We start from the raw sequence: 288,358 nt of genomic DNA, 5'->3' as shown, positions 1-288,358 counted from the left end.
GCACTTTGCAGCAATGTTTCCACTGATAGCAGTGTGTACTTACTACGTATCTTACAGTATCGAAGTTAATTATGTTCCGTATCTAAGATTAGGTTTAAATCTCACTTCTAAGATTTCCTTTCAAGTAATAAAGCTTCTGTAATAACAACTAATTCGCTGCAGTGATAATGCTTATTACAGGATGCCGATGCAGCATTATTTGCAATAATAATAATATATCAATGTGCAATATTATTGTGTATAGCATTTCTGTGGTATTACATAAAATGAGATACGGCATTACTTTTGTAGAAGATGTTCAGACCTATATAAAGAAAGATGTACATTAATGTCTAGGCATTGTTGCAGTATTATTTTTATAACATTTACATAAACCCAGGAACATTAAACAGATTAAACAACAGAACAACAGTATCCCTAATCCATCACATTATCAATAAAGTTATGAGATAGCTGTACTTCATTAATTTTCATGCAGTGAAACAGAGTTGCTATTTTACTACTGCTCCTACAAGAGCTACAGTATTCCTAACAACTGTGTGCCATTACAGCAAAGTAAACTATTAGGTAATATGTGATACTTAATGGAAGACAAAAATATCTTTTTGAGAAGCTATTTATGGAAACAACATTTTGCAGCAATCATCGTATGTTTCATCATGGAAAGATATTTTTTGAAAATCGGATGTTGACCTCCTTTCTAGTGACTAAAATTTGAAATGCTCTGAGCAATGGCAATATAATACGGTTTCCTGTTCACGTAGCATGTTTGCACAACATGGAGTTACAGATAATGCTAGCTGTTTGATGGAGCTTATAAAACGCAAAGGATGTGCATGTGCCTGGGAATTCCCATGATCCTTCCTGTCTACCAGTAAGGGGAATTTGTGGACATCATAAAAACTAACATCTATGAGCTAATTATGTGAAGTCTTATTCACACGAAATGCCACTCTTTACCCCATTAACCTTTGACCTTTATGCTTCAAATTTCTGCATTTACATCATCAGTTATGCAGCTAATAGTAATGCTGTTATCTGTCAACACTTGGCTCAGAAAACAACATGCCACAGCAAACTGATTTAAAATGTGATCTTGTTCTACACGTAGAACTATAAGCAGCTAGAGAGTTCATGGCAAGAGGTGATTCTATTCTGTTTCTGACTTTTCTTTGAAATCACCAAAATCTGTAGGTCCGGCAGAGGTTTAGCTCCTATTACCAAGAGTGGAGTATTTTGAAGCACACTTGGTCATGCTACCAACTTGAACTCACAGCATGCTCCTATATGATTGTTTGACTTGAAGTCAGATGTATGGATCTAACATTTAGGTTTTTATTTCTTCCATACCTCACTAACTGTTGTCAAGGAAATATCTTTACCTCTCCTTGCCTCAGTCCCACTCCCTGGTAAACTGGAAGTTGCAGTGCTTTTCTGCTGTTATAAAGCACCCTCAGATCTCTGTATAAAAGGCAAACTATGTTTGCCACACATGGTTTTGTTCATTATATTAACTTGACTGTGGTCTGTTATGAATGAACATAAATCCCACAGTACATGAGAAAAATATGTGTAAGTTATAACACTGTTAGTATTCATGTAACAAGATGGTTGAAGTTCTAAAAATAGTGGCCGCTGTACATCAGTCCTCTCATTTCTAGCTGATAAACTAAAAAAAAAAAACAAAACAAATGTTCAATTTTGTACTATGGAAAGCAGCATCAAACCACAATGTATTTGTTTCAGATAATGTAATCTGAATAAAAACATTCAACTGTGATATCTTTTGCTGAGGAATCAGCTATCTAAATGAGATTTCAACATTCACATCAGTGGGAGTCACAACGGGGCCTGATTTCCTTGAATGTACATTTTTTTAAATCATGAAAAAAAACCTAGTTTTGCATGCCAGCCCTCCTCAGGACAGTGCAACTTCCAATCTCACTAAGACACAGTCCAAGAGAAACATACTGTATGTGTCTGTGATGCTGTGAAAAGGGCAACAGCTGCAATCTAAAGAATTTTAGCATGTGTGGTCTGCGTTACTTATCGCACTTTTTCTGGGAGGGTTATGAACCATGAGGTGTGGTCCAAAATAAATAGTGCTACAGCCATGGACAACAAGGTGCAGCCTCTTAAATGACATCTGGTCAGGTCTGTGGGAAGTAACTGCAAGCTTTTAATGCATATTAACAAACTGTATTCCACGTTTCAAGTCTCATTACTGCAGAGTGCCTGAAGCCTTCGTTTAAAATGAAAAACATCGGGATACTTATTTTCCAAACATTCTAAGCTGCAAGTATGGACAAGGAGTCTTTCTTTCTTTGTACCATAGATTGAAAGCTATGTTAATATGTTTGTAAATCAAGCCAGTCGTCATGCCTTTCCTTATGCAGATTGCTTTTTTTTTCCAGCAGGCATTTCTGTGACACAAAGCTGGTACTCAGTTATCTAGAACTCTAGATTTCTGGAAGTATCAGTAATTTTGATAACTGGCAGGAAGTGGTATTATTGCTCACACTCATGTTTGTTGCAAGTTTGCATTGTTTGGAAACCCTTATGTGTAAATCTCACTTCCTTCCTTCCAGAGATCACTGAAGGCACTTTTTAATACTAACTGAAAAATTTTCTTCATGCAGTTGTTCATTCCTCTTTTGACTCAGTTAATATGCATTGCATGACATACACTAAATTTAGTGGAATACAGAAAACAAAACAACTGGTGTCTCAATACTCCAACGTGAGAAACAAAAGCTTTAAGGTCTACAGCAGCAAAATTAATGGGAGAGGACAGGAAACAGGCATTGTGAATATGGGCAGCAAATCTCAGAAAACCTCTTGCTGTCCTTCTCCGTATCTTAACCACAATACAGACAGAATGAATTCAGAAATCTCATAAGCTTCACTGCTTGTCATTATTTCAATGGCAAAATATAGCAGCAGATAAAATTCAATCATTCTATACAGAAGGATTCTATAATTGTAAGATATTAAACAAAAGAACAGTAAGGGTTGAGGACAAAGCCAAAACCTGACATTCAGTATGATTCTTCTCCATCATTGCTCATGGTAGTAAAGGTGAAAGCAAGATAAGAAGATACACTGTCTGCTGACATTTGCTGTCTTTCCTGGTGTTTCCAAACATTAATTCTGTAGCTGTCAGATCTCATGCCTGAACCTCTACAGTGGTGGAGACACCTTTGTCAGAATGCCACAAATATTTTGGGAGCTTTGTATATTGATGCAGGGTTAGATACTTAGGTTATTATTTACCAATACCTCAGAGTACAGATAGTATAATAATAACTTTTGAGGCACTACAACAGTAGTTATGATGTATAGATTTCCCTCCTAAAGTGAAGCTGGTTAAATAATGATTTCTTTATCTGATCCAGCCCTTCTTAATTTACAACATATTTTTTTTATATTGAAGTTATTCAACAACTTTTTTCTTTGCTTTTTTTTTTTCAATTTGTTGGTGTTTGGTTCAGCTGTATGAGCAAACGTAGGTATTTATTTCTGATTATATGAGTCTGAAAATGTCTTGAACAAACATTGAGTGGATAATTTCATTAGACATATTCAGCTTTGTTAAACTAAAACATCCAAGAGATCCTGCATGCAAAATGGATGCAAACAAAAAAAGAAATCAAATTACTTCATTTATATATTCAGCTTGCTGACAGTAATAATTTAAAAAGAAAAACAAATTAATTCCCTGTCTTGCTCTGAGACATGGTAAGAGATAGTGGAAGATAGGAAGAATAGCCATAAGATACAACCCCTTTTCAATCATACACTTGGGATGAGCACAATCATCATCTGCTTTGCCATTAGCAGGATGCTGATCTCTAGAGGTGAAGCTTAAGAATCCATGCAAAAGTGATGCTGGCTTCTGAAAAGCTGTATTTAACCAGCAGTGGCAAAAATGACAGGAATCACAGAGCCTGGAGTACTGGGATGAGGTGTGGTGCCAGTGGGACTGCAGCATGGGGGTTCAGGGCCGAGAGAGGTGGTAGGACAGGCAGGGCAGCAATGAGGAACTGTTGCTACAGTGATGCTTTGGAGTCTGAGCAGATACAGAGGAGTAAAGCTTAGGGGCTGGGAGGATGATGGGAACCAGGTGAGGTAAGAAGGCAGATATTAGGGCAGGATTCCAGGGGTAAGGTAGGCATGAAGGAGGGAGACCTGGGGCAAGGGAGGACCATGAGAATGAACCCAGAGCATAATGAAGAGGTGCAGCTCATGGCACTACTTCAGATGTGGGACAGGCACAGAGGTGTGGGCTTGGGGCTGAGGAGATCCACCAGAATGGGCCAGGAGTACAGCAAGTCCTTGGCACGGCTACAGAGAAGACAGCCCCTGGCAGCGTGTCTAAAGTATGGGCAAATGCTGAGGCTCGGGTCTCAGCGGATGGCTGCCAGGCCAGGCCCAGTGGATGCTAATGAGCAGGGCTAGGACAGGCACAGATGGGACCTGGGTGTGGTGAGAAAAAAGGAGCAGTACAGCTGAGAGGTTATGAAACATCGAATTGCCCAGGCCTTGGCTGTATGCCCTGATAAAATAATAAAGAAGAGGGGGGAAAGGAGCAAATCACAGAGCAAGTGACAACATGCTCTGCTCCTTGATCCTTGCTGGAAACACTTGGCACAAAAAGCGTTGCTGTCTAAAGTCATTTGTGTCAAGAGGCAACAGCATTTCTGAGGAAACAAAACTGCTTCATTATGGTAGAGTCCAAAGCAAGAGACTGTAGCCTGATGCTATGTTTTTCTTTGCAGCAAAGTTGATTGAACAATTTGCCATTCTCTTCTTCACCAGCTTAGCAGAAAAGAATCTTTACTATCAGGGAGTAGTAAGACTTCTGCCATGGGAGATTTTTTTTGTTTTCATTATTTTTTAAATTATTATAACTCCAGAAGTTAAATAGTTCAAAGCATCACCTAGTCGTTATTGTTAGTTTGCTTTTTTTTCCCCTCAGAAAAAAACTTTTAATCAGTTTAAATAAAATACATAAATAATATATATATAAATAATATATAAAAATATATAAAAATAATATATAAAATATATTATATATATATATATAAATAATATATATATAAATAATATAAATAAAATAACATAAGCAACAAAATGCATAAATGGTATACACCCTGGAGCCAGCTGAAACTGAGCATCTGAAATCCCCAAAGAACTGGAAAAGTGTTGACTCATAAATATAAAACTTGCTGAGTAATACTACCCTTAAAAAGTTGCTCTAACTCCTGCAGACTATTTGCTATTCTTTCAGACCACATCCTCTACAAACAGAAGATCATACTACTCCACATTGCATAACGTCTGTGGCAGTAGTGCTTTATTTTTCCAGTTATTTCACTTGTTATGTCTCGATGTCTCTGTATGATCATGCTAAATGCTGTGTCAGAGACTGCTATGAATAGAACACTGCTACATTTCTTAGCACTGAGAAGTACACTTCTTTTAGAAAAGAGCATTGAGCTTTTCTTTTTCCTCCTATATGGTCCTATGTTTGTACATACATATTTATAATACAAATATAATATATACATGACATGCATGTACCTATGTGTACAGCAATACATATACATAGTGCTAGATACGTAACAATGTATTGCATTTCTGAATATTACTGTTCAAAAATATATCTCTTAAACATAACTTCTTAAACACAAAAGGCAGTTCAACCAACCTGCATTACAGACAAATTTTGGAGTTTAATGCCTACTGGTAACAAGACTTCCCGAAAGCTCACCACATCTTATTTCTTCATTCCTTGTGAACCCCAAACCCCCACCAAAGTTGGTAAAGCACAGTAAACTGAAAATTGGGATCTTTATTCACACAGGTTTGTGAACAAATATTGATGTGACTGTTGTTTTTAGGATATTAGAATTGAGAGATGAAAGTTTGTTTACCCCTGAAACTGATCTTAATGTAACAGCATGAATCTGTACATTGAGGTAATCTGTAAGTTAATTTGTTTTGCTGGTTAAACATTTTCATAATTAAAGCTGTCCAGAAACACAAAACAAAATGTAGAAGCTATGGTAGTATGTTATTGAGTACATAACCTCTAAATACCCAAAAAAATGACAGATTGGTATATAAAAGCATGAAGTTAACTCTGTAAAATTGATCAAAAGTACAAGAAAATCTGTACTACTAGAATATTAAACAGCAACTAGGAGTTGAGGTATGTTCAGCTGTGACAAATGGGAATATACTTTATTGCTTTATTATAACACCTTTTGAAGTTATTTAGCCTTTAAGCCACCATCTCTTACACAAAGGGAATATATTTGTTTTGAAATTTAGTGTAATCTCTACATCAGCCTGTATTTGTTGATTTCAATCCATTTGCCAAAAACTTTTCTTTGCTGACCCAGAACTTTGCTGATAGCGCACATCACTGTATGCAGCTTCCTTTCATGTGTCTTTACAGTCAATCAAATACTATTATTACTTCACGGGACAGTAATTTTACAGCACTGTAAGATTATAGCTCTCACAAATATATTTGAGCAAAACAAAGATGGAAAAGGTATGCAGCTATTCTTATAGCAAATATAAACATTTACATGTTTATAGATATAAGCAAATATACCACAGCTGTCAGCAGGACTGAAGATCTAATAATTTGAGCTAAGGTTTGCAACTGGCTTTGCCAAGGCTCTTAAGTTTCTGTGAATCAGATTCCTCACGAGCACCATGAGCACCAACTAGAACAGTACTCTGAAGAATAAAATTTGCACGTTTGGGAGCTTGATTAAAATCTGATTTGGATCACATATACAAGCAGTTCAAAGTTTAACACAGAAAGAATATTTATGACTAGCAAATAATATAATGCATAACTATTCAATGACCAGAATGTACAAAGAAAAAGATTCTGAACACTAAATTAGAGAGCAACTACTGTGCGTTCGGTTTGGCCAGTAGCACTACAAATACAGACAGGTAATTTTCAAAGTCATTGCAAATTTCCATGGCCTCTTAGTATTTAGGTTGTACATTTACTGCATCTTATTTTTCTAGACTTCTAAGTAAGTTTTAAAGTTTGTGATTTAGTAAAGCTGGTGAAAAATACATTTGGGTGCCTGATAATACAATCAATCAGTGCTGGCATTTATTCTTTTTCTTCATTTCTGAGCATTATTTCAGGTAGTGTTTGAGGTTCACGACACATTAGATGTTCTGGGACCTGACTTTTCATAAGACAACTGCTTTATGCAGTGCTGTGATATTTGGAATCATCTAACACATTTTTACCATCACAGATCTTACTAAATAGATAAAAAGAACTCTCAGCTCAAAGATTTTTCTAAGAAATCCTAGTGATTGTTGACTTTGAAGACATGAACTTTTTTTCCATCCGCAGAAAATGTTAATGAGAATTATACTGACTTCTCCTGGAAGCGTGGTATCTACTAAATATAGTCTTTATCCACAAGTTTATTCTACGCTACTTGGTAATTCTGCCTATATAATATTTTAAATTTAAGTGTTTATATTTAAGAGTTTATATTTAAATATATAAATTAAATATTTATTGATATATTTATTTAAATATAAATATAAGAGTTTATATTTAAACTAGCAGGTTTATCCAGACTCTCTGAACACGAGGCTGTGCTCATACATGGGCTCTAGCTGAACTCGATAACATGAGGAAGAGACAACTTGAGCATCTTCTATCCAGGAATAATCTGTTACCAGCATGGACATAGATATTACTACTCAGCCCAAGTCCTCTCCATGACTTGGTTTTACACTGAAGTGCCTTATCAGAAATATAGATACCAAGATTATCTTCAGCAATACAGCTGTCTGGACTACAGGATACTATATATATAATGAGTCCTAGACTCATTAGCCTCCTAGCTTACTTGGTCTTAGATTCATATATCACTAAGCAGCATAAAGGTAGAGTACAGGTGAAGAGAGTTGCTTCCCACACATTGCCAAGTAAATAAATAGAAAGAACTCATCTTTCTGTTTAAAAACTTTGCAACATTTTCAGTAGGTTTTATTTCCAAATTGACTCTTTCCAAATAATCTGGAAGAACTGGAAATTCATTATTTAATGCCTTTTTGTAGGCTTCAGGAACAGACTGCTGGAATGGAAGGTCTCTGGCAGAGTTCTAGATACACAGCAATCAAATACTAAGGGCAAAGTTTGTCTGAGTTTCGACTTTAAGAAAACATCTGTTTTTGTTCATTCCAGCACATTTATTTATTTTGAGACAGATGACAACCATCAGCCTGCTGGTGGGGCTTGGCTTCCTGAGTCAGTGTCACTCTCTCCAGTGCTAGTTACTGTTTTTTTCAATTTCTGAATGAATAGCTTTAAGAGTTCTTCTACCAAGACAAAAATGTTCATTTTTATTTCTGCAGATGATCATATGACTGCAATATTCCGCAGGCATAAAAATAGTTTTGATTAATTTTCATTCTTTTATATGCATAAAAGTGGTAAGCTCCAAAAAGTGGGACACAAAAATCAAAGTAACAAATCCAAAAACACCAAGTCAGTTGCTTAAAGACAGAAGGGGCTGTGCAGTCTTCTCTATCAAGATTGACTTCGCATATTCTTATTAGATTACGATGTCTTCAACATAGTTGAATAAACCAACCTTTGTTGTTTTTTGGTTTTTTTCCTCATAAGTAACCAATGGTGCAGGCCAGAAGTAAAGAGGACAAAAATAGGAAGAAATTGTGCTAATGCAAACCTCACACTCCAAGAAAAAGCTTGTTGTACACCACATTGATGGAAAAATGGTAGAAATCAGTGACAGCTCACCACATCAGGCACAAGCATGACAGGTCAGAAGCCAGCCCATTTTGTTGTATTCAGATGGAATACTTTAGGAAGTTGAAAAATCACTGGAAGCCAAGAACTTCATTTTTCAACATTGTTTCTACTACTGTGCTATCTCTGTTCCTTATCTGGTTTCTGTCTACTGCAAGTGAACCTGACATCAGCACATTCCTGGGTCTACCTACTTGCAACTGTGGTTGAGCTAACAAAGATTGAGTCAATTTAGTAAAACAGGGCTCTTAAGAAAACAATAAGCTGAAGGGCTGGCCCCTATTGCTATTCAAAGAAGAAACACATCGCTCCGTTGACTGAAAAGTTTCTTAAATTTAAAGTCATATTCTTTGAAAAGAAAATCCCTTGGTATCAAGAATATCTGATGTTTTCTTTTTGGTAATTGCACACTTTCACTTCATAGACTAATTCATTTTCAGAAATGAAAATATTGCTAATTTAACATCTAGTGTCTTTGAGCATGTCTTTCAGTTCTCAAGTGTTTCATATTTCTTTGCTCTATAAATCTGGAAACAATTGATATCAAAGTGGGAGGCTGTAGAAAAGGAAGAACATCTGACTCATGCAAATAGAAACTGCAGCCAAACCACTCAGCAAGGAGACAGCAATGCCCTGGGAAAACTGAAAACTAGCAGTTGGGAACAAGATATACCAATTGTACTCAATAGCGAGTCTGTATAACTGCTGTATTTCTCTGAACGTATACTCTGCTACATACGTTTAAAAGTAATGCAAAAAAAAAAATGATGCAAGTAACATTATTTAAACCAATTAAAATAACAGCAAAATTAGATGGGCCTCTTTGTATTTCAAGGAATAGTATGGGTATTTCTGTATTTGGGCACATATATTGGACATTTGTAAGTATTAATATAAGAGTGATCATTATTTAACTAAACCAGTATTTATTGTCTTACTATAAGTTTGTATACAAAGCCAGAACTATTTTGGAAAAGAATCCCCTTTTCCATTTTTGGGACTGCTATAGCATACTGCTGTTATTGAGTCATACAGATAACTATCATCTTTCTTGCCACTAGATGTTTGACTTTATGGCTTATTTGCCTTTATTATTTACATGGGAGCTCTGTTTTTGTTAAGCAGATGTTTGTACAGGAATGTTCTCTCCTACACTTATCAAGAATTGATATTTCAAAATCTTCTGATGTGAAAAAATAAATAATTGTGTTACTGTAACTGTGAGGACTGCAGCAGGACACATGGAACCTCTCCAAATGAAGTAAGGCAAAGAGGCCTGATGAGCCTGGAGCTGCACAAACACTGCCAAGTACTGGCTAAGGCCCCAGGGCTGGCCACCTTCAGCCATGTATGAGGAGGTGGATATAGAAGCAGAACTGGGAGCTATTCTCTTCTTATCAGACTTGAAATTGGCAAAGGTGCACAGACATCTGAAAAGATCTGTGTTATCATGCAGTGAGCTGAATCACTGTGTTCCTTTCAGTTTGACCAGCAATAGGTTCAGAAAGCTTTTCTGTGGAAGCTGTGACAAACATTGCTTGGACTGAGTTACCTACATGTAACGGCAAACATGAGCAATAAGGTCATGGAAAAACAGATCCAGAAGATGTGGCAAAGGGAAAGGAGCAGCAAAAAAACCACGTAGATTTTGGTGAAACAAAATGTGCAACCATTAATAAGGAAGCCTACAAATAATTACTGAAACCCACTAATAACTAGTAACAAGCTCAAGAACAAAGTACAGGAAAACCAGTCCTGTTAAGAATTTATAGCAACACCATGCATAACATTGCAGTTATGGTAACAGCAATTCCAGCAAGGGAACAAGCAGCAGTTTCTGCTCTGTGAACCCATGAGAGTGAACCCCTGCCACGGCACCGGGAAACAGGGCAATCTTCTTAAAAACAAGATACAGTTAACTCAGAAGCCACTGCAAAAATGTTTGAGATCAACTACTGACAAAGGGGTGAAAGCCACCCAGACAGATCAGTGTTTTGCTGGGATATGCCACACCGTGGGTATGAGGAGCAAGGCAGAAGAGCAGATCTGTTTATGCAAAGAACGCAGATAACACTGCTCGGAGTAAGAAAACTTGTTAGTTATTAACTCTATAGAAAGCACCCCAGAAATCCTGCTTCGAAGCAGAACCTTGATAGTTCAGAGATTTATATGTATGTGGAGGCTGAAAACTAAGGCATACTGCAAAGGTGGTATGGAGCAAGATGAATGAAAACGACTGCAATCTTCAGAAAGATCTCGGTTCCACCAACAGTTTGCATTTCAGCTACAAGAGGCAACATAACTGAAGAAAAATTACCATAAACTAGAACTGGATTATCAGCTAAGAGCTAGGAGAAGGATGCATCCTGTAAGGAGAAAATTCAAATGCTGAGCTGTTAATAATATGCTGTTCATCATGTTGGTGCAAATAGATGGGCTATTTCTGTGATGATGTACACTTCTAGCCCATGCAGAGAAAGATAAAGATGTTAACTGTTAGTCAGCAATTGTGGTACCTAGTAAAATCAGCTTAAGAGAGAGATACATGAGCTTTGCTCCTGAAAACATTTTTGGAACAGTTAATGGAAAAATATTGTCCTTCTTCTGACCCATGCTTGCTGATCACTAGCCAGTATCCTGCTGAAAACAGCGCCAAGACAACAGGGAGGTGCCTGTAGCCCAGAGGGACTTGGGAAAGAAGTCCTGGACTGCAGTGCAGTACAGAAGCACTGGTGAAATACCTTGGGAAGCAGAATGCTCCCACAGACCCACTGCAGCTGGCTGACATTCTCTGGTAACAATGCAGATCTTGTCCATGGCCCAAGAACTGTTTTGTACATGCTGTTCAGCAGATGGTTGATCAGCTTCCTTATTTTGAAGTTTCCTAGGGACAACAATCCACCAGACTGTGGCAGGTCTGGGGATTAAAAGCACTTGAAAAGAGAAAACAAGTTTTTGGGGCTTTTCACTATTTGAATGGCTTTATGGAAGGCAATCCTACTTCTCCCAGAAATAAGAACAGATAGTCCATTTACTCTATTTGCTTTTCTCCAGTAATAAAAGCAGCACCCAAATCTAATGTTTATTTAATGCCTCGGATTAACAAAATATTAGAAGATTCCCAGAAGGCATGATGTTGTAGAATCATATGCAGCACAACACTGGCAAACAGCCTAAGCCCCAGAATTCAGAGTGTCTTACTCCATGTCCTTGACCTGTCAAGCTCAGAGTCTCCTGATTATGGTACATAGAGTGCCAATAAAATTTTACAAACTGTTCTGGTTTACAGACAGGTGATACACTTGCACAGATCTCTATCAACCATCTCACAAGGGTCTACATCTCAGCTGTTGTCAAGCCAGGCATAAATAGAGAAAGCATGAGATGTGAAGCCTGAAGAATTAGGCCTTTTTTCATTACAAATTAAGGAAAGATAAAGAGCAAGTGGAAACAGAAGATACTTTGGGGTGGGTTCCAATGATCATGGATCCATTAGCTGATTTGCAAGAACAGGAAAGCAGAGTAAAATAAAGTATAGTGGAAGCTTGGATAAATGCCAAATGGGATGCATCCTAGGCTTTACTGCACAAATGGGTGCTCCCAAATTACTTCTGCATGATTTTGATCGCTATCCACTGGCTGGCATAACTTTGCTATATTTTTGTTATGTGGCCAGTATAAACTCACTCAAAAAATAAAATAAAATTGTACTTGCTCTTTCAAGAGATGAATGTGATTTATTTACTACTATAATTTATTAGTATATTGTTTATTAATCAATCAACTCAGTTGACTATTGCACTGTGGAGCTCAGTACTACACACACACACTGTGAACTTTTGTTTGTTATTCCAAAGAATACTCAGAATTAGGTTTTATTTTGCTTGGAATGGTGCACACAGGCCAGAAACAGGATCTGCATGAAAACATGGTATGCCTTCATGCTTTTGCTTAGCATTACGCTTTTTTCTTCAGTCCGTTGCTTGCCAATGGGTAAATGGTGATAAGGATCATATGCATAAAAAAATTTCTATTCTATTTCATGTGCTAAGAAATAAAGAAATATAGTCTGATCTTTAAAAGTCTGTGCTATAATTACCCATGTTCACATAACTTTAACTTCATTTTAAGATTGTGCTCCACCTAAAAGAGCTGCTCAAAGATCCTGGACAGCTCATGGCAAAAGACTGTGGCCCTCACTTTGCAGAATGGGTTACATAAAGTGAAGGCCTTCAGAGGAAGAATTCAAAATGAAACTCTTTCACTTCTTTTTTCTGAATTACCCTTCGAGATACAGAATTATATTCATGCCAAAATTCAAACTCAAATTCTGATGTTTTTTATCTGTACAAAAACATTGGAATTTTACTATAAATACCTGCCTACATCTCACTATAAATTCCTGACCAGTAGCTCTTCTAATAATAAAGTTCAATTCTATGATATCAATGCTTTTTTTTTTTGTGAGAGAGCGAGTGAGCTACAGGAATGTTGATAAAGAAGGGAGGTTATTAACTTTTTAATAAGGTCTTTGTCTAGCTGCTTAACCAGCCCTAAAGATCGATTTAATCTTGAACTGAAATTTTGCTTCTGCCTAGGTAATAAACTGAATAAGTTACTAAATTGTTATCTATGTAAAATCATACAGTCACAGAATATCCTGCTTCGGAAGGGGCCCACAAGGATCACTGAGCCCAGCTGCTGGCTTCACACAGGACCATCCAAAATTCAAACCCTAATTCTGAAAGCATTACATGCTAGTGGGTTGTAGATAACTCCAGACTGCCCAACTATTAACCAAGCAACTGAAGCCTTTCTACATCTTCTTTCCTGTAGTTACACAAGGAATTTTGCACGTGCTTTGACCATGGCTCATGTACTAGAAATGTGTCAATTTCTGGAATTTCCATACCCACTCAGAGCCACTCAGCATGTAATGCATGATGGCATGGGAAAAAAAAAATAAGTCAGAGTTTGGAAAAGATCTTTTGAAATCAGTGATAGTCACCACGTTTGTGGCTATGGACTCAGATCAACAGCAGCTCTGTCATGAGGCACAAAACTCCTTCATTAGCTCTTCTGTTTGTAATTATTTTGTTTGGAATGAAGACAAAATTTCAAATTCACTACTTAAAGATTTTAGTCCAACAGTTACTAAGCTACTTTGCTGCAGAAGAACATCCAAAATGTTTGCTGTAAAGCGCTGCTAGCTCAACTTCTTACTAAGCCTACTGTTCTTAGAATTGGTTTGGCTTTTTTTGGAAATATTCTGAATTTGCATCAGAAAGGAACTTTGCAAGAAAAAAAAAAACACCAGTTCTTGCAGTGCTTTCTTATGTGTATTTTATATATATAAATATATATATGTATAAAATACACTCACTAATATTTCTGTTACAGTAATGATGTGAAATCCACTCTGTTCACTTTTTTTTTAACCTTTATGTTACAGTAATTTCCAATAGCCTTTCATATATAACAAGGAAAACAGTCATACAGAGAAGCAAGATCAGGAAGAAAAGCAAACAATCAGAATTGGATTAATATTAATTGCTGAATGAACATGAATTTTATGAAGTGAATAAAAGACAGAGCACAAAACACAGCCAGCAATCAGGCATTAAGCATCAGTTAGTGCTGTCTTTCTGAAAAAGTTTTGTAAGTGTATAACACTTACAAAGGTAAATCTAGTAGCATAAATCTTGGAGACAGATGAAGCACTACATTTCCACTGAATGTGAGAAAGCAAGATTCAAATAGTACTCTAGTAACAGAGATACAACGTCACAGTTGATATCCCTGGATATTGCTACAGTTCTGGTTTTCAGAATTATTCCAAATCCCATCACTGCTAACTGAACTTGCCTAAAATTAGCATTTAAGAACTCTTCTGTTTCGTCAGTTTTAAGCAAAAAAAATTAGTATTATCTAAACATAAAGAAAATGTGAAGTTAACTCAAGGATGAAGGCATAACTGAATACTGAAAGTGATATCATTAAACATCAGATACTTATAATTTATCTTGGTTACAACAGTAATCATTGCCAGGGTTTAACATCTAGGATATATCTAATACTGACTGAGATAGGTATTCAGAGAAGAAATACCTTGTATTTTTGATGATAACACTAGAGTTTTTGTATGACACTGGTGTGTCTGTGAATTCCTCTTATTATAGTTCTAGAAAACCAAACAGAGAAGCAAGCTCATGGAAAAGCATGGTCACACGTGGCATGACATGTTAACCAGGGCGGTTAAAGAAAAGCACTGAAAACCAGGAAGCACAATCCTGGTAAACTGAATTGACTAAACTGAATGGAGAAAGCATTTGTTTTTTGTAACCAGAAAAAAAAGTGTAATTTCTACTTGATCTGACTTTCATCCACTTTTAACCATCACACATAATCCAGAAGAACTCAATATGTTTATTAAATGAAACGAAAGTGTAAAAGAATTTCAGTTAACTGAGTTTTCACATAGCAATGAAACACCAATCACCATCGTTTTTTTAATTTTCTTATACCAAAGGAAAAAGAAATGTGGAATATCTTGTCTTTAGAAAGTAACATCCATATTTTGTCCTCCTTGAAGTTCTAAATTTTTCAGAACAACAGAATTCTCATCATCAGCTTACCTGAAGTCAAAACATGGGAAAGCTAATTCTATATCATCAAGACTAAGATTCTAACTTCTTAAATGGAAGTATTTGCTTTTACCTACAAATATCAATTACATCATACATTTTTGTCTGACTAGTTTGGATTTGAATATCATTTACACCACTGAGAATTCAAAACTTAAAACAAGAAACAAAACAGGAAGACATCTGTCCTTCCCTCCAAATTTTGAGAGGGCTAAACATTATCACTTGGTGGACACTGCAGTCACTTGAATTGAAAGAAACAAAACAATATGATGAAGAAATACTAGAGAATGCATGATGCTTTCAAGATGGAGCAAAGCAGATTGTAACATCAGCTAGAGTCCACAGACCCGGACTGCTCCCCATCCCAGAATTCCAGGTCAGCAGGTAGAACACCTTGAGGACAACTGGTCTGACAGTTAAAGACAGACATAAAGAAGGTATTGAAGAACCTCAGCCTTTTCCTTATCCTCAGTGGTCATGTTCCCCACCACATCCTTAAAAACTGGAGATTCTCCTTAGCCCTCCTTTTACAGTTGATATATTTGCAAAAAAAATTGTTGTTCCCTCTCAAAAAGGAGTGGAAGGTGATTATTGTAAAAGGAGCTCTTTTTTTTTTTTTTTTCATTTTCTTTTTTCCTGGCAAAGATACGTATGGTCTGATTGCCTGCAGATGTGCACTGGGAATTGCTTTCAGTCTCCTTCCTGAAGGACCAGATGCAGTCGCATCATGAGGTTTTTCTCACTTGAGTTGTGCAGTCCATATGCTTAGTCACTAGAGCTATAAATAGTCCAACTCCTCCTATTTTTTTCCCTTTCCTTTTTTTTTCGCCCCCTCCAACAAGAGATTTTCATTGGAAAATTCCTCTCAGTGATAAAGCAACAGCTTGGACTCATCGACAGTTGAAATTGTCTATGTTAAAATTTACAAAATATTTAAGTGGGCTCTTTCCACAGAAAAATACTTAAAATTGCTGCCCTCAGCTCCCACAGAGAAATTTAGTTGTTAGTGGTTGGTGTGGGAGGAAATGGTATACAGGAGCTGGTAATAATTAGTAGTCAAAGTTTCAGTCTTCCACATGGTCTGCTTTCTGGGACTTGGCATATTATCACAAAAATCTGTTGCCAATGGTTATTCAGCTCTGCAGTGTTCCCAATTCTGCTGAAAATTGAGTTCCTCCTACCCCTGTCTTTAGTTCACTATTCTCAGCATGTAACCAATGCTGTCACACTTGTGCTTTTACCAAGAAACCATAAAGAAACTCAAAGGACAGATCTGGTCTAGAACTCATTGAAGAAATCATTGGGAAAAGATTAAAAACAGCTTCAGAAAATTATTTCAACCCCTAGATTCTCTCTTCACTCAGTCATGAATGATTCCTTCCTTTCTTTTCCAAAGAATGGGAAATTTGAAAGGGGCCCAAACCTGAATTCCAGTCCCAAATTCTCCTCATATTTTGAGAAGTATTCATTAAAGTCTGAACTGTGCAATTAAAACTTACTTGACTCCCATGTATGTAATCATCTATGCTGCCTTTCACCTCCAAGCACCAATTGCAGTAGGGATAAAGAGCTCACCTTCCTGTGACCTGTGAAGTTCACCAATGTCTTCTCTGTTCACCACAAAAAAAAAAAAAAAAAAAAAAATCATTAAATCTAAGAGTAATTCATCCTGAAACTTTGTTTGCTGCCTAAACCAAAAATTTTCATTAGAAAACTAAATATTTTTGGTACTCAATTTGTTTACATAAAAACCTCTAATGTAAAGTCTTCCTCCCTCCAACTTATTGAAGAAAGAATATTTTTCTGAACAGATAACAAAATATCTGCATAAATTATGCTAGTGTTTAAGCATTGGTTTAAATTTTCAGGTGTTTGAATTTTTTTTTTTTTTTTTTTTTTTGCAACAAATGAAATATGTGAGATACCAGATAAACGATCTTCAGAGAGACAGAAGTAACATTGCTTGTTCCTCTCAACCCCTTTTTAATTTCATAACTCCTCTCCCTAGGCATCACAGACTTGACTCACATACGACGATGATTAGTGGAAAGCACAGCTGTACACACAAATGCTTTCTGTGACACATGTTGGAACTAGTATGACAATACCTTATATAGCATTGCACTGGTTTGGCCTTGAACAAATTATTATGAGATTTTTTGGCCTGAGCAGTAAGAAATAAAAAGTTACGTAATCCAAAACCCGCAGATGTTCAGTGAGGAAAAGCCTTATAGGGATGAAGTGAAGCGGGATTTTAAACAGATAGACTATGCAATAATAGCCAACCAGTGACACTGATTAGTCTCTTTTGTTATGAGAGCTTTCTCAATCTTTATCTTTTCATTTAATTAAAGTAAAAAACATTCCAGAGAATAAGTAGAGCAAAAGTTCAGTTAGTTTCCTAAGAAGGAACCTCCAATCCACTTCTTTCTATTCTAATCAGAGTGAGAAGGTCATGATGTGAGTAAAGATGGCTCTCAAACTCTAGAACAGCCCCTAAACAAAGATGCACAGGTTGTAGGTGTTACCAGTTTACAGTAGAAAGTACAATAAATATACAAAGCAAAATAAATACTTTCACAGAACCCGTGCCTTCTAAGGCATCCTACAGCCTTTGATTTCTCCCACAAGTTGCTTTTCCTGAAACCTGCTCAATTTCTCTCTTAATAGGAATATTTTGTTCACAGAGCAGCTTCTAGGATTACATGATAATCTGACTGATTAAATGATTACAGTAACTGCTAAAAAAAAAAAAAAAAATCTGGTACTTCCAAATTTAATACTGAAGTATATGCACCTATTTTCCTCAGTTACTCACAACAATACTGGTTAATAACACTTGTAGACAACTAACATGAAAATGTTAGGTCGTATATAATGCAGTGGGAAGATTTTATTCTATCTTATGCCACAGAATTAAAAGAAACTTCAATAATCATTTCACACCCCCAATCCCATTTTCAGCAGAACTTGCTGCAGTTCCAATGAAGCACAGTGACATTCTTTAGGTAACTGGAAATTAGACAACAGGAAAAAGGATACGTCAGTGGACCACAGTTTTTCAGGATTAGTTTTGAGTATAATCACACAGGACTATCATTTACAGAGAAAAAGCTGCCTTGTGACAGATACATCCACTGGTAAATGGAACAATCTCTGAGTGGGAATTTGAAAAGCAGGAAATAACCCTTCAGGTGGCAACAATTCATCTGAATGTGAAAAAAAATACCCAAAATCCACGCCTGCTTCAACAGTTCAGCACTTTGCCATTGTCACACAGCTTTTGTAGTACCATGTTACTTCCTGCTCTCTACAAAGGGCTACGAAGCATTTTAGTCCTGAAACTTTAAACTCCACAATATAACCGCATTATTCCATTTATTTGAGAAAGCAGGATAATGGAATTATTATTATTACAGCAAAAAAGGAACTGAAAGTCACCATTGGTAAAATGAAATTAATATGAGAATGCAAGTCTGAAGGACACAGTGGGGTCAATCTCAATACCCCATGACTTATTTTCTTTGCCAGTTCCAGTTTTACTCCATGACCTCACATCAGAATTAGAGCAGAACCTTACAAAAAGGTATACAATTGAAAAGGGATAAATACACTCTTCACGTTAGAGGATCCAAGGATCCAATGTCCTGAAGTTGTTTAAGACATTATTTCATTCTCAGTTTCTTTGTCATTTCCTTGGGTGCAGTGAAATAAATAGGTTGTGCAATTGGTTCCCCTGATATAAAGTTATATTATGGAAATATACAGCAAGCAGCTGGTGGCTTCTCACCTTTCAGGCTGACTGATTTACAGTCTCTTTGTTTATAGGGAGAGGTGTTAGCCATAGTTTCCTGCTTTTCTGCTCAGAGGTGTGGCATAGCTAGTTTAAAGTAACACCAAATTTAGGAAGCTACAGTCCAGTATATAGCTCCCCAGAACATCTCCACCACATGATGTTTTTGCAAAGAAAGTTCCATTACTTCTGTTCTAGCCATATGCAGAAACAAGTACATGTAAAATCAGTTTCTCTACCCTGCTCAGGAATTACTACTGCCATAAAACTTACTATTGCTTTTGAGGCAGTGACATCTGCACATTGTGAGCTCATCCCTCAATGTCAGGAAACAAAGCGTGTGGCCAGCAGTACTTACTATTATTAGGATTTACTTTCGCTAAGTTTCAAAACTTCTCAGAAACTACACAGTCCACAGGCATTTCATATTTTTTTTTTTCCCAGTTTGTCTAATCCTCATCTTTAGTACCCACTGTCCCTGAAGAACATCAGCATACAATGAGTTTCTGTATTTTCTCTGAGGGAGGCTTATTACACATTTTGATAAGTAAGTGCTGTGGTTAGATAAAGAAACACCACTTGTTCAACTAGGAAAGTTGAACACCTCATTGTGAGAGCAACCAAACATGCTCAAACTAAGAAAGCTCCTAGAGTACAGCCTCAGGCAGCCAGAAGGGACAGTAAGTGGGAAACCGTAGACCAGGAGATTCCTGTGAGGAGAAGGGAGTCTGCCTGCTGCACAGAGCACAGCTAGTGACAGTACAGCAAACGGTGGGTAGAAGGCAACTCCACAGCAGTAGCAAGGGAGGCAGGAGCAGGACTGCATGGCTGACCCTGCAGGCCAAATACCTGCAGTGTGATTCAGTCATTCTACTTCAGAAAAGTTCTAGACTGCTCCTGCAGCCTGAAAGCCCCCATAGCAGCTGGCAGACATGGAGTCTCCAGGGTAAATCTCGTCTAGTTTCACCTGAAAGGAGGCCACTTTGGGTATTCAGATTGCTAGACTGCATTCTCTGTAACCATCAGGATGTCTCAGGAAACCATTAAGTTTCATGAAAATATTAAAATCCATAACAAAGTAAGTGAACTTGTTTGTCACCTGGAGAACATATAGTTATTGTGCTCCTTCCTTGAAGAAACAGTACCCCAGTAATCCTGAGCTGTCGCATGCATGACTATATTCAAGATCAATGTATTACTGAATTTAGAAACACGAAGAAAGTATTTTCCATATTAATAATAAATTCCTGACCTTTTTGTGCAGTTAACCTCCTGATGTGATGATACAAGAAGGAAATGAGAAATAGGAATTTTGGTACTGAAAGACAAGCTCAATGCAGAGTGAAAAGGAAATACCTTTTCTTCCTGATCACCAGAAAAATTACAGAAAAACAGTTCCCTTAACAAGATGAGAATTTATTTAGTTAATAGAATGCAATTACATTTTCTAAAAGTTTTGAAATAAGTATGTGTTCATCTGATTCCATTTTTACAGTCAGGCAACCTTGGATGCTTCGTTATGATATTCAATTACATGTTGAGTCACTTTTAAAGAAAGCAAACTGCACTGCAGATCAAAAGTTCAATTTCTTATTAGTAATTGATTCACCTAGAAACCCACATAAACACCATACATTTGAAGAATACCATTACTTTTAACTTCACTTGAGATACAAAAGGTGTTGATATGTCCCAGACTCCAAAGCCAATTTTGCCCATTGAGACAGACAGATTAGTTTGCTTTCCAGTTCTAAAACAAATCTTAATGTCTTCTATATCCCCCTACCAAAAATTTTAGTTAGCTTACAACTGCAAGTACTCAAGTTCTGTTGACACTGTATGAAATTCAGTAAGATCCTTAGATTAAAAAAAAAAAAAGACATTTTTCATGGGACACAGCTTTTACAAATAAAAATAATTTAAAAAATAATTTTATTAAAATTTAAATATATTAATTAGCATTGGATCACAGACTTCAAATGTATAATCAATTGTCTAGAAAAACAAAATTATTGAAAATGTAATGAAAATGTAAACCTATCACAACACTGCCCTGAAGAGGTACAGTTTCATGTCCTTTTCAGCTCACTTGTTTAAGTCTTACTTTGTGCTATTTATTATTTCAGTAGATACTGCAGAAGTTTGCTGATAATACATTGACAGGTTGATTTTTACCCCCACTTTTTACTGGATTATAAGACATTAATTAGATCTGTTTCTGCTTACTGTAACAAAGTTTACTTCATCATAGCAGATGCATACTGATATGAATAACAGTTAAAGTGAATATTTTCAGCAGAAATAATTAAAAGAGTTTGTGGTGAGCAGAACATGTCACGACACATTCTAAAGATTTTCAACAATGGATTTACGCAAAAAAAGTTATTTGATCTACTATGTGAACTTTAACCTTGTTTAAAAAGAAATTCATAAGGGAAAACGTCATTTAGTATGTCAGTACATACATCAGTCATCAGTATATCAACCTGATGCAGCAAATTGAACTTCAAATGCAACTCAACCATATAATCTTTTGAAAAATAAACCAATGTGAGTAATCTGTATGCATAAAGTAAACCTGTTAGAGCTCAAGGAGTGTTCAACAGAAGCAGCTATGCAAAAGCAACCAACTGTACCCACCTATGAGTAGGCACAGAAGCATAAAGCATGTGGGGCTTCTTTCTTTGGGCTGAGGGAAGAAAATACTTCCAGCAACTTGCCTTTCCTCTTTGGATGGCAGGATGCAGGTTGTGCAAGACTGATTTAGTTACTGCCATTTGTCAACGTGCAAACAGTGACAACAAACTAAAGGGAAAAAGTGGCATTAATAAAGCCCGTATTAATACATTTTCCAGAACAGATGCCTGGTATGCTGTAAGGCATTACAGCTCTGTACTTCACTAACTTGTAGAGCCTTGTTAGCTCAGGACTAAACCTTTCGTGCTTAGCTGTTCTACATAAAACAGACTACTAATAAATTACATTTCCAGGATATCAATATTTATCATGAAGCTTTCAATGCACAGGTTTTTTGTTTTGTTTTGTTTTTTTAATTACCCGTGCTACAACATTTTGACTTTGTGAAGCCTTGTTATTTGATATAGCACATGAGACCAGTTCCATTATATGCACAGACAGGATACGAAGATACATGGCCAGGAGCACTCTTTCAACTAAATGATCTGTGCTAAGATTTCTATCTTGTCTCTAGACTACAGTCCCACAGCATGATTGCCTCTTTCCTCATCCCACCTCACCTCCCATCCTACAGCATCCTACACGGTGCAGCATATTTGGCTCAACTCAACTGCATGTTCCTACCTCTGCCTCCTACCACCAACAATATAAGTGAGATGCAAGGAGAAGCATGGATCTCCTCCAGCAATGCTGAAGTTAGCAATTTTATTTTAAATAGGTATTTAAAGCTAGCTCAGGCAGAACTGTGTAACACATAGTACTGGCACAACATTAGTGGAAGAGCAGCAGATAGAACACAGACCTCAAGTGTGCCATACTGCAAGAAATCACCATGAGGCTTTCCTTCATTCTTTCAAAGGCACGTGCCACATGTCAACAGCTGCCAAGACCCATGGAAGACTCAGGGACAGAAAAAGAATAGAGATGCTAGCCTCTTCATGAATCACAGACAGACGCAAAAACAATACCAGGCTGGGCCGGCATTCGTGTTTTACTGCCATTATCCCAGTTTCAATCCACTACAGAAAATGCCACACAGTGCAGCATTTCTGCACAGCATTTGTATACAACATGACAGTCTCAGCTTTGATCCAAACAATCCACTAAAAAAATACTGTAGTAACATTGCACAGCAATTTGCATCATACGTGCTTTATTCTCAAATATTTATGGAGCAGATCTCCTATATAGCAGGAGTTGTTAACTAGAAGCTGTTGTTCACACAACTGGTTTCCATCTGGTCCAATTAATATCCACCTGTTCATCCACAGGTGGATAGACCAGCTTTTATTTGTCTGGTTTCACTTTATTGAAAAGATTAGTGTTTTTGGATCTCAATATTTTGTATTATCATTTCTCCTATTCATACCTTGTATTGGCATGAATAATTAGATATGGTTGCAATAATTAAGCCTGGACAGGGCCTAAAGAGAAAGAATGATAGAAAAGTGATGAATGCTTTAACAGCAAGAATTACAAAGGACTACATAACTACAGAGAATTTACTGTTACTGTTGGCTTAGTATTAACATATGTGGTTGCACCATTTACACTAGGTGTAAGAACTCATTTTCTATTTTCAGAGACAAAAAAAAAATGCCAGTTCAGCAATACTACTCCTTCCAACAGAAACATTGTTGAAGTTTCAAAATGTATGCACTTATATGTTCTTTAAAAATACAGAAATTATGATATTTCAGGTTTTTTTTTTCTTAAATAAAGGAAAATGTGATAGGTATTTGTAACACTATAAAGCAATGCACTTCAGCAATAATACCAAGGTTGCAAAGTCTTAGGCTGCAGCAATAGAGGATAAGATCAAATGCAGCAGCAGAAACAAAAGAAATGCTTACCTTTAGAAGGCCTCAGGTACACGTGGATCTCAGCAAAACATCCTCACCTCCCTTGCCAACCCTTAAATGAGGTCTGGGAAGGGGTGGATCCTGGCTCCATTCCTTCCAGTCACTCAGGGGCATTGCATGCAGCTGAGCTCCCCTGGCTTGGCTCTGCATTCCACCAGGTGCTCCATCACTGCTTCAGGCTGTGACTTAGCACTTCCACTACAGTATTACAGGCCCACTGATCTCTTTAGCTGATCTTGCCAATGCTTATGTATCAGTAGAATGGTTTGAAAAAATCTTGAACTTTGTAACTAAAAAACTTTAACAACTCTCTTCGTTTGCCAAATTTGGTCACTAAAATAACATTGTCCAGTAAGAGTTGTAGGATCACAGAATCATTAACTGAGCTGAGTTTTGTGCAATTAAGTCCAGTAGATTTTTCTCCTCTGCCCAATACCTGCTGTGCTCGTTAGACAGCGTCTACACGTGACCTGTCACATGCAATATTAGGAACACCATTTAACATGCACCAAGCACTTTCAACTCCCCACCCCCCCACTTCTACTTAGCTTCAAACATTTTTATCACTTTTCCTCCTTTTTTTTACTATATTTCAAGACTGATTCATTGAAAATGTATGTCCTCTCTGCATATTCTCTCCTCTTCATTAGGCAATGAAGAGTTTACAGTACAGCCTTCTCAGTGCCATCATAGCAAACTACATCTTGTAGCAATAGCCTACCTACACTGCTTCCTCAATAACTTCAATAAATCTTTCCACAGTGCTTTTCAAAATAATAAGCTAAAGATAATTATCATCATGAGTAAAAGAAATCACTTTCTGGCATGTATTTCTCACATCCTTAATTGAACAGACTCCCTAGTTTAAAAAGTTCCTGTACAAGAGAACCACGCTCATGACATCACATCATCACCAAGCAAGAGCTGCTTCCTCTGTATCCTGCAAGCTTCCTGAAAATCTTGCAGTTGTTCTCTCTCCCACAGTTCTGAAGCAATGATGTAATTTTCGTACAGATGGAAGATTGCAAGCTTCAGATTCTAAGATTAAAGAACAAATCCATTTTCATTTCAAATGTTTTTCAAGGTGTGTTTTTTCTGTTCTCCATGTAAAATCTACAGAGGTTCTAGGAGAAGACAAGGAGAGCAGCTCCTCTTAAACACCTGCAACAATGTGAAAGTTTCAGGAATTTAGGAAAACATAGCTACGCAGTGATAATGCTTTCACTCTTACCTGAGGATGTTCTTTCCTGCATATAGATACAATTCAGCTATTTACTAAAGGACAAATGTATTTGAATTTTGACATCTAAAGTTTAAGACCAAACTTCTGAATTATCACACTCCCTTTTCTCATGTCTCACAGGCCTTTGGAGAGCAGCATACAGAGAAAAGAAATCATACCTCATTCCCACTGGTCTGCCTTGCCTTAGATTACAAGTCAAGTCAGTACTGTGGTACTAGTAAATGGACTGAACCAGCATGTGCATATTCAGATTAGTTAGCATTTAACTTAAGCCTAAATTATAAGGCTGCACTCTATCATCTCTATAACCACTAATTTTGTTATATTACTTCAAGAGCCATTCAGAGCAAGACCTGTTCTATCTCCACTAGTTGAAAACGGGTGAAGTGAAACTGAAAATATTAATCTCAGTATTCAAAGCTTAAAGTAGAAAAATAGTTCATCTGAACATCCTTCTATTCATCTTCTATCTGTTCCACTTCATTTTCTACATACTCATTTTCCATTCAAAGAAGCCAGTATATTTCAACAGCTATTAAAGAAACACAGATCAGATTGTGAGCTTTATGTTCTTTATGCTACAGTTACCTGAGGAGAAACATTTTTTGACTCACAGAGCTTTTAAACTGAGAGTAAGTAACATATTATAAACAAGCTTAAAAATAGATATTATTAGAAAGTATTGCCACACCTCTCACACTTTTTAAATAATGTTCGCAAATTTACTGGGCCAGTGGCATTCACCATATTCATGTAAAATGGTAAACTAACAAGTAACAGCCATTAAATCCTTCTGCAATGTTTTTTAAGGTTTTAGAGCAGATTGCTGGGAAATACATATCATTAACTCCACATCACTAAATCCCCAGAATGCTCTGTTCTAAAATAGGGCCCCACAGGAAAAAAAAAGTAGGATAAATGAGTCCTGGAATATTAACTATTCACAGAATGGTTATCAGACACCAACTCTATCAAATGCCAGTCTGAATGAGTTATATGTGACCCTACACTGTATCAGACAAGTTATTTCCTGTGGAGAAGTGTCAGTGGCTTCGTGCAGATCTTCATCTGTATTATTGGAAAAATATTGGTCACTGACGTTAATGAAAAGAGAACTCAAGGTTCCCAAGTGCAAAGAGTGACTAGTAGCTCGATAGGCGAACCCAGAGCCTACCTGTCAAAAGATCAGGAAGCTTAGTTTGTTTAAAGTAATGAGATTCCAGAGATCTGTTTTCTGTGTATAAGGGCAGAGAGGAAAAATAAAAGGAGGAAAAATATCTATTTGGGTTAAAAACAAACCTGAGCACAAGAACATAAGTAAATATACATGAGTATAAGGTGACTATCAGTAGTTCTAACCCGAATCTCGCATAGGAACATTTCTATTAGAGTAACAGTACTTTAGAACAGTTTTATGCTAAAAGGAAAAATATTACATGTTTTGTGAAAAATTAGATGATGCAGCATCTGCAAATATCTGGAAATCCCCTCAGTTCTAGATTTGGACTTTTTGATGCACATCCCAGTACAACAGCACATCAATTCTAGAATAACAGCACATTCATCTCTGCCACTACAGTGAGTACACTTACTGTTGTCTTTTTGTCAAAGTTTTTAAAGAAAGTATACATAAGATTGAACTGAAATTCAAAATCACAGAAAAAAGCAGTATAACAACAAGTTCTTATTTGTTAGAATTCTTCCAATGTGTGCCTTTAAAGTATACAGTTGGTACATTTTAAGAGCTATGACCATACTTGGGTGTTGAATAATCTTTCAACAGGAGGATTCTTGACCACAAAAGGTAATTCACTAGATACAGAGGACAAAGCTGACAGTGTAAATTAGGAATTAAATCAACAGCAGGGTTACACTAAGTCCTGTTTTGTGACAGCTGGCCTGGTACAGTTTTGGATTGGTGCTGCAGGAGTTTGTTTCAGGACAAATTCTGACTACACGTTTTAACAGTCCTTTGTTGTAATTCTAATGATTCAGCAATCATCTGATTCACTATTTTTATGTGTATCTACCACAGCAATGGGAGCTCTCAAGTACCTTAAGGAAGGGTGATATAATTGGATACCAATTCTCTTTGTCCTGTATGGGTCATCTAGAAATTGTATTACCAATAAATACATACATACATACATACATAATATCTTGCCACAAATATTCAACTTCCCATGACTGTATAAATTCAGTCCATGAAGTCCCAGAGAGTCATTATTTGACAAGTACAATCACTTATGTTTACGCACCTCTATGAAACTAATGTCTGCTGTGGTTAATGTGAATTACTAATACAGTAGACAATATGCACAATACAAAAGATATGCTTCTGAAGTCATAATAGGCTCTTGTCTTTTCCATTTTTTCCTGTTCCTATGGGAGACTGTTCTGAGGAAGAGTGTGCACATGACCAGCAATTGCAATACTTAAGATAAGAAATAAAACCACTAACTATGGAGATCTGCCAAAACTAGCAACAAAATACCTTATTCTGAAGAAATAGGAAAAGAGATGGGAGGACTGCACAACAAATAAATCGCTAGGGAATAAAAGTGAGCAAACCACAGCTAGTGATTTTGAGTTAGACAGTACAGTTTCCACCTGTGCTGAGGTTGTGACAGAGCTGCACAGTACCAAGCAATTGTCACTACATCATCTACTAGAGTTTTATAGACTATTTGCAGCATTGAAACCAGCCCTTATTTCTCACCTTGACCCTCAAGATGGAGGACTGGAGCAGGTGGGCTCTGAACAGTGCTAGTCTTTAGCACACATCATTACTAGCTCACTAGAGCAAAAAGGCAGGTTTGAATTCTCACAGTATGGCCTTGTGTGAGTCATGAAACAAGGTTGGAGAGAAAATCTGTTTATGCACCCACCCAGATACATCCCTGTAAGCATCTGTTGCAATCTTCACTTGAAGCACAAGGTAATACCTATGGGCAGATGTAGCACACACAAGCAAGTGTCATTAAGCAATAAGCAGAGTTTGCTATCTTGATCATTTTCTTTATTAATACCAAGAGCTTATAGTCTCCTGAATAGAAGGTGTGTATTTATTATTACAGTACACACCCAGAAGTGTCTCACTAAGTTTATGAATCCCAACTAGCATGGCTTTAAGTAAATAAAAATGTCTCTTATCTAAGGTGGAACATTTTCTATTGTTCTATTTGTCTTGTTACAGCAGTAAAGTACAAACTCACCCTTTTGTCATTCTGCTTTCATATTTTATAACTTTATTCCAGGTGAGCAGAAATTCCTTGATCTTATTTTGATTCCACCTGTGTTACTGGCTGCAATTCACTAAGTACAAATACATATTTTTGACATAACAATGGATTTTTTTTTCAGTCTTATGAACATTCCAAGCCTAGAATTTCAAATATCACCAAGGTACAAAGTTAGCCAGCATAACATTTAGTTTTATCTGAAGTCAGCAGAAGCCCTGTGAAGCAGAAGCAGTATTGGTTGGGGGGGGGGGGTGTTTGAAGTTATTATTAAATTTAAATGTGTCTTTTAACATAAGCAACAAAATTCATACTGACATCATACAGCTCTAAACTTTTAGCTGTAAGTGGAAGGTGGGGAAAGTGATAGCAGACCTAAAAAGAAAGGTATCCTATAAAAAGGAAAAAAGAAGTTAAAATCAGAGCTGATTTCAATCTAAGAGCAATTTGCCACCAAAGCGCAGGCTGCCTTAGCTGTAGGAACAGTCAGCTGACAGTGTGCCCTACCCAGGAACAAGATGTTTAGATTACTTGGTCTACAGCTCAGCCACCAGCACCCCCACAGCTCTGTACCTGTCAAGCAAACGGGCCTTCAGAAACTACAACAGATCTCAAGGTGAAGCATAATGGGCATCACAGAATTAAAACTTAGTACTGACTGCCAACATGATGACTGAAGGAAAACATAGTAAAGGATAATAAATTCCTAAAACGGTTGTAGGATTATTTGGAGATGTCTAAGGAAATACTAGCATAAATAAAGGAGAGAGATTGCAGAAAAATATTACTAGGTAAGTACTGTAAGATCTTTTTATCTAAAGAAGCTACCTGATGAAATCCTATAGCCAGTAGCAGATATGTTTTTGTAGTGGTGTGGACTACATGACCTGATAAACACAAAAAGTAAAGAAAAATCTGTGATTTCATACAGTTTTGGTATGAGAAGAATAGGAAGAATATTCTGGTCTACTAACAAGCCCTAAATAATTAAGTAGATAGCTGGAAACAAAATAAACAAGTAACAAAAAAGCCTCTTTTTCCTTCTGAATCACATGGTTCTGATACAAAATTAAAAAAATAAATACTGGTCATGACTGAAATATATATTATTAATATTAATTAATATTAATAATATTAATATTATAACAATAATAATAATAATAAATATTAATAAATTAATATTGATAAATATATATTATAGATTACCATCGCTCTATTACAGTGATTTTGAACTCAGATTTTGAAAAATCAATGCTTTACAGAAGCTTAATGTTAAACACAAGTGAAGAAATAGTTTACAAGTTGCAGTGATGAATGAAAGCAAACGTCTCTCTTCAATATCACAGCTCTAGGACAGACTAACCTGGCTTGTTATTTAGACATCTAGCATATTCCCTATGCCTCATACTTCGGTGTACCCTATGCTTCCATATGTTTGCCATCAGATATATCTCTGGTTATTTCTTCAACAATACATGTTTCAGACTCCACCCTCCCCTTTTCCAGTGTAAGTGCAGAGAGCAGTAGTACAACCAATCAGTGCCTGGTTCTGCTAAAGACTGAGAAGATGAACTGCAGACTCCCATTGAGTCTGGCTGACTGACCTGGTTTGCTATGAATTATGAAGTCTAACCTGCTGCAGTCCCTTTTAACTGCCTGCAGAGTTTTTAAAAGCCATGCCCTTACAAAATATGGAAAGATTTCTATCTTTGGTGACTGGTTGGGACAGGTAAGGAGAAAAGTTTCTGTCTGCCTTTGTGACGCACACACTTTCTACTCATCCACTACCATGCTTTATCAGGCTCACAGGACACCTATTTTCTCATCCTACCTGCTGATTTAATATGCTAACATTAAGGATATGATGTCTAATTAAAAAGTACTTACGCCCTCACTTATCTTTGGTTACAGTAACAGCATTTATTAAGCTTCTTCCCTTAGCAGGTCTTGCAGACTCTTCAGACATAGCTGCCCTAAACAGCTGACAGGGAAGGTCCTTTACCCACAATGCCATTATCTTCCTTCCAACTTGAAAGAACTTTTCTCCTCCTATGTTTGGCTAAGGTGTGGTTTGTTAATCTACACAAGTAACTGCAGGTTGATCGCCTCAAAACCTGGCAGGTCAGAGCAGCAAGATATTCCATCCAACCTGACCTCCACAGCCTCTCAGAGGCCCAGCTCTTATCAGCAAAACCCTTAGTGCATAAAAGACTATACAATACAATTTCAGAAGCTTGTCATTTGCAGTGTTGGTTAAGGGAAGATTGCTTTTTAAGTAACATTTTTTTCTGAAACAAATTACTATATCCAAAATATAACAAAATTTTGTCAAAAGAAATAATGGGGAGGACGGTAGCATTTTAAGTGTGGGGTGTGCTGATGCACCATTTCTGAACTATTTTAAAAAAAGAAATTCTGAATATTCTATTGCACATCTGATAAGAATTTATGTTTTAGGTAAGTAAAATAATTTGCCTTCCAGTGAGAGGACAGTAGAGTAGCACCGATAGTACTCACTGCAGCCATACAGCAAACACTTCTCATCCCACAGTATTAGAAGATTTTTAACTTATAAACCCGTGCAGATTACTGAACTGTTGTGTCAGGCAAGGCAGAGACAGAGCATATTTTAATAGTTCAAATAACATGATTCAGCATCAGTGGTTATATTAGAATACAGTTAAGTTGTACAAATCTGTATGCAATCCTTTTTTCTGGAACTGCAAACATACATCTTGTTTTCTTCTCTCCTTTTGGGGCAGTTACATTAGTAAATATAACTGAAATTTCGTTGCAGAAGCAGATCCTTTGAAACAGCAACAGTGAGCCTCAGCTGTAAAAGCTGCTATTGTTCCTGGCTGCTGCTTTGCTGGGAAGAGGAGCCTTTGGCTGTAAACATCCCTTGTTCCAGTTTCCTGGGAAGCCTCGTTAGTAAAATCCAAATGTTCTTAAAATCTTTTGCTGTGCTGAATAGTTTTCTTGGCAAAGGATCGATTCATTCTGGTCTGATTACGTTCTGCTGATCTAAACATATTTTCAGGATTGGAAGTTTTTGCCCCAAATGTCTTGGTGGTTTGTAAGGATTCAGCCAAGAACACTATCCAGTCGTTATGCACACACCAGGAAACCAAGGGGGAGGGATGGGTTATGCTTTTATCGTCGCATTGCAGGTAATCCTGGCGATGCAGATCTTTTGATATGGTATGCATAAACAAAGACTGAGGATTATTTAAGTGCAAATGAAAACACTTTTTTTGTATACTAAGACTGAATACGTGCTTCTACAATTAATTTCAAATCATTTAAGTAATAAAGAAAAATAGAAAATAGCATACTGCAAATACTAAATGTAAATATTTAGACAAAAAAATGTGATAAAAATGATATGCAGAGAGGTCTCAAGCAGCTACAAAATTCCAGTTATCAAGATCCCTCAAAATCTGAGCATATACATAGGAAATTGTTATAAACCCTCACTCTGATCATTTGAAGACAAAGAAGAAGGAGGAGTTAAAAGGAATGTAAAATTCTGTCTCAGACTTAAGCATTTTAGCAAGGAGGACATTCTTTTTTTCCCTTCTCTCCCTTTATGCATTAATGCTGAACTACAGAAGAGAAGCGTGTTCATTCAGTGGGAATTAATTGGCAACGTAAATGAGACTCACTACCAATTCCAGGTGATACTGATCTCTGTGAAATAAAATTTAGTTTGACGATTAGAGTGTTAGAGTGATATATGTTGAGTGTTTTCCCCTCGGTGAGTAATAATAATTGAGTTTTGTAAACGTACATAAGCTTTAGTAAACAAAAATTTAGAAGAAAAGCTGAAGACTTACTCATGGATATTTCAAATAAATATTTGGACTGAAAAACTTATCTGGAGGGAAATAAAAGCCATCTGTAGAGAAAGCAGACTGAAAGGTTGTTGAAAATAGAGACTGAGAAAGTTAATAGAAAAAAAAAAGAGAATGGTACAGGCCTTATTAGACTTTGAATGTGAGTGGATTCAAGAAAAAAGTGGAAAAACTTGGTGTAATCCCTGACCACAGTTCAGGTAAGCTAGCTGCTAACTTGAGACTCAAGGCCAAAAGAATCTTTTTTACGGGGCTGCAAAAAACAGACTTCATTGTGGGCCAGAGAGCCCACGTCCCTAGCTTCCCACTGATGGTGGACAGCTGAGTTTGACAAGCTCAGATGTAACCTTTTGTCTTCACTGCAAGTGGAATGTTCACCTCCAGTTTGCTTATTAAATAACTCTGTAGACAGAGACTTCGGGAAATTACACTGCTGAAAATAAACCAAATCTGCAACAGCTGGGTCAGACACACCATTCCATTTGCAGTGTGCTACTTCCTTAACCCTTTATTCAGTTTAAATCTATTTCTCCAAAAATCTGGAAAATCTGATTCAACAGTAAAGGAAGACATTACGTTCATTTTAATAACAGTCTACTTTCCTACAAAGGTTTGCTATAGTGGAAAAATGAGGGCCTGATCTAATCTTGTCTTATTGTTAAAAATAGTTACTATTGAAAAGCAGATAATAATAACTCATCATTTGAGCTGGTTCATACTCTTAAATTGCTTGCAGGTTTACCAGTTTTATTTTTATAAAGGAGATGTGTGTGTGCAAATTTCCTAGTGGAAATCCCTGGTGATGGTTTCAGCTGTGCAGTCCTTGGTATTGTTACTTTCTCAAAACCATATGCTGTCACTGCTGCAGTGTTGCTGGAGAATAAGACTGGAGAAGAATTAAAAAACAAAAAGCAGTGATATAAATACACTGAGATAAACTGTATCTCTGAGAGTATTTTCTTAGTCTGAATTTAATAAAGTAAGCTACGGGGGAGGAAACTCTTAGTTTAACACAGAGATCTATCCATGCTGAAGAAGGAGAATGAGAAATTCATTCTTGGCAGTCTTCAGCTAAATAGCACTAACTTCACATGTGGACTGTGTCACTGTTGGTTATGTTCCTGCAAACATATACCTTCAAATTCAATAGTCCATGTTTTTTGTCTGGAAATACTCATTTGAATCATGATGTAATTCCTGGGGTTTGTCTTTTTTTGTCTTTTAACAACTGCCTTTTAAAGAAAAGATTTACTGGTAGTTGTAAAAAGAAGTAAAACTAAGGAAATAATAAAATCATGCAGCAAACAACCAGCTTCACAAATACAAGAAATGTATTTCGTGCTTCCTCATACAAGAGAAAAAAATATAATAATAAAAAGCAGTCCTAACTGAATTATCTGGATTCACATTTTTACTAATTTGCACAATCAGACTCTATGTCTCAAATGCTATATAGTCATCTACATGCTACAAAGGGAGTTCATGATGCTACAAAATCAAAGTATTACATTTTATTTTCAAAACTTACTAATAAGCAGTTTGCAAAAGCACTGTGCTTTCTGAAAGCATGGAGAATATGAGAGAGAATGGAAAGTGGCATTTAACACAGAGCAGCTTGAATTATGACCCGGAATAGCACTAAGGCATGACAGATCTGGCGTCCTAGCGCACTGCAAAGCCACATCCCCTAAACTTCCCTCTTTCTGATGTTGTGTCATCTGCCCCTTCAAAAATCCAGTGTCTGTCTCTCTCACAGACTTTTCACTCACTGCTGCAGATGAGAAAACATACCCTGCAATATTACCACCCACAAAAAGAACAAATAGAAAGCAAAACTGAGTCTTGAAACAAAAACTTAGCACGCAACACGCAATTATGGTGCTGATTACTAAATCAGACTTACTGGGGTCTGAGAATGGAAAAGCAAGAGATCTGGTTCTTCATATACATTAAAATATGGGCTGTAGAATTTCAAATTATCAGTATCAAAGTATTTGAAATGGGCATTTTTCAGAAGGCTCATCTGTCCAGCTGGAAAAGGAGAAGAGAAGATTCTTGGGCTAGTTTTTACCACAGAGTAAATGCAGACTCTTAGGCACGTATGAAATGAAAATTCTTCCATTCTTACTAGCAGCAGAGTATACCTACTGATAGTGGCAAAAGTGAAAATGTGCACATATTTTTACATCACAGAGACATATTAGTCAACATGAGGCTTGCTAAGTCTGCAATACACAGTCAGTTCTGTATGGCTTACAATTATTTCATACCTGGAAATTATTATAATGTTCTAAGGATTGAACTCTGAATGTAAGTAGGAAAGTTTTCTTTGGAATTTTAAACCTGAATTGCTATTGGATATATTAAGCTGGCTGGCAAAAGATATCATTAGCTGATGATTGTTTCCTCTGTAGAAAGGTACAGTTCTTAAGGAGAAAAAATATTCAGGTAGGTACACTTAAAGCTTGCTAATGAAACAGCACTACTGCCGACAGATATAGGTCTCACATGCAACTCTAAATTTCATATACCTTGAACTTGATTTTCTTCTCCTTTCCATGCTGAAATTAATTCCATATTCCTTGTCATAAAGCCAACATAAGCAAGAACATGTGTCCTTTTAACAGAGTTACAACTATGTAAAATTTCCAAACATACTAATGAATTAGAAGTAGATGATTTAAAACTCAGTTCCAAGTTAACCAAGTTCAAACTTGTTATGAACCACATACCTTCAAATTATAAATGTGGCTTGTAATTGAAAACCCTTCTGGTAACCTCTCTCAAATCTGGAGAGAAATTCTGCTTCTTCAGGACTGATCTGCCTCAGTGGTACAATGAGAAACATCACAGAGTTTCTAGACAGATCAGTGTTTGGACTGTGAAGCTAGATTTATGTTGAAATTTTATTGCTAATATAGTTAGACTTGTGTAACTTTCCTGGCCAAAGACTTTGTGTATGGTTGTCTGCATATTCCTGTTACGCTCTTATCGGTCAAGTCACTTACTTAAGACAAGTAAGATATACAGGAAAAAAAAAGTTACAATCAAATGTAGTTAATAAGAAATATGTCATGTATCCTTGAGTCTAAAAGCAAGTTATTGTAAAAATTTCTCCTTATGTAAAAATTTCTCTTGCTGTTCTGAAGGATATATGAAGCTAAGTGTACAAAAATAATTCTATCTTGTGTAGCAACATTTTAAAAGTTATTTTATGTGTAAAGTTTTAATTTTATTTGACTAAAATTTCTCCACTGTACTGCACAGTATCAGCTGTTTTCCATTTACACAGAATCACAGAATCACAGAATTGTAGGGGTTGGAAGGGACCTCCAGAGATCATCGAGTTCAACCCCCCTGCCAAAGCAGGTTCCCTACAGCAGGTCAGACAGGTAGGCATCCAGGCAGGTCTTGAACATCTCCAGAGAAGGAGACTCCACCACCTTCCTGGGCAGCCTGTTCCAGTGCTCCGTCACCTCACTGTAAAGAAGTTCTTGCGCACATTTGTGCGGAACTTCCTGTGCTGCAGTTTCCAGCCGTTTCCCCTTGTCCTGTCTCCACTCACCATTTCTATACTGACAGACAGAGAACCTGGGAGAATTAGTGAAATACTACTGAATGGAGACAAAGAACACTGCTGGGTAGAAGGCCAATAAAAATATAGCTACAAGGGAGATCAATTCCTGAGCAAAAGCTATGGAAATGTGTCAAACAGAAGGCAAAATGCAGAGCTACTATAGATTCTAAGTAGTGTGTCAATTTAACAGCACCATTCTGATCCACAGCACTTCTTTTCTGTCAGGATTAAATCAGGGCGATTTATGAATGTAAGCTGCAAGTGACAGAGAAAAAAGAGATGAATGAAATTACTAATAAAAACTGTTCTGTCTGCCTCTCTTGAATGGGACTTTGCAGCACTGATCACTGGCAAAACAACTGAAGAGGTAGAACAAAATTTGCCTATTTCTTTCTTGACAGCAAGAAAATGCGCTTCTGTTTATTTCTCCTTGTTTCTTTTAGACTCTTCGTACTCTTCTTAAAACTATGCCATCGAGGCTGAGATCAAAAAAGTGCCTGTCTCCATCCTTTCTTTCAAGTAGCATATAAAAGCTTTTGTGAGTCTGGTTCATCACATTCCTGGTTAGACTGCATCATTAGTCAAACCACGAGCAAAGCAGCTCACATTTGCATTCACAAAGTGTCAGTGTTCCCGTTCTTGGAGCTAGTTCCTTTCTCTCCTAGAAGATGTGATTATCACAGTCTTTACAATATATAGGAACTACCACAAGCAATGAAAGATTCTAGGGACACAGTTTCAGATTGGACACAGAAAGGGAAGTCTGGGCACGAGCAGAACTGTGCAGTAAGGGTTTAAGGTCTATGTCAAGAGTTTAGATGCCAAAAACTGGCCTCTCTTATTGGAATTTCTCCTCCCCTGTTTAATGACTGTCTGAGTGGCAGTACTATTTGTTTGAAAAGGTAACACCTCAGGTTCAAAGGACTGCTGAATTCTTCCCAAGATTTTAGAATTCCAAGGAGATATAACTCAGCTCAAGACTCTGCTGCGTGTCATACTTGCCTCTGCCAAGTATGCCTCTCAGATTAAGAGGAGAGAGGGAGAAAAGGATCCTGTGAAATATTTTAAAAATGTAGTTCCAGATTTACTTTGCCTAGCTCTATTTTATGTTTTAATTACAAGACTTGGAGCCTTAAAATTCCAACCAGATTAAGAACAAAGGAAGGTAATACTTAAGATTGGAAAAAGGTGCTATAGAATTCTGTGCTTCTTTTTAATGGAGCATTTCAAGGAAATTTATCAGGGCTGATCATGAGAAGAAAAAAATAATCACTGTCACAGAAAGCAACAGGAGTGCCTTAAGGAGATAGGAGCCCCGGAAGAGATGTCCAAGACATTCCTGCTGGTAGCAGCAAGAGTCAGTATGGCCTACTGTTGATTTACATGATGAGGAATAGCAGTAGGAAAAAAAACTTGGTTTGATGTATTTTGAAGGTAAATGCCATGGAGAAAGATCAGAATTGGACTCCACATCAAGTTTTCAAACTGAAAAATGCAGACTACCTCTAGCTGTTAATAGAATCGTTTGAAAGTACACATTTCTTGTGAGCAAAATCTTTTGTAATTTCAGAACAAGCTGTTCATTTTCAGTTCTTTTTTTCTAAAGCAAACATTCAACCTTGGAACTTCTTTCCTCTATATATTTTACATTCCTCTGAAACACACTGACAAAAGTCCAAACTGCAGCTAAACAAAGAACAATGTTTCAAAGTTATCATTTTCGAATGCCAGAATTCAGGCTCCACAAGAGACCCTAACTTGACTGCTGGTACATTAAAAACATGTAAAGATACAGTTGTTTTAAATTCCTGGAGACTTTTGGGTCTGGAGGTTCAGCACTTCACTATGAACCAGGGAGACTTTCTAGCTAAATGCAGGTTACCGGAAGTTTCACCTCACCCCTGCTTTACTAATTCCTCTGATATGGTGAAGGAATGCATTTGGACGCTGGCCACTTACAGGATTGCTCCACACATAGGAATGTGATTGACGCCTCAGTTCTCATGTTTATGCTGTAATCGTGTTCTCAAACTGGCTGAATTCAAACTGTTTATGACTTTCAAATACAACGATTATGTCTGGAAAGACCAGTGTAAAGATTTTCAAGAAAACCACTTCAGAATTTGCCTCTAGAGCAGACCTATGATGTAGCGGACAGCTAAGAAGCTGACTGATAATAGCAATGCCCACGCTCTTTGTAGGTGAGATACACATAAGCAGACTTGGGAGTGAAGAAACCATTTCAGAATCACACAGTGAAGCACAGAAAAGGGTTTGGAAGGGACTTCTGAAGATCACTGAGTGGCCTTCTGTGATAAGCAACCAACCTAGGGGCCTTCTACGATGGTGTAAGTGCATCAGTGGACAGGGAAGAAACAGCGATGTCATCGATCTGGGCATCAGTCAGGCCTTTGACGTGGCCCCTCCTAACATTCTTCTCTCCAGATTGGAAGGATACGGATTTGATAAGTGATCTGTTTGATGGATGAGGAACTGGTTGCAAGATTTGGATTTAAATTTTAAATTAGTTCCATCTCAGTGTAGCTTTGTTATTTTCTGTTGCTACGTGTGATTTAATAAAATCTCAAACCAGTTTTAGAATCACAAAATAATTTATCATAGTTTAGGTAATAACAAAGCCAGAGATAAACAAGAAAGTAACTGGGAATTTCATTGGTGTGGAGAGTTCAGGAATAAACAGCTTTCTGTGTATAAACAACACTGCTCTTAAGAATACAAGTTGTTTCTCCATTCCATTCCACTAATGTAATGACTCTGATTACCACAGGCATCAGAAAAATTACGCTAATTCATTTTCTGTACATCAAAAATGAGTCTTGATACCAAAACCTACTGTGTTATATAAATCCTCCTGGTTGCAAGAGAGGTAATACAAATTTTGTCAGTATAGCCATTTTTATATAAACTCTAAATCTATGATGTGTTTGTAGTCTCCTTACTTTTTCTGGCTTGATGTTCAGCAGTGTAATCACCCCACAGCTTGGTGCAGAACATTCTCACAGATCAGATACTCAACTTACAGACATATGTGAAGTATCTAAAGATTGAATTCAATTTTCTGTGTTTCCTTTATCTTCACTGGAGACTTCTAATAGAGATGAATTTTTCATTGCTTAAAAAAAAAAGGAAAACATAATCCTGTGATAATGTCACAAAACAGAAAATGGTATAAAGTCATGATATCATACGTTCCTGACTTCACCACAGACTTTCAGCATACCCAGAGAAAAGTTGGGTAAATACAGTTTCCTCCCTATGTACAAAATAGTTGTAAAGCAACCCACAATAATAAAATAATCTAAGTTATTGATAAGTTTGAGACACTGACATGCACAGGCAGAAAATGTTGATGTAAACTTACTGTCATTTCAAGATTTTGAATGGTCTTTGCTCTTTAGAATCTTGATTGGAATTGGAAAAGATTGAAAGAACAAAGAACTGTGCTGTGTATGCCTTTCTAGTACTGTATTTGATAGGACAGCTCTGCAGGACAAACAGTAAGATACTTGCAGAAGAAATACCATATCGGAGATTTCTACCTAAGCTTCTGTTTTATCTAATTAAATATAATTAATTGCTTATGTAAATTCATTACCCAGTAATTTGAGTCACTGAGACACGTTAAAGAAAGACCATAAAAGTCAACCAAAAGGAACAATTATTAGGAGCAATTCCAATTTGGAAAAAGCTCTGAGGGATTTTGAATCATACATAGGTGAATTTTTCACTGTTGGCCATGCCAACGTTGCTGACTTCTATGTCAGCATGGAATGATGAATGTTCTGTAGCACTGCAAAATTTCAAAACATTAGTAAGTATTACAAAACATTCCTTAGAATGTTGGGAAACTATTAGCATAGGGAAACTGATCTGTTATGGATGTCATATACAGCAAATGATTTATGATAGTACAGAAAACATATGATGCTGAACTTGCTTTGCTAAGCAATAAGGTATTAGCTATTTCTAAAGCTAACCAGTTTGGAGATCTAGTACATTATATTACAGATTTAAATACGTACATGTCTTTCCCAAAACCAGGAGTTTCATAGACTTAGTTCCCCTTTTCTTCTCAACTTTCCTATAATCAATGTGTGGTTTGCTTCCATGATATCAAAGAATGAAAATCTGCAAGGTCTGTTCCTAATCTGGCAAACTTTCCCAATAATGAATTCCACTAAGCTCACCAGAGGGACGCAGAGTGGAAACAGTCATCTCCCTACACTGAGGGAGCCAGGCTCTTGCTATTGCATGATTCCCACACATTCAATAAAGTCACACTGAGATCCTGCCATTATCCAATAATTTTTTTCAATATTTAACGGATTCGTCTGACTTCTGTTAGATGTCTGCTCTAGGAAAATATGGATTTCACTTTAGGGGAGATATTTTTCTCTGCTGATTGTAAGACGAGCAGAGGATGACTATATCAGTTATAGAGATATACACAATAGATGATTACATTTTGACATTCCGATATGGGAGCCAAATCCTAAATGCTGAGGGAAATTTCCAGAGTACTAAGTCAGCATAATGCTTGCCTGCATGTAGCAACATATTGTCAAAGTGGGGAATTTTATGTCTTAAACATGCTGTTGAAATACTGTTCATGTGACCAGGAAATATGACCCAGAGTGCCACCAACCAGTGGCCAACCGCACAGCAGCCTGGGAGCCCAATGACACCAGCCCTGTCAGGCAGCACCAGCTTCCTCTCGCTTCCCAGTTTGGCTCCTGGAGTTGGGCAGCACAGCCATTCTTATCCTTCAGTCAGATCTGCTTCGTGGCTTGATGGGAGAAAGAAGAGCAGAGGCAGCAGCAGCAGCTTTTCTCCGCCTCAATGCTTCTCCCATATCTGTCATCCCCTTCTCTCATGAACATCACCTAGCCACACTGCTCCCCCACACCCAGCTATCAAATTTTCCCTTCAAATTCCTTCCCTCAGCACAGCTAGCTTGGCAAAGTTAGCCCATCACCCCTGCTGATCCACATACACTCTTCTGTTTGGGCCTGCTGCAAATGGCCACCTCCTTCCCTCATGTCACAGCACTCAACAGCGCAGCTAAAAGCCTTGCATTGCTGAGCAGCTGGAAATGCTGCTGGAATAAGGTAACACTGGTCAAGGTGGTTATTCCAGACAGCCTGGAAGGTTCCTCACCTCTCTCTGGTACAAGAGTCATGACAGAGGAAATGGGAGCAAAGATGGGATGTTGAGATTATCTCCATATCACAGCTGGCCCACTTCCCCTCTTTTGTAACTGAAATGCAAGGACATCTAACTGGAAACAGAGCTTAAAAGTGATTTAAGGTTTGATAGAAACACCTTTTTCATTTTTTAGATAAATAGGTCCTATAACTCTTTGTAATGTCTTTTGGAAATCAGCTATGATTTTACCAGGTGACATCCTTGAAATTCTAGTCACACAAGATCAGGATTCTGCACAAAGCTGAAAGCATGCTTTTTCGCTGAGGTAATGTTGACATACAGCTGCAAAGAGACAGTGCTGAAACTTGATAAAAACAAGGCAGGAAAATCAGAAGGGATTCAGTGAAGGAATGCTGATAATTTAAAAAGTCCAGGATTCGGGCACACCTTGAAACACTCGATATGATGGAGACTTTGGTTGAAATTGCCACTGTATCTGGATCCATATGTGTTTATTTTACATTATGAAACAGAACTGATTGCTTGCATCTAAGTGTACACCAAGCAGGAAAATTAAAGGCAATTAAATATGCAACTTCCCTATTAGTCTTCTCCTACACATATTTTCCAAGTGTAAGACCTTGTAAAAACCATCATCAGTTCAAAAAGGAATGTCAGCACAACACTGCAAAATGCACCTATCCCCTTTATATCCGTACAAGGTTCTCTCACATCGCCTGTTTCCCAGCAGAAGTATCCCGAGCTGAATGCGAACACAGCTCCCTCTAGAGCTCGAGCATTAGATGAAAGCAGACCCCAGGCCCCAAAACTTGGGTTGATGGCCTGGCGAAGCAGCACTGCGGCTATCAATGAGTACGGGCCACGCTGGGGGCACAGAGCCTGCGGCACTGACGAAGCATTCAGCAAGCCTGTCCGAGATACCTTCCTACTTGTGAAAATGACATATCTTCCCAACAGCTTTGTAGGAAAAGCGTCCATCTGGTGTCTGGTTTACAGGAAAGCTGAGGTACAAATCCCCAAACAGTGTCTGGGGCTTTTTGGGGGGGGTTATTTTTTGTCTATCCTGACAGGAGTGAGCCCAACAGTTGTGTTCTGTGTGCTGAGCGGAGGCCGGCCAGACGTTTGGCGCTGCAGAAGGTGCAGACCTGAGCCAGCCGGCCCAGCTCGGCGGGAGCACCGCCCGGCCCCACCAGCATCCCACCGTGCGGCCGGACGGGAGGCGCGCTTGGCGCGCGGGCACGGGAACGCGCAGCAGCACGGCGCCAGGTGCCTCTGGGCACGAAGCCGCCCCTTCCCTCGGGCCCCTTCCCGCGGCGGGCCGTCCCTTCGCAGACCCCCGTCCCGCCTTGCGCAACCTTGCGATGCCGGAACGCTGAAGGACAGCCCCTCTCCCGTCCTCCCTGACCCCGCGCGGGACCCGGCTCCGCCGCTCGCACCGCCCGCGGAGTCTCCGCCTCTTTCCCAGACATAAGGACCGTCCCGGCCGCAGCTCACCGCGCTTATCCCCGTCGCGACGTCGCCGAGCCGCTTCCCGAGGATGCCGCGTGCCCCCGCCGGGGCGCGAGCCGTGCTGCTGAGCGCGCTGCTGTGCCGCCTGGCCGCCGCCGCCGGTGGGTGATGGCGGGAGGGGAGCGGCGGGCCGAGGTGGGGGGTGGGCGCGGGCTCAGCTCCCGTGACAGGGCGGCCCCGAGGGACCGCGGCCACGCGCGGCGGCCTTTGCCTTCCGCCAGAAACTTCGCGCGTGGCCGTTGGGGCGGGGGGCAGCGGCGGTCCCGTAGTTCAGCGCAGCTGGCGGAGCGCTCGTGCGCCTCGGGCGGTTTGTTTCCACGGGCGTCCTGATGTCCGCAGCCGGGGAGCTGCGGGGCGGCACCGGGAGCGAGAGGCGAGATTCGTTTCCCTTGTCGCCAGGTCTGAGCAAAGGAGGCCACGTTTAGGAAGCAATGGGGTATGGATGAGCGCAGCGCTGGCTTCCCTGAGGTCGCGGGGGTCGCGACTCGCCCAGCCGTGCGGGGTTTTCCACCGCGCTTTCCTCCGGGGCAGTTCCCCGAAGTGTCCCCTCGGCCCGGGCAGGCCCCCAGATGTGCGTGCTCAAGGCAGCACAGGGTTCTGAATAGTTTGAGTAGTTCGTCTTCCCAGAATAAATCGAAGGGGAACCGAGATTGATGCCTTCTGCATTAGAGACAGCGAGGGACTGTGAACCACACTGCTGTTGTTTGGGGTTCGGACACTCTCACGTGAGGGTCTTCTGTTTGGGGTTTGGACATTCTCATAAGGGTCTTCAAGATTCTCTAAGTTCTTAAGGGTTGTTGAATTGAAAACTAAAGTGAGGACTCATCTGGAGTTACCTCAGCAAGCTCGGAGTTAGAACAACAGTGAAAGAAAATAATTTTCTTCTCATATTTCTCACTTCTGCCAGGGCACATTCCTTCGGTGAGACAGCGGGAGCCCAAAGGGCAGGACTGGGCCTCTCCGCCTGAAATAACTCCCCTAAGTAGTGATTAGCAATGCTGCCTTTACCTAAACAGTGAGTGCAGGCAGCCAGCAGTTACGTGTAACGTGGCTAATGGCACTCTTTTCTCTTTTTAAAGGCAACCCAGGACTACCAACAGCAGTTAATATAACTTGGTCTTCAGTCAATTTTAAAACCATACTAAAATGGCAACCAAAACCATCGGGTTACTTCTACACCGTGGAAATACATGGGTAAGTGACATGGAGGTGTGTACATCAATGGCAGTTGAGGGAGATGTGTCTGGAGTGTTTGATTATTTCTGAGACAGAATTTATCATGAAAAGAGCTCACTTCTAAGGAAATTGACAAACAACTGCTAGCACTTCTTTATGTCTGACCGTAGCAATACCTGCTTCAGGTTTCTGGCTTTGCCCACTTCAGAAATGGGAAACTGAGCTTTAGATTGGTATTTCAGTCCTGGGGTGAGGTGTGGTTCCAGCTATACTAGAGACGTGTGCCAGCGTACTGGAAGAAGCTGACGTCTGATCTGACGTGCCATATATTAGACACATTCACCTTTTTATGTCTGAACTCAGTCTTTGTTCTTTAATCTCAGGAGGTGTCTGATAAATGTGAATTTTCTAGTCAGTGATTCACCATAATGTATGTTTAGTCTTGCTTGGTAATTCTGAAAATTACCTTTGTTCATCTAGCTCTGTCAAGACTTCCTCTGTCATCATGTTTTATAGAAACTATGAAATACTACAGCCATAAAAACGATTAGCCTGTGTCAAGTGTTTGAAACCTGTGCTGCACAGAAACTTCAGTGAAGTTCAGCCATAAATCTGTGCCATTCTTAGCTCTCGTATTAATTCATAGATCATTAATGAACATACCCTGAAGGGAGTCTTCATCATCAACTCTTCCACTTGTAATGAAGATGTGGTGCTGTAGTCTCTTCTGTGTATAAAAGTTGCCTAGAAATGAGAGCAGTCTCATGACTAATGGATGAAATACCAACGTGATGGTCTAATGTGCTCTTTTATTCTTTAGGCTAAGGGAGCAATTAAATGAATAGACTCAAAAGCACGCTGTTAGCAGAGTAGCACAACCTAGCTTAAGAGTTCAGTCTTACAAAGAGACAAGTGCGGGACACAGAACCTTATCTAGCACCGTGCAAGTTGAAATGTTTTATGAATCTGGAGTTTATTTTGCTTACGAAATATTGAAGTCTGTTTGCCCAAGGTTTAGCATAGAATCAGGTATAGTTCTGATATGGAGGAACTTCTTCAGACAAGATGTTCCTATAGACAACTTGCACTAAAATGTTTTCTCTCTCTTTCATGTACATTTGTTTGATCACCAAGATCAGATCTCTTTTGTCCTTTTTCAAAGCATTATTAGGATGCAAAGCAGCCATTAAAACTTTTTTTCCTTATGGCTTATTCATTATTTCTCAAGTAAATCCTCTATTCTTTAGAATTGAGAGAAATTCATAGAGGTAGTGTTTCTTACAATATTTTTTCTTGCTTCTGTAATGTAATACTGCAAATAAAATTGCTGCTAATGTTTTGTTCTTAGTGACATTTGTGCCTGCATAAATGCAAACACAAGGGACACAAATGAGTAGGCACTGTTACATTAAGCAATTACTGTACATGGCAGCAGATCTTCCCAGGACAACTCGTTTTTTAGGCAATGATGTTTAGACACATCTGTGAACAGGGATAACATTTTCAATGTGTTTTCTATACCTGTTTTTTTGTTTTGTTTTGTTTTCATAAATCAACTGAAGAAAAACCTCAAAAGGCATCTTTCCATAATTACTGTGGCTCATGTTTTTTTTTCACTTGTTTCTACAATGTGTTGTGAAATATACCTATGCAGAACTGTGGTTTGTTTTTGTGGGTTTTTTTTTCCCTTCTGCTTCCCAGCCTACTATACTGCAAGGCCATTCCACTGACTGAGGGAAATCTGTACAATTTGAATGGAAAAAATGTTTTTAACATGTATAAATAGCTTGAGAGAGTCTTTTTGGGAAGTGTTGACGCTTCTTTCTTACTCTTTTCAGGGAGACATCTGATACCAAAAAAAAATGCATAATGACTACAGAAACAGAGTGTGATGTTACTGATGCACTGCGGAATGTAAAGGAGACCTATACAGCACATGTATTATCTGTGAAATCCTTGGTGGAGGATAACTTTGAAGAACCACTTTTTGCGAGCTCTGAGAAATTCACACCTTATAATCAGAGTAAGTAGAATTCCCAATTAAATCTTTTCATTAGCTTCCTTTCAAGATGATTTCCATTGACTTAAACAAGGTTTGGATTTGGCCTAAAGCTTTCTCCTGTAGATTCTATGGATATCTTAGAAGGTGACATTCAGGCATAAAGCTTTCTCTCCTTATTGCAGAGCAGTGTGTAAGATTTTAGTCACTACTTGTTTCTTACTGCATTGTACACCACTTTATTAACATTGTGTACTAGATACAGACACTTGTTAATAATCCTGTGCTGCCTTGGCTGAGTAAACTCTTCTGTTTGAGGAGGGAAGGGAGTAAAGCTCTGTGATTCTGTGATTCTGTAAAGCGAGGAAAAGAGCATATTACGTAGAAAACGGTAGAAGTACAGAATAGCCAAGAGTGGGGAAAAAAGGTGATGCCAGTGTTTTAATTCAGAAAATGCTTTTTTAGCTATTATTGGGAAACCAAAGATCCAAAACCACACACAAGAAGATTCCAAACTGAACGTTGTGTTTCAAGATCCACTTACACCATATCTGTTTCCTAATGGAAGCTTTCAAAGCGTTCGAGATATTTTCAAACATGACCTGGAATACAAACTCTATTACTGGAAAGATCAAAGTTCTGGAAAGGTAAGGCCTTACTCTGCTTTTCTGCATATCCCGTAGATATATAACAGCTATACAATTTTTCTGCTACCTTGAAAGCACAGCCATTTTCGCAGAGGACCTGAAATGAGAAATGTTTTTTTCTTTACAGAAAGATGCAACAACAAAAAGCCATACGTTTGATGTAAGTGTTGACAACAAAAATAACTATTGCTTCTACGTACAGGGAATCATTCCCTCTCGCAGAGAAAATCGTAATGGTCAAGAAAGCATGGTGCTTTGTACCACTGTAGAAAGAACTGCTTTAGATGGTATGTATCTATTGAAGAGTGTTGTTCTGCCTTCTGCATTCCAACAGAAAGACACTTCAATTTTGAATATATTTTATAACTCTATGAAGTGTGACACCTAAGTTAAGAAATGAACTTACGTAGCTACTTCTTTAGCTAGCTGGAATTGGCTGTAGGGTTTTGCTAAACTGCTTGATTCAGTTTTAAATTGTCTGAGCTGTTGCCTGGTCACGAGGTTTCAGGTCTCAGCATTACATTTCGGCTTTGTTTTTTTTTGTTGTTTGGCTTTTTGTGTGGTTGGGTTTTTTTCCCCTCACTGTTTCCCTCAGATCCTCCCATACAAATGATCCCATAGCAAGTGCAAGTGGTTGATTATCTCTAAAGCATAGGAGTGCTGGAAATCTGACTGACAAGCATTTCCACTGATTTGTAGTTTGAACTGAAATGTATTATCTCAAAAGCAGATGATGAAACTAAGACTTTCTTTAGTGTTACACTGCCATATTAGCTGACAGACTGACTTCTCTTAAATATGTGAGCAGACTGTGAATCAGCCACTTTTATTCCAGCCTGAATAACACTTTTTTTTTTGTATAAAGTCTTGAATATTTATTAAATAATATCACAGTACTATCGTGCTTGTTTCCTCTCCATTAGATGAAGCAACTAGGACATTAAGTAGAGAACCTCTTAAGAAGTTTGCTTTCTAATTAACTTTATTATCTAGAGTATACACTTTCATATATCAAAATAGTTAAATTCTGTGTTACAATTTAAATAAGATTCTTTTTTATTGGTACTCTCTAGCTTTTAACCTAGAAAAAAAAATACCCACATGGACTTAGGTATTTTGTTGTTCTATCTAGATTAAAACCTACTGTGAACCACATGAAATAAAGCTTTACCTCAGTTCAAAGAATTCATTTTAAAACAAATTCAGTGCACATTGGGATAATCGTTCTACTTCCATGGTACCATGAAATACAGAAAACATTTTTTAGCTCAGTGTGAGAATTTATAGCAGTGTGACATCATCTCTGATAACTGAACCTTGGATTTTTTTCCCCAACTCTACAGAATACGGAGCAGAAGTCTTTATCATCATAGCAGTGGTGGCAATTGCAGTCATTGCTCTCGCCATTATCCTAGCAGTGATCCTGTGCAAACGCAATAAAGCAAAAACTGCACGAGAAAAAGAACCACTTAACGGTGTCTAAGGAAAAACTATTGTGGATACTCGTGGAAGATACAAAGGCAGAAAAAAAGATGGAGCCTTTAGCCTCTCTGGTACAGGAAATTTGAAGCTAAAACCTTTGGTGGACTCAAAGATCCATTACACAGTAACAGACTAAAAAAGAAAAAAGCCACAGATACCAGGAAGGCCCTGTCTCCAGTGTCTGAGGCTGGAAGAATATTGTGGTGACCGATGACAAGATGATTACCCTACTCACACATTTTTCTCAGCTAGAATCAAATGAATCTCTGATTTGACCAAGCACTCCAAAAGTATAAGATTTACTGAGCCAGCAGTCTTACGGTACTCGTAAGGGGAAGAAACACTGCATTTGAAAAATATGTCCTTTGCTAATGAAAAGGACCGTTTTTCTGTTTCTATGAAACAAAACCTCTACTTATCTGACTTTCTTACAATATTATTAACTGGTGAAATGATCTGTTAGTTCAGATGGTACGAAGAAGCTATTTCTGCACTTCTTGGATAAAACTGTCTTGGTTTGTTTATCTTTGGGTGTACCCAATCAGTGCTAAGCAAACAAATTAAGTGTATTGATGACCACTAATTAATGCTCTTGCACTAGATAGCTGCTAACCATATGGGAAGCATATCTGGATTACACTACACCTATAGTTCCACAGACATGGTAGCCTGTTGGTTCCAAGTAAGTGTTAGGGTAAACACTTCACAGTTTGAGGGACTAGTAACTCACTTCAGGCAAACACTGAGTAAGTAGCAGTAGTTACTGCATTTTGAACTTTATTCAAAATAAATGGTAAATCAATAGCTTATGTACTATAGATTCAAATAATCTTGGTGGTGGGATTCAGAGGTACCTTTTGCTATGACTGTTTTAATATTTATTTTATAGATGACAATCTAATTTTTATACTGGTGATACCTGTATTTATAGTAATTTATACTTTTCTAGTGAAATAAAGGTGGCTGGGAAAACAAGACTTTGTCTTCTTTTTTTTTTTTTAATGGAGTACAATATTCATTCTGGAACTCAAGTTAAAAATATGTTTAGGAAACTTATCTTGCGATTGAAGTTTACACAAGTTTCAGAAATGTAACCAAGACCATGTGAAATAAACCAGCAGGGCACCTACTACCTGCAAGGACAAAAGCATGAGAAGTCATACTTCATGAACTAACAATAGGTTTTGAAGCGTCCAAGTTGCTATTCAGCTTTCTGCTTGGTTAAGTGATTATTCAGGATCAGCTTCTTAATCTAATGGAAAGTATATTGGATGCCCATCTGGATGTTTGCTTAGGGATCCCCACACTGGTACCTGCACCTCTTTTGATTGGCCCAAAGCTGGTAGCTGCTGCAACGTTCTGCCTCTTGCTGCTGTAACAATGGGGATAACCAAAGCAGAAAGGGGAAAAAAAAAAAGCATCAAGCAGTTTACACGAATGGGCTGTATACCTCAAGGCTGTGTTTGTGTCTTTGAAGAGGATACCAACTGCTTTTATGAGAACTGATAACAAAAAAACGATTATCCCAGCCTATCAACTTTTACAGATGGCATTTGCTATTTGTTATTCTTACTACACAGAAATATAATCCTTCATATGGATTATGAGTCCTGTGGTAATGCCTGAGTGGTTAACAGATATTTGGTTTGTTCTTGAATTCTGTTATTTACAAGGAGAGAAAAAAAACTTTTTACTCAATATTGAGCAATAAATGCTTAATTTATTTAACATTTTCTAATAACATTTTCTGCATAAACCTTCTTTGGAAAAAGAATCTTAAACCAGCAATCAGAAGCATGAGAGTGTGTGGGTGTAAACTTAAAAGCATTCCAAAGTTGTCATCATTACTCCCCTGTTCCACTTCATTAGTTTCATTCAGAGTAGAGCTCAGGAAAGGCAAAAGTTCATAGGAAAACAAAAGCCCACAGGAAACAGCATAGAGTTTTTTAAACCATACCATGCATTCGATTACCTACATAGAACGATGTTATAAATTATGGTTCATTAGCTAGATTTTTCATTTGCTTTCAATATAAAGGTAGTTTTTATTAAAAGAAAGAAAGAACACCCACAGATTACAAACTGCCTTAAATGGTGTAAGAACGGCCCACTGCTGCACAAGTTTTGGAAACCCATGGCATTTCTGCTCCCTAGCTACAGTACTTTATAGCCTCAGCAATGCTCAGCAACCAGAGTCACGAGGCCTACAGATTCCATTTCTAAAGTTTTCTGGCCGTTTGTGAAGACATTTGAGAATGGGGCTTTTTCCCTCCCCCACCTCTCCTGCAAAGCTCAGTGGATCAGTGCATACAGCCCATGCAAACTGTTCTAATGCAGAAGTTTAACTTTCTCAGTATTGTCATTAGGAAGAAATACTAGATCATATCTAGGGCACACACACAGGGCCAGCTTCAGTGCTCTACAAATATTGGACAGGGCCAGCCAGGCAGGGAATTGATGTGAGAAGGCTTTTCCTACATACTATAGTTTCCTGGCCTATCTTACAAACACATTTCTGCCTTCACGTGGATTATACTCATACTCCTAATTCCCCATCTTCTGCTTTGCCTCCAACTCTCAAGAGGAAAAAACATTTGCAGACTTCCTTGACATAACACTTGTACAAATGAACATGTAGCATGGTATACTGTAAGAAGCCACTATCATTTTATAATATTGCTTTAAATTCAAATTTTTCTTCACACAAGAAAATACGGGCTGATGTGATGCTAGCTTTCTGCCAGCCCTAAGATCACTGTGGGTGATAAAATGCCTGCCATTACTTCAAATGAACAGCTTTACAGACTTAGATATGGCTGCAGACAGCTTAGCCAATCTATTCCTAGCAGACTCAGCTTTTCAGTGTGAGAAGGGTGCTACTGAGAGGCACAAAACAGTAAGAACACGATTATAAGCTTAACTTGGATCACTGTTCATGTGGCAGGACAAAATTTCTGCATTGAGTTAGAACAAACAGCTATGAAATATTCCCCTCCTATTTTCCAAGTTAGTACTGATTGCTGCACAATTTTAGAACTTCATAATACACAGGAACAAGTGGGCTGTTAAGAGGACCAGACGAGTCAGTTGATCAGTTTGCAGTTTCTCAGTGGTTAGCTGCTACAATAAGAGAGCTTCCTATAGCCTAGGTTTGTCACTCTTGGAGAGAAAAGTCCTGTACTGGAGCTTTGTTGGTGGGTTTCTGCGTGTTTTAACTCCTTTCTCAAACACAAAGAACAATCTGCTAGACAGGGCAGAAACAGGCACTAGTCATCTGAAGATCTTTCCCAAACCATTCAGTCTGGTGTTACCACACCATTCTGCACTCCTGCATAGCACGTTCACATCCTTAACATAGAGAACCTTTACAGAAAGGTGTTCCTTCCTTATATAGAGCTGTAGGTGCTCTCCAGTGTTACACAGCAGGTCACTTAAAAAAGCTCAGGGTTTAATGAACAGGACAGATGCACTGCAAAACTGTTTTTCCTTCTACCCTATGATGGGAAATGTTCCTGCCAGTTAGATTCTTCTGCTTCTTCTGGCACGAGCTCTAAAACAACCCAAATAGTTCATTTCAGTATCTTCCAAAAGGGCCCAGAGGAACACCTGCATCTCCTCCTGCCATTCCTCAGCAGGTAACTGTAAATGAATTAGGCAGTTTCTTAGAAAAAATTGCCACAGGGTCAATTTCTTTCAGTAAAATCTGCCCATATTCGGGAGAAAAAAAAGAATCGTATTGACTGCCCCCAGGGTTTGTACAGCCAGGTGCTATCTTGGATATCCAGCTGCAGGTATTATATCTTTTTCTCTGGAGAAAATTGTGCTCCATATTATGGAACTTCATTTGTGTTCAGTTTTTTGTTCCTATAAGCAGCTCAGAAACCTTCTGCTCCTTACTTCCCAAATTCCACTGCTGATGTTTCCATTCCACCTACCCATCCATCCTCTGTTCATTTCCATGACTACTTCTTCCCCAGAGATGCGCTCACCACTTCGTTAGGATCTCATATGAAAATATAGCATCTGAATAAATGTATATTCCTTAATCACCAATCAGGGATATGTTAATACCATAGCAACATTTTTCACTCTCTACAACTTCCCTTGCTCACCATAATCAAATCACAAACTTCCAGAGCATTTCCTAATGTTGTTTTGAGTGTCTCAGTGCACTTACTTACCATTAAAAAGTAACACTTCTAGTGACTTCTTAATTAACAATGAAGTCAGTAATCAGAACTTAAAGAATATTTGCAGTTCCAGTAAGTCTCAACACCACCTTTTTCTTTCTGTTTTCACATTTCCTACCCTCTTACTTCAGGTCATATTTAAAAAGCAAAGTACCCTGACATTATTATAATCACAAAACTCTTTCATCAAAAGAGCAGTTTAATTAAAAATCTCCATCCTCTGAATAGATGTTCTCCCAGTATGATCACATTTTTAGTTTGCCCTTCAGTGGTCCTAAGGCTAAATTAAAAATTGAATGTAATAAAAGATAAAATGACAAGGGAGATTTTAAAGCCTACTCCAATAAACAGTCATTACTTCTGCCAAAAAAGGTGGTATCTTTAAGCTTAATTAAAAGAGTATATTCTTGATTAACGTATTTCCCTTCTGCTGCATTTGTACTTTACCATTCACGTCCAAAGCATATCTTCACAGAGATTATAGTCTCATATTCCATCTTTCCACTTTATTCATAAAATATCAATTTTCTTCCATAAATCAAAGATGCAACCCTATCATCATATGTCTCTGCTTCAGCTATCTCTATTGGAGTAGAAGCATAAACACATCTTGTTTACTTTTCATAGTGTGAGATTACAATAGCAGCACTGTATAAGCAATTTATACTCCAGGAACCATCTCTACAATGCTAATCCTGCAATGAACATTCAGTACTACATTCCAGGCTACTTAGAACTAAGAAAGGATGACCTCAAGTGGCAAAAAAGAGGCATAACCACTATGTTACTATCAATCTAATTTTTCTTAAACGACCAGCATGCCAATCCTCAGTTTAAATACAGATTTCACCAAAACTTGAAGGAAAAGGTCATATTAAATTTATTAGATCTTCTCTTTCCTACTAATGAGGAGCAATGGATAACTTAAACAGCTCAATGAGACCAGTGGGAAATGTAAGAGTACTCTCCCTGGATACCTCCTGAATTCCTCCATGTAGTCTGTATTTCACTCTGCAAGCTTCACTAAGGACTTCAGGTTATAACATATCTTGTCCAGCTTTCTAGCACTGTTGAAGACAAGGCCACCACCACCAAGTACTTATTTACCCTTTGCTTAACAGTATTAAAATCTGCACAAATCCAAATTCATTTATTCTCAGAAAACTCAGTGGTTCAGTATCATAGTGTAAGGCAACAAAGCTGGTGAAGGTTCTGGAGCACAAGATTTATGAGGAGAGGCTGAGGGAACTGAGATCATTCAGTCTGGAAAAGAGCTGGCTCAGAAGAGACCTCAGAGCCCTCTAGAAATATCTGAAAGGAGGAGGTTGTGGCAAGGTGGGGGTCAGCCTATTCTCTAACATAATTAGCAGTAGGACAAGAGGGAATAGCTCCAAGTTGCACCAGGGGAGGCTGGATATTAAGAAAAACTTCTTTTCCAAAAGAGTGGCGAGGCACTGAAACAGCCTGCGCAAGGAGGTGGTGGAATCACTATCCCTGGAGGTGTTTGAGGAAAGGTAGATGTAGTATTAAGGTCATGGTTTAGTGAGCAATATTGGCAGTAGGTGGATCTTAGAGATCTTTTCCAACCTTAATGATTCTATCAAAAGATATTCACACAGCATTAAATCTCTTACCAGGCTTTCAAGATACCTGAAACACAGAACAGATTCCTGTCGCTGTCCTTTAAACTATTATGGATTGAGATCCCCTGAGAAGCCGTGATCTTTTAGGAGCATTGAAAAGTGTGTTACTACCTCACAGGGCACAAATGGTGCAGTAAAAGCCATGCAGGTTACGTAGCAGTGCAAGTATATACTGAACAACGTGTTCTGTGCCTGGTGACAAGTTTAAAAAAAAAAAAGGCACAAATAGGAAAAGACCAGCTGGAATGCAACTAGATTTGTAACAGTGGCTATTTTGGGCTTCACATGCCTTGAGTTCTACTAAGCTTGCTTCACAAACAACCTCCAAAAAAACTTTTTTGGGGAATTCCCCCCATTCCAAGGGCAGTGACAGGCACAGGAAGTTGCCAGAGGAACAGGTCTCAGGTGAGAGGCTGCTCTGCTCGTCTGTGCAGTTTCTCTCGTGAGGACCAATAACTTACCCACAAGCTCAGGAACACAAACACATGGCTGTACGCAGGAGCTACCGGCCTCTGAAATGCACCCACGTAAGCACTTTGTATCCCACTGATATGATACATTCCAACACTTCAGAGAAGGGCAAGGAAGTTTGCAGATACACCCTAATCATTACGATTTTTGTGAACATCAAAGGATTAAATTCAAGCAGCCTTTCCAAAATACTCTTAGGACTGTTACAAACACAACTATCCTAACAGAAAGTTATAATTAGATTTCATATAATCTACCTAGCATTTGTGAGTTTAGAAAGGCTAGAATTTCAATGTGCAGAATTGACTTTGGTCCCCAATTCCTTGTTACATTAAAAAAAAAAAAAAAAAAAAAAAGCACCTGCCAGTGGTTCTTAGCTTTCCAGAGAAGTTCTGTTGCAAATGTAAGATTGCATTGAAGTTCTAAGAAGCCTTCAACACACACTTCTCCTTAACCACTGCTTCCCCAAACACTTCCGTTCATCGGTCCCCGTATGCAGGGCTATCCTGCAGTACAACATCTGGCATATTAGCAGCTTCTGACACAGCTGTTTTTAGCTCTGTGGCTTTTATGCCAAGACATTCCTACAGCAGCACACCATGCTGAAGTAAATAAAGGGCTGGTTTACTTTGAAAAGCATCTTCATACTACTTAGCTTATCACGATTCACAAAGATTAAAGTAGATTTTCAGTCTATTAAGCAGTTTTAGTATCTGATAGCAATAAATGCTTACATCTAAGAAAATAAAAGGCATATTTAATTATGTAGAGGAACATCTCTTCAATTGCATATATGGTGTGGCTTTTCCAGAACAGCATTCTCCGAACTTCTTATAATCAGGATTTCTTTTAGCCGTGATTTGTGCCAAACTCTAAAGATACTTTAGTGCGGAAAATTTGCTCTGTCATGTAGGTGGAGTTCCCAAGTAGCAGTCTCAGCAGTCTAGGTTTTGCATAGACAGGCTTTGACCTCATTTTTCCAGTTCTATTTTGGTACAGCATCATGTGTGGATGCTATGTCTCCCAGAATGAAGGACAGATGGGAAATCTTGGTCTATGGAAAAGCAAACAGGCAGCAGGGCTGGACACTATTGCACAACAGCTCCTCTTGCCAGTAAAAGCCACTGTCTTACACTACAGACTCAACAGAGGACACCAAAAGTGAAGTTTCTAACCAGAGTTAAAGACGCTGTGAGTGCTGGGGCTGGTTTGGCAGTGATACATTTCACAGAAGTTCCCCTTGCCTCCTATTTTATAAAGCCAACTGTATAATTACTATTACTCTGCTGCACTCCTCATAGAATTGCTGGCAGTGTGTCTTCAGTTTCCAAAGCCAGCGCCCACAGAATTGCACCGGACATTTAGGCATGCGATTTCAATTTAATCTTCAAATTTATCATGTTTTTTTAAAGTATTCCCTTAAGATGCTTCTGTCTGTGGGCTTCCAGACTATTTATAGTCTGGCTCCGCTTTTGCATACAGGGAAAGAAAGTGATGCAGCAGCTCAAAGATGACTGTGCAACATTTAAGACAATGTTCTTCTAAGGTTTTAACAAAGATAAATTGCTTTTGTACTAGCTTGGCTGTAATTCTGCTTGAAGACAAAACCACGATGTCTTATGTTTGAATGCATATGAAGGATTTTGAGTTTTCTCAGAATGCATACATGTTGTAGAAGCCTTTACTGGGCAATAATTCTAATCTTTCAGGTGGAGTTTAAGGCACTACAATAAAATCTGACTGCAGGTGGTTGGAATGGTGACAGTGGCAGTCTGTTCCCCAACAGGGAAAAAGATGCTCATTAATTCATCAATAATAAGCTAACACACAAGGAAAAATAGGCAGACTAATCTGTAGCAATTGTTAATAGATACCTTCAAAGGTAAAAAGCCAATTTGCATATGGACAAGATGGTCCTACTTCCTGCACCATTCTACTTTTTGTACTTACTGTCACTTCAGACAGGAAGCATTGATGAGAATCCCGGTGTGCAACTTCCATGTTGACAACTTCAGACTGGATGATGTATGTCAAAAAACACCACCTGCTTTGGAGTTCTACTTGGAACAATACAAATCTGTCCATTACAAAGGAGAGATGCCTTAGACATCAACACTTGAAGTGTCACTTCAGAAATAAAAAGGAAGATTTTCTTACCTGTTCAGTTTTCCCTCGCAAAGTCCGAGCAATAACACGAGTGAGAATCTGGAACCACAACTTGTGAAGTGAAAAATCAACCAGCCTCCTACCCTTTTCCAAATAACTGCAGATCATAGTTTATACAAGGCAAGAAACCTCTTTTCGTGATTGTGAAAGGAATTGGCATAAATCAGGTGATGAAAGGTAATGAAGAAATACATTATACAATATACAGCAGCTTGGTAAACAGCAATTTGATCTTGTAGGAAGTTATCTTCTTGACAAAGATAAACTGGAAATTTTTTTTACAGGAAAAAAAAAAAAAGAAACAATCTCCAACTGTTTTTCACAGTTGAATTTCAGGAGATCATTACTGTGGAAGTTTCTACAAACATCTCACAGTATCTGTGATGACGCTATATAATCATTAATGATGGATTTTTATCTCCTAACTTGATAGAAGGACATCTGTATGTTTTTTCCACATTTCTGGGTCATTTTATGATACCAAAGATTAGGGATGCAGTGGCACCTATTGAGTCTGCAGAGGGCTGAGTCCTATAGGGAGACAAAAAAACAACCAAGAACCACGACAATTAATTCAGTGACTTTTTTCTCTCTCTCACTTTAGTGCTGAATTTACGCAGAAGAATCCTCTGGCTTAAGGAACATGTAGCTCAAACTGCCAGTTCTGCTAAGTTGTAGCGACTCATTTGTCAGTTCCAATTATGACTTGATTCAAATGCCTGTCAAGTAAGCATCATGGTGCTGTTCCACAAAGAGAACCACACTGCTGCTTTGATTCTCACCAGTTAATCACTTCTATACAGCATGCAGCTAATTAAATGGCAATACCTCCACAATTCTCTTTATAGTACAAGTCACCCTTGAACACTGCTCAATTTTACATTTGGGCTGATCAGCCAGGTGCCTACTAAACCATCTGTGCCTCTTAGGCAAGAAACATTCCAACACATCTACAGGCCGGGATGCAGTTTACACTGCCAACATTTCCCAGAGTAACTCTGTTGTTTCAGTTTCACTGCTCCATAAATCAGTATTTTCCCTTTACATAAGGAAGAATTGGCATTGATGCATACAAAATACTTTAAGGAACTGGGTAGCAGATAGGCCAAAATTCTACAAGCAGCAAACTTTACAGTGCTCAAAATATTAGAATATTAAATATCACATCCATAATGTAAAGCATCATTCAGCTCTTCAGTTAAGTTGAACACTTGATTTTTCAATTGAATTTGAGAGGCTTCCTTACAAAGGTAGCTCTATCCTCTATATATATAAGTTTGTTGGACATTCTTAGTCTCAGTTAAGAAAAAACTGCTAGCGTTAGAAGCACTGATGACAGGATAACATCCCTGCTATCAATTCATTTAGGTAAATCTATCACTCTTAGACTACACAGTTTCAAGCATCCTGATAGGGGGATGATAGATTTACTGATAGGGGGAGATATCTACCACAACAACAACAAAAAAAACTAATACAATGCACATAACTTCCTCAAAGTACAAGGAACAGGGAGCATTCAGAAGAATTACCATATGAGCACACATATGACGTGCTGCGAGATATGGTTTAGTACTAGTGGTGGCAGTGGTGATGAGATGGTTGGACTGGATGATCTTATAGGTTGTTTCCAACCTTGTGATTCTATGATTCTATGCTAATCTTACGCAAGTCTACACCCTTCCAACATAGTCAAATTTTGAGGGATAAGAAGTGGACAAAGGATGTAGGAGAGAAAAAGAGAGGTCAAAATCAGAGCAGATTTAGAACAGATTAATGCACATATACACAAAGCAACTGAGTTATAAATCTTTGAGTAGTGTGTTCATATTTTTGTTAAACCTACAAGTGGATGGCATCGTCTGGCTGATGCCTGGATGAATATCAGGCAGAACTACACCCTTTATAAGCTGAACACAAGTCAAGTAGCTCAGCAAGTAATTCAGTAGTTGTTGAATACATGTTCTGTATTGTTACAAAAATCCTAAACACATCAAGAAACACAAAAAGCTTAAACATATTTCATCTTTAGATTTATTATTTCAGAGGCACTTAATGTCTTACATTTATATAGCGCCATTTTCCCCTCAAAAACACTTTACAGTATTTACATACAGGAATGTTTCCCACCACTGTTGAAATGCAGCCACCTGACTAGTACCAATACCATCTTCAAAGCATCAACAGTTCAGTACTCTGCCTTACCAAGATAGATCAGAATTCCAATTCACAGAATTCCAACTTGTGCTATTAAAAAGACTTACGAGCTAAAATACAGCATCACAGTGCAATTCTGCAACATAATTGAGACTTGATCACTTTCATTAGGTTTTACAAACATTCCTTTATATCAAGCCTATCTCAAAATACTTCAATATAAGGCCTTTTAAGAATATCATTCTAAACATTTCTTGTACTATTTTATAAGCCTTGTTTGCAATCAAGCTCAGGATGTTTTCTCTTCCCTCTCAGTATATTCAGAAACGCTAAGTCCTGACCCTAAGGAAATATAGCATCTTCCATGTCAATGAATGCCATGTCGTCTATAAAGTCAAATTATTTCTCCTTGGTTGTAAAATAGGACTTATTTTAGTTTATTAAATAAATCTGAGGTTACACAAAACTCTGTTAGCAACCCATTGAATTGTGAGGAACCACAGGACTGGTTGCTGGGGTTCCTTATCAGTGTGCTGTGTACGGTTTTGCTTGTCAACATTAGAATTTTGTTGTATTCCAAGTCTGTCCTAATCACAAACATAACAGCAACTTCCTCATTTTAATTGTTTTTGTTTTTTTTTTGCTTCATGTTACACAAAGGGGCTGGTATAACAACCCTTCCAAGAGAAGTTGCTGCATTTGTGCTGACAATTTTCACAACAATAGCTATCTAGCATTCATATTTTCACAGTTTCAGTCAAAAAAAAAAAAAAAAAAAAATTACAACCTCACTTAATGCATGCTGCTACCTGCTACAGCACAAATTAGGCTGATACACAAATCTGAGTGAATAGAAAATTAGTAACATGAGATTTGTCTATTTGTTTTCTATTTGTGGAATGAGCATAAAAATTTGTTCTGGCACCTTATGCTCCTGAATGTGACAAACTCTGACTTTCCTCAACGCATCCTACCACAAATCTACTGTGATCAGTGGATTCTTAGACTAGGATAGCTGTTTGCATTTGAATGCTATCAAAGAGTACTAGCAGTGAAAGCTAAGGGCAAGAACTATGATCAAAGGAAAAATACTAACAGGTAGCCATCTCAACATGAATGATGAAATAAGGAAATCAGCATACAGCAGAACATCCAAATTCATATCCATTTTATGAAAAGACATTTTTTAAACTATACCTGTGATAAAAGATGCACAGAGCAGATTTATTGCATATTTTATGCATGCCTTCACGTAATGCATTCCTATATTATTTCTTATGTGGAACAGTAAGGAATTATTAGACCTTCAGTGTAGAACAGGTATTGCAATTTTGTTTTAAAGCTTAAACAGTAATTCAGTTTGAGTTATACCTTCCTACTCTCTGATGACAAAATTCACCTTGCTGCATTTATGTTTGTCAAAATCTCACAGCCACCAGAGTCATCATTTGTATGGGGGAAAAATGGTTACAGTAAACAATTTAAGAGTTTGAATTCATCAAGGGATTTGGCAGCCAGAATAATAAAACCAGCAGTGACCAGCCGTACTCAGACAGCGCTGAGAACTGCTGGTAAATTTTTTATTTCTATTTTTTAAATCAGAAATCAAGAAATCTCGCAACCAAAATTAGAGAAAAATTTGAAGGATGAAAGCATTATTTTAGGCTTCACAGACTAGAAAAATCTATCAAGTACCATTATCACTTACTTTCAAATTTGTATCCGTAAAGCAGCCAAAACCACAAGGAGATATGATTTATTTTTTTTAAGAAAAAGAAAAGTAGCTGCTGCATCACAAAACTGAACACACACACAGCACACAGAACAGCCTGTTAAAGTTACCTTCCAGAGAATGATCTGAGTCTTTTCTAACTTCTACCAATTTCAAGAGAAGAATGATTGCTCCTACACTTTGTGAGAACTATTTGCTTTCTCAGATAGCTGGAACATCATCTTTCTTTTCCCCTTCTGATTGATTAACCCTTTCCTCCCTCAATTTCCTCTCAACTCTTTGTTACCATAGGGTTTCATTGACAGAAAAGGTGGAGCTATAGGAGAGGTCTTAATAAATCAGAAGAGAATGAGATTAGTGAGCAGCAGATGACAGCATGGACAGACAAAGATCAAAAGAAAATCCAAAACCCAGCACAGCACTAGCTTAATTTTCTTAGCAGAAGGAATTAGTTTCATCTTTCAGGTTCAGTCCATTCTTCATCAGCAAAAGTGTATTGGCTACATCACAAGGCTCGGTGAAGGAAAAGGCTCTTTCTGAACCAAGCAGAGCATAGATCTGAAGATGGGATAATGTCCTGCATTGTTTGAGATAACTCAGAAAAATGCATAGAACAGAGCAAAATATCCAAGACTGCTTTGCAGGAACAAGAAAGAGGTAGCAACCCTAATTTTAACAGGGCTTTTCAGTGAAGGGAAAGAAAGTCTACAAAAGTCAAATCAGCTGATTTCAAATGGTTTGCATCCCAGGATGAATCAGGTTACACTGATTTAAGCCCAATTTAATTTAGGCAGGTTTTTAAACCACAAGAATAAAGACATTCTTAGTACATATTAATAATTAAACCAACATATACACAATTAGCAATATCCTACATAATAGTAAACGCTTAAGAGCTTGTTTTAAGTTATCCTAGTTAATTTGTTTAAAAACAAGCTGAGTAGATTTACTGTACAAGGTTTGCCATTCTACACATTTCCAGTAATCAGTCTCTGTAGCAGTTCAGTTTATGAGCTTTAAGATCCAAATTCAACTGTGTCTTCAGTTATCTTCTTGAATTCATAGTTTCCTCTGCCATCCATGCGCAAGTAAAACTGAAACAAAAACACATACATTATCAATCCCTTAAAAATTACCACCCCGTAAGCACACAAATAAGTTACAATTTTAAAGAAGCTTTAACACAAAATCTTAAATTCAGCTGGCCAGGGCTTCCCACCTTGTGCTTCACTAAATTCGATTACCTCTAGGAGAAAAAAGTATGTGTGTGCATGATGTACATAAACACACACAGATTTTGTTTTTATAAAGCATCAATCTACAGGTCACACCCAGACTGAACATTGATCTTCTGTCCGCTGTGACAATGTACTGAAAGCATACATTCATCCCTCTTTATTAATTCAGCATCCACCCCTCCTCCCTTCCTGTTATACACACACACAGTTTGGGTCTATGTATTAAGAGAGAAATTTATGTACAGGTTTAGGAGGTAGTATCTTCTGAAAGCAAGTTCACCATACTTTCTACTGAACTCTCATTAAAGTTGGTTTGCTGTTGGCTTAGGGTTATTTTTTCAGGCTAAAAACTTTTCATAATTAGATGTGCAAGAATATTTCAAATACTGCAACAGTATATAAAATAATCCTTTTATTAAATTAACCTTTTAATAAAACAGAACGTGATCTACTAGGAAATAAGATGTGAACATCTTGAATTTAATAGAAAAATCAAAATAAATCTCAACCAACTACAGATATACTTAGTAAAAGGATAGATTACGTACATCATGATGTTTCCAGAGTGACTTCCGGTGGGATACAGTGAAGAGAGTAATGCCAACCTACATGAATAAGGAAATAAGGCAGTTAATGTCATTTTTCTCATGGAGAGATAGTATTTATATTTCAGCCTGATACAGCTGATGAAGTTAAATTCATAAAAACAAGCTTCCAGACCACTAGTCTGTGTAGTAGTAAGTAGTGTAAATATGCAGCCTTAATGCAAGAACTTACAATTTAAAAAAAAAAAAAAAAAAAAAAAAAAAGAGTTTCAACTTTCCCAATTGATTTCACCATTCTCTTGCTCCTGATCGTTTGTTATTAATAAGGCAAGGAAGATAAAGCTTCAGGTAACTAAAATACAGCTGATAATTTAAAATAGTCTACTTAAACATGAAAAAAAAAAGTCACAAATCCCCAGGCCACAAAAGCTATTAATTATAACCTTTGTAAGCGACAACTTAAAGGCAATTTTCCTTTGCTTCCTTGCAACTCAGTTAACTATGCATCCCCAGCAGCTGTACCAAATACAAGACCAAATGGCTCCAATAATAAAATGGTAATTTTCTTTGTTTCTGCAAGGACAGATTAGATAGGAACTCTGTTTCTCAGCAATATGCGTTAGTCACCTGGCAACAGTAATTCTAAAAACAAGCGGACGTTCCAGTCTTAATGAAATAAAACACCCTAAACTGTTCTTACAAAATGTTCACAGTATTCATAGTTATGTGGCAAAATTACTTCAAGAAACAATGCCTATTATTCTGCAGTCCTCATCTAATGAGAGTTCTGATGCAGAGTATCACATGTACACCTAAATTACCAAGAGACTTTAAAACACTTATCGAACCCTAGCACACACAAAGAGACCTTGCATGCCCTGAGCTATTCTTTTTCCTCCCTCCAATAAATTCTATACTAGGCATAAGACAGAATCCACTTATACTATTTTCAAGTTTCCTCTTAACCACAGATACAATTCTAGAGATGTATTTGAGGAAAAACATGTTTTTAGGAGTACATTTCAAATATCTCTTGTAGACTAAGTAAACTCTTTCGCATTTCTTAGCCATGATGAACAATGGATGAATACTAAGGAAAAAACAAAGATTTTCTTAGTAATACAATCTCAGGGATGCAAGAGCAGAAGAAACGAGAAAGAGTGGATATGCAGTGCCAAAGTTCTTCTGCAGCACTGATTTGTGAAGGCCCTGAGCGTTCTCCTCCAGAAACATCTTCATGCACACCCTGAATACTTCACTGTATAACACATATTCGAGCTCCCACACTAGGTTTGAAACAATACTAGGCACTTAATATAAGTTTTTTTCTGAAGTAGTAAAGAATACTTATCTGGAGTTGGAAGATGCAGCCTGGCCCTCTCAAATAACAAAGAAAAAAGATTTATCTTTCTGCAAGGCACCATAGAAGCATGCAGAATGTCTGGGAAGACGACCAGGTTATTTGCTATGTAAATCACAGAACTGAGTAGGTGAGAAGAAATGAAATAGCAGTGGGCCATTTCTACTACAGAGATTCATGAGGCATTACTGCAGGAAGAAATAATTACACTAAAGTGATGAAACATACGTGTATTCACTGTCTAAGGACTGGCACAACTGCTATAGCTAGCAATTTCATCTCCAGTCTTTCTAAAATAGAAACTCACTAAAAGCAGTGAGAATACAGGAATGCTTTCTTGTACAATTCATTGAAAAATAAAAGGAAAGGACTTACCTTTCGGCAGTGGCTGTAAATGTAGCCTTCTACATCAACACTAACAGCACTGGTGCATTCATCCAGAATTGCAAACTGGGGCTTATGATAAAACAGTCTTGCCATCTGGAATGCAAACCGAAGAAACTATGTGGATACATGACTGCAGTCAGTACAGCCTTGTGACAATTTAAACTTAAAATTGATGTCCAAAAATTCACTGCGGCCAGAGAATTGAGAGCTGTACATTACATCATTGATTTTTTGTTTTTACTTGCAAAACCATTATTTTAAAAACATCTTTCACATAATCAAAGCGCAAGGAGTGGTACAAGCTCAACATTCTTACTACATTTCAAGCAAAAGTAATTGTTTCTTTAACTATGTGTTTTTGCTGTATTCAGATACTTCGCTTATTGGGGTTTCCTTCTTTAAGTAAAATATCAATATTTAATACACAGAATTTGCTTAAAATCCAGATTGCATTTTCAACTTATTTCCTGTATTTTTTAAGTACTTATGCTTTTGAGACATACAGCCATTCTCTGCTTTTCTCCTCCACTGAGTACATCCATCCAGTCCTGAACACTGTCCCAGCCTCCTTCACGCTCCAAGATTTGACCCAGCTGCACATTATCCAAGTACTCCTTCAGCACCTTTTTTGAAAAGTAGTAATAAAGTTTCAGTGAACTTTAAAAATATATATATTTAGAAGAGTTATAAAGGGTTATCCTACTATGCAGGTGTAACATCAACCATGATAAACATTAGAAACAAACTAAATGTAGTGTTTTTAATAGTATCAGTATTTTTAATCTAAAGCATAACCATTTGTTTCACTTAATATGAGTAAATGAATCACTTATTACCTGGTCAGAAATCCCTTTCTTTCGCTGATCTTCTAAAGTATCTGGGTATATAACTTGATCTCTGAGTGTTCCAAGAGTCATATATGGTCTCTGAGACAGTTACAGACAATAAGTTATGTCAAATATTTATGAACAGTCATCAAAGGAAGAGAGAGAAGACTTGTCTGTTAAAGTGCTTTATCTCACCTGAGGAACATAGAACAACTTTCCTCTTACAGGTTTTGTTAAACGTCCACCAAACAATGGCCACAACTACAAGAAAAAGATTTAAACTTGAGGAAAAAAGTTCTACAATTGTGTTTCTGTTGCAAATTCTTCCAAATCTATTTGAAAGTTTCCTTACTTCACCAAGAACACGAAAAAGTGAGCTCTTCCCACATCCATTTGGCCCACAAACCAGAACATTTGTACCAGATCGAACCTAAAAATGGAAAGACAAAACATTAAAACAGTAGTGAGAAAGTACTGCTGAAAGCTGCTATAAATGATAAGACAAACTCTTGTCCTTGTAGGCTTGCACATAGTAGCAGATTTTGACATCAGTGAAGAATTTCCAACAATACTTAATTCTTTTCTCCAGCTAGTTTGGCATCAATTGCAGCTGGAAAAAAAACATACTTGTAACAAACTTTATTTGCAACAACAGTTTACTGCCTTTATTTTTCAAAATTAAGGAAAAACATGAATTTTGTTCTTGCATATGCACATCATACAAGCATTTTTGTTTGCTTGTTTTTATTCTTGTTTTGTTGTTTGTTTTTTTGTTTGTTTGTTTTGTTTTAAACTCTGACCACTTACCATTTTCACTTTGAAGTATTAAATGAAGCACAATACCATTGGAATGATATTTAAAATCTCACCTCAAAGTTCAGGTCTTGGATCAAAACATCACCATTAGGTGTCACCAACGGAACATGATCAAACCTATTTGCATTTTAAGAATAAAATAAATCAAAATGAGAGCAGATGCCTAAAGCTAGCTAGCACTGCATGCTTAGGCAAAGATTTCAGGAACAGAGACGACTTCAGGAGTATTTCATTCAGTACATTATCTCAGTTTCTAACAACCAGCAGCTAAGAAGATTAAGATTGTTTTTGTTTGTTGGGTGTTTACTGACCCTCTTGAAAGGTTCTCTTCATGTATCTGTTTTCTGAATATTCCTAAATCTTTAGTCTCCAAAGCACCCAATGGTTTTAGCTTGCTTTTTTTAAATAGCTCTATCACCAACTTCCTTCTCCTGCCCTCCACCTATACTCCCATATCTGAGTTCCATACTAACTAGATTGAAGCTATTTAATGTCTTAACCTGCCTTACTTCGTGTCTTTGTTTCAGTAGTACTACTACATCCACCTATGTTCTTTAGGCCACAAAAAAAATAAAACAAGCTGCTACTTAAGTACACCAGTGACCAAAGCATACAAGTGCTTTGAAAATGAATATAGACTTATTCCTGATTTTTGCAGCTGAACTACATCAAAGAACAAAACACGCTATCAAAATATTTTCTAAAGAACTGATGACACATTAAAAAAAAAAAAAAAAAGCATGGTCAGGCAGCAGGAAATGTTGCCAAGAAGGCTAAGTGAATACAACAACCATTACGTTTCCTGCTAATATTGAAAAACAAAGACTGACTGTCAAAACAGAAGTGTTAAATGGTAATGAAAGGGAATTGTTTATAAGTGATCTATGCTACAGCAGGAATTTCTTATTGTAATTAAGTGTATTGCTCTATAAACAGTGGTAGAAGACTGAAAAAAACAGACTATGTTAAAAATACCGAAGGTGTAGGAACTTGAAAAACATACTTGATAAGGTTATCGGTGTTGATAATTTCACCAGATCCCGGTATCAAAGGTAAAGCTTGTTTCATATCTGCATCTTAATTTAAAGAAAAAATGTATTAGAAACTGGAGCATTAAGAAGAGATGCCTAGTACAGCACACCATGCAGCCCATTTACCTTTTTCCTGCGATACCATGGTACGTTGATATTTGCCACTATTCAAATCCTTCAGAACCTGCATTAATTCCGTAATCCGAGCTGTGAAACTAAAGAAAACTAAACTTATAAATAATCCTTAGAAGTTTCAGAAATCTATGTGAGGAGTAGTATTCTATTAAAAAGTCTATGTGAGAAGTAGTATTCTATTAAAAAGTCAAAATGAAATGTTCATCAAACCAGCACAGGAAGTGAAGAGTTTAGAATTGCACTGAGGTTGTAAGAACCTTTTCCTACTGCAGTCAGATATTCCATATTTTAGTGAAGGACTTATTGTAAGTGAAAAACAAACCCCCAAACATTTTGGTAAAATAACACATAACTGATTCACAGGTACCTGCCAACATCCTTTCAACTAACCATTCAAACTGTACGCTGCTTCTTTTTAGTGGAAGCAAATATCATGTCTTCAAATACAGTGTTTCCAGTGCAAAATATTTTTAATTTTTGAATACACTATCATGAACAAAGCACATAGCTCATTTTAATTCTACAGTTACCTGTTTCTTAAAATGAGATGAGAATCAGCAAAAACATAACTTCCAGAAAGATCATCTCACACAAGTAGTGTTACACTTACCCAGCCAATCTTGTCATTTCACGACCTGCTAGGACTATTCTACCCAAAGCTTGAGACATTCTCAGTAACATTCTTCCACTTTGGTAGTAATCCTAGAGTAGAATAAAGTTTCTTTATATGAATTAACAAAACAAATTCACTATATTGTTTTAAATTCCGTTGTGCTTACCTCCAGAAGTTCTGCATGGGTACTATTCTGATGACGAGGATCAGCCAGGTTCAAAAATGGACGACTAACAACCAGGTAACCAACCACAGTGGCAAGATCTGTAGTTTTTAAGGGTAAATATTAACCCATATACTAATTGAAGCAATTAAAAGAAAAACAATTTAGTGCTGGCTATTTAATACAGTCCATTAGTACTGAACACTTACATTTGGCAACGATAGTATCAATGAAACCCATAGAGAACCGGAACAGGATGAAGTTATGTAAGTGTTCCACCTGGCAAGTTACAGAAATAAAGAAATCAAACTTTATCAGTCCTTGTTTTACTATGTTTTATTATTTTATTTTTTTTTAATTTTGAATCCAAGTATAGTTATTTTTCAGTATTTTTCACAAAAGCCCTTAACAAAGTCTACAGCCTAACTGTGATTACTACCAATGTCCCTACTGGCAAACATCTGCATTCTAGATCAAGAAAATCTACACCTGAAATTAAGCATAGAAAGGGGTCAGTAACGGTGGCGAGTAAAAAGGAGTTGAGCAGCAAGAGAAAGACCATTCAGTCAAAACTACATCCTGATTTCATTCTAAAAACAGATCTATAATCTGATGATAGTAACAGCATAAACAGCAACTCAACTCAGTTTAATTTACACAAATATACACATCAAGACCAAGGAAAAGGCTTAGAAGAGCTCTAAATTAATGAGCGCAAAATAAGCAAGGAAATAAAACTCTGCAACAGGAAAAAGAGGTGGAGAAGTGGACAGAAGTGTTGAAAGTTGGCAAAACAAAGAACAGAAAGAATTAAGGAAAAAGATGGTATACAAAATAAAAAATAAACTAAATGGCCCTTAGTTTCTGAAAAAGAAACGTGAGGCATGAGAAGTCAAAGGCTGAGACATACACAAGTAGAAAGGAAGACAAGACTGAAGTGTTTCATTTGTAATGTGCTAAACAGACAAAAATCAGAGTTGAAGAGTTAAACCACATTTGAATTGCAAAGTAAGACTTAATCAGGAGAACTAGGAGTAGTTTCAAATGAATGTTTTTGCAGATGCACATTTTAGGACGTTTCTATTTCTCAGCTTTTTCTTTGCAGTCTCCACTTTCATTCCACTCTATTTTTGCATATACAACTGCATACAGTTATACTGAACCAAAATAAGAAGCAAATCTTTCAATGTAGTTCATTTGTTTATTAATTATTCAGAATGTTCTTAGAGAAACCTGTGTATGACAACTTCTCAAGAGATCATATATTACAAAAATCCAAAATATTATCCATTTCTGTACTACACAATATCTTTCTTCTGACCAGAACCTCAAAGTCAGTTTATGCAATACATTAGTTACATTAGAATAATTATTTTAGCTGAAATTATAGTACTAACTACTATGCAAAAATTCTTTGACACAAAGCTGGTCATAATTGAACTGATTTTAAGATTACTAGTACAAAAATCAGCTGTTTCAAGAAAATGAACTTAATGGAAACAGTGTTAGATAAGCCCTTTTCTGAAGAAATAAAACTTGAGAAAGGTTCAAAAGAATGTCAAGGAAAAAAAGATAAACTTGAATCATGATGAGAAAATAATCAAAGTTTTGCTTAAAGTGTTTTTAAAAGTCTTACCAGTTTACGGAAGGTTCTGTGAATAGTCTGTTTTTCTCTCAAATTTCCATTATAGAAAGCAATTTCTTCACTTTAAAAAAAAGACAAAGAAGGAAACTTCATTTTTTTTTAAATGACAATCTGAAAGAGTCAACTATAAAACAGACTGTTCTTTTTGTCTGAAATAGGAGTTTTTGCCCTCGAACAACTACCACGTATACAGCTGTTCTTTCAAATTAGGAATACAATGCAAATAGAAATGATTACATGATCTGCATAAAGATGTGAAGACTCAGAACTGATAGTGTCTTTCAGAATATATTTTAACATCCAGCCTCTATTTACGCCACAGAATTATTTTGTCATGTCTATCTTGCTAACCAAGTAAATCCATACCTGTTTGTAATAAGCCGTGAGTTGACGTATCTGTACTCCCCTTCATATTTTTGTTCTACGATAGTCATCTTGCCAATTGGTCTCCTTATACGTGTAAGGAAAAACCCTGACACAATCAAGTATGCCATCATGCTAGCTGGACCCTGTAAATATCAAAAGGGAATAAAAATTTTCAATTCAATGGTTTGCAACCAAGATTTACAATCCAATGGAAACTGCAACATCTATATCCAAAATGCACAGAAAGCATTAAATCCTCGACATCCTTGATTCTCTCTTTCCACACGTCTGTATTAGCATCCCCTTACAATCCCTTTCATGCTGCTCCTCTTTCATGCAGCCAGCATGATCTTCTTGCTCCTAATTCCATGTTTAGGGATGTAAATCTCCCTCCCAGCTCTCTACTCAAATTTTTATCATCATCCAGAGAAAATCTACATCTCCCATTTTGCTTACTTGTTTCACACAGTTTCCTAAATCCTTCCTATCTTCTCTCCTTCGTTTCCACCCAAGGAATGGCTCCTCTTTATACAGGTCACAAAGAAACAGGAAAACTAATTTTTCCCCTTAAAAGCCAGACACGCAAGATAAGAGCAATCAGAAAGGGCACTGTTCCAAAGGGAATTCCCAATCAACAGCCAAAAGACAACAAAGAACTTATGCTTTGTGATAGCTGAGTGCCTGCTTTTTAGACCACAGAATCACAGAAATCTTAGAGCTGGAAGGGACCTTTAAAGGTCATCTAGTCCAACTCCTATGTGACAAACAGCAACATCACAGATCAATCAAGTTGCTCAGGGTTAACCTAAACCTCTAAACCTACCCTCTTTAAGCTTGAGAGCTTTTATCTTGCTTGCCTCAAGACAAGAAGAACTGAAGTTTATTAAACACTAAGTAGTAAAGCATATTTTAGTATATCCTCTGAAATAATGGATCAAATTATGATTAAGATCTAACATTCTTCTCAGACTCCAGATACAATGCAAGAACCAAAGGGATAAAACTTATTTATGTAGAAAACACTCAAGTTACCTGAGCTCCTATTGCACTTGTTAGCTTGAAGATATACAAAACTATATCCAAGAAGGGCTGTAACACAAGCATAGAGGAAACAAAACATTAGAATATCAACATAATATGAATATATAATTGTGATTTTACCTCATTGCATCAAAAAACAAAGTTTAATACATGAAACAAAGGAAGATGCACTCAGCCACACATCCCTAGCCATAGTAGTATTTCTATTTAACTATGAATAAGCAGTTATTCTTCTTCTGAAATCTAACTAGCTGAGAAAGTACGCACACATCCCTGCTTACCTGTTTAAAAAGAGCATTATGTTCTTTAAAATAAAATTTAAGGAAAATTTTACAACCTATCACAGGGTTCTAACAGAGGTTATGGAAACTGCAGAGAAAAAAAGATATTACCATAATAGCTTAAACAAATTTTTTTTAATCACATCTATAACTCAAAGCTCTCTGTAAAAAATTTACCTTGCTAAGGTTTGAGTACAGGTCCACTACACTGTTACAGAATTTTTCCACATCCTGTGTAAGGAGTTGATCTGGGTTAGCTATTCTGTTGTCCAGATTTCCCATTTTGTAGTATGTATAAGCCCTGTAACAAAACAGTGGTTAAGAGGCAGAAAAAAAAGAGATATCATAACCTTATGATCTCAAATAATTGGAAATTCCTTACATCATGCAATGAGGGGGAAAACAATGCAGACATTAAATGACTGCATGGAGTCAACACTGTTTATGCTTCTGCAAGAACAGACCCACATCAGCTCTCCTGTTTAGGCTCCAGAACATCACCCTTGCTGAATCTCAGTCCCACACTGCTCTACGCTCTGATGCTGCATTTTGAGTTAGAAGATCTTTGTGATCATCTCAACAGCACATCTGACAACCTAAATTTAGTGCAGAAGAATGTAAGAAGCTACTCAAATTCATACATCCAATCCAGCCAGTAGATTATTAGCACCAAACAAGAGCAACTGAAGGACTTTGAGAGCTCACCTATTAATAAAAGCCTATTTTTTTTTTTGCCCATTTGAGCCAACTCTGCCATCTTTGCACCTGTTACCATATACAACCTAGATGAACCACTCATCCTTTGCCATGCTAAATGCAATCAGAAGTCTTTTCTAAATAATATAACTACTAAGCATCTTGCTAATTTCTTACTATAGCCTTAAACTGATTTGTTTCGATTTGGATCAATTCGGTTTTTAAAAACACTGGACATTAACAAGGTGTTACTCACTTGAGATATTCCTCATAGAGGTATCTGGTGAGCCTTACTCGGAAGCAGAGTTTCAATTCATTTAGACCATATTTCAAGAAGTTATTTACTAAAGAGATCTAGAAAGAGACAGTATTTCAATATTTAGCTAACAAGATTCAATATACCTCAATTCATCTGCAGCACAGCTTGTGCAAACACTTGAAAGTAGGGGAATTGTCCTCTGGAAGTCAATAATACTGTTTAACTTACTTAAAACCAAATATATGGTGTCCACACAATTACTGATTAAGTTCTCATTTACATTTTTGACAATTCCAGTTCTCTGTGGTACTTATCACATCAGAAGATCTAACATTAACCAACATTCAGATAACAAATCTTTAACTTTTCTGCTAAACTAAGAGAGCCACCCTTTAATGTGGCCAAAGTGCCCTAATGACTGATTCACTATTATGCCTACCATATAACAGCTAGATTATTTATTAGGTAATAACAATTGTGTTGTCTTTTTTTTTTTTTTAATCTAGCATGGGTCAGATTTTCGAAAGCTGAAGGAAAAGTCAACGGGAAAAAACCCAAGTCTTAGAAAAGAGTTGTAAGAAATTTAAAGCTAGAAAACTGAAAAAAGTTTTTTGATTGTATCAAAAAAATTCTAAAACTGCATTGCTAAACATCACCCAATTCACAGAACGAGACTAGGCAGTCCTACAGGTGCCATACTGTGCAGTTAGCCAAAACTACCACCAACAAAACCAACCTGAAAAACTAAACATAACAGCAAAGTCAGCAAGCATGCAGAAATGTGCCAATAGTCTCTCACATACTGAAGCCAGAAAATTAAATCTGTTCAGTACAGACCTTCACATAAAGCAACTACTCCCCACAGACTCTGAGACACCCATTTGAAATCTTTTCCTCAAATTTTCACTTGTGCCATTCTTATAGCAGAAAATATCTCAAATCCAACAAAAGCACTTACGGCAGGCATTGCAGCAATGAAGTTGAACAAGTATTTCTTGAAATCTTTTCTGTTGCGACCAATGATAGCACTGCAAACAGCCATAAGCTAAGAGTTATTTACAAGAGAAACTATAATCTGGTAGTATTCAAATGGAGAAACTGTCAATGAATCACACAGCAGAGGAAAAAAAAAAAACTCACGGCAAAGACCAGCGGTTTGTAGCTGTAGGATCAAGAATGACAAACTCAAGTAAAATATGCATCAGGAGAATTCTTACTAGTAACAAAACAAAATTATCCTCTGATATAAAGATATAACTACTGCCGTTGAACTTCCTTACATGTTCTCGACATTACAAGATCAGAGGTGCTAATATAATAGATAAGCTGGACAGCCAAAATATTATTGCTACTAGCTGGCTGACAGTTTCAAAAGAATAGAATCTGAATTTTCTAGCTGAAAAGACAAAGCAATATGAAGATAGAACCATATCAGTATTAGAATTTTATTACATTTTCAAGATGAGCCAATTTGATTCATACCCAATTAAAAAAAATGTTGCTGATGAGAAGCTACATTTATTTGGAAATATTGCAAATGAACGACTAAAAAGACTAACAGTTCACCAGTTCTGAAGCAAACAGGAAAAACACAGCAACAGCATAGCACAGTAGCTTCACTGTCGCAGCAACTATGGAAAATTAGCAGAGTATGTGACTGCCTATGTTACCAAGTGCAGCAGTTTTTAAACACCAGAACAGCAGCAGTAAGTTTTAAAGGATCATCTTGAATAGCCCCCCTATTATCTTTCTTTACAACTGTATTATGGGAACAAAATATCTGTAATTTAACAGAACTACATATTTCTGATTCTATTCAAAACTTACTTTACACCTCTAGTTCTAATGCCCCCAAGTTCTGCTACGCAGTCACCTGTACATTGACTTCATTTGTTGCAGGACCATCACATAACCATTCTAAAGCACCTCCCTGGACATTCAGATCAGCACAAGACTTAGAGTTGTCAATGCACAAAATATGACTGCAAAATCATTTACCAAGAGGTACATTTGATTTAAAAATAAATAGTGTCCAAGAGCAGAACAATAATTTTTTTTTCTCCTTTTCAAAATAATAGGAGCTATGAAATTATGACTATGCCAGTTACTCGGGCACATTAATATGCAATAAGTGTCTGAATTAAACCACCCTCCCTGCTAAAAGTAAGAAAAATATTTTAGAATAAGCAGTTAATAGATACCTTTCAATGACTGTTCCATTTTGAATCATCCAAATATCACAATATGTGCGGAGTACCAGCATTACAGCAATAAGTAGCAAATAACCTGTCTAGAACAGAAATGGATATATAATAGTTAAACAATGGATAAAAGTCATCACATTTTAGCACTCTAATAACTGAAAGTGGATGTAGCTTTTTATACTTACGTGTTTTTTTGCCATTTTAAAGTATGCACTACAATTGTGCCCTATTCTAGCAAGTTATATTACAAGAGAAAACAACTCCAAAAAAACGCCCATTTGTCTTTGTTACTCAAGGCAATGCTTACCTCCTTACAAAGTGCTCTAGGGACCATTATTTTCAGGATTCGACATATCCTTGCAATAAACAACCTGTCCACCATCGCTCGCTCCTTCTTTCCCTCTTTCTGCTCCACATAGAACAAGCAGAACAACAAAAGTGAGATTTCTGTAAAGCATGTTTAGATGGTGTGATATTCTCCCTAGCTGCATTACTTACAGCTACCTTCCTTCTGCAGTTTTTGCAATTTTTCCTGCCAATTTTAAGACTTGCTCACACAAGTTAAAAGAAATGTAGGAATTGGGATCGCATGCATTAACAGCTAACAGAAATCTTAAGTAGGAACTAAGCTATCAGAACAAGGTGCAGTAGGAAATAGTTGTCACGATACAAAATCATTAGTTCAAGCATTAAAACAAATGTAATATAAAACAAATATTAAAACAAGTTATAAAGCATTTTGCCATCTCGAAGTTCCTTGTCTCTGGAAGACATCATCTGCCAGTATTCCTAAGGCCACATCTCATTGCTTCTCTAGACCATTGATTGCTTGAACTCTACTGGTAGCTCTTTATTGCTAAGAGAACGATCAAACTTAGAGAACTAGTCCTTAAATGTTCACGATGCACAAAGAGATGAAAAAGCATATGGCACACATCAAGCACTAACAAAAACTTCAGTTATATGCCATTACTCTGATTCTTCCATTTGTTTCACCATTACAAGTCTGAAGGTGTCATTCAAACTACACTTGTATCATACTCATCACTGTGTCCAAACCAAAGCTGCAATTATGGGACAGAAAGCAAAAAAAAGGATCAATAGCACTTACAATTATTAAATATATATAACATGAAGAAATAATTACCTCATTGCTCTGCAAGGCTTGTTTTCCACTTCTTCTACTGTAAAAGAAAAATGAAAGTATTTCACTTTTTATTAACGTGCATTTGTCTTGATCTCTACACACAGGAGACAAACAGAAAAGCTGTAGATTACATCTCTACCACCTACTACAAAGCAGCATAGCGTCCTCACAGCAGGAATACCTTTTGTATCAAACTTACTTGCTAATTTTACACTGTTACATGAAAAGTTATCCATTCTACAATTTGGTTTCATATAGGGAGATTAAGCCTCCCTCTTATCTCTTGAGTTCTGCTTCACCTTGTGTTCTGCACCACCAACTCCCACTGTTTCTACATCTCTAAAAAAAAAAAAAAAAATACTTAGTAGATCTGGCTACAAGGCTCCAGTGACCACAAGTGAAACTACTTGAATGCAGGTTCAGCAGACCAACTTCAATTTCACACTGTCTACATAAGCCAAACAGATTTGTTTCGCAAGATATTTGACTTTCAAATAACTCATTATGCTATTCATAAAGATTATTTGCTTAATAGCCTGTGCTGCATGGGAAGAAGATCCTGTGAAACTAAGGCTCTGCAAAGGTGTGCTCTGGTTTTCATTTTTCATTCTGTCCTTTCTTTCCTCCCCTCATTTTCAAAGGGGTTAGAGGAAAAACACTTATCAACAATCACCCAAGAACACAAAAGTATTGTCTTTGCCCTTTAAAAAAAGCAAGCTGGCATTTAAGACAGTTACAGTTTGTCTTTCTGAACATCAAATAAGCGTGTGAAAACAGTGAGAGAGTTTACACATTTATGTAGTTTAAAAGTGACAGCCATCCACACCAAATTGTAACATTTCTCCAACATCATAATAAAAGTATTTACAGCAGGCCCAACTACAATAACAGTTTCAAGCCAGTAGGTAGGAAATCCCAGGGAAGCAGAGAGTAAGCAAGGCACTGCTCCTTCTGCCTCCAACTCCCCCAGAAGTGCAGACACTGTCCTGTAAACACTTATCCACAACTTTATCAGCATCATCTCACACCTGTGCTTTTAAGTACTGCAAAGGAGGTACCTAGGACATCTACTTTAATTTATGATGATTGGGAAGACCTCAATGTCATTGACCAATGAAGCAAAACAACTTAATTACAAAGAAGGAAGAGGCAGGGCAGCAGAAGAATACGAAAAAAGGAGACCAGAAAGTGAGAAGGAAGAGATGCCAGCTTAAGAAGAGCTTAATTAAAGGTAATGGTGAAGCACAAGCTCGAAAGGAGAAGGTAAAAATCTCCTATTACTACTTGTGCAAAATACAGAGTAAAGAACATGACACACAGTAGAGGGCAGACCAGTGAGAAATAATAAAAGTTCAGAAGAGATGTAACACAAAGGAAACATTTGGAAATGGTAACAGCAGGCAGAGTCTAAGAAATAATTTCGGTAGAGACTACAGCCTGGTGATGCAGGAGCGACCTACTGCTGCCACAAGAAATTTCTCTCCTTCTTGATACATCTAATTTTTCAAAAGACCTATTAAGGCAAAAAAAAAAAAAAAAAAGCCCTAAAGTAAGGATCAGTTTAGGAGCACGGCCACATCTGGTTTGGGAGAAAGAGAAAAGCATTACTCTTATGAGTTAATAACTGATCAAACTAAGTGGCTGTCTTCCTGCATGATTCATGAATTGCAGAAGTGCAAAATAAAAGCATGCTGCTCTTCAAGATATCCTATAATAACTCCTACCTTTGTAACTTCAAGGTCTGCCAAAGTTTGAAGTCACAGCACTCAATACACAGCTACTGCTGCTTTAAAATGGTCAGATACTAATATATCAAAATAGTACTATATTAAGAATATGAGGTCCAGCTGAATACCTGAAGTATTTAATATGTTTCTCCTACAGTAACTGTAGAAATTCAGTAGGTGAAGGAACTGAATTCGCATGAAACTGATTATCCACTAAAGAAAAACAACTGTTCAGAAACAGCCATATTTGTGAACTTGCATTTAATTTGTATTTGTATTCACAGAGTAATCACAGAATCACAGAAACAAAGATTAAGATAAAAATTACATATTTGTAAATGAAAATGGAGCTGTAACGATGTTTTTCTTCCAAGAAAAGAAAACACGCATGCTCCAACAAGTCTAATACCTTCACTAGAAATGAAGCAACCGCAGACTAACTACAGGTTACTGAGATGCAGAACAACTAGGGCTCAAGAGATCCAAGTTGCTCTCAACATTAACAAAATTAGTCCAGTGTCATTTCCAGAAGTAAAACTGTTTTGCCTGCAACAAAAGACTCCACTGTAACTCCTCTGCATTCTGTTCCAGGCACTTTCCTTCTCAGAAGTCCCACTTTCTCAGGCTGCTACCTGCTGGCACTACTCCAAACTCCATTATCCTATTGTAGAGGTTTGTGTGAGAATTGTGGTTGCATTCTCACTGAGTGTAAAGACTGAATAACATCCTCAGTTAGTCAGCAAGACTATCTGGTTGCAGCAGAAAACTCCAACATATGAGCCAATTCAGCTCCCCGTTACTTCAGACTTTACCTAATGCTGGAGCAGCACAGCCCTTAGTGCTGGAAGGGTGACTGCTACATGCTGCCCAGTTCCTCTATTGCACTTTTCCTGGTATGGGGGCATGCTTTAGTCTGGGAACAGAAACAGGCTGGTTTTTACTGCGGTGTTCATTTGAGAGATTACTTAACCCACACACCCCACTCTCCAGTTTGCACTACAAGGCACTTCATTCAAGTTAGTACACCTGTCATCAGTGGGCTTTGAAGCTCCAGAACTATGAAGGTTGATTTGGTGATGTGGAAGAAAAAGATATGGATACAACTCAAGTTAGTGCACTCTGTCTCACAACCATTCAGTGTTACTATCACTCAGGCAGCCACTATCTAACTGCAGGAAAGCTCTACTTTCAGCCTTTAGCCCAGTTGCTCTCACTTCACCACAGAGTGACACTGAAACCTAGTTAGATAGTGTCCACACAGAGGCTGACGTGGCTAGGGTAATGAGAACTACAGAAGCAAGAGCCATTTTCAGACAGCTGAAAGGAAGCAGCGCTGGATTTGCCTCTGCATTCCCTTATCAGCAAAACTATTTTCTTTAAAGAAACATGCAACAATGGTGGTTGCTCAAAGGATCATTCTCAGTATTACTGCAGAAGAAAGCGATTTCAGAAGCACTGCAAAAAGCTTTCCAGAGACCATCAAGTCTGGTTACATAAAGGGAACTACTTGGCAAATGTAGTTCTGTGCTATTTGTTAGCAAACAGGAAAGTTAAAGAATTACAGTTTCTTGAAATATCAGTCTCCTTCTAGGCTAAAGTTCATTAGTTCCATGGAAGCAATCTACACTGAGTTGATTGTAACCACATGAAATTGCAGAGATAAAGACAGAGATAAGTAAGTCTTGCAGTTTAATGACAGTCAAAGTGGAAATCAGAGATTGAAAACAGTATATTGTGACTAACTACAAACAAGCTACAAAGTTCAGGTCGTGCTACCTGCTTTCTATAGGATATCTGGCTTCTGCTAAACCCAGCACAAAGGAAGAAGTTCTGTTATAGAGAGAAACTGAACTTTTCAAACAGTTGCTACCTCTGAGTAATCTTTGTGTGTGTTTTTTGCAGCCCTTGCATGAATACAGGTGCAATTTTCAGTCCATTTTCAGTCACACTCTGACACAGCAAAGACAATGCAATTCAAACAACTAAAGATGGAGTACAATTGCAGAGACTTATGGTGGGAGGGACTAACAGCTGTATTGAGAAACACAGCGTGTACCTCCCAGTGTAATCACTGACAGACAGCTCCACACTGCATACCCAGTGCAGAGCAAGAGAGCAACAGCACAGTTACTTTGGGTCAAGGGCAGCAGGCACAATCCAAAAGGATGCACATTTATACAGTGCACCCTCAGAGCACACAGAAATGAAGGGAACAATTTTCTTGGCTCAACATCGGCAACTAGTTGCAGCACAACCAAAAATAACGTGAGAGAAGGCATTCAGGTGACCCAGAAAGGGATTGAAAGGTCACAGGCAGCTAGGGACTGGAAGCTGAGCTCTGACTGCTGTGCCACTAACCCTCAGAAAGTTTCTAGAAGCACTTCAGAAGGCAACAAAGCAGTACTGTTTTAGAGGAAAATCTCAGTTCCAGTATAAGCCTGCACCTCAGTAACAGAGTAAGACAAAGGAAAAAGGCTAAAGCTGTTGTTTTTCCATAAGCTTGCGATCTGGCCTAAGATGAGGCTGTCACTCTCCCTCAGCTACACCAGAGGAAAAAGATTCTGTTCTCCTTCCTGCAACATGAAAAAAACCCTGCTTCACACTGTCACACACTCATGCACTAGATCCTGGCTTAGAGAACAGCCATTTTCAGCAACTTAATAAAAGAGAAGTCACAAGTTAACTACCCAGGCCCAAAACAAATGCAGTCTGAACTCGAGGAGAAGGCCTGAGTCACCCAGCTCCTCCTGTCTCCTTGCCCTCCAGCTGAAGACAGCTTTTCTGAGCCTCAGGGAGGCTTTTTTTTTTTCTCCCTACAAGGTCAGATTTTAGATACATCTTCTAGTAATCCTATCTGCATGTTTTGGTGAATTGTTTTGTTTTTCATGTTAACACAGAAGTGGCAAGCAATGGACTGATCAGTCACATTTAAGTTCTGGTTCAGAGCACCACGTTGTTGCTGCCTAACCTTTCTTGATACTTTCTTTAGCCTCTCCATTGTGCAGCACAGGTTCTCTTTAAAGCTTCCACATACATGGAAGCAATCTAGCCATCTGCTGCAATGCAGTTTCAACCTTTTTAGTCAGTCTTGGCATCTCCACACTGGAACAAAGTACCAAGCATGCGCAAAGTACCAAGCATGGACCTCACACACACATCTTCAGAGCCTAAAGAAAGAAGGAATAAGAAAGAGAATAATATCTTAAGTGCAAAAAACACTGAATAACAAAAAGCAAGACTTGTTTTAAGTTACAGGTGTCACTCACTAGGTTTTAACTTCTGTATTAGATTTCGTAATGTTTGAACAAGTTTTTATCAGTTCCAGTTTACTTACATGAATCACTGTCAAGTTCAAGGGCAGTCCTGACACACACCAACTTCCACTCCCTGAGAGGAAGAAGGCTGAAAAGCCCAGTGACAGCAAAGTGCAGAAGTCACACATCACCTAAGCTGACCTGTGTAAAAGCCTGCTTGACATTCATTGCATCAACAACTCCTCACTTTGGACCAATCCAATCTCTGAAGCTCCAGGCAATTATTTTTCTTCCTTTAAGCATATTTTTTTTCTTCAAAGAAGGGGGAGAAATCACTTGGATTTCAAAGGTTTAATGTATACAAAATTAAGTTTCTATACACCAGCATCCACTTGGATTTTAATGGATGTACTGGGTGATAGGGGAAGGCAAGTGCATCTAGGAGCAGATTCTAAACATCTTGTCACTTTCCATATACTAAAAGTTCCTACTATATTCAGCTTATTCTCATTCCCTAATCTCGCAGCTCCAAACTCCTTTCAGGTCCCTTCTCCAGCAGAAACCTGTATGTGTTCAATACTTTTTGAAAATAATCCAAATACGCTCTCCATCTGTGCAAGTACTTCGCTTCCAACTACAAAGAGACTAAGGAACAATTTCCACTAGAGTGAGAGAGTCACAAACAACCAGCTCACTTACGTACCACCCACTAAGGTTTTATTTCTAAAGCAACCAAATCTTAAGTTTCTTGTTCTAAGCAGTGATGTCTAACATGTAAGACAAAGCTCATAAGACGTGGGGTTAGACTTCTGCAAATGAAAAATAACTTCATCTTACTTTAAGCATTATACAGCATAGGTTTTCCTTTTTCCTTCCTTTTTCAGTCAGTCCTATACTGTGTATAACCCTATTTCATTATCTACCATTTTTTTTGACTGACAGTATCCAATATGAGCTTACAGTCTGTGTTTGAAGAAGAAAAAAGTTTACATGAACCAAACTGCTACAGCTGTTTCAGTCCCTGGTTGGGTTGGTTTCTTTAATGTCACAAAAAATATAAATTACAAACTACATTCATGCATTCTCAGTAAATCTGAAGCCATCTGCATTCAATTAAAATAGTAATTCCTAGCAACAAATTGCTATCCCATAGTAACAGCAGATACTAAAAGGAAATATTTGTGTTTGCATACAGCTAAACAGTACTCATAATGCACCAGAACACAGCATCAGTTAGGAAAATGCTACAGATTGTTTGAGTAGTCCTATTTCAGTACTGTTTATTACTGAAAAGAAAACACCAGCTCCAAAAACCAGCCTTTTCAGATCTTGCTCACTGACATTTGCCCAAGGTCTTGGGCATTAAACTTTTTGCTGTCATTTCAGCAGAGAGAGGACAAAGTACAAAGACTACTTGATTGGACTTCCGTTGGTCTTCCTTCTTTCTTCTGTTCTTGAAATTTTTCTCCAACACTCATTAGAGGGAATGGAGGGAATAGAATCACTGGTCTTTAATGCAGATTTTTGTGAGTAATTTCCCTAAATGGAAGCGAGTTTTTCAGTGGTCAAAAAACCCATCAGCGCTGAAATCCTTTATACTTGTAACAATTGCTCCTGACAAATTAAAGTCATGATTGGTTTCTCCTGTACTACATACACAGAATTATGTAGTTTCCCAAACAGGACAATATTTTTTTCCACTATAAAAGCACTCCAAACACCACAGCTCAGGTCATTATTGCATTTACATGTAACAACTTCCTTCCTCCCAAGTAATGAAATGTTTTCCAAGGAAACAGACTTGATTTTGAGAAGAGCAACACAAATGGAAAAACAGGGCATTTTTACTGCCTTGACTAAAGCACAGAAAGCAATGTGGAATACCACTGAGCTTCTTACTACAAGCCAGCAGTTATGTACTGGGCTATTTTGGGGGATTTTAGAAATTAGTAGTTAAAATTTATTGTCAACTGCAAGAGATACAGCCTCTCAGCTCTGCAAAACTGATGAGCAATGTAATAGGTCCTACAGAAGAACAGCTGTGACTAAGCCAACTAACACTAATTACATGATCTTTGACCTACTAAGGTAGGCTAGTGTAACATCCAGCTTAATTATTCATACCTCACTACTTGATATGAGTTGTACTGGACTTCGAACCTATTGCCTGACAGCAGAAATGAGAGTTGTCTCTTCCTCCTACAGTAGTTTCTATAGCTGACTATTCCCTATCAAAAGTAACACACACAGTCTCAGAAGTCTGTGTAAGGCCAGTCTGTTTTGTGGTGTTACAGATTCAACAAACAAACACTTGACTTGCTATGTTTGGCAGTCACTTGTGTTGCTTTTTTGAATTTGCATTTTATCTTGTTTTACTTCTCAATTTTGGCCAGCAGTAATATAGAACCACCACAGCATTCCAGTAGACATTTAAAAAAAGACATTTATATCAGGGAAACATGATATAATAGTATATCAGCATGAGATCAAAATACGTGTAAGGAAATACACTGACAGTAAGTTCTGCCTATGCATTTTGCACTTCCACAGCAAAATGCTAGTCTCCATTCAAGTCCACAATATTGATATACATCATACAATTTCACCTTCCAGAATTCAAGAAGCTGAAATTCACGTGACACACACAAGACAACATTTTCACACATTACATACTAAGGTAAACAAAGGCATTCACATACATAACACTACAGTTTGCCATTACTGACACACTTCAGTTAGCCTCAAGCTGCAAATATGCCACAATCTAGATTATCTAGATTGACAAAAAAATTCTTCTCCTTACAGAAAAGTAAAATTCAGGACAGCCACTTTTTTCCATCTTTCCAAAGTGGACACAAAAATTAGATGGCATGCCAGGCCTTAGAAATTTTTAACTATTATTCCACGCAGATTTATTTGTATTGTCAGTATTGTATGTCTGTATTGTATACCAGCACAAGTATGATGGAATATAAAAATTTGGCACAGTGACAGTCCTTTCCAAAAGTATGCTATAATTTACATTAGCAACAAAGCATTAGGAAATGAAAGACACTTAAACTAACAAGACTAAAAGAGGATGAGGCAACAGTAATATGTGGTTGCTTTTGTGGTGTAGGCAGTGTAACTTGCTTACTGCCTTTTCTTGATAGGCAGCATTTTATAATGCTCCTGGCAAGGTTTGCCTCACAAGGAAAATGTGGAGAAAAGAAGGAGGATCGATGAGCAAATAACACCCCCAAAAAAAGGACAGCATAGCTGGCTATGAAACAACTGAATGGTGGATGTAGAGTTTGGAATTCACAGCCCCAGCATAACAGCAGTATTAAGAGCTATGCAACAAAGCACCTCAAAAGCCTAAAGCAGTAGTTGCATAGGTACAAACTAGCTAGCAACATGGTACTTATTTTAGAAACTGCATTTCTAGATAGATTTGAGAAAGCAAAACAGTATGAGAGGCAGATTACAGCAGTAACAAAGAGGTAGGAGGATAACTGTAGTACAGATAGAGGAAAAAGGTATAGGTCATATTAGGTCAGACCACCTCAACTCCATTCAACTGCTAGATGTGTGAATCATCTCCGCTTTACAGCAGACAATAACATAATAGTGCGTGGTCACCTAATACATACAAATAACTCAGATTTTTAACACTGTATGTAGCAAAATCATGATTCCTACAGGAGGAATACAATCCAAATACAATTTTCAACATTTAAGCTAGAATTCAGTTTCATTACATTCACTCTCAACTCTCACTCTCAAGGCACTGTTCTTGTTGAGTCCAGCAGATCAACATCAAGAAACCTGCAACACAGTTCAGGGACAACCCAGGACCCACATTATATGTATTTCAGGAGTATATTAAGTGTACTTCAAAACTACATTGGACCTCAATCTACAGCTAAAGGCATGCTCTAAACAAAACATAACCCAGAACTCCTCAACAAAGAGAAAGCAAGGAAAGTGTGGACAATTAAAAGGTTCACTTCAAAAGCACGTTCAGTCTGAAGGACAAACTTAGATTCTCCTAGAATGTCTGCCTGGCCCAGTCTTTCTTATAGACAGCATTACAATACACTAAGTAGGAAAGTCTTGTAGTAATCCTCTCAACTTACCACTTTCAAGCTCATCTATACAGCTTTTCACCTTTTTACAGAAGGTGTTTGACTAAATTCAGCAGAGATAACTGGAAAATATCACCCTTCCCAATGAATCGGACAGAAGAACAAACCATCATCAACAGTTCAGGATCTTGTTTCCACTCCCATGCAAACAACATAACATAACAAATTCCAAGAAGCCCTGTGTTGCTCACGTTTTATGTATGTTATATGACAAAGTTACCTAACTTCAGAAACTTGTGAAGATATCACCTGCATGAAAGGAATTAGGTAAAATAACACTAGGTCATTGCTTAACTACAGGTATGCAATTGCTTAAGTCTATTGAGCAAGTCCATTTCACCATCTGTGTTTAGCACCAGGACGAGCAAATTACACGATATCTAACTGTACAGCCAGGTCTTCAGCACACGGCCGGCAACTGAGATCCACAGATCTGCCAGCACCACGCAAGGGCTGAGCATGGAGCACCTTCTCCACCCATCTCACGTCCTGGTACCCGAGTGCTCCTCAGGGGTCAGCAGACTCCCGTCCCAGCACACACACACAGGTGGGCCGCCCTCACAGGTAACCCAAGCAGGCGCTATCTCTGCTACAGCTGTCGGCGGGCACCAGAATAACCCGCGCCCGTTATTACCCCTACAAACAGGACAAACCGAAACATTTAACTTTTCTCAGCGCGAGCTCGCAGATGGGAAAGCTAAGAAAGCGAATACAATTTGAGCAGCGGAGCCGGGGCATGCCGCGGCTCCACAGGCAGGGGCAGCGGATGCCGCCCCCTCCCCAGGACGCGGTCCCGAGGGTCGGAGGCAGCGAGCCCCACGGCAGGGAGAGCCCCGGGCCCGGCCTCTGGGCCCCGCTCGTCCCGCCCGGCCCCGCGCACCACCGCCGCTCGCCCCCGGCCCTTCGCGCCGCGCCGCGCCCCGCCCGGCTCACCCGTGCTGGGCCGCGGCCCGCCGCTTGTTGAGCAGGCAGAGCAGCGCACAGGCGGCGGCCGTGCCGCCGACAATGGCGGAATGGCGCACGGTGAGATATTTGCTGTAGGCAGCCATGGCGCGAGTGCAGCCGCAGAGCCGCAGCCGAGCCGAGCCGTGGCGAGCGGGCGCAGGGAATGCCGGGATGAGGGGCGTGGCGCGCCCGGCCTCGCCTCCGCCGGCCGGTGGGGGGGGCCGTCCGTCTGCCGGGGCGCGCTGTCGGCGCCGCGCTGGGGCTCGCCTCGGGAGCGGAGGGGCGGCAGCTCGTGCAACGGGCAGCGCTGCAGGGCGGCGGGCGGCGCTCTCTCCCGTGTCCCCGCAGCGGTAGCCTCCGCCCCGTCCCGCGAGCAGCGGACGAAAGGGGACGGGTGGGCTGACGGGAGAGCGCCTCTGAGGGGCCGCGAGGGTGCGGCGTGCCCGGCTCCCGTCTTCTCCCTCTGGCACCTTGGCCTGGCGGCTCCTGCGGCTCGTTGCGCAGCTGTACGCCCGTGTGAGTTCCCACTGTCGTACACGGGTAAAGGCAGCGCGAAATAACCCTTCCAGGAAGACTTTCATGTCAGTTTTGCCATACTGTCTTTCTTTTAGGGCCCTGAGAGGAGCTGCCAAGCTTAACTTTCAACAGAGAGGAACATGTTGCCAGTGTGAGTATAGAAAAGCCTCCCCTGCCGGGGCAGAGCCGCACGGCCCGCCCCCGCGGAACCTGTTCTACTCGTAGGTGCTTTTCCTGTCCCAGCGCAAGCACCCGGGCCGGCATCACTGTCGTCGCACCTGGGGCAAGTTTGTCTCTTGGTGCCGACGCTGGGGTCTCAGAACAAGTTGTTCGCATGTTCTAGAGCGCTGGAGAAAGGGCTGTGCGATCTAGTGCTCTGGCACTGACTTGTGTGTCTCGGATGGTTTGGTAATCTCTGTGCTTTAAAGCATCGGTACATGGATGTAAACTAACCCATGTGTATTCTGATCCTCTGGAAAATACACGTCAGAGTCGCAAAACATTATGAAATTTACTGTGTATCAAAATTTTGCTCTCTGCATTGCCCAGAGTTGAGGGCCCAGTCTTGGTGGGTGTTTGTTGGGTTTTTTATTTACTTGTTTGTTTTTGAAGTTTCAGATATTTTGACAGTAGGTAAATCCAAAAAGCTAAAAATCAGTAATATTCTCAAATAAAATGTCATATATTCAAATCATTATGAAAATGAAAGTCTAGAAATTTTCTTTGAGGTACATTTTTCTCCTCTGCCACTTTTCATCTCTGTGCTGGGATCAAGAGCACTGTAGTATTGAGACTTTTTACAGATCCTTTTCCCTCCATAAACTTAGGTTGGTTGTACCCTTCCACTGCACCATCTTTCAAATATAGCCCAACACTGTGTACACACAACGTCCATCTATTTAGGCCACGCTGACCTTTGTTGTTTGCATGGCTTGTGCTCTGCTACATTTATCTTCTGTCCTTACCCCGCTTTTTGAGTTTACCCAGTACCACATCCTGTATTTCATTCATCTTCTACCTTGTTTTAAATAATTTCACAAATGCCTGCCATCTTCTAGGAAACTTGTCTCATGCATTGAGTTCTCTCACAGTTCAATTTACTGTCTTCATTTTTCAATGTTGTTTTTTATCAAAAAAACTTTGCAGTAGAACTTAGTCTGAAACATGAGGTTTTTATTGATCCGTTATTTAATCAGTTTCCAACAGCACTCATGGGGGAGCATATCTGTGGTAAAATCATCCACACTGATCAGATGCTTTTGTGACAGAAGTTCCTTCTTTGTTCTGCAATTTGAGATCTGCTGTATTTCAGTACTCTATATGTTGTGGTCACTTTGTGTTCTCAGTATTCTTGGTACAAGTCAATTGGAAGAGTTTTCCAAGGCAGCAGATAATGACAACATTAGTTCAGAAGTATCTCAAATGTAAAAGGCAGAGCTTAGAAGAAAACAAAGCAAACTACCAAGAGTGTCATCTGTATTAATAATGGCATGCATAGCCTCCCTGAAGAAGCAATATCAAATTGAGACCTGTGCTTTTGATATGGTTAATGGTATGGTTCAAACTTCTCATTATCTATGTAAAAACATTCAGAGAGAAAGCCATTTAAACTTGAGACTGTACTATGGAAGACTGAAATGTCTAGGAATAGAAAAAGCATATTTACTATTTAAATTTTTACCATTACATTACCATTACCATATTTACCATTTACTATGGTCTGTTGTCTGAAGAGTTAAGCAGAAGTACTCACCTAAGCACTTCTCAGCCCAGCTGCTGCTTTCCATACAGGGTGCCATATTTTCAGTTATACTGGTTTATGAAACCAGATTATGAAATAATTTAGAGAAGTAACATTGGAGGACAGGTAAAAATTGGAAGGTTTTAATTTTTAATCTGGATCCACTCCCTGACAATTTTTGCAGTGCAACTCCTGAAATACTTGCTTGGGCAAAATATGTTATGCTTCAATTTCACATTAAATTAAATGTCTGTTTAATAAAAAGCAGTGATAAAATTGCTAAATGGTTTAGATTCTCAAATCATATCCTGGCTCAATATTGATTTTAACCTGTTGAGTTTTAGGGAATAGATTTAAGATGGGAGTGCTAGAAACTTGTATGGAGTATTTCGTCCAACTGGTAACCATGTGAATACAGCTATTTTAAATGGAGTCTGGGTTAACAAATGAGAAGATGCTCTGATTTCTTTTTTCTTAGAACAGGAAGAACCTGTATTATTTGCTGTTGGCACTTGGCATACTTGGCAACCAGCTGGTTTCTGAGAACAACATATCTAATAATTAAATGAAAACCATGTTGTTTATTGTAGGCTCAGTAACATTAATAGCAGGGAGAGCAATTTACAAGTGTTGTGACAGGTAGCAGAGGAATGAAATTAATTTATGTAAGTTGATGTAAGCTGTAAGGTACAATTTAAGTTTGAAAGTAGTTTCTATGGTGCTGGTGTCCATTCTGTAGACTTGCACTTGCCTGACATGTCAGTTCATATAAATTCAGCAAGATTGTTCACTTGTTTGATGTTACTGTGATATTTGAAAACTCACTTGTACTAGCTAGTAGAGCAAGGTCAGTTCCAGAGACCGATACGGTGTGTTCTGTCAAATCTGCGTTCTCTTGTGTTTATCCAGCCTCTTTCAGTTTATAGTTTTAGAATTTGAAATAGTTTGTGGGGGATCAATGAATACTCTACTAATGCAGGCATCAGTGTTAAATGATAAGATTTTGCCAGTTCTGTTGTGCCAGAGTATTAGTTTCTTGCATGATTTTTAACAGAAGGAAAGTATTCATCTGAAGCTGAGCTAGGTCTCATTTTTATCAGTGTGTATACGTGTGATGAATAAAGATATGGATTATTCCAAAGCCAACTTGGTCAATATAACTAATACCAACCAGATGGAACCATTTCACATTTCGTCACTTCACATGACTTGAAACATCAGTGGGGGTGAAGTAATGTGGATATGCTGCCACTCAAAAAAAAAGCACACCTCCACCTCCCTGAAATATTATGCCAATTACGCCATGAGTTTAGTCTGCAGAGTGGGGCCTCTGCATTGAAATGGATGTAAACTTTATTTCATCTGCTGAACAGGGAGAGGAAGGGGTTCCATTTCTTTGTTCTTTACCATTCTTGCCCTTTCCCTACCCACCTCCTGCAGGGCCCCAGGAATTTAAGATTGGGAAGGTAGTCATTCTGGACAGAAAGTTAAATTTGTGAATAACATGGTGAGATTGTAATGGAAAAATGTCTTCACTGTGCTGTTCACAGTGATGTTTAGAATGCTGATATTTCTATCATGAATCACTATCCTTGGCAGCCTGTGTGAAATAAATGTAGAGTTAGGTTTTTCCTCCAAAATGCAGTTCTCTGCTTTTATTAAGTGCCAGTGCTTCATTTGCCCATCTTCTTTGGAATGAGTGAAGTAGGTGTAAAAATGGTTCCTGTTCAGCATGTTTATTTTCTTCCAGAAGTGAATCAGAACTTAGTTTGACCTGTACAGCTTCTGGAGATGCAAAGGCTATGTTACATCACTGCTCAACATTTATTTCTAACTTATCTCAAATATTGTATTATTTTATGTTTTGTTAGATAAAGAAGATAGAAGGCCAGAAAGAATCCATTTCAGTTTTCTATTGTACTTAGAATAATGTTTGCAAGAAAAAAAAGTTTCTTTTTTCCATCAAAAAGTGGAAAAGTTCTTAAATGAAACCTGAATTGTTATAGTTTGTTTCTAACATCGATAATGTAGATAGGACAGTAATGTAATACAAGAAAGATTTTAATACATTGTGTGTAGTTCTATTTCCTTAATTACAAGAAATTAATAATGAGTCCAATCTTTACACTCTGCCAAACTCTTCTCCTTGTCATATTTCTGAAAACTGCTGTCACCTACACTGAACTTCCATTTTGATCAATACTGCATTTTTTAATCATTGTTTTCTGGGTCAGATTTTTTTTGGATAATTAGATTTTCTCCTCCATATGCAATACTTTTTGGAGAATTTTTCTTAACTTTTTTTATTGTTGAGCATTTGTCACTGCTCAATTACAGTTTTGCTACACACTCACCTTGCTGAAACAAGACAGATAATGGAGGAACAATGTGGTAACTGAAGTGGGTTTCTGGAGTTGAATTCCTGTCTCCACCCATTGTTTCACAAGCTGGCAATTTTTATAGCAACACTTCTAATTAGCTATTTTAGAGACACTGGACAGTCTATGAGCCTAATGGCTTATACACTAACAATCCATACACAACATCCTCATAGTATGATTGAATAAACTCTTCACTTTTTTGCTTAACACTGCCAAATTATTGACTTTTGAAAAACAGATTTCTGTGCCTTTTCTGACAGTTCTTGGCCAGGAGCTGCCTGCAGGGCTGGAGAGACCATCATGAAATAGGCTTGGATCTCTCTCAGCTCCTGCTAAGTATATCAACCTATAAAGTAATCATTCACAACAGATTTCCTTACAGATGACATTTTTCAGTCTCTGCACTCTTCCTGCCTGTGGACTGAGTAGTCAGTTATCTGTTAATCAGGTACTACACAAGCTCAAAGGCTTTTCCTGTAATGGTTGTGCCACACCAAAACACAGCTGGGCACAGGAACTGAGCATAGGTAACAGTTGTTGGCTTTAAGAATAATCCTATTGATCTGAATGACTGGAGAATAAAACCAGATAAGGGATGAAAGGAACATATTAAGATGAGACAATACTGAGACCAGAAGAGAAACAAATTGCTTGAGAAGAAATCAGTGAAAAAAGGCTATATAAATTGAGGTGTCTTAGCACTAGAGTAAGTAGAGAGGAAGGCTGAGACACCCTGATTGGGAAGCCAGTGGAAGAAAGGTTTGGAGACTAGTTGAGCAAGGAGATTAGAGGGGCTGAACAATGATTCTGGTATTGGGAGGGAATCAAATGGTTGGGCAAGAAGATCAGACTAGGTGTGTGTTATGAAATAGTAGGATGACACTGAGCTGAAGTGGTAAACAGAAAGGAGGGATTTTGAGTTAATTGACTGGAAAGGAGAAAGGTTGAAAGAAGGTACTTACATTTAGTTCCATCTCACATCTTACTACCTGGACAAGGAATCTGTGGCACCTGAGCTAGCAGTTTCTGGTAGAGATGTAGTAGGACACTTGACAGGAAGTTCACGTGCAGCTCTTGCATGAAGCTGTACTAGTCAGTAGATCAGGACTGTCTAGGTAAGGAGGCTGTTGCTTACAGGACTGCTCTGTCATATATTACAAAATATTTTAGGAGACAACATATGAGTAGGTGACAATGGGAAGCAAAAATGATAGTTCTGCAGATAAGGCAGCTAAATGGAATCACTTCAGGATGCTGCACCAGGATACACACACAAAGTTGGCCATTAAATGCATTTTCCCTTTTTTAAGAGAAATGTGTATTAGAGATGCATTTGCAGAAGTGTTTTGTGCTGCTAAGTAGTTGCAATGTAAGCAGAGCTTGCTTAAAAAACAGGGTTTTTTTTAATAATTAGCATTTTTTACATTTCTTAATGTAACATTACATTAAATAATACAATAATAATACATTTTAAAATGTAACATAGTATTTGAATGGCATTCATTTAAGGCTAGAGCTAAATAGCAATTAGAAGTGAATTTTTCAAATGAACTCTAAATAACTGCCTATTCACTGAATGAGACAGCAGTAGAGTGGTAAAATGTATGAAGTGATGTAATTAAATGCTGCATCCTGCTGTAGCATCAATTCAGGGCTCTTGTGCAGTTTTAGACCACCTCTGTGGCAGATTTATTCAGCATTACTCTACACATGCAGAATCCAACTATTTGAATTAGCAACATTTTGGGGGGAGTGGGAAACAAGAAAAATCAAGAAAAAAAAAGCAGGAAAAAAACAGGGGAAAAAATAAAAATAATTTTTAAAAAAGACCAGTGGAAAAGACAGGGGCTTTCTTGTGCTCTGCAGCTCACTCTGACCTTCAGTAGTTGTCATAACTGAGGTGCTGGTGTAGAACTGTAATCAGTGTATAGATGAGATCTAGTTGCTTTCTTTGTGTTTGAATTCATTCTCAAATTTAAAAAGGAATGCACTAGTAACAGTGTAAGAAGCAGCAAAGAAAGGTGTGAATCATGAATGACTGATGACTTGTCAAATGACAGGAAATAATTCAGCTGAACTGTATAGAAAGTAGGTGAGTAGTAAATCTTTGATTTTGATTGAGGAAAGCAAGAGAGACTTCACTATTTATTAAAGATCATAAAATCTTGAAGAACAAGACTGGAAGTTACCTTCAGGACCATCCAAGATTGACTTCAGCAAAGATGGTATAGTAAGAGAGGAATGGAAAAGATCAGGGAAAAGGAAAATAACATTATTAACATGGTGAACCTCATAGTTGTTTGGAAGAGTTAGGAAGAAACATTCCTTAGAAACAGTAGAATAGGTATCAAAATGTGTAATCTGGTGTAAAAATAAGAAATGTGACACAAGTGTGCTTTTGTTAAGTATGAGATAAAGAAGCAGAGAAGAAGGCAGAAGGTGAGCCCGAGGAATGTGAAGAAAACAGCAAACTTTTAAAGAAATACAGAACTTGACACAAAGACACACAGAAAGAGTGCTGGTATAGCTTTTGTTTCTTTTGTAAAAGGACCTTACTGTTACACTACTCCTATTACTACTACTTAGTAACATTTAGTATATTGCTACTAAGATATGTTAATAATGTCTTTATTACAAATTTGTTAATATTACATATTGGAACTACTAATAGTTCTGTGATGCTACTGATACTGTATTTAACAACAGATATTAAGTTATTTAGATTGCTAGTGCCCAAGACAGCGCTTGCAGTCAAACATGCATTAACTTGTTCAGCAGCTGGAGATACTGCTTACGTGGTTTCTAGTATAGCTCATGCCCACAGAAAATTATAATCTGAAACTGAATTCATCAGTGAAAGAAATGAAAAAGCTGCCCGAATGTAATTGCCCATCAGGACTGTTACCCTCATACTTTATAGGCTGGTGCTTTATATGTTTAAAAAATCGAAAGTTTCTGTGGACAAAAATACACATATGCATGTGTACATAAATATTATATGCACAGATACATAGCCAAACTTTTTCTATTGGTACAGAAAATAAATTAATCCTCTTTATACAAAATAATAAATAGTGAAGTTTTATCCTATTCCAACAGAAAGAAATCGTATTACTCTTCAGCCTTAAGGCACAAAGTTATGTGTCTAACCAACGTGAGAAAATTCTCTGTTCCTTCCTACGTAGAGCTACACCCTCAGCCACAGCTGAAAGCTCGTCCTCTCCTGCCTGCCAGCTAGGGCAGAGTTTATAGGGTAGGGCAAAATTCTTTGCTCCAGCTCAGCAAGACTGAACCCACAAACTTCATCTTAATGCAGAATGTATAAATAGAAAATACACAGTTTAACTAGTAAGTAAATCATCATCCAAATTACATCACTACAAATCAGATGTCATCTGCCAATTTGCCCTCTTATCTGGAGTGAGAGTTTTTACCACATGTAAGGGCAAGTTTGCATGTTATCATCACATATTAGTTAATGCACTGAATGTTCACACCCTAGTTGATCTCTTGCTAACTTGGGAATAGCACAAACAGGCATCCAAAGTGAGCAAATACTAGATATGGACCAGGCCTCTAATGATGGTCTATGTTAACTAAGCCAAAAGAAACTCTATCTTTCTAGTTCTTTTCCTAAAATTTTTTGCACCATACGTTTGTCCTTCAAGTTCACCTGTGTCAATCTTTAAGTGTATTAGATTTTCAACATCTGAAATTGTAATTCAGGATTGACTTATGTGATGATCTGAATAAATCAGCAGCTGTTATGTTCTCCCTGTTATACTGTTGAAATACCTTTCAGTCCAAAAAGCTCTGCAGTTCTGAGAAGAGGAGGATGATATGAAGTTGCTTGAAGCAAGCACTAGATCAGGACATGTAAGTACTGAGCAGTCCCTGTAGGCAGTTTGCAAAGGTTACTTCAGACACCACTGAAATGTCTGTTTCTCAAGTGGGTGTTCAACAGCTTTGTCGTTGCTGTTGCACATTGAAGCAGTTGTTCCAGTTACTGGTGGACCTTCACTTTCAGAAACATGTCTCATTTTTTTCCTTTCACATTAAGGAAAATATGAAGCTTCTGTTAACAACAGAAGCAAGGCTTTTGTAGCATAGCACATCCAGTGCCTGTGCATTTGGTACTGGGAAGTCAACTTGTGAGGAAAAGATTGAATGTGTGAATAAAATAAGGTTTTATGAGCAGCAGTGCACTGTGACTTCTGCCTTCCATAAAGAAAGGAAACAAAGTATTAACCAAAACCTCAGAAGAGCAAGAAGGGTTAAAACAAGGAAAAAAGTCAAGGGAAGGAAGAAAAAGGAAGTTCCTACATTTTTAATTTAAAATCATAGCCATTATTTCCTAGAAATTCCAGATGGATAATGGGACCTCCCATTGGAGGGCAAGGCATGGATACCAAGTTCATTCGATTGTGGTTACATAAAATATATACTTCAGTGGTTCAATAAAATTTAACTTACCTTTCAAACTTCTTGATAATAATCTAACTGTAAGGTTCATCTCCAAGTGTTCTAGATTCATCATCTTCCTTTTAAACGCAAAGTGCAATCCTATGGGGAGCCTCACACTAATATTTTAAGGTTATTGCCACTTGTGCTCTTGGAATTTGCCATTCTCAGAATTCCATCACCAAGCTGAAATATAACAGCAAAAAAATTGCAAGAGAAATAGTAGAAAAAAAGTCAGACAAATGTGAGATAGGGGGTACAAATGCTCGGAAGGTTACTTTGAATCTAGAAAGTCTCCTCCTACAGAAATAAATACTTTAACACACAACCAAAACACAGTAGCTCAGGTTTTCCTCCCAGATACTAATTAATAAAAGAACTCTAAAGAACTGTATTGTATACATGGTAGTGAATTATTGGGCTGGGAACCTAATCTAGCTCTTCACGTTTGATTTGTTTGTAGGTTATGTTTGTTGGCTTTCCCAAGGCAGTGTTAATGCAAACAAGAACTTTGAAATAGCACAAAACTCTCATTCAACCTGTGCCATCAAAACAGACTATTACTCTACACTTGTGACTCTTCACTGTATATTCATTCCAGCACAGATATCTTTCTTAGCTGCGTTCTTAGCTTTGAAGGTATCGCTCAGCATCTTCCTGGAAGCTCTCATAAATTAACATGTCCAACTAGTCTTTGGCAATACCTGACCCACCGCAGGTAAAGCTGGGCTGGCAGCTTACAGAACACTCGATATTTCTTTAAGAGAAACCACCAGAAAACTCCGTAGCACTCCAGAGAGACTGGCATGAAAGCATACAGTGTATGGTCCTGGGTCTCCCTCCAGATAGTTTTTGTTCCAAGTGGATATTTGTTCTAGAGATTTACTCATCTAGCTTAGGATCTAGATTCTGATGCTAATTTACAAATGGCCAGTTTTTACTTATTTGTTTTTCACCATCATTGCCCTTTCGCTTTAGCAAATCTTCATCCTTGGTGTTTACCATTTATGTGTAATGGTGATGTCACATCTAATCTCAGACTTTTTCTTCCTTTGGTCACCTCAGTAGTCATTTGTGCATATGGGCTTACTGTACAATCCATTTTGAATTCATACCAGCCTTAATCTCCTCTTTCTGCTGGAAAATACTTCAGGTGGTTGTAAAAACATCAAGATTTACTTTATCACATTTTACACGCATCAACTACATCAGCCTGTTCTGCTACTTCCAAATACTGTTGTCTTATAGCACTTTCTTTGTTACTATTCTTCAAGACATGTTTCTGTAGTTTATATTGTTTTATTCTGAGTTTAGAGATTTATAATTATAATAATTATAATTATTATTATAATTCGAGTTTCATTCTGTTTTGATGTCTCCATTTCTTGAGATGAACCTTGTTTTTCCCTGTGCGTAATTACCCCATCTCTCCTCCATATTAATGATACCTTCTAGTTTTTGGTCAACAAAACACTGATAACATTCATGTCAGGGTCACTAATAACTACATTAAAGTCTGATAGCTTTCTTTTATCCTCCCAAAAATTGTTCAACGCCTTATCACTTTTAACCAGTTCCTTGCCTATTTTATAGCCCTTATAAAAATTATCAACTTTGCAAACTTGGTTTAAAAATTTCTAAGCATCACACAGTGTGCATAATTAGCGATCACTTAGGTAATGTGTCACACCACCTCTGCCTAGAAAATGCTTGGGTTTTTTTTCCCCCAAACATAATTGCAAGTCCAATACACTTTTGTCTACTTTTATACCTGATTATACATCATTCCCTCTTATTGCACACATCTGAACTGCAACATTCCCTTCACTCATTGCACACAACAGTCAAGGACCCATCAGACATGAAAAACTTCTGTTCTCTCCCTCCTTTTTGCAGTAAGATAGTGTATTACCTGCTCTCCTGTCGTGTGCCACCCTGACTTCACACTCATTTGAAGTATTTCTCATGGAATTGATGCAGCAATATTCATATTCTAGTTTTCTGCATCGCCACGTCCTGCAGATTTGCAGCTCACTCAATGTGAGTTTTTCCTTCAAACACATCCTATTCCTCTATTCTTATTTCTATTAATTGTACTAACCATGGGTTGAACAGTGTATTTAAATCTATTTTAGGACAGTCGAGAAAGTTCCCTCCCCTTCGAAAGATCTTCACATGGATAAGGAACTTAGGGTAGTCACTGTGGAAGCCAGAGAGACGTGAAACCTCTGCTGTCAAGTAGCCTCTGAACTTGGCTGTGGTCGCTCACGGTGGCAGTGAGAGCCGGTTGATGGCAGCTAGGAGTCCTGCACTTATCAGTTGCGCCACACGATGGCGCCATAATGCTAAGTGTGTAAATCAACGGGACTAATGAGCACTAGTATTACACAATTAACGGAGGGCAACCTTTGAATTTGCTGTAATCGTAACAGACTATTTCAATCCTAAAGTCACGTTAGTTATTTTCTCAGTCTGTGTTCATTTCATCTTCAGTCTCAAGTCTCACATACACAATAGAGGTGGCTTATTTTTTCCTTTATCAGTCATCCATTTGAAGAGCACATTCCTTCCTTTTTTCATCGTATTTAAAGCAATTTCTGTCTCTGTCGATTTGCTTTAAAGTTTCAGTAGTTAGGAGACCAAAGGCCAGCTGAGGTTGCTATTGCATTTCTGTGGTATGTTGGAACTGTTTATATATACCCCCAAAGCATTCCTGAGAAAGCCCACGTAACTGAAATAGTTCATTTAATTATTCAGAGAATTAAAAGTAACATAAAATTAAAGTGACTGCTACTGACAGACTTTTTTGTTGGGCATCACACTTGTTAACCTTATAGAGTTAAGATGAAAACGGTACCATTAATTTCACTCCAGCAAGAGTCCTACACATTCTTCTTGTCTCAGATTGAAATTAACTACAGGAACTGGCAATATCTCCAAACATTGCTCAAAATACAGACTTACTGATACACAAAATATACAAGAGTACACAATATGTGAAAACTAGGTGCAGTTTTTGGGAATATGTTTATCAATGGGAACTCAAGGCTCTGATTTATGCAGGCTTTCAGTCTAATTGGGATTAACACCTGGAGGCATATCAGGATAATACAGGTGCCCTTCTGTATTCAGAACTTTTTTCCCCCTCCCTCACTTCCCTCTGTTCTTGTCTCCCAATAATGCAATTATTTCATTAAGTTGACAAAAGTAATGTTAAACCATTATTCCACTCAATAAGATTTATCAGTAAGTAAACATGTAAAAATACTGCTAATGTTCTCACTCCTTTGAGTATCATCCTAGTTACAATCTTGCACATTTTTACTTCTTTCAAAATCACCTTCACCACCATTTTCAAGCCTTAAAGACCTTCTGCTCTTACTTTATATTCATTTCTACAAATACAGAACTGCCTCTTCTCTGTGCTGGAACTAACACTGATTATTGTGCTAGCACAGTATAGAGGAGCTTCCTGATGCCTCCTCAAATCTATCAGAATGTTTTCTAGCATGGAATATCACTGAAAACAGCTGCTAAGTCTTTACCCGAAACATTTACATCTGTTTACCACGATGGTGTTTCAAAGCATTTGATAAAATGCTTCAGAAGTGATGGTAGAAATGGGATAAGTACGTAACAAATTGCTTTGAGTTGGTACACTCAAGTGTTTTATTTTCCTTGTTTAATTATTTAGCTCTTTGCTTGGGAAAAGGCATAATCTTCCTGGTGTGCTCCTGATCTACGTTTCATTGAGATTTGCACTGTGGGACCCTTCTTGACATTCTGCAGAGAAGTGGCATTGTAATCCAGAGCACAAGTTGAGGATATTCTGGGACAGCAATTATGGTCTTAACCTGCCTGAACAAATTCGCAAAATTTCACCTGCTTTATGGGAAAACATTGCACACCTGATGGGGAATCATTACAGAAATGTTCCTGTTTCACCACCAGCGAAAGCAAACCAGCAGCATTCCCTTCTCCGTACAGATCTTTCACTGTAAAGGAAGCAATTAAAAATTTCACTCCTAACCACAACTTATGACAATAAACAATTCTCCTTTCGTATATCTGTTCTAAGTCTCCAGTGAGACATTTCGTCTGATGACAGCACTAGGCTCAAACTTTCAGACACAGTTCCACCCAAGAAACTCCCAAGTCTTCAGATGCAAATGAACCTATGAAAATACTAACAACCATGGGAGTGGGTGCATAACAAACTTTCATCAGAAAGAAATTGTGGTGCCTCACTCCATAGGTGTTATATTAACTGTCAGGAATTCAGGCACTGGCCTGCAGGTGAAGACAATTAAGTTATCCTACCAGATCTGGAATGTGTTGGGAGCAATTCAGTGACTAGTTGTAAAGGAAGGAAGGAATGTGTCCTGCTTTTCCTTGTTAGGGCTTGCTACCACCCTAGGGATAAGTGAACTGTTTATTTTCCTCTTTAAGGAAAAAAAAAAGTTTTATGTTCCACCTAAAGCAGACAATCTGAACAGCTTAACCCTTTCCAGCTTTGTCTGCTGTATTCAATCTTTCTATTTTTAAATTCTATGAGTGCAAACCAGGAAAGTTCTGATTTAACATAACACCTGCCTATAAGCTTCTCTGTCTCTGCTACAAAAGCTACAGGGAATCAGTACTTCCCACAGGGCAGGGGAAGAATCAATTTCTGGTTTCCATCTTCAGATCAGAAACAGTGACACATGTCCAGAGCAGCAGCAGATTATCCCATATTTGGTAACACTGCTACACTGAAAATTGAAAACAGAAATTCACAAAAGCAAAAAAAAAAACCAATGGAATTTTAACTAAAGCCCTGTAGCACCATACTAAGCCACACACAGCACTCAAAATGTCCCATATCGCATTTTGAAAATATCCTCCATTGGTCATTTTGATGTGCAGGGTCATACACTGCTGTTAATTTCTTCTCCTTACTGATTGGTTTCACTCACTGTGCATTGGCAATGGTGGAGGCCCCATTCCTGCAGCTTGTTCTGGCAGAGCTTGCACTCACAGATCAGGTTTTGCAGCAGGAGCCAGATTCAGAAACCCAGGCTGAATTTCAGTACAAAGCTGTGATCCTCAAGTGTCAAAACAAAAACAATACCCTTCCTCTCCCACCTATATGCCCCTAAAATAACTAAAAAAAAAAAAAAAACACTTTTTTTTTTTTTTAAGCTGTGAAGCTCCCTGCTAAGATTTTGGTGTTTCTAGAAGTTCACATGATCTCAGCAGATGGCTGCAAAAATCCACAGGAGAAGAATTCCATGACAATTACTAAATATGCAGAAATAATGCTTGGCTCTAGACATTTCTTAGCTGCAAATGGCACGAAGCTCAAGGAAAATGGTAGATATTCCTGTCCAGTCTTTATTACCTTCCTTAAACATTAGTTTAACATTATTATTATGAGATGCAAAATATTGGTCTTACTGAATTCTTGATCTTACCCAGCCTGATCATTCCTATGTTCCTGTTATCTTCCGTTCCAAAGTTCCTTCTACATAATTTTATTTTCTCACGTTACACTTTCATTGCTGAAAATTCCTTACTTGAGAGATAAGGCTCCAGAAGTGATAGAGAGACTTACTAGTGAGATTAATCCACATCCCAGTAAGTTTCCTACACCAAGACTTGTAGGTTCCACACTTGGATTCTGGCAAGTTACATGAAGAATCTGATCTATGATGATGATGCCTTTTAATAACAGATATTTTTAACACTGCTGTATATCAGATTATTAAAAAACTTGTAGTGCGCTACATTTGTACATGAAGAAAAAGACACTGATATCAATTATTGGTCTCCTTTTGAAGAATTAACTGCATTTATTTATATTCTGGATGTACTGATGTATTTATCCTGAAGACAAGATAGCTGTTGCTTACACAGAACATGTACACATGAGAAAATAAAGAAAGTGCAAATTTGTCCTTTCTATTTCCTTTCCAAGTTCTAGTCAGATTTTTTTGTTTGTCTGACCTTGATCACTTATTGATTTTCCGTACATCTTCTACCTTTGCAGTCTATTCATATTATCTTTGAAGATTTCCTCTTGGATCTTTGGCTTCCAATTCTTGCAGCAGTATTCCCTGACACACTGTTTGATGTTTTTGTAGGTCACCGACATACAGCTTTTACCCGCCAGCAGACTTCAAAGCCGATAACGTTTGGCAGTCAAACCTGTCTCAGGCATTTTTACTGGTTTGAAGGAGTTACTGAAATTGAATGGCAAATGCTCAGCCAGCACTGGAGTCACATTCCTATGTGAGAGAGGACTGCCAGTGTTGCCTTTATATGCTGCTACCTGGATAAATCTTGAATTGGTGGTTATTTGAGGAGTACAGTCCCCAAAACCACTCCACAAAAAAACAGTATTGGGGTGGCAATGAAGGAAGCAGCCTAAGTTTGTGGGCTCCCTCAGTTCAGACCTCTGGTTCTAGAAGAACAGAATTTTCTTCCCCATAGACTTGTGCCTATGCCAGATTTTGTTCCCAGCGCAGCTACCAGCAGCATCTACCAAAGCACAAGAACCATCTGCAGTCACAGAGGGAGCTGCTGACATACTGGATACCAGATTACAATTAGAGAACAGTACAAACTCCAACATCATCTCTGCCCCCAGAGTTCTCTTGAGACTTCCACGAGACATTCAATGTATCCTCCATGGAAATAGGTTTCTGATTTTAAAATGGCACCTTCTAATCAAGCATTTCCTTTCAATTTCTAAAGAAATGTGTTCATTTTTGAGAGGCTAGTTTATGTTTCTCCAGTTTGTTATGGTCTCCTTGAAAAGGGACCGACAGAACCTGTCACTGAACCTTCCTGTTCAACAGCTGCTCGTCTCCTAGACCCTTACCCCATGGTAAGCGTGCTTACAGGCACCCCATTGTACCTGGGGACCACCTTTCTGAGACACGGGGAAAGTTGGGGTACTCACAACGAATTCCCTCCATGTGTTCCCACCAAAACAGCTTAACTCAGTAGAAGGGGGTCTCCAGAGTACATTCTGCTATAGCTAAGGGAACATAAGCAGCCCCTCTGTTTACTAGAATTGCAAACTTGTCAAGGCAGACTTGCTATTCTTATTATTATCAAGCACAATTCCATCACACTAAGGTACAAATTAGCTGTTAGCTTGGACACAAGCTAGAAGCTTGGTTATTTTTTTATTTTGTATTGCAGTTTTCTTTTTATAGTGATTTATGTATTATTCAGATCTCATTAAGGCTACAAATCTTCAAGACAGTATTTACTGAAACCATAATACCTATGCAATAAGTGCAAACCAGTTGTGGCTTCTGTGAGAACAAAAGTGCTAAAATATTGTGGTTTTCACTGTAGTGAATTGTAATCTGTAATCTAATGCTATATACTCAACCAAAAGTAATGGAGCTTTATGCATTTTATTGGTTGACCTGTAACCAATAAGCATCACTCTGAATTCTATCTAAACACAAGACAAAAGTATATCAGTTTTATTACCTTATCATTTAAGCTCTGTGAATAATACTGTATTTCAAAATATACTGCTGTATTATGTCATATATATGCATAGATGCCATATATATGCATAAAACAACAGTTCTGATTTTATGCATATTGTTCAGTAAGTGGTTTCTTAAAGAGTGGGAAACCAGGTTTCCACTGCATGAGAAAGTGTTTAATGATAAATAACATATGTCATTTAAAGCAAGGGTAGAGCACATTCACATCTGTTATTCTAATCTGACATTAGAATAGCATCTGCTGTCTTTCAGCTAATCACATTCATTTTTACTATTAAGCACAACACCAGGAAGGAAAACACAACAGCCAAACCACTGTTGGTCTTGGATCAGCGACTTTTGGGCCAAATCCAGCTCAAAAAACCCCAGTGAGAGTGATGGGCTGCAACACAGCATCCCAGCCCATGGCTGCAGGGAATCCTGTGCTAGTACTTACACTGCCTGTATTGTGCTCAGCAAGATTTAGGAGCCTCATTAAACAGCAACTGAACAACCTGTGCCCTGAGAAATGATCCATTAAGGTCAGTAGAAAATACCCTTCAGGATTTTAAGTGCCGCACCTAGGTTGCTGGGAGGTTCCTGGCTGAGGTCTACTCAGGAACTGCCTGTTGGAACCGGGCACCCACAACTCTTTCATCAACAACTAAATGGCTTTCACTAGTTTTTATCATACCAGGGATTAGAGTACTCAAAGATATTTAAGAGGTATTTAGTAACTTGCTCAAAGGGCCCATACCCACATCTTTTTCACTCACAGTTATGACAGATCTGTTCACTTGGAGATGATGTATCAATATCTCTTGACTGCATGTCACGTGGTTTCATCCCCTCTGTTCATAATTATATCACTGGAGCAAAGATTCAATATTTGGAAAGAACAGAAGGAAGTACAAGAACAAGATTGCCTCTGAATGCTAATCTGAATTCACTAGCACCGAAAGAGTCAGGCAACAGCATTGTGCTTTCAAAACCTATGAACACATGATTACTTCAGCAACTACATTAAACAATGTCATACCCTCCAGCATGTGTACTCACCATTGTTCAGTGAAAGTGGGATGACATTTAAAGACAAACTAGTGTGAATGATTAAAACTACTACATCACAAAGCAAGCCCTATTACTAGATTTGGTAAGAAGACATTAGAAAGAACTTGACTGAAATATTCACACTATGAAGCTCAGGTTGAAAACCACTGAATGAGTTCCTTATTAAAATACTAATGCTTTCTTCAGTGGCATGTGATCAGCATATGGAATTCAGTGAAAACTGTAGATCAGCTACACATTATAGCTGGATTATTTTTTCTAGTATCATTAGTATTACAGTTAGATTCTGTTTTTAGTTATAAAACTGAATTAAGAAGTCTCTATGCTGGAATAGATCAGTTTGAAATCCAGAGAGGATAAGATATACCTTGCTCCATAATGATGAGAATAGCTTTTACTCTGCAGCCCTTTTCAGAAGTATGAGATGCTGGCCTTTAGTCACACGCAGCAGAGCACAGTCCATCACCTGCCCTGCTGCCCCTGTTTCAGAGCTGCATCCTTGCCTAATTCCAACAGCATTACATTGGCACACCGTCACTGTGCTACAAGTTCACCACCATTGGGGCAGTGCTCCTCACTAATAGCCACAACCTTTACTCTTTTACTCCACTTGTTAAACAAGATTCCTAATAAACATACTAAGAATAATGTATCTTGTGAGTGCACTAAATATAGCAATTTGTGCACATCTAATTGCAAGCTAGGAATAATTTTGGTTTAGCATCTCATTTTTTTTCCTCTCCTCCTGAGGTAGGCAGAAATAAAAACAAACCACAAAACATACATCCCCAGATCTAAAACATACATTGGCACAAATGCTAAATATGAAATTATTTTCCTGCAGAGACTGAGGAATCAACGGTGCTGATCTTTAGAGAGTCTCTCTTACGCTTGTCTATACTTCAAGATGAAGATATGATCCCTGATAGGAGAAACGAATATGGATGGCAAAAAAACCTGTGAAACTAACCCAGGAAACACTAGACTAAAACAAGAAAAGATACTCCAGCTTCACATCAAGCAGGTTAGGAGGCTATAGCTCCCTACCCTACCACAGTCACACTTAGATTTACCAGTGTTGATTAAAGCCGTATTTCCTTTGTTGGTTAAAAAAAAAAAAAAAAAACTATTGACTACAACACTTATAACCATATAAGGCTTTATAACCATAAAGTATTACTTGAAATTGGGTCTTTTGTCAGGCTAGGACAACTACACCAGAATATGAGAGGGGGGAAAAGGAAGGGTTAAAAACAAGGAGTGAAGAACAGCAACCACTTAATCACATGTAGTACGTGTAATTGTTTTTAAGGACCTTACCTTCTCTCCCAAGGTGAAGCAAACCATTCTGTCTTGCAGACATGCATTCTTAATTTACCTCTGAAAGTTTTCTTTGAGCCCTGTCCCAGAACATTGTTCTTAGCTCCCTTTTTTATCTAGCAATATTTGTGATACCATAGAGAATGGGCTTTAAAAGAAGGTCTCTAGCTAAACATACATTTGTTTGTTTATTTTTCCATCTTATTTATCAAACACTTAAGCTACTAAGAGCCTTCAGGTGTATGTAAAGAAGTTTTGTTTGCTGTTGGAGCAACAGTGCTCAGTGGTTTCGGTGACTTCAGCATGCTGCAGCACAGCCCAAGGGCACTGGTGCATCTTAACATTTGCCATCTACTGCAGACTCCAAATATAACATTTAAGGCCAGCAGATACTTCACTATGATCCCAGCAGCTTGTTTTACTACCACAACAAACAGCAGTCTTTATTGCCCCGAACACGTCAGGCCAGTACTGCCTCCAAACATGCCTTAGCCAGCCCTCCACTCCCTACAGAAACAGCTTGCCCTTCTCCCAGCCCTTGGCTGGAGAGCTTCCTCTGCCTTAAATCCAGCTGGTGCCCATGCAGCAGGTGGGGCTTGTGATGAGCTCCAGGCCTGCTGGCCCTAAAAGCAGCAGGTGACTGGGTTCTAATTAGGGTTGGCTAATAGTGTGTTTGGCAAGGGAGATTCTGGAAGATTGTTTCCTTCATGCAGTCTTTTCTCTCATTCCTCACCACCTACTGCCCCTCCAGACAACTGGTAGTTAAGGTGGAAGTTTTTTAAGAAGCTGCTTGTTAAAGCTTGGGAAATGGGGTGCTGCCTGCACCAGCGGCAATTCTTTTCCTGGAGGATGAGTGCAATTGTGCTGCCCTGTGTCTGGCACTTCTCCCACATTGCACTTCCAGCCTTGCGTAAGCTGAGAGGAGTAGTTTGTGGCAGCATATAGCTTGACCTGAAGACAGCAGGATGTTGTGTAAAAAGAGGGAAAACTGGGGAGGAGGGTTTTTGGTCAGGCCTTCTGATACAATTGAAAAGAAAACGAATGACTCTTGGGCTGTTGGGTTTAAGATGAAAGCAGTGGAAGGACAGAGCTGAATGCAATGGCTCTGTTAAACCCAATGTGTATGTCAACTGCATCATCTGAGAGAAAAAGACAGCAACTGTGGAAAAGAGATCACTGGAGAAGAGGGCTTTTAGCAAGGGTGAGGTGATGGAATGGTAAGCTGTATAAAAGGCTGACACCTCCCTCACTGTGTTAAGAAATACAGAGGGATTATCTTGGAGATGAATTGTAACAAGCCATTAAACAAAAAATGTGTGTTTTATTTAAAACTTGCTAAAGCTATGCCTTTTGCTTCCCTTGCTCTCCTGAAGCATTCTGGGGTCTGCACAGAAGCTCAGGCCCACGGGGAGGAAGATGAGGTCCCTGCAGGCTGCAGCGGCTCTGTGGGTTGCCCAGTGCTCAGTGGTGCCTCAGTTTCACCCACGTCAGTTGCTTGAGGGTGTTTGGTGCTCAGGCTGGAACAGGCCACGTTCTAGGAAGCACAGATGGGACACAGGTATCTCATGGATTCACAGTGGGTGGTGTTTGCTGCAGTTAAATGGGGATCTCGTGTGGAAAAAAATAAAAGCCTGTAGTAGATGTAGTAGCAAGGGAACAGCTTTCTGAGCTTCCTCAGTGTCAGGTAGGATGGCTTTGTACTGACTCTTCTTTGGCTGTTAAATTTTATGATGCAGCTATGGACAAGAGTTATTTACCAAAAAATGTCACATTATTTCCTTTAACAATAGCTGAGTCCTGACCTGACTTCTGTTACACAAATAATGTGGTCATTTGTAGGAGCCTACGTGTAAGAAATAGTTGTTGGAAAGAAATGGTTTATGGAAATTCTTCTTCAGAGCAGAATTCTGCTCACTGGAATGTAAACACAGTGTGGAATCCTCTACCAACCTCTCCCTGTAAGCAACCTTCTCAATCTTACTTTCAGTGATGTGGGTCCCTTTCAGCTGTTGCACCCTTGCTGGTGTGTCCAGTTAACAATAACAAGTGTCTGGCTCTGCAGGGAACTGTTATTGCTCATACTACTCTACACACTAATTGATGTCATCAAGCTAGTTTACAACATGCGTCTCTTTGGCTTATAAGTAGAAGCACAGAGCCAGTATTTTGAAACTGATTTCTTAGCAAATATGACTTTCTATGAAGTCATACTTTATATGAAGTTCTAGCTATGTTACTGGTGCTACCTGGAAAGGTTTGTTCTCTTAACAGCGATTGGAGGCTTCAATATAGAGTAGCTTCCATCAGGCAGACCTTTCCCTTGGGTTTCAAAAGCACTTTTTATGAGTAAAGTGCTATTGAACACTGAAAAGGGAGAAGCAGACATTTGAAGTTTACTCCATATATTGATTTCTCTTAAAAGAGGTACGCTTTATTATTCCACTGTGTACATGTGCTCCAGCAGGGGAAAAAATATTAAAACAGCTGCATAGACGACTCCTAATAAACCAGATTTCAGCACCTCCGCGAAGGAAAATTTAGCATTTTTGATGAAAATAAATTGAATTTTTGTGTCTCCTCTTGGGTAACTCTTTACTGAGATGCTATATTATCTCTGTTGCCTTGCTCTTCACTATTTGCCTAATTACTGTTTGTTGTTTTTGTTCATTCCAAGCAAACTATGATAGTTGGATGAAGAGCAGAAAAAGCAGACTTTGAGCAGCAGTGCACATGCTCGACTTCTGTTGCTCTCCTGAAGCCTTCATTAGTAATGCTGTAGACTATGTTTAACTAAAAAGAACCTTGCCTCTTTGAAGTGACAGTGGATAATGAAAATGCAGCAGTAGTCACAGCAGTCACGCTTTAATCCTCCTTTCATTGACCTACTGCAGCAAAAACTGCAAGCCATGGTGGATGCAGTCCTGACCTTTTTTGAAGTTGTATCTTGAAGGTGTGCCTTACTTCCATGTTTCCATTGCGCAGCACTTTCTAAGGCAACGTCAGATAATCAGCGCTGCAGAGTCTGGGATGTGACTGGAGCTGTTCTGTGTCTCGATTTGAGAAGAATGTGGGGAATTCTGCATTCAGTTTGGCAGCCGAACTGAACGGAGAAGAAAACAGCTCTGAACAACCAAAATGAAAGGGACATTTAGTTTGAAGAAAACCCAGAGCTTCACTTAACATTCATATAGTGTGCAGATATGGGATCAAATCATTTTTACAGAAGATGTTTGAGGCTTGGCTTCCCACAGGATGGAACGCTTGTACATTTCAGATCATGTGCCTGCAATAAGCACAAAAACATTTAATCCTAGGATTTTTAATTTTTGTCACTTTAAATTTCACCTCTGGGGACAATTCTTTTTTTTTTTTTTTTTTTTCTTCATGTAAATGATTCACCAAAAGAATTGATGAATTTTAGAATAGTCACAGGTTGACCTTAGAGGGAGCCAGGATGAGGGAGAAAACACCGATGCAAAGACTGGCAGAGATACAACAGGCCCTGCCTGCTTCAGTAACTGCAGAAGAGCCAAGCTAGGTATGCACTGGGGTCAGTGGTGCTTTCTTCCTTGTGTTTTCTAAAACGTGCCTGGAAATGGTATAGACATAGTAAAGTAAAGGTACTTCTCTTTTAAAAAAGAGTTCCTGAAGCAGTCTGCTGTAGCTGTATGCTTTCTTTTCTAAAAAAGGGTTGGACACCAAATGGTATCCATTGCTTTGTAGTCTACGTATTGATAAGCATAGGTGGAATTTCTTGTTTACTTTTTTTATTGCTATTGTACACTTATCAGTATTTCAGTGACTTTTCCACAACAAGCCTTTAATTCTTTTCCTGATGATGTGACTGCTGATTACACTGTTTGCCTTGCACTCCCCCACTTGCACATTAAATTAGTTTACAACTGTTTGCCCTGGCCTGATTTTGACATCTGCTGAATCAATTACCTGAATCACTAGCATCTTTTGAAGCTCAGGGCGTTGCTTTCTTTGTTTTTCTCCAAACTCGGGGAAATTGAAGGATTTATAACCACTTACTTGGTTTTTAGCGTTACATTTTATTTAGTGTGAGTTTTTTTGGGGGTCTGCAGTCCTTGCCTCTACAAACGGGGAACCAAAATGCCGCTACCAGTCTGCAGAGGCCCTCGAGTCCCGTTAGCCGCTGGGGAGCCGTTTCAGTTTCTGCGTAGTGTTGCTTAAGGATCTCTTCCAAATTTTCTTTTTTCTTCTTTAAGAAGAACGTGTACGTATGCACTCGCACGGCCGTACCAAGGCTGAAGAGTGCCAGCTGCTGGCTCTCGGGGTGCTGACGGCGCTCCCGCCCGGGACTTCTCCTGGCATCGCGTTGGTGCGGCTCTGCAGGGAGCAGAAGCGGCGGAACGCAGCAGAAAGCGGCGACTGCTCGCGTGGTGCAGCGCGGGACGAGGCGCGGTGCCACAGCGGGGCCGGGAGTGCAGGGCGGGGGAAGCAATAGAACCGCTCCTTCCCCCGGCCGCGGTCGGTTCGGTTTCTCGCCGGGTCGCTGCCGGCGCTCCAGCGCTGTCACACCCAACTCGGACGGGGGCTGCGCCGCGACCGCTATTGGCAACCGCGCGCTCGCACCGAGGGGCCCCGGGCCGCGCCCCCGGGCGGGACGTGCTCGGTCTCCGCCCCGCGGCCAACGGCGTGGCGCGGGCGTGAGGGGGCGGTGGCGGCGCGGCCGCGCCGTGGGCAGAGCGCTGCATGGGCGCGAGGCGGTGTGCGGGGCCTGCGCTCCGCCGCCGCTCTCCGGTAACGACTCCGGTAAGGTCCGGGGGTTCCGGGAAGGGCTTTTGGCGGGGCGGGGCGGAACGGAGGGAGAGCGGGCGGCGGTGGCGGCGGCGGCGCCGAGAGGAGCGACGATGGGCGGGCGGTGCTCCGCGCCCGTCCTCGGCGCCGGGCTCTGTCCTCCGAGGCCGCGCTGCCCGCGCTGTGGGGGGCGCATGGAGGGGCTGCCGCGGTGCGCTGGGTCTGACGGGGTCCCGGCGCGGCACCTCGACGGCGGCTTCCCTGCGCTGCCCGCCGCGTCGCGCTCTCCTCCAGGCCGGGCTGTGCCGCGGAGCGGGCTGCTGACACGTCTGCTGCCGTTCCTTTTTTTTCTTTCCGTTGGGGCTGGCTCGCTCTAACTGGGGAGGTCTGGAAGCGTTTATAGCGAGGTCTGTGGGCGCTTTTGTGTTCCAAAGGCAGGCGAGGTGTTCGGAGTCGCTTAATGACCAGTGTTACTCGTGCAGCCCTGGGCACGCTACACGAGTGCCGTCGTCTTCCCCACCCCCTTCTCGGCTCCTGGCGCAGCCCCCGTAGGGTTCATTGCAACTGCAGCACCGAGCGGCTCCACGTTGCAAAGAGAAAGAAAGCAGAAATAACGTAAAAACAATGGAGCTGCATTAGAGTAACTCCTGCTGAAACACGGAGTGGGAGTGTTAAATTGATAAGGGTGCTGGTTCTGTTTTTGCCTGACCGACTACAGAAGTATGTACAATTTGCACTTCAAGCTGCATTCATTACTTGGATCACGGTAACGTTTCTTTATTAATAGTGGTTGGATGTATCTGCAGCCACAACTAAATCGTTTAATTGGCATGTTCTATCTTTTTCTTCTTGTGTTTCCCATATAGGGTGAGTTCTGAGCATTTGGCCTGGTGCTGAGTGTAATGGCAGGGCTGTGGGTGCTGCTGGAGCCAGCCCTGGCTCTGCCACCTGCACGGCTGCCTTCAGACAAATGGCCTAACCTGGTGTTGGAGCTCTGAAAGTGCATTCTGTTTTCCCTAAAGCTGCAGGCAGCTGTTTACTTTTACCCATCTGATAGCCCCCAAGTCTGCGTGTTTTTGTAGTGGAAATTTTAAGGTATGCTAAAACAGAGCACCAGCCTTCAAGCTGATTTGTTGAGATTTGTGGCTAAACTTTGGTGCTGAGATGTTTTAAATCACTTTTCTATATCTTTACTTTGGCTTTATTACAAGACAACAGGCCTAAAAGCACATATACCAACTTCCAGGATGTTTTCCCTTCTCAGGCTGTATAGGTCAAAGTTTCTTGCTCAGCACAATCTGTGTAACAAAAAATGATCCTATCAGATCAAGGTTGACTGTTATCTGAAAGGCAGGATGCTGAGAGCAGCTGGGTGGCTCTTGTGGTCTGTATCACGTGGGGTGTTTTAGCAATTGTTGTCAGCTGTAGTAACATTTCATGGTAGAGAATTGGTAGAGAATGGGTCTGGGGGTGTGTGTAACAAACATGACTCTTAAGGTTTCCAAAATAAGTAGTGAGGGAACAAACTTCCTTTCCTTAAAAAAGGGCGCATCATAATCAGCTCTAGAAATAATTTTGCATACCACTGGCTTTTGTGCAGTGATGCATATTTGCTGTGCAAATCCTTAAAAAAAAAAAGTATGTATGTATATATGAAAAGAACATCAAGCAGTCAAGAACCTTGATAATGCTTCAGTTAAGCAATGTAATGTAAAGCAGCATCATATTAAAACAATTTCTGGGTCTTCTCAGTACAAAAATATTGTTTACTGTGTATTTCTGCCCTAACCAGTGCCTTTCCTTCTCCACTTCCTTTTCCCTTCCTCTGTTTTCAAGGGCTTCATCTCTGGCTGGCCAATGGACGTTGGGCGATCCTGAATGCTGTCTGTGGGAGCTCTCTGGGCACAGCGGCTGCTGGGATGTTGCGACAGAACGGTGGAAGTAACAAACGTGGTTTGGGATTGGCCCGGCTGTCTACCTCCAACTTCTTCACCATCTCTAATTCGGGAAATTGGGGAATGGGGCGCAGCACCAAGAGCAGCTCTCTGAGCAGCATTAGCTCCAATTCTGACTGCTATGATAATCCTGTTGTGGACCCAGAATACATCATGCAGCTGGTGAATGATGTTAGAAAATTTGCAGATGTGCTGCTCTACTTGAAGGAAGCCATTTGTTCAGAAGGTATGGCAGTTCTTAATCCTAAATTCTTAGGTTTCCTGAAACTCCCATGTCTCTGCTCATATTTTATCTAGTTTTTGCTGTGGCTGTTATCCTCCCCTTTGCTTCTTCCTTTTATTCCCACCCCTGACCCTCCCCCCCCCCCCCCCCCCCCCCGCATGATGATTATGGGAAACGGTAGCTGTTACTTTGGGCTCCATGTTTCCTCATCAGAACGCTGTGCAACCTGCTTTCATAAGTGTAGTGCTCTGGAGCATGTGGTACTTAAAAGGACAAGGGAGAAGAGGCTGTTAGCAGGCTGTTAAGATTGCCACTATAAGTTAGCAGGGCCATCAACTGATGAGTTTTTAACTGTTGAATGCTCCTGTAATTCCAAATAATTCTGTTGGTGATGTACTTGTTTTCTAGACTGGTATGATTCTGATTTTTCTTTTGGTGCTTTTTTGGGAGGCTCATATGTTAGTAGCTTGAATTAGAGTTTTTGGATAGAGTGAAACTTCTCCCTGCAGTATTTCTCTACACAATAAGTAGTTACTCTCTTCTGCTGGCGGATGGAATCTGCAAGTTTTGGGGGCTTTTCATTGTTTTTTTTGTTTGTTTGTTTGTTGGTTTTGTTTTTGCTTCCAAGAAGTGTTTCCTTTGCACCTTCAGATTTCTATAGGGTTAGTAGTCCATTTTTGATCATCAGCAAAAAAGTTCTTATCTAGCTTTTACAGAAATATCGCCATGTTAATAGTTAAACTGACGTCGAAAGCAGCTTTTAATAAACATCACAAATGCAAGGCATTAGCAGTTACTTCTGTGTTCTATGTTGCTTGCTTTTTTTTTGCTGTTCCCCATGCCTTACTGTTGCCATGTCTGTTTTCTCTGAAATTGGAATTTGCTAATAAGCAAATTTATGTAGATCTGAAGAGTAAGGTGATATTTTAAGGTCCTTACTCAGTTCAAAGGCAGTGAATTTACTAGTGCTCCCTTGTGCAAGTGCAATTTTTGTTACCTCCCGTGCTGAGGATTACCTTTTTATTTATAGATGATATTCCTGAAAAGGAATGAGAGGAATGATTACACTTAGTTCAGATCTTCCATTGATCCTTCTTGAGGAGAAGAAGGCTAGAAATGGTAGGATCCAGTGCTTTGTAAGCTTCAAAGGCTTGAGTCTGTATGCAGCTGAAACAGCGGTGCCAAAAAGTGTGAACAAATCTTACCAGGACAGTAACTTGATACCAACGATTGCCTCGTGTCAACAGTGTTTTTGCTGAGCAGGCAGGATGAGCAGTTATTTGTGAGGTCAGGTGTCTAGTGCCTGCTGACACTGAAATAGGCATCCAGTAGGAAGGGTCTATCAAAATGCTGATATATTCCATCTGCTATGCAGTGCTTGTTAGGCAATGGTCAGTATAAAATTTGGGGCTTAGAAGATCCAAGAAACTAACAAGGAAGATAGAAGTTATTGTATTATGTCAGATTGTGGACATGAATTGTGAAACAACGTTATCCATTAAAAAGATTGTTAATTTATGAAGGAGAGGTGTTTCTTTTCCTCCATTGGACTTGCTGCTGGCTGGAAATGACCTCTTTGCAGCTGAATAGTTTGAATTTCATTAGTCCCTCGTACTTCAGAAATATTTATAGTTGTTTGTGCAAAATCTGACGAATGCACTCTGAGGTGGCATTTATATTTTACATGCAAAATTATGACTTGTAAGACTTGCAGCTTACTGACATTTTGGAATTATGGTTTATTTCAAGATGAAGTCAGTTACAGGGATGGAAAATTAGTTTCTTCCTTTTGGGACATCCTTAATTTAGTGTGTTGATATAGTTTTTGTTCAACTTTTGTAGAGCTTTGCTCTGAAGCTTATGAAATAAGAATCAAAAGTAAATAATGCTACTAACTACAGCAGACTTCTTACTTTGATATGCTTTTACTGTGTGCATCTTCAGTTAGTTTAGAAGTGGCCAACATTAAGTGATGCTGCAGGGTTGCATTAGCAAGCCCTGGTGTTTGTCTGGCTAGCATTCCTAGAACCTGGTGCAAGTTTTTCAGCTTCCAGCTAGTGTTTCCCCCAGTTAACTTTCACAGCTACTGTTAGTCATAGTATTGCTGCTTGGCAGATTTGCCTAAAAATTCCTTTGTAGTATGCTGTAAGCTCCCTCTGGAGCACGTGGCTCAGCTTGCTGCAGGCTGCTTGGGCCAGCACCAGCAGTTGGGCTGGCTCCCGTGGGCGCAGGCCTTGAATTCCACACTGTGCTTGGATCTCCGTGGTCCCTGCTTGCTGTGCCTGAGCTGCACTGGAAGTGTCTGGCAGTTATTCACTAACAGCTCACTTAGCATTCTCCTGACGTAGTGATATTATCTGGGGTGAAAAATTTAAGCTATTCTGGACTGTAATATGTACTCATGTCTTGACTAGATCATAAGTGCCTTTAGATATAGACTTGCACTGTGTTTTGCGTGGTACTAATTAAGTTGATAAAAGACCTCAGCAACTTCTTCATATTATTTAAGGAGACAGTGTTAGCAGAAATTTCTCACCTATGTTCTTGAAAGTTTCAGTGTCATTTCTCTGTGTATTACTTGTTATAATGTAATTTAACCCCTTACAGCAGTTTTATTTTAGTAATACTGAATGAAATACGGATATTAGCTTTAAATGTAGAAATGTAGTGATAATTGCAAGAAAATAAACCTGAGATACGAGAAACTACTTCTCAATGACACCTGAAAACTAAGCAAAACAACACCCCTCTACCTCTGGGGGGAAAACATAAACCCTCCCTGTGAATAGAATTGCCAGATTGATGTTTTTCAGCCCCTTGGACACAGGGGAGCTGCAGTTGCCTCTTGTGTTGAATGAAATACCATGTGTTCCATGCACTTGAGTTCAATTTCCTTTCTGAATCTAGGCATTGTACTTGTTGGTTGTAATGCTCTATTGTTAGCAATCCGTTTTGAGGCACAGGACCAAGGTACTCACCAACATCTTCGTTAAAGAAGAGCTCTGTTTTTTGTAGGTCAATGAATTCAGCACTGTTTCACAAAAAAAAAAAAATAAATAAATTCTGTCTGATGACAGTCTGAACCTGTAGTGATTGGACTGCACAAAATGACAATGGATCAATCTTTTGGCCTGGTCTTAACTTAGATTTCTAGGTGAGTTCCAGATGAAGTTGTGTCGTATGGCTGATATTAGAGAAGATGATTGTACTGTCACCATGTCTTTGTGCTTGTACTGAAAGGCCTGCTCATTTTCTAGTATAAGTACTTTCTGAGGTCAAAGATAATTGAAATGTATTGAGGAGACTTAAAATAAATCAGTCATCTTTCCTTTCTGGCAAGAATAAATGGAGAACAGTTCCTCAGGAATCCTGCCTGGCAGGCCAAACCTGAGAGTATATGCTGGATGGATGCCTACAAGACTATCTATTTTTGTCAGCTACAGTCTGTGCCACTCTTCAGATAGTTCATTTGAATTCTCAGTTTTACTGATGGCATTCTTGCTATCCCCCAAGCTTAGTTCTTGTTTCAGTGTATATCTAAAGTAGAAGCTGTTAAAATGTAATAGATTGAAAGCTAATGGGTTTCTGTTTGTGTTTTGAGTTCAGATAGTGGCTTTTCAGCTGCAGAGGGAGAGTGTGAGGAAAAGATCGCTGCCTTCATCTGGCAGCCTGCTTTCAAACAGTAGGACATGCAATAAAGTACTGTCTAAAGGCTAGGCTATTTTCGATCTTCGGATGTAGTGACATGCAATGAGGAAAAAGAAGCCTGGTAGAGAAAGTTGTAGGAATGGAATGGTTGTATGCATCCTGCAGACCTGCTGAGGGCTTGGCAGCCTGACCACAGCACTGAAAATACTTCAGAATGTGATGTGTGTGGGAATGTCACAACCAAACCCTTTAGATGGAGAAGGTTAAGTCTTGTACCAAAGCAGGGGTTTGTGACTGCAAGTAAGTACTGTTGAATTTCATAAGGTTGAGTGACTTCAGCATGCAGATTATGTTCCTTTGGCAGGGAGGAGATATGGAGTAATTAGTCCATACTGTCCAATCTCCTCTAAGTATGTCTATACTTCACAGAAGTAGTTTACATGCTTTCTATACAACTTCTTGGCTCAAACTATGAAGGACCTGCCTCTAACAAATGTTTGTTAGAAGTTCTGTTGGTTCAAATATAGTGTTGTTAGACGTGCAAAGTTAGGAGTCTACTTAAGAATAAGTATCTGTGCCTGAGATTGGTACCATTACATTCTGTTTCATTACTGCCTGTAATAAATTCCACTACTGCCTTAAGCAAATGATGTCATTGTGTGGCCTTTGCTCGAATGAGAGTCATTTACTCGGGTTTAAAAGGATCACATAAAAGAATATTTAGGGCAAAGTCTGAGTTCCTAATTAAAATATTTTACTCACTCTTTCACTTTTGGACAGTAAATAGTAGCTTTGATTTGTATCAAGTCAGAGATGGGGGAAACGTTCCGGTTTTCCTCCTCTGAAGATAGTTAAGTACTGGTTTGGTGACATCTGCTATTTATTTTTTTAAGGAATTCAGCGTATGCTGTGAGGTCTGCCCTTGGGACTGTGGGAAATACTGCTGCATTTTGAATAGCTGTGAGGGTGATATTTGCATGTGGCCTGAAAGTGCTCGTATAATTATACTTTAATATATAATCTGTGACTATACTGCAGAATATATTTAGGTATTACTGTTTTCTTTATCACAAACTTTGAAGTAATCTTCAAAGTGTGATACTGTGTGCTTCATGTGGGTAATTCTGCATCCTTTTCATGAGCAAAAGCTTTGTTCCTCAAGTTCATCCTGTCTGTCTTCAACTAATGTAAATCAGAACTTATTATAAAATGGTAATGTACCCTTTTTTCCAGATACACTGGAAAACAGAATAGCAAGTCAAAGCCCTTGCTTTTCATCACAAGTCTGTCTTTGAGGATCAGATTTTGCTGTCTGGTGTCTTAGAGTTCAGTGAGTGTTTTTGAAATTGTAGCAGAAGTGAAAATACAGGTGAAGCTCGATGGCCTGGTCAGGAGCATTTGAATCCTCTTTACAGTAGCATTGATGCTTTCAAAAGGACCAGGAATGCTGCTTAACTTGAAACCTGTCAGGTGCTGGTTCTTGAAGGACAGATGTGCAGCCCAGTGGGACACCTGTAAAGGTGTGTTGGGTTAAAGAGTTTCCTCATAGCAAGTCTCCAGTAATTTCAAAACCACTGTGGAGATTAGTATTGCTACCTTAAAAGCCAGAAGTTGTCTGCTGAATATAGGGCCTGGGGGTTAAAGACGAGCAACTCTTCGCTTCTTCCGGGCTTGTGACAATGTGTGCTTTTACTAACTTTGCTTTAGTTTTTTAGTCAAACGAAAAATATGAACACGTTTAGTTCTTGATTTTTATTTCTTTATCGTCTTCTAATATAGAACTTTGAAGTCCTCTGCAGCAAAGTTCTGAAGTGGTTTCTTGGTATGTCAACTTGTCCTGCTTTGCTAGGGAAATCTGAAGTTTGTTAGATTTGAAAATGAAGATAACAGATTGAAATTACGATAATTTACAATACTAGGTGTAATTTTGTTTGTTCTATATTCCAATTTTATTATTTTTCAGTGAAAGCTGCTGTCTTTGATACGCCTTAAGCTGGACGTGCCTAATGACACTTCAGATTCTGAAAACTTAACTTGTAGTACAAATGTGTGGTAGGTGGGCAAAGTGCTCTGAGCTAGGTTAGTAGCATTTACCTTTCTTTGCAGCACCCTGGAAGAGATGTTTGTATACTTTTATTTTGAGTGAGGTTGTACTGGTATTTTCTGCTTTGGAGAGGAAAAGGGCTGTTTTTCTCCTTGGTAGTATTGTGTCCTAAATGAAAAAGCTTCATGGAGGGGGGGAAAGTTGTGTGCTGACATAGCAGCTGACTTCCAGGGATCGTGAGAACAAAGTGATTATCAAATATGAAAGCAGTCTGTTTGTGAATTGATGAAGTGACCTTCAAGAATCCTCTGGAAAGGCTGAGGAATTCATGTGAAGTGTGGTATTGTTTATCTTATTCCATATAGCATAAAAAAGTGAAGACAAACTGTCTGGAAAATAATGCTATTACAGGAATCACAGCTTTTCAGACGTAGAGTCCAAAACTTTTTGTAGATCACCTCCAGGATCTACTCAAGTGTTGTATACCTATAATCCCTGTGGAATAGTCCTTTTAAATTCTGTAACTTGTTCCTAAAATATGCAGTTGTTTTCAGTGTCATAGCTCTGCTCACGCTTGGTTCACAAGGACTAACTGCCTGTTTTAAATATACCAGCTCACAGTATCTTGGCTCAGATCGCTGCTGAAAGAAGTAAGATGTTAAGAGTTGAATTCTGACAACTTGTATTTGCTGTTTTGGAGGGTATTGTTCCCATAGCAGTTGGTGGAAGTGATCCTGTGAAGCACAGTAGCAGGGAAGCTGGGATCCAGACAGACTAGGGCTGGTGTGGGGCAGCTGGGCAAAGCTGAGACTTCACTTCTGAAAGTGGTCCTGCAGAGATCACAGATTTCTCTTCCTCACTAGTAGCTGAAATGATGGCACTATTCTTTGTGCTAAATATCTGCAAGATGTGTTTTAAACTGTTGTTCTCGTGTCTCATTATCAGACTTGTTATGGTTAGGGCTTTGCTTTAAACTAAACAAGTAATGTATTTCTTCTTAAATTTGCAAGTGTGAGCTCCCGTGGTCTCACTGCTGCTTCTTGGCCATAGCAATCATCCTCTGGTGCCTGTGTCGCATTCCAAAGAGCAGATCTGACTAAATGCTAATCTTAGGGAGGAACAGAATCGTTTTTTACTAGATCCTCTGTAAGGTTGTACAGTGAAATGAGCCCAGAAAAGAGGGAGAAGGCAGCTGGCAAAGGAGTAAGTGGCCTGAGGTTTCAATAAAAAAAGGGCTGTGACAGTCATAGCACTCCACCCTGGCTTTGCAGTGTGCACTGCTGAACTCTCTACCAGTGTTTTTTGGTCTCCTCTGTTGAATGTTACGTTTACAGAGATGCATAAAAAGGTGGTAAGGAAAGAACAGCAAGCAGAAAATGCCCTTTGTAGGTGGCAAATCAGTCAGTTGGTTTTCACTTTGAGCTTCAGGCATGTTTGAATTGTACTGTCATCATTTAGGCTTGTCTTTGAAACTTGCTTTCTGTATGCGAAAACATAAATAGTTCCAGGCTTTCTGACCTGGAGATTTCTTATTATACCCTCGTATATGTTCTGTAGTAATCACTGCTGGATAGTAATTCTGCCAGTCTGAAATTGACGCTGTTCTTTGACAAATGCGAATGACTTTCAAGATAAGAGATGTAAAGGATGTAAATAGAGATAAGAGCAAACTAAATACTTTGCTAAACTTCTTGTTTAATAAGTTAGGAATTATTCTAAGAACTTAATGCCATTAGTAGTGACCTATTTTAACAGCTCTGATGCTTTTTTGTCGCATAACTTGGAGGAAAAAATAAGTAACCAGGCCTGCCGATGTCCTTCCTGAGCATAGCTTGGAGGACCACAACGCTCCAGGGACCAGTTGCTCTCCCAGGTTTCCATTCCCTTCCACTGCTGTGCGCCTCTAGCCCCTGGGGAGCAGAGTCTGGTACCCTGGCTGCGAGTTCTGCCCCTGTACAGCGCCGGCTTGCTCGACTCCATCCGTTTCTGTGAGGAGGATAGAAGTCGGTACTCTAGAGACCTCGGTTCGCGCTGTGACATCGGTGTGGAGGCAGGCCCGCAGCGAGCCCGCGCGGCTTAGCAAAACAGAGGGGACAAGCGGCAGCTACGGACCGCGCTGTTCCCGAGGAGCGGCGCTCCCGGCGCAGCACAGCGAGCTGCCCCTGCCCCGGCTGCGCCCTCCGCGCCGTTCCGTCCCTTCTGCCGGCGACGCTTGGGCTTTGGTGGCTGAGAGCCGGGGGAGCTGGGCATTGTCTTCTGCTTCGTAGGCTCGTGCTGCTAGAACATTGCTGAATTAATCTGCTGTTTCCAACGCTCAGAACAAGGGAAGGAGAAACAACTGGAAGTTCAAGCGAAGCCGCGCCCCGCAGAGTCCAAGCGAAGTTACGTGCTAAACGCGGGTTGCTGACGGCGGATACTGAGGGCAGTTTCCCCTGTCCCAAGCCCTGCAGCCCGCAGTTACTGTTTGACTTGGCGGCGGGAGGTTCCGCCGCAGCGCCCTGCCCCCGCCGCATAGCCCGCATTCCTCGGAACAACGCGCGCTTGTTGCCGGCGGGGCCGGGGGCGGGGAGCTGTCAGGCCTCGCTGCTTAGCGGAGGAGAACGCCGCATCTTTGCAGGGAGAACGTCGGCATTTTCCATTCTTGTGTTGCTTCGGAAGTGCAAATGTAATCAAAATAAAAGTCCCATTCTTTCTCCTTTTTGCATTTTGACGTACAAAGAATTTCAAAATGCTTTATTTGAAGAACCTTAACTTTTCTATTGGTTTGCATTACTTCTCCTTTCTGCAGTGACAGTTAAACTAAGGAAACTGATATGACAAGATTAGTGCAATAAGAGGAGAGTAGTGAGGGAGAGAATCAGAAGTCAAGTTTTCCTTTCTGAGTGTAAGTGTGAAGCTGGGCCTTCTAACAACTAAATGTCATCTAATACAGTTAGCAGCTTGCTGGAGGAGCGCAGGATGCTTGGACACAAGCCTGCATCTCTCCTGCAACTCCACATCAGCACCTGAAGGATGAGATGTGATCCATTGCACTGAAGTCTTCTCCTCTTAACAGCAATCTCTGTATACCTGTAGGAGCAGCTGTGGGTTTAAGTGTTATAGTGTATCCACAAATGTATTCCATTTCTTTAATTACTTTGTGTGAATTTATTCCAGTTGTGATATGAATCAAGAATATCAGTAGCAGCAATTACTGCATACCTGGCAGCATGGAGTTGTAGGCTGTGACTGCTGCTTCAGTGACCAGAACTCTATGAAAATTTTATAGACCTAATCATCCTGACACTGTTTCTCTGGGACTGTGCTTCCTATTTGTGTAGTTATGTCCCAGAACTGAAGTGACTTGTTTCTTCAAGTAAATGTTCATGTACTCTGCTAGTTGCAGTGATTTGATTATGTTAGTCTTTAATGTCTGATTAATGAATTGGCATCAGAACTGCATGGTGGGGTTACAGACCTGGTGCAGAGCTGGGACCTCCATCTTCATAGGTGGCAGATTCTCCTTTTTCAGTAAAATGGAGGTTTTGTGGGGACTCGATCCTTTTTCCTTGAATGGTTCTTTTTAATAGAAGATTGAGTTGACTGAGGTGAGGCTATAGCAAATAACTAGGTTTAGATTCTTGTAGCACATGAAGCAACATGTGGCCTTGTGCTATTCTTTGTGCTGTACATTATTTTAGTGTTACATCATATTGCCATGATATTTATACTGCACATGTAAAAGTTCTGTTAGTACTACTAATCTGTTAGATGTCAGGTGACTGTGATGCCATGTATGTGGCCATGTGTATACTGTGAGCCTTAAAGGGAAAGGAAGGTTGTTTAGAAGGAATAAAGTATGTATTTTGGGAAGTTTAGAGGAAAGAATAACTTCAGTAATGAAGTCCTAATCCTCTTCTAGTTCTAGAAATCTGAAGTATGTGGAAGACCTACTGAGGAAGTTCGAACTAAGATGTATTGAAAATCCTGTTGGCTTTGGTTGAATGAATTGCAGGATTGTAGGTCAATAATTGGTAAGGAGTATATTTGTAGGAATGAGTGTGTTTTAAGCATGAGTGTGTTCGCTCTCATTCTATGCAAGGTCTTTGGCATCTTTAGCGTTTGGGGCTGAATCTGAGTGCTGTAATATAGGAACCGCTACCAGCAAATAAGCATGGGAAGGAGGCCGTGCTTAATGGATGGTTCCAGATATGTTGTACTTCATCAGATAAGATGAAAGTTGCTTACTTGGAAGTTTAGTGGTGTAAATGATTTGAAGTTGAGCAAAGATGATTTTTGGAAGTGTAAAAGACAGAAGGTGACCATGATAAATATGGCAGTGGTTATGAAGGAGAAACTAACAGTAGGGTTGAGATTGCAGAGGTGTCACAGTAAAGGATCTGTGATATTCATCTTTAAACCCATGTACAGGGGCAAGTTAACAACTTCAGCAAGGAATGGCAAACTCCTTCCATTAGTAGCTGTTTTTAGCTGATAACTAGGCATGAGAAGTGAGCTGAGAACTTAATTGGGAAGTTAGTAATAGAGCTGGGGTATGTAAACAAGTCAGTTTCTTAATAATGAGAGAAGCTTGTTATGCAATATCAAATGCTGTGTGCCCCTGGATGAAAAGTGAAATGCATGGGGCTACTGTGTATGTAGTTGACCAAGTTCTACCTGCTTTCATTATAATTTTCCACTTCTGTACCTTTTTTACTGGCTTGTGCATCCTTTGGTTTGTTTGTTTTTCAGTTAGCACTGGCTAGGTGGAATGATAGCTTCAGAGGTACTGGGGGGTAACAGCTCTGTCAATCCAGAACCATAAACATAAATGTTGTACTGCTTGTTATCTTTCACCTTTCTCTTTTAAGTTATTTATGAAGAAATACTGCTCAATTAAATATGCCTAACAAGCTGTGCAGTGGGTCACTGTTGTCGTTTTGAGTCAGACCAGTGCTACTATGACATCAGTTATAACTACAGTGGCAATGTAAGTGTGAAATACTTGATATCAAAACACTGTACTGCACTGGAGATTGACTGTTCCTAATTCTGGGAAACAGGAAGATTTTGAAAGTATTTTTTCAGGACTCACGTAGCTCATCATTTTGCCTTCACCTGTGCAAGACATAAAGCCAGACTGTACTCTATTGTTGGGTGGTTGTTGCAGCAGCATTTCAGTGCTTGAAGGTCAGACAGTTAATTCTTCATGTTCACCAGTTTTCTAGATAACTGGTGATGGCTGCAAGGATGTTTTCTTTTAATCAACAAAATAGGCTGTGATAGTATTCCTCTTCTATATCAGTCCATAATTGTGTTTAAAAGATACTTTAAAAAAATGCACAAAGAAAATTCGCCCCTTGTTTAACACTGCATAATGTCAAAAATCCATAATGACTTTGTGTGGTCTTCTGAAAACTAAGTGGGTGGACAGCAATAAAATGGCTTCTTCAGTCAGTGACTAAAGTGAAAAGGAGAAGCCAAGTAGAACAGATAGTATTTTAGACTAAAAGCAAAATGAGCTCAAGGTTAAGGGTTTTTTGATAATCTCTTGATGTGGCTTACCAAAGGCTAGATTTATTTTCTTTTGAATTTGTATTTTAAAAGACTTTCATAGTATCTCTTCTGTAGCATGTTGATATGGTGAGATCAATCTTCTGGGGATAGTTATTCCTTTTCTTGTTTGTTTTTTCTCCAGAAATTTGTGTTGAGGAAATTAAGTATTGTTTTGTTGTATTCTTTTCCAGAACTTGAAGCAATGTACGAGGAATGTAGTTTCTTACTGCACGTTTTCTTTTCCTCACTTTTATTTTATGGGCGATTTTGACCATAAACTGCTAAGCTCAAGAACTATGCAACTGTAGAAGACAGTAACTGTGATGGATATAATTTTGGTGAAATGTGACTGGCCAGACTTGGGGCAAATGTGCTCGTTATGAAGAGTGTAGTGTTACATCTGTTCAACAACTTACGGTTCTGACTTGAATGGGTTCTGGAAGTGTTAAAGCATTATCCTCACCTGGTTTTATTCTTTATCTGCTTTCAGATTTTGGGAAGTGATAGAAAGTGTTGCTGGAATGGCCCTGTAATTTGTTCACTCTCATTTGTCAGAAATGGGTAAATAAGGAAACTCAGCAATTTTTATTCCAGTTTGTTTAGTCTTTAAATTGTGTTAATAAGACATTAGTGTATTCTAAGGATTAAACTGCATGGATGAACGTGTCTAGGTTAGTTGATTGGAATCTGAAGGCTGGTAGGATACAAAAGTTGGAGGAATGTGGCATACAGCATATTGAAATGGATTAATGAAAAGCTGCATTGTGGTAGGTTTCTTGACGGACTTCCCCCACACACAAGTGGGAATTTTATCCATGAGTTTGAATGTGAAATGAATGTGGAGTAATAGCCATGCTGTTGATATCAGTTGGCACATCAACAAAATAAAGAGGTTGTTATCATTGTAGGCAGAGTTAAAAGATTTGGATTATTAATATGTGTTTTGCATGTGCACGCCATTTATTCTGACATGAAAAGATTTATTTTAAGTCATTTTAGATTTTACAACTTTAATTTCTGATCATTAGTCTTACTTTGACCTATTTGTATAGTTGATGACTTACATAAGTATGAAAAAGTTTTGATTTCTCAGAGGTACGGTATTGGAGCATAATTAAAATTAGGTTGTTTATTAAGAAAAAGAAAAAAGATGGAGATTGGAGGATATTGAGAGGCTTGGAATGCAGTATGAGTATTTCCTTTCCCCAAAAGCTGTGGAGAAGAGTAAAAAGTTATTTAGCTCCCTGGGAAGTGTGTTTCAGTAAAGAAGAGTCTGGATGGCTAGAGAGTAATATATTTTGGTCAGTCCTAAGTAGTGAATGTCAGATTTCAAGAGCTGGATCAATATTAACATGGTACTCAACAGCTTTTTATGCTAGAACTCTTCCTTAAAACTCTGGTCTGACAGGGCATAGTTCTGTGTTCTCACCCAAGAGCAAATTTCCTGCAAAAATGCTAAGCCTGCGCTGTTTCTTCCCCCTTTACCCCAACCTAAAGAAAACTTCTGCCCTTAAAATAACTTCAAATACTAAGTGCTTTTTCACTGTATCCTGAATTTGTAACCAGATGTTAAGATGAAATGTAGCAGTTCAGTGATTTATAGGGAACTGATTTGCAAAATATGAAATAATTATGTGCTAATAATGTCTTTGTAGTATAGTAAAGTAATTGTTTTATTTAAATATACTGTAGCCAATAAGCTATTCATGTAAAATATCCATGGATTCTCAATTAATTGGATCTGTGTATTATTTTTTTTTTAAAAAAAAGCCTCTCCTAGACTTTGCTTTTATGTAAAACATAGTTTTGGCTATTTTTCATGCCTTTCTCATCTCTGTTCCTAATCAAATATCCTTAGATTTTCTTCACTAAACTAATTGATAATATGTTCATTTTCCATAAATTATCTCACTTGCCAGTTTTTGTAGTGGAATCTGGAGCGCATGTTGCCAAAGACTTTGAATTTGGCGTAGTGTTTCTTAATGATGCCGAGACAAGAAAAGTTTCTGTGATTGTGATCAACAAAAGTGATAGCAGTTGTCAGTTTGATATTTTGAGAGGTTTGACTACAAGGTAAAAAAAGAATATAAACCAAATTATAGTTTCAGAACTGCTTTGATTTGTTCTTCCAAATCTTGAGATGTAGACAGCTTCTCAATATATGGAGAAATCTGTGAAGAAATGAAAGCATGCAGAACAACAAAAATTGTCAATCAAGCTGCAGAGTTAGAGCTCACTATGAATAGTCAGAAAGATGTTTACCAAGTTTTCAGTTGGCAGAGGTGTCCTTCCAAGGTTTTTACAGTGGTTTCTTAAAAACATCTCATTTTTGGGCATTTTATTAGCTATAGCTAATACTGCTAGTTTCTGCTGAGGTAATTAACATTCACCTTTCTTGGGACAAATACTAAAAAGAGGCCTCTTTTTCATCTAAAATTCCAGAGCAGGTTATTTTCTGTGTTGGGTTTCCAGTAGTTTGTGTGTGTTTGTTTTGAAATTGACCTGTAATAAATACAGTGTACTAAAAAATCTGTTAGTAGTTATTTTATGATGAGAAGTGGGTGTTTATCTTTGACTCTTGCAAACCAGGTAAATAATGGAAGGTTCATAAGGATAGGTTTTTGGTATGTATTTTTCTTTCTTTCTTTCTTTCTTTCTTTCTTTCTTTCTTTCTTTCTTTCTTTCTTTCTTTTTTTTTTTAATGCTTAGGTATGCAGAGCAAAAGAAAATGGCTCAGCAATACCAAGGATGCAATGGGCACTAATGCTGTTTTAATGTGGCTTCCAATCAAGAATGCTACCTACTGTTGTATGCAGATAATGAGTGGTGTGTGGTTCTTGGCTTCAGGCCTACAGGTTTCTATGAAAGCAGAAATCATTGTAGTATGGGATTTGGCTAAAACATTTCATACGCTGTGACTTGAATATGAAACTCAGTGCTATGAAAATTAGACCTTTCATTTTGCACCAAATTTGTGAAACTACAAATTAAAGATTTTTTCTTTTAGATTCACCCTGTCTTTAATCTTATATCCAGTGCAGTGATAATGGTTTCATTTTACAATTAAAACTTAATAAACTGGTTGTAGTCAAAGATCCTTTTTGAAAGCAGAAATATAACAGGATCAAAAGCAAGGAAGAATTAAATGGCCCCTTTATAATTGCCCTGACAAAAGAAAAAAGAAAATACAGTGTGGATGACTTAATTTTCTTTAACACTACAACTTGTTCTTGTAGATTTTGTTAACTTTTGAAGGATTTGGAGCTATACGCTTTGAGTCATGTGTTTCATTCTGTGTAAAATGGCTGCTTCTGTCCATCTTATCATGTCTGATATTGGTTTGCACAACACAAAGGAGGCATTGCTACTGCAGAAGATGTGGCTTCTTAAATAATAATAAAGAAGAATAAATAATACCTAATCTGGCTAGAAGAGTGTGGCAGTTGAAAAATGCCCAAGTGGGTCTGGGTGCATGACAGTATTTATTGTGCCTGCTAGAGCACAGAGTACAAAGTTTGTGCTCCTTTCATGGTTTTGTGCCAGCTCTACCAATGGCCTGCGTCAGTTGTGAGAAGACAGACAGATGATTTGGCATGCAGCAGGAGGTGCCTTCGTGCGGTGTCTAATGATTAACCCCTTGCCATTTTGAACAACCTCAGTCCAGTTGATGACTGACCAGCACTCTGTACCATGTGGCAATATGTTTTCTGCTGCAAAACCCAAAGGTGGGTTGTCTGTTTGCAATCCCTGCTGGCCTGTTTCTTGGTGTTGAAGTGTTAAGTAATTAGTTTATAATAAAGCATTATAAATGAGACTGAGGTGTAATGACTTTACTTTAAGTGCCATTGGCAGCTTCTAGTCTTGTTAGAGATTTTAATAATACAAAAAATATTCTGGAACTTCTTTGAGTTTGCTTTTCAATTATTTGAAATATTTCATTCTTCTATATCTGCAGCACATTTGTACAACCAAGTGAAGGAATAAATGATAACTAAGGTTACTGTTAATCTCCCAAACTGTGACACCCAACAATAAAATATCTACCAAATAAATAAGATTTGTTTTGTACAATTAATGGAAGTCATATTTAGCCCCTATGTATACTGCTTTATAAAAGCTTCCCTGAGACTGGACCAAAAAGCACCGACAAAGGTTAGCCACGTGTAAGATCAAACCATGGTATGAAACACTCTCTAACTATGTGTTTTAATTTAGTTCTTATGGGACTCTGATAGTGATCTCTGTCAGATCAGACAAATAGGGATAGGGCAGACTGTCAGTTATGTTAGTGGGGCTAAGGTGGTGGATGAAGGTCGAAAATAAAACAACAAGTAGATCTGAGAGGGTCTCCCCAAGTGAATGGTTTGGAGGCTTCACAGAGTTAACTGCAGTGCGATTGTTTTGCATACTCTGTGATGCTCATTGGAAAGTCACATCATCAGGTCAGAACTGAGTGCTGCCAGTTTCCTAGCGCACAGTATGGGTGTCAGCGAAGCTGGAATTTAAAGTTGTTGTCTTTGGGTTAGCTTCATTTCAGTGCTGATTTTTTTCAACCTTGGTGACATAATGACTGATACAAGTTAATCTTCCTCAGAAGCATAATGGAAACTATGTAATATACCTTGATCATTGATGCCAAAAATGAGATTGGTAAATAAGACTTGGCTTTTAGCCAAGGTTCTGTGCTCGCAGATTGAAATGTTGATTACTCAAGCTGATTCAATCTGAATCCTTCTAAGATCAAAAGAGATGAGGAGCTGACTGTTCACATCCTGTAAGATGAAACTTTAGTAAGTTCTAGATCCAGATATTTGGATATCAGAGAAGTTACTTCCTACTTTGCATAATTATTTTCACCATCCTGGAATGCTACTCTGGCTTTTTTACCTTCTCTTGAAGGAGAGAAGATGCAGAGTGTAACTGGCTGCCTACAGAGCATGGATTGTAGACATTGGATGGTGGGGGATAACTTTGCTGGCATTATCAAGTGGTAATGTTCTAGGGGAAGAAGTTACAAGCAGAATGGTGCGTGCATCTTCTATGTGGGTTTAAATAGCTATGATGGCTGTGCAGGAGAAAAAGCATTGTTAGTCCATATTTCAACTTTTCTTGGCAAAAATTTGTTGAAATAAACAGCTTCAGAAACGTTTGGGCTAACAATGAGTCGGGACAGACAAAGGAATACCAGCCAACTGACACAACAGTGCTTTTCCTGACTGCATGTGTTGTAATCAGCCCTGGCTTGGCAGAGAGGGTGGCTGGCATTGACAATCTTGATGAGCAAACTTTTATTTTGTTTTGGATGAACAAAATCCTTAGCTGTAAGGCCATTATTGCTTGCTAGTATGTTTGTTTGGTTTTGTATTTTTTGTTTTCTGTTTTTAAAGGACTCCCCTTTGAGAAATACCTGAAATGAAAGAAAAAAGATAGTTTGTGATTTTATTTTTTTACACCAGAAGTAGATGTTTCAGTCACCACATTGTGTGGCTGCTGCATTGAGCAGTGAGATGTGATGACAGGCCAATGTGCCGCTGAGAAGGAAGCCTGCCAGCTTTAGTGAGCCAGCTGCTTTGCTGTATCATTCTTGTGCATCTTTTTTTTTTTCCTGCAGATGAAGAGTTAAGGTCTTGATGTAAATTTTCTTTCTTTTTTTTTTTTGTCCTCTTTATTTGCTTCTCTTACATGGCATGCTTTCCTTGTGGTTGCCTTTACATTTTTGAGTAAGCTTGTTTTCTGCTGAAGTAAATGATGGTTTAAACCCTGATGAAAGAAGGTTTGTAGACAAGCTATTAAGCTCTTTCAAGCCCTTTTTTATTTTCTCTTTTCCCCCTTTCCGCTTTCAGGAGCTCTTTTCTTCCAAGGGAAAAAGGGCTGGCTGGTTCTTTCTAGAGGTTCCAAGAGGCTCATATCTGAAGCAAGCATCTGGACCTGTGTGTCCTCTGTGCTGAGGAACCACTGGGGAAGTCACATTCCTGTGGTCCAGAGCACGATTAGCCTTCCACAGTGCTGCAATCTTTATTACTAAGCTTGAGAACCACAGATAGATATTTTAAACTTGATATAGCATCAATAGGTGGAAGAATTTCCTGCTTGACTGCATGTAGATAAATGAACTCATACAGTGCAACAGGAGGGAACAAAAGAAAAACTGAAAGTAAATACTGATTTATTTATTTACTGTGACTGCTTAAGTCAGAGTGCGCTGCTGCAGGAGCCTGTTGGAGACTCGTTTCCTCGTGCATTCTTCCTACTGAACTGTTTTGCTCTAGGGTTGGTTTGGTCTCTGAGCCATATTGAAACTGTTTCTATTAAGTTGGTATATTTAGATTCTGCTAGTACCTGAAGCTCATAAATCTGCCACAAACAGGAAACCCCTCTGTTAGCATCTGTTTGGTCAGTGTCAGCTCCTGAATGCGGGGTCACTGTAGTTCCTGATGGCTTCTGCCCTCCCTACTTGTGTTGCAGTCCGTTTGTCATTGGGAGGTAGAGAAACAGTGTTTGAGATCCTTTGTAAACAAATAGTGATGGAAAACAAAGCAATCTCAGCTGGGTGTAGCCAGAGTTCTGCTTTTGAGAGTAAATAACTAACCTCATACTTGAATGTATTATTTTAGTGATAGTGTTCTCCTAGACATCTAATTCAACTCAGCAGCTGTTTTTCAACATGCATTTTCCTTTGAAACTGAGTGCTTCTGTTTCAGAGTGTGTCCTTTATGGTATTTTTTCTCTCTGCCTTCTCTCTCTCCCGTTTTTTGGCTTTTGTTTTTCCCCAACTCTACTTGTCTAAGAGGGTAATATCAAATGTTAACACTAAGAAACTGCATTCTGATATCAGCTATATTTTAACTAGCCTGTCATATGACTTTTTTTCTGTAAGGAGCCTTGAGAGCCTGTTCCTATCCTGTAATGACAAGCTTGTATTTGTGCATTGTTCTGAACTCTGCAGAACTGCTTGTTCAGTTTCTGACATGCCCATGATGCACTAGTTCCCGAGGGTAGACTGGAATCAAACTGTAGGCTGGCTCAACTGCATTCTAACCTTGTTTCCCCGTCCCATACTTGTTAGGGAACAAGAAATCTGCCCACCATGTCACCAAGAGGATCTGATTATGGGATACATATGTGGGTATTCCAGATCCCATCATCAGGAACTGTTTTCTCTCCATCCACAAGTGGGCACACCCCCATCAGAAGACAAAGGGTGCCTCCATCTTGTCTGCAAAAGAGACTTGGTTCTGGTTGGGTGGTGTACTTGTGCAGACAGTCTCTGCAGCTGATCCTTATGCTCCTCAGGTGAGAACTGTGTGCCTTCTAGATAGAGTCAGGTAATAGGGGAAGATTGTGGTGTATAGCTCCAAATGCCTCCAAATCAGCTTTTCTTTCACAGTCCTGCCAATCTAAATTATTAATCACCAAGGAGGGATTCTGGAAGGTTTGTCTGTGTCCAAAGATTTGAAAGAAGAGATGAGATGCTATCTATACAGACAACGTGTTTCGTAACTTTAGTCACTGTACTTGTTTCTTAACTAACTAAATGGAATTGCCTATCTTTATCCAATATCCACTTACCTGAAAATAGCATATTACTAGAATTTTCAGGTATGTTTTTTGTGTTGTAGGTTCCTGTTGAGGTTTCTGGGCACCAGTACAGCACTGCTATCTTTCTCTTTTTCCATTACCTTTGGCTGGAGTTACTCAGTATTCCAGACAGCATTTATTGTTGCTTTGATGGGACTACAATTGAACCTTTGATGGATTAAAGACCAAAGGGTCCATTATAATTATCTGTAATGATGAACTTCTCCAAGTATTTGAAGGTGACAGTGGCAGTGCTGGTTCAGACTAAAGCTGTGTTTAACTCAGTGTCCGAGCTCCGACCACTGCCAAAAGTGAATAGCTAGAGAAAAGTGTAAAAAAAAAAAAAACAAAACAACAAAAAACAAAAGCAACCACAAAGCAAAGTTGGACGTATGTAATACTTCTGTCATCCTCTGAATGCTTTCTTCATAGGGAAGTTCTTGAGTTGGTGCAGGTTACGTTGTTTCTGTACAATGCTTAGTAGCTCAGCAAACCGAGAAGAAGAGTAAAATGAGATTGCAGAGGTAGGTTCAGAAGGAACTTGACAAATTTGAAGACAGTAGGTCTGTAAGCAATTACTGAAGCACCCAGGAAACATGGTGCAATAGCTGTGGGTACAGGGGATTCTGAGGCAGCTGTACTGCAGAAAACAGGCAGTCTTGGCTAGTCTCCTGAGCCGTATCACCCACTGCTTCATTGGGCACAGCCTAATTGGACCCCGGCATGATCCAATAAAGCATATCTCACTTGTAACCCGAGGGGGCACTCAGAAGAGCTTATCTACTCTGTCCTTGTTTCTGTGCAACCTTCTATCACTGTTGTGTTTTGATGAGAAGTTGCACAGGTCTCTTATGTGAAAATCACCTTTTTCTTTTTTTTTCTTTTTTTTTGTTCTGAATCTAGCATTTACTCCATTTAATTAACTCAAGGGTTTATTTTTAACTGACAGGTGGTAAGGAGTTGAATTTTTCCACTATTTTCACACCTTTCTTGATTTTATTTATTTAATTTGGCAGACTTCTTGCAGGCTCCCTGTAAGTCATCTCTTATCCAGAGTCCTAGCATCTGCTTCTGTGACTTAGGGTGGGAAGTTTACAGCCTAGTTTTCTGCATTAAATTTCAAATCTTGAGCCTTTGCATCAGTGTGTGTTTGTTGTAAATTACCTCTGTTATGTGTATGTACAGATTTTTAGCCACATTCAGTGCCAGCCTCTTGATGATTTTTGCTGTTGTGTTTCTGTTGTCAGTCAAAAGTTATGGAATGTGTGCTTGTAAACAAAGATTAAAGCTACTACTGTGTTTGATGAGTTACACAGAGCTTTCTTAAACTCCGGTTATATAAGATGGGTTTTTCTAGACTTCTGTATATCCTGTTAAGGATATGGAGCTTCCTACTCTTGTCCAGCAGGAAAAAGCACACAAAGTGCCAGTGAATGGTAGATAATATTTTTGCTTTAGTCCACTTCCTGAGTCAAGGTTCTTTCTTTGACAATGTGTAAGCTATCCCAAGTTGAAAAAAAATCTTGTATTTGACATCTAGGGAGATAAAAACTGGAGCACAATAGTCTTTATGGGACTTACTTTTGGGAACTTTTGTACTGGATATAATGCTGTATTATTTGTTTGTAGCCTTCCCACCTACACACATGACAGTAGTGATACACCATACTGACATGTCATGTTGTAGTTCATTGATTTTTTTTTTAGAAAGAAATAGGTACTCTTCATCCAAATGTAATGTCTTAGTCTGAATAAAATGACTCAAAATTGAAACTGAAATCTGAAAACGCTGGCTCTATTGGCACTATATGAAATTGTCTGTATTGACTTATTTGTTATAATGCCCACAGACAACACAGAAATGCCATTCCTTTTTCTGTATGGGGAAGTGAGTCAGCTTGTACTAGATCCTCTTTTTCTTTTTCATAAGCTAGAGTTTGAAAGCTTTTTACCACAACTTGCAACACAGCACTCTGATGCATGTGAAACTTAAATTATGTGCACCAACATCTCTTCTGCAGCAGAAAGGAGGAGTCTGTGGCTTAACCTGTGCAATGTATGCAGCAAGTTTTTTTTTTTTTTTTTGAAGAGGGATAAGAGCTTGGAGGCACAAAGCAAGAGAAATATGATGTAGAAAAGCATGGATGTAGCACTGTATGAGTGCTTACATGAAAATTTTTCTGATTTAGGCCTAATTCTACAGAATTAGTTAGGTATTAAGGTGGTTTTTGTTTGTTTTTAATCAGGATTAACATGCTTAAAGAAAGACCTTTAGAGATCTAGGAATGTATGGTAAAAATGCTTAAGATTTAATTGACATGAGTTAAATGCAAAAAACCCAACACTTACCAAAAATCTTTAATTCTATGAATATGCAGAGGTGGCACTGAATTTTGTATCAAGTTAGGAAAAATCTAATATGCAATCCAAATCTACCTTTGGATCTACTTGTCTGAATCTACATATTTATTGGACTGGTGATCAACAAAAATGACATAGAATGGTTTAATTCAGAAACCTGACAGTACTGGTGTATAATCCCTAAGGTTGTGGGGTTTATTTTCTATTTTTAAGTTATTCTTGCTTGTCTAATTTGGAGAAATGACTTCTTGCCATGATGCATGTCATTTACATGTAAACTGTTGGCAAATGCTAGTATCTTTTTTTTTAAATTTGCTTGTTCTAAGCAGGCCCAGCTTCTACATGCCCTATTTTGTTGTGCTAAATACTAGCAAAGTGGTTTTTAAACTCATTGATCTGCTGTTTTTAATGTAGTTTCTTCTTTATTTCTTCAGAAAACCAAGATGGACTGCATCATGTTGTACATGAACGCTTGGGAGAGTTGCTGCGTGTTTTAAAAGCAGTGATAAATAAACATCAGACTCTAAACTCAGTTGATATTCTTAGCGCTGCAGGAACAGTTATTGCAAAAGTAAAAGGTAAGGAAGTTTTTATTTTCAAACTTGGGAAAATTTTAGTGAGTCACTTGACTAGCTGTGTCTTGGAGTTGTAGGAAGGGGTTCCATTTATACAGAAGTTTTTTTAATAGTGCAATAGTGCAACATACCTTTTCAAAGTGAAATTTAATATTGAAAAGCTTATGTTGCTGTAACAAAATCCTGTTCATAAGAAGCTATCTGCAAAACCACACTGAATTCTATAAACACAAGCTTTTGATCTAGATCTTTACCTCTCTATCTCAGGATAATATTATAGAACTATAAGCCTTGGGTTTATCTGCATAGAGATTGTCTTTTTCGTCTTAGCTTAGTTCTGTGAATTTGTAGGGATGGTGTTAGATTTATATAAAGTGAAGAAATATTCGAGTGAACAGTCAAAATCTGAGTAGTCTTAATGCTTTTTTCATAGATTCCTTCAAATAGATCATAAGCATGGTTAAGGTATAAACAAAAAAAGGGCTTGGAGGCATGTATGTAAGTATTTTCTGTTGCTGGCCTTTACTGTAGCAGGTCTTTGCGTCTCAGACAAATACAAATTGTGGAGCACACAGTTCAGTCCAATAAATCATAGCTGTTTCTTTTTTGTGTAACCTTTGATTGTAGCTCTTGCTTTTCTGGAGTAAGGCCAGTATTCCTGTGGAACAAATGGTTTCTTCCATGTGGCCTGGGTAATGCTTTGAGAAGGGTTAAATGTACAGCTCCTCTTGCCTGTCTTAAATCATGTGGAATATCTTTTGTAAGAGAAACCTAGCTTAAGTTTTCTCCTTGTTCTAGGTTTCTTCTCATTTCCTAGTTGCTTTAGCACGTCCGAATACACTGCCAATTCAGTGAGCACAACTCTACAGCCACCTTAGATAAGCTGTTTTCAAGCTTAACTTCTGTGTCTTCCACTTGTTTTGAATTCTAATTAATTTCTTCAGCATATTTGCAGCTTTCTGAACCTGGCATCATACATGTTTCTTTTCTCATCCTTGCGCACTCTGTTCCATCATTGAGTTTCAATAGCATTGGTCCTTGCTTAGCTGTATTGGTGCTTCTGTGCATCTATTTCTTCCTGGTTTGACGAATGGCTGCCCTGAATAGTTATTTTACGATTCAATCTTTTCTCTGGATGATGAGTAGAAAAAATAACTTCTGCTAAGCTGCTTTTTGGTAACACAGATACTAAAAACACTTCTCATGCTGAGCAGGTTCTATACTTCAAATAAAGAAATAGCTACAAACATTTATTATGTGTTAGTGTGTTCACTTACTGTTAATATGTTGAGTTTGTCAGGAGCTATAGTCATGGAGGACTGCATGATTTCATAGATGGAAAGAAAAACTACTGTTAGAAAAACAAGGGGGCATGGTTTTAAACTGAGGCATGGAAGGTTTAGGTTAGATATTAGAAGGAAATTTTTCACACAGAGGGTGGTGACGCACTGGAACAGGTTGCCCAAGGAGGCTGTGGATGCCCCATCCCTGGAGGCATTGAAGGCCCAGCTGTAGCTCACTTGGGCTTTCTTAAATATGAATGTCTTGTATGATGACAAGCCTCAGGAAAAAAAAGCATGGTAGGAAATGTTTTTGCTACAGTTGGTCTTTGTCCTTGAGCTGGAGTTGAGAGCAAGTTTTGACTTGTTTTCCCCTTGTTTATATTATTTCTTTGAATAATTTTTCATAGGCAGTGATTTGACAGTGAAAATCTAATTTTGAGATACCTCCTAAGTGATTGCATGGTGCACAGTGCTAATCTGACACAAATGTGTTCTTTCACTTAGGCTAAATAAATAGGTATATGGTGTTATCTGATGAAATAATACCCTGTGGTATGAAATTACTATTAGTAGAATTCTAAGTAGTTTCTCATGGAGTTATTCATCTGTTTTATAAGCAGTGTACATTCAATTGGCCTAGAATTTAGGGGCTGACTTCAATGGTCTGATTATTCTTTGGCTAAGCAGACGTAAACTTACTCTGTGGTGAATTCTTCTGGTTCAGTGCTGTGTGACCTGGCACTGTGGAATTCCCGAGTTAATTGTCAAGGAAACAGCTTCAGGGGAAGCTGAAGTCCATGGTTTCAGTCAGCGCTGCCTCAGTATTCGTAGCCTTTGATACAGATTGTACTTTCATATATTTATATACATATGTATCCTCACATCTAGTGGTAGAAATGGAGAGTAACATGGCTTCAGCTCTATCAGTAACTTCAGTCTTCTCTGAGAACAGCAAAACTTGCTGTATGAAAAAGGACTACCTCCCTCATAGCATCATCTGTAGCAAGTAAATGTAAGTTTGTCTTCAGTACATGTTTGGGTTTTGCAACTGGTTTTTGTGAATATTGTATTACTCCATTTTTGTATTCAAAATGAGGTAAGCTGGAACTGAGGAAGTAAAATACAGCATGTTGTGGTGAATAGTGATTGTATCAGACCTCGTGTTTGCTTACAGTGGCCTGTCAGTAACACACAAGCTCGCAGATTTTTCAACTATGGTTATTTCACTAGAAGTAATGTTCCTTTTGAATAAACAGGAAGTTACAAGAATGTGAGACTCAGTTGGTTAGAAATAGTATCCTTTTTCCTGTGTCTTCTTAGGCTGTGTTAATGTGACATTATGAAATAAATTCATCTGGATAATCTGCTTCTTGTTACTGGAGGACAGAACTATAAAAAGATGTGGAAGCATTCTGGAGTCAGATTTATGACTAGGAAGTTTAACCTGCAATGGAAAAATCTCTGATGTTTATTTAGGGAACTATGAAATAGCAATGGCCTGGAATTTACGCAGATTTTTTTTCCCTCTTCAGAAATAGGAACATGATTGTTTTAGATTCTAGAAACTTGTCTGAGAACCTCTGCAGAATGCCAGGTTTTCAAATCTAGTTTGTATTTGGAACTTCATCTAGGGTCAACTGATGATTTTAGCAAATAACTGCCTTCACTCTGAATGAGTACCTTTAGAAACAGTGACTGTGAGAAGACTAGAGGATCTGGCTTGTGATGCATTCTCTTAAGTTTGACGAGTTGCACTATGATTTAGATGTATGTCTGCACAGGACACTACCACCCCTTTAAACTATTGCAAGTGGGAATGTTTCAAGTATTAGTAAAAATTAGAGTACTTGTGCCTCCTCATTCAAAGCTGTCTCAGTCACGTTTCAGGTACTCCACTGGGAATGGCATGAATGTGCTGGAGTTGCAGGATTCTGCTTTGATTCATTATGTTTGCAGTTCTGTTCTTTTGCTGTCTAATGCTTTTTCTTTTAAATTGAAGGAAAAACTAGCTATAGCTTGTTACCTTAATCTTGATACAGAGATTGAAGTTTGGCAGAACAAGTAATGTTAGATATGACTATTTTAAACTGAGCTTGTAGGAAAATATGGAGGGAGAAAAAGCCACTTGATTTCTCTGACTGTACCTTTAATTGAATACAATAGTAGAGTTGGATGAGACTTGCAAAGATAAGTCCAACTGCCTGATCGCTTCAAGGCAAGTAAAAACTTAATGCATGTTATTGAAGGCATTATACAAATGCTTCTTGAATACTGGCAGGCATGGGGCAGCCCATCAGCCACTCTCTAGGAAGCTTGTTCCAGTTAGTAGCATTTTCCAGCTCAGTATTGTCAGCAAACTTGCTAAGGAAGTATGCAACTGCTGTGTCCAGGCTATTGATTAAAAACATTGAACAGAACAGACCTGTTGAACAAGAATTGAGCCATGGGGAACACAACTAGTGACCTACCAGAGCCAGAGGTAGCCCTGTTCACTACAACCCTTTGAGCTCTGCCCGATCTCCCAGCATAGCTTGTGCCTGTTCATCTCTGGTTTGGACAATTTGTCTGAAAGGCTGCTGTGAGGGATTATATCGAAGGCCTTACTAAAATCCAGAAAGATCACATCGTCTGCCTTCTCTTCCTTTGCTAAGTAACCTTGCTGTAGTAGAATATCAAATCACTAAGACAGGATTTGTCTTTCCTCAGTCCGTGTTTACTATGCCTGATTAATTATTTAAATGCCTTTCAATAGCACCCACAGTAATCTCTCTAACTTCTCAAGGACAGAGGATAGGCTAACAAGTCTGTGGTTTCCTGAGTCTTCTCTCGTGCTCTTCTTGTAGAGATTGGTATAGCATTGGCTGACTTCCAGTCAGCAGGGTGCTCTCCGGGCTCCCAAGACCTGTGGTAAATTGTTGAGATGGGTCCAGCTTTGTAACACCTGCTAACTCTTGCAGTACTCTGGGGTGAATCCTGCCAGGTGCCGTAAACTTTCAGCTAATACAGGTTGGACATTATTTGATTCACTATGTCTCCCTGCTTGGACTGTGCTCCTTCATCCATGCTTGCTTGTGTGTTTCCTGAAGTGTCTTTTTAAATGACATCTCAATCTGGAAGAGTGGAGACTCTCTGAAGCTTCTTACTTGGGACCTGTTCAGACTCCTGTTTCTGGAAGTTACTTTCCAGTCTGGCACACAGTCATAGTTATTTTCCCACTTGGTATCCTTAAATAGTTGAGGGCCACAAGCAACACAAAGTGCATGGTTCTCATGATCACACGCTGAATTCAAGGCTGCAGTGTTCTTTTGCTCTAAGTTCCACCTTTTGATTTAGTTGAATTACTAGAATAGAAAAAGATTTCTAGTAAGGCTGAAAATTGTGCTTACTAGAAATTCCTGCTGATGTTTTTCTTGTATCAGTTCTGCGTCTGCTATATGCTTACAGGAAGGTGAAATAATTTCAATTTGGTTTATCTGTGGTGTAAATTCATGACAAAATTCATTATGGTGTGAGTAGGAAACAGTTCCTAAAACTTACATTATAGTGAGCTAGTGGAGAGGTTGCCAGTACAGGTTGGTGGAATTGTATGGCACAGAGCCATAGGACTGGGGTGCTTGGTCAGCCTGCTGTTGCACCATTGTTGTGAGATCCCATGAATCCTATTTTCCTTTTTCCAGTTGGCATTTTATTGCTCTTTACTCCTGATTTTTTGTTTATGGTTTCTAAAGTTGTTTTTAAAGTACAGAATAAAAACAAGCATTAAAATACTTGCCATTTTGGAGGACATTTGGTGGTTTTTTTTCTGGTTTTGGTTGTTTTCATTTCAGTGGTGTTTGTTTTTGAAACAGTTCTGAAGGGTTCTTGAAAGTGTTTGGGAGTTGAAGGAAAGAAAAACAGGTTGCATAGATGGTCAGATCCAACAAGTCAGCTTATCAGCATTGTGCTTAAAAGGCAGCTAGTGAAGTATGGATTGAAGTTATATTCCTGTTGGGGGAAGTGGATGGTGGTAGTGGCACCTCATCAGCCTGTCAGATGTGAGAAAACCGACCAGCAGAGAGCAAGTTAATCCACTCTGTACTTGAGGTATCCCGGCTGTGCTTGCCTCTGGCAGGGAAGTGGTGCTGCTTGCAGACCTGCACAAGTCTCTGGGGAAGGGGAGGAAGCGAGGGAGCTCTTGTTGGCTCTATGTCCCCTGGGCCCTTGGGCTGTGTCATCCTTGTACTAGCAGGGGGACAGGAGGGCACTGTACACTGTGGTCACAGGAAGTTCTCTAAGAGTTGTCTTTTAAAGGCTCTGGCTGCACTTTAGTTTTGATGCTCAACAGTGTCCTTGCTGAGTCTCCAAAGCTTTGTGCGGGTGTCCTTGGGCACTGTGCCATCTCCTGGGATTGCAGCTTCCCGAAGTCCCATGGTGACTGCTGGTTCTGCAGCACATTCTGTGATTGATTCAGAAAGTTTTGATGGCATGACCCACAAGTTAAAATTCAGCAGTATTGGACAGCATTCTGATGAGGATACCTCAGTCTGAACATGATTTTGCTAGTGCTGCAAATACAGATCCACTTTAATGCAAGTCAGGTTTGCGTTTCAGGTACTGGCTTCCTGTTCTTAATGTATTGCTACCCAATAATTTTTCTAAACTCATCATGTGCCATCTGAAGTCTTACTTTAAAGTGTTGCTGTGTTGCATACCCGCTTTGAAATGCGTAGAACTATAGATAGATAGCTGTCATTTCCAGACATGGCAGTATTACTATAGTTCATTGTTGTCAGTAGCTATTGTGTGCAGTCAGGATGTCCTGGGGAAAGAGCGTGCTTGGTTTAAAGTTGATGTTAAGTACATCAGCATTCCAGCGGTTATAAGCGAGAAGAAAGCTGTTTGTATTCAATTGAATTGGAGATTGGACTAATTTTTTGGAGGGGGAGGGGAGATGTGATGATTCTGAAAAAAAATTCAGTTTTTTTATTTGCTTTTTGATAGATCCTGAAAAGAAAGAGTTTCTCTAGTAGACAACATGTATAGCTTAACAAAACGCTTCCTGGAACAGGAAGGCAGAGTGAAACAGGCGGCATTTCTTTAGGGAGAGTTTATCTGTATTAATGTCTCATTAGCAAAGTGAAAGAGTTGCTCTCGTCTGAAGATTCTGCAGCTAATGGATATAGGAATGTTGCAGAGGTAAGTGCTCTGAACATACAGTTGGTTTTTATCGGTTCTTTTAATTTTGAAGCAATTTGCGTGTCATGCTGGCACTCAAATGATTTTTCCAGTCATTAGTTGCTGTTAATCAATAGATCTCATAATAGCGGTTGCTGCTTACTGACTTGGAATGTGAAGTTGAGGTTTATTAGCAGTGTTATCTCTGAAAAGTCGAGGCTTTGAACTAACCTGATTTTTATTTTGCTTTTAAACCACTGGTATTTACAAAGTTGTCCAGGAATTGTTCTCTGTGGAGCTTTATTTAGTCTCCTTTTGAACAAATTTCCAGGGACTTCTATGTAATCACGAAATGTAGTGAGGAGGCGGGAGAAGCATTTATGTAGCAGTGAACTGTGGCTATGAAGACTGTTAACATTTTTGTAATGTGTTTTTGTATTGCTGTAGGCTTGTTACAACACATTTTTCCAGGTCTGCAAGTAATTGTGGAAATAGCCCAAAAGACAAATACTGTTTTCTGTAATAGCTTTGTACTGAAATGGTTGTTATAAAGTTGTTCAGACCTGTCGGCATACTGTATAAAAAGAAATGGATTCAATTCTGTTAATTCACTGGTTAAAAACTTTTCCTTTCACAAAGGAAATCTAATGGGGAGTAGATTGCTGAGCATTCTTTGTTACCCATTAGTGTTTAGGCACCTGGCAGGAAGCTTGAATGCTCTTTAAGATTAAAGTCTATTAATTAAATTTGTTGAGAAAATGTCTGTAGAATGGCCAACGTTTAAAAGTGAATTAATTTCTCCTACTTTTAGCAGTCATTATGATCCATTATTTGCACAGTAGTACTTGAAATGTAGGAAGGATAAATTAATAGCCACAGGTCTTTGAAGGAGGAACGAATAAAAATAAATATGATGAAAAGCTTTATGTGCCAACATGGTATCTCTGAAAAATAAGATAATAATTACTGTACTTTAGGAATACAGATGATGAAGAATATTGTTATTTAAATAAAATTAAGCTTTTGAACATAACTCCTAATGTAGAATTTTGTCCCGAAGTAAAACAGAATTCCATCTAGAAGACTCTGCTTTCGCTCAAAGGGGCGTGCTTGACTTCTATTCAAAAATTCCTGTGGCCAATGATTTAGAAATCGAGTTTTTTGTCTTCTGCATTCTTCCTTCTTCCCCTTGTCTGGCAGTTCTGTTAATAGAAAGTCTGAATGAATCACTCTTCTCATCCCCATATTATTCCAGTTGGTTATGGAAGCCTGTTCCAGGGTCACTTCTAATTGTGTGAATACTGTTCTTGGTCACCAGTTCATTTAGTTTGTACACAAATTTTCCCTTTCCTATTTAGGAACAATGATAGCTCTGCTGCCTTTCTTCTCACTTTTAGCAGCCTGAAGGGGTTTTGCCAGATGATGAAGCAGCAGTTGAAGTTTTTGCAAAGGACATTACCTTTTGGTAGCTTTTTGTTTATCGATACTCAAGTCAGAAATCCTGAGTTCTGGGCATGCACAGGACTGCATACAGACTGGGAAGGGGACTTTGGAACTATTGCTGCTCTTCTGAAATTTCTACCCAGAAAAGGAGACAAGCAATCGCTCAAACATTTTGCCTTTTTTTTTTTTTTGAGTTGCTCTATGGTGTTGCTGCTGCTGTGATTTGATGCTTGATAGTAAATGTTTTTAATGTTTTTATCTTCCCCTGATGTCGCCATCATGTTTTCACAAAAAGCTGCTGTTTAATGGGGAGATGCAGGATGTGAGAAAGTAATCAGTTTGCATTGTAGAAATCGTGTTTGTTTCACAAATGCCATCTGGATGGTGTTTGTTTCTTTCCTATAGAGTTTAAGTTTTTTTTTTTTCTGAACAATCTTTAAAAATACAGTAAAAATATAATATTGCCTGTTCTGTTACTTTGTGTATGAATTTGTTGTCAGGCGTGGTGAACTTGCTTGGCTCCACCTCTCACCCTTTGGTTTTGATTTTTTCCTTAGCGGTGAACTTCAAAGAAGTTAATGAAGAAAACAAAAGAGAACTCTTCAGTGAAGTATTTTCTTCCATTGAAACATTGGCATTCACATTTGGAAACGTGTAAGTTGGAATTCAGGAGTTTTAAGTGTTCAGTGGAGCTGAATCAAATTAAGACTAAACAACAAACCCTTTTATTTTCTTTTAGACAAATACTGTCTGATACATTAACTTATATTAACCTTATCTGTAATATTTCTACTGCTTTGCCATGATGTTAGTGTTTCTTCTTTACAAGGAAAGCAATGATGGTATGAAATTGCAAGGAATTCAAAACTACTTCCAAAAATGTTTTTGCAAAACTTCCAAAGAATATTTGAGACTATCTGAATTTTTGTTCTCACTGATCTGAAATTAGGGTAAGTAATGAAGTAACAGCTCTTTGTCTTTCTGGTAGTATTTCAGACTTCCTTATGGGAGATGTAGACAATGGCTCGTCGCTGGGACTTCCTGTATCTCGGAGAAGCCGGGTAGGCTAACCACATTCTATTGGAGTGTGAAATCATATCTTTTAAAGGAAACCTTCATTTTCCCTGAAACTCTATGTGCTGTATGGCTGGGACATTTTGAGTCCTCTGAATGTTAAAATTAAACCAGTGGGTGGGGGAGGGGGGCGAAGTCCTCAGAATTTCAGGTACACAAATGTATTCTGAGTTCTTAATGTTGATGATGATTCAACTGGACTAGCATTCAAATATTAGAATTAACAACCCGCTTGTAAGCATATTTGAGATTTTTAAGAAGTAAATAGTTTACACAGTATACTTAATTAAATGAATGATTTGCATGCAGGAGTAGTTGAATTATATATATCTAATCTAGAAGTTAAACTGGGGTTTGATGACCTCTTTTTGGCTATTAAAGACAATTATTCCTTACAAAGTAATCTATTGTTCTTCCAGAGCCCAGTCCCTACCATAGTTGTTTCAACAATTCACTAAGAAAGCTAAAAATAGCAGTGTCAGCTTACAGGTAGTCGAATGAAAACATTAGGGTTTTAAACTGCCTTGTAGACAGACACTCAGAAGGCAAGATTTAAAAAAATAAAATTATATTCAGAATTTTTGCTAATCTAGAAGCAGATTTTCAGGTAAATAATTCAAATTACTTTAGAATGAAAGTATATCAATAATTGGTGCGTATGACAAATGAAGCTGTAGCAAGGTGAAAAATCACAGATTGTTGCCTTACAAAGATTTTACTTTGAGCAACTTGATCATAGCAACGCAGTGCAGTTTACAGCTGAGAAACAGACATTCACATTTTCACTGTGCTTGATAACGCATGAGAGAAAGACGGATGATCATAAAATGTCTTCTAAGGCTGTAGTTGCTACAAAATTCATCTTTCCTAAGGGCATAGAGAGGAAAGGAGACTGCTCAGAAAACTGGTTATGGCAGGCATACAAAGGGGATTAGGCTGCTGATACAAAACATGAGAGAAAATAGTATACAAGCCTGCAACTCGAATAACTTTGTACTTGTTCAAATAGTTTCGTTTATAATCAGTTCATCTGAAGAAGGAAGGTGATGAATTTGGTTTCTTTTTTAATCTTGTAAAGGCTTTGTAATGCAAAAATGCATACCCAAGGAATAAGGTGTTCATGATTCTAAATGTGGAGGTAAGGGAAAATCAAGTGGAAGTTAGCATACAGTGAAATCGAGAAGCAGTTCGAGTCTAGGTGCTTCAGAGCTCATCAGCTTATATTTAAAGGCCCCATTTTGTAGTGTTGTTTGCTTTTCCAAACATGGAAGGGAACAGTTTTAAGTTTTGGAGCAGGCAGGGTAACGTAGTTCAATTTCTGGGAAATCTGTCCTGTTACAACTACGTTGCATTCAGACCAATAAATACATATTTAACACATGAAACATTTCATTTGGGTTTGCTACTCAGAGAGCAATTTGGAGGCCAACTAGTAGTTGAGTTAAGAGGAGTTAAATGCAAAATATATAAGTAGCTATATTAACTATGCATTTTTGTAGAGGTATACGTTCAGTAGTTGAACGTAGGAGCTAGCTGTAGCTTAAAAAAAAAAAAATTAGAGCGTAGTATTCTGGTAGAATTTAACATGTAAATAGCTCGAGGGTTAATTAAGGAGAAACATTTTAGTTGCCTGTTCAATTAGGGACCTCCTAACAAGATTGTGTGCTTGAACTGCTGGAAATGAGTGAACAGTTCTCAAGATTAAAATGATTTTAGTCTTACAGAGTGCAAAGTAATTTTTTAGGACCAGAACTTCTAAGTACCTATTGAGTTGATCTAATTTGTTGTTTTATTTTCTCGTTTATTCTTTCCTAACAAGTGTATCTCACTTTAAAAACTACTTCAAGGTGGCACTGCTTGACACTAAAATAAAAACTGGATCTGTGGAATGTTCACGTTTTCTGTGTAATGGAATATTGGTGCATTCAAAGCTGTATATCAACAAAACAAAAAATCAGAATTTAGGGATGGACTTCCTACCTATTCTTAAAAATGTCATTCCATTTCACCAAAAGCTTACAATTAGATAGCTACTATTGAAGTCTTCCACTTCTTTAGGAATTGGGCTGTTCTTGACCCTGTTGTTAGATTGAATTTAGTGTAACTAGTGTATACCTTGCACATTTGGATATATGAAAAAACTATTTTTGCTGTGAAGTAAACGGTGATTGCACAGGGACTTTTCTTATTTATGATAAGTTCCTATTTACATTTAAATAAAAAGACAAAAACAAAAAGCCCTACTTGCACCATTACTACCATTCTCTATTTTAACTTTGTCTGAAAATAAAAACAACACCAAAATCTAAAATGGAAGCACACTCTTCTTCTAAAGCTTAAGACTACTGTGCAGATATTTCTTTGCCTTTACCTTCCTCCTCCTCTCTGCTTCTGAGTTTCGCAGAGTAATTCATTCATTTGAAATGATGCAGGCCTTTGAAATACATAAATATTTAAATGCCAGGGGGAGGTTTTCAGTAGGTAGACTTCTTCATTCACTTGCACTTACTCAATGGCCTGCTTTACAGCACAGCCCTACAAATAATTCTACTTGCATAAGTAAAGGGGTGGCAAAATGTTGCGTCTGGACAAAGGTAGGGATAAGATCTTACACTAAGGTAAATTCCATTTCCTTATTATTGGATTACATTCTTAAGTTGTACTGATTATTAGTGCTCCGTTAGAAAGTGTTACTAGTCAGCTGTCTGCCTACAGTGCACACCTGCAAGTAATTTAGGAAAAATCGTAGCTTTATTCCCCTAAGGAAGAAATCCAGGATTCTCAAGGGCTGTAGAAAGGTCTGTTACATGTATATTACAATAGGTCTGTGTAAAATGCTTTCAGAAATATAGGTAGGGAATCACAGAACATCCTATGTTGGGAGAGACCCACAAGGATCATTGAGTCCAACTCCTGGATCTACTCAGACCAGACAAAAATCAAACCCTATGTCTGAGAGTGTTGTCCAAATGCTCCTTGAACTCTGACAGTTTTAGAGCCGTGCTCACCGCCCTGTGGTGCAGACCCTTTCCCTGACCCCCAGCTGCCCCTCCCCTGACACAGTTCCATGCTGTTCCCTTGGGCCCTGTTGCTGTCACAGAGAGCAGAGCTCAGTGCTGCCCCTCTGCTCCCTGTGAGAAGCTGAAGCTCTGGGCTGAGCACTCATCGGGACCTCAGCCATTCCTCTAGCCCCCCTGCCATCTTCATAGCACTCCTTTGGATGTTCTCTAATAGTTCCATGTCCTCCTTATTTTGTGGCACCCAAAGCTGCATGCAAAAGTCCAGTGAAAGCTACTGATGGCTTAAATATTAACCCAATGTGTTAAATCATTTTTTTCATTACAGCCTTTCAAGTCGGTTGGTTAAAAGATATGTCATGATATTCTGCTATTTGTAATGTCTCTGTTAACAGCTGTGAGAGCTTAGACAGAAACCTATATTAGATGAGAAGAAATTACAGGAATTTCTTGCTTGATTTGCAACAACAAAAAAAAAACATGGGGGAGGGGCAAAGGGCAGGTGATGTCATTGAATTTGTTAACCCATTAGTTCTAGCAAGACCTTTCTGCTTTTCTAATTTGATCTTTTTATTTCTTGTACACCAGTCTTTTGAGAATCTCTCTGTGGAGTCTGGGGGTTCGCTGCATGAAAGGGATGATATTCAAGGTGGGTCATTCCTTTAATATTTAATGAAAACAGACAGAGAGTTGTGTTTATCTTGGTCACTTTGTTTGTAACACCTTTAATTCCAGAGAACATTACCATAAAAAAATTACTATTGCAGAGGTTTTATACTTCTGTGAATAACCACTTGGAGTTGCTTTTATGGGAGAAATAAAGAAAACAAGACCCAAAGCACTTCAGTGTGTCATTGTACAGCCGATGTTTTGTTTGGTCACTTCCTTAAAGAAAGTTATGCTGGCCATGTGACTAGTAAAGATAGAATACTATGACCCTTTAATTTGTTCTAAAACCTCTGTCAGTCCTGTTTAGAGTCAACTGGCATTAAAGAACAACTTGGGATGAGAGCTGCTTAAGTATTCACAGTTGGCTAATACTGGCTTTGCACTCAGTGTGTGGTCATGTCTAAAATTCACTCCTTTGCGTTTGATGCTTTATTTTCAGGACATCTTCGAGCAGAGGAAGTGGACAGCATGCTCCTAAGAAATGACAGTGGAATTGAATCAGCTCTGTCGTATGCTAAAGCGTGGTCAAAATATACCAAGGATGTAGTCGCATGGGTAGAAAAAAAGCTTAGCTTGGGTGAGTGGCTCTTTTTGGTATTTAATCAGCTTTGTCATGATGGAATTAAATCTGTTGTCAGGCCCCTGTGCTGCAGACTGTCAATAATGTGATTTCTAAATTAGAAGCTATTCCACTGAAATGGACAGAACTATTACCCATTTCCTATAATTAAAGGCCTATAATAAAGTGAAGGTGGTTCTCGCCTATCTCTTGGAGGAAGAATGTAAAAAGCATTTAGCATGTCATACAGTTGTTACAGTGAACAGTTAATTGTGTGATTTTGTTTTTTAACAGAAGTGGAGTGTGCTAAAAACTTAGCAAAAATGGCTGAAACTGCTAAAGCTGTAGTTGGACCCCAGGTGAGTAGGAGGCTTTCCTCAAAAGACAAGATTTTGGGACATTGAGGAATACATTGCTTTTTGTCTGATACAGAATTGATTTATAGTGCAAGTCACCGTAAAAGATCTCTTGTATTTTCTCTTCTCATCCTCTATGAACATTTGCACAGATGTTTTTTTTTCCTCTGTCTTCTATGCTTTGTAGTTTGGACTTGTAGATTTTGTATTTTCCTAGTAAAATGAAATGTGAGAAATCAGTTGCTTTCACTATTTGTATCTAAATGACCTCCACCACAGATTAATACTTCACTAAGCGCAATAGGAAGTCTAGTTCAGTTATACTGACATTTATGGTGCCAGCATAACTCTGCATTACCTAGAATACTGATGTTTTTTCTCTCTGTCGTTTTAGGATTATATGCCATTCCAATCAATATTCCTTAATGCTTTTCAAAATGATATTGAGAACAATCAACTTTGGCAACAAACAGCTGCTGCTCTCCAGTCTAACAAATTTGTGCAGGTAAGGCTACAGAAAATGACAAGTTATTTTTTAGATTTTTAAGAAGTTTTCTAACAGCACGGATTATTTGAAAGAACAAATTTTCTGCTTCGAAGTCTTTTACATACTCTATTAATATTTCCTATGTAGCCTCTTTTGGGAAGAAAAAATGAGCTGGATAGACAAAGGAAAGAAATCAAGGAGCTTTGGCAGCGTGAACAGAAAAAAATGGTTGGTATTTTTCATGTCTTACGGTGTTAAATCTCAAATTCTTCAGAAGGTCAATGCTTTCAAGCTAGACTGTGTCATGTTATGTGCTTCAATTCACATGTAGAATCTGTAAGGTTTAGTTGATGTAGAACGTTGCTGCCAATTTCACAGCTCATTCCTATTTGTAAGTACTTATTTTTCTATGACTTTGTTTAAACTACAAAGTACAGATCTATGTGTAACATCGTTTTAAAACAGCACATTAAATAACCAAGAAATAATTAAATCATTATTTTGGGGTTTTTTTTGTGGCAATCTGCAGCAAGAGCTGGAAGCTTCTCTAAGAAAAGCAAAGTTGCTGTATACACAGCGTCAAGATGAGTATGAAAAGGCCAAATCCTGTACTGCTCGTGCTGAAGAGGAACATCTTAGTTCAAGTGGAAGCTTTGCAAAAGATGTCAGCAAGCAGCTGGAAAAAAAACGAAGGCTAGAAGAGGAGGCTCTTCAAAAAGTACGAATTTTTGTTACCTATTGGTTTTGCTCATGCTTTCCCACTGAGATCATCTGAGCAAGTGTTCTGTTTGTAATTCTTCACTTTAATCACGCTGTGTTCATTTGGGCTTTTATCCTAAATGGGAATCTCCCATTACAGGCTGTGCTTTGTGTGTGTGTGCTTATAGTTTTTCTCACTTCTAGTAGCAAGTAGTCCGTCAACCCTTTTTACTTGTGTTTTGTCTAGGCTGAAGAGGCCAATGAATACTATAAAGCAAGCATGGCAGAAGTTGAAGAAAAAAGAAGTGATTTGGAAAGCTTTAAAAGTGATGTTTTAACGCAGCTTCGGGAACTTATTTACCAGTGTGATCTAACACTTAAAGCTGTGAGTATGCCTTTTAAAATACTATTGGCAGTAAGGCGACTTGGCCTAATTTTTAAGAAGAGGTATGTAAAGATTCTTAAGGGTGAAGGAAAACTGCCATACAACTGACATCCACCTCTGATGTCATGGATAAACATAATGAGGTAGAGACATTACTTTCAGAGCAGCCCTTGTAACATTCCCTCCAGAGGGTGAAAATTGCCTTTTTGGTAGCAACAAGCCATGCTGTTTATCCTGTTCAATCCAAAGTAGGAAACCACTGGAACTCTTTTCTAGTTGGTGTATTTGTTAAGCCAGAGAAGACAAGAGAAATACTGCCTCATAAAAAGCATCTGCAGTAGACATCCAGGAATCCTGCATGAAGTCCACTCCTACAAGTTTTACTATTTCCTAGAATTTTCTAGTAGTTTTCTTTAAATTGTCTTGATACTAATTTGAGAAATACCTAGTGAGTGATATACAAACACCGGAACATTTCTTCTCCTAACAGGTAACAGTCAACCTGTTCCAGCTGCAGCATGCACAGGTTGTATCTCTTCCAGTGAACTGCCAGTCGCTCTGTGAGAGTGCCAAACTTTATGACCCTGGTCAGCAGTATTCAGAGTTTGTGAAAAGTTTGCCAAAGGAAGGTGTTCGTATTGAACCAGGTTCTTTTGAAACCCAGAGCTCCCAGATTGATGGGTGAGTCTCAAACTAATGCTGATATTTGTTTGCTTTAGAATTACATGCAATGCATAGATGTTTAGCAGTGAAACAGAACTTTTGGAAGAATAAAATGAATCCTGGTGTGTTACCATATTTTAAGTTTGTTTTTTTTTCTTTTACACATTTTTGGTAGTTGATTACTATGTATTATATTGACATTGAAATCTGACTTAAATTCCAAAGCAGTGTCACTTTGCATATTAAGACTTGCAAAAACATTGACAATTGCTGTGTAAGGATTTACTTTAACATAGACACTAGTTAGCATTAAAAAAGAACTTCTGAACTCTGGTGTTTACTGGTGTGGCAGTATCTGTATGTTTCACAGTTCTACACAGGAAAGTGTTGTATTGCTTTTTAACAGAGAACTAAATACAAAAATGCAATGCTTGAGTCAGACTTGTACTAACAAAAGCCAGGAAATGCTAAGTAAAAACAGAGATTTTGTCCTTGTCTCTCAACTTCCTACCTTTTAAGACTGATTTAGACTATTCATAAACTTTAACCTGGGGGATTTGACTTTGCAGCTCCCCAGGAAAGCGTTAAGTATGAAATCTCAAGACTTTTTATACTCTTCTAGCTCTTACTGCATAAGAATCATACAAGATTTTTCTCTTCCCGTCACCCCTCCCTTTGTTTTCTTTGACACGGCCTTGTGATTCTTTGGGAACTTGAAGTAATCATTTTTATTTTTTAGGTCCACATTTATTTAAGTGACAGTAGCTTGGGCAAATGCATGTTTTAATGTTTTTCAGTCTATTTCCTTCTGCTGGATAGGGTAGAATTCATTAAGCAATAGTACTTGGCTAGTAGGCCTTTTTGTTCACATCTACATTGATTAGACTTAACTATTTCCTGTCCACATCTTGAGAGCAGATTTTTACAGTGGATTTAGGTCTCTTTCAGGTTCAACATATTTGCTGTTTTTTTAATGTTTTGTTTCACGTTTTTTTGTTGTTGTTGCTTGCTCTTTTTCATGCAGAAAAGTAGATCCTGCAGCAGTACCTGGCAAAATTTTAACCTCCAAATGTTTATTTGTGAATAGTGGGTAACAGCTGGGCAGAGAATCTTTCAGAAGAAATTGTGAGAACAGGATGGAATAGCTGCTATATTATTCTGGTCCTTCAGCAGATTTGCTGTATTTTCAAAATCTGAAAAATTAAACTTTGCAGAGATCTGAAAGAGCTGATTTACATGAAAGAAAAAATATATATATACTTAATTAAAAATAGATTGCCATACTGCTTTTTAATTTTGGCTTTACTAATGACAGGGCAAATACAAATGTTCGTGAGCAGCAATGAAATGAAAGATCTTTAGTGCGTTGGGATGGAAAAAAAAAAATCATTTAATTCTGTATTATTCATGCTTCTAATTACTTTCTTCTTTTTGAAGGGTTTTTAATAAGCAATCAACCAACAGTATCCATACATCACACGGTAACTTATCTCACTGTTCAGGAGATTTTCCAACCCAAATGTTAGATGATGTGGGAAGTCCAATCTATCATCGCTCCCAAAGGATTGGTGAGAAGAGATCTTCCAGCAGCACAGATATCCAAGGTAGTTCTATTTCAGCTAGAGTTCGGTCTTTAAATAAAAATACCAAGAAAAACAGGTGCTTGATGACTCACCATCAGAAACAGCACCAAAGATGATAGAATTTGAAGCCTGAAAGCAGTTATGTTCTCAAGCATCAGAAGAAATGGAAAACTGTCTGTATGCATAGCTTAGATTCTCTGACCAGAAAGGTGAAGTGTAACTCAAACAGCAGGTTCTGTTAAGCTCAGTGTATTAAATTATCTCAATAAATATCAGCAATGCGGTCATATTTTTTTGTAAATATTATATTGATTTTAGCGTTCTGAAAAAGTATAAATATCAAGTCCTTTGAAATCCATTTTTTTCGTACTGAAGTTTTTACAGATACATATATGCTGTTCATATAACTGTAGCAGTATTTTCCTATTTTGAATATAACTGTTTTTTGTATAAGGTGATTGTCATTTTGTTCTTCACGTTTGTAATTGGTGGATTTTATTTCTAAAAGTGATGCGAGGGCCACCGCCATTCAGATCTTGGTCAGTTGGAAACCAGAGTGGAGGAATGTGCAGTGATTCTGAAAGTGCAGGGGGAAGCAGTGAGTCACGATCTATGGATTCTCCATCTGCTAGCCCAGGTACAGCTACAGTCACTGCTATACTAATTTTGAAGTCTTTACTTTGGACTGTTTAAAATTAATGAAGATGCGTTGTTAATTTAGCGAATGTTGGATAGAGCCTATAATGGCAATGGGCAGATGGGTGGAAGTGATATTTTGAGCTTCCTGATTTTTTTTTCTGCCATCTTCTAGGGGATTTTAAAAGACGACTTCCACGAACGCCTTCTACTGGTACTATGTCATCTGCAGATGATCTTGATGAAAGAGAACCACCATCTCCTTCAGACTGTGGTAATGTTGTTTCCGTACCTGAATTCCCCAAAAGATGGCTGTTGTCATGTAGTGTAATTCTTCTCTTTAACGAGCTTGAGAAAAATACACTAAATGTATTGTGATTACCAACACATTTGTTTAATCAGCGCTTGAGCTCTTAAGAAGTTTAATTTTAAATTTTTATCTGTAAAACAAAGGATTTTTGTTTTCAGAGTTACTGATAGCTTGGATCAGTCATGAAAAGCACCAGTTGGTATTGTGTTTTAGAGCACTTTAGGTACTGTTCTAATGTTATCACAGAGGATTGAGAATTAGTGTGTTGGTTTTTTATGGTTCTGTATGGGTTCTTCTGTGACTGTGTACTCTTACCTTCTGTAATGTGTATTTGAGAAGTGCTTCCAAAACATTACAAGCCAAACTGTAATCACCTTTCATATTCTAATAAAGGATTTTGAAATAGATAGAATGAAACTTGCATGAATAGTTGCCTAATCTCCAATTACTCCAATTAAATATACAAATATTTTCACATGCTAATGACAGAGGAGAAAACTGGCATACTTAAAAATGAAAAACTGTTTAATTCCACTTCTATATAAGACAATATGATAGTTCATCTGTTACGCAGTCTCTTACAATGTTTTTGCTTCCTTGTGATTCTACAGCACAGTTCTTAAAAAAATAAAAAAAAATAAAAATTAAAGAAAAAAGAATAGGTAGCATATCTCGTTAATAGGTATTACAGTGACTGAAACAAAGTTCTTTCCAGGTTTAAATGATCTGACATCTGAAACTGCAAATTCTCCAGGACCTTTTAGAAACACAAATATGTCCAAAGCAGCGCAAACACACAAACTACGGAAGCTGAGGGCTCCGTCTAAATGCAGAGAGTGTGACAGCTTAGTGGTATTTCATGGAGCTGAATGTGAGGAGGTAAGTTGAGAAGTATTTTAAATTACTACTTTGAATTTATGTGAACTTGAGAATTTTGTAAAGTTTTTTTCTATGTAAAAAGTACAGACTTTGTGGGTCATAAAATTCTCACCATCAAAGACCTCACTGACTGATAAATCTTCTTGTTTGCTTATGGGGATGACAAATCTTTGTTTTTCCTCATGTGGAGTGGCAAACACCAACAATATTTCTCATGGTGTTAGATTGTGTCATACCATGTATTTTTTCTCTCCCCCGTAGTGTTCACTTGCATGCCATAAGAAATGTCTAGAGACATTAGCTATTCAGTGTGGACACAAAAAACTTCATGGAAGGCTTCACTTGTTCGGAGTGGAATTTGCTCAAGCTGCTAAAAGTGTCCCTGATGGCATTCCTTTCATCATCAAGAAGTGTACATCCGAAATTGAAAGCAGAGCACTGAATGTCAAGGTATGGTCAAGTTTCTTCATAAAAATTAACATATAAAAATACTTGGGGAGGGGACAAAAAGAAGTCACCTTTCAAGATGATAATTCTGTACTGTTAATCTCATCTATGTTATATGCTTGCTTATCAAATTAAAATTGATCTGTGCTGGTCTTTTAAAATTTCAGGGTATCTATCGTGTGAATGGAGCCAAATCAAGAGTTGAAAAGCTTTGTCAAGCTTTTGAAAATGGAAAGGATTTGGTTGAGCTCTCAGAACTTTATGCACATGATATTAGCAATGTTCTCAAGCTGTATCTTCGCCAGGTATGTGCTTAAGAGGTCAAATGGAAAATCAGTGTAATATAGCATATTTCTTCAGTTCAAGCAGGAAAAACTCCTTCTAGCAATCCTGCAACTGAAGGCTGTATTAATGCCTTGTATATTTGCACTAGAGTTTCTTAATTTTTTTATAGAGCATGTGATAGGGACAGAGAAAGCTGTGAGATTACTGACAGCTGGTATTACAATCTAGATTCCATATGGGCATGAGGTGTCTTAAATGCCAGTACCATTTACAGAATTAGCTTTTGTTTATCTGTTTGTGGTAGAGCCAAATCTTTTAAAACTTTGGTTGCTGTATTTGTGTTTCATGTGTACATCAAAACATCCCCCTATTTTTGCTTCAAAATGCAAGCGGATACTAAGATATTGCAGTTAATTTATGCTAGTGAAGATCCACTGAAACATATTGGCCTTGATGATGTCCTTATCATGGAGAGACTATACATCTTTTTGTTTCAAAATGGGAATGTAAAGCTTTAGGATTAAGTTTTCCATCACTGTGAATCTGATGACTAGGATGTTGCCCTGTGAGATTACTGAGTCACTGAAAAGACTTGTTGATCCTGAAAGGAACATTCCTTAGGTGCATGGTTTGGTCCCATCTCTGACACTAGTTGTTAGAAACGAGCCCTCTTGGGAGCATTCCAATCCCATGATCAGTGTTAAATTAAGTACTTTTGTAAAGCTACAAAGATTAACTGGCTATTTAATCAAATCAAAAGGTAGCGTATTATATACGACTTAGTGGAGTAGTTAGAGGTGTTGTGCTGTATTTTAAATATGGCTTAACTCTAAAAATAGTTAACATGTTTTCTTGTCTTTTTACTTCCTTTGTAGGTAATCTGTCTTTTTTTTTTTTTTTTTTTTTTTTTAAGGTAAACCTCATTTTAAATGTAGGAACAACGCTAAAAACCTGCAAGTCATTTTAGAATCGTGTTTTAAAACCTATTTGACATTATTACTAATGCTGATTATTTTAAGCTTTTCTATTTTTCCTACTTTTTTGCTTTTTTCTAAGCTGGCACAAGGCAAATAACCAGTCTATATTTGAGTTTGTTTTCCTTTGTAATTCTTTTTAGTTTATTAATATTCACTTTGTAGTACATTGCTGCTTTACTGAGACAAAACTTCAATCATTTTTTAAAAATAACTGTTATATGACCAAAATCCAGTTTGAAAACCGGAATATGCACCAAACTGGATATCACATGTAGTATGTTCTCAAAGAAAAGATGAATAAATACTGTGTTTTATCACGTATTGTTCTGTATCTGCAATGTAATGTCTTCCCTCAATCATCTTGAAATCTGAACCTGTGTTAAGTGCTCAGTCTTGAAGCTCTTGTAGCAAAGTTCTAGCAAAAGATGTATGGAAGGAAGTACAAGGGAGTTTCTTTACCCAGATTTTTTTTTTTAATAAGCTATGGTTTGAGCCACTAAACGAAAGATCTTCTAAAAAAGAATACACTAGACTAGACAAGGTTGAAGAAAAACTGGAAAGAAATAAAAGTTGAAATTCAGGCTTGAGTAGTTTCTGACATGTTTGTGTTTCTTCAGCTTCCAGAACCCTTGATTTTATTTCGGCTTTACAATGAGTTCATTGGACTTGCAAAAGAAAGCCAGAGTGTCAGTGAGGAATTGGATGCTAAACAGGCTAGCCCCAACTCAAAGAAAAGACAATCAATCTGTATCGAGCTGAATAGAATCATCATTAAAATTAAAGATCTTCTGAAACAACTGCCTGTACCAAACTATAACACTCTTCAGTACCTTATTGGCCACCTGCACAGGTAAGAAAAAACTTCAACTGCCAGTTGATGCTGAAAGTTGATGTATGCAGCATAGTGTGCATTAGGAAACTCTTGTACCTTTTGAATGACAGTAGAAGATGCATTATTTGTACTTGCCACTGTTTTTTCCTAGAAACAGTTGTGTGATTTTGAGTGTGCTGCAGTTGTGTTCTTTGGTCATATACTACATCCTTATGCCAAAAGAGAACTTAATGGTGCTTCAAAAATAGCATAACTAATGTTATAGTTTGTCTAAGCATACTTTAAACCCAACAAACTTAAATGTAGGTCTTTGAGTCATCACATTTCTAGATTCTAGTCTTTGTTTCCCAATCTCCCTTCCCTTTCCTCCCACCCCTCCTCCCAATTCCTCAAAATTCCAGATGGATTAGTGATGCTAAATAAAGTTTTAAAACACCACACCCTGTGTGGAAGGGGCTTAGTCTGTGTTCCTGTTAAGAGCTTTCTTCAATGATGATTCTGCTTGCTACCCATCCAAACCCACCTTAAATTTTTTTAATAATCTTTTAGCCTCTTCAGATATAAATGAAAATTAGTATCTAAAATACTTCTGAAGTAGTAATACCCTCTAATTCTTGGAGTTTTTTTTCATCTCTTCTTATGCAGGGTTACAGAACAGTCTGATGAAAATAAAATGTCAGCTAGCAACCTTGGCATAATATTTGGCCCAACTCTGATCAGGCCACGCCAAACAGATGCTACAGTTTCTTTATCATCACTTGTGGATTATCCGTATCAGGCCCGGGTGGTGGAGCTGCTCATAACATACTATGAGAAGATATTTGATGTTTCATTGCAACCATTTCTGAGCACATCACAGACTGAAGAAAATGCCATTACAGTCAGAGTTGCTTTATCAGCAGAAGAGAGGGAGCCACAGCAGCAGAGGAAGTCATTTGTTGCCGTAAAGGAAGTGAGTCACTTCTCTTGTACTTTTCTGAGGAGGAATGTCTTTTCTCTTGTGCTCATTTACTTTTGCTCTGACTTCTGTTAACAGGGTGTTCTAATAGCTCCAGGTGAAAACAGAGCTTCAGAAACAACTGGATTACTTTTGGAATCCAACAATAGCAAGAATGCAAAAGAACAAGTAGATACATCTGTAACTGGTTAGTGGGTTTTTATGTATTGAGTTGGTAAATAAGTAGCAGTCCTGGTTTATTCAGATCATAGTGCTTGCTGCTCTTCATAAGCAGATTACATCTTTTTAAGGGCTTTTGATTTAAAAAAAAAAAAGTGTTTAAAGAATCAGTTTAAAGTACTTGTTAAGAAAACACAACAGTGAGTTGTTGTGATTTCAGACAAAATAAATAAACATGTGGTGACTATGTGTTTCTGCAATCTACTATGATGCAATGAACCAGTGTTGAGTAATTAATGTGTTTTGACTATTGTGTCCTCCAGAACATGTGTCGCTGCAACTTGGTGGAGCTAAATCAGAGGGCTCTGGAAAGAGTAATTCTCTACTAGGATCATCAGCTTCCAACACTTCAGACGTTCATATTTCTGCTCCCAAAGAGCCAGGTAGAGTGCAAAATCTGGAAGTGTTAAAATCTTAGAAATGAAAAATAATTAGGAATAGTAAAGCACTAGCAAAAGAAAAAATAATATAAAGTAGTGTGCTGTCTCTGATTTCTTCCTCCTTAGTCACATCTGTACGTTACCTGTTTTAACATTATAGAAATAGTAATATTTGGCTATTGTGGGATACTCTTAGTAATGAGTACAGGGTATGCCTCAAAGCTGTTATCCCATTACTGTACCACCTGTGAAAGGGTCATTGGTGAAGCTTGCATTCTGTTTGTAAAAATCCTGAAGATTTGAATGACATCTATTTATGTGTTTCTAGGCGATGCTGTGAATCCAGCTTCAGAAAAAGACAGCCGTTCTTTTGTTTCTGCAGGTGAAGAGAGCTGTAAAGTTAACTTATTTCCTGCAAAACCTAATCGTCAAATTACCAAAGTTCCATTGCGGGTTCCAAGGACAAAACCAGCCATTCGTCCCGTGAGCTTACCTGTAGACCGAATACTTCCTCCTTGTGTTTTGAATGAGAGAAATTCACGAAATGCAGGAGCTGTAAGTCCAGAAAAGCTTGGCAGAAGCCCTACTATTGAAGAAGTTTCAGAGGTTAAGGCACTCCCTGCTGTCAATACATTCTGCAGACTTTCTTGTTGTGACACTCAGATGCTGCAAAAAACCTGGGACAAACAATATAAACAGTATGATATCACAGCAAGGACAGCAATGATTGTGACAAATGTGCCCCAGGAGAACCGAGCACTTGAGAGTGGAACTGCAGGTGCCTTATCTTCATCATGTAGTAACAATTCAGCTAATGCCATTCTTGCTAGTAAGCCATATTCTCTTTCTGTCAGGTCAGGAAGGACAGCAACAGATGGGAACAGTTCAGATGCCCATCCTCTTGCTGCCTTCAGGGCACCAAGAACACTGCAGCCACCCCCAGGGACATTTTATAAACCACCTTCTAACAAATCCAAACAGAGTGAAAAGAGTTCAGTAGAACAAGCAAAAGCTTGTGCATCAACCAGTGTTAGCTCTGTGCTTCAGCAGGATACTGTGAAATTGGCTAGGAGCTCTGCGCTTCCATCGGGCAATCCTGGACAAAGCACAAGTGAACAACAAACTGGCTCAGAGGATACTCACTCCACAGATCTAAAGCCTGCTTACCAGAGACTAAGGCCAAAAAGGATCCAAGAGCTAGAACACAGGGAAGCTCACTTTGTATAGGGTGCAAATTCCTTTTGGACTGAATACAATGTGTTGATCTTGCCAGGGAAAGCTTCGCTCTGACCCTTTATCCTTTGCTTTCCCTTGAGAATCCTACTTTTGTGCCATATGGGAGTTATTTTTTATATATGCTGCCTTTTAAAAGTGGGGGGGAAGAGGTGTGGAATTGTGATGGTAATGAGTCAAATTTTTTCTTGTAATTCAGTGGATTTTCATGAAGATTTATTGCATCCCGTGTCTAGATACAGCAAATTTATTCATTGAGTAAGATATACAGTGCTCCGTTTCATTGTATGGAATGAAGTGCTTAACTATAGAGGAATGACTATCACATGTAGCAATGAAATGACCTATTTTTCATAATAGATGTTATTAATAAAATTTGAAGGGCTGGTATTCAATGTCTAAGCATAAACCAAAGCTTGTGCTTTACTCTATAAAAGCATTTGTTCAGTTTTTTAATCTGTGCAATTAAGGCTTTGCTCCTGAACAGACTTACATGCTGGCCAGCATGGCCCATTATTATGTATCATATGTGTATATTTAGGCGAATGTGGTTATCTGTTGCCAGTTCTCTATGTCGTCACTTTAATTTTTTGTTGTTGTACAGCAAGGATGCACTTACTGAGCTTCACCATTCAGAAGCAGCAATTGAGCCACATCTGGGATTTCTTGTGTAGCTTAGTGAGTGGGACAAATGTGCACAGTCCTTTTTATGGGTGCCCTTGTGGGGAGACTCCGTTGCAGCGGTGCTGTCTTTCGCAGCGGACTGGAACGGCGGTGGTTTGCTTGCTATAGATCAGTTTCGCCTTAACCTGGTGCAACTGAAATGAAGAGCGCGGCTTCCAAGTTTCAGCAAAAAACCTGAAAATAACCAAAAACCTACAGCAGTAGGTGCATTTAATGGTTTCCACTGTGTATGAAATGGTTTTTACGTGTACACTGTTGTATTTGCTTTGAAATATATTAACTTGTTAACAGTTCAGTGGCTCTGGTTTCTCTATCTGGGTACCTTCTAATTCCCTGAAACACGGTCCGTTGTCCTTGGCGATGGTAAGGACCTCCTCAGGACGAGACTTCTGTCAGCTGCTGACCCCGCCGTAAGGCTGTGCTGCGAAGGCGCGGTGAGGCGCTTCCTGCCCGCGTGCAGCGCGCCTCAGGGGGCGCGCGGCGTGAGGGCCGTGAGGGCCGGGAGCCTCGCGGAAAGGACGTCGGCTTTCCTTTTGACCGACAGGAAGTGTTTCTGATGGCCCCCAGTTCGTGTTGGTTCTGATGCAAATTTCTCCACGTGTTGTTTCGAGTCGCCTCTGCGCGACTAATTGCTGCGACTCAGTCAGCGAGGTGCGGTGTGAGCGACCCCCGCGGCTGCCTTCGCGAACCTTCCTGCGTTTGCTCGGTAATGAGATTTTCTGAAGTTGTACCGCACTGCCTCATCCCTCTTAAAGCTTTGGCAGAGCACAACCTCCGTAATTCCCTGACCTAATTAGTGGTGACGGCTGTTTGTTTAGCGGGGCCCCTAAAGCGGCCGGAGCTGCCCTTCTGACGGCATCTTTCCAAAGGCAAGTGTTGTTTGCATCTGAGGAAAAATCTTAGGGAGTATCAGCTTGTGAGGAGAGAGGGCGTCGTGCTCATCCCAACAGAGAGGGAGGATTTTTATTCAGGAGCTGAAAGTTGTGGGTTGCGCTGTTGTGCACGGAGCGCAGGATTAAGGCAAGCTCCTTATGCTGAGCGGTGTCAGTCGGCACCTGCAGCGCGGCTTTCTTTGCAGCGGAGCTGGACGTTCCTTCAGAAACCTTGCTCTTCAGCACTGCTCGCACATGAGGTAAGCTTTGGAGGTGGAGTTCCCAGTTCTTGTTGCTTGTATTTAAGTAGTCCTTGTTATGCTTGCAAATCCGTGAATTAATTGGCTTTTGTAGTAGAGGCCTGAATGGGTCATCTGAAAGCTTACAAGAAATGTCCTGTAAATGCTGCTAGTGTGCATTTGCTGTATTTTAGTTTAGGTCATGTTTGTATTTTTTTAAAGTGACTCCTCTACACGCTACCGTGATTCACAGCACAGGGATCCCAGAGCGTGCAAACCTGACTGGGTTGGGATGAGGCTGCACTGAGATGTGCTGTGGCAGTGCCCGGTGTGCTGCAGCCGTTCATGTGCCTTCGTTCTGCTTTCAGGAGCTCACCTGAAGTTACGTGCAGGCACCACATCTGGGCACTGGGCTCTGAGCTCTCGCTGTTCTGCTCTACAGATGTGCTTCTGTCAGGCCATCATGCTTGTCAGTGGAGGCAGACTAATTGTGTTGGGAAAAAGGGACAAGTCACTTCTATTTTGCATTAGCGAAGTAGGGAAGTTCTGATACTTACAACTAATGCTGTTTTATTTAAACATGTCAACGTGGAAATACATCGCACAGCAGGAGGCTTTAGAACTAAGGTTTATATCTGCACTTCCTCTTTGTAAAGGGATATGAGTTCAATTTCTAATAGAAATTGGATGGAATCCTTGAAAGAATTCTCACAGATGGAAGAAAAATCCATCCTAAATCTTGCAAAACATGAAGTATTTGAGAAGGGTGAACGTGAGGGAAAAAAAACTCCCTCCTCAGCTCCTGCTTGGTAGCTGAGTGTCTATGTGAGTAAATCAGCTTATGGCAGATGTAGAAAGCATTCCTGCCAAGTTTGTGCCTGGTATGCTGTGTGTTTAACCATGGTACACCTTGCATAGATAGGGGTAATTAGTCCACTGCTAAGCCTGCGTGTCACAGGACTTATTTAAGGTGCCCCATTTGCTTGTTTTGAAATCGAGAGGAATCTTTGTTAGATTCTTATCATCTTTGATTCTTAGAAATACGTGTCTTTCAGAAGGAAGTTTAAGTGGCTTTTCTCTGATTTCTTGCCAGTGCTTCTGAAGTCATTCTGTCTGCAACCTTATGAGCAGTACATTTTCTTCCATTTTCTGTACACTGATTTCTGTGCATCTTGTTCTTTGCCATCTGTTCAAGTGTCACCATTCACTTCCCTTTCTCTCTCTTTTCTATAATTCTTTCACTAGCTACCATAACAAGAAATTGACCTACTTGACACAACTGCATGTTCTTGTCCTTCAAGTCACATCTTATCTGAAACACATCAGGAAAAAATCTGAGAAACTTTTCACTTGGGTTTTCCACAGGAATTTAGGATAACTGAATGCAGAACTTAAGTCAGAAGACTCCATCCTGTCTGTGTAGATGCAGTTCTCTCTATGTGCACACAACTATTTATTCACTTCTCTGTATAAGTATTCCATAGGATGGAATGTTATAGAATATAATGTGTAGTACACTGTAGTGCTCTACAACATTAACTGTTAGGAAAAAAAATAAAGGAAGCCAGAGAGTAAATGGATTTTTTATTTTTTTTTTCTGCGTGTGGGAATTTGAAAGAATCTTCCTACAGTTCAGTGCTGATAGGAACAAGTTGTTTTTGTAGATCCCCACACCAAGCCCCCAGGAAGGAGAGCCAGTTCCTGTAAAAACAGAATTAGTAAAACAATTTTATATATGCCATGGGCATAAATCACATCCCTTAAACCTGTTATCTTCGGGCAGCAAGCGTGTGCCATTCTAAATACTAACAGTCTTGATTTGCATTACCTTCTGAAAAGCTGAGTAAGTTCACAAGTGTGGGGGTTTTTCCAGTTTTTAGGAGAGGCATTAATGTCTTTACTGTTAAACTTCATTTTTTTGTAACTGAATTTCTTCTAAATGCCTGTACTGTTCCTAATTGCAGTTGTTTCAAGCCATCACTGATCTTGTGGGCAGAATGCTGCTGCCTTTAAGAATGAAGATGTATCTACACCATGACTAATCACTTCAGAAGCTGAGCCCATGTGGAGCTCTCAGGGCACTGTTTCTAGGCACTATCTTTATCATGGACCTCCTCCATTACTTCATTGTAGTGTTTTCTACATAAATTAGTATTCTACATAAATTAGTAAAGTTAAACCCTGACAATATATTTCTATGTTACTCCTCTTGAGTGATGCCCAGTTAGGAAAGAATATTTCTGGCTTGGAAATGAGTCACTCGTTATTTACTGTTTTGCTACAGAATCTGAAGTTTATCAGAAAAATCTAGATTTTCTAGGGCAAGTATTAACAGGCATTCTGTCTGGCAATTCTAATCCCATTTATGGCCTTACATTGCAGTTGTTCTTTTTGCTAACTGTAAGACTGGAAGTTAGAAGATAATACAGGTATGTTATACATTAAAAACAGCATAGGAACATGAGCTAACAGACTGTGCGCTGTGAGGAAATCTCTCCGTGAGATTGAAAAAACATGTTGGATAGTTCGTTAATGAGCCGAGAAGTGGAGATGCCAGGCCATTGGCAGAGTACAGATTGTATGGCCTTGACATGAAGGCTTGCTTTCTCTTTCACAGCAGTTGTACAAAGACTGCAGTGTCTGGGGTTTAGAAAAGGGTAAGAGGAGCTGGAAAAAAACTGTTCATTTATTTAACTGTAGGATTCATTCTTGAGAACAGCAACAGGTTTAAGAGTCCTGAGTGTAATGTGAAAGCACCAGGGAGCTGTCTGACTGCCCACAGTCCGCAGCTCAGCAGAGAACCTCAGTGGGAACTCTTAAGGAGCTGCAGGTGCCACTTTAATGGCAATAGCAAGGTGGTTTCTGGAGCTGCCTGCAATCAAATATAGGATCGTTTCCAAGTGAGAATGTTCTTAGAAGGCATCAGTCTGTTCAGGTGCAGGAGCTGCTGTAAACAACATTAGTGCCAGAGTCTTGTCTTCAAGCTCAGCCAGTCTTTTTTTCCTGGACTGTAAGCCTTCCAACAGTTAAGTTCTCAGAAATGTTCTGGACTGGGTGAGTGTCCAAAGAGTATGATGTGCTTTTCCTCAATTAATGAGCATGAGAGGGAAAAAAGGTGAACGCTAGTGTCTAAATTTTAGTTTTTTCTGTCTTTAGTCCACATGCAAGAATCAAGTGATCGATCTGAACTGGCTTCCTAGTGTCAGCTCTGAGGAAAATGGTAGAGGGGTCTGGAGCACAAGTCTTAGGAGGAACAGCTGAAGGGACTGGGATTGGTTGGTTTGGAGAAGAGGAGGCTCAGGAGAGAGCTCCCTGCAACTCCCTGCAAGGAAGCTGTGGTGAGGTGGGAGTCAGCCTCTTTTTCTGGGTAACCAGAAATAAGACTGGAGAGAATGGCCTCGAGTTGCACCAGAGCAAGAAGTGCACGCCTTCAAACCAGGAAGCGTTAATCTGTTTACTTTCTGTAACGGCAGTTGCATTTTGTAACTAATCTCATTCCCTGTGGAACTTGAATCATTACAATTGGAGTGACCCTGAAAACTGCATGAAATGGTTGGCCTACAAAACATAGAAAATGCTGCAACTTCTGTCACCGTCAGTTTTACATATGTTTAGTTTTTTTTTTCTGTAGACTTGATGTCTTGTTATTTGATCCCCAGTAAGCAACACAGCCAACTGTAGCTAAGCAAGGTCTCAGGTATCCTGATCCAGACCTTTTACATGCTCAGTATGCCAGAAGAGATCTTCATGCTTTTTGGGAACTTTTCCAGTAAGGTTAGTAAGGACTCAAGCCAGTCCTCCCCAGTGCTGTCCTCTCCCTTCCTGGATGATTAAAATGTGCACCTGAGATGATTTTCTGTAATTATCAAAGAAATATTACCAATTTCTGTGTCAACTAATATTATGTTGAAAGATTAGGCTAGTGTATTCTGATGTGCTATCCAAGCCTTGCCTCTTAAAACCAAACAAAATCTCTCCCACTTAATAGGTATTTAAAAAAAATTCTAGAATAGTGACAAGATTGTCTCAACAAACCATCAAATCTAGAGCAGTCTCGTCTGTGCAGTTCTTGATAGAGAACCTGGATAACCTCCAGCAATCAGGTTTTTGTCATAATTATTGTCATTACGAAGAGTCTTCTAATGTCTAACTTGCATCTCCTTTTCCACTTGCTCTCAATCACTCACCATTCAAGAAGAAACTACTCTCTAATCATTTAAATCCCAGAAGGCAGCTGTGAGTATGAAGTTGATATATAGAGCAAGTTTAAATGGTTTCTTTGTTTTAAAACAGGTCCCTATGTTTGAAAGGCACCTGTTTTGACTTATATGTCCAGTTCTCTTTTTCCTTTTGAAGGTAAAATGTGTGGTGATGAAAATATGGCATGAGGCTAGAAAGCAGATCATGCAATGATTTATATTCAGTCAAATCGCTGTTAAAGTGTTCCGGGAGTTTTTTTATTTGAAAGTACATCAATCTGAGATCATGGGGTATATTTTTTGTTGGTTTTGTTGCGTTTCTTTGCAGCAAAATTAATTTGTCTATATAAAATCCATTCCAAGCCATGCTAGTCAGTACACATTTACAGTGCCTAAATAGAAAGTCTGATTCTGCTCTGTTATCATAGCTAGTTTTTAATGTTACACTAATGTTCGGTTCATCTTTTCTTTGAAAAATTATTTTGAAAGCACTGATTTAATCTGATAACTGATGCAACAGTTAATTGCTTGCATTACTTGCAAGTCCCTGGACAGTGCTAGTGGCACTTTTTTGTTTGAAAGAAATGCTTTTCTTATGTCCTGTTTTTTGATGCTGATAAAATGTGCTGCAGGAAACAGTCTCCAAACAAAGGAAAGGCAGAGGTTTTTTATGTATAATGTATCAAGTGCAAAATGAAGTGAAGCGGATAATGACAGGAACCAATTTCTATGATAACACAGTCTTAAAATAAGAACAGAAAACTGTTATTTTTCTCAGTTTGAAGTGGTGGCTGAAAAAATGTTGATGTGTCCTTTATTGTAGATTAACCAGGGACAGCTGATACAGAAGCATGAGCTTCCTAAGGCAAATCAGACTTCTACTCTGGAAGAACTGGATCCTCCGAAAAAGGCAAAAGGTAAAAATTTTGTTACTGGACTTCGGCTTTGGGCGTGCAGACCCTTGGATGAACTGATTAGTGGAACATTTGTCAGCCTAGAAAAACAACCAATTCCTCCATCAGATAAGTCTGGGATCTTGTTTGGTACAGTTTACAAGGCCGTTTTTAACCCACCGAGCATAGAGAAATGTTTGTTTGTTTAAATAGGACAACATACAAGGGGAATAGCTGTGGGCAGTAATAGTTTGTCAGGTTGGGAAAATGCTGTGGGTGCTGCTCAGCTCAGGGAGACTTGATTCCTAATTTCAGATTTGCTCCTCATGCCCAACTGCTCCCACATGTGAATCTAGTTAGAGTCTGACACTCACATGAAATTGTTTATTTTTAATATGCTTGAATAGCATGATAAATAAATTGAAAGTCAGAAGTACTTTGAATCCTTTCAAATCCTTCTAGATCTTGTGAAACTCAGAGCAGATTTTTCTATAACTTTCTACCATATTTCATTCTTTCTTCTTTTTCTTAGCCAAATTTTCTTAGAGTCAAAGCCTCCAGTCTTGGTCCTCTGATACACTCAAATATACAGTGACTACTTCCGTTAAGGTAATTTTCAGGGAGAGCTTCCTATGAGCTCCTATACAGAAAGTCCACTCATTTCAAACTGAAAATAATAAAGGAGAGCACTTGGTTATGTGTGCAGCTGGAGCAGTCAAGGGGATTGTTCTGCTTTGATAACAAAGATCAGCAGTGCCAGAATGAGTCAGGGGAAGAGGTGAAATGGTTAATTATGCTGACGTCACTTTTTTCTGTGCCATCATATTGTGGGAGCTGTAACAAAAAATTTATCCAGAGCTGTTTCAGTTCTTGGTCAAAATCAGATGGAATCTTCCTCTAACAGTCATAGCTATTTTGCTGATGGAGCTGAGACAGTCCACTTTCCAAACCATTTTCTTGTTCACACTTGGGTGATTGCTTGCTTGCTTTTGATTGATATTAAATACCGAAAATGTTATCGTGTAAAACTGCAGTCGCTGTTTTGTTCACTTCCATAAGTTTTAAAGACATTCCCAGTGACTCAGGCTGGAAGTTACAGGGTCAAAGGGTTATCTGATTCTTTTTTTCCACTGACAAATTGAATGTGCATTCTTTCATATCTTCCCTGCAGACTTGGTCTCACAGTTTGCATTATGAGCTAAAGCTGATGCATGCAACATTGACAACTTGTGTTTTAATGCGGTATGAAATTCGCCAATCCATTCTTAACCTAAATTACAGCAGGTATAAGGACACCTTTGCAAAACTAGACTAATTACTGATGGCCAAGGAGTTGTCATAGCTTGACTCTCAAGTTCAGAAAAACGTGCACCCCAACAAAAGAAAATCCATGTGTTTCTGATCTTTGAGTGTTTATGCTGAGAGAACTGAAACATAGTTTTTTAATTTTTTGCAAATGGATCTTTGCACTCAGTGTTTTCAATGTGCGAAATATTATTTGATTTTAGCAAACCTATACAGACATTTCATTTAGAATTATTAGCTGTGTTTTGGATTTTTTTTTCTTAATTATGTTTTTCCTATAGAAATTTCAAAACTGCTAATCTTGTAATTTCTAGGTGTTACCGGAGGTCCCTTTCTGTGCTGATCATTCCTAGCTTTTAAGTGTAAAGAAATATGTTCTCTTCTCTGAAGGGGCAAAACAATTTTAAAATTGAGTCAGTAAAAATTATTCTGTTTTTTGCTTATACAAACCTACTTGCTTATTTGTCCACTGAGACAAACAAGGTAGCCAAAACAAAAATCTGTAACATCAGAAGCAGCTACAAGAATGTGTTCTGGGAAAATGAGCCTTGCTTTAGGCAACCATCGTGCAGTACCATAAACTGGGAGGCACGCCCAATCTTTTACCATAGTTCACCATTTACCCTAATTCATAAGAGGAAAGGGTTCCTCACAGTTAACAGATGATCTGCAGCCAATTTAGCCTCATCAGATATATAGAATCACATGACTGAGCTTGATCCATCGCAGGTCCATGTGGGTATTACATGTCTCTGTGTGTATTGCTAGGATTTCTGCTCTTTATCTCATGATTCTGTGGGGTTATGGGCTGTTCTCTAAGCCTTCCTAGTGGGTACTGAGATAGCTCTACGACTTCAAGAAAAGAACTACAGGAAAGTATCAGAAGGCCAACAGCTCTTTATCTGTCCTCATCACACAACACACTGTTTAACAACTTGAATGGAGGCTTTCCTTTTGCTTTAGCCTTCAGTCCCACCCTAGCTAGTTAGCTCAGAGAGAAGGTAATACTGAATTCAAATCTGAGGATTTTGTTTTTCCTGTGAATGGAGCAAGATCCTCCTTCTGAGCAATAACCCAGTTTTACCTGCAACAAAAACAACTGAGTAATCTTCTCCAGTTCTTATCCCTCTTGAGTTGATTTGCACAGTGCTTGTCCCAAATGTCATGTTTACTGGTTATGTTGGTGCTAATCAGACCCTGTGGACACACTTGGTATCAAGAACGGCTTATAATACTGTACAGCTGTGCAGTGGCAGACTTCCTAGGCTAATAATTTGGTCATCTGCCCTTTACTGCTAGCAAGATTTTGTCTGACTTTAAAAATATGAGGCATCGTATCTTCTTAGGTGATGGGATTTTCTGTGTTTCTTTTCTGTTTGTTTAAAACAAGCAAACAAACAACAACCTTGAGACAAAGTGTGAAGTAGGAAACAGTTGCCTGGTGTAAATCTTTCTACTTTTTTTTTTGCCAAAATCATAGCTGGTCTTAATTGAAGCTATTGGAGTTACAGTGGAAAAAGTAGGACAGCTTCAAAACCCTGTTCTTAGTTGTTCTTTGGAGTACCTTTTGCCCTGCGTGCCTCAGTCTGAAAGAGGGAGAAAAACAAGCAACAAAACCCATGTTCGTGCGTGACCCATTTTTTATTCTGCTGCTGTATGCATTACTGTTGCATATTTTGTATCTGATGGTGGAAGAGAGAGTAAAGGAAAGGAGGTAGTGAGGGTTTTCCTGCCACCTGTACTACAACCCAGCTTTGGAAAGAGTTTGTCTTGTAGGGTGAGGAAAAAAGTGCCATGTAAATGCGCACAAGAGGCCCATAGCTGATTCCGAGAGCCCAAAGCCTGTATCACAAGATCAAAGGGTTGTAGTTTCAAACCCCTGCCAAAACACAGAGACAATAGAACTGAAAAACAGGAGTGGAGGAAACAGCCTGAAAATCCAGGCAGGATGTTGCTCTGTAGTGAAGTAGTGCTGTTGGCTTTTTCATCATGGCTATCAAGTGTATTCAGAGTCCTGGGCAATAAAGTGGTCTTGGATGGGCAATTACACATTGTTGAATATGACACTTGATTTCAATATATACATTTCCACCAGTATTGGAAAATGAATATAATGTTGAAGTGAGTGGTGTTGAAAAGAGGCAAAAGTAAAGATTAAGAAATGTAGGCTTCTGCAAAAGTCTCTACACTGTGCCAGAAGCCTACTACTGAGGACAACAGTGCAAAAAGCATGGATAAAATCCCTATTTACCTATTGCATCACAGCTTGTTTTACTGTATTTTTAGAGTCATCCATGTTGTGAAAGAATTATTTAGATCTACATCTAGTTTGCCTGGCAGCTTATTACTGTCTACGTCTTTTTATCACAGTCAGTATCCTTAAACACTTTTTTAGTAGATGTGAGAAAGCCACTGAGTTGATGCTGATGCTTCACAGGGTTCTGATGAAATCCTAGCCTTTTCTGAGTGTCCTTTCAAAGTGGTGGAATAGGAAAGGATAACCATGGGCACATGCTGCACTGGGTATTGCCACTATGATAAAAGGCCTCAGCTCTCTAATCTGTAGTGACTCTCTGCAGGATTTATCTGTAAAATTTGTTTTGAATAGATTTTTTTTTTTTTTCCAGCTTCGCATTCTGGTGGAGCTTATATGGCCTCTGTCATTATTTCTTGCCCTGGTCTGGCTGAGGAAAGCTAATCCACTCTATCGCCAACATGAATGTAAGACATTTTAATACTCTGTCTTGTGCTAGATAATGCCTAGGACATCTCGGACAGGTGCACTGGGCCTGTTTGCTAAGTGTTATTCTCTAATGGCAAAAAGACACGCTCTGCTGCAAGCATTTTAGTTATTTATAGCCACGTATCGGGAGAATTAATTATGAGTGAAATAAAAGCTTGAGTTCTCCTGAGATACTTTATGGTTGGGTTTAACATAAGGTCTCAAGATTCTTTCAAGTTGTAGGTAGCTATAATTTTGTTGTTGACAAATACGTTGAGCCCATAATAGTATTAAGATTCACACAGACTGCATCAGAAAAGACACTTTTTTTTTTCTCCATATTCCAGGTCACTTCCCAAACAAGGCGATGCCATCCGCAGGAACGCTGCCATGGTTACAAGGCATCTTCTGTAACATGAACAATCCTTGTTTCCGCAGCCCAACCCGTGGAGAGAGTCCAGGTGTTGTGTCCAACTACAACAATTCCATGTAAGCAGAGCTCTGTGTCTAAAATGGGGGTTGCCATAATGCAGGCCTGCTAAGCAATTGCTGATAGCTTGCCCTTGACACCTATTGAACCTGTTGGCACTTAGTGGGTGATATGAGGAGAAAGGATGAAGTATCTTCATCCTACCTAGATTGATCCTTCAGTGTACTGAGGATAGTTTATAGAATTGTTCTGTGTTGCAAGCAAAAGAGGAAAGGGGAGCACTTAGGACAACAGGATGCAACTACTAAAAGACAAAAAAAAAAAAATAAAAATCTGTTCTAACAAGTCAGTTTCATTCCAACAGTGATCAACAATGTCAGAATGGAGCTCATGGTGGTTGGTTGATGCCTTTTTCAAAGGAATTTAGTTCCACTAGTCTCTACAGAACATGTATTCATATGATAAAATCATCTTTTTTATTGCCTGCTGTTCATTGACTGTTTCAAGATAAATATTTCTGAGTACGAAGCTTCTAAGCTTTCTTTTCTCATGAGTTAAGCTGAGTTAAGCTGTTACCCCTGAATGATGGCTTTCATGAAGTAGCAGCAAGAGATAGTCTGCTCTACCACTTCTCGTATAGCACTTGTTCTGGCTATACGTTTGAGAGATTTTAACCAGCACAGTAACTTTCAGATACTAAGGTAAGTAATAAGACAGGAGAATGGGAGATTTCTGGACTGTTGATGAAAAAGGGCTGTGGGAATGCTTCGGTGCCTTGTTGGTTGTAGCTGAGTTGTGAGAGGCAGCATATAGTGGACAAAGACTCTTAGAGTGAAAACTCGTTAGGAAAAAAATAATTCCAAATCTCCCTTTTGAGCATCCAATGAGTTAGCAATGCCAGTGCTATCAAGGCTCCGCTAGCATTTAATTCCATGGCTTGATGTTAAATTAGATTTTTGTGTTTTGTTCCTAGTGAACAGGATTTAAAATAATCAACTGAGCTTTTTGAGAGTACAGCCAGTCACACAGTGAAGTTAAAAGTTTGTTTTATATATATATTCTGACTTTTCTCAGTTGCTTATTGCAGAGTGAACTGTCCCTTTGTGAGTCAGAATAAATTCAGCGCATTACAAAGGAAGCAAATACATTGTGTTTTCTGAAAGAATTTTGTCCTTCCTGTTTGCTGTTTCCTGTAAGCTAAAAAAGTCTTGAGGACTGGGACTTACCATTCCATATATGGAAAGCATAGCTGTTAAAGAAATGCAGTGCTTCTTAACAGGTATTAGTTCAAATTCTGTCTCTGTTTTACAGCAGAAGGAAAAGAAGCCTGTGACATTTAGTTCCTAGATGTGCTTAACCACCTCTGCTCCTAATAAGATTTTTTTCATACTTGTTTATGAACACAGGACCTGACTGCATCTTTGCTTGAAATGTATGTCTTAACCCAGAACAGCTGCCTTTGGTAAAACTGGGCACTGCTGTTCTCCCACTTCTAGAAGAAATGTACTTCATTGTACTTAAAGAAAGGACTTAAAAAGCTACTACCACATTAGAAGGGTCTGAACTGAGAGAGGGAGGAGGATTCTTTATCTGGTGATTTTATGTCACTTATCCAGCTGAGCAGGGCTGTGTGGACCATTTTACTGCCAAAGCTGATCTTTAGTCATAACTGGAGCATATTTGCACGACAAATATGGAGTGCTGTATGGGAAGGTCCGGTCTCCCCAAAAGTGTGTGGTAATGTAAGTGTAGGAGAGGCCAGCCTTCTGCCACACAAGTAGCCCTCTGAACCATGTGGATTCCCATATCTAACTGAATTCACGGAAAGTACTTTCTTGTCACCAGAAAATTGAGCTTTGAGTTTCAAGGATGAAGATAAATTAACTTTTTCTCCTCATCCCTACCACAGAAAAAGTAAAATTTGAAAGTATATATATAAAGTGTTCATAATAGTCATCAGTCTTAAATTATCATTGGTTGCTTATTTCTTCTTTCAGTCTTGCAAGAGTATATAAAGATGCTCAGGAGCTCTTACTGGAAGCCCCTGAAATCCACGACCTTGGCAGAGTCTGGGAAGAACTGATCATTATGACTCAGTTTATGGAAACAATGAGAACAAATCCTGAAAGAATTGCAGGTAATTGTTTTCTATGTGTCCTTTAGACCACTGAATTTTGCCTTACGAAATCCATCTAGTAATTACTATGCAGGGACTAACAATAACTTAATGTGTTTCACATTTGACTGTGACTATTCTTACTGTTTGAGAAGGTAACCGAAAATTCATTAACTAGTGGCTTGAAAAAACAAAACAAAACGAAAACATTTGAGAGAGAATTATCTGGCTTCATGTCAGAAAAGCATGAAGAGCGATGGGTTTGCTAAAAGATCAGACCCCGTAGTTTGAGGGGTTTGTCTTTGCATCCTGTATATACTTAGCAACCAGAAAATAGCACATTGCTCCCAGTTCCTATGAAATACAAAGTTAATGTTGTTTTGGAAACTATTTTTAATGTGTGTAATTAAATTAAAAAAAAATTGGTTCCAGAGCAAAAGTAACAAACTGTGAATAGCCACTTTTATTTGTATAGGAAAATGTTCTGTGTAATTAACTATATGTGTTCTGTGTGTGTATGCATTGCTTTCTATCATTGCCTGTAAAAATCCTTAACAGAATATTACAGTTGCAGTGCTGAAAAATGAAAAATTACCAGATGCCAGAACGAAGACTGCTCCTTTTCTTGATTCCTTAAACCAGATTCACCTCTTGAATCCTCCTTTCTTGACCCACTCTCCCCCCTCTCCTTCCCCTATGCCTTGGTACCAGGAAGGGCATCAGAGAAAACACAAGAGACAGGCACTTGATAATGTTTTCAGTGTTTACTGCTTGAATGGATACATGGAGGAGCAATTGCTTCTCAAAGGAAAATAAAAAGTTTTGCTTGTGAAAGATTTTTAAGGGCTGTTTTTGCAAAAACTGTAAAATCGAGTTAAATAGATAAAATTATCAACAGTAAATGATAAACTAATGTAAGTGTAAAGGGCTGACTGAAATTATTTACACAAGGCCCAGCAGAAGGGACTGTAACACTAACAATAATAGCATGCTTCGATCTGAACATGCGAAATAAAGCAGAAAAAAGGCAGAGGCTTTCAAATGCAATTAGGGATGCTATCAGTACTTCTATTTCTGAAGCCTACTCTGAAGCATCTTTGAGAAATCAGATGTAGAGAGTTTTAGCAGTGAGTATTTTCTTAATACTCATTCTCTAGCATTCTCTAGCAAAATATTAAAATTATTTTGAATTTTAAAAGTAGTTTTGGACCCCATTAGTCACTGGTGAGCCAAAATACGTAATTTTTGCAGGTTTAAACTAGGATTTGAGATGCTCTTTAACTTCCTTTATCTGGCATTTCACTTATCCCTGTACTCTTTTCTTTATCCAGGAAGAGGAATAAGAATTCTAGACATTTTGAAAGATGGGGAGATTCTCACTTCCTTCTTACTGGAAAACCTTGGCCTTCCTGATGCAGTTGTTTTCCAGCTTGTTAATGCTCAAGTGCGCCCTGAACAGGTGGGTGGAATACAAAAGCTACCAGTTACCTGCCTGAAATACAGCCTCTTGAGTTGTATATGCAAAGTAGCTTCAGTGGGGACTTCACTCTATATACCTGCTTTAGTGGCTGCATATTTTTTATGGACCTAGAAGAATGCTTTTTGTCTTGACAGTTTTAAACTGAAGGAGGGATGGTTTAGATTAGATATCAGGGAAAGTTTTTCACATAGGTAACCTTGCCTGTGGCAGGGAGGCTGGAGCTTGATGATGTTTGGGGTCCCTTCCAATCCAAATCATTCCGTGATTCTATGGGTATTTTGCATATGTATTAAATAGAGGTATTTTGTTTGATGCCATAATTGCTCCTGAACAGCAAGATATTAAGAAATGGTACTGACAAATAATGTGTATGTCCTTGTGATCAAAGACTTCTCAAAAGCAGAAGGTAGTTGTTCAGGTTTTTTTGGGACAACTGCTCTGATGATTAACAGCAGAAAACAATTTTCAGGCTCCTAATTTTATGTTTAAATTTTCTGCCCCAATGCCAGCAAAGTAGTGTTCTGACCTTAGTGGTGGAGTGTGAAAGCAGACCTAATTTTTTTGGATTCCAGCTGAATAACAAACCCACTCAGAAAATTCACAGTGAAAACTGCAGGTCAGATCAGTCCTGTAGCAGCTAAACGGTGGATTGTGTTTGACCAAGTCTAGGCTGTCTCTGCAACTGTGTGTACTGGTATGTGGGAGTCGAGGGGAATGTTGAATTAGTGAATGAATGTTGCTGAATCAGAACTCTGGAACTATTTCTACACTGTGTTAGTGTGTGGATTGAAACAAATGAATAACTGAGGCTCAAAATTCAATTCTTTTTCACCATCACATAAAACGCAAATGCTAGAACTGTGTGCAGCCAAAAAGGGAGGAGATTAATGATCTTGCATTCAGTGTCTTTTGTGCCCCACCGATTCCAGATAGTTTGACTGGCTGCAGATCTTATCTGCTGTGTTCTTGATTAGTATCAAGAGAAGATCTCCCCACTCCTCACTTGGTCATGAAGCAATACCACAAGACCATAGCATAGCCAGCAGTATCAGTTGATACATCCAACTTGCTTTTACGTCTCTGTATCTGCGGAGACAGCAGAAAAATGTTTCCTTGCAGCTTCTGACAAGACAAATAAATATAGATACGCTGTTGGGCTTCTTTTTTCCTCCCTGCTGCCACTCCTCTTCTACATTAGAATTCTGCTGTCCCAGGAGAACTGTGTGCTGTTTTGTTAGACTATGTTAGCTGCCCAATGGCTTTCATTCATCTGCTGTTGAAAATCCTTCAGCTGCTAATGTATGCAGGACTGATGGCGCTTTCATCTCCGGAAGTATTCTTGAGGCCTGCTGGAACATATTGTCCTGCTGTATTCTCTGTGCTGCTGTAGAAAAAGATGCTGTTCTTTTTATACTAGGAATTTTTAAAAAATGAGCATCAGTTAAAGATGAAGCTGGCAGAAATCTGGTATTAAACACCACTTTCATTGTTCTGCATGATGTTTTCTTGTTAACGGCTATCACGGGTGTATAATGTCGTCTCACAGAAGCTGATTTACAGCTATGAGGAAAGAAAGTGCTATGAATGCTTTCTCCAAGAGCAATGGAATGAGGAAAATCTGATCTCATGGTTCTCAAAAGACTCTAAGAGAATTATTTTTAATGGCAATTGAATACTTACTCTGCTATGGGAAATAAATCACAATTCATAAAATCATAGAATGGCCTGGGTTGGAAGGCAATTCAAGGATCATCTAGTTCCAACTTCCCTGCCATGGGCAGGGTTTCCATCCACTAGATCAGACTGCCCAGAAACCCATCAAGGCTGGCCTTGAACACTGGCAGGAAAGGGACACCCACAACCTCTCTGGGCAGCCTGTGCCACTGCCTCACCACCCTCTGAGTGATGTAGGTATTGGAAAATGGCAATAAGCTCTCCCCAGAGCCTTCTCTTCCCCAGGGTAAACAATTGCAACTCCCTCAACCTTCCATCATAGAAGAAAAGCTCTGGTCATCTAATCAAATTTGTGGCCCTCCCCTGAACTCACTCTGACAGCTTTGCATCCTTCTTGTGCTGATTCCTGGGCCTGGATACAGTATACTCCAGATGGGGCCTCACAATCACCTGCCTCTCCCTGCTAGCCACCCCTCTTTTGACACAGCCCAGAACACCACTGGCGTTCCAGGCTGCAGGAACGCACTGCTGGTTCATGTCCAGATTTTCTTCTAGATCTTATTGATAAGACCAGCCCATTTAACTTGCTCATGGTTGGTTCTGGTCAAAGTCTCAGATCTTTGAGTGGAATACAGATCTGTGGTTGGCTTTAGCCTTTACCATAATAGCTCATCTCCAGTTCTTCATGCCACTCCACTCTGCCTGCATATCGCTAGACGCCCTTTCTCCTTGGCTGAAATGGAATGGAGCTGACTGAGCTAAAAGTAAGCTGAGAGCTTGTTTACAAGAGCCTGATTGCTGCCAACAGCTGGCTGCAGATCTAGGTCCCAGCTGCCTGGGAATGCAGGAAATGACACACAGAGCTGAAAACTAAACCTGATCAAACAGGCAACTAGCTGAAATAATAATTTGGACTTCATTGCTTTAGACAAAGTGACACATTGATTAAAAAAAAAGTATTGAACAGGTCCTCTGAGGACCTGTTTTTTTGAATCATTCTAAGATAAGGATAAGAGGCTGATGTTAAACACAATAAGTTCAGGAAAGATTGGCAACAACCCACCCTACCGGAAAAATTGGAAGGGCGGAGGTTTTATGTTTTTCTAAACACATCTGTTTGTGAACATTCTTGAAATGCAGCTACTGTTTGTAAATAACCTTTCTTTTTTCTGTGTTTAATCTCCTTCAATTATGTTAACGTCACAGTTTCCTCATTTCACAAATCAAAGTAAGATTCCCAGGTTGCCTCCCCGTGCAGCTCAGCTGTATTGCAGTTCATTGAATGGTAAGGACTATGCCAAGTCAGATGTGCACAGTTAAAAGAATGTTTTCTTTTCACATGCACCTTTCCAGAACTGTGATGTCAGTGAAAGTCTTTATTTCTTCAGTCATTAGGTCAGTTAAATTCAAATGTTGAAGTTTGTGGCCAAATTGAGATGTTTTGGAGGATCTTTGTGGAAGCCAGACTCTACCTATCGGTTGCTTTTTTGCATTCTGCCTCTCTCTAACTTGTGTTAACAATGCAGCACGAATGCCCTGTTTTGTCTCACAGGTCTTGGCTATGCTGTAAAGCGAGTCTCGCTTTCTTAGCAGTACTTGCACTTGCAGATTCTCCTGTAGGTAAAATTGTGTGGTGAAAAGACACTATCTGAGGACACACATTTGTAATTTAATTTTTAAAAATTCATAATCTAGTATGTAGACTATTGCTTACTGAATAGCATAAAGTACTTGCCACGCCATGTCTACTTAGCGAAGAACATTCACTTGCAAAGAGCCTGGGCTGAGTGGACGGATTATTTAGACTGTACATATTTGCAAAGACCAAGCAGTGGTGTAAAGGATGAGGAAATTGATGGAGGTTAATTTAATTACTGCTGTCCACTTGATTTCAGGTGTCCTGTTTTTTTAAAATTGTATTATGTTAGAACTCTTCAAGGATTTGTTGCTGTACTTGTGCTCAGAATCCCTAGTGTAAGTAGAATAGATTATGTTAATATACATTTATGTGCAGGGATGATAGGGACAGTACCTGCCAGATTTCTAGAAATATGCATCTCTTCTTTTGCACTGTCATTATACACAATCTGTATAATACAAGTATATATTTTTTGTAGTCTGAAAGTCATGTGTGTGTCTTCAAAATGGTAGGACTTAGAGCCATCATGTTGTGATGTTGTGAACTTTTTGTGAACTTTTTTCCTTACAATTTGTGCTATGGAAGAGATGGACAGAGGATGGGAACTTTAGTTTATGGGCAATTTCCAGTGCTATATTTCATTATATTACTATGTATTCTGTTCATTATAAAGCAAGCAGAGCTAAATTTCAGACTTCCAAGCGTATTCTGATACAACAATAAAAATTGCAGGTATACTGATTTCTGTGCAGTTACTCTTTATTTACATTGGTTTAACTATAAACTACTCCCACTCATTAAACACTGGAGAAATTTTTATTTTCTGTTCCATGTTTCTATCAGTAGTTGAAATAAGTAGGTTGGGTGTAGTTTAATGTAAAATGACTTTGTAGAGTCTGGCTGTATGCCTGTACACAGTGGTAATGAATAATGCTGTGTTGGAAGCATTAGGGAATAATCGTAACTAAAGTAGAAAAGAGAAGGAAATCAAGCTTAGGAACTATTGGAATTACCTTTTTCTTTTAGGTCAGATGATGACAGAACCATAAGGCTAAACAAAAAGCAGGGTTGTGTGGCACATTTGGTTAGTCCTGGGGGAATACTTTCAAGCAAGCAAAAGCTTAACCATAAGAATAAGTAGCGTGGCATGGCCTCAGGCATGCTTGTATGCCAGAAAGTCAAGAAAGCTCATTAGAAGGATGCAATGAAAGGAGGAATCTCTAGTGAGAAGAAAAGTTTGTCTGAAGGCGAGGTGATCTATCATACCACAAAATGAAGGTTATTGAAGAATTAATGTTTACGCTGACCTCATCTTCCCGCCATTCATGAAAATATTAGCAAGTGCTGATATCAAATGTCTTATTTTTTAGAAATCTCTAATTGTTCCTGCACAGGTCTGAAGATTCACAAAATGAAATAATAAATTGTTTTTGATTGCAGTTTGTGTATGGTGTACCGAACTTGACGCTAAAGGACATTGCTTGTAGTCAGATGCTCTTGAACCGCTTTATTATCTTCAGCAGCCGAAGGGGCCTCCCTTCTGTTCATAAGGCCATGTGTGCTCTCTCCCAGGAAAGCCTACAGAGAGTAGAGGATGCCTTGTATGCAAATGTTGATTTCTTTAAGCTATTTCAGCTGGTAAGTGCTAACACAATGATCCTCACTTATGTGATACTTCCTTGAACTTCAACAATTTTCTTCATAGTGCATCACCAGTGTTTAAGCAGTCTTTGTTCACTTGCTACTGCAAATGTGTGACTATTGATGTAGGATTATTAGCCTACCATCAGCAGGAGCAGTAGACAGTTTGGAACATACTTTAGGAGATAACAGCAATTCACCATACAACAGAACTAAAAGAATCAAATAAAATTTAAAAATCAGTGTTTTCTTCTCAGATTGTGTAACAAGGCAGATGCAGCACAACCTACTAGGGATCTGAAATAACCCCAGCTATTCCATCCTGTCAGCTTCATCCAGCATGGCAGAATTTTACTCTAAAGTCAAAGCCATGGTGCAACTTGAATTACAATTCCTATACAAATCATTTTTTTGTTTTGTTTTGTTCTTAAACAAGTTCTACTGGCTTTAATCACACTTTCTACAGAAGCTTTTCCTCCTATTGATTTTTGTTGCCCTTCTTTGTGTTCGTATTTCTACCGTGTCCTTGCCATAAATAAACCACAGCTGCAGCCGCAGTTCAGTATCCATGTATCATGGAGATAAGTATATGATGATATAATGATATATATTTGCAACTGCTCTCTGTTCTTTTCTTGTATTATCTAATGTTCCCTGGTCCTTTCAGAGAACTAATTGTGATGATTCCAAGGTCTCTTTCCATGATAGTCCATCGCTGTGTATGTATTCAGTGTTGGTTTTCCCCAGGTTTATGACTTTGTATTTTGCAACACTGCATTTATCTTGCTGTTTTTTACTATATAACTTATGATGAGATCTTCGCTTCGACAGCTTTGTTGAAGCAGGCAGCTTTGTACTATGCAGATCCTACATCTAAAGAATTGATTCGACTTTGCTGTCCCAGCAGAGTAATATCATGGTTTCAAGTGCAGATTAAGATAAGGAAAGAATAAATTTACTACAAATGGTAAAAGAATGTAAGATAATCCTAAGAGAGAGACGATTAATACCTCAGTATTAACACAATATGGGAGAAAGACTATGACTGTGCTGCTTGCTCTGCTGCCAAAACCCAGAAGTCTCTCATCCCCATCACCTGGAATTGGATGCAACAATGTAAGTGAAGTAGTATAGGACAGCATGCCATGCTGTCACCTGTTTCTTGAAAATCAGGAGCTCTTGCAGTTGCTACCAGCTAATTCCCCTCAGTGGTAAGCAGTGGCCTCCTGAATGAATACTTGATAAATTCAAAAGCTAACAAGACTCTTTACATCACACTGAATGAATAGTGTCCGAGAAGAAGCTTCTCATAAATGGCTGTTGATTCATTCCTTATTTCTGCACCTCTTGGTGTGGTGAGATTAGAAAAGCAAAGCATACCAAGCTATACTTCCAATGGATTGTGACTTTTTCAGCCTCATCACAGTAAGACCACTCAATCAACCTGGTATGTGAGTCTATGTGCAGGTGATGGTTTTGTGGACCAACAAAACTGTCTAGACAGTGTTCCAAATAACTCACTGAACTAGAGATGCCATTTGGATTTTGTTCTCTTACCATATTAGCTGTTGTTATTTATAAGCTATTCAAAGCACATCTGTATTTCTCATGTATTTGCAGCTTCCCACTGTGTTGGACAGAAATTCGGCAGGTGCTGACCTCAGGTCCTGGGGGAGGGTGCTATCTAATGTTTCCCAAGCAGTACAAAAGGTGAGTGGTCTAATAACAGAAGGCATCACTTTTCTGAGTGATGTGTAGTCTTTTATCCTTTATTCTACTTATTCCCATTACCAGCTTTATCAGAAAGAAAACAGAATTATTTGGAAAGAAATGCTTTCTTAGAAATTCATTCTTCCCTCATCATAAAATAAATGTGGACATAAGCATTAGCAATTCTGAAGCTGATTTATTACTGATTTATTCAGAGTAGACATGAAAGAACAAGAACTGAAAATGGTGCCTGTAACCAGCACAGAGATGAAATGGATTCTGTCTGCTTCTGGACTTTGCACAAAGTCTTTCACAATGGAGATTTCTCCAATTACTTTCTTCCTTTGAGGGTTGCAATTAACAAAGAAATCTTTTTTTACTGCAGCTAGCCAGGAAGCAAAGTGTTCAGGACCTTTTAATGGTTTTGCAACCATTTGTACAAGATGGAATACCAGAATCCTTAGGCCACTTGGTGAGCTCCCTTTCTGATCTTTTCTGTGGCTACCCAGAAGGAGGTGGATCCAGAGTGCTTTCTTTCAACTGGTATGAAGATAACAACTACAAAGCTTTCCTGGGGATTGATTCCACAAAGAAATCCATTTATCTTTATGATAATACAACCAGTAAGTTTTTCCACCAAACCATGATAGGTACTGTGGACATATGCAGTGTATGTTAGAATACCACTATGGCTTTTATAAAATAATGCTTTAAAGCAGTTGATTTGAGAAATTAGAGACAGATAAAATAATTTTACTTGCAATTGCAATAGGAAATAAATCAAGGAGAAACCAACTTTATTTTTTCTGCTATTCATTATTTTGTCTCCTTATTGTCCTCTTTAATTTTCCATTCATCTTTTTTTTTTATATTGAGATCGCTCACTATTTTTGTTACATATATAAGTTTTTGTTGTATCTGTCTGTTCCTTCTGGTATGACTGATATGTTTGTGTGGTTGCAAAGTAGAGGTGAGCATTTTACCACCAGAGAGAATTCTAAATGCCACTATCTGTGTTGATACTTGACTCTAATTATGTCTGAATTTTCACAAGACCAGTAGAAGATCCAGTATTTCCATTTCCTTAGCCAGGGAGCAGAAAAGTTCCATTCTGACTGCGAAAATAATTTATAATTCAGAAGTAAGATTGAAATGCTTATGTAAAAATGCTTAGTTCTAAGTTCATTGTAAGATCAAATTCTGAACTGCTGAATCTCCAGTCCTTAAGTTTATTCTGTGAAAGAATTAATGACTGATAGAAGAAAGAAAATATTTCCATATCAGAGTCAACTACCATAGTAAGGAGTGAAACAATATGAAATTTGTTTGCTATTCTGTACTCTCTGATGTCTACTTTACAACTGTAAAATCTACAATCTTCTACCATTTTTTAGACATTGTCGTTCTATATTACAAAATGTGCTTATCCTATTCAGTTTCATAATACATTTAGGTGTCCATATTGCCAGCAAAAAGCCCTGCAGGATGTTACGTGTAGTAAAATTGAAGGAAAGTTACATAAAGTCTATTTGTCTTTCTGTCTTTAGCACCCTTTTGCAATGAATTGATTCAGAACTTGGAATCAAACCCTTTAACCAAAATAGCCTGGAGTGCTGTGAAGCCCCTGCTGATGGGAAAAATCCTCTTTGCTCCCAATTCACCTCCTGTACAACAAATCATTAAAAATGTAAGGAATTAAAAAATATACAAATGTGTATTTCTAAAAAATTGCATTCTGAGAAATGTACTTTGAAAAACAGTCAACCTAATCAGATTTTCTTCAGGAACTCCTCTTGTTCTGAGGATTGTTGGAAGAGGACTGGTTACATTTCATTTAAAAACAAACAAACAAACCCAGGAGGCATGTCTTCTCTAATTCATCTTGCCTTGGCCCAAACTACTTTTTCCAGCTCAAGTAGCCTTTTTGATGGCATGTTCCTATATTTGCATTGACAGAAAATGTAATATTCATATGTATGTAGATTGCTCTGAAAGTAATACCTCCTGTTTATTTCCATGGAAAGTGCAACAGACTCAGAGACACGATAGCACTGTTTGATGGAGTAAATTCTCAGCCACAAAATGCTGTTTTTCAACAGTCATTGTCAGTAGCTGATTTGTGCAGTTGAGCTGATGGAGACGTTTTTCATTTCTTGGTGTTACATCTGTGAATGGACTTCCAGAACATGGCTTGTCTTTCATGTCACTGTCACCACTGCTGAACTGAGCCATCCAACACCATACTGAGCTGACATCCACTGTTTAGTTTCCATGGATGTTCAGCAAGTGGCAGTGAATGTCAGTGGGGGTACCATTTTTTCAACATGGCAACACACTTTTCTTCATACAGGCTTCCATGTCAGACACCATTCTGTCAGACTACCTCTCTGCTATGGCCTTGATATAAATGATTGAATTAATTTCACCTGGCTTTAGGGTCTCAGCTGAAGAGCTCTGTTGCAGAGCCTAGGCTCAAGCTACAGAATAGAGGGAAATAGTCAAGGGAAAAAAACAAAGAGGAAATCATTCAACCTAAAACCTGAGTAGTTAAAGGAATTGAAGATAAGTAGGATTAATGTGGGCTCTTTTTTTTTTTTTTTTTTTTTTTCCATTACAAGAACCACAGAAACATACCCTAAGTGACTTGATTCCAAATGGATTTTGTAAATTCCCTTTTTTGAGGAGCATTTATAGTTCTGCCATTTAAAAATTTTATTAAGTACACATTTGTAAGTGAAGTTACAGGTTTCGCTGTCACTGAATGCCTGGATTGTAAATTCATTGATTGTCAATGTTTGTTTCTGTTGCATTCTAAGCATTCTTTCCTGTTTTCTTCAGGCGAACTCCACTTTTGAGGAACTCGAACGCCTCAGACTGTTGATCAAAGCTTGGGAAGAAGTAGGACCTCAGCTGTGGTACTTCTTCCAAAACAGCCTGCAAATGAATATGATCCGTGTATGTTATAACTTAGCAGGAAGCTTCAGTAAGAGCAGCCTTTCACCATCCTATATTTTTATTAAGCAAGAAGATAAATGTTTTAGAAGGTTTGTCTGGAAGCACAGCCTTTGCAGCAAGGAATCAGTTGCCTATAAGGTTGCTGGTTTGCTGGCTGAGCTTGGCTTAAAGCCTAGTCCTAAATGTGTTACGGAGACTCTGGCAACCTCAGATTTATACGCTCTTTTCGGTATGATAATGAGTTCTTAATAAAGACAGTAATTACTGCTTTCTAGCCTCTGCAAAGCATCCTTCAAAACACCCAAGTTGATTTTCTAGAGTGCTACATAGGGAAAGAAATCAGTAGGAACCATGTTTTAGCTAGAACCAGCAATTTTTACTGCCTCAGGAAATGGCTTATTTCTTCTTCCCTTAGATCTGATTTTGACCAGCTGCAAGTAGTATCTGTGATTGAAGTCCATAAAGCAGTTTATTCTAAATAAAATGTATGTTTTTCCAAGCTTCTTTTCCTATTATATTAGACACTTATTACATTTATCTTCTTGCTCATAGGGAGAAAAAATGCAATTAGTATTCAAGGATATATTCCTTCTTATCCATTCTTCATTTCTTACCTCCAGTTTGGCTACACATATTTACCCATTTATGAAATTCCTTTCTTAATATACCCTTTTGTACTACTTCACAGTTCAGAAAGAGCTGTGGAAGTTGAAACCTTTCTTTCTAAATATGACACATGAAGAGGATTACTGTAGTAAAGCTGTTCCAATATGTTTTCTCAGGACTCTCTGAAGCACTCTACAGTGAGGGACTTCCTGAACAGTCAGCTGGGTGCTGAAGGCTTAACTGCTGAATATATTATCAACTTTCTCCACAATGGGCCTCCAGGGAGTAGGGAAAAGGGAATGGTGGATTTTGACTGGAGGAACATATTCAGTGCTGCAGACCAAGCTCTGCGTTTGATCAGTCAGTATCTGGAGGTAAGGGCATCTCTCTCTCTGCTGGGAATCTTTCTGGAGAATATCTTGAAGCAGGATAGACAGTACCTTGAATCTGTGGCAGCAGAACAAAAAACAAACAAACAAAAAAACCCTTAAATTTCACAATCCCTTAATGCTGCATTCCAAAGGTAAATTGAATGTCTGAATGTGCTTTGGGGCTGAGAAGCAGAAAGTGCTCTATTCCTTAAGGGAAACTGCATTGTTGTTTTTTGTTGTTTTGGGGTTTTGGTTTTTTTGTTGGTTTTTTTTTTTTTGTTGTTGTTTTTAATGACTACCAGACTGCTATTTTCAGCAAGGACAGGACTAGAGAACTAATAGTTCTTTGGAAATTCCCAGTACAGGATTTTGAGAACCCGATCAAAAAAACAGGGAGTTTCTGCTTGTTTTGTAGCTACTTCTGACAAGACGTCTGTCTCTTTCCTGGAATCTCTTCATCCATTTTCTAGGAGTGCTGTGTTTTTTATAGGCTTTTTGAGAGTCACAGTACAGAAAGTGGCACGAAATTTCATCATATAAATAAAGAAATGCTAAAAACATAGATGAAAATATGAAGCTATTCAGAAAATGCTTTGGAATATACTTTTTATCAGGCTACTCTAGCATGGACAGTATAACTTACAGATGAGTTTGTCAGACTCAGATTAGTAAATCTATAAAAATAAAAATGTAAGTGATGAAAAAAAAAGATTAGATTTCTAGAGGACTGAGCAAACTACTACATCCATTCCTTTCCAGAGCCAGGTAAGTGACACAAGTGATACTTTTCCTGTATCTTTCTGATATTAGGTAAAAGCGTGTTTGTAACCTGACCTGAGATGGCATGGATTCCTGCTGAGTTAGATAGAAGAAATGCTGACTCTTCTTTGTAAACTTCAGAAATTAGACAAAATTAGTAGAGCCTGCAATGCTGTAGGATTAACACTGAGAGTTTAAAACACTGTTGCACTTGGCCATAATACACAACATTTAGCATCTCTCATCTGAGGTTTGGAGTCTTTAAAGAGCTTTATTACTTCACATGGTATCTGAAAGGATAGTTAATAATGGTTGAATGGCTAAGCCTCAAACTCACAGAGAAAGCTGATACTAATTGTAGGCAACAGGATCAACCCTAGCCCTGTTGATTTCTGTCTAGTTCAAACTAAAAGAACCCATGTAAGAAGGCAGGACCTTATGGTTTGTCTGCCTTCTTAAAGCTGTTGTAATAGAGGGCAACAAAGCTTTTGCACAGACTTCTGCTAATTCTGATGACGATATTTAGCAGAATTATTTCTTATTTAAACTGAGATATATTGCTTCAGTACAGATCAGTAGTGGAATATTCACAGTACTGGGGCAGTTACTGTACTTGGTAGTAGATCTTAGTGTCCTAAGCTCATTGTAACAAGCTAGTACTTTCAAGTCTGCTGTTTACCGTAAGTTGCTAGCATTTGGAAATGTTTTCACACTGTACCAAGCACAATGGGAACAAATAGCTCCTTTTCAGGTTCACCCTATCTCTCACCTGGGTATACAGTGAGGGTAATGTACTGCCAGAAGTTATCCTTAGAGGTTTCAGGTTTGTGTGGTACAGCTGAGAATCTTAGAAGTTATGCAGTGGCTGCTTATTTGCACCGCCCCAAGAATTTCCTGTCGCTCCTTTTGATTACCTTAGGCTGCAGAACCGGCAAACTCTTTGTGAGGGCTAAGCACCTCTTAATACACACTAATTTCTGTTTTAATTTTCTAATCCTCTTGTTGATATTTAACTTTGGTTTTCCCATCTTTGTTGAGCCATTTAAAATTGTTAAATATTTACTGGTTTAAGATAAGAAATAAATCTTTGCAAGTGGAAGATGAATCAATTTTGAAATCACAATGTTTCTAAAGGCACAAGCTCTGTTGCAATTTACTGGGGAAAAAAAGCCTAGTTAGAGAATGCAGCACTTGTTTTGAATGCAATTCATGTTAAGGGAAAGAATTCCAGATTTTGTCTTGTAGACTACAATATAAAATCTCTTTTCACTTCAAAGGAGCTGTTATTGCAACACTAATATGTCAGCTTGTATTCTTGCACAAGTTTTTCTTTCATTCTGCTCACAAAGAGAACCCATAAGCACTTGTGTTTTCTCTTTTGAATCTTTGCTGCTTCTTTGACTGGACACCTGGGTAATAGTCTGTACTGCTTCTCAGTCTAGTCCAGACACTGTACATTCTGCAGTGAAAGGTCGTGTATGACCCTGTAGTTATGTTCCATGGTAAGAGAGAAGTGGAGATCATCCATGCCTAGTGTCTTTTCAGGCTATTAGCTAAGTAAAACGCCTAAACCATACTAAGAAGCCAGTTTGAGATGAAGAGAGGATTTCTCTTTTGCTAAATAAAATGCTAAACTTAATGATTTTTTTTTTCTAATTTACAGCTTAATTAAGCAAGGCAATGTTTTGTCACTGTATCTGTAGTAGAGTCAGTAATATACCTATAAGATATTCATTAGCCTAGGAAACCAAATAGTGTGTTGCTCATGACTCCCTCAAGCCCTGCAAAGACTAGAACAGGATGGGGGAAGCATCCTTTTTATCCAGAGGACTGGGTTTTCTTCCTCAACTGTACGTTGAGGACATTTGGTTAATCAGATAGATATTATCAGACCAGACAAGAGATGCTGGGAAGATTTATTAATGTATTTGCTTTTAATTCTACTGCTTCCTTGGTTTCAAAAGGCTCCCCCATTTAATTCCTGAAACACTCTCTCTGGGTACTCTGTAGAGCAGAAAAGGAAATGTCAGAGATGAGATGTCAAGTTTAGAAACTTACTGCCATAAGGTGTGAGTAAACCCCAGTCCCTACTATAAATAGGTGTCTTGATTGAAAGGTGGGATTCTAGCATTCTCTGCTCTTTATAGGAAGATCTTTACTCTTTGTCACGGTTACAAGTTTGCAAATAATCGTACAATTTTTTAGGTTGAAAAGGATTCCTGAGATGATTTAATACAACTCTATTTGTCAGTACGGTGTCAAATAGAATAGGCTGTGCACTACCATGTCCAGATGGGTTTTGAGTATCTCCAAAGATGGAAACTTTGCATCCTGTATGAACATCCTTTTCCAATATTTGTCCACTTTCACAGTAAAATGGCAACTACTTCATATGAAACTACGTTTTCTATTGTCAACCACTCATATTTGTTTTAATATCTCCTGCTAGCTTATTCCAACACATTTGTTATCTTTGTGGTTATTTGTAGTGCTTGACTCTGGATAAATTTGAAGGTTATCATGACGAAACCCAGCTAACTCATCAAGCCCTTCATTTACTAGAGGAAAACAAATTCTGGGCTGGTGTGGTTTTTCCAGATATAGACCCTACAAGAAAAACTCTTCCACTGCATGTGAAATACAAGATTCGAATGGACATAGATGTTGTGGAGAAAACAAATAAAATCAAAGATAGGTAGGTGGTGATTCCTTCTTGGTTATTCCTGGTTATCACCTGAGTATATGCAATACAAGGACATTAGAACCTGCCTTGGATACATGCATGAAATTCAATTGTATTCACCAGTATTTAGTATGTAATGCAGAGCAGAATCCATCTCCACTTACCAGGTTCTAACACAAGTGGTATATCACTCGTGCAACCATCAGACCAGGTAGTGGGTAGGTGCATGGGTGTATGGCAAAGGGAATGACTGTGCTCAGAATCTGTTCATTAATCTGCTGCAAGATTTTAACTGGCACTATTACAGAGAAAAGTGAACAAGGCAGAACCACATGGATTGTGATCCATCTCTCCTCCACCAGAACAGCAGAACTTCTCTGCTATATCTCCTCAAATGCTCCCACACAGGGGTCTGATGACTGAAATCTAACTCTCTCTATGTCTTAGGATAGTATGTTACAAATAGTTACTTCTATTCTAAAACAATTTCTCTGCAACATGATTTATTTATGTACATTTTTGTGAAAAATTACTATTCTGTTTAAGTATAGAGAAAATTAAAGGAAACAAGAGAATATTCTAGGTTATAATCTTTGTCAGTCATTGTTGTCTGACAGACCAAACTGGAAAAGGCAACTATGAGCAATGCCCCAGCAATTTCAGTAGCTAAGATTTTTTTCCTTTTTTATTTTTTTCCTTAAAGCTACTGTTTACCCAAATGATTTCCATGTGAAATTTTTTTAAGGTATTGGGATCCTGGTCCAAGAGCTGATCCTGTGGATGATTTACGTTATATCTGGGGAGGCTTTGCATATCTCCAAGATATGATTGAGCATGGGATTATAAAGACCCAGACCAACGCTGAAGTGCCACAAGGAATTTATCTTCAGCAAATGCCATATCCATGTTTTGTGGATGATGTGTGAGTAAGAGCAGTTTATTGTTTCAGTTCTGATGACTAGTTGATGTGATGGACGCTGTAAGACTCCCAAGCACCAGTTCTAACTCTAGTCCTAAGGCATATATCCGAGAGCAGTAACTGAGGCATAACTGAATTTGTTCTTTTCCATATCCCTCCATAACCCAGACTCCAAAAGCCACCCTTGCCAAGTTTCTATCCCTAACCCCAGTCTGGCCTTTGCAACCAGGCAACCAGTGTCCAGACCAAAAATGAGCAAAAAACACTGCCCTCCTTAACAGCAGAATAAATAACTAATCAACTTTGGGGTTTTGTCTGTTTGTTTGTTTTCAGGTAATAACGTAAGGTTTCACACTAATTACAGCTGTCAGCATGACACCCAGATAAAATCCTTTGGTACCTAAAAAAGTCAGTCCTGGATCTATCCCTTGTGTATTAAACAGGATCCAACAAAAGCATTATCTTTCTGAAAGCTTTCAACTAACTCTGAAACTGAACAGCACCTGCAGCAAAACTAAATGCAAAGCACTGACCTGTATTGGAACCCACACTGCCTCCTTCGGTTACTTATTTAGGATTCTCTCTACTGTAGCAAGCCTATTTCCCTAATTATATCTCTAAAATCTACCTTTATACAAAAAGAGCCATTTTCTAAAGAAAAACTGAACAAACAAAACAAGTCCCAGTAGAACTTATACCTGTCTTTCTGTCTCTGTAAGTTCTGAAGAATACAGCAACCCAGTCTCATCAAGTGTATTATCAAACCCTAGCCCTATATTTAGAGATAGTAGTTCTCACACCTTTACGTATTTCTGGTGCTCACAGACATCCAGCTCTCTACAGATCTTGCAGAATCTCAAGACAATTTAGGCTCTTGGAACTTTTTCTTTCAGAATCCTAATCCCTAATTCTTTTTTCCATTTATAACTACATAAAGAGTGTTTGCAATAAAGCTGGATGTGCGCTGTCAGTTTCTGCTAACATCGGTCCTTTTCCTTCCTTTGTAGATGGTACAGTTCTCAGCAATTACCTGATCTTATCTAGCCTTCTTTTCCTTAATTCCAGTCTATTGATTTTTTTGTGGAATGACTGCTTTTGTCTTAAATATCACACAAATCTAGCAACGAATTCCAGGAATTTCTTTTCCTGAAGGAGAAAGGTTTTTGGTTTTGGTTTTTTTTTTTTGCTCAGAGGGTGAGAAAGTGAGCCTTTTGGGTGCAGAGGGTCCTCAGAAGTTTTGTGGTTGCTATGACTTTCCCATTAGCACTGCCTGAACATGTGCTCTAGATGGTGTGGTGCATGCTTTTCTGATTGGAGCATGCCTGTTCCAGTGCTGCTCTTTACTACTGCTGTCTTATTATAAATCTCATTCAAAAAATAAAAAAACTATTAAAAAAAAAATGTTTCAGAAATCATTTTGATTTATTCAGTGTGTTTCTTTGCAGGCAATTCTAGTAGTTCAGATACCTGCAGATTGCAGACAGGTTGTTTGACCTACCATTACCTGCCAGCCTGACAGGTAGTTGCCCTGACAAGCCTGCTGTTTACTTCCTCCCCTCTGAGAATACTGCGGTACAGAATCCTCATCTGTGCAAAAGCTCTCTGAAGCCTACAGCAGCCACAGGCATATCAGAGCGGATATGCAAACCCTGTGGTGCTCCGTTGCACTATGCATAGCCTAGTTTTAGACTGACAGTTTCCAGTCCCTTGTTTAATAAATGCATTCTTTCCCAGTCTTTCCCTTTCTGTTCTTGCCTTTCATCTTAATATTTGTCTGTTTTACTTAAATTTTTTCATCGCTTGCTTTTGTAGCTTTATGATAACCTTAAACCGCTCCTTTCCCATCTTCATGGTGCTAGCTTGGATATATTCCGTTTCTATGACTGTGAAGAGTATAGTGCTGGAGAAGGAAAAGCGTCTAAAGGAGGCTATGAAGAACAGAGGCATCACTAATGGAGTGATTTGGTGCACTTGGTTCCTAGACAGCTTCTTCATGATGGCTGTGAGCACATTCCTCCTCACAGCACTGATTATGGTAAGAGTTATCACATGAACAACCATAGAAACTCTCCCTAGCACTGTTGACGCTTTGCTGTTGGGAAGGTATAGTGGTCATTCATAGGGAGATGGGAGCAGCTGTTGACTTGTTCTGATCATAACATGCAGGAAGCGCGTTCCTGTAAGCAGTCCTCTGTACAGCATGAGCACTTAGCAGAGATGGAAAGTAAAATTCACTGGAAAGATTTATTGTGAGAACCCTCACAAAACAATGCATCTAATTAATTACTCTGTATATTGTTTCATTTACAAAAAGTTCCAAGGAAGAATAGTCAAAAGATATGCTGTGGGTTACTTAGTACACAGGGACCTCCGAGAAACTGCCGTTGTTTTCCTCAGCAGTGATAGCCTTCTGGAATTAGAATGTAATTTGCGTTCAGAAAGTAGTGCTTTATAATTTTCCTGTTATATTTTCTGAAGATGTATTTTTTTCAGATTTTCTTAAATAATGTTTCCTACACATTGAACAAATGAACTGGGGAGAAGATACGAGATCAGTGAAAAAAAATTTATGACAGTTCATATGGTTTCATTTAAAATAGGAGAACTTCCACACTGGCACTTCTTGCTTGGAATCATTTACATATTAAGACAAGGACAGAATGTGTTTTCAATCAGCTGCAGTCTTAATTCAGTCATCGAATATAAATATGTACTTTACAGTCTGTAGCATTGAACTGAAGTCACAATCCAAAAGCAAGAATAAATTTAGATGAAGGATTTTTGTTATTGTAATGACCACAAGAGTTGAAACATTACTGGCAGGAAGAATTAAAAAAAAAAAAAAAAAAAAAAACAGTGGGTGAGAAAGAATGGCTTTTATTGCTCATTACAGGTTATGTCTCATTATCAATTCTGACATTTTCTTGTAGTTCAGAACACGAGTAGCACTCTTAAGTTAATCTGTTTTCCTTTTGCTTACAGCATGGCCAAGTCCTGAATTATAGCAATCCGCTTCTCTTCTTCCTATTTCTACTGACATTCAATACAGCCACCATAATGCAATGTTTCTTGTTGAGCACATTTTTCTCCAAAGCAAATCTGGCAGCTGCCTGCAGTGGTGTCCTGTATTTCACCTTATACCTGCCTCACATTGTCTGCTTTGTCTGGCAAGATCGCATGACTGTTAATCTGAAGATCCTAGCAGTAAGTCTTTCACTCATATAATATCTTTGGGTTCAAATTTTAACTGCCCTGCTCAGTATCTGTGTGTGAGTAACAAAGCACCGCACACCTCATCCTCTCAGCTTTTCCCAATCATGGGAACAGACACTTCTAGACCTCTCTCAAATAACTAAAGACTGGAAGAGAATAGGCTTTTTTAGCAGGCCTAGTGACCAAGAAATAGTTTTATGGCTTTTAGAAAATTCAATAAATATCATTTTACTGTCTGGATATTAGGAAATCACCACAGTTAAAAAAGTTTTGAATAATTCCTGTAATTCAAAACAGTTTTCACTTCTGGTATATTTAATAAATAAAAAGGCACTTAATAGAAGGGGTTGTCTTTTTCATACCCTCTAATCTAGCCGAAGAGTAATATAAGGTTGAGAAGATTTCATGTTCACTTTCCTTCTTTACATGAACTTAGAAGTAGGATTTGAAAACAGAAATCAAAGCTTTGGCAAATATCTTGCTGTGAAGATGGAAACTTTTTACTTTTCTGTGAAACAGAACTATGAGCATGCAGAATTATTTAGATTGATTTTCTTCACCACAACGAGTCAGACAGGAAGGGAATTAAATGCAGTCTTCCCATCTCTGTGGAGCATTTTAACAGCTTAGGTAAGAAATGTACTGTCCTCTACTCTTGCACTAAGAAATCTATAGATGGAATGTATACCAGTTTAAGTTCTACAAATAAAAGTAATACAACACAAAACATTTCTGTGAGTAAGTCAGGAACTGAGTTAGGTTGGCCCTTGACAAGTTCTGATTTGAGAAGAAATTTTGAAATTCACGCGCAATCTGAGCATAAAGATAAATCCTCACCAAAAAGAGAAGGATGTCAGAACCAAGAACTGTTCCAGTTGAACTAATTTGCAACTGGAATCAGTGAATGCTTTTTTCTGTTCCTGGTGTGCCTGGTTGTCTTGTATTTGTTCTTAAAAGGCTGGCCGCTGAAGAACAGCTAATTACAAGGAGTACAGCAGGGTTGTGTTTGTGAATGAATGTCTGAAAAATATTTTTTTTAGGACAAGTAAAATAATTGAGCAGTGAGTGGTAATTGAAAACCAAACATTATTCTGAGCATCTGGTGTGCTTTGTCTTGTTCCTGACACTGGACTTATCTTGTACCCAGAGGGTTTGTTTCTTCAGTACAAAATCTATATCTTAGATTTTCCGAGTGGAGACATTCACATAAAAATCTTTCAAAGATCCCGTGTCACTAAAGAAAGGTTGAATTTGATCTAGTAGGGCTAGTTACAGCTTAGAATTGCACCGCTCATCATAATCAGGGTATTAGATACTCCAGTCTGATAATAAAGTGAAAACATTTTTTTTCTTACTATTTTTATGCAGTATTAAATTTTGAAGTCCAGTCCCTGAAAGTCTTCTCTTTTTATTTTTGTGTTTAAAAAATGTCCCTCTGTCTGAATTAATAATGTTTTTTTCTTTATTGCAGAGTTTGCTTTCTCAAGTAGCTTTTGGTTTTGGTACAGAATACTTGTCACGCTACGAAGAGCAAGGTCTTGGCCTACAGTGGGGTAACATCAGAACCAGTCCCTTGGAAGGAGATGAATATAGTTTTTTATTTTCCATTAAAATGATGCTTTTTGATGCTTTTCTCTATGGAATACTTTCTTGGTACCTTGATCACGTTTTTCCAGGTATGCCAGTTTCTTACTAATATAAAATAGAGGCAGTTGTAAATTATATTAATCTAATCAGTTTCTGAGTATTTCTTTTTCAGAAACAGGATATTTGATGCTCTAGACCATGAGTGTTACCCATTATGGCCCCACTGGTTTATTAAGAGCTTTTTCTTTTTTCTCTTTTTTCTTTCTCCCATTTTGCTCCTGAAATGAATGTAAATGGAGGAAAGAAGAAAGATGGTGCAAGTCCTGGTTCTGTGTCAAAATTTAAATAGAAATTAAATTAACAAAAATACCTTCAAAGTCAATTTATGTGCATATTTCCCTCTTGAGATGTTTTAACCATTTCTAATGAGAATTTATCATCCTCACCCATACATTTTAAAAATACCAAAATAATGACACTAGTTCATAAATATACCATGGCCACATTTGGCCAGTCCTTTCTTAGAGGAGGGTACTATTTCCTGACAGGTACTGGTTCCTAGACAGCTGTGAAAGTTTCTTTGTGGATTTTTTTCTTAATGGGCATCCTGGTTCTAGTTGCAAAATCATAAAAGGATTTTCTTGGTTATCAACTACAAAGTTTAAGGAGTTTCTCTATGAGAAAATTGTTTATCCTTGTAGCTTAAATGGTTGTCCTCCCTCTTATTGAATATTATTACACAGCAATAAATGCAGACTCTTATGCTATGCAAGAGAGCAAGCTTTATTTTCATTAATTTTTGCTCTGCATGTGAACTGCTATTCCAGAATGTGTTTCTTGGCACATGACTATCTCCAGGATGCTCTTTTCTTTGATTGTGTGGCTACTCAGGCTTTGAGGCCTTGCAGATTTTCTAGCTATGAAGAAAAATAATTGATTGCTACAGTAAGACAGTGCTTGTCTGAGCACATCACTTAGAATAATTAATCCCAATCAGAAAACATATGGATTTTTTAAAACTGTGTCTGGGAATATTTTGCTTCAGATTAAAATATGGCCCGAATCTTGCTATTTTGTGTCCCTTCCTAAGTGAGCTATGCTATATCAAATTAATACCTTTTTGAATTTTAACGAACATATCCTCCCAAAGAAGTTTAACGCAATTTATTATTTATCTTTTGATTTTCAAGACTGATATGGAATAACTTTCCTAAAAGTCCTTTTTTGGACAAGCCTGTGTTGCAAATCTGGTGGTTTTTTCAAGTATGCATAATGCACTATTTCCATGAACACAGCAAAACTTAAACAACAGGAAAAAGTTTCTTCACTTGCTTTTCCAAGTATATCTTTTTCTGTTATCACTTTACACAAAAGTAGTATTACTCTGCATTTCTATCTAGTAGCTTCAGTTTCTCCCAGTATTTGTTTTGCGATCTCCTCATCTTTCTTCTCTTGTGTCTGATGTTTTGCTTAGCATTTCTCTCTTATACAAATGTAGCCCTTCCAAATCCATGCTGTAGTGTACTGTATGAATTCCCTGGATAATCCTATGAATCATATGGATCAGCTCCTGCTCAAGTTTTTTTTCTGCAGATGACCACCTGTTGACAAGCTAGTCCTTTGGCTACTTAAGCATTCTGCTCCATAATGGAGCTTACTTGGCTTTTTGCATTCATCCTGAATGAGAAGCAGTTGTTTTTGCCACCAGCTTCAAAAGGATATAATTACAGTCTGTAACAAGTGCAAGGCAAACTGTTTATGAATGCAGATGGGGTATTTGTGCGTATTAATGGCAGTACAATTGGTTGCCTGACAAGAAGGCTCTTTTTGCCAGAAAAAAAAAATACAGACGCTTTACAAAGAGTTTTTCTGTACAGCCCCACTATCAGTGAGCATCAGAAATTCTGATTGCCTATTTTAAATAACATAAGATTGATAATGTGTGGGTTCACAAGCATGCCTGTTTTAAACGCAGCAGCTCAGATCCCTATATTCTATGAATTAGTGAGACCCAAGAACACAGAGTTAACTGCACTGACTCTAGTCTGGTCCAACAAGTTCTGATAATGTTACTGTACTTTGTTTTTTCAAGCTTTTGACCAAAAAAGTCCGTTTCTGTTTAAGAAAAGGTTTACTTAGTTGTCATTTTTTCCCAGAAGGCTGTGTGCTAAAACAGTCTCTTTTCTCACTGCCAGTGTTGAATTCAGGCCCAATGTAATAAACGTAAGTGTGGTGAGATTTTTTTTCTCGAGTATTGAGGGGAAATTAAAAGAAAATGATTGAGTGAGGCTGGGATCACATCTAAAGTAATCAGGATGTGCCTTGGCACTGCCTGGTGGGCGAGATTTCAAATTGTCCTCAGGTAGAGAATAGCTTCTGTAACTAAACCACATTTTATTTAATAAAACATAGAGCTAATCAGATCACACATTTTCTGAATTCTTTACTCATGTTTGAAGAAAAAAAAAAGCAAATAAAATCTGTTCTACCTGGTAGTTAGTGTGCAGTTTGGCCTTCTGATATCTAACACTATGACTGCTGATGCAACTGCAGGTGTTTGTAATTATAATTCAGATTTTGTCTAGATTTATTTGTGCTCACCAAAGAATGTGCTTACAAAGCACACATCACCTTCTTATTTTTCTTGCAGGGGACTATGGCCTACCACAGCCTTGGTATTTCCCTTTGCAGGAGTCTTACTGGCTTGGTTCTAGAAACCCAAAAGCTGAAAAAACAGCAACAGCTGATGGTGAGTTCTTTTAAAACTCTGGTATTTAGAAATAACTTGGAAACCACTAATCTAGAGGTACTTATGCAACCACATTTCCAATACACAAATTGCTGCAAAGATTAGGGACAGCCATGTAATGAGAATCTCAGCAGGTGCCTTTGAACTTCTGGTGGTCTGCTATTATTAGAGTTCAGAGAGGTGAGTCAGTGTTCCATCTGAGAGCCAGTAAAGCATGGTTTAACAAGCATCATCAACCTTCCACTCTAACTAAAACCTTTTGAGACATTTGAGGAGTTCTTATTGCACAACATAGCATTTGTTAAATTAGTCAGAATGAAACAGTGATGATCTTATTTACACTGAGACTCTCACATCTATCTAAACATGATTATTTCTTAATTTAAACTAATATAACTTGGTTTCCTTTTGATTTGTAAGCAAGATCAAAATTTGTCACCCTTTGACCAATTTGAGTAAGTCCTGAAGTCCTACTTTTGCACTTGTTTTCTGTGCATTGATACTGATATAGTAAATAGGTAATATTGTGTGGATGATTGTATTTAAATAGGAACTAATGTGTAAAGATGATTAATGTCTGGAAAAAAGGATTGCTGAAGGTGGTGTTTTGAAACCTGTCTTAAACTGACAAGAAACAACAAAATTAATGAAAATGTCAGATGAAGAAATAATTCCTTCAGTCTTTTTATTGCTATCTTTATCCTTCATCAATTCAAACTGCTGGCAAGACAGTCTCATTTCAGGTGAACGTTTTTAGACCAGAAGGGAATTAATCCTATCTGTAAATATGCTGATCATACATCCAGAGCTCACATGTTCTGTCAGAAAAGGGGAGACTATAACATTGTTCTCTCTGAAAAGGCTTTGTCTTACTGCACATTTTGAGACGATGAGCAAGTTTTCCCTTAGACTTGATGTGAGGCTGTTCAGAATGATAGAGGCTTGTCTAGATCAGTATAGAGTCTGTTAACTGTTTGTGCTTTGCAACTGCTGCCCACCAGTTTAGAATATGTGTAGGAAGGAGGAGGAAAGAACTGAAGGAAGACTTGGAACATGTCATGTTCATAGATGAGTGACAAAATTTTCAAGGTACAGATGTCAGGCACTACATCTCATTGTCTTTCTGTGGAATTTGTGCATATCCTGCACAAGAGCTCCTTCGAGTTTCTACAATTTGGACCATAGCTTCTTGCAGGGTTTTACCATTTTTGTAGTTACTTGGCTTAACCTAAATTTAGTAAAAAACAATTTTTCTGTGTAACTTAATGACTCATATGTTCTGTGTGTTGTTAATGTATTTCCAGTACAAGAGAGACGCATGATTTTTTAGGCTTAAAAATACCAAAAGATTCAGTTGCTCAGGTAAGCTAGTGGCCTCCACTTTATTGCCAGTTTTTAATACTACTTTTCATATTGCTTCAAAAAACATTTTGCCAAAGTAAAGCCTAGAGTTTATTTTATGAAGTTACAACAGATAGCTGAGCTGACCTGACGGTTCACTGTTGAAAAAAAAAAAGGCACAGTTTAATAGTCTCTTCTGCAGATCTCATCCTTGTTCTGTTGATGCTGTCCTCAGTACCTAGTAATGTTATAAGATAGATCCTTCTTGAAAGGCAAGTACATGAAAGACAAAGTGACAGTAAATAAAGAACGTGGATTAACCAAGAGCAAATCATGCCTAACCAATCTGATTTTCTTCTGTGTTGAAAGCACTGAATTACTGACGAAAACAAAACATCAGATGTCATCAAACCTTTAGCAATGCCTTTAGAGTGAATTCTTGTAGCATTCTGACAGACGGATTAGTTAGATATAGGCTGCTTGAGTGAATAATAAAGTGAATAGAAAATATATTGGACTTGTTGTGCCCAAAGGAATGTGAACAGCAGTACAAAGCCTAGCTGAGAACCAGTTAGTGGCATCCTCATGGACTAATATTGAGGTCAGTACTGTTCAGTGGCTTCAAATTTGAGTGATGGGAGAAAGTTTGTGGAAGATACCAAGTTCCAAGTTGGAGGAAACAGTGGAGCACAGGGCAGCTATTACAGAGGGACCAAAAGAGAGTCTGTAGAAATCTCTTCATAGAAGTCTTACAGAGTTCAACAAAGTAAATGCACAAATGGGGATAGAATAACCCCATACAACAGTACAGATTGTTCACAACCTGGCTGGCAGATAGCTTTGTAGGCAAGTTCTAATGGACAACATGTTGAACATGAGCCATCGAGTTTTGTGTCTCTGTAGTCAAGAAGACCAACTTCATCCTCAACTTCATTAGCAATAGTGTAGTCAGTAGTTCAGTGGAAATGATCGTTGCAATCTAGTCAAAGTTCGTGGGACTGTACTTGGAATACTGAGTTGTCTATTTGGGCATCCCTAGTGAAAGGGAGACATTTAGTTAATGGAGAGCATTAGCAAGGAAAGAACCACCAAGTTAATTAGAACCTGCAGCATATTACCAAATGAGGAGGTGCTGAGAGATCTGGATCTGCTCAGCCTTGAGAGAGAAGGCTATGAGAGAGACAGACTTCTCAGAAGTGCCCAGCAGAAGGATAAAAAGCAATGGATGTAAGGTGGAAAACAGGAATAAAATTAATAAAATTTAGTCTCAGACCATCTGACAATGCTAGTTGCATTCCAAGGTTCCAGCTTGAATCTGTTTCGTAACAGTTGCTTCAGGAGGTCCTTCTTATATCACATTTTTTCATGATTCAAGCCTGTCCCTATCAGTGATTTTGTGTGACTGTCCACTTTGTGGACGCATGATGTTAGACCAAGTTGGGAAGCCAGAAATTCTTGTACAAAAAACAACACCAACTCACTCACTCTGGCCTGCAGCTAGTCTCTTAATCTAAGTAGTAGTTTGTTTTTCGTTTAACCTTTTAATTTGTTTGTTTGTTTTTCTCTGAGTCTCTATAAACCTGGTGAATATTTGTATAGTTTTTCTCTTATTCTCTGGTGAATAATTTAGTCTGGAGCTGCATGGACAGAGTATAAACATATAAAATGTTCTACTCTTGAATCCATAATTGCAGAACTGTCAGTTTTCTTCCTTAAATGTCTTTTCCGGACACTGAAGCAGACTTTAAGCTAGATGGCTGCAAGTACTGTGTAGATAGTTTCAGTAATGCATTGTGATGATTTATGCTCCTGCAGAGCTCAAGTTTGAAGACTGCCTTCTTTTCCTCAAAGTACCTCTGAAGAGGAAAATAAGTTTTAGTTGATTAAATGTTGGATATTTTTATTTATGTAGAAAAAGCTTCAGAGTCAGAAGGTTGTGTGGATCAAAAGGCCGTGGATGGGGAAAGAAATGAAAGCAGAACAAAGAAATGTGAAGAACCTGAAAAGCCAGAAGAAAAGAATGGCAACCAGGGGAAGAAGGATGGTAAAAACAAACAATGTAAACACAAACGAGAAAAAGAACTCGGCGAACAGGGGAAGCCTAAGACAGATGTCCAGGACAAAGATGAAATTAATAGTAAGGAGAGAGAGCAATCTGAGTACTTCTCAGACACTGTACTCATTGTACTTAATAACAAAGTAGACATGGGAATGGTTGGAGTCATTGCAGAGTATGCAGCTACCAGAGCTAAGCTTAAAAGAGGCACTAACTCTCCTAGCTACTTTCTCACTGACTCCTCTACATTTGAGGTCCCTCAGAATACTTTAGTTGCCACACATAGAAGAGTTTCCTTTCAAGAAATCTCTGTAATTTGTTTTTTTACAATGGAAATACAGGCTGTCTCTATTACAAGTTAGCGTTCTTGCTAAGGGAAGCCTTCAAGAGACATAAACTTACCTCCTAGAATTAAACAGAACTATACCTTCAGTATAAATACTTGTGCTGAGAGGAAGACAGGAAGGAACAATATTCTTTTCCCCCCACCTTTTTTTTTTTTTTTTTGCCTATCTTCGGTGTGTCTTGCATCTGAGGGTAAAGGCTGGTTTCAAAGGGATTTATCTGAAGTGCTGTGTATCTGTCTCTAGCCTTTTCTGATGCTGACATAAGCCATCACCTAAGAATTACTGAATGACCTGTCTTGTTTTTAAGTGCCAGTGTTTTCTTTTGTGGAGAGCCAGAGTTTTCTGCATGTGATGCTCAGAGGAATGCATATGGATTCTGTAGCAAAAGTAACCACTACAGACAGCTCTCTCTTGAGAAGATAGAGATAAAAGTAGGGTCGTCACAGCTCCTCACGTAGGCACTGAGAACATGCATTCAGGGTGAATAGAAACAGAACAGGACTTCAAAAGAAAAAAGACAGGCAGAGGGCAAAGGTTACCCAGTCGATCTTCTCCTAGTACTGCCTTATCTTTGTGGTGTGTGTTCATCAGCTCTCTGGTTCCAGCTGCTACATGGCCACAAAGGAAGGGCTTTGCCTATCGCTGTAGGCACAAAAAAGCCTTCCTTTCCTTTCAGCCAGCTATACAGGAACTGAAAGAGATGGATGGAGATGCCAAGAGTGGACCTAGTGTAGACCAAGGATACTTTTCAAAATGGCTTCAGGATAGCACTGGTGCTTCATATAATAGCAATGGAGTGGGAAATACTTACAATTACTTGACTCAGGTGCAAATCAGTACTAGCAGAAGTTAACAGAGCACAGCAGACAGTATAAATGTGTTCTAACTGCTTGATGTACTTCGAGCATATCGCAGAGCCTCCATCTGCATCCCCTACAAATTCTGCTGCCTAGTAGCAGACCTAGATTGTAAACAATTTTTGAGGACATAGAATCAGAGCAATATTCCCTTTTGCTCACTACCTTTTGAGTGATGCAAAACAATTACTGGTCATCTGTGTTTGCCTCAGAACTTGTCAATTACTCTTCCAGGCCCACTGGGTTAAAAGTCTAGATTCCTTCAAAAAGCAGAAGAAAAAGTATTTTATAAGCATAATTTTATTTCAAATAAAGCTACCCCATCTAGATGAATTATTTCATCTACTCCTTAGTACATACAGCTCTCTAGTGTATGATATGTCTGGGACTTTTCCCAAGCATTGTGTGTAATAACAGAGTCTTAAAAGCCACTAATGGATGTGGGCCTGGTTTCACCCAGATGGTATTGGCTGCTTTCCACACAGGCCTGCTGGATACTGAATGATTTAAGTAAGCTGCAATTGCAAAACAAACCTTCCTGCAAAGCCTTAAGTATTCTGTGTAAACAAAAGTGGACGGGAGGGTAGGGGGAGGGATGTCTTTATTTAAATTTCTCAGCTCCCATAATTCATATTGCCCGGGGGCTAATTCACTTCAAAAGAAATTTGTTTTGTCTAGAAGTTGATCCAATAAAAAATCTGATGATTCTATTTATAAGAATACATTTTTAATCCTGAGAGATAGCCATTCCATGTTCTGTATCATGTTAGGTACTGCCTAAGTTTAGCTGACCTTGGCAAGGGGGTAAATTTCACCTACCAGGATTAAAGGCAAATCTTGTTTTTTAAAAGCATCATGGTAAAAGAATGCACAGCTGGGCAGATGATTTGAATGGCAGATTTCAGCCCGGCTGGAGAGGCAACATGCTGCTTGTTTAGTGTAATCTCTTGGCCTATCTAAGTATCTGTAGACAACTGTATTAAATAATCTGCTACACAGTATAAACAGAAAACTTGTTCAGCTCCACCTGATCCAGTGAGTTTACCTCTCCACAGACCATTGTACTTCTGGGCTCCTTTTCTTCTGCAGCTCATACCTGGGTGAATCTAAGTAAATTGAACTGCAGTTAAGAATTTTTTTCAGTTAGATGCAGGTCTGACTGGAGAATCTGGCCCTGGCACGTGATGCCATATTTTACTGGGTATGTACTGTTGCCTCTGCACTTACTGGTGTGTCATCATCAAAGCAAGGATCAACACATCATTGTATTCTTTTCTCATTCTTGATTTTTTTCTTTTCAAGTAAATACCTTCTGTGAACCTGAACCAACAGGATTGATTCCAGGAGTATGCATTCAGAACCTGGTGAAGATTTTTGCAAACAAGCCTAAGCCAGCAGTAGATAGGATGAATATTACTTTTTATGAAGGCCAGATCACAGCCTTTCTTGGTCACAATGGAGCAGGAAAGACAACCACCATGTAAGTCTACATTTCAAAGCAGCAAATCCCTTGCAGTAGTTTGAGTTCTGAGACGCAGCCTTCCCTTTTCACTCTTCCCTTGTCTCACCACTCCTGCAGTAGACTGACACACAGCATCAAGTTTTTCCCAGAAAGGAAAATGCTGCTCCTAGACAAAGAAGAGGTATTTTGGACTAGCCAAAGCACTGAGGGGAAGGCGAGTGAGTGAGCGACAAAAGCTAGTGAAATTATAGAAAGTAAGAAGCAGTTATTTCCCCCAACATTCATTTTGCATGTCCAAACTCCCAGTAGGTGAAAATGGAGGAAGATCTTCTGACTGATAAAGCTGAGGATTTGAAATCTGCTACAGTTTGCACATTTCTGGTTTTTCTGTCTGACTTTGTCAGTCATGTTTTTTTAAATGGTTTATAAATTCAGATCCTCTTTAGACAAAAATGTGCATGCAAAATTACATCCAGATTAAAATATTCCTTTAGTTCTAGAACCGTGGAGTCCCAAGAAGCCAGTCTTCAGGACTGCTGTATTTGGTAAAATAGGATTCATTGGTGAACAAAACATTTAATCAGCCTGTGATGAGTTCACCAAACGTTGAAAGAATTGAAGTGCTTCAGTACCATGCTCTCTAGTTTTTTAATTTAAAAAGACTTATTTCACATGCACTGTAAATTGCCTTCAAAATGTTATAAATGTTTTGTAAACATTTTTTTTATTCTCTTGATTAAAACAAAAATGTTTTTTGCATCGAAATTTTGGGAACCAAAAAAATCCATTATACCATCCATTTGCAACCTAATCTTCTGCCCCAGTCTGTTTCACAAAAAATAAGGGTGTAGGGCGTGTGCCAATCAGCATGGCTAGAGACCTTAAAATATAACTGCTGCTACTGGGCTTCATTTTAGACCCATTTGTGCACAGGAGTAGTGTAACATGCTTAGTAAATTATTCTGAAACAGAACCATACAGTCTGGTGTATCAGAAGTTTAACACATTAGCAGATCCGGAACATTCTCATCACAGTAGGGTGAGTATGTATTTGTATGCTTTTCCATTAGTTTTCTTCTAAGCCCATAATAAGAAGTCATCACGCTCCATCTAGTGGAATCATGCAAGATGTCTTCCTTACCTGGACAGAAGCATGAGTGAGTGGGCATTTCCTTTTTTGTTTTTTTTTCTCCCAGGTCGATAGTGACAGGCCTCTTCCCACCTACTTCTGGAACTGTGCTGATTGGTGGCCTGGATATTCAAACTCACATGGATTCCATTCGACAAAAACTAGGCATGTGCCCTCAGCACAACATCCTGTTTAATCAGTACGTATCATTTCATTCTAGTTTTCAGAGTTAAGGTGTATGAGTGGCTTATCACCACAGCCTGTATGGTTTCTCTTGCTGTGCTGATAGTAGGTGTATCTCAGAGGTACTAACTCTTAACACACCTGTGAGATAGCTATTGTTGGTGCACAGTAGAATTCTGTTGCATCATTTAGCTGGGAACAAAGAAGGCTGCAAAGATGACTGTTCTTCATATTGTTTTATGCTGTAGTGTGGATTGGCAGGAGTTCAGCTTGGTGATTCATGCACTGTACTTTAGGACACTTTTTTTTTTTTCCTGAAGGACAAAGGTCTGGACCAAGAGGGTAGCAGCAGGATATTTTTATGCCCATTTTGCACTACCACCCAACAATTGGCTATCTGATGATTTGCAGCCTCACTGCCGTCAGTTTCTTGTCATCCCAGCAGCAGCCTTTCTTCCTCAATACTGCTGTCCATGTTAGCTTACATTTTATTATGGTATATGGGTAACTTGATGCCTGCTATGCCTGTTCCTCTGGTAGCAGTTTCTATTTTGAAAAGACAGAGGAAGGTCCTATGACACTAAGTGAAGTGTGTTGATACTAAACAATATCTGTGATTCAGATATGGGGCAAAGCAGCCTCTCCTTCTTCAGCAAAATCTATCTATAGCTGTTTTTTTGTTGTTTGGAAAAAAATCTGCTGATTTGTTTAAAGTACCTTGGTGCTTTGCTGTCTGATTTCACAGCCTTACTGTAGCAGAGCACATCTTGTTTTACTCCCAACTGAAAGGAAGATCCAGGGATGAAGCTGAGCAAGAATTGGAAACGATGCTAGAAGACATGGGCCTCACTCATAAAAGGAATGAAGAGGCTCAGAATCTGTCAGGTGCCCACCAGATTTTTTGAAGTTTCTTTTTCTGCTGTTTTTTTCTTGTCTTTAAGTGGTGAACTCAAGTATTGAATTCCATATTTAAGGCTGCATTTTGCCACATCACTGTGCACTATGGTGGTCTTCACTTTCAAAGAAATTGCTTAATGGAAATACACAAATAGCAAAGCTGACACTACCTTTCCTTAAAGTTTCTGCTTCTAAAAATTTGACATTCAAATATATTTGAAATTGTTCTATTTAAACAAATATATCAAAAATATATCTATCAGTGTAAGAAAAAAAAATACAAATACAAAATATAAACAGCAAAATCAATGTCTACTATTTCAAGGCAAATTAAATATTATGCCACCATAGAATCACCAAGGTTGGAAAAGACCTTGAAGATTATCTAGTCCAACCATCCACCTACCACCACTATTTCCCCACTAAACCATGTCCCTTAATGTCCCATCTAAAAGTTTCTTGAACACAGGTAATTGGTCCCCTGATCCCCTGCTTGTGTCAATACAAATAATGCAGAATACTCCTTTAATTCTAGAAATAAAAGTGCAAGTAGTATATCTGAATATACTTAATTCTAGATTCAAAAGCTGAATTAAATAAACAGCCAGGAACTCTTATACTACTTTGTCCAGTTTGCCACTTTAAAAATTGGCCAGTTTCACATGAAAAATCTCAGATCTTCATCCTTTTGCTTTAGAAAATGTCACGCTGAAATGATAAATTCCATTTAAAAAGCTGCTTTGTACTTCACAATAAAAATGTAACCACTGATTCAGCTTTGTAGAAGCATTTCTTTTTCAGGATGGATTTTGTTTTATTTGTACCAATTTGTCCCAACTCTGAGAAGCTCTGGAAGTTACATCCCTACCTCCTGCATAGTTCATTTCAGATTCCTGAATGTCCTCTTGTAGGTGGAATGCAAAGGAAACTGTCTGTTGCCATTGCTTTTGTTGGTGAAGCAAAAGTGGTGGTCTTGGATGAGCCCACTTCTGGAGTTGATCCATATTCTAGGCGATCTATCTGGGATCTTCTGCTGAAGTACCGTTCAGGTAAGAGGTTTGAGTGAGTGAACTGAGTTTTTAAGAACCTGTTACAGACTCTGTACAGATACAGTGCCTCCTTTTTAAAACATGTTAGTGAAAGGCATACATGCTAATAGGGTTTTTTGAGCAGACAACTGTGGTTGTTGTGAATTGTGAGTACAAGCTGGGTACAGAAAAAGACCCTGCATTAATTGCCAAAAATTGTGCGCCATTTTGAGTTCCTGAGAGAGTCCTTGTTCCTTTAAGGCAGAACCATCATCCTCTCAACCCATCACATGGATGAGGCAGACATCCTTGGAGACAGGGTAGCCATCATATCCCAAGGGAAACTGTTCTGCTCAGGCTCTCCTGTATTCCTCAAGAACTGCTTTGGATCTGGCTTCTACCTCACCCTTGTTCGCAAGGCGAAGAACACCAGAACTGGAAGGAATGTAGTAAGTATGCTCTTTCCTCCTTGCACGTGTAATCTGAAACGTTCATGTTCGTGCCCTGCACCAAAGTAGAAAGAAATCAAGTGCTACTTCAGACTGTAAAACTGAGTACAGAATAAAGGAAGCAATGACAAAGTTTGGTAATACCTCATGAAATTATATGTCTGCATGAAAATATCTTTAATAATGTTATCTGATTTTATGAATATAGATTCAGCAGGGCAAGCTCAGTGGACATGAAGCCTTCAGTGGTTTATAGTTCACTTTCTTCAGTTATGCATACTAGAGCATTAGCCTGTCAAATTGCCTCTGTGCATATACTGGTCTTTCTGCCTGAAGTATACTGGTTGTAAACATAGTGTTCTGTTGAAAGTAGCTCAAATACCATGCAAGTAGAAATTAAATTCTACTTATAGAACGTACTCAATATGATCTTTATCCTTATGGCCACTATTCTTTGCATTTCCTCAGACATTTGCATGTTATTTAAAACTGATGGACACAACTTGTGCAGTAGGATTTATGTTTTCTGTGTTGCTGAATTCAGTTCTCGAATGACTTTCAGTGCAGTGTTCCAGATGATATACTTTTCACTGATTCAAACTGGTGAACCCTTACATCTTATTTGTCCGTATCTGAAGCACTTCCATTTTTCCTTCTGTTGCTTGTCTGTGCTAGTCACTTTGTAGCTGTGGATCTCAGTGCTCCTGCTCCTGTTCCGGCTGCGCACACAACAATGAAGAAGGAACTCAAGAACAGGAGCTAGGTGGTAAGATGTGGGATGGTTTAGCATTCTGGCACGTGGCAATGTCTCCTGTTGTGCTGCAGTCTCACCCCCGCAGATCGTTGCTGATGAGGTGCACTTTTCCAGCACTTGTCTAACATTTGTATTTAATTGTAAAAGTCAGTAAGGTCTTTTTATGCTTTTGCATACCATTGTCCCTTTTTGGGAGAGATTATATAGTGTCAGACACAGCTGCTGAACTGAAAGTTTGTGTGCTTTGAAAGTATAAACTGAATTTAAAACAACTCTGCACCAAATATGTTTTATTTGACATTGAGAACTGAAGCATGTCTAGAGCAAAGAAAAGTGGTTTTCTCAGACAAAGTCAGTTTCACCTTTTTATCTCAAAGAAATTAAGAAGATATTCCTGAAGGTCTTGTGTTTTACTACAGACCTGAAGTAGTTCCCAGTACATCATTCTCAAACCATAATTAGGAACATGGTCCAGTCAATCTACAGAATTAACTGAGGTACCTTAAAGCTACATCATAGAACGATTTGGGGTTTTTTTGTATAGTACAAGCAACGGCTTCTGAAATCGTGCTATGCGTGATTATATATACATCCTTGGAACACTGTTTTGACTTTTCACAGGAGATTTGAATGAACTAGAAGAAGTAATTCATCATCATGTCCCAGAAGCAAAATTAATTGAAAATATTGGTCAGGAACTTGTTTACCTTTTGCCCAATAAACACTTTAAGCAGCGATCTTATGCCAGTCTCTTCAGAGAACTGGAGGAAACACTGGATGACCTGGGACTTAGCAGTTTTGGAGTTTCAGATACACCACTTGAAGAGGTAACAGATTAAAACATTTGCTGATCTTACTGTGAGTTCCCCAAACGTTTTCTGACACTGTTCTTGTTCTTTAACAAGTAACCTTACTAATTCCTAAATATCCTTCAAAACCTGTCACGTGTGCTGTAGCACACTCAGAAAGTCATTAGAATAGGCATAACGAAAGGATCCAGGCCTGACTGTATGTTAGCCTTGTGGAGCATAGCTCATTAGCCTGAAATCTCTTTCTTTGTATCTAAGTTGTTCACTTCTTTATTTTCTGATATATTTCATGAGAGATCTCTGATTGTCTAATAAGCAATACTGAAAAGGTACCAAGTTTTTTTTATGGCACATATGGTATATTGTGTTTCAGAGATCAGGTTAATGTTCTGTTCCTAACCAGATGTATCTGTCTGTGGCAGGTTTTTCTAAAGGTCACAGCAGAAGCTGACCCTGAAGTGCAAAAAGCAGGTATAAATCCATGTATCAGTATTTAATAAATTTTCTTGTGGTTGGTCTGTATTCTAAGTACCAAGTATTAAGAAATTCTCACCAAAATGCATTTGGTCAGAGAACACCTGTTTTTAGGTCTTGACATGATGTATGAGAAAGCAGATGAAGTTAGCAGAAATACTTTTATTTTTATTGGATGAAGTCCTTAGCTATGCAAGTAAAAATGTAAGATCCAGCCCCCAGATATCAATTGTTTTTATAAGAAATGTTTTGGTGACCATTAGTCCATTAAAAACATACAGGATTAACTAGTTAATCTGGCCGAGTAAGAGTGTTAACCTGTATGATGATGCTGGGTACAGCTGCACTGCAACAACTGTAATTAAAGCAATCTGCTGATGTGATATATACATTTGTTAAAATCTGGAGCTCAATGAAGTGTTTGTGTTTGCATATATGGAAGTAATCATCTTCTCTGTAACTTTTCATCTGGATAACTCCTATTATTAAGTGCATTTCTTAATGTAGGAGACACTCCAGAAAATGATTCAACTCCTGGCAAAATTTCTACTGAGAACAAAACAGCTGAACAGACTCCAGTGGAAACCAATGACACTTCTCAAATGCCAGGCATAGCAGGAGATCAAAATGAAGGCAAAGGGTCCCTGCAGTATAAAGGTTTTCAACTTGTGCATCAGCAGTTCAAAGCACTGTTCATCAAACGTTTCCACCATGCCTCCCGCAGCTACAAGGACTTCCTAACACAGGTATTGTCTCACTGTTGGTGTCCTTGACTATTTTCTCACAGTGTTCTTAACACTGCCTTTCCCAGCACAGAGGTGCTGTAAGTAGTCCATAGCTGTTCTGAATTATGGTTCCAGCTGTTCTGCCTCTCACCGTTTTTCTTTATGCCTATAATCTGTAATCCTCACCAAGTACATGATTTAATCACTATCAACCCAGCATACAGTTCTTTGACAACCAGAGTCTTAACTGAAATCGTTGGAAATGAGATAGTTGGTGGATGGTAGCTAAACCAAATCCTGCTGTCCTGTCTTCATTTATGTGTGAGTTGTATACTGTGTCACTCTACAGCGTATGTCTGAGTGTGATGTTTTCATGTCCCCTGCAGATTGTCCTGCCTGCTACTTTTGTGTTGCTGTCTTTAGTGCTTACAGTCATTATTCCTCCATTTGGAGAATATCCTGCCTTAACCTTAGACCCTTGGATCTATGGACAACAGTTTACTTTCTTCAGGTATGAAGAATCAATGAATAAATATACTGTAAATCTGTCATATGCACTCACTAGCATTTAGGATCATGAGGCTCTATCTTATTAGGCTATCCTCATTCTGTGTAGTACAAGAAAGGAGGAATTCCGCAGCAAATCTCAAATAGCATGAAACTGGTGCAAGTGCGGAACAGCTGCTAGTATATCTAACCAGCAGGACTCAGTTATTATATGTGTTTTGTATTCTCCTTTTCCTACCTGAGTTTATGACTTCAGCACATAAGAAGTTAGGTATCCTAACGGGACATCCAGTACAGTAAGAAATTTGACTGTTCCTCATATGCTATTGAACTACTCCTGTATTCATTATATTACAAAGAACAAGATTCAAACTTATCTTTTGACCTGTGATAGGATTATTTATAATCAGTACGTATTTGAGTACAGCTTTGAAAACAAGATGAAAGCAGAGAATCTTAGGTTTTGTAATGCTGGTGCTTACCTGTTTCAGCCTATGCTCCATGATGCTAGATGATTCTGAAATATTGCTGTCTTTCCCCAATTGCTTATGTATATTCTAGTTCAAATATTTTAACTATTTCCAATGGAGAAAGTCTCATCTTCTTCCCTTAGCAATGAGCGTCCTGGCAGTGAGCAGATGGTCTCCCTCACTAATGCTTTCTTAAATAAACCTGGATTTGGAAATCGCTGCTTGAAGAATCAGTCTTTTTTGTAAGTTACCAGCTAATATCTATTGAAATAGACGAGTAGGATATCACCAGTAGTGCTGGAGTAGTGGAAAAAGAATTAGTTGGCTTGACATTTTGCTTGAGCCAACGCTTCAGATTTGTTCTAGGCAAGAATATCTGGTATTGGGTCAAAAACAACAAACAGCAAGAAAATATTTCCTCTGGGTTAAAAGTCAGTCACAGTGCTACATGTGAATAACTGGAAGCTCTTGTGGCCTTGTATTAGGAGCAACTTTGAAATGTGTGAGTAAGAGACTGGAATCAAGCCCAAATCTTCACAGCTTCCCTGGCATTTTCCACATGTAAGTGCCTTCAGATTCCTCTTGTTTCCAGTGATGTTTGGAAACAACATCTTCAGCAGTTGCTTGGATAGTGAAGTACTAATAGGGCAGTCTTTGTGATTCAGAGTTTTTTTTCACTCTGAATTGAGAATTGCATCAGTAGATCTCTTTATTTAATGTTAAATTTGTATTAAGTTAAGGCCTATGTGCCCTGATTTGAAGTATCACTGTGACACTCTTCTTTGCCACTCATTTTCTCCTACCTTTCTCTCAGCCCTGATATCAGCAGCTTGATTTTTATGGCTATTTTCTCTTCTTTTTGTACAGAACAAGCCAGGAGGAGACATTTAAAAAAAAAAAAAAAAAAGAGGGAGGGAGAGAGAAAAGATACTGCACGAGTAAGGAGAAAAGAGAAAGATATCTCCTTGCAAAGGTGTCTCCTCACTGATTTTTCTGTGTACTAATTCGTCAGACAGTTTCTTTGTTTCTTCAGTTTCCCATCTGTAACCTGAAGGCATTAAATTTGCCAGAAGTTTGGAGGGAGATTGTACTTATGTTTATCAAGGACTAGAAAGTGATGTTATTATTCGTAAGTCACTAGACAAGATCTGAAGGTGTCTAGTGAAAACAATGTGATTTTTGTAGATTTTTCAGCTCTTAAAGTTCATCTCTTAAAGTACAAGTAAAAGACTCTTCCTCTATGCAGGAACTACCCATGCAACAATATGCCTACTGCCTGGAATATACCTGCTGTTCATCCTAACCTCAGCAGCCTCCTGCTGAGTCAGAAGTGGAGCTCTGAGAATCCTTCGCCTTCCTGCAAGTGCAGCACTCACAAGAAACTCACTATGCTGCCAGAATGCCCTCCAGGAGCTGGAGGCCTCCCACCACCTCAGGTAGTGTCCCTGTGCTATCAGTACTTTCAGAAAAGTTTTGCAGTAAGTGGTAGAAAAGGGATTAGTGTTAAGTATCTTGCCATGGAAATATACATGGAAAGAACTGAGTATGGTTTTTAAGGGAGCAGGAACAGTTAGAGTTATGAGCTTGCACATAAAAATCATATGAGATATGATGACTATTTTCATTCAACTTGCAAGCATTTCATTCAGAAGAACATCACAAAAAAAATTAACGATCAATCAAATATTAAAAAAAAAAAATCTTAATTCTTGCCCCAAAAGAACAATTCTATTTAAGTGATTCTGTTTCCTCAAGAGATGGAAAGAGAGAAGGGAGGGAGGGAGGAAGGAAAAATGTCATAATTTGGAAAACTGTGGAGTGGAGTCATCTTATTTAGAAGAAAATGAAGAAAATGTATGCTAAGTCAATCCCATTTTTTTTACATGTATTTTAATTCTTTTTCTAGAATGAAACTAGTAAGCAAGTGACATTAATTTTGTATGCATGTACATGTAGTACTTTAGTAACCATTGATCCTATAAAGAGATGATAGCTGCATTCCTACCAGTTCCTATCAATGAATAAACTTAGTAACATCCTTTATAAAATGTACTTGAAGAGCATGTAAAATTGTTTGATGAACAAAGGAGAATTATAGTCAGTTGTTTCCATTTTCTACGTATTTTTCCAATAACTTAAAGAAAACAAAACTGCAACCACTCTCATAGCTCACTGTGCAAATTGTTCAGCTTTAATGTTCCTGTTTGCCGGGTTTGCACACATTGGCAAAATGACTTACTAAATAGAGCTTTTTGTACTAATGGCACCAGGATAATCAGTTTCTGAATCCAAGTCTTTGGTGTGTTGTATTAAAAGAATCAAAGTTTGTTTTTGTTTCACTATCGCTATTCACAAAATAATAAAGCAAAGTTTCAAATTCCTGTAGAATTCTTCTGTGTGGAGAGAGAGAGAGAGGAAAAAAAAAAGAATAAAGTAGTTACATCATGATCTTATTAATAGCATCCAAAGGTATTTCATATTTCCAAGTAATCTTAAAGTTGAATTTTGCTAATTGCATATTGAATTCTCATATGTGAGAAGATAATTTAACATTTCTAATGCAAATAGGATACAAAATAGGTGGTGGTGGGGATCCTAGTCCTCGACGGGGCATGTATTATTTTAATAACATATTATCCCAATCATTTTGCAAGATACAATCATTTTGTATAACGTGTCATGAAGATACATTTCATATTGAAGTCTCTTCTAGGAAGCAATTGTATATAAATAATTGTGAAGTAGGTCTAAGCATGACTACCTCATTTAGTGAAGGCACTATGAGTATGCTGCCAATCTTCCTGTTAGCTACCTAGAGTCAGACAGATTTGTAATGCAAATTTCTGTGTAATCCAGTGCTGTCACTTTCTGGACAAAGATGTCCATAGAGAAGTTCCCACAGAAAGTGGGAATATCATTTTCAGATTGCATTGTTTGTGCTCTAAAATTGTTATAAGCATTTTCTGCTCTGGGAAGAAATCATTGTGTTTGAAGTTAATGGATGATGTAATTGCAAAAAAAAAAAAAATTCATTCAAAGTATGTAATGTGCTGGTGAAGCTGAGTAGATTTCTGACTTTCATATTCTTATTTCAACTTGCTACATTGTAGGAAACAATGAACTACCTTATTTTCACTAGGCCCTCAATGTTTTTGATAAAGCTCCTTCTTTCACAGTGAAGAGAAAGATTTGAGCAACCTTGGCCTTTGTTGCAAGTAACTCAGGCCAAGTTTCAGAATGAATTGCGTCAGTTTTGTGTCAGGCATTGAAAATTTCTGTGATATTTTGATCTCTGTATGGACTTTTGGGATAGAAAATGTGTTGACCCACTCTGGTTTCAGTGATACTGTGAAACTGAACAATTCCCGTGTTATAAAGGCTTTTATGGTTTTACAGACAAACAACAGATATAGAGACTTCAGAGCTTCATGTGGCTGAATGGGTTTTCTCTTTTTTCTAGAGAGTGCAGCACAGCACAGAAATACTTCAAGATCTGACTCACAGAAATATCTCGGATTTTCTGGTGAAAACATATCCCATTTTGATAAAAGGGAGGTAGGCATGAACTGCTCTGTTTCTCACGTGACATTTTATACCTGCCTGTGAACATAGCATCTGATTTGTTGAGCATTGTGTAGTCTTGAGCATCATGTCCTTATTCCTGACTTAAGAATAGGAGATATCTATTTTAGAGGAGTTAAACTGTTTTTATTTTAACAGTTTGTATAACCAATTGCTCCTTTATAGACAGAGCTAAGTTTCGATGTCAGTGGCATGCCATGTTAGCAACAACTGTGTCAATGATGAACGAAATGGTGAATTGCAGAGTTTCTGATTTGTGTCCCTGAAGAACTGTAGCCACACCAGTTTGACCATCTGCCTTAATTAATTATAATTTGCTTCTCTGAAGTTCTAAAGGGCAGTAAGGTAATATAACCTAGGTGCATCTACCTACTGTTAGCTCCTGCGTTTGTCTGAGTGTCTTGCATGGTAGCTGGCTGTGCAGTTGTCCATAGCTTAATATTGCTGATTCAGGTCTTGTTCTCTTTTCAATTTCTAGAACAGTTCTTGATATTTCCATCATATTAGTTACGTGCTAGCTGCATTTAACTGATTCTTCTTTGGGCATGTCAGAATTGCTTTAGATGCATCTTTTAAAATCAGTTCACTATAGATTTAGGATAGAGACAGTATGCATGTATTTAGAACTCCTACTTGTCTCTGTATGAGCTGGAGATGAACCACGTCAGAAAATAAAAAAACTAAAAGTAATAAGCCCACCTTAATGAACACCTAAAGTCCTGACAACCAATGATTCAATGTAATCTGCAGATTTAAAAAAAAACCATACAAACAACAAACAAACAAAAAACCCCCACTGCATTGGAAACCTAAAGATCTGCAAAGCATAGGAGTTCATCTTTAATTTCCATTTAAGCCTGACAGTATATCAGTGACTTTGGTTCAGTGCATTAAGAGACAGAATTCTCTTTGTCTGTTTCAGCTTGAAGAGCAAATACTGGGTCAATGAGCAAAGGTAAGAAACTAATTCACAGATGGGGATGGTAAATAAAGAAAAACAAAGAATTTCTGTTTAACAGTGGGGCCTCACAATGTTTCTCTGAATGGACAAGGGGAAGCGTGACAGATAGCATAGAACAAAGAGAAGACTGCGGTGTGAAATAGGTTGGTGGGTTGTATTTGTTTGGACTGCCCCACAAGTGTGAAGGCCAGAGACACACAATGGAGTCGTCACAATTTTATTATCTACAAGGTTTGACTAGTGGAATTTGAGTGATGAAAGTTACAATACAGTACAGCACTTCTTTGTGTGAGTGCTCTGATGAGCCTCTTTCAAAGAGCAGCAGAAAAGAAAAGAAAAAAAAAGATCTGGAGCTGACAAATTCAGGCAGCAATCTGCCAAGTACAGAGGATTAGAAATGCAACTCCTTATTCCCTCTCAGAACATGTGCAGTAGTTATAAAACAAATTCCACTAGTGCTCCATGCTTCCATTAGAGCATTTAACCCCAATGTGATGATTACACTTGGAGATACTAAGCTTAGAAAAATGACTGATAAGTTTGAAGAACATAGGTTTTTCATCATCAGCAGGAATTCACTTCAAGGGTAGAAGCAGCTTCCTTCAGCAATTATCTCCTTGCTCATCTGCAAACATTACTTTCTATGGGTTTCAATTTTGATCAATATCATTCAATAGTATTTATTATTACAGAGTATAGGTTAACACCAGTATTGGTTAATACCTCTTCCTCTCAAGAGAGATGAAATTTTAACTGGAGGTCCATTCTGTCCTCAGTACTTGATGTTATCCAAGCAGTTATATTGTATGTTAATGATCTTGATCCAGAGAATTGTGAACTATAGACAGGATTTTTTTCCAAAGTATTCTATCTGAATAATGATTTTCTCAGGATCTCAACTTGAACCCCTTGTAAATGGATATAATAACTATTTGCAAGCAAGATCTAATACCGTATACAAGTTACTAGAAAAAGATTGGAGATTATTATATGTAAATTGTATCATGTATGTAAATAATCTTATATTAAAGGACTTTTTAGTATCCACATCAGTCTATGGAGTTTTGGGTCAGTGACGCAAATGGCTGATGTTGCTGTTTCTCTTTATTAGGTATGGAGGAATTTCTATAGGAGGAAAGCTTCCCATCCTTCATGTTTCTGGAGATGAAGTTGTCAATTTTTTAAGTAATCTGGGCCGAATGATGAATGTCACAGGAGTAAGATTTGTTTGGTCTCTTTACCCGAGAATTGTTACAAAGTTGGAAACCTTCAGCACTGGAATTCCCCTGGACAACTGGTCTTTAACCTTTTCATTTTTATTTTAGGGTCAAACTTCACTGGCTGCTGCTAAAGAGTTCTCTAATTTCCTTAAATACATGGAAACTGAAGATAATATTAAGGTATTTGCTGGAAAAAATCTGCAAACTTACTTTCTTGAGATAGACTTCAAATAATGAGATGGAATATTCCACCGTAATACTGATGGTGGAATTCTCAGATTTAAGAAGAGCTGAATTACTGTATTTATTATAACTAATAATAGTGTTAATGCATTTGCAGTTATTTCTAATGTGTTTTTGTTTTTTTTAACCCATATTCTTAGTACTTCTTACTACCCTAAGTACTTCTGAGTAGGACTGCTGAAGTTCTGCTGAACTTCAAAATTTCATCGAAATAACTTGGCAGTCGCGTGGCAGTCACTCTCCTGAAAGCACGGTATAGGAGCTCCTCCTGCTGGACTGTGCCCAGGAGCTGCCTGGTGCTAGAGTCTTCCCTGTTGACAGTTGCCACCAAAGTAAATAAAAGGCAGCCAGCTGCTCTCCTGCAGCTCAGGGTTAGTAGTGAAAGCTTCTTAAATGAATCTGTGCTTTTTGACTCTTTTAGGTGTGGTTTAACAATAAAGGCTGGCATGCTATGGTTAGTTTCCTTAACGTAGCCAATAACGCAGTCCTTAGAGCTAATCTGCGGACTGGCCAAGCCCCTGAGGAATATGGGATCACTGTTGTAAACCATCCTCTGAACCTCACTAAGGAACAGCTCTCTGAAGTCACTGTGTAAGTCTGACTGTATTTTGCTACTGTCTTTTACCCCTCTCTCTCCTGTCAGCTTACCACCGCCAGTGTGCTCGCACTCTGAGGAGGAATAGTTCAGATGATAGAACATGGAGTAATTTACTCAAAATTTTTCTCTAACCAAGAATTAGATATGCAATCCGTTCTTTTTTTCTCTAAATACTTATTTTCACCCAACGTAGGAGCTATGGCCATTGGTTATACGTGATTGCATGTTTCTACTGATTTCAAAGATTAAAGGTCAGATTCAGAAGTCTTTGTTCATGCTTTGAAGCTGATAAATCTCTTAGAGAAAAAATATAGAGATCATAAGAAAAAGGTGTCAAATTGTTTCTAAGTAACTACAAATAGGCAATAGTCAATAACCACTGTCTTGGTGCCAGTGTCAGCATACAGCCATAGTTGATAGAAAATGGCATTCTTAAGATATTACTTCCTTCTCAACATCTACTGTTAGGTTCAGAAGCCAATGAAAATGGAAATTTTTGCATTAGCACAGAGGCAAGATCTGTGCTTCATCTCACTTTGCAGTTTACCTCTTCGAGTACCTTTTCTCCTAGACCCCAAGCACTTCGGTTGTTATGCCTTATTGTCTACTTTGAGACACACCATTCAGGAAAGGCTGTCAAACTGATATATGTAGGAGCTGAAATTTTCCAGTGAGTGAAGACAATTAGAAAAAAACAAGACATGGTGTTGTCGTCATCCACATTTGTTAGCTACTGTCCTCAGTGCAGTATGGGAAGACACTAGCACATTTTGAAATTGAAAAAATCTTCTAGTTATCCAATAACTTTGTTACTTTCAGATCTTAAAATTTCTGCCGGTTTTCCCAAATCCTAATATAGCGTTAAGTTGCATTCCTTTGCTCACAGTCCCTTCTTGTGCTTTGTTGTAGGCTGACCACCTCAGTGGATGCTGTTGTTGCCATCTGTGTCATTTTTGCCATGTCCTTTATTCCAGCTAGTTTTGTTTTATACCTGATTCAAGAACGTGTGACAAAAGCCAAGCATCTCCAGTTTGTTAGTGGTGTCAGCCCTGCTATCTACTGGCTAACGAACTTCATGTGGGACATAGTGAGTAACCGCTAATCGCATTTTGTAATTGCAGCATTAACTAGGAAATAATCAGTAAATTAATTCGAATTAAATAAGTGCAACTTTACATACCAGGGAGAGCCTTTGCCAGAATATAGTCACAGACCCTACCCTCTGTTAGTGTTTGAAGATATACAAGATATCTAAGGAGATTGATCAGCTGCTGGAACGATAGCTGGAAGACAGACAAAATGCTCTAGGGTGTCTAAAATAATGTGGATGTATTTGTTCAAGCCATTGAATCACATTCATTGTGTTGTTTCAAAAGGATTTAGAGCACAGGCCCAGACATGTTTAAACAAGGGTCAGATATCCTCTTATTATTCCTCAGGCCTCTTGAAGGAATAAGTTCTTTGCCTGCTGGAGGCATAGCAAAAGAGCTTGTGTTATGGTTATGGTTTTTCAGCAAAGATGGAGCCCAAGGGCTTATCCAGTAAGAAAAGCATGAACATAGGAGAGGAGAGAAGAAAAGACGAGAAGAGAGAAATTTTTGAAATGCCCCAAACTTTCTGGGTTTTAGAAAGTGTTTTTTGATGAGAAGATAAAGCAAAACATGAATGTATTAAATGAGGGGAAAGAAGCAGATCTCTGAGTTTCTTAATCCTGCTGGTCACAGGAACATCCCTTCAGTCAGGAATTCAGCTTGGTCATGGCCCTTGACAGCATAGTGCAAAGTTATTGGAGTTAGCAGTTCTGTGCAGTGCTGCCTTTCAGTATTCGTGGGGAGCTCTGTGTATTGCAGTAGTCCAACACTACTAATGCTGAACAGAGAAATTGAGGAGAGTGTTGGCCAAGCACCGTTCAGTTTAGCTTCATTCCAGGAATGTGGCTCAAGTTACTAGCTTTTTCTTTCCTATACAGCTTTTACATCACCAGAAATCACATCTCCTTGCATACTCACTGCCTTTTTCTGTGGGCAGCCTGCCAGCAGGACCTTGAAACAATCAAACGAACGTGTTTTATTTTTGATGTACAATCTGATAAAAGATGTAAAATGTAGAAAGATGTAGAAAGATTACAGAAAAATGTAAAGTGCTGCCAGAGGCCTGTTGAGCCACAAGCCTGAGCATCTAATCCGTCTTGCTAATTCCAGTTTTCCTCAATACAAAATCCTTTGAGAATAATTTATAGGATCTGGATACTTTTGTAAATCTCCTCAGGTCCTACACACTGATCTTCATTCACTCTGTGATGTGGCAGGTGAATTATGCAGTGAGTGCTGGATTGGTTGTGGTTATATTCATTGGATTCAAGAAGAAAGCATACACTTCTCGGACTAACCTCCCTGTGTTTGTTGCCTTGCTGCTTCTGTATGGGTGAGTCTTCATGGTGTTTTTTTGCACATGGAGCCCTATCTTTCACATGGAAATGATTTTGTGTTGTTGAACTTGGTACTTAGTGAAATCCAGCTTTGAGAAATAAAATTGAGTTTGTACAATGTAGGAGAGACCTGAATTCTGTTCCCTATTCAGGTTATTTATGCTCTTTGTCTGATCATGTGCCTTAAAAAGAGTTTCATCATGGCTTCACAGAACTTTTCATGATTTCATGTTATCCTTTTAGGAAACTAAATTTGTTCATTTGTGGTGCTTTAACCTAGCTGCAGTAGGTAGCTAAACACCATGGCACTCTTTCACTCCCGTCCTCAAAAGGACAGGAGAAGAAAATATGCTGAATAAAGCTTGGTGGGCTGAGATAGTGACAGGGGTATCACTCACCAAGTAGTGTCACAAGAAAAATAGAACAGTGAAAACTTAAAGCAAACAAAAAGCATCTTCCCCTCATCCCCCCTCTCCTTTCTCCTGCCCCCCAAATACACAGGGGGGAATGGGGAATAGGGGCTGCAGTCAGCCCCGAACACTTTGTCCTGGTCAGTCTCTGCCCCTGCTTCATGTGATGTCCCTCCTGCGGGATGCTATTCTTCCCAAACTGATCCTGTGTGGGCTTCCCACAGGCTGCAGCTGTCCAAGCACTGCTTTAAGATGACTCTGTACCATGGGCCCATCCTTCAGGAGCGTGCTGCTCTAGCACATGTCCCTGCAGTCAGCAGCTCCCCCAGCCCTCCTGCCCCTACCTCTGGCTGCTGCCAACGGGCTTTAGTTCCAGCCCTGGGCTGCTCCTGCAGGGGCTCTCCATGGGCTGTACCTACTTCAGGGCACAACCACTGCTGCACTGGGGTCTTCTCCTTGGCTGCACGTGGAGATCAGTTCTGTGCAGTGCCCATGACTGCAGGCAACAACCTGCTTCTCCATGGGCTTTTCCTGGGCTCCAGGGAGCTTCTGCTCCACAGCAGGAGCAACTCCTGCCCTCCTCTTACACTGACCTTACTGACTGCATGGCAGTTTTATTCTCTCACTCCTTTCTCCCGGTTGCTGTTGCCCAGTAGTTTTCCCTTTCTTAAATCTGCTCTTCCAGAGGCACACCCAGTGTTGCTTGTCGCTCAGTTCTGGCCAGCAGTGGGTCCAGTTTGGAGTTGCCTGGAGTTGGCTCTGGTCTGACATGGAGCTGAACCCAAATCTGCAGCTCCAGCTTTTAAAACTTGGTCTTGTAAACCTGATACATCATCTTGCTCCTTTCTGTTATGTATATTATGCTTATTTCCTTCAACAACAGGCAGTACTAAAATATTTACCAGTATTTTATCCAAAGGCAAACGGTACTAAAACATCAACTTTTTTTTCTTCGAAGGAACATTTCTGTTGTCAAAATAGTGTTTTATAAGACTGACTGGAATTTACTTCCTCTATAATTTAATTAGTGATTGTATGTCTTTATTAGATCATTTTCCTTCTAGCTTTGTAGTAGGGTAATTGGAAAAAAAACCATAATATCTGTCTCTGGAGCTGAAAAAGAATTTAAACTTTTCACATCTTCCTGTATATGTCACAAATCAAATTGTAGAGGCCACAGGTCTTTTCTGGACATAGTACCTTAATTTTCTGAAGTTTTTATATTCTTTGAATAATAGTCCTGAGAAAATGCAAAGCTTTATTCAATCTCTGTAAAACAGTCAATGTTAAATGCTATTAGAATATTCATTTGCTTCATTATGTCTTTTTAAAGTTCAGTGATAGTATCTTTAGTAAGTTTTACGTGGTTATGTGTTTTGTATGTGTGTTTGTTTTCTAAATACTGTAATTTGTGGACACTTGAATTAGCCTCTCATATTATGAAGCCTCTATCAAGATGGAAAACATAATCACGTAGCAGTGACTTCAGTAATAATTTCACAATTCACTATTCAAAATAAAATTCTAAAAAAGGCAAGTAAATTCAGAGTCCTGCATCAGCCTTTGTCTCCAGCCATTGTCACAATGGGAAATTTAGGATCATTCTTTCTAATGATGTGTATGTTGTCCCAGTAGCCAAATCGGTCAGGTTGATTGCTGCTGAGAATTGTGATTTTATTCCAGTAGCATACTGTTACGTGTTTGCTGTGTCTCAGAAATAATGGTACAGGAAGCTCCTGCTTTTCCATTTTATCCCTTGTTTCTTCCACTAAGTGTACAGTCCATTGAGGTATGCAAAGATATTTGGGGTGATAATGACTTACTAGCATTGTTTCTCAATTTTAACTATCTGTTGCCTTACACTTTAACAGCAAACAAGACTAAGCAGAAAAAGCTTTGTGTCTAGTAGCAAGGGAAAACATATTGTATTGGGACCTCTGGTTGATTATAACATTTCATTACACTTGAGATGAGAACTAAGCTCATCATTTTGTTTTTATTAGACCAGCTGACATAATACTGAGAAGCAGATATCATAGTATTTCTATCTTTTGCATGCAGGTGGGCAGTAATTCCCATGATGTACCCTGCTTCTTCTTTCTTCAGTGTCCCTAGCACTGCATATGTTGCATTGTCTTGCATTAATCTCTTTGTGGGGATCAACAGCAGTGCTATTACATTTATTCTGGAGTTATTTGAAAATAACCCGGTAAGAAATATTTTTGTTGTGACATGGTTTTAAAAAGCTGTTCAAGGGGTGTCCAAACGTAACCATCTCTAGTTGTCTTTTTCAACCTTGTCATTCTTCTGGTATTAAATGAATGAATGAGGAACATGCTGAGTTATGTCAGGAACGGGTGAGCAAAATAATCCAGGGAAGTGAACCTCAAGGCAATGGGTACTTTGGGCAAGCAACCATCCACATGCGTGAGGAATGACACTGAGGTAGCACTTAGCTCTGCTAGCCAAGTACAATAGATTGAAGGTGGTAGTTCTTAGAAAGGAGAAGAAACCAGTTTATAAAACAGTTAGCTTGTATGCACTACTACTGCCTTTATAGCTGCTGATACTTTTACTCTGAGGTTGAGTCATCTATAGATGACTGCAGTCCTATTAGCTGTCATTATCGATGATGCATTTTCAGATGTGTGCTGATCAAGCATTATTTTTATCAGGAAGAAAAAAAACACATCTTTATTCAATTGGAGTCATGGTATCAAGGACCAATTTTACATTACTTTCTATCTTTGCTGTTCTTGCATTTTCTGTCCTGGGCAACATGGGGTTCAGTCTAATGCCAATCTGTCTGGAGGACAGTAGGCAAGTATTATCTCAGGGAACACATCTCCAGTGAAGCAGTGACAGAAATAACTGCCCTTCTCTGGAATCGATGGTGCAGTTAGATTGATGCAAGTACTTTTACTGTTTTGAGTATTTCCACATTCCAACAAAGTCTACTGTTATGTGCAGACACTGGTGCTTCTCAAGATTATGAGAGTCCTGATTATGACAATAAATACAGATGATATGGAAGTACCACACTTGTTGCTCATAGTTCCTGCTTTGATTGCTGACACTAGACTTACATGTTGCCTCAGCAAAATAGAAGGATATTTCATTACAAAGAGTAACTTTTCTCCCCACTGTAAATTTTTCAGAAGCACCTTGCCTGGTGCAGTGTGTTCTGTTCTGCCACTGATAGATGTGGAGCAAACCATTTCTCTGACATGAAAAAATAACTTTTCACTTCTTTTTACACGTTTCCTCAAAGAAATCTTCTTTGAATTGCTAACTATATTGCTTCTGTTTCCTATAGACTTTGCTGAAATTTAACAAAACTTTGAAAAATGTGCTAATTGTCTTCCCACACTTTTGCCTGGGCCGTGGCCTCATCGACTTGGCCATAAACCAGGCTGTGAGTGAAGTATATGCCAGGTTTGGTAAGTAAGATATAATAACCAACAAAGTACCAGTGGTATCTGGCCTGACCTTGAGTGAAATGGCTGGAACTGTTTTGGAACATTAGTGGTTGTTTCTAAAATCCTTCTCTTTCACATGATCAGGTGTTTGAGTATGAAAGTTCAGCCTCCCTAAAGGAATCACAGCTGATAATGTTGCCAGAACTTTAGGGCCTGACTAGTGGTCTGTATTGAAAGTTAAACTATTTGTTCAGTGCCAGACTTGTGTATTTTCGTAATTTCTCCTGAAGTCTCTAGATTATCACATCTAGGATATATAATTTCATTTCATTTGAAGACTTAAGTGGACCTCATTAATATTTAAAGTAAATGTTCTTCAAATGCATTCTTAGGGCTGTTTCCTTATACCAATTTCTTTACCAAGAGCATAATGATACAGCAATTTTTTTCTCCACCCAGAAAATATTTTTCATGTAATCCATGCAGATTTTGCATTATGTAATACATGTGTATTCATATATATTCAGAGAGCCTATGTTCATTTTTACTCTCACAGTGGCACAGTGGTTTCTTAAGAATCTGTATTTATTGATGCAATGAAAAAATGGTAGACTTTGACTGATAGTGATTAAAAATTAGATTTTCTTCCTAAATTAATGTGTTCACACCTTCTGTTCTGATGAGCAATGCTTTTTCAGCAGTATTTAATTGCTTTCTGGTACTTCACCTCTCCAAAGGTGAGGAGCATGTTTCCAATCCTTTTCAGTGGGACTTTGTTGGGAAGAACCTGGTTGCCATGGCTGTTCAAGGAATTGCATTCTTCTTTCTGAATCTCCTTATGCAGCACCAATTATTCCCCTCAAGATGGTATGTCTGAAAGTCTGTGTTAATGTTTCTTCATTAGCAGGATGAGCACCTTCGTTGTTCTGTATGCTTCTATTGTCTTTTGCTTTCTTTTCCTCTAATTTTTTTTACAGCTTCTATAGCTTTATTCTGTTGATTCATCTGATTTCATCTTATTTGTTGATATTTGCTATTTGTCTTGCTTTATCTATGCTTCTTTTTCTGCATTGCTTTAGCAGAAATAAGAGTATATTTATACAGCTTACTAAATAAATATGTTTTCTTGAACTAAGACTTCTGTGTGAATTGCATGATTCTAATGGTGAGATTACACAATTACTTGGAAAGCTTGTAGTTTCCTAATCACTGGCATAGTACTAGCCTGACATACCAAGACTGGCATTCTAGCCTATTGCAAGAACAGTCACAGCCAGGGTACTATTCAAGCTTCCCCTATCTGCTTTACAAAGCTGCTTCTGTTTGAACGAAAATAGCTGCCTGCCAAGTGTGTGTTGATTATTCACTGCTGTTGGGGATTCCCAATAGGAGTACTAGTTATAATTCTGAAAATATTGTCTTACAAGGAAGTCTACTCAAAAGATACATGTAAAATCTGTTAGTAAGTACTGAAGAGCTGTCAAATAGAAAAAGCGATGGCTTAGAGGCAGGTTATGTCATATCAGTGACTGGCAATGCTATTCTCATTTGAACAAGCAATTTCATCCCTTTTTAGTATTAAGGGCCTAACTTTCAAAGGCCAGGCATTGCTCCAGCAGCAGGAATTCTCCAGTGAATGTTACAATATGACATTTCAATCTCACTGCTCTCACCAGACAGAATTTTGCCAACTGACTAGCTCTTGTTTCACACTGCTATTGTAGCTATACTCAGATCAACTCATTGTTTCTTCATAATTGATTCTTACTTTTCCAGGTTTGTTGAGATTGACAAGTCGCCCATTGTTGGTGAAGATGAGGATGTTGCAGAAGAAAGAAAAAGAATTCTGAATGGGGGGAACAAAACAAATATCTTAGAATTACAGGAATTGACCAAGGTACTATTTTGAGAAGAATGAAATAAATGAATCCTGTGTAAGTTGACTTGTTCATAATGTGTTTCAGCTGTGGATTTGGATGGTATTGTTTCCAAAATTAACCTTGTGTCCTGGAAAATAAGAAACGTTTTAGAAGTCAGGGCTTGATATGTTATTTGACTATTTCCTTTCAACAGAGATCAAACCTGAGGAAGGTCCAGCAAGGACAGTGAACTCTCTTGCTTAAGTTATTTTACCTCACATCATCCATCCTGACGTATTTACAGAATGTGCATTTCTGAATGTGCATCTTTTCTGCAGTGCTTTTTTATCCTTTGGTGATTTTCAATCTCAGGTTAACCATTTAGTTGCTTTCATACTGGGGACTAGTGTAATCAGTAATTTATCTTCTTTCCAGACATTGAAGGTAGGTAATCAGTGCCATCAGAATACATGTAAGCCTGAGCTACAGAAGTACAAAGATTGCCCACGTTGTTGGGATCTCATGAATAAAGAACTGAAGTGTCATTCTTCAAACTATTGTGTTGTATTGTATGAAGTTGGAGATACTTTGTACCAGCAATGCATCAGGTCTGTCTCCTAGTGCTAAAGTTATGAAGTAAAAAGGCTCAAGAAAGGAAAAGTTGTATTTTTAGGGATTATTATAAATTTATTTAAATGAATGCCTGACCTTGTTCATGCTTGCTCTTCTTAAAATTTTATTTAGTTGCTCTTTTACTTTTGTACTGGTTCCATAGTTGCCTCAACCCAATAGCATTGAACTAAAAAATTCAGAAAATTGTCTTTGCTGCAAAAATCTTGATTGTTTTTGTCAATTTAGATTTATGCAGGTAAGCATAAGCCAGCAGTGGACAGACTCTGTGTTGGCATCCGTCCTGGAGAGGTAAGTTGGTCATTATCACTACATGAATCATTCAGGGATCAGTTCTAATTGCATGCTCCTGTTGATTTATAAATTGGAAACACTAAATAATGGGATTTAATTTTTTTAAAAAAAATTCAGTGCTTTGGTCTTTTGGGAGTGAATGGTGCTGGCAAAACAACAACATTCAAAATGCTGACAGGAGACACTGAAGTGACATCTGGAGATGCTGTTGTTGCCGGCAATAGGTGAGTACCTTAAACAAAACGAACAAAGCAAAACACTAATAAACAAAACAAAAAGCCCTGTGACAATCTACTTACCAGGGTTAACTCATAGTCTGAATGACTCAGCAGCTCCTTTCCTGTTACATGACATTGAAAGAGACCACACCAGCACTTCACACCTTCAGCACTGTGTTGTAAAATCTGTGGATGAGCTGTAAGAATGCTAGAAACAGGATAAGGTAATCAAATCTAACAGCAGAGGCTCTCAAATAGAAGATAGCCTATCCAACAGAGTATTTTATCTGAGCTTTGGGAATTTTATCTGGCTGCTTCTTGCTGCTTTTAACTGCTTTGTTTATACAATGCTGGCATAATGCCGTAAGTAATCACTACTTCGAGATTTGGTATTTATTTATGTCAGTTTATTTCTAGGCTGGATGTCTTGGTTTCTTAGGTGTCACTAGAGTTTGACTATCCATTGTGATTTGAACGCATAGCTATTTTGTTGCCAGGACATGGTTCTGGGCAACTTGCTGCATTTTACCCTGCTTGAGCAGGCTGAGAGGACAAGGTGATCTCCAGAAGTTCCCACCAATCTCAGCTATTCTGTGATTCTGTTCTTCTCTTATCTTGTCCTATGACTACTGCCAGCAAACATTGCTAGCTGTGTGTCTTACATGACTTCTCATGGTGACTACACTTCATGATGAAAATTCCTGATTTTCAAATCTCAAAAAAACCCTCTACATTTCCAAAAAAAAAAAAAAAAGAAATATCTATCGAGAACTTCTCTTTACATTGGTTTATACTTAAACAGTGAGTTTGTACTCTTAACCAAGACTTATTAGACTTAGAAGAGAATATATTCCTTGCTATACTGTACAGACATCTTTTAGTAGGATCTTCTGGGGAGAATTAATTTCCCTTAGAAGTGTTTTGTCCCAGAAAACAGAGATTTTATTTAAACTGTCTTAAAGCTAGTATTATAGATACCATATTATTTTATTTATTTCTCCAGTGTATTGACTCATATCTCTAATGTTCATCAAAACATGGGATACTGCCCTCAGTTTGATGCCCTTGATGACCTGCTCACAGGACGAGAACATCTCTATTTATATGCTCGCTTGCGGGGTGTTCCAGCAGAGGAAATCAAGAGGGTAAAACCTTCTTGTTTCTCATCTGTACATGGTTACAGTGAATGTCTGTGATGATTCTGGTGAGTTCACCTCATGTCAAAGGCCAAATTTTCCAAATTGAGCTTGCCTTTCTTTATGTTGAAGTCTTGAGAGTGGTTCTTGTCATTTGGAATTTAGTACAAGAATGCACTACCAAATCCAGGATCTTGATACTTGAAATACTCCCCATCTGGAGTACTGTGTCCACGCCAGAAAGATGCAGAGCTCTTGAAAGGGGTCCAGAGGAGGGCCACTATGATGATCAGGGGGCTGGACCATCTCTCTTGTGAAGAAAGGCTGAGGGAACAAGGCTTGTTTAGCTTGGAAAAGCCTCCAGGGGGACCTCACTGTATCCTTCCAGTACTTAAAGGGAGCATATAAACAGAAGAAGGAACAACTGTTTACATGGATTGATAGTGATAGCACAAGGGGGAATGGATTTAAACTAAGACGGGAGATTTAGGTTAGATATTAGGAGGAAGTTTTTCACACAGAGGGTGGTGATGCAGTGGAACAGGTTGCTCAGAGAGGTTGTGGATGCCCCATCACTGGAGGCATTCAAGGCCAGGCTGGACGTGGCTCTGGGCAGCCTGGTCTGGTGGTTGGCGACCCTGCACATAGTAAGGGGGTTGAAACTACATGACCATACATACGTGAAGTATGGGTATTTTTCAACCCAGGCCATTCTACGATTCTATGGAAAACTGCAGAGCCAATTCTGGAAGGCTAAGGATGCAACTGCTATGACTCAAAACTGATACAGTTACTGATACAGATACAGTTTTGTTCTCATCTTTGAAGTTATTCATGTATGAGAAAGAAAACATAGAGAAGGTTCCAGATGAAAAATAATGTACGTTCTTGCACAGATGAGTATTCTGCAGCTGATGCTGGAGTATGGCTTTACTTCAAGAGATTAGAATTCCCCTCATCATCATAGCTTTTTGGACCACAGCTCCAGTTCTAAAAAAAAAAAAAAAAAAAAAAAAAAAAAATCCAAAGGTTTGCCCATTTTCTGCCAGAAGAGGGATGTATCAATAATCCAGGCTGCTGTGGGTTAGCTCTGTGTGAAAAAGATGTTTTTTCTCATAGGTTGCTGAATGGGGCATCCAGAAGCTGGGACTTCCTATGTATGCTGACCAGCTGGCTGGTACCTACAGTGGTGGCAACAAGCGCAAGCTCTCCACTGCCATTGCACTGATAGGCTGCCCTCCACTCATCTTGCTTGTAAGTGTCACAGTAATAGAACTCTGTGATATTTCAGTATGAAATCTCATAAAACTACATGCTGGAGAGCTACAGGGATGTTTACGATAGTTCTTGCAAGCTCCTTTCTGCCTCTATGTATGTCTACTTCAGTGTAGTCTTCAGTTCTTAAATATTAGGAGTAGACTAGAATGAGTAAGTGTGTTTCGGATGGAACCTAATTTTTATAAGAGAGATTTTCAATAAGGAAAGGTTTGGTATTAAAATATATAATTCAGAAAAATCTGAGTTTAAATCCATGATTGGTTTCAGCCTGTCTTTTCTTGTCAAAGTGTACCCAGTCATGTAAATGATGACTGGTTCAGCCTGGAGAAGAGAAGGCTTTGGGGAGACCTCATTGTGACCTTTCACTGCTTAAATGAGCTTAAACAGGAGGGAGAACAACTTTTTGCAAGGTTGGATAGTGACAGGACTAGGGGAATGGTTTTAAAGTAAAAGAGGGGAGAATTAAGTTAGTTGTTAGGAAGAAATCTTTTACTCAGGGGGTGTTGAGGCACTGGTACGTGTTACTCAGAGAAGTTCTGGATGCCCCATCCCTGGAGGTGTTAGATAGAATGGGGCTCTGGGCAGCTTTGTCTGGTGTGGCAGAAGTGTTGGAACCAGATGGTCTTTAAGACTCCTTCCAACACAAGGCATTCGATGCTTCTGTGATCTTACTACATACACCTTGCTGCTTTTTCCAGCAGAACAGAGGAAGATAGCTACCTTTTCACAACCTTTATTATCTTTGAAATGAACTACACAAATTTAGAATAAACTATACAAAAGGTAAAATGTAGTTCTCATCAAGTAATATGAATTATGATAATTGCATTTCTCAAAGGCAATTGTAAATGCAGTTGCTACAAAAATTCATCAGAATTCCATTTATTTTTATTTTGGGTTTTGAATCTTTTGGTAACAGAGTTACATTTGATAAAGGCTTACATTTTTGATAGCTAAGACCGTGGACTTTGGTCTGCCTTTGTTATAATGGTCAGTGCAATTCTTTCCTTGTTGGGAAAGGAATAGGCCTCTGTTGGGCCCTATACAGATAGCACTGTATTCTTACCTGACAGATTGCTTGTGTTTGGTTCCTTACTGCTTTGTGCCAAGAAGTGCATTACTACCAATTCACTTATACACTTGTCAGGGTGTGCTTATGTGTTCCCAAGGCACAGATTCCAGTAGGGAAGCAGTGATAAGCTAGAACCCAAATGTGCAAGATTAATTTTAATGATTTCCTTTCTAAATGTTTTCTTTTTTTTTTTTTTTTTTTCTGCTACTCTGAATCTGGCTGTCTTAACATTCACATTTCAGGATGAACCAACTACTGGAATGGACCCTCAGTCTCGGCGCCTTCTGTGGGATTCTATTGTCAGCGTGCTCAGAGATGGACGAGCTGTAGTTCTAACTTCACACAGGTATAGAGTTGGAATTCAAATCCCAGAGCAGCTGACATTTGTCTGCTGGTTCTATCTCAAATATCCATTCTCTGTTTTGAAAGTATGGAAGAATGTGAAGCTCTCTGTACTCGTCTGGCCATCATGGTAAAAGGTACCTTCAAATGTCTGGGCACAATTCAGCAGCTAAAATACAAGTAAGTTGAATATATTGTAGTGTTTTTAATGGGTAAACCTAATATGTGTGGCATGAACCATTCTTAATAGAGCAAACCAATCTGAAGAGCTGTTGTGAAATTATCTCTTCGTCCAATTTCCAAATCTGTACATGTTTCACAGGTTTGGAGATGGCTACATTGTCACACTGAAAATCAAGGCTCCTAAGACTGGGCTGCCTCCAGATCTAAGTCGTGCTGAACAGTTCATACGCATAAACTTTCCAGGGAGTTTACAGAGAGAGAAACACTACAACATGCTGCAGTATCAAATTTGCTCCTCTTCTCTGGCTAAGATTTTTCGGTTAATAATCTCCAATAAGGAAAACTTGTATATTGAAGAATATTCTGTCTCTCAAACAACATTAGATCAGGTGAGTAAAAAATAAATCATCCATGAGAAACTCTCTTGGGCAATGCAATGACAGTGTAAACAACTGAAGGATCAAACTGCTTACAGTAGAGAATTGTCTTGAACCTCTTTCTCAGACAAAATTCCCAGGCCCCTCATCAAGGAGGGTGGATCAGATAAGAAATCTGTAAATAATTCCCTTCATGAATTAGGTGCTGACTGAAAGCTGCTGTGCCAGCATTTTGCAGGTGCCAGAGTTCACACAAATCTATTCTGTCAGGAGCAGAGGCTAAAGCTTCCTGAGCTGGAAATGATCTAATATTTCTTTCAATTTTATTTTGTATAAGAGATTTGGGTTGTGTTGTCTGAGATGCTGATAGAGATATGGTGTTATCTGGGTAAACACTTTTTTCTCTCCATTGCAATTATTATGCAAAAGCAATTAGATACATAGAGCCTGAAAAAAAACTGGGACTCTTGGCAATACCCAGTCAATCTCTGAAGGATATTCACCGCATTGCCTGCTTTCCTGAGTAGCTAATGATTCACATAGATGAAGCTAGCATTGGTGAGGGTGCTGGAGAGACATTTTGGCTGCCTTACAGCTTCCTACTGAACTACTATCCCCTCTTCCTCATCACCACCAAGCTCAATTATATTGCACAAGGCCATGTAAACCATCTCCCGCTGAAGACAAAATAGGATCTTAGTTGCAAGTCACTGCATCCAAAGAAGGGAAGTTGCAAGGAAATTTATCAAAATAAAGGAGGAATGAATAGTCCCTGCTGATGCCCTGTGTTTCAGTTCTGAGTACTTATTTTTGGATTCTCCTTTCCCTCTCTTCCTTGCAGAGGCCAAGAAGATACAAATGTATAGAGACATTCTACTAGCTAATCTCAGTTGATGTCGTTGTCTTCTTTCTTCACGTAGGTTTTTGTGAACTTTGCTAAGCAGCAGGTGGAGGATGAGGAAATTCCTTTGCATCCTCGTGCAGCTGGATCGAACCAAGAAACAAAGGTGTCTCCTGCTTCACAGCAGCAGGCAGTTGCATAGACTATTCCGACAGTCACTAGCATTTAGTGTGCCATACCAGAGGGATGAAAAGGTAAAAGAAAGGCTTCCATGCCCAGTATTATTCTGACTTTCTGTAACTTTCTGAGAAGAGTGCTTATAAGTCCCTAGCAATGGCAAACTTCTGCTGCTCTACCAGGAATATTACATACAACACATGCTGAAAGCATCTAAAGAAAAGCAGGTACTTGTTCCAGGAAAAAAAATCTTTCTCTAATGTAAATTATAAAAGAATAGAAGCTTCATTCCTCCTCGTTGACATGTAAAGAGAATTAAAAAGAGCCAGTCCTTTCCAGCCAGTAGGATTTTCTTGGTTAACTCTTATTTTTCATTCTTGCCGGTGGAAACAAACTTGTCTCAATAAGAATGGGAAGAATTCATTCCCATCTCAGATCAAGGCAAGAAGTTTGCTTAATGAAAATGACCTAATACTCACTGATCTTCAAGTTCAGAAAAGGAAGCAGAGTATCAAATTGGGATTTAAACAAAATAGTACATCTAAACCAGCCAAACAAGACCAAACTTTTCTTCTTTCCTTTGACTGGACCTCAAGTGGGTATAAAGTGTGAATAGAGTATGATTTCTCTGTGCTCAGAAAGTTTCAGCCTGCTTGTACTCCATGATGGGAAATCATTTGCCATTTAGCTCTTTTCTCTGGTTCACCATTGAACTAATATAAAATAACAGTATTGCAAGCAGATTCACAATTACGTATTGTTTCACTTATCTAAGAAATTATTTCATTTTTAAAAAAAAAGAACTCCAACACGTGCTATACAGAAATAAAAGGTGGGTCACGTATTTTGCTTTTTTAGTTTTTTGTTCAATTTATATAGGTCTTACTTGATGCAAGGACATTCTTCCTTTGTACTTTACAAATAATTATGAAATTTTGGCAACCAGCTGTAATCTTCCTCTTTTGCCATCGCTATTTCAATTGAATTCAAAACATAGTCTAGAATTTATTGTAGATTTCACTCTTACAAACAGTTGCAAAATCTTTCTATACATCCATTATAATAAATAAATTAATCATGAAACAAAACAGTATCTACACATTTTCTTCATATTCTGAAACAGTTTCTTCAAAATATCATTCAGATATATTGCAGTCATAATTTTATATTTTTTTTACTAGATTTGCACAAAACCCAACTAAATCCCACTGAACATCTTGTGAAAAAGAAAACACAGGAAGTTCAGAATGTCTGGATTTTTCTCCTTGGCTCTGAAAATAGGAAGGGAACTACCATTCTGAATGTTAGCAGTACTTTATGTATTCACAAAGTACACTGAAATTATTCAGAGAATTCTGACAAAAAATACAAGGTTAAATGTCCTCTAGGATCTTTTAGAATATGTTAAGGACTTATTATATGAAACAGGCCAAATATCATGGATATGGCATAGATCAGATACTGTGAACCTTATTTGTCAGTATGCAATTTACTAATTAAAAATATTAAAAACAAAACAGGATAAACACCCCTATATATTCAAAGGATGGATGTTAAATCCACAAATTCCTCTTTCTTTAGATCTAATTGGCAAATTATAGCTTAGACCCAAAGCAGGTATTTGAGAGACTGCCCAATTCATTATTCCAGGAGCCATTCATTTTCTTTGGTAATGTTGTTTGTCACAAAGTACCTGCCTCCAGGCAGAACACTCTCTTTTTCAAGTCAAAGAAGGCAAAACATGCAACTGTCTTCAGGCCAGCTGGCCATACTGTATGAGTTGAGCTTTCTTGTAGTTGGCTGCTGTGTCCTCATTCCAATGTATTTATGTCACAGTCTTGCAGAATGCCACTGCTAAATTTGGAGCTGCTTTTCAGAACAAGCTTATCAGTATCTCTGATGTATCAATCTAAATACACTAGTGCACAGAAATCTCAGTCAATCAGGTTGCAGTAGAGCTATACGGGCTTTTGGCTACCAGCTCTGCAATGAAGCCTTATTTTTTGAAGGTGCTTCTGAATTGAAGAATTCTTGAATATAAGGAAGTATAGTTTTCAAGTGTATTGTTTCCCACAGCAGTGGAGAGTTAGCATACACCAGAATCACTTCAATTAATTCAATTATTTGGCAGGAGATTTATGAATAAGAAAAATCCATGAGCTTTTTCTTCTTGAAGTTCCATGCAGTATTGAAACCAAACTTTTCTTACAATAAAAAAGGAATAATTGGCATTCGAACACTTGGATAATCCTTGAATTCTCGTAGGTAGGTATAGTGTTTATCCTTTGCCCAGATTGTCATCTGAATGAAGCAAAGCAAGGTGAACAGCCCCACTAGGAGGAAGGGGAAAAGAAAAGAAACAAAACAAAACAAAACACTTAATTGTCAGAGAAGGTACAAACTCTCACTGCTGACAATACTTCAGTTAGAAGTACCAAAACATTGCTCACCTGGAACACATTGAGTCATGATAGTGAAACTGATCCATGTCCCCACCTGTTTTGGCCAAGGAAATTTAAAATATTTCTGATGACAGCATTTGCATTTATGTCTCTATTGATCAAATACAACCTTGTCCTAGTATAGGTAAATAAAAAAGCCAAGGTCAGCCATATCAATTTCTATTGTTATTAGCTTTTAACCAAAATGTGAACAATGCTTTGTTATCACAAACAAATGCTTTATGTTTGCGTTCATAGTTAATATGACAATTGTGTAAGCATTACCACATAGCTTCATTTCATTTTCCCTACCTAATTCGCATTTGTCATTCATTCATCAATACTAGAAACAGTAACTTTGTGTAGTCAACTGTATAACCAAAGAAAATGAAGAGTAAGACCTGGAAGGTATTGACTCATAGTGTGGTAGAGCAAAAGGGAGAAGCAGGGGTATCTTCTATTTAACTGTGCACTATTTTCTTGTACACTGCGATATTCCTGGGGCCACATATATTTTAAATCCACAAGATGCCCCAATCTCTTTTCTGAAACTTATCCTCAGTGTCAATTCCCCTATTCCTCTCTGCAACATTTTCACTGCTTCAAAGTGCATCTGCATCTTGTCTAGTGGCTACACTAAAGCTCAGGCTGAACTGTTTCAGAGTTTAACATTCCAAAAGAAATGAAGACATATCCAGGAAAGTTAAAATGCTAGCATTTTGTTTCAAAATACGTACCTCATAGGTATAGTTAGGGCAAGATACAAAGAAAAACAGCCATGTGAAAGGATTCTTTGTTGGATACGGGATCTTACGAGTTTTGGACCCTATAGATTAGAAAACAAATCACAAAATGTTTACACTCCTGGGCATATTATCTCCAACAAAGACAAGCCAAACCTGCCTACTCTTCTGTCTTATCACTGTCAGAGGGACAAGCAGGATGGCGAAAACAAGATGTTCTCTGGACCCACCTGAAGGAACAAGGTAACTGTGAGGAAATGCTCTGGGCATTAGAAAGACATTTACATAATCCTTTGGGTTGCAGTCACACCCATAAAATTGCCTCAAGTATGTTTTATGTTAGAAGTTAAAGGTGTTCTTCAGTTGTCAGAGGATTGGATTTTAGTAGTCACAGTTGTTATCCATTGTTCAGTTAGTGAGCAAGGAGCTTTAGACTGCATAAAGATTTTTTGCTCCTCTGTAGAGGTCAGTTAAGTAACTTTCCCCTTGCACACCGAAGCATAACTTATACCACCATTACTATTTCCCTCTGCACTACCAATGTAAATAATACAGCTGATCACCTCAGCATAATCTGGCTGTAACCAAGAAAAATTACATGAGATAAGTGTTTTTTGACAGTCTCTTTTTGGATTTCTTGCACTGTGTGATCTCCCTTAGTATCCAATCTTTATAGTGCAGAACAACCTGATTTTCCAGCACAATCAGAAGAGTAGGTATCAGCACCCTACGGGATCAGTCAGTTCTTTTATGAGGCAGAATAATTGTGGAAGTACTGAACAGCTGCGCAGAAGGAAAAAAGTATGCAATTTTTACCATCTCTCCGGAGGTCACTAAGTGCAACGTGAATGGAAAAATTTCCAGCTTCACATAGCTGCAAGAAAAGGTATGACAGTTAAAAACATTCTTCTCTTCTACACACTCCTCTTTCTTTTGTTATTTCCAGGGGAACTTAAAAACAATATAAAGTAAGTTAGAGTCTGTTGTAAACACAATGAAAAATGGGAGTTAATGTGTTGCAAATTGCCAGGATACTATGCTATGTTACACATGAGTTTTACCAACAAATGTAGATTCACTATCCAAAAGATAATTTACTTCTCATGCAGTCTCCATGAGATCTAAAGGCAATAAACCAAATAAAAGCAAATCCAGGAACTACTGCTTTGTCTTTTGGCTAGTCTCTTTAAAAACGCCAGAAAACTTCATTTGGATAGTTTTGGTTTCTCAGAAGTCATCAAAATCCCAAGGATTGGACTCAAAAGAAGTTTTCTTCTCTGGAGTATAATCAATCTGAATCATAAAATGTAATTGACCCAGCTTTCTCCACTGGTTTTAAATAATGCTTCCCCAGTCAACTATGTGGAAAGGGTATTGGAATAACCCATTTACGTAATTATGGATCGTATCTTCAGTATCTGTGCTGCATCTATTAAAACTAACAGCTGGTGGTCAGACCTGAGTGCTATTGCAAACTGTATATATTCGTGTAGCCTCTTTATAAAATGGGACTAGTTTACTACCTCACAGAAATTTCATACTGGGAAGATGCTTTGAGAGCCTCTGGTAACTGAGCATTGGTTTCTCAAAGCAGGTGAACAGCTGATGTTTCAAATGAATTAGGCATAAGTGGGAAAAATTGGTACATCTTTATTGGCTACACTACGCAACTGTGGAAATGTTCCTAGGAACTGTGAGGATGATCAGACAGTGTCTTAAGAACTTTGTTTCATAAAAAAAATCCTTACAAGGCTTAAAATGCCCCTGCAACACCTACTTCCCCTTGCTCCATCTGCTGCAAGTGGTTGCATCTAAAGGAACATCTTCCCCTAGAAGTAAGCAATGTACTGTTTTAGTTGGCCAGTTTTCTAAATTTTATGACCTGTTCTGATTCTTAACACTCAATAAATATTTCACAAGACAAACTCAGTGGCTTTTAACACTGTCACAGACTGATCATGCCAGGATTCTTTTAGTGACTGGAGATCATCCCAACAGATCAATAACCCATTCTAGTCTTAGAATAGATACTTAATCAGAATCTTCCTTTGTGTACAAGATCACGTTAAAATGTGACAGATGTGTCTTCTCTACATGCAGGTGGGCAGCTATAGTTTGTCCCAAGTATTCTAGCTTAAAGTATCTGTTTATCCTACCCATTCTTCCACTTACACAACATAATAAATAAACCAGCAAGTTTTAGAATTTTATAAAAAGAGCAATAGACCTACCAGAAACATGATCACAGCAAAATTAATCTGTTTTTTCCCATAAGCTATAAAACAAAATGTTTACATGTGATTAGCTATAAAATACAACCAGTGAAGGACTTAAATCATACTGAGAGCTGTAATGCTACTTACAAGGAGGAGTGTAAAGAGGATGATTGATGTAATAAGCAAGCCAAGCTGCAAATCCCCAGTAATATAAACAGTTCTGAAAAACAGGTAATTTTTCTTTGTTTTAGTATCATCTTGGAAAGAATTCACTGTGAGGACCACAGATAACATTATCAATTGGACTGATCCTCCAAGTTGCTGATAATACAACAAGAAGTGATGATACTGGGTGTGGTAAGGCAGGCGCAAACAGGAAATGAGCTCATAGGGTAAGATTTCCTCAAATATTCTTGGAGCTGTTAAGTTTATAAATGATTTTAGAAAGTATTAATCTACTTTTGGAAACAGATTTCTTTGTCTCACAAGCCATCCAAAGATGATGTGTCATGTAGGCTTTATGTTAAAGGGAGACTTGTTTTATTAACCCTTTAGACTCATAAAACCTTATTTTGCCAATGCTCTCTCTTCCCTGCTTATTTCTTTGTATTGTCCAATTCCTTGACATTTTTCTTCTCCTTTGTCCCGTCGAGGCTTTTCTCCTTCAATGTTTTAACTTTTCTTTCCTTAAATCATCACACATGACTTTTCCTTCTGCCCCTTTTACTGTGGTATCTTTACTTTGTTCCTTTTGGTGTTGTCTTGGCTTTCTGTGATCCAGCTTCCATAGAGCTCTCACTTCACTGATTCGTTCCTGGCCAATTCCAGAGGTTATTCAGCAGCTTTATCCATTAAAAAACAAAAGCAAAAACCCTTATTGAAAACTGCCTTCTCTACCTGTTGTTTAGTTTTCCTAGTCTTCCTCCTGTGGCTCTTCTTATGATACTCACTCTTTCTCTAGTATCTTGATGACAGATTATCTTTTTCTTCTTCCTATATTTGTTGGTAGGAGGAAAGGCCTTTCTTGTCCTATTCCTCCTTTTTCTCTATGCTTTCAACTAAAGGTGCCGTTCTTGACAACTCATAAATTTGCCTCCTGTTGGTTGAGATTTGTTTTCCTTTATCAAACCCATTTCTCCATTTTTTATGCTTTAGGTGTGTTTGATTATTACCTAGACATCTACGAAAGCAAAATTGAACCCTTTACTTTTCTTCCCCAGTTTATATTCTTCTCTCATGAGTAAAACTATGATCCCCTCGCTCTGCTGATGCTTTTTCCTTAGCCTTTCAATAGGTTCACATCCCTTAGACATTTCTAGATCTTCTTTTTCCTTCACAGCTTTCCATTCCTGCTCACATAGACAAATTCTTACCAAGGCTGCAGTCTTTCATGTCCTGGCCGTTTAAACTCTTTTTTTTTTGGCTTTGAATTTTGCAGTCTATCGATCTTGTAAATAGCAGAACTGCATTTCTAGGAATAATACCCCCAAAAGTGATCACCTCAGCGTCTGCAACCCACACTGAGTGCAAAGTGACAGTGTGTTTTTCTCAAAATGCTAGTGATGGGCAACCCCGCTCCCTATCCCCATCAGACATTCTGTTACAAACCAGTTTCTTTCCAGAATTAAGTGAACCACTGAAGTGACCAGTGACCTCAGACAAAATCCTCCCTTAGGATTTGTAGTTCAAACTAATTACTTCTTGCTCTGGGATTATGTATTAATAAATAACTAATGAGAAAGAGCAAACTATTAACTAATGATTACAGATCAGGCGGGACGAGAAGGGAGAGACTAAGTAGCTTCCCTGTGATTACCTCCTCTTTTTTTTTTTATCCAGGAAAAGGAGCGGAGCTGGAGAACAGACTCCAGTGACGATCAGTCTAGTCAGCGTCCTATCCATAAATTACTGCTTCCGTCCTAATGCTCGTTTCATGTGACATCATCCTCAGTGTATTAGCTGCTGTACAAAGTTCGGTGAAAGCACTTTCCTGTAATCTTGGAATGGCAATTTATGAGAAATCTCCCTATAACTTCAGGCTTGGCACAAGATGGGTCATATGGCAATGGATTTTTTGTAAAGTATAATTAAGTGAGTGATCATGGCTCAGCTCCCAGAAATACATGCTGTAATTAAACTGAACAAATACTAGTCATCCAAAGAACACGATTTACCACAAGAATTAAAAGTTTTATCTCAATTATAACAAAAAGAGCTTTAAAGATGAGTGGAATCTGCCACCCTTAGCACTAACACTGCATGTAATAAGATGTCACTAGAAGCCTTACTGCTCATACAAAAGTCTCCAGTGAGATTCACATAGAAACAGCATGGTACGTGCAGACTTAATTCATTAGAAAGAAGAGAATTTTTTCTGTGCATCTTTTTTATTCCAGGTAAATAAAAAACCATCAGGTCCAGATATTGCTAAGATCCCATAAATAAACTATTCTTAAGTTTTAAAACTTCCAGTTAGGAATTTTGTTTTTTCTCCTCCAATTTATCATTATTCCTATAGTGATCAAAACTATTTCTTATTATCTTGCCTATGTTTACTCATAGCCAGTGTGTACCCTTTTGTTTGTCTCATTATATTGTCTCCTGGTTTAAATGGAATTTCTTTAGCTCTAGCATATTCTTTCCTCCAGATAAGATCATAGGAAGCAACAATATTCTGTCTTTTTACCCTTTTTTAACCTTTGAGGAATTCCACTGCTCAACTACTATTGAAGGTCTGACTGAACCTCTTCTGGCACAACCACTGTCATCTTCCCTTTAGTTAGTTCCTTTATCACCACACATTTTTTGTATTATTCCCTATTTTACTGAGACATTTGCTAAATCCAAGTAAGGCAGATATTCTATCTTGACATTGCCTAGAATATCATCTTAGAATTATACTGTGGAAGTGTAGCATGAACCGCTTGTGTGGTGAGCCCTTGCTGCATTTTACTGCATCATTTATTTCATTTGACAAAAAAAGGATGAAAATCACAAATCATATCAATTCTTGTCTCAGGTCTCTGCTTATTGAAACTGAAGTGTCTCCTTTTAAACATAGCATTCTGTTTTGCTTTGGAAATAAGCATTTGCTTTGTGGGTGATTATACACTTAAAGTAAGAAGCTTTGGCTACCATCTGTGTGCGAGAGAAAGAAGGGAAGAGGATGTGATTTTTTTTATTTTTTTTTTGACTGATGGAATTCTAAAGTAATACCATCAAAGTCAAGGAAATTATAGAAGTAAATCAAATCCAGGCAGTGTTAAGCAGGGAGAAGAACTGTGAGCAACTTTACAGATGAAAGAAAGTACCACCAACCTGAAAAGGAGGAAAAGTAAATGTGATCAGAATGACTGGATACAAATGACATTTTGTTTGGTCTGAAGAGGATTCTTTCTGGGATCCACTGGCTCAACTTTCTCATTCCATGTAGAAAGCATGAAGTTATTGCCAGAATTACCAGAGCCACTGCAAAGCTCTAAGTTAGCCATGATGTAAAGTTTAAACAGCCTGGAGTATCACTGCCATAATTCAGAGTCCAAGGGATTGTCTAAATACAAAATATTAACTACTCAAATGGTGATGCTGTAGTAGGCGCTTTTGTTCTCCCGAGTATAAAGAGTACGTTTGAATAGCAGGTCATATGTTGCTAACATTTTTGAAAAACCACAGCCCATGCATAAGCGTGCAGCTCTGTAGAATACTAAGAAATAGGGGATCTGTATCTTGATGGCTGCCTTATGCCACAGCAGCACTGACAACATCAGGGGGTGCACCTGAGTGAGAAGAAAACACAGGACAACCAGGCTACTTTGCAGTGGAACAACAAAAGGTAAATTAATAGTTGCTTATCGACAAAGGTAGTATTAGGTGGGAAGAAGTATTGTGACTTTTAAAAATGGTTTTAAAGCAACAAACTTCTCAGTGTTGTACCTATCTGTACCACCTTAAATGTCAACTTTGTTACTAAAGTCTTCACACCCAGAGAGCTAGCTGAGTACAACAAAAGGATTGCTGAAAGTTTCAAATTAGAAAAGAGCAATGAGAAAACTATAATGTGAATAACTGTACAGCAACATGTGGGTTATACAGAGTGGCATTAAGAAATCTTCTGAAGGAACTACAGATTCATGGGTAGGATTTGCTGCACATTACTAAAAAAGCCACATCCAAAAAAATCTGTGCTGCAGAGGCAGAGAATAGGTTGGCTAGCTTGGATTTGTAAGGGGCTACGGATAGATTCTGTCACAATTTACCTTCACAATATTCCTCAGTGGCATAGTCCCATGGGAGAACCGATGAACAAATATTGTTTCAATCAACCTTTTGATGTAGTGGAAAGAATGGCAGATACATGCCAAGCTAGAAACAGCAAGACAAAAGCATTTAAGAGTGCTTAAAAAAACGTGTGGCAAGACATTTGGAATAAGACTACAATGCTAACAAGAAATACAGCTCAAGCCTGCAACGGACTTACTTAACTACTGGATGTGGGCTTGATGTAAACCTCTCATCCAGTCCATACACAAAAGGCATGCGGAAATAAAACAGAAAATAGATGAACAATGGACCTGTATATTCTATCAAAAATACCTGCAAAAAGAGAGAAAATAATTAGACAGCTGAATTAGATGATGGTTCTGCTTTGGTTTCTTTGTAATAAGTGATGCAGTGGGATAAATACTTCCACTGACCCAAAATGGCATTTAGAGATGCATGGGGAGAATAGCAGCTATGAAATCAGTAGACATGCACATAAATGTTTTGCAATGCATTTGCCTCAACTGCATACAAACAGCCATTGCCACTGCAGCTGACACAGCATGGATATGAAAAGGTAATCATGGTACCCCAGAGATGGTGATAAATGGGCATGCAGGTTACATTTATGCAGCTCTCACCCTCCTCTTGCCCTCAAAACCTTTTTTTTTTTTTTTTTAAACTTATTTTGGGTTAAAATGAAATTAGGTGAAGAATTTGTCTTGAAAGATACGTGCTTTATTTCTAATTAATGAATTTCATTTAAACTAGAAACACAATTTGCAAGTGTTCAGGTGACCCCATGTGTATGAACAGTTAGCACTGCAGATATTCCAGAAAACAATTCACTCTATGCTCAAAAAATCTTTCATTTGGAAAAATAAAACAAACACCACCAAGAATAAAGTAACAACTAGAGGAAATTAAATAAACTATTATCTAACTTAATTTCATTCCAGATAGGAGTGTATTTCTCATGAGCATCACTTTATATTGTCGCTAAGTATTTGGACTAAGTATTAACAGTTGAATTTTCAGCTTTTCTGAGTGAGAAAGGTAGTTCAACACCTCATTTTTAGAGAGAAAAAGGAAAACTGAAGGAAAGCACAAAATGCATCACTTTTCTCATGTGTTTAGTTATTTTTACTGGAAGAAAAGTTGTTTTTGTATCAACTTCTGTAACAGAATCAGCATTTTCTGTGGCAAAGGTATTAAAAAGGCAAAAAATGCGTTGTTAATTTTATTTTTATCAAAGCATTTCTTGGCTTACATCTGACTGAAGTAGGTTGAAGGAGAGAGAGAGAAAAGGGTAAAAGAAGAATAATGGATTGGAAGAAGTCTGGTGTGTGATATTTTGGTATATATTCAAGTACATGTGTTTTGGAGTCTACACTGTCATTAGTTTTCTCTTCTTACTGACTCATGGTTTGTGCATCAGCTGCCTTACTTATCAGCATAGCATCCAAAGAATTGATCTAAAGATTCAGACTTGTAGGGGTTTTTTTTGTTTTGTTTTGTTTTGTTTTGTCTCCTGTGAATCTACCTATTTGTCACTGACACAGTATTTTGTTAATTTTTCATAGATAAGAAATAGTAAATGTGTCTCTAAATTACTGGGTACCTTTTACCCTTTGTGCTGTGCTGTTTTGTTAGAAGTAGTGCTAATATGTGCACTATGGACTTTCTGAAGAACCTTCAAAAGTCGTTGATCACCTCATTGCATAAACATGAATGCAGTGTCACCTGCTGTGTGAGTTGTGATGGGACCTGTCTTTGAGCTGAGAGAGTAAACGTGAGATCTTCGTGGATTATAGAAATGATCAGCTTTCATTAGCCTGGCATTAGCATCCTGGGACACAGCCATATACAACTAACTAATTTTACTTTCATGCATTTTCCTGCTGAAGTCAGCTCAATTACTGACAGGTAAGTTTCTCAGATGCCTCTTTGCAGGACAACCTTGGAGTATAATCTTTATCTCTGTCAGGAGGGTTGCACAGGAATTTAGATACTTAGTTCCTAGTGATTAGACATCTAAATCCATTTGAGAACCTGCACCTTATTTCAGCACAGCCAAACTAACCGAGTAGCAAGTTTTCCTCTGCTGCCCTTCTAGGGAACTAGACATTCAAAATGTTTTCTTGCTGCTTTCCCTGGATAAAATGAACTGAAGCAATGAGGGTTCATTGCCTGCATCCACTGTCAGAGCAGGCGTCATGCAGAAATACTGGAGTGAGACAAAAAGTGATGTAAAGATTAATTATGGAAAAACAGCCATTAAATTGGCTCAGATTTGAAGCATAGCTCACCGTAGTCCATCCTATCTGTGGCCCTAAATCTTTAAAGTATAAAGTAGCAGTTGTGCCAACAGGGAGGTGCTGCAGGATTTCCTCATTCCTCAGGGACTTTCCTTCTGAGAAGGAAAGAGGTAATTACATCTCAGTGAAATTCAAATCAACTACACTAGCAAACTAGCTTCATATTGTGCTTTTAAAAGACTAAGATTCTTTGACCTGGCATAAGTTTATTGGAATCGAAGTTTAAAAAAATATTAAGAAAGTTTACACTTAGCTTTGAATTATCCCTGGGATCACGTGTAAATCTAGGTCCTCTATTCACACCAAGACAGAAGAATTCCCAGTCCTATCTGTCTGCCTAGTCTGGTAGACTTGCTTCATCACTGCTACAGCAGAATTTGCTGATGGGACACTGCCCTTTAGTATAGTTCACTGACTTGGTCAGCTTCACCTCCATCTCTCTCTTGCCAGCTTCTCATTGCTCATCAACAGACACCCAGATGGGATAAGCTGTAAAGGGAAGGCCCTCCTACAGAGGTTTGATTACCAGTTTTTTGTTTGTTTGTTTGTTTGTTTGTTTTCCAAACAATCAGCCAAGAGATGATTCCACAGGAACTACGCTGGTGCGCAAGTTTTTTAACACCTGGATTTGGAGGAATCTGAAAACGTAGATCTTTTAAGAAGGAAATAAGGCACTTATATACCTGTTTGCTATGGATAGATTCTACATGATGAACTAATCATCACCAGCGTAATTTTAAAGGGAATATATAAATCAAATTAAGCTCAATAAAAGCAGAAGAACAAAGTGATAGATTTTATACTAAATGCTAATATGATTTAATGTAATTTGTCAATTAAACTATCTTTTGTGCACCCAGGCCATGTACTATGAGGCTTCCAGCAGTGATACCTGCAACTCCATTAAACCAGTCAACCACCTGTCATCAAGATTTGTCAGAACATTTGTGGCAATATGTTTTGTATTTGCTTACTTCAAAGGAATTTCAATTCCTGGCTAAGAGCAGAGAGGATAAAATGAATTAATATCTGCAACTCCTTAGTGCTCCCAGTTTAGCGTCACTATGGGGATCGTTTCACTGAAGCTAGGGGAAATTACTGTCAAGAATCTGTGCTTTAAAACAAATGTTCTCAGTAGTTATAAAATGCATTGGAGCAATATGCAGGTTCCTGAGTTAATTACCAAGTGGATGGATGGAACTCTTTTCAGTACTTTGAAAGAACTGAATTTGTTTTGGAGCCTCTTCAGCCTTCACAGTACTAAGTAACATAGCTTGAAACTCATTTTTAAGAGCTGATGCCCATTCAAAGTACACCTTTCACGTGAGGCCACTGCTCAGAGCTTTATTACTCTAGTCTTCACAGGTACTTACTTGGATCAAGTTTTATTGACTGTCTTGCTGGATACCACTGGGGATCTGTAAAACCATGAAGAATTTTGTGATATACAATGTTTCTTATAAATTATCCACTGTTACAATGAATGAAACACAACACAGATTTATTTGAAGATATTTAGGAAGGTGTATCAGGCTAGTATAAAAATTGTATTGAAATCTCACTATGATCACATTCATGTGCAGATTACCTCACATTGTCATAAAATCACAGAATGGCCTGTGTTGGAAGAGGCTGTAAAGATCATCTAGTTCTAGCCTCTAATGTGCATATGCATCACGTTTCACCTTATATAATTTTTTCTTATTTATATACTGGATATTCTGATGCAATACAAACTGTTGCAAAAGTTATACTCACATAATTTATGGAACATTGATCTTATCTCCCTAATTGTAGCATTTGGTTCCACCTAGGCAAAAAAGAACATATTTATATATATGTATATATATATATACGTATGTAAGATACGTATTTTTAAAGACAGCTGTTAGGATTGGTATGAATGATTCAAAACACTTCTTACAGGAAAAGTGGAGGACCTGATTTGTGACATCTGTTTCAGAGGCAGCTACTGTGGCAGTACTCAGTGTTACTACAGCAGCAGTGACAGTTTGATGGCTTCTAAATGAGTAAGGGACAACTGGCACCATCTTAGAGAAGCAAGTGAAATTGTGCTCTTTGCACAAGAGGTATGAGTACGAAGCATATGAAGCATGAACAGTTATTGTCTCCTTAATGCCAAAGAAGGGCTGTCAAAATACTTTTCGCAAACATTAACTTTGCTTTAAAAAGAGCTAGCAATTTGTAAATAGTCACCTAATGTTTTGAGCAGGTTTTTATTTTACCTTATCTAAGAAGCATAATTGTTCCTTTGTCTTCCAGTCAAGGATTTCCACCTGATAGGACACAAAACAATAATCATTAATTACTGACTGCATAATATCTAAACTCTTAGTTGACTCTCAAATTCACAATCACTATTCAGAATGAGATACCATTTTTCTATGATCTACATGTGAGAAGCAATTCTAATGTGCTCAAGAGACAGCTTTAATCAGAGACAGGATCTCAAATAACTCAATTTGTGACAAAAGTAACACTTGACAAATAAGTTGTCTTCATGGATAAATTCAGAAGCAGTAGTAGCTAATTTACTGACCAAAAGATGCATATTCAGGGATGTTCTCTTAAACTAAAACAAAAAGAGCAAATAAAGAGAAGTTTCACGCAAATCATTAAGGAACAAATTTGTCTTCAGAATTGTTCTGATTTGTAAAATGAGACAATTCAAGAAGAAATGTAAATGTGCACTACATGCATGTAAGCAAATATTTTGAATATGTATAGAATGAAGATTACCGTGCATTGTTCCTGGAATTTGTTAATTGTGAAGAGAGTAAAAAACCTCAAATGACATAATGAACAAATGCAGCTAAAAATGGAGACTTCACACATCATCGTGATACATGCAGCATTGTATGTGATATTATGTTATTCTTGCCTCTCAGATCACCTGTATTACAAACTGCGTATCAGCATTTTATATTCCAAGCAGCTGAGACAAGGATAGAGTAGACTGTTTTGATGATCAAATGACATTTTGGCAAAAGATTTTAGGAGTCCAGTTACAGCAGGCTCTTACAATACACTGGTTGTGTTTTAATTCCATTTGTTTCCATCAAACACTTAGCTGTACCACAGGGTCCATTACTAAGTTTGAAGGATCAAAGCTTATCTGTCACACTAAATGACTGTGGCTATCATTACTCAGTTTGGGTTTTGCTCTTTGGTTTTGTTTATTTTTATAATATCTACCATTAATTACGTTTGGTATTAACTGACCAAGAGGACAGATTAACGGTAGACTTTAAGTATGACTCCTGGCTAAAAATAGGAGTCACAGTCCAGTATCTTTCTGACAGTTTCTTTGAAGAGATCACTCAGTTAGAGTGTCTTGTTTCCCCCTTTTACTTGTCCCAAATTGTTCTTTCTCTTTTAGTGTAGCAATGAAGCACTTCAGCTCCAGCCAGTAGTATCAGATCTCATCCCACAAGGGATACTAATGCAGTAGTATTTTCCACCTGCACCCTGTAAGCTCCAAAGGAAGTGCCAAGGGAGGTGAGCACTTCTCCTCCTTTGCAGTTCATGAAGAATGTAAGCCACATTGGGGTATTATGTATTTCTCTCTTTGTTGCTGGTTGTTGTTGTCGTTTAAATACATATTTGAAACGATGTAGATTACAAGAGTTACTGCCTCTGTGGGAGATCCCTGTGGGAAAGCAAACAAAGTGAATTGTGTTATTCTGCAATACTGACCTACAGTATTCTGACTCTCACAAGCCACAGAACAGGTACTATGGGGGCTGTAAACTCATTTTTGTCCCTTGAAATGCTGAGTTACTACAAGGTTTATTGAAACCTCTGGTGTATCTCAAAGTTTTTGTATCAAAAAACACCACTGGGCAGCCCTACTGACTACAGCAGTGAGTAACTTAGAAGCCTCCTCCTCATTCCATACCCAGGGACAGCATATGCATATTGGATTGGAATCTCTACCCAGGCAGTTCTATTCTATGACTTTCAGTGTCCATATTAGAGAAGTCCTCTCCAGGCCAATTACAGAGCAGGCTGGCCATCTTTCTGCCACTTATGCTCTTCTAATTAGTTTACTCTCATTTTGCACAAGGCCAGACAGAAAATTACAAAACATTTTCTTTTGCTCTGTGTTCTTCCTGGGGGAAGCTATGCAGAAATTCTGGTATTTCTGTGAACCATTGGAATCAGTATGGGAAAGAAGCAAACAAAAACAAACAAATAACAACAAAATAATCCAGGATCTTCTGTATTCCTGTTTGGTTTAATTGCAAGATGTCTCTTTGAAGTGCCAAACTGGCATACCTTCCTGTATCAGCCCATTTCTTAAAAAACGTAATAGAAGCCTATATGATGGATCCAAACTTTTTTGAAGATGTGTTGTCAATGATGAGATGCAATGGCCAACAGCTGCAATATGGGAAATTCCAATCAGATACAAAGAAAATGGCCCAATATTTGACCAGGTAGCCTAGGGGCAAGGTACTATTTCTGCCTTTGGAGGTATTTAAAACTGGGCTGGACAAGACCCAGTGCAGTCTGATCTAGCTGCATCTGCTTTGAGCAACAGTTGGACTACATGACTTCCAGAAGTCCCTTGCAACCTCTGTTATTCAATGTTGAGGTATTTTTGGGCAGTCCTTCCCGAACTTGAAATATTTTGGTTACTATCGGTTACTTTCAGGATCTAAGCAAATATACATGCTTTCCCCTTTCAGAAAGAGGAACACAAGAACACAGCTGTAGATTCCATTCCAGCCTGCAGAAATCTGTATGACAAAAGAGTGAAAGCAAAGTAAACCGTTTCCTTTAACTATCATGCCTCTAATCTGTGACAAAATGCCCCCACAGTAGTTAGCTGTTCTCTGCAAAACAGACAGAAAAGACTGATCCAAACTAAGAAATGTTATTTTTCTGAACATAATGGCCAGCCACATGAACCTAGATAGCACTGAACACAGTGTTTCCAGTCTTGAGGCACAGCACCAAGTCAGTTAATGTACTGGTTGGCAGCAGTCTTTAGATACCCAGCAATCTGTTCTTGGAACGCTTACTGATGGATACCAGCTCTCTTAAACAAAAATTTATGGCTCAGAGAATTTTAATTTTGAAGTATTCTTAAAGAGTTTAGCAGAATAGGATGCTGACAATTGATTTGCACTAGCGTGGTGTGACTTGCAAAACACTTATTTGGTGAATTTTTGAAGGCATTTTGAATTACCACTTCTCTAAAACTATTTTGAATAGAATTTAATCAGTAGGCAGATTTGTGCAAGATACCTGTTAGTTAAAGCACTTCTAGAAGTGACTACAGGTACATACCTTCAATGTTGAGGAGCCAAATTTGTTCTCATGAATAAGGAGCAAAGATTGATAGTGTCTTGAAAGGCAGAGAAAAATTCGGAATGATTGCTTAGTACAGGTCAAAATCAAAGTAATCAATTTATGATAAAAGCCAAGAAAACTACTTTCAAGTGTTAGATATTTATTCAGAAGATTAGAAAGTTTATCCATAGGGGAAAAATGGTTGAGCAAACTTTTTTTTTTTTTTTTAAGATGCTGTCTCTAATAGGATTACAAAAATACAATAAATCAATTTCTCTCAGTTTAATCAACAGATATTCAAAAGTGATGTGAGTAACTTTTAAAGAAGTACTGACACATCATGTTTCTGCATGTTGGAAGCATAATTTGCAGTCATTTGTACTCAGCAGATTCAGTAAACTCCAAACTTCAGCTTAGAGAGATTTTTTGAACACCAACATAAGCATGTATTGTATTGGTTTATTTTTAAGTTAAGAAAAAAAAAAAAAAACCAGCCCAAAACCTGCTTATTTTACAGCCTAGGAGCCAAGCAGCCCAAGAGAGAGCTATGCAAAACGAAAGAATTATCCCTGAACTATTGGACTGCTTGTATCAGTGAGGGTCCTTTAATTCAACCACCCCCCCAAAAAAAACAAATCAGTGGTTGCCACAGTCCCAACTATATCTTTCTAAACATTTTATTCTTCCTATAGTATTAGTCATTTTCTCTATTCTCTTAGAATTTTCTGGAATACTGTGTTTTTTATGAAGGAAGCAGACATGGCTCAGTGTGATTTCTCACTAGGGCATATTGGAAATAACTTTCTTTAAGTCATTAGAGTTAAGCCAAGGGGAAACTGCTGTAGTTTTCAGTCATTACCACAAAGCCAAATTTCATGCTAATCTGTTAAGAACAATTACTCTGTCAGTTCAACTAGATAAAGCCTTACCTCTCTGAAGAGCTCATATTTCATGAAACTAGCATCTTATTACTATTTCACCTAGTTTAAAAAAGGAGATGCAGTGACACTTGGACAATTAAATTTCTCTTTCATAAAGCAGATGTCTAACGTGCACAAGTTCACAAAATACACACCAGGTGTTTTACTGCTCAGCCTCCTAAATTCTGCTCCTATGTGTGCTCACGAGAACAATCATCTGGAATGTACTGAAACTCACTATCTTTCTATTTCTTCCACCTGTTTCAGACTTGTTAGCTAGGCATGCTTGCATGTAAACCCTTAAGGACCTTGATCCAGTAGCAGCATCATTCCAAGGTCAGCACGAAGCACAGCATTTAAATTAATTCTGAATGAAAAGAAGCTATTGCGAAGAAGGTGATGTGGTCCTTCATGCTTTATATATAATGGTTAGACACACAGCCAAGAAACGGAAACGTGCTATAGACTGTCTTCTATACCATTACCAACTCCTCTCATAGAATCTGGGCCACCAAGGAGTAAAGGATTCAGGAGACCAAAAAGTACAGACAGGAAAGGGCAGGAATGTTTTCCAGTAAAAAGCCAGAATCTTCTACCAAGGAGAAATCCTAAATCCCCATCTTTCTGGATTGCTTTAAGCATCGCTTCCTTCCACTGTCATTCTGTGCATCCTTTCCCTGCAGCTGATACCTTCTGATATACCACCCAGTGAAGGGCTGGAGCTGAAGTAAACTTGGATGGATAGCTTAAGCAAATTGTCGTAACCACTCTTGGAGCTGGGTGCCTCACGTGACTGCGTGGCAAGCTTAGTTTGCTTTCTTGATTTGGGCCTGTGAAGGGCAACAATTGTAGGGCTACAGTCATCCTTGAGAATGAGAAAGCCATTTATATAACTGATTGAAACAGTCTGTAAGAATAAGTCAGGAAGGAAAATAACACTTTATTCCCTTGGAGTGGGAGGCTGAATTTTTGTCCCCTCTCCAAAAAACAAACAAACAAACAAACAAGCTGTTAGAGTTTTGTGTGTTAGAGGTTATTACAGTGAATTCTGACTCCTGAAAGCCTATGAAAGCTTTCCAGTTTTTGTTACCATGATATCTTCCAAGAGGATACACAAGATGGGAAAGTGACCTGCACCAGTTAATTCTGACTCAGTGGGTATTTTCTTGCCCTGGCTAACACAGGGCTGCACATTGCCAATTTCCCAGTCATGCTGAAGACTCACATCATTCACTGAGTATCACTGTCACTATTAAGCAGGCTGGAATGCTTCCATCTGAGAATCTAAGTCAGTTTTGATGCAATACTAAGTAGATATCCAGGCTTTTCAACAGCACTTCCTAGCCTTTTACGTGTGGAAAAAGAGACTATCTATAGCTCAGGGCTCTAGTTCATAGTGATTATTTTCCACAGTGGCAATATTCAGGTAGAAGAGGCTTATAAATTCTTTGTGAAAACACAGTCATTTCTTTGAATCAGCACTGTGATTTGCAATATTGAACTTCAGTATCTATAGTTCCATTACTACTTTTCACGAATCATTTGGTGGATGAATGTGAAAATGTAAATCCAGGGTACACGTCAAACATGGAATTGAAGAGACTGAAGGGAGGAGGGGGCTGTGGTTTTTTTAATCACATCTAGTTTATAAAATATACTTCAAATAAGTCCATTATTGTCTCTAAAATAAGACTTTAGCTTTCAAAAGCAGCCTTCAAACCCTGAATGGCTCCAGGTACTCCCTGCCAAGTAACATTTTATTGTCACATTTCCCTCTACAAAATTTAGAGTTTCTCTCTTAAGTTCCATGAAGAAAAAGAACAAATTGCCCATCTCTTAAATGAAGCAACACAGCTGTCTGTACAAAGTGTTTTGGATATGGAGAACGGATGAGAGAAGAGAAAGGGAAAATGTTTTTCCCCATATTCTCATCTTTCTGTGATGATAATTGTATGTGTTACTTGCGAAAGCAGATGACATTTTCAAATGGCAGGGCAATTTTCTGCAGTCTCCCTTTAAATGACTGTTGAAACATCTCACACATGGCCTTGTCTTGCTTGGGCAGCTCTTGGAGAATACAGAATCTTAAAATCTTCTGCAGTCCTGCTTTTGGCACTTGCTCTCAGTGTCTCTACTTGGTGAGGCTCTAGACAGCATAGCGCTGAGTGGAAGAAGCCTTTGTAACAGGAGCTGCGACATCTCAGCAATGCTGGCCAGGCAGCAGCCATCCCCCTGCATTCAGAAGGTTTTCATCACAGTCAGAAGGGGGAGAAAATTTAAATGCCAGCAAGGACAGGGGGGAGGAGGGAGGCAGTACATTATTGCTTTTAGCAGTACTGCATATGTCAGCTCAGTCTATCCTCGGGGAATGAAGACTCCAAAACATTTCTGGTTAGAACTGCTTACAAAAGGCACTTCCCGTCCAAACTAGTTAAGGAAGCAAAATTACAACTGAATTTCTTACGATACTGATTCTCTACAGTATTTGCTTAAGCATATTTCCTCTAGGAAGACAGAGGACCATTCTGTTTTTCCTACATGCGATGCTTTTGAAGACCTAAACCTGTTAAACAGAAAGAAAAAAAAGAGTAGAATTCATCAGCCTAACTTCAGAGCTCTGTGCTACAGATATTTATGTCTGAGCATCTCATATAAACCCTTTGTAGGGAAAGGAGAAAAGCTGGCACTTCCAGGATCAGTCATATCATAAGCTTAGAATCACATCTAAAATAGGCAGAAGAGTTATTTTCTAATCAATTTAGATAAATGAGCAGTCCTAGAAAACATCAGTTATCTAGATACCAGTCATAAATCTCTACATTCTGGGCAATGAATCTTTCTCCAGTACTGTCAGGCATGCACACGGCTCTGAACAGTAACTGTTCTTGCTACTTTTCTTCTGAGCTATTAGTGATAAAACAGCTGTGAGATGAAATGATAAACATACCAGCACCCAAACAAGACCCACTGTAGCATTACTGCAGAACAAGAAGTATGCAGGCAGTCATCTAGACGTGGGTCTAGGAGTGCAGGGGACCTGACCATCTATCAGTTCTAATGCAGACTTCTTGTAAGTAGAGGCAAATCACTCTGCCCGTCTGGACTTTTTGTGCTGATCCATTAGATCCAGCATACTTGGGCTTAATTTAGTTGTTGCTCATAGTTCTTGGCACTGAACTCTGAACATAGCCAATTCAAAGAAAAAGGTTTAAGGTGATTCCAAAATTCCATCTACCTTTCTACTACTGGCTTCTTCAAAGTCATATTAATACGTTCCCTATTTTGGAAGTCTTCAGCAGCAGTAAGAAATACTCTTGTAAAAGAATTAACAGCCAGTGTCTGATCACAAGTAGTCTCATGCTCTTGCCCATCTTTTTGTAGGTCCATTTATGGGTAAGGGAGAGAACTTTCCCACATACTCAATATGAAATTGATTACATACTGGCCTTGATAAAATGCCCCCAAACAGGAATATTCCAATTCTGATAAATCTCTGCTAAACTTGTAACTGTCATATTAGAAAAAGGTCAGAGAGCAAGAGTTTGGTGTTTGCAAAGTGCTCTGTAATTCTTACAAGGAGGCACCACAGAGAAGCAATAAAGGGCAAAAGGTTTTGAGATATACAGAGATATGTATAGAATTGCACACTAATCCAAAATAGGGAATATTACCACTTGTGATATCAGTAGAGATTTTTTTTCTCTTATGAACTCTTGGGAGTGGTGGAACATTCATCTTCTGGTTTTGATAACTCAGTTTCAGATGTTTGCTGAGGAAGTGCAATTCAGCATACCGAGCGACCTTGAACTTGTAAGCGAAAGCAAATAAGTGAGAACAGCGCAGGAAGCCATAGGCAGCAGCACCCCGCGCTGCCCTGTCCAGTGCCACACCTTGGGTCTGCTCTGACACACACTGCATGACTTCAGGCACATCTGCTTGTGCCCATTATCTGCTATGCAGAGAAGAGGACTAAGAAACAAAGCTGGCATGTAAATTCATGAGATGTCCGAATTTACATTAGCGTTGCTTTGACAGAGGATATTGATTAGACACCAAGAGCAGGCTCTGCTGCTCCGTTCTGCCCAGTGGAGTGGAGCAAATTATTCTACTTTCTCACCTTTGTCCCCACTTTAGAGTAATGGGTGTTATAAAGAAGCTTGGTACAATGGGAGCAGGAGACCAAACTGCAGGTCAGACAGTGAGGACATTGAGAGGCATCCGCTGAGTGCCTGCTCCTGCATCTGGATTTCTCAAGACTGTGGGACACCAGTAGAAATGCAGGAGGCAGTGACAAGATTGGGCATTTTTCCTAAAAACTTGGGAGGTCAGCATTGCAGGGAAGAGGCAGAGTGGGCACCCACCTCTCTCCCAATGCAGCTACAAACAGCTCAGTGCGTCGAGTGTGACATCCAAAAAACTTTTATCCCTTTGAAAAGCAACATCTCAACTTCTAGGCTGCGCAGAAGCAGGCTCTTTTCTCTTGTTTTAGAGACCGTTAATGTTACAGTAACAACTGTTTTGTTATTTTGTGTATTTTGCACTGGGTGAAATGCGTTTTTAGTTGAGTCTTGCGCTGGAGCACACCAAGCGCGAGCCCGCAGAACCACAGGGCAGCTGGCATTTAGCCAGCACCGCCTGGCTGTGTAATACGGGCACCGCTAGGGATCTTTGCATTAGCCAGTCTCGTCCTCGCGGAGAGTGGGTCCGTCTCCCTTCCGGCCCTCCAGGTCCATCTCACCCCGCACGCACAAGCAGACGAACGGACGCAGCGCCCGCCGACGGCACCGCGCGTCCCTCTCAGAGCGCGAACGCGACCCCGCACAAAAGGGGAGGACGCCGGGTACCGAGAGGGTTCCTCGCCGCCTCCGGCCCGCCCGGCGCGGCTGGGTATCGCCGCTAGAAGCGGCCCGGAGATCCGCCCCGCGGCTCCCCGCAAGGAGCACCGCTAAGCGGTGGCTCCGGCTCCCGGCGCCTCACTGCGGATGAGACTGCTCCCGGCCCGCCGGGTTCCCGGCCGCCCCTTCGCCGGCGGCCGTCTCTGCGGGCTCACCCACCGGCACGGCCGCCGCCCGCACCCACCTCGAAGAAGCCGGCCCTGCCGCCCATCCTGCGCGCCGCCGCGGCGCCGTCCCCGGCCTCGCGCCGCTGCCGATCGGGCGGCGCCGGCCCCGCGGAGGGGACCCGCGGCGAGCGGGAGCGCCCGGCCCCGCCCCGTCGGGCTCCGCCCCTTCTGGCCCCGCCCCGCCCCGCCCCGGGAAGCGCGAAGCAGCAGCTTCGCCGCCGGGCCGGAGCGTGCGGCTTCTCTTGCTCGGCCGTGCGGATATCGCGACGTTCGGTTCCGCTCGGGGGCGGTGCTGCGGGGTGCGCTCCTCGCCGGGGCCGTCGTGAGTGCGGGACGCAGCGCCGGGTCGCGCGGCGCTCCGGGTTTTTGTGGTTTATGGAATAAAATCCGTGCTTTCGCAAATCGGCGGCGCGCTCGCTGTCACGGCTGCTGCGGAACCGCCGTGACGTCGCTGCACTGCGTTTTAAGTTTCATCCGAAAGAAAGCACGACAGAACCAAACGGGCACCCGGTTCCTCTGAGGGCTCCTTGCTCGTCTTCTCTGGATCCCCACGCATTACTCACGGCGCCGCGACCGAACCTCGCATGGCCGCGGCGATTTCCGCGAGCTAAACGAGCGCCATTGGTTCAGCGGCCGCAGCCGGCCACCGTCCGCAGGGAGCGGGGCGGCCGCCCGCCTCGACCTCTCGCTCCGCCCCGCCGGCACGCGTGAGGCTGCGACGGCGGAGCGAGCGGCGCTCGGTGCGCGCTGCCTCCCAGGCCGGGCCCTCCCCGCTCCGCCCCGCCGCCCATTGTCCTCGCGCCATGTGACCGCGGGCGGTTACAAAGCGCGGGCCGCCCGCCGCTCCGCCTGCTGAGTCACGGCGCCCCTCGGTGCCGCTGCAGCGCGAGGCTTCGCCATGGAGACGGAAGGCGCCCGTGCTCTGCTGGAGCGAGCGGACACCCTCAACCTGCAGACCGGCAACCTGCTGAGCTGGGGCTGCGGCCGCAAGAAGTGCCCCGCCACCCCCAGCGAGGAGGTGAGCGGGCGGCCCCGGGCCGTCAGGGGCCCTGCGGCGGGAGGCTGCGGGCCGGCGCCTGAGGGAGCGCTGGGGGCCCTCCGCCGGCGCGTCTGTGGAGATACAGCCGACCTTCGGGACTTCGTCCGCTCGCTTTCCGAGCGCCCGTTAGCAAGGGCGACGCGATGCGGCAGGCCGTGCCTCCCCGCCGCCGCCGTGAGAAACACAGACGGCGCGGCGGCGTTGCAGCGGCCGCTGCGCGGTGCGGGCCGGGCCGGCGGCGTTCGGGCTGGGGGTGGGGCTGGTCCCGTGAGCCTGGAGCGGCTGCGTCGAAACGCGTCGGGCCGAGCGGCCGGTGAAGTGCTGTCCGCCTTGAGGGCAGCGCCGGGGCTGGTAAGCTGTGGTGGTTGAGGCTGCGCCTGATGAAACCACGTCGTGCGTCTGGTCTCGGGGAATCAGGCTGTAAGGCGAGGGGGTTCCTCGTGCTTCGTTCAGGAGAATGACGTGACGCAAACCCTCATTTCAAGCAGTGAGGTTCTCCTTTCCAACTTAGAATCATTTTAATGCTTCAGTGACGGTGACAAGTTTAGGCGAAGTGCAGTCGCTGATGTCTTCTTTGAAGACTAAAGTGATCTGCTGTTTTTAAATGTACTTTTGAAAAGCCATTACCTCTAGCGCTGGATGTCATCACCTGCAATCATTCTAGCCAACTGGAGCATCCTGTGGCTGTGGACTACAGAGCTCCTGCTTTGCTGTCCGACCAGGTGCCTGAAACTTGACCTCATGCACTCAGCAGAGCTGCTTAGAGCTGCACTGACATGATGCTGTGTTATAAGTTGGCTGAGTGTGTGACTGCACACAGACCATGGGAGTGGTGACCACGCGGAAAGGCAACGCGATACCAAGGAAGAGTTCCTCGTACTTTTATGTGGATGTTGTGAAGTAATGGCTCCTATTTTGGCCCCATTACTGATTGCTCTGGCCCATGTGAAATAGATCTAGCAGCTAAGAGGATGCTGCAGCCCCCCCCCCATCACCAGCAAATGGTGTCAGTACCATCTGGAAGGTTATTGAAGAGTGGCGGTGTGCATAGCTGGTCCGTTGGGGTATTTCTGGACATTTGATTGCAGAGACGTTTTCATTTAAACATAAGGCTGCCAACTTGCTGGCATTGCTGGAATTCCAAAACCAGCATAATTTATCAGAAATAAGTGAGTTTTAATCTATTCTGCTTAGTGTGGCAGTGTGTGGTGTTCCTAGTGTGAGAACAGAAGCAGAACGTTGAGAAGAATGAACTGTAGGACTGGTAGCAGTGCGCTATAACCGCTGTGCTGCTCAGAGGCGCAGGGCGCACTGTGTGCCTCACTGTGCTGGGAGGAGGCGGTGTGCCCTGGGGACAGAGCTTTGTTCAACCCAGCACTGCAGCAACAGGGAGTGGCAAAGTAGTAGAAATGGGATATACATCTTGAGCAGTCCTGCACTTTTCTTCAGACAGGAGAAGATTGCCCATGTTGATGGGAACATAAAGAATTCTAGCATCATGGATAGCTGCTTAGTGAAGTCAGTTCTTGACTTTTGAGTCAATTAGTTTATTCCTCACGTTTTAAGTGTCACACATAGTGTTCTTACAGGATTATGTCTTGTCTTTTTGGCGTTGGATTCCTGTATGGTGGTATCACAGAATGGCCAGGGTTGGAAGGGACCTCAAGGATCATGAATCTCCAAACCCCTGCCACATGCAGGGCCACCAACCTCCCCATTTAATACTAGACCAGGCTGCCCAGGGCCCCATCCGACCTGGCCTTGAACACCTCCAGGAATGGGGCATCCAAACCCTCTCTGTGCAGCCTGTTCCAGCACCTCACCGCTCTCATAGTAAAGAATTTCCCCCGGCATCCAACCTAAATCTCCCCTCCCTCAACTTAAAACCATTTCCCCTTGCTCTGCAGTTATCAACCCTTTCAAAGAGTTGATTCCCCTCCTCTTTGTAGGCTCCCTTTAGAGCATTGGCCTTGGTGTGGAGTGTAATGGGTTCTGAGTTCGTGTTAGTTGTCCCAGGAAACTGCTATTCAGAGATATAAGAAGGTATTTGCACGATATAAAATGCTTTACTGCCCTTTCAGCAACATGGGCTTTTGGAGTGCTTCTCTCACAGCAGACAGTCTGACAGTGCATAGCATTAGTCTGCAGGGTGGCATGTTAGAGGGAAGGGTACAGGTACAGCTGAAGCACTGGTGCAATATTCAGTTTGTTAATTAGCTTACTGAGGCTTAATGAGTGTAGCAAGGCAAACCTATTCATATTCATAGTCAGAACTGTTACCAGATCTATTTCACATCTGGAAGAAGGAAAAGTGCAACTGAAGGTAGGATCTAAAGGATCGTCCTAGAAATTTTATACAATGGAATAAGAAGGTGGAAAAGGGTTGCACCTTGGAAAGAGAGGTTATGAATGTAATAAGTGACTGTAATGTTGTTACAGCACATATGCTATTATCTGTTTACTTTGCAACTAAATAACCTCTGCATTAAAAAAAAAAAAAAAAAAAAACCACCCGCAATGTAGGCCTCTATTTCTTGCATACAATTCTTTTTAGGATGGTGTTGGTCAGAAATAAATGAAGTACGGTACTTGTGTTACTGCTAAAACTCTTTGAAAGAGGAGAATTCTTCTAGAGTTAGCTTGCTTGAACAAGTTTCGTGTGGAAACTATGGAAGAAGAATCATTTGTGGTTGAAGAAATTGGATCACGAGTTTACCTGCTGTCTGCCATATGTCTGTGAATCATTGTATTTCTATGCAACTGAAACATAAACGCACCTGAATATCAAAATATTTTTTAGGTGCGGGACTGCATTCAGAAAACACTGACTGAATGGAGCTCAAAGGTTGGAAGAGATCAGAATCAGGTAGGAGAGACTGTGCACCTTTTGAACACAAATACGTACTTTTAAAATATGAATGAATCTACTGAAATTTTATGAATGTCTGCAGCTCCAGATACCTTAAATAGTATTTCTCAACCCTCCTTTTTGGTTGCTTTTCCTCTGTTTGTTTTTATGTGTGATATTTCTTAGCCTCTTGAGATTCACTGAGTAAAGAATCCTGTTGATGGGGAAATAAGAATTCTCAGCTGAGGAAGCTGTTGGGTTTCTTTGCTTGCTTTGTTTAGGAAGGTAGTTTGCCATAGTGGTCTCTTTACATCCGAAAAGCAAATTACTCCTAAATGTTGTTCCAGTAATTTGTATTAATATATATGTAATTCCTATCAATATATATGTTGTGTGTGGTTGTTTGTTTTGGGTTGTATTTCTTTTTTTGTCATACAGTATTTTCCTCTGACTTCACATAGGTCAAGAGGTGCTGTGTTACTTTGTTTTTGTGTAACTGCACTTTTATGCTACGTCTGTTTCTGTAAGGTTTTTGTTATGGAATTGTGTTTGAATTAACAATAGTGTTCAGAAACTTACTGTCACCTATTGACAAGTTGTCTCATGTGATTTCTAAAGGAAATGGCAGAGGTTCTGGAATGTACTGTAGCTCAAGCTGTAGAAAAAATGAATCCTGAAGAAAGGGATGAACTGAAAGTATCAGGTAAGAATGCAGATTTTTTTTAAAAATCTGGTTGGATGAAAGGGTTTCATATGCTGTTTTTAGTAGGAAATTCACATGTATATATTTTTTTCTTCTTGCTTTGTAATGGCTAAGTCAAATGTCGTCAGTGCTCACTGTCATGCTTACATCAGTTAGCTGAGAAAGACCCAAACATGTTTCAGGTTTTAAAGCTGCTCATCATTTTTCTACTTTAATTTTCATCCCATTGGGACATTAAAAAAATATTTTGTGAATCTTTGACTTTGCTGTAGCAAATTATCACAGATAATGCTACAGTGAAGAAAAAACATTGGAAGCACATTTATTTGCATAACTGTGCCAGGTCAAATGTGATGAACTTGGAGGAAGTCCAAACTAACGCTAGGACATCCCAACTTGAGTAAGTTCTGAAGAAATCTTTGTACTGCTGTCCCAGCTTTACAGCTTACTGGGCCCCTAATTGGATGAGTTCTTATTCTCAGACTGTGCAACTCTCAAATTTAAGAGACCAGTGTTGTTTTGGGGCAGTTACGTTCCAGAATTTTTTCAGATTTTTGAACTGATGAATACTCTTACAAGCCCTTACCAAGAGCTCTTAAATAGCTATTTGCTACTGCTGTATATGCTGCATATTTAGTAATTGCTGGCTTGTTCAGTTATGGATTTGTTTCTTTGAAAACAGCAAAACTTTTCATTGTTGGATCAAGCTCTTCATCAATCAGAGATGCAGTGGACATGGGTAAGTGTGAAACTTGAACTTCAAGGCTTTTTTACTTCTTTTACTTCAGTATTTAGATCTAAAATTAGGACATTTTTTCCACTTGAGATGTATTTAATGACCGTTGCAAGTATATGCTCTTTTCCTTTAAAGAGAAGTGTAAGTAGTCAAGTATAATTTATGCATTATTTCAGTCAGTAAACTTACTAAATGTGCATCTCTGTAAAAACTCAAGTTTGATTCTTTGCTCCAGGGAGGAGCAAGTTCTTATTCCTTCACACAGATCTTATTAAATAGTGAGAAGCGTGTGGTGTTTTTGTAACAATGATACAGTGAGTTTTTACCAGTTAAAAAACAACTAACAACACTATGAATTTCACTGCTAACTGTGATATTTTAGATCTGTAAGTTTGATTCTTGGCTAAGAAAATTGTGTTACTGGTATTTGGCTTCTAATGAGAATTCTCAAATGGTGAACTGGAAGCAGTGAAGCAGCAGCTGTGTTGTTTCTGCTGAATTTGAGATGTGATGCTGCTTATGTTCTTACCTCATGAAAAAAAAATTGCTGTCGTTATTTTTCAGCATGTTCTTCCCTTGGAGTTGCTCAGTTAGATTCGGTCATTATTGCTCCACCTCCTATTGAAGATGGAGCTAATCTTTCTTTGGAGTATCTGCAACCTTATTGGCAAGAACTTGAAACTCTAGTTGAAAGCAAAAAGATTGTTGCCATAGGCACCTCTGACCTTGATAAAACACTTCTAGAGCAGCTGTACATATGGGCACAGGTGAGAACAAACTTCATAATTGCATTTCTATGGCAGAATTTTGTTGGTTGCCATGTTGTAATAATTTGGTGTATATGATTTGTTATAATAGTTAAAAAACAACAACAACAACAACAAAAAAAAAAACTGGCTCCAGTTATTTTCAGCATCTTACTGACTGTCATAATGTTGTTCAATGGGGGGAACGCTCCAGATGTGATTGTCACTTGTTCAGTGTTTTTTCTAAACAGGTCCCCGAGGACTGTAGGCCATGGGTGGGTTCAGTAATAGTAATTTGAAGAAGTAGGGGGCTTAGTTTTGAACATCCTTATGAACAGGATCATAAAAACTACTCTTAAACCTTAAGGTTTATTCCGGTGATGTTTTGATTATAGCTGTTTGGACTTCAAAGATTGGAGGGGTTTCCCTTTTGGAAGATGCTTCTTGAATGCTAAACATAAACTGAAAGAGGAAGAGAGACTGAATCAAGCAGCATAATGTTTGCTTGTCCAATGTGACTGCTTGCCTTGTCATACTTGAGTGCCAGAGGTCACTACTAGCATCTGACCATGCTTGTGTAAGCTTAGGGATTTACTGTTTTGGTATCAGTTCTTTGAATACTGCTCTTGCATTTCTTTTGTGATGTGTGAACGTGACAAAACTGTTTTATGCTGCTCACTCTGTTGTATATTGAGATAGTTCAGGGAATTGATAACCATCTGCACAGTGATCATGGATGTAGACTGTGATGAGCAGTCAGTGGGAAAGTCCCTTTTAACTTGATATGTTTTATTTGATTATATGAAAGGCTGCAAATTATATATCCTTAATAAACCCGAATTTTGAGATCTTTTTTGAAGTAACACCCCTATAACATTCTTACTGCAGAGAGGGGGTAGAAATACTCTGGTATTTAGGGAGCACAATCGACAGGAAGCCACGATGGGTTAGAATGTGCCTCACTGTGATGGTACCTGAAGTGAGATCCTATGTTGTTTTGTGCCCCGGGCTGCGGGAAGTTGCAGGTGTTGGAGTTGGTTGTTGATCGACGTGTGGAACTTCTGCCCTTGCTCAGCTCTCAGCAGTGGTCAAGGCAGATCGGTCCAAGCGCTGTAATACAGGCGTAGGTGCAAAGAATGACAATGTATTTTCTTACAAAAGCATTCTATTACTTTCAGGTGAAACCGAGTAGCAATCAGGTGAACCTGGCTTCCTGCTGCGTGATGCCGCCTGATCTCACAGCGTTTGCAAAACAGTTTGACATACAGCTGCTAACTCACAATGACCCGAAAGGTAAGACTTTGCAAGATGGCCTAACAGTTCTGCGGTGTTCAGACATGTAATGGTAACCAAAGGCTTCTAAATGCACGTATTCAGTCCAAAATCAGGAATGATCTTTCTCTGCACTTCAAACTTCGTTACATTTGATTCCTGAAAAAAGGATTTTAGAAAGTTCATCTTTACAAGATATTATATAATACAAAGTATTACGTTCTTGCTTTCCCTTCCAGAAGAGGGAGGGAGAGAGGGTGCAAAGGCAACAAGTCTTCCACCATGGGTTAGTCCTTTGAAATAGTTTTAATTGGCAAAAACAATGTAAATATAAGAACAAAATACTGAGATTTTTTTTACTATGCTTCATTCAAAAATAACTTGTTTATATAAATCACATAAACTCATTTTGTTCTTGGTGAAGGGCAGTAAATGACAAATGGAAATCCACTTGCCCAGAACTTTTCTGCGGAGATCTTGCATGAGAGCGTTGATGGTCAGTCAGTTGATCTTTGCATAATGTTGGAAACAGGAAATTATTACACTTCATGATGGATTCTTTCATTTGTGATGACTTTCACAAATTCTTTCTGTAACTGTTTGAATTCTTCAGTTGTTTAGAGCAGTTTATAAAATGGTTGAAGGACTTTTAAGACTTTCTGTAGTCTCTAGAACTCTGAGCTATTAGCTCACTGGAATATACTGGAGTATTGCATTCATTTCTCAAAACTCATCAGAAGATCTTTGCTGTAATGATACCTTAAATATCTTGCTGGAACTGTAAGCCTGAAGTCTTAACCGATACTTTGCTCATTCCTTTCCCACACATTTCTTCCTGATCAACAGTTGTCTTTTTTTTCTTTTTTTTTTTCTTTCTTCTCCTTTCCTCCCTTCCCCCCCTTAAGTTAAAAACAAAACCAAAAAAACAAAAGCCAGCTCTGTATGAAATGCTATCTAAGTACCTGCTTTATAGTATCACTGTCAAAACCAATGGGTTACGTCGGTGCTTGAGAATGTGTCAGTTCCACCTTAGCAGGCTGCAAGATGAATTGCCATTCAATGTGGCAAATTCCACATCCAAAACACAGCCTGTGATTTAATAGCTAATCTCAATCAAGAGTCATGAAATGAAGAAGAGAATTTTGTTTGAAAATAAGGCAGAGTCATTTTCTCATGCATTGTTTGCAAAGCCTAGTTTTTCTGTTGTGGTCAGCTGAAAAGTCTTGAGACTATCTTTGGGAATGCTCCTCATCAGATTGTTGCTTTGACTGACTTTCCAGAGGAAACTAGGAGAGTTTGTATTTTCCTGGTCATCCTGCTTTTTAGCAATTATCCTTGTTTTCCTTGATGCTTTCTGAGCTTATACCCATGAGTCCCATTACAGGAAATGCTATAAAGGCTGAGCTTCTTGTGGCTGCAAAAAGAACTCTGCTGCTGCTCACTACTTTGCTGATTTCAGCCTCATGCTTTACTGCTCTCTGATTTGTCTAGCTAGTGTCTTGACTTTAATTTTTGCTTTTTCTTGCTAGTAGCTCTGCTGATCAGCTCCATTAGATGTGGTGGAATTCTGTTTATTGGTTCTATGGAAAATAATGTTTGTTAAAAGGCAAAAGCTGTCCTGAAGATTTATTCTGAAATGTTGAATGGAATTTCCCTTGTATGTATTCAGGAGTGGATACCTGATGCTGCTGAAGGTTTTCACTGTCGGCAAAAGATTCTCTTACTAAGTGTTGCTTTTTGCAGCTGTTTGTCTGGCATTATTTAAAGCATGAATATTCCTTTTTAACTTTAGAATTACTTTGTGAAGCAAGTTTTCAAGAAGTTCTTCAGGAAAGCATCCAGAACATCAAAGCACACGAATGGATTCCTTTATGGATTCTGCGGTATTCAGTCATTGTTAAAAGCAGAGGAATTATCAAGTCCAAAGGCTATATCATGCAAGCTAAAAGAAACGCCTCTTAAAACCCTTCACCTTTTTTTTATTCTTTGAAATGTCCTACTGTTTTAATTTCTGGGGGATGGGAGGAACATGCCTTTTTCATAGAGAGACTTTACATCATTTATCACAAAGACCAAAAGTTGTAATTATTGAGCATGATGTCAGAAGGAGCATCTGCAGTGTTCTAATGATATATTTTTTAATGTACTGACCAGTTCGTTAAAAATGTTTTGGCTTTACTGTTGAAATGATCTATAAAGAAACAGCTTAAAGTATTTCTTTTTATGACCAGTTCACTGTAGGAGTTCTGATTATATTTTAGCTACCGCTATGCAGCATAGAGAAACATATATTTTTAAGTTCAATTGCTCTTCAATATTTACTAATGTGGTAGGAACATGGATTTCAAACATTCAAGGACTGATTTTTATTTTTTTTTTAATAGAAAATTGCCATCTTTCATGGAACAATTATTCTAAATAAACTATCTTTACTTCTTATGTATATAGGCAAAGTAGTTGTTTAATTTGTGTGGATGGGAAAAATTTGTTTATTTTTAATATATCATGTTTATATATATATATAAAAAAAAGCAATCCTCTGATTTAGAAAGAAGCATCTTCCAAATTGCTTTTCTTTTTATGACTTGAATTCCTTCTGTCTTTTGTGCCTGTGTGCTTTTAGTACTTCACAAATAATGGCATCTTCGCCATTTCAAGTAGAAAATGTTCCATTGTGTGTTTAAAATTAAGAACTGGAAACAAATGATGAGAAATGTGTTAATCAGGAATCCAATAGTACTTGGTTTGTCCTCAGCTGTGTGTGTTCTTCTAATGTTCAAGAGCTATGCAATCTGAATCAGCCATGGCAGAAACAGTGGGAAATGTTAAGGCTGCTGACTGTGTGTTCATGTAAAAGGGATGATGATTCTGAGGATTGCCTTGGAAACAGCATTGCTTGGGTGCCATTCAGAAATGAAGCAGACAAAGATTGTCTTAGACTTAGATATCTTTCTGTTTGGCAGTAGCTTAATGGTCTGGCTTTGGAGTCTTAGGGAGAAATGGCTGCAGCTAAGGCCGGTTTAATGTGCTCTATTGGAAAGGCCTTTAAATTTCCTTGGCATTAAAATCAGAATAGATGGCAAAAAAAAAAAAAAAGAGCTCTGTCTGTTCACCAGGGGTTCTAAGTGTCAAGAATCCAATGCTCATTTTCCACTGGATTTCAGGTAGGAGTTACGAGTACTTCTTATTAGTACTGGTTAAATAATTTGTATGTATATTGAGCTTAGGGCTGTGAGGAAACAAATTTCCACCATTTTTTAAATTCTGTTGTGCAGGCAGCGAGTTGAATCTGAATGCTTGTAGGCACTGTGTGGAAATACCAGCTCGCTCTGAACCATTCCACTAAGTTACAAGATGATTCTTTGAGATGCCTTTGAGTTCTTCACTATCTTATGTGTATATGGCAAACCCTAGGAATGCGTGGATTTCTACTACTGCTTCAGTTGTTTTGATAAACAAGAGGCAGAGAACTTGAACTAGTAATGTATCAATAAAATGTTCTGGTTTTTTCCTCCTGAACAAAATGTAGGGTTTATGTCGGGTCAGTGTGCATCAGATCTGGAAAAGGTATTTCCTTTGTACCTTGTGTATGGCACTGAGTTGCGTGCTGCTGCTGATTAACCACTCTGAACTGTTTGCTGCCATTATTTGATTGCATGTGTGTTCTGTCAGTGGGAATTCCCTAAAATAAGAGCTGTGCTAAAACAATGCACGTTGCCCTTATGGTGTCATTATTTACTTTCCAGCTGTCAACTGAGTTCTCTTGCTTTAGGAAAATGCCCTTTAAGACAGTCTTGTTTTTGCGATGTCATTGATAGCATAACAACTTATCAGCTTTTCAATATTACTCTCTGTACAGAAGTCTGAGAGGTGGCATTTCTTTCAGAGATGAATTAAAAACTGAAGTTCTTTTAGGCCGTTGTATGAATTGTCATTGTCCTCCTCCTACTTTTTCACCTTATCGGAGCCTTTGTCATAAAACGTGTATTTTAAGCTGAGCTCCCGAACGCTGTGCCTCCTCGCCGCTGCGTGGTGCGGTACGGGGAGGGGAAAAACAACAAAAAAAAGAGCATTGTCGCTACCGAAGAAGCGTCGTAGCTCACGTTCCTCCCCCCTCTCTGCTTTCACCTTTACGCCAGACTCGGTTCTCAGGGATGAGAATGTGGGGATTAAAATTAAAATGAATGGGATGGGAACGTGGGGAAGCTCGGAACGCCCGAAGCGCCGAGTCGTACGTTGCGACGGGAGGCACAGAGCAGCAGCGGCCATAGCCGCTCCTTCCTCTGCCGCCTCCGTCTCCGGGCCGTCTTTCCGCTCCGGGGCCGGAACTCCACTGCGGCCCGCCGGGCGCCGGGGGCACCGCCCCGCGGAGCGCCGCCGGAAGGGCGGGCGGAAGAGGCGGGCGGCGGCGCGGTGCGCACCATGGTGGCCACCAGGCGGGCGACGCGGCGGCGGGAGGCGGGGACGGCGGCAGCCGGGGGTGACGGACCCGGCGGCGCGACGGAGGTGAGGGGAGCCGGGAGCTGGCGGGCCGCGGGCGGCTGCCCCCGGCGTGGGGTGTGGGCGCGGGGCCGCAGCGGCCATCTTCCCCCTCGTGTGTCGGCGCGGGCGCCCGCAGCGGGCGGCTCGGGAACTGCGCGGCGGGGCAGCGAGGTCCTGCTGCGCTCCGGCCGTGCCGCCGCCCGCGGAGCCTGAGGTCCTCGTGCGCCGAGCGGCCGCGTGGCGGTTCGGGTTGGAGGTGAGAGCTCGCCTTGGGTCGGCTGGTTTTGTTCTTTCTGTTGCACGGTGGTTACGTTAGCGCCGTGCTGGGGCCTTTTCACAAGGTGTGTCGCTAGTCGTGCAGGCGCGGAGCGCTCAGGCAGCAGGTTTTACGTCGATCCGGCTTTGTTCGGTTAGGAAATACTTTGCAATCTGAGAATGCTTTTTCTGCGACAGGGGAAGCGTTTCCACCATCTTGATCCGCTTTGCAGGGTCACTTCCAAGCACTAGAGAAGCAGGCATTGCAATTGCAGTGCAGGCCATCCGTCCCAATAACTGCTGGCGCAGTTTTTTATACATATATATATTTATGTATATACATAGTTGAGCAATGCGGCACATTTCAGAATGTCACCTCCGGACCTGCTTCCCATGACAGCTTGCCAGAATTTATGGATTGAGGCAAAGTACTGATTTTAAGTTTCTTGATTTTATGGTTTTCTTTATTCTGTGATTTTGATCAAGAGACAATAAATCGTTAAGTAAGGGATGATAGAGTAATGCTCCTTCCACGTAGATGGGGCTCCTTGGAGATCTATTGCACGGTATCGGCATGATAAGGTTTGTGTAAGAAGGATTGTCAGTGGTTTGTACAGTATGTCTTTTATGGGATTATCTTATCCTTTAATACCACATTTTGTTTTCCTCTTCTAGACTGTATCTGCTGAAATTGGTACTTCGGTATCTACGAGGATGTCCAGAAGGAGTAAAGCAGTTTGTAAACCTGCTGTAATTCGGGAATCTCAGCTGGAGGAGGTGGACCATGCAGGAACAAAACCAGATGTCAGTGATAGCACAGAAATGCAGATTAGTAGAAATGAGAATGCAGCTGTTCATTCAGCACGATCATCTGCCGATCCACAGGCTGATGGAGATGTGTCTGAAGCAGAATCAAACTGCTCTGCTGTGTCTGGTCTTCAGACACCTCTGTTTATAAGAGTAACGAGAAGGCGACAAATTGTAGTTCCTTATCAACCAGCTTCCCCTTCGAAAAAAAGACATAACAGGACTGCTTTTCTAAATGAGTTAAGCAGAACTGTGGATGAAGATGATGTGTCTGAAGCGGAGTCTTGCTCCTCTGCTGTTTCTGATGTCCGGATGCCTAATTCTACCAAAACTACGAGAAATAGGCAAAGTAGGAATAAGTTGCAGTCAGATCTTGTTTGTGAAGCCCAGAGTGAAGATATCTCTGATGCAGAGTCATGCTGTTTTCATCAGGAGCCGTCCATTACTGCCAAACGAACTACTAGGAGCATGCAAATGAAACTGCAAGCAGAAAATACTCAGCATGCTGAGAACGTAAACAAAATTGTTTCAAAACCTGAGAATGTAATTGAGGACACAATTAAATCTGAGTCAGACCTAATTTCTGACTCTAGCCCTGCTGCAGAATTTAACATAGAAGTTACTTCCTTTGTCACTGAGTGTAATAAAGAATCTGGTTCACCTAAGAGCGAATGTTCTCCCAAGTCTGCTAATATAATCCCTAACGAAGGTATGAAACAGAACTTTTTGAATGATATGGCACCTAGTAGTCCTGAAAAAATGGGAAAAAAAAGTACTGAATCACCAGTAAAAAAAGCTTTAACAGATACTCTGGTTGTTGAGGTAGATGATTCAGAGGAAGAAAATGGCCAGATGCAGGAAGAGCACAGTAAAGTACCAGGGAAGGTGACGTTGAAGATTATGGATGTTTGTTTGACGGACTGCATGAGTCCCAAAGTGTTTTTAGAATCCCCAGGGGAAATAATACCAAATGAAAATGAAGCAGTGCCAGGAAACAGAAGAGTAGATGCTGAGGCAGCTGTTGAGAGAACTTCCACCCACGCCTGTGACTTAAGAAAGGGTGAACCGTCTAGAGGAGCAAGCAGCCCAGGGAAGGATGTGTCTGTTGCACATACGACTGATAGCATAATTAGTAGCTGTAGAATGGTTGGAATCAGTGTAGACGGCAGTGAAGACCAAACAAGAGAATGTGCTGAATTTGTATCCTGCAGCAGTGAAAGATCCAGTGATGAAAATGATTCCTTTGCATTGTTACTGAGCAAAGATGGAAGCGGTGAATCTGAGAACTGTGATGCCACAGAAGAGAATCTGAGTGACACAGAGGCAGAAGAGAGGACTCCTTCCATGAACAAATCTTTAGAAAAGAATTCACTGCATGTTGAAGGCCTTTTTGTAATTGATACTGAGCCTGGCATGGGTTCCAGCCGAAAGTATTACCTGGATCAGGTAGAGCAAGGTAGTGATGTTGAAAGTAAGCATGAAGGGAGTGAAAAAGTTGAAGAATCCTCAGATCTAGAGGAGGCTGAAGAGGAACTCATAGATGAAGATGAGAAAGATGAAGATGATGACTTGTTGAAAAACAAAATTGATGTGTAAGTGTCTTTCCGGGAGTAGCTAAAAAAACATGCATTACGTTAGGTGTATGCATCAGATATGCATATTACACACTAAACGGCACAGAGCAAAAGGGAGTAATGTTGTCACAGATGTGGATAATTTAGTTGTTCTGATTATCACGTAGAATTGTAATTCACTTATTTTTTTCAGCTTTACATGTAGCTGAACAGAAATATCTGAAATATTTAGGCATCTTGAGGCCTTGCATGCATTCAGCTTAAAAATGAAATGTGAAACTGGTTTAAACTGGTCTGACTTAATTGCTTACGCAGGTCACAGTTTTCTTGCTAGTCTTTTATTTTTGTATTATTTTTAGTTCAAATGTAAATAATAGAAATCCAGTAAATGACTTACACATTGCTTAGTTAGATCATCCTTTTTATTTCTGAAAAGTTGCTCTTATGTTTTCAATTCTTGTTTTTAAAACATGGCTTAAGGAAGATAAGATTAAGATAGATTGTGATATGTAACACTTCAAGTGAAGCCAGCATACAATTATAGAATAATATAAGTTAGATGGAACCTATTGAGCTTACCTAGTCCAGCTCCCTGCTAAAACCCCTTTGTATGCTTCAGATGTTTAAATACTCTGCTTAGGTCTGATGAGTAAGTCTTGCTATTTGAAGTTCCCTTTAGGTAGGCTAGAAATCCCACAAATAATTAGCCAGGTGTTCTGTATAAAGATATCAAAGATGACTGGTTCATAGTTTAAAAGAAAGTTTATCTATCTATGCATTCTAGCTATAAGTATCTGATACACCTGTTTAAATATCATTGTGTTTTTCCGTAGTACTTGATAGGCGTCATGCATTCTTGTTATTTGAAGGCTCTTTCTGAGTCAGCCATCATATATTGTTTAATAGCTTAGTTCCTAGCACTGTTGTACAATTACTTGTCATTCCAGACAGTGTTTCTCTGATGAATTCTGGTACCTTCATATTTTTCACTAAGAGCTGAAAATAATTTGGGTCTTTTTTTTCCCCCCTCCTCTTAGCTAGCAAGCTTTTACATGTGTAGAAGAAGGATGCTGGTTATAAGTTATTTTGGCATGGTTAAGCAAACTAAGAACTAAATTTTATAGAAGATAAAAATATCTAAGATAGAATAGATCATTGGAGTAAATGTGAAGGATCTGTGGAAGTGAACCCACAGGAGTTGCTCTTTATTCAGCCCTCGTTCCGTATGATGGCATGAGTGAACTTGTCACAGCTTAATGATGTATTTCTTCTAAATATTGAGAGTAAAAGTCTCTGCAGTGCTGAATGTAATTTGGAAGAAGATGAAAAATATATTTTTTCTGTTTATTCCTCTCACAGGGCATTACAAGATTTGATACAATATTCTAATCATTTACTGTTTCCCTTTTTAGTTTGCATCTTTCCAGCAGCATAGACCCTGGTTTGAATATCAGGAAGCTTGGAGGTTTGTATATTAGCTTTGATGGAAAAAAACAAAAACCTAGTACAAGTGTAATTAAGCAACTGAAGGAGAAAAAGAAGGACCAGGTAATGTGTTTACAATTTTGCATTACCTACAACTGCAGTAATACTTGTTGTATTTGTTGGAGTTGTTATTTTAAAGAAGTGTCTTGTTTTCTGCTTTGCTGAGAACGTCTACTTTTTTTGTGTTTACAATTCGTTTCAGTGGTTAGAGTTCAAATACATATGACACTTCAGAAACTGCAAAGCAGCTTGTACATGAGTGTTGTCTTGTAAAATAAAAAGAAGTTGATTGTGCGTACATTTTGCCTGATGGTACAAACTGAAGGTCTGCTAATGAAATCTGTAGTCCATAGCAAGAATGAATTTCAGCAAATACAGAGTTATATGAGTTAGAGTTAGTATGAGATAGTTAGTTTTATTTCAGAATACTCTTTGAGATAAAGAAAGTCCATTGTTTTCAGGGGAGTGTTTTCTTAGACTTATCGACAATAACCTTCTTTATTCTGGAGCGTTTGCTGTCTTGCTTCTTCCAGAATTAGCCTGGTTCTGCTCTGCCTATACGTTTTGATGGTCTGTGCTTCTTTTGGTGGAGGCTAAGGGAGGAGTTTGAACTGAAGTATTTGATTACAGGGATTATGTAGATTCTGCATTGTTTGTTTGGTAGGCTCTGTAAATGCAGGTGTGTGGTAAAACTGATATCTCTGACTGATGTTTAAAAAATAACTCTTGCAGCTCTTGCAGAAGAGTATAATAACTCCAGATTTTGAAAGAAAGGAAAGTGTCCCACCCCTCAGAGAGTCGCTTCAGCAGCTAAAGAAACAACGCAGAGTAAGTAAAGAGCTGTAATGCCTCAGGTGACAAGAGAAGGTGTTCAGTAGAAAGCCCCACACTGGCATTGTGCGTACAGGGCTTGCAGGAAATGGAGTGGTGAACTACCACTTGATTCGTGCTGTTTATGGCCATCCTTTCAGCCTTTTAGTAGTCAGGGCAGTGAAGGGCAATATAGTATGTGCTCATATTATACAAATATGTGGTTAATACAGTGCTGATGACCTTGTTAAAAGAGTCATAAAATATTTTTGAAGGTACACAGTTAAGTTTTAAGTGCTTTATCAATCCTTTGGAGGTAGAAGTGGGGGAGATCCCAACTGTATTCTGTCCTGGTAACTGAATGCAACTTTGTTTTTCATGGTAGGCAGAGCAAGAGAAGACAACGGGTGACGGCTGGTTTGGTATGAAAGCCCCAGAAATCACAAGTGAACTGAAAAATGATCTTAAGGTGTTGAAGATGAGAGCTGCTTTGGACCCCAAACATTTTTATAAGAAGAATGATCGAGATGGTCTGCCCAAATACTTCCAGGTAAGGAAAAAGCAAAAGAAGGCATTGTCCTACTTTCTGCCATTTTGAACTGTTACTCTCAATCTACTTTCTAGATAGTCTCTGTGTTTGTTGATTTAATTTTATTTGCTAAATTATTAAGTATTTTGAGTACTTCACTGCAGTTTACAACTGCTTAACTCTACTGCTTAGGTGTATATGCTGTTTTTTATTTTGGCTGGTCTCACAGGCCTGAACAAATGTGTGGCTTAATTCCTGTTTTGAGCCTTCAATGACTGGAGGTTCACTGTTTTCTAAAGTGTTAGCTTTTTTAACGAGTGCATAGATAATTAGCATTTATTTTCTTCTTAGCTAATGTAGTTTGAATGGAGACAACTAGCTTTGTGATCAGCTAGAATTTCTGCTACTGTAGCGTTCATCTTTGAAACACTGTGCATAAAAAAAATGTGCAAGAAGAAAGAAAATAAAATTACTACAGAAACTGTAGAAGTAGATTTGGATGTATGTACTTATGTCTTTGAATAGTTAGTATGCTTGACATAATTGATTGCACTTCTCTTTCTTGCTAAAGGATGAATTTATTGCATGTATAAGTTTATGGACATTAAAATTACATCAAAGCTTGCTAACATGCAAGTTGGGAGAAATGGGAGGCTCTATAGCCAGAAGTCCTTATTAGACCTGGGTTATTGAGAGTCTAGCAGTGTCACTACTAGAAAACCATCACTTGTGGGGTTTCCTTCTTGGGACAATGTTTGAAAGTTAAGAACTGAATTTTTTTAGTGAATACAAGAATCGATGCAGCAGTCTAGCGTTGAAAACTGTGCAGTTCTAAAGCTCAGACTCTCCTGTGTGCAGTAAATGTGAGACAAAGAGTGATTTTGCATGCAAAACATTGCTTTTGTTTTCTGATATTTTGTGCTTTTTTTTTTTTAATAAGTGTCTTTAGAACTGTAACTAAAGATTGAAAAAAATCCACATGTTGCTTTTGCAGTACGAACGCTTATAATTTTTATTTCCTAGGTTGGAACTGTGCTTGATTCTCCCATAGACTTTTACCACAGTCGGATTCCTAAGAAACAGAGGAAGAAAACAATTGTTGAAGAGCTGCTTGCAGATTCTGAGTTTAGAAGGTATTTAAAATTAGTTTTGTAATTCTAATGCCATATATAAGGGAGGTGTATTTTTAACTAGATAACTCTCCTATTATTTCTAATCAGCTTAAATGTTTCTCAAGTTCAGTAAAAAATTTTGTCCGTTTTAGCACTGCGATTGAGAAGTTGTAAGGGACAGGAGATAATTAGGCTGTGACAGCATATTTTTTTATCATCATCAAAGGGTTTGATCCAACTCAGATGTCATCACTATTGACAGTCACTCTTAGAATAGAGTCAGTATTGGAAAGAAAACACTCAGATTTGTTTTAGTTTACTTATTAACTAAGTGACTATGCAGGCATGTGCCAGAAACCTGAACCAGTGCTTTATGCATATGCATCAACATTTTTGTTGTTTGTTTGTTTAAAGACTGATTAATTTTTCTTGGTGTAAATTGTAGAAGAGTTCTGGCTATAATTCTGTATGAGTTGTTGGTGGGGTTTCATTTCATGAGCATGTCAGACTGCCAGCTGTCACAGGAATTAAAATTGCACAATATGATTGGATGAATTCATGTCTGCCCAACCTCCAGATTTTTTAAGCAGTCCCTTGGTTGGTCCATTTGCATATTGGTTATTGCATGATGCTAACGTGCATTTCTCATTTTCACCATAATGACGTGTTTTCTTGGCAGTAATACATGATTTGGACTAATAAGGTTGCCATTAACGGGCTTGTAGTTTCATTTTTAATGCAAGTTAGAATAGCTACTTCTTAACTCTAGTTTTGTGGCTTGACCTGATTCATAATGTATTTATTAGGAGCAGTGTTAAAAAAAAGAATGCATCTGGAATTTGATCAATTAATTTCTGTTATGACTAGTTAAGGCTTTAACTAGCTATTTTAATGTTACTGCAAATATTTTTGAGTGTACTTTTGCAATCGAGTGTTAGCACTGCTAAGTGTGCAATGATCCATTATGATGGGTACATAAAAACCCCTTATCTTAGAGGAGCTAGCTGCTCATATACAATACATACATCCTGTTCTATATTAGTCTCACCTCAGTCTCTAGTCTTGAATAGAGTAATGTTGATAATAAGTTCACTGAGAGAAATGGGTTTGTTCTCCATTGTGATGTCAAAATTGATGAATCTTCCCACTGTGAACTGTAGCAGCTTTTTAGCATACTGTCCAAAATGTGATTTATATATGCCATGAAAAACCAATGATTATACCAGAGTTACTGAGTTTTCAATCAAATTATTTCCAAAACAAATTCACCTGCATTTATTTATAATCCAAGTGTCAGTATCCTTTGATCTATGCATAAGTGTCCGTATTATGTTTTCCTGAACTTTGATTTCCCATGCTTAAAAGTAAATTGTCTATTTTGTTCAGATATAATAAAAGGAAGTATCAGGAGATCATGAGTGAAAAAGCAGCTTATGCAGCAGGGAAGAAGAATCGGAAGAAGAAGAAATTTCACAATTAAGACTTGAAGAAAAATAACAAGATGGAACCACTTATTTGTCATAAATCTTTTCTCAGATTGCTTTGATTCGTGGTGTGTTTTTTTATTTTTATTTATTTTTTTATTTTAAGACTAAGGATGATGTAAATTGAGAGTTAAGGAATTTATTGCAGTAAGAATTTGGTAGAAGCTTTATCAAATTAATCAGGTATCTAAAATTGTGTTTATATGAAAGACTGATGAAAAGTACTGTTTATTTTAAAAGTTAATGACTTGAAAGCACGTTGTTTAATCTGAGCACAACATCCAACTCAATGGGTTACAGCCTGATCAGTTTTCAGTCTTAACGTGAATGAATTAGCAAATATAGATCTAAGATAGGTGTATAATTTGCATTTGGCACCTGTTTGTATTGCAGAAAATTTTACTGCATCTTGTCAGAATGCTGCTGGCCAAATATGTAACAGGGTGTTGAGCATTAGCTTGGTTGTGGAGAGCTTATTTCACTGTAGAGAGTTTATTTCAACAGTGAACATGGCAGAGTTGAGAATGTCCCAGAATTCAGCATAAATGCATATACTTATGTGCATACATATATATAAATAGTATATATAAATTTAAAATATATAACATTTATTAATAAATAAATAAATATATGCAATAAATAATGTGTATTCGTACACAAAAATTTAATATCCAGTCTTAGATCACTTAAGCCTTACCATATGATTGTTTAATGATTTTAGTGACAATAATTTGGTAGTTGGGTCCATTACAGTATCCAGACTGTGATCTGATAGCTGTTGGAATAGTTCTTCAGGAAAATGGACATGGTGCGTTTGGTAGAACTAAAGACAGTATCAGTTCTGTTTCTTTTCTGTGTCGGTTCATAACTTCTTGTGACCGTTAAGTGTTGGGCTGTTTGTTTGCTTTTTAATGACCTTGTTCTTGTATTGCTGTTTCAGTTAGTACAATCAGTTACTGTCCTTAGATAGCAGAAACTAGAAGACGGAGAACTATTGCTGCATTATCTTGGATGAACTGAGTGAGGCAAACTTAGACAAGGTTATCAAGACTCCAGCGATGTTCATGTTTTATTATAAGAAGAATGAATTTCAGAGGTTGCAGATTTTACGCAAGAAGGATGTTCTTGACCAGTGTTTAACCATATAATTTTTCAGTCTGCTGGGTAAATAGTTGGGGGGCAGGGTGTTTGTTCAACAATCAGCAGTTCGTGCTGGAGAGAGATGAAATTGGCATGTACTGATCACCAGCTGAAGTTTGACAGAAAATTTCCTGTGATTGTGTAGATTTTCTTGTATTTCTCTGAAGTTAATCGTAAATCGTTAATTGTGCTGCCAAACACAGATGGAAATCTGGATTTTTATAAGTCCTCAGTTGCCTGGAGATAAGTGGTGCACAAAGGGAAGTGAATTTGTTTGAAGTGTTGAACACCATAAAAAGTAGAACCACCTGGCCCCAGGTCTCAGCTAACGCATAGATATTCCAATACAATCATACGTGCTACAGTCTTGAACCTGTAAATGATAATGCCAATAAAAACAACTATGGTGTCTTGTTCTCTGGATGGGAAATGCAAGAAGAAAAAAAGGAATGCTGAACGCTGAGGAAAGAAAACAAGCCACCACAGTAGTTGTCATTTTGTTGCATCCCAAACTTCAGGAAAGCAATGTGCTGCTCTGAAAGACCTTCAAAAAGAAAAGTGAGCTTTGGTTGTACACTGCAAGCAACAGCTTCATGTCTGTTGCTCAATCTGCTCAATAGCTTACTGCAGATCTTAACACAGTTTATGTTTAACATTGCTAGTGAAGGATTTTTATGTTCTGTATCCTTCCCTTTCCTTCAGATGTTCTAACATCTGTTGTGCCACGTGCTGTGCCCAGCATGTGCCTGTGTTCTCTGTGAGCAAGAGGTGAGTTGAGCTGGCCAGCATGTGCGGTGGTTGCCTGCTTGCTGTCCTTGCCCCAGCTTGCGCTTCATCCTGTCAGGGAGAGTGTTGGTGGTGTGTTGTCTCCCAGCTACTGATTTTCCTAGAAGTATAGAACATAATGCTTCAGACTATTGAATTTGTTTACAAATGATAAATTTTAAGTTGCAGGGGAAAAAAAAAAAGATTGCATAAACTTATCAGATGTCTCTGACAGTACTAAAAAAAAATATTGTGAAACATTGGTGTAGTTTGAGAAACAATTCGCTTACAAATTACAAGTATTTTCTTGTAACTGCTGTCAAATATTTGTATTTTATTGATATAAAATATTACTGACAATTCTTTCCGGGATTAAAGAGCAATTGGAATGTTTATAAGCCTATGTATGCAACTACAGCTGTTTTGGATGTCACTGGGATGTTCTGTGTGGGTAGAATTCCTTTCTCCTTCATGCTCCCCTGGCTGAGCCTGTGTTTCCCATGCCGTTGGACAGAGAGCAGCTGAAGTTGCTGCTGCAGCTAGCTCAGTTTTTCTCCTGGGTGCTGCAGCTGGGGCTGTCAGGCGTCCAAAGGGCTTAGGCTGCAATGACAGAGCTGTTGTTATTGGTGCGGTACTGCTAGCAGACATGCTTGGTCTGCATGCAGAAGTAAAACTTACCATTTTTCTTTGCTGTGTGCTTATTGCTCACGTCTTCCATTCTTTGGGATAATCCCCCTGTATCAACTTAGTCTCCTTAGGACTGAAGCTTTCTAATGGTCTGTCCCATTTATATTGCTTGCTGCAATTCTTGGTCATATTCCAACTGATTCTCTTACTGCATTCAGGCAGTGAGTACATTGCCTTAGCATTCCTCAGAGCATGCTTTGCACAGTCGTCTCGCAGAACGTGTCCCTGTGCTGCCTGCTCTGCCCTGTGTGCTATTATGCTGGAGCTCCTTGCTTCTTCAGCATGCAATTCTTTCTATTAGGCTTTTGTCATGTAGTGGTCACTTAAATATCACTTCCAGTATGCAAAGGTCTGTATGTAAAAGCCTGTGCCTTCCATCTTTTTGCTGGGAACTAGGCAAGTTGGATGAGACTGTCCTTAAATAAAAGTGGACAGGAATAGCGTTCAGGTAACTGGATTGCTGGCGATGACTGAACAGGGAGGAGGGCTTTGCTGTCTCACTGTGTTGCTGCTTGGTATGAGATTCATGTTGGAGATCGGTGATAGCTGTTTGTTGTAGGTTCTGGCAAAACTGAATGTTTCTGCAAAGGGCTGCGTGCGTTTTGTAGCTAGGGAGCATTCCAGAACGGGTCTCTACACTGTAAATCAGCAATGGCTAACATTGATGGCATGCTTTTCAGTTGGAAAAAGAGGCCAAAGGCACATATGCAGGATAGAAATGCATTTTTAATATTTTTCAATTAAATATACAACTTATGAATCAAATCACGAATGTTTTTATCAGCCACGAATCCATCACAGATGTATTTCAGTCCAATACAGTCATGGTTTGTTCGCTGCTGCTGTTTGCATTTTCCTGCCCACGCTTTCCATTCATTTTTTATGCTGTTACTAAAATGGCTCTTTATTTAGAGGGTAGGTGTAGGTTTTATTAATTCAAGCGTTCAGTGCTTCAGTGCTGTGGGTGAGCAGTGCTCGGATTGCTGTGCAAAACTGTTTTCTGAAAGCTGTTTGGAAACGTAGTAGCTTACGGCGGTTTACCGACGCAGTTACGTTTGCCAAAGATGGTGCTATTGTAGAGGTTTGCTTGGTGGCTCGCTTTTTACTTTTTTTTTTTATACCCACTCTTTGCACGAGCAATCCTAGGGGAGCTGCCGCTCCTCAACATCTGCACGGCCGGCTGCCGCTTGTGCCCGCGCGCCTCGCAGCTCCGTTGTCGCGCGCCGCCGACCGTTGGGGCCCGCGCGCCGGCGAACGGATGAGGGAGGAGGTGATCGGCGGTCGCCGCGGCGTCGGTGTGCGGCAACGCTCCGCTTGCTGCCGGTGAAGCACTTCGGTGCGCCGTTCCTTCTCGGCGGAGGCTCGAGACCAGACGGCCGCTCGGCCGCCGCCGCCGCCTCCGCCCGCTCCCCGCTCCGTCGGGCGCGCCGGGAGGCGGCCCCGGAAAGGTCCTCTGGAAAGCGGCAGGTAGGCACCCCCGGTTACTGCGGCGGTGGGGGAAGGGAGGGAGGAACGAGGTGAAAAGTGTACATGGGAAAGTGAAGGAAAGAAAAAGCGGTATGAAAAGAGAAGCTACGACTCCGCCGGGACTCGAACCCGGAACCTTTGAATCCCTTCAACCCTCTAGAAGTCCAATGCGCTATCCATTGCGCCACGGAGCCACCTGTTGGATTCCTCGCGCACCGCCTATGGAGCCTGCGCGTGGCGGCACGGGCGGCAGCGCGGGAAGAGTGGCGGGGCTGGGTGCGCCCCGCCTCGGGCGCGTTGTGTTCCGCGCGGTAACGATGGTACTTGTGCAGGGAGCCTCAGCCTGGCTGCTCCTGCCCGGGCTGCCAGCCCCAGGTGGCACCGAGTTCTGGTCGCAGCTGGAGGCAGAACTGCTCTATTGTACCTCAGCCGGTGTTGTGCTTTTGTTAGACACCGCTTTTGTTAGAATCTCGCATTTTGTGTAACAGTAATTTAAAAAGTTTCAGTACCTACAATACGAGGAACCAGGAAGCAAATGGTGTAGAATAAGCTCATTATGATACGTGCTTCTTCTGCTATAGCATCAAGGGCTGAGGTACGCTGTGAAACGCACAACCATGGGGACCCAGGCAGTGAAGGCACTGTGTGATGTGCCCCATATGCTGCCCTAGAGTCAGCCGGGGTACCTGTGGGCAGCTGTGAGCCAGTGCTTATTATGGACTGGCTGGTTTTCACACTGCTTCTGCTCGGGATGAGGGGATAACAGAAAGGTCTTGGTTTTAAGCATGATGTTGGAGTTGCAGCCCTCAGGGTAACAAAGTCTGATAATCGTAGAATCTTTAGAGTTGGAAGGGACCTCTAAAGGTCATCTGGACCAAAGAAGCCAACAGGCCACCTACGAATCAAAGCTGTACAAGAGTCAGAGGAGGTCTGACTGGATTTACAGGCTCTAGGTCTGTGCAGTCTTCCCATAACTGTTCCATTCTGGACTGAACTTGTGCTTACTCCTGGTAAAGAAATGTTCTGCATTTGCAGATGAAAGAATGCACCAGTTCATTTCTTCACTAAGTTTCTTTTGCGTCCTCAGACTGTAACGGCTCAGGCCCTGTGCTTCAAAAAGAAAACAGAACTTTTGCTTTTAAGAATTGAGATGATCCTTGAAATAATAAATTTAAATTCATGTCTGTTCTACTCAAACCACTTCTATGTAACTATGAACTGCCATGAATGTTCTCTAGTTTGGAAACTCCTGGCAATTATTGTGGGGCAAACTGCGTGTCCACACACCACCAACGTGCTTTGATACGATGGTAACTTTGTACAACATATCATTAAATGATTGCAGATAGTGTAGAACAGGAGGTTGGATGTAGCCTCCCCCCGTACAGTGAGGAAGCTACATCCAACCTCCTGTTAACGTAGTCGCAAAGTCAACGTTTTGTTTTGGACAGCAGATGGAGCTGCTGAATGAGAAACCTGAATGAGCTGAGGAAATGGGTTACGTTGAGCAAACGCGACAATTAATCTTTGCTGACTTGGACGGGTCCTTTGGACTTTAGGTCTCCTGTGGCCAGCTGAAGCTCAGTTCTCTTGTAAGCTGTCTTTCATCTTAGCTTCTCTTCAAATTTATGCTCTGTTTCAGGCAGTAGGTGTTTATAGGAGTCTGGCAGTACTGCTTTTAGTTACTGGCAGTTTTCACTGAACTAAGCTGGGTGCTGTTTTGCTAGTTTTAGATATGAGAAGAAAACTGCAGTAGTAATACTTCGACACAAGAAAGCAAGCGGATCAAAGGCAGGCCAAAAATAGCAGCGCCCCATGGTGCTTTTATGTTGATAATAAAAAAATCCAAATGTTATGAAATTCTTCAAGAGACTTTCTAAAACTTTGGTTTCAGCACAGTTCTCCAGTGGGTATTTGCTTCATAGAATTACTTCATGCTTGATTTATAGATCATTTCTGCTTTGATTTTTTTTTTTTCCCTGTTCACGTAGCTTAACACTGTGACAAAGAGCTACGAGTGTGTTGCCGTATAGTCCTGCAGCATTTCACTCATCTTGTATTGGTGCTGTATTTCAGGAGCATTGCTTTGTGTGCGTTTCTGTTGCAAAAGGATAGAGAGCTGCCCAGGTTATTCTAGAAAGGCAGAGTTCTTTGCATTAACGTTTCAGTGTTTATAATAAGCAAAAGTTTGTCACTTCTCCAACTTTCTCATGCAGCTCTTCTCAGTGTTCTTTTGTGCACTTTCCTCGAGTTGCATACTGAGCAAAGTACTGGTGAGGCATTAGCAATGAATGTTCCTAACTACACCAACTCCTGTTGATCTTTGGCCTCTGTATTGGGATTTCTGTTTGCGTGGCAGCTCTCCATTTCTAGTTCAGCTTTTTGTTGTATTTGTTGGCTTTTTTGTTGTTGTTGTTTGGTTCTTTGTTGTTGTTGCTGCTGTTTTGTTTATTTGCTTTGAATAATGAAATCCTAGATTTCATTTACCTTATTGTTCAGTGTGCATTTGTTCTTTGCTTATTTCTTTGGTATCATGAGATTTCATCTAGCTTCTCTTTTGCTATTCATTATTTCAGAGTGAACAAAGAGATGAGGAACAGGTATTTTTGTCTCAATTGAATCCTCAGATTGGACCCAAAGGGCCAAAACAGTCCCAAAGAGTACAAGCCTAAGTTAATAATCACCAAAGAAAAGGCTGGGTGTGCAAAGTTTTGTTCTTGCCTTTCGTTTTGCAACCTAGATGTAACTATCTGGGTTTTATTTTTAAATTCTTATTTGTAAATTAACATCAAGCTAATGAATACCTACAGAATTCAGTTGTTCCTCTAAAGCTTCTCATAGACATCACTGTAGTTCAGCTTCTCTTGTGCACAGTTGGTCATCTGTGAGGTAACTTCAACATTTTGAGATGAAACTTTGTCTGGAAAAGCCTTTCTGTATATCCCTTATTTTATTGGTCAGTTTCCATTTATCAAACCTGAGTGGCAAAAGATGTATGATGGAATCTATCCAGAGGGCTCAGCTGCTTTTCAGCAAGCTTCCCTTCTCTTTCATGTGATTTCATTGAATGCTATTGGATGATGAGCTTTTCCTGCTCCCTGTTTATTCTGTTGCTTCCTCAACTCAGTTGCTTGTTGTTGACTTTGAAAGAACAATGCAGTTGGATTCTCCTAAATAGACCTGACACGCTGACACCAACTGTGCTGTCTCTGACATAGTTTACTTACAAAACAAACAGAAAATGCCCGGCAAATGTACAGATTCAGTCTCAAGACTTCAGGAATATTCAAGAAGTAGAACATGTTTCTCTAGCTTCTGTGCTTATTATAGTATTACAAAATATTTAATACATAAATTTTGTTCATAAAGGATTAAAAACAAGAGTTTGAAAATAGAGCTAAAAGATACTGATTCTGAAACAATCAGAACCAATCCTTGCCTTCTGCCTCACTGTTTAAATGCACTATTTATTCTCCTTCCTCACTCACATGCTCTTTGAACAATGTGCATGTGTGCAACAAGCGCAGGGTTTAAGCAGTGCTGCAGTGCAGGTACTGAGAATGTTTTTTAAACAAACATGCTGGGTTAACTTCTGCTTTCATCTGAGCCACTTTGAATATGACCATACTGAATCAGCTTCGTGAAGTTATTTCAGGGCTATGCTGATAGTAGAATGGCCTGTAGTCCTTCTTTTCTTGTTGTTGCCAACAGAGTGGCACAGTGTTTACTTTAGGTGATTTTTGCTAATCTTTTCTTTGGAGAAGTCTGTTATTAATAAACCCAAGCTTTAAGTCCTGTTGTTACCAATCTTTCTGGGAAAAAATGCTTTTAATCTTTAGTGGTTTGGACCCCACATGAATAGAGATAGGAAGATAAAATGCAGCAGACTCTTGTTTCTTTGATAGAGAATACTTTAAAATTAATGGGATTTGTTTTGTTTCCTACATTTCTCACTCGAGGGCTGTGTGGGCTATTTATCCTGACAGCTAAAAGCTACAGTTGGGTTGCTGTGTCCTGCCAGCTGGGTGCCAAGTGTGCCCCTAACAATGGCTGTGTGTGCTCAGCACTACTGCTGGAAAGAACTTGCCAGGCATGTTCCAAAACGATAAAAAGCTTTTAGTCTTAATTAAATTTTGCTTTTCACTCAGTTGTGAATATAAGTGACTGACTCAGCATAATATGAGAATACTGAATCTGGTCTAATTGCAGAAACAATAGCATATAAAAATCATATCCGTTTGTCAGTTCTTTAATTAAAACTATTACCCAAAACTGTGTTCAGATACTCTTCTCTCTCTCTCAACAAGTTTTTACTTGATCTGTTTCAAATGTACGTTGATTTGACTGTACGGGAAACTTTCAGAAAGTTATCTTGCTGTTGCTTTTTGGAGCCAGTAAATGTACTGTGAAGGTTTATTTGTAAATAGGTTTTTCTCTTTGAAATTTCCCTTAATTGAACTGCGTCACCACTTGTGAATTTGATTTTGGTAGCTAAATTCACAGTGTGTAATATGAGGTAATGGAGTGGCATAGGACCTGGAGCCAGGAATGCTACCTGAGTGCTTGTCCTTTGCTTACAGCACAGCTCAGCAAGCTGTTTGCATTCACTTGCACTTAGAGAGAGGAGTGTGTCCAGCTCAGTGTTCTGCAGGAGCAGGAGCTGTAGCTCATGGTTTGCCTGAGGAATTGGCCAATTCCCCAGTCAACGCCTGCAGCCTTCTAAATCTACATTCATCTTCTTCTCACTCTTTCACCCCATCTGGCAGGCAGTGATGGAGTGTGCTGCACTTAGGGCTGAGCACCTGGCTCCGTGCAGGCAGAGAGAAGATGCTTGGCAGCTCCTGGCACATCCCCAAAGAAAACAACAGGAAGATGACAAAGCTGGAGTATTACAAAGGAGTTACGTGTGGATGCTGCGGCTCCTTCAGATGAAAAGGCATTGCTAGAGGGACATCATTAGGCCTTAGGTCTGCAGCATTGCTGCATGTGATCTGCCAAATGGCAAACAAAGCTTGCCCCATTTTGTAGCATTTACAGAAACTTTTCTCTTCTTGCGAAAATGAGCATTCTCTTTATGCAGGTGGAAATTGGAAATTATTTCTTAGCAAGCAGCCAGCGAAGTCTTCTGGTTTATTTATTTATTTTAATAGCTTATGTCCAAGTTTCAGTTCAAGAAAAAAGCAGGAATAGACTGAATCCTATGGCACTTGGGCAAAAAACATCCCTGAAGGTTGTGTATAAATTGGATGTGAAGGTGATAAATGGTGTGAAGCAGAAGCGTGGGCAGCGTACTGATGGGATGATAGTGGGATGAGAAGGTACTTTTTGGTACTTTGGAAGAAGAGTAAGTAGGAGTGAAGGAGTTTCTGGCTGACAGGTGAGTGACGCACACTGTATTGGTTACTGTGGTTAATATTAACCATATTGGTTAATATTTCCTCTGGAATATAACTCCACTTTTCTCCAGGATCATCTACCACACAGTCATATTCTGTTGTACTTTCTAATTGTGTTACAGCTAGCTATGTTCTGTGTAGATTGAGGAAAAAAATCATGAATGGCAAAGTGTGTTTTTTTTCTTATGAAGCTTTTGAATTTTTTTTTTATTTATTTATTTTTTATATATATTTTTTTAAATTCTGCTCTTTGGTCTATCAGGGATTATTTTTCTCTGCTTTAACAGCCGTAGAGGAAGAATGTTAAACTAGCAGGTGATATTTATAGCTAAACCTTGCTTAATGGTTGTTCCATGTCTTTTCTTCCTTCCAATTTTTGTCTCATAAAATCAGTCACTGAAGTTAATACAACTTATTGCCCTGCAGAATGTAAATGTTCCTCATTTACAATATGAGGAAACAAAATGCTGCTCATCAAAGACTCTTCTGTGCAGATAGTGCCGACACAAAGACTTCTTTGTGATGATCGTGCAGACTTAGCTCTGCCACTCTAAATCACTACTGAATTTTCCTCAATTCTAGTGTTGCAATAAAATAATGTCCATTTGTTCTTTTGTGGAGCTTTAATTTTATTTCCAAAAATACTGTCAGACAGCAAGCATTGACTTAATAACTTATAAAAAAAAAAAGTCTGCGTTAAGAGTTGATTGGAATTTGCCCATATAGTCTCTCAGAGAGCTCCTTTTTTTTTTTTGTGGAAGTGGTATCTACTTACATATACATTCATCTTTCTTTGTTTGAATTAGTAATGTGTACCAATCATCACTGCAGCAAATCAAAACAAGAAGCTTCCAGTTTCTTTGGTATTTGGAAATCATAGCACTCTGTTCTATTTTGCCTTCTTTTTTCCTCTGTGGAAATAAAATAAATGTTATTTTTATTGCAATATGTGTTTATGAGTAATATTGTACATATTCCAATTTGCAACCACTAAGATATGAAATCCAGAGGAATAAACTGGAAAAGCCTGAAAGTTCAAAGTGCCATCGCTGCTCGTCTGAAGTCGCAGAGAGACGTGGGTAGAGTTTTACACTGAGACAGTTGCTCAGAGGTGGTTCAATCAGTTTTTCATATATGTGGAATTTTTTTAATGATGAATGTGAACGCTTGTACAATCAGTGAATGTACAGATGCTGTAGTTATGAGGTATACCAGAGAGCTCGGCTACATTGTTATTGCACCAAAGCAGAAAAGACAGGACGCTTACCCATATCCTGGGCTCACTTATGAAACTCCAGCAGAGTGGATCTCCAGAGGAGATCCTTCCCCACTGGTATTCGGCTCTGAAATGGGTCTAGGAGAGCTGCAGCCAGGCTCCACCCCTTCTGGCAGCACAGGTTAACTGCCTTCACCTGTGCTCCCATGGCTGACTCAGGGCTCACCTCAGGTGATCAATCAGAGGTTCAGGCCGTGATTCAGTAGTTCCCAAACAATGCTATAAATGCTTTAAGTGTTTTGATGACAAAGCTACTTTGGAAGGGTCACTTTTTGTATTTAGTATTGACTGCAACATAACTGGTGTTATATGGAGAAATTGAGACTTCTGACTGATAGTTTTGCTACTCACAAGCTGAGTAATGGAGACTGTCTTCCTTCTTGTGCTGTGTGATGTTCAAGCGATGTACATATAGGTAAATATATAATATTGTATAGGGTATACATTATATTGTAAATACATAATAAATATTATATATATTATAGATTATATTTCATGGCTTTAAACTGAGATAGGGGAGGATTAGGTTAGATATTAGGAGGAAGTTTTTCACACAGAGGATGGTGACACACTGGAACAGGTTGCCCATGGAGGTTGTGGATGCCCCACAGGCTGGATGTGGCTCTGCACAGCCTGGACTGGTGGTTGACGACCCTGCACATAGCAGGGGGTTGAAACTACATGATTGTTGTGGTCCTTTTCAACCCAGGCCATTGTATGATTCTGTGATAATACATATTATAAATATACAAAAATATAAATATTTCATCTTTATTTTATAAGACCCCTGAATTTTGATATTTTTGGTCAATTCATCAATCTAAATTATTTGAATGATAATCTTATATTAATATGTCTTTATAGCTGGCTTTGAAAAAGTAAGAGAGAAGCTTGAAGAAAATACAGGAACATGTTAGTGTACGTTGTGTTTTTTTCCCCCTTTGACAGCAGTATCGCTTAAATGTCATTTTGCATGACTGTACTTGTTTCTACTCTTGGGAAAATGTTGCCAATATGGCACAAGCATCAACTTCCAGGTGAGGGATGATGTAGGCAGCCATAGTAAACAGTTTTTCATCTTAATGTTACAGCAGCATTGGTCATATTTTCTTCACAAATATATAACTTAATGTCAACAAAACAAAATGTAAATAAATACTTTTAAGCAAAGAGACAAGTGCTAAGAAGTAACTTTGATCAGCCTGTCAAAAACACAGAGTTTCTTAGATAACAGATGGATTGGCTTCTAGTGTTTCTGTATTTCTTTGATTTGCAGCAACAATTCGATGCTTTGGAATAATAGAATCATACTCTTTATTAACATTGTGAGCATCTCAGCAGCCAGTGGTGTTACTCAGTGGATTTTTTTTCCTCTGAATTTTAATTCCCTGCACCAGTCAGTGCCAGAGGGTGCCAAAGTGCAACACAATCTTCAGAAATTCCTAGTAGTGTTATGTACGTAATGGACCTTTTCTAAACATGACTGTGTTGATCTTCTCAGCCTTTTCTTGTTTGTGTGTTCACCACTGTTATAGTGTAGTACCAGAATACTCCTGACTCTGGATTTTTGTGTAATGATAGCAAAGCATTCTTCTCACCAGCAGCTGGCACCATCCAAGACAAATTTTCAAGTATGCAGATAAACTTTCCTACAGCCACAATTCATGTCATGTCCTTGCCTTGCTTGTTCTGTCCTTAGTTAGGGCAGATATGGGGTCAGAGGCTGGGATTTCTGTTTCTACATGCCATGCTTACCAGCAAAAGAAGTTATTATTACTATGAAATGCATTCATTGTTCTTAGTAAGACTTCATAGTGCAATTAGTTTTATAATTTACTTGTTTTTGTGATGACTTTGTTGGATCCACCCATGTTCCTCTGTTCACATTTCTTCAAAGTCTTGCAGCTAGTGTGCTTTGAGCAAGGGGAACTAAAGTACAAGTACTATTGACAGAGGCACTTGCATTTTGGGGGCCTGGAAATTTGACTTCAGGAAATGGATGTTGTGCCTTTGTTCCTTGAATGGCAAAAGATTTAAGATGCTTTGAATTACATACACATTGTTTCTTACTATTTTTTAATTTCAGAGATAAAAAAAAAAATACCATACATTATTGTCTTTACTGCTGAAGAACAGCAGTGTATTTCTAAAGTTGGTTTTAATTCTTGAATCAGCCATAGAAAAATGCAATTTTTGGCTGAAGAAAAATACACAGTATTTGTCAGACTCGAGTGATGTAAAATTGTTCAGCAGCTTACAATCACTGTATTGCCAGGCTGGATTGGTGAAAGTCCCCTGTGTGCTAACGCATTTGATCAAGTTCTTGCCAAGAAGCAAATGCTTCTTTGTGTCTCCTTCTGTGGCCACACTCACTGTTAAACTGAGTTCAAATAATAAACTGTGACAACTAAAATTCTTAAAAGCAACCATTAATTTCAGGCCAATATTTTTTCTTTCTGCTCCAGCAGCAGATTGCAATTAAGAGTCTCAATGCTTGGACACTTACATACCTGACTTGTGTTGCAGGTAGGTATCTAAGGGCACTGTTAGTTCCTGCAGGAAGTTACAGCTCCAAATCGTGTGGAGATTATATCATTCTTTGCAGTGGGTTACTTGATTGGAATGATAATTAGATGAATTGCTATGAGCTCTCTACGTCATACGAAACGGTTTCTGGAAGGGAAGAAGGCAATCTAGTCATTGCTGGAGACTGTTCTCTATATTTTTAATAATTGTTTAATAACGGTTGCTTCATTTATTGAAATAGTATCCTCATATTAGCGCTGCTTTCTCAACTGCATCTATCATTTGACTCAAGCATGAAATGAAAAAAATCAGCGTAGATTTGTTTTGAATCAATTTTCATTTGTTTATTTTAGCAAATCAATGTGTGCGAGTTCATCATCATCCTGATTGTTAACAGTAATTTTTAGAAGAGGTTAAACAGGGTTAGAACTGTCAAATTGGATCTAAGCTTATTAATTTATAGGGAACAGTTGGTGTGGAAACTGGAAACTTTGAGTCTGACTGTTTTCCTTCATACAGGCATGTTTTTAATTTAGTAGTGTTCAGTTAAGAGGAATTGGAACAAAGTTTGATGACATTTTCTCTAGCTTCTTCAATAACGTGAAGCGTTTCTTTTAGACATCTTTCATCTGGCTGTGAAATCAAAAAGATTAATATTTACTTCTACTTGGATCATCTGCAGGAAATAAAAGTTCATAAACAACTCAGAAAATCAATTAGATATCAATATATCAAATGCAAATCAAGTGAACTTTCCAGCATTTAGAGCAGTGACCTTCAACCTGACTTTGAGTCAAGAATTTCTGTTTCCAAGGCTGCTCATTCTTTATGCCAGTATTTTCCTGGCAAAATGTATGGATCTTTTGTGGTGTGTTGTTTGATGGAGAATGAATGAAGCCCCTCTGGCATATTTATCCTGCTATCTCACTTGGGTTTGAACTATTTTGCCAGAAAAGAAAGTTCAGTGCTCTCACTTGCTAGTCCCCTCATTGTTGCTACAGGAGCTCCTTGTTGCATGAATATTTTTTCAACTATAGAAACTAGCAGTGTTTTTGGAGAGTCAGTAAAAGTTGAACAGTTTTGAACAATAGCCAACATTTACAGAGTATTGTATAGCTGTGATTTTGAAGCTGTCATCAGCAGTATTTTGTATCTTAGAATGAGAGGAAACATCACGTTTCATTTCATCAGTACAGTCTTTTTTAGTTTGCTTGGTCTCTTTTTGTGTTCTCCTTGTCTCACACACTTGAAATCGGGGGTGTCTGAAACATTATTTTAACACTGATGTAACTGGTAAAGTATACTGAGAAATGGTCTTCCTTCTTTTTATCTGTTTATTTTATTATTTATTATTGTTTACAAATGCAGATACTTTTTAAAAAGATAAATACTGTTATTCCATATGAAGCTTCTTAATTTGCAAATCTGTGATGGTGTCTTTTGTTTGCTACACATAAAGCATTGACAAAAGTTTATACGTAATTATTAAAAGGCTTTCCATTAAAACAATTAATTTGAGTTTGTAATTAGACCCAAGAGAGGGTGATTTTACTAAGACAATTGAAATTGCATGTAGATTCTGGTTCTAAGTGTATATTTACAATATATGTATTTTGGTTTGCGTGTGAAACTAATTTGCAGATCCAGAAATATGTGTAAAAACCTAATTGATGCACATCTTGTTAACAGAGTAAAAAGCAATCTCCGTTTCAGATATTCTCCAGTGGGAATACGTGCCACTTCTTTTATAGGGAAGAGCCAACTTTTGTGCAATTATCTGTGACTAGATTATCTCATAGAAGTGCCTTGTATTTATTAACCTCTTGTTAGGTTTGATTGCTTGCTAAGAAAATAAAAGAACCCTGTTTTAGTGAATGCACTTACAGAATGCACTGCGCAGACATAGTTTTTGGGAGGACAGAACAGACGGTTTTACAGATTATCTTTCTTGAATTAATTATCCAAGAAATAGCAAGGCAATAACCTATATTACATTATTACAACGTAATCGATTTTATTTGAGTAAATTATTACTATAAAGAAAATGCATTAGTATTTACCATGAAGACTTTTATCACTGAAGTTCCACTGAACTATCCACTGTTCACTGAAGATCCTGCTAAATGTGAGCTGGCTTGTGTGCATCTACACTTCCATGATTGACTGATAGCTGGAGTGATTGTCTCCATTGATGCTCCTTCTCTGTGCTCAGATGAAGTTAGCACTGCAAAACGTGTGGAAACCTTGACATACACCTGTATGGAGAGCTGTTGTCATTAATGAACTGCAACAGTGATTACGGGATAGCTGCACCAGTCCTCTAAACTGGTAACTGAATATTCCATTCCAGCAGAGACCTTTTGTGCTGGTCTCTATAACAGCGCCTCTTTTCTCTAGAATGAGACATCCAGAATTCTTAACTTCTGTACAGTAAAAGTTTAAATAGAAATACCAAAATGGCTTTTAATATCTGTCTTTAATCCAGAATCACTTCATTTCCATTCCCATCTCCAGTTGATGCTTTTCCTTCAGCAGTGTTATATACCCACACATTTGAGAACCAATGTCTTTTTGATTGCTTCTTCAGAAATTCTTTTTGAGATTGTTGGTAAAAATCCACTGGAAGTTTTGTGTCATCA

General features: G+C 38.9%; 8 protein-coding genes, 1 long non-coding RNA gene and 1 other non-coding gene across 29 annotated transcripts; 7 read left to right on the top strand and 3 right to left on the bottom strand.

Moving 5' to 3' along the window:
• The first annotated feature begins 42,351 nt into the window (after positions 1 to 42,351).
• F3 (coagulation factor III, tissue factor) lies at positions 42,352 to 48,717 on the top strand. Its single transcript, XM_052666573.1, has 6 exons — positions 42,352 to 42,539; positions 43,518 to 43,632; positions 45,453 to 45,637; positions 46,079 to 46,260; positions 46,388 to 46,547; positions 47,604 to 48,717. The coding sequence occupies exons 1-6, from the start codon at positions 42,467 to 42,469 to the stop codon at positions 47,741 to 47,743; spliced, it is 855 nt and encodes a 284-aa protein (XP_052522533.1). The 5' UTR covers positions 42,352 to 42,466; the 3' UTR covers positions 47,744 to 48,717.
• Positions 48,718 to 58,223: 9,506 nt separating this feature from the next.
• Positions 58,224 to 85,014, bottom strand: ABCD3 (ATP binding cassette subfamily D member 3). Of its 2 annotated transcripts, none has more exons than XM_052666417.1 (23): positions 84,897 to 85,014; positions 74,856 to 74,892; positions 74,016 to 74,114; positions 73,706 to 73,794; positions 72,463 to 72,532; positions 71,502 to 71,599; positions 70,727 to 70,850; positions 70,260 to 70,316; positions 69,228 to 69,370; positions 68,853 to 68,922; positions 67,426 to 67,495; positions 67,220 to 67,317; positions 67,051 to 67,142; positions 66,432 to 66,520; positions 66,278 to 66,350; positions 65,328 to 65,391; positions 64,811 to 64,888; positions 64,654 to 64,719; positions 64,468 to 64,557; positions 64,135 to 64,254; positions 63,620 to 63,724; positions 61,888 to 61,944; positions 58,224 to 61,195 (listed from the first exon to the last, which is right to left on the bottom strand). In XM_052666417.1, the coding sequence occupies exons 1-23, from the start codon at positions 85,010 to 85,012 to the stop codon at positions 61,118 to 61,120; spliced, it is 1,983 nt and encodes a 660-aa protein (XP_052522377.1). In that variant the 5' UTR covers positions 85,013 to 85,014; the 3' UTR covers positions 58,224 to 61,117. The 2 variants fall into 2 exon arrangements, with proteins under 2 accessions (XP_052522377.1, XP_052522378.1); XM_052666418.1 differs by lacking the exon at positions 84,897 to 85,014 and adding an exon at positions 79,917 to 79,935.
• LOC128072543 (translation initiation factor IF-2-like) lies at positions 84,977 to 100,938 on the top strand. 5 transcript variants are annotated; one of them, XM_052666437.1, is made up of 3 exons: positions 84,977 to 85,424; positions 85,520 to 85,575; positions 100,130 to 100,938. In XM_052666437.1, exons 1-2 carry the CDS (start codon positions 84,977 to 84,979, stop codon positions 85,525 to 85,527), a joined length of 456 nt encoding a protein of 151 aa, XP_052522397.1. In that variant the 3' UTR covers positions 85,528 to 85,575; positions 100,130 to 100,938. The 5 variants fall into 5 exon arrangements, with proteins under 5 accessions (XP_052522397.1, XP_052522398.1, XP_052522395.1 ...); XM_052666438.1 differs by lacking the exon at positions 100,130 to 100,938 and adding an exon at positions 99,189 to 100,121; XM_052666435.1 differs by lacking the exon at positions 100,130 to 100,938 and adding an exon at positions 97,702 to 98,072.
• A 7,621-nt stretch (positions 100,939 to 108,559) lies between these two features.
• ARHGAP29 (Rho GTPase activating protein 29) lies at positions 108,560 to 158,078 on the top strand. 6 transcript variants are annotated; one of them, XM_052666406.1, is made up of 25 exons: positions 108,565 to 108,667; positions 109,519 to 109,680; positions 110,489 to 110,833; positions 132,431 to 132,574; positions 141,009 to 141,105; positions 141,440 to 141,512; positions 145,131 to 145,191; positions 145,651 to 145,788; positions 146,065 to 146,129; positions 146,521 to 146,631; positions 146,761 to 146,841; positions 147,143 to 147,331; positions 147,560 to 147,697; positions 148,188 to 148,378; positions 149,798 to 149,964; positions 150,452 to 150,580; positions 150,755 to 150,850; positions 151,605 to 151,768; positions 152,030 to 152,218; positions 152,383 to 152,520; positions 154,095 to 154,327; positions 154,955 to 155,261; positions 155,346 to 155,454; positions 155,750 to 155,869; positions 156,195 to 158,078. In XM_052666406.1, exons 3-25 carry the CDS (start codon positions 110,572 to 110,574, stop codon positions 157,091 to 157,093), a joined length of 4,101 nt encoding a protein of 1,366 aa, XP_052522366.1. In that variant the 5' UTR covers positions 108,565 to 108,667; positions 109,519 to 109,680; positions 110,489 to 110,571; the 3' UTR covers positions 157,094 to 158,078. The 6 variants fall into 6 exon arrangements, with proteins under 6 accessions (XP_052522363.1, XP_052522366.1, XP_052522365.1 ...); XM_052666405.1 differs by having other exon boundaries at positions 108,566 to 108,667; positions 109,519 to 109,652; positions 150,755 to 150,853; XM_052666407.1 differs by having other exon boundaries at positions 108,566 to 108,667; positions 150,755 to 150,853; positions 156,249 to 158,078.
• A 5,814-nt stretch (positions 158,079 to 163,892) lies between these two features.
• ABCA4 (ATP binding cassette subfamily A member 4) lies at positions 163,893 to 230,003 on the top strand. 3 transcript variants are annotated; one of them, XM_052666400.1, is made up of 49 exons: positions 163,896 to 164,010; positions 167,919 to 168,012; positions 168,361 to 168,502; positions 170,441 to 170,580; positions 171,891 to 172,018; positions 176,793 to 176,990; positions 178,614 to 178,703; positions 179,089 to 179,326; positions 180,251 to 180,390; positions 181,542 to 181,658; positions 182,441 to 182,638; positions 185,884 to 186,089; positions 186,823 to 186,999; positions 188,809 to 189,031; positions 189,979 to 190,200; positions 191,681 to 191,885; positions 194,447 to 194,545; positions 197,799 to 197,930; positions 200,449 to 200,626; positions 201,805 to 201,936; positions 202,666 to 202,805; positions 203,729 to 203,866; positions 204,107 to 204,294; positions 204,970 to 205,060; positions 205,670 to 205,875; positions 206,280 to 206,328; positions 206,839 to 207,077; positions 207,443 to 207,567; positions 208,177 to 208,275; positions 209,280 to 209,469; positions 211,494 to 211,588; positions 212,538 to 212,570; positions 213,688 to 213,793; positions 213,902 to 213,976; positions 214,461 to 214,630; positions 215,547 to 215,724; positions 216,946 to 217,061; positions 219,537 to 219,684; positions 220,792 to 220,915; positions 221,632 to 221,761; positions 222,671 to 222,791; positions 223,612 to 223,674; positions 223,795 to 223,901; positions 224,899 to 225,040; positions 226,151 to 226,285; positions 227,624 to 227,727; positions 227,811 to 227,903; positions 228,046 to 228,295; positions 229,204 to 230,003. In XM_052666400.1, exons 1-49 carry the CDS (start codon positions 163,945 to 163,947, stop codon positions 229,324 to 229,326), a joined length of 6,903 nt encoding a protein of 2,300 aa, XP_052522360.1. In that variant the 5' UTR covers positions 163,896 to 163,944; the 3' UTR covers positions 229,327 to 230,003. The 3 variants fall into 3 exon arrangements, with proteins under 3 accessions (XP_052522361.1, XP_052522360.1, XP_052522359.1); XM_052666399.1 differs by having other exon boundaries at positions 197,799 to 198,023; XM_052666401.1 differs by lacking the exons at positions 227,624 to 227,727; positions 227,811 to 227,903; positions 228,046 to 228,295; positions 229,204 to 230,003 and having other exon boundaries at positions 163,893 to 164,010; positions 197,799 to 198,023; positions 224,899 to 225,099; positions 226,151 to 226,223.
• TECR (trans-2,3-enoyl-CoA reductase) lies at positions 223,900 to 252,688 on the bottom strand. 8 transcript variants are annotated; one of them, XM_052666429.1, is made up of 14 exons: positions 247,528 to 252,453; positions 246,596 to 246,653; positions 243,526 to 243,576; positions 243,038 to 243,089; positions 242,653 to 242,697; positions 241,271 to 241,374; positions 239,179 to 239,294; positions 238,958 to 239,063; positions 234,849 to 234,921; positions 234,717 to 234,760; positions 233,302 to 233,359; positions 232,480 to 232,568; positions 231,752 to 231,797; positions 223,900 to 224,103 (listed from the first exon to the last, which is right to left on the bottom strand). In XM_052666429.1, the coding sequence occupies exons 1-14, from the start codon at positions 247,542 to 247,544 to the stop codon at positions 224,054 to 224,056; spliced, it is 909 nt and encodes a 302-aa protein (XP_052522389.1). In that variant the 5' UTR covers positions 247,545 to 252,453; the 3' UTR covers positions 223,900 to 224,053. The 8 variants fall into 8 exon arrangements, 7 of the variants coding, with proteins under 7 accessions (XP_052522389.1, XP_052522385.1, XP_052522386.1 ...); XM_052666425.1 differs by lacking the exon at positions 223,900 to 224,103 and adding an exon at positions 230,128 to 231,634; XM_052666426.1 differs by lacking the exon at positions 223,900 to 224,103 and adding an exon at positions 230,128 to 231,634 and having other exon boundaries at positions 241,271 to 241,371.
• Positions 239,291 to 245,516, top strand: LOC128072544 (uncharacterized). Its single transcript, XR_008202333.1, has 2 exons — positions 239,291 to 240,887; positions 242,140 to 245,516. It is a non-coding gene; the product is annotated as an uncharacterized LOC128072544 (long non-coding RNA).
• A 696-nt stretch (positions 252,689 to 253,384) lies between the features above and the next one.
• Positions 253,385 to 263,020, top strand: GCLM (glutamate-cysteine ligase modifier subunit). The gene is made up of 7 exons (XM_052666432.1): positions 253,385 to 253,598; positions 256,420 to 256,485; positions 257,086 to 257,170; positions 257,853 to 257,909; positions 258,471 to 258,673; positions 259,831 to 259,945; positions 261,717 to 263,020. Exons 1-7 carry the CDS (start codon positions 253,479 to 253,481, stop codon positions 261,884 to 261,886), a joined length of 816 nt encoding a protein of 271 aa, XP_052522392.1. The 5' UTR covers positions 253,385 to 253,478; the 3' UTR covers positions 261,887 to 263,020.
• A 1,073-nt stretch (positions 263,021 to 264,093) lies between these two features.
• Positions 264,094 to 272,524, top strand: DNTTIP2 (deoxynucleotidyltransferase terminal interacting protein 2). Its single transcript, XM_052666409.1, is given in 8 exon segments — positions 264,094 to 264,186; positions 264,188 to 264,430; positions 265,337 to 267,060; positions 268,455 to 268,590; positions 269,260 to 269,355; positions 269,723 to 269,887; positions 270,890 to 270,999; positions 272,365 to 272,524. Coding segments are annotated over 8 exon segments (2,646 nt in total). The 5' UTR covers positions 264,094 to 264,108; the 3' UTR covers positions 272,459 to 272,524.
• A 4,105-nt stretch (positions 272,525 to 276,629) lies between these two features.
• On the bottom strand, positions 276,630 to 276,715 carry TRNAR-UCU (transfer RNA arginine (anticodon UCU)). The gene is given in 2 exon segments: positions 276,630 to 276,665; positions 276,679 to 276,715. It is a non-coding gene; the product is annotated as a tRNA-Arg (tRNA).
• Between the last annotated feature and the right edge of the window lie 11,643 nt (positions 276,716 to 288,358).

Source organism: Tympanuchus pallidicinctus, unplaced genomic scaffold (genome assembly GCF_026119805.1).
Source record: "Tympanuchus pallidicinctus isolate F22 unplaced genomic scaffold, pur_lepc_1.0 scaffold7, whole genome shotgun sequence".
NCBI classification, from domain to species: domain Eukaryota; kingdom Metazoa; phylum Chordata; class Aves; order Galliformes; family Phasianidae; genus Tympanuchus; species Tympanuchus pallidicinctus.
The sequence above is the reverse complement of the archived record's forward strand: the minus strand, read 5'-3'. Positions and strand labels throughout refer to the sequence as shown.

Coding starts and splice junctions, on each gene's coding strand:
- GCLM (XM_052666432.1), top strand. CDS start 253,479: ATGGAGACGGAAGGCGCCCGTGCTCTGCTGGAGCGAGCGGACACCCTC. Junction 253,599..256,419: donor CCGCCACCCCCAGCGAGGAG/GTGAGCGGGCGG, acceptor AATATTTTTTAG/GTGCGGGACTGCATTCAGAA. Junction 257,910..258,470: donor CAGAGATGCAGTGGACATGG/GTAAGTGTGAAA, acceptor GTTATTTTTCAG/CATGTTCTTCCCTTGGAGTT.
- ABCD3 (XM_052666417.1), bottom strand. CDS start 85,012: ATGGCTGCCTACAGCAAATATCTCACCGTGCGCCATTCCGCCATTGTC. Junction 66,351..66,431: donor CATGGTATCGCAGGAAAAAG/GTAAATGGGCTG, acceptor CTTTAAATTAAG/ATGCAGATATGAAACAAGCT. Junction 64,255..64,467: donor AGAAAGGGATTTCTGACCAG/GTAATAAGTGAT, acceptor TTTTCAAAAAAG/GTGCTGAAGGAGTACTTGGA.
- LOC128072543 (XM_052666437.1), top strand. CDS start 84,977: ATGGCGCACGGTGAGATATTTGCTGTAGGCAGCCATGGCGCGAGTGCA.
- F3 (XM_052666573.1), top strand. CDS start 42,467: ATGCCGCGTGCCCCCGCCGGGGCGCGAGCCGTGCTGCTGAGCGCGCTG. Junction 42,540..43,517: donor CCGCCTGGCCGCCGCCGCCG/GTGGGTGATGGC, acceptor CTCTTTTTAAAG/GCAACCCAGGACTACCAACA. Junction 45,638..46,078: donor ATTCACACCTTATAATCAGA/GTAAGTAGAATT, acceptor ATGCTTTTTTAG/CTATTATTGGGAAACCAAAG.
- ABCA4 (XM_052666399.1), top strand. CDS start 163,945: ATGAGCTTCCTAAGGCAAATCAGACTTCTACTCTGGAAGAACTGGATC. Junction 179,327..180,250: donor TCTTTATGATAATACAACCA/GTAAGTTTTTCC, acceptor TTCTGTCTTTAG/CACCCTTTTGCAATGAATTG. Junction 213,794..213,901: donor GAATGATGAATGTCACAGGA/GTAAGATTTGTT, acceptor TTTTTATTTTAG/GGTCAAACTTCACTGGCTGC.
- ARHGAP29 (XM_052666403.1), top strand. CDS start 110,572: ATGTTGCGACAGAACGGTGGAAGTAACAAACGTGGTTTGGGATTGGCC. Junction 110,834..132,430: donor GGAAGCCATTTGTTCAGAAG/GTATGGCAGTTC, acceptor TTATTTCTTCAG/AAAACCAAGATGGACTGCAT. Junction 155,870..156,194: donor TTCTGCTCCCAAAGAGCCAG/GTAGAGTGCAAA, acceptor ATGTGTTTCTAG/GCGATGCTGTGAATCCAGCT.
- TECR (XM_052666425.1), bottom strand. Junction 242,698..243,037: donor ATCAATGTTCCATAAATTAT/GTGAGTATAACT, acceptor ATGGTTTTACAG/ATCCCCAGTGGTATCCAGCA. Junction 241,375..242,652: donor GTCAATAAAACTTGATCCAA/GTAAGTACCTGT, acceptor TTTCCTTCTCAG/AAGGAAAGTCCCTGAGGAAT.